At 25.0% G+C, this 241,423-nt stretch overlaps 20 protein-coding genes across 33 annotated transcripts; 11 read left to right on the forward strand and 9 right to left on the reverse strand.

Annotated features, from left to right (window-relative positions):
- Positions 1 to 203: 203 nt before the first annotated feature.
- On the reverse strand, positions 204 to 1,183 carry LOC112598018 (signal peptidase complex subunit 1). The gene is made up of 4 exons (XM_025344322.1): positions 1,148 to 1,183; positions 821 to 880; positions 667 to 753; positions 204 to 344 (listed from the first exon to the last, which is right to left on the reverse strand). Exons 1-4 carry the CDS (start codon positions 1,181 to 1,183, stop codon positions 204 to 206), a joined length of 324 nt encoding a protein of 107 aa, XP_025200107.1.
- Positions 1,184 to 1,671: 488 nt separating this feature from the next.
- Positions 1,672 to 3,330, forward strand: LOC112597982. Of its 3 annotated transcripts, none has more exons than XM_025344267.1 (3): positions 1,672 to 1,714; positions 1,956 to 2,411; positions 3,058 to 3,330. In XM_025344267.1, the coding sequence occupies exons 2-3, from the start codon at positions 1,959 to 1,961 to the stop codon at positions 3,265 to 3,267; spliced, it is 663 nt and encodes a 220-aa protein (XP_025200052.1). In that variant the 5' UTR covers positions 1,672 to 1,714; positions 1,956 to 1,958; the 3' UTR covers positions 3,268 to 3,330. The 3 variants fall into 3 exon arrangements, with proteins under 3 accessions (XP_025200052.1, XP_025200051.1, XP_025200050.1); XM_025344266.1 differs by lacking the exon at positions 1,672 to 1,714 and adding an exon at positions 1,722 to 1,843; XM_025344265.1 differs by lacking the exon at positions 1,672 to 1,714 and adding an exon at positions 1,833 to 1,843 and having other exon boundaries at positions 1,925 to 2,411.
- Positions 3,331 to 5,913: 2,583 nt separating this feature from the next.
- Positions 5,914 to 31,658, forward strand: LOC112597954 (guanine nucleotide-binding protein G(I)/G(S)/G(T) subunit beta-1). 2 transcript variants are annotated; one of them, XM_025344218.1, is made up of 9 exons: positions 5,914 to 6,225; positions 24,221 to 24,317; positions 28,267 to 28,412; positions 28,722 to 28,892; positions 28,972 to 29,094; positions 29,158 to 29,287; positions 29,349 to 29,420; positions 29,572 to 29,788; positions 31,435 to 31,658. In XM_025344218.1, exons 2-9 carry the CDS (start codon positions 24,261 to 24,263, stop codon positions 31,539 to 31,541), a joined length of 1,023 nt encoding a protein of 340 aa, XP_025200003.1. In that variant the 5' UTR covers positions 5,914 to 6,225; positions 24,221 to 24,260; the 3' UTR covers positions 31,542 to 31,658. The 2 variants fall into 2 exon arrangements, with proteins under 2 accessions (XP_025200003.1, XP_025200004.1); XM_025344219.1 differs by lacking the exon at positions 5,914 to 6,225 and adding an exon at positions 16,761 to 17,206.
- On the reverse strand, positions 30,303 to 30,752 carry LOC112597955. Its single transcript, XM_025344220.1, has 3 exons — positions 30,634 to 30,752; positions 30,464 to 30,575; positions 30,303 to 30,404 (listed from the first exon to the last, which is right to left on the reverse strand). Exons 1-3 carry the CDS (start codon positions 30,750 to 30,752, stop codon positions 30,303 to 30,305), a joined length of 333 nt encoding a protein of 110 aa, XP_025200005.1.
- A 6,647-nt stretch (positions 31,659 to 38,305) lies between the features above and the next one.
- On the reverse strand, positions 38,306 to 44,665 carry LOC112597988 (vacuolar protein sorting-associated protein 18 homolog). Its single transcript, XM_025344275.1, has 18 exons — positions 44,423 to 44,665; positions 44,166 to 44,346; positions 43,417 to 43,559; positions 43,151 to 43,336; positions 42,890 to 43,079; positions 42,510 to 42,634; positions 42,214 to 42,438; positions 42,040 to 42,156; positions 41,851 to 41,963; positions 41,655 to 41,766; positions 41,414 to 41,590; positions 39,962 to 40,106; positions 39,722 to 39,894; positions 39,288 to 39,642; positions 39,069 to 39,220; positions 38,723 to 38,989; positions 38,520 to 38,659; positions 38,306 to 38,436 (listed from the first exon to the last, which is right to left on the reverse strand). The coding sequence occupies exons 1-18, from the start codon at positions 44,495 to 44,497 to the stop codon at positions 38,373 to 38,375; spliced, it is 2,940 nt and encodes a 979-aa protein (XP_025200060.1). The 5' UTR covers positions 44,498 to 44,665; the 3' UTR covers positions 38,306 to 38,372.
- A 1,284-nt stretch (positions 44,666 to 45,949) lies between these two features.
- On the forward strand, positions 45,950 to 48,771 carry LOC112597993 (chromatin accessibility complex protein 1-like). The gene is made up of 4 exons (XM_025344280.1): positions 45,950 to 45,982; positions 46,046 to 46,212; positions 46,902 to 47,022; positions 48,564 to 48,771. The coding sequence occupies exons 1-4, from the start codon at positions 45,967 to 45,969 to the stop codon at positions 48,698 to 48,700; spliced, it is 441 nt and encodes a 146-aa protein (XP_025200065.1). The 5' UTR covers positions 45,950 to 45,966; the 3' UTR covers positions 48,701 to 48,771.
- A 49-nt stretch (positions 48,772 to 48,820) lies between these two features.
- LOC112598048 (U11/U12 small nuclear ribonucleoprotein 25 kDa protein) lies at positions 48,821 to 49,417 on the reverse strand. Its single transcript, XM_025344375.1, has 2 exons — positions 49,160 to 49,417; positions 48,821 to 49,066 (listed from the first exon to the last, which is right to left on the reverse strand). The coding sequence occupies exons 1-2, from the start codon at positions 49,415 to 49,417 to the stop codon at positions 48,821 to 48,823; spliced, it is 504 nt and encodes a 167-aa protein (XP_025200160.1).
- Positions 49,418 to 50,606: 1,189 nt separating this feature from the next.
- LOC112597994 (prostasin-like) lies at positions 50,607 to 54,972 on the forward strand (the record flags this gene model as incomplete). Its single annotated transcript, XM_025344282.1, has 5 exons — positions 50,607 to 50,735; positions 51,875 to 52,088; positions 53,403 to 53,564; positions 54,415 to 54,615; positions 54,807 to 54,972. Coding segments are annotated over 5 exons (840 nt in total), but the record flags the coding sequence as incomplete, so codon positions are not given.
- Positions 54,973 to 56,889: 1,917 nt separating this feature from the next.
- Positions 56,890 to 58,959, reverse strand: LOC112597989 (phosphatidylserine synthase 1). Its single transcript, XM_025344276.1, has 2 exons — positions 58,763 to 58,959; positions 56,890 to 58,500 (listed from the first exon to the last, which is right to left on the reverse strand). The coding sequence occupies exon 2, from the start codon at positions 58,481 to 58,483 to the stop codon at positions 57,200 to 57,202; it is 1,284 nt and encodes a 427-aa protein (XP_025200061.1). The 5' UTR covers positions 58,484 to 58,500; positions 58,763 to 58,959; the 3' UTR covers positions 56,890 to 57,199.
- A 119-nt stretch (positions 58,960 to 59,078) lies between these two features.
- On the forward strand, positions 59,079 to 61,808 carry LOC112597990 (26S proteasome non-ATPase regulatory subunit 10-like). Of its 3 annotated transcripts, none has more exons than XM_025344278.1 (7): positions 59,079 to 59,173; positions 59,235 to 59,362; positions 59,509 to 59,607; positions 59,669 to 59,815; positions 59,911 to 60,077; positions 60,157 to 60,320; positions 61,691 to 61,808. In XM_025344278.1, the coding sequence occupies exons 2-6, from the start codon at positions 59,249 to 59,251 to the stop codon at positions 60,299 to 60,301; spliced, it is 672 nt and encodes a 223-aa protein (XP_025200063.1). In that variant the 5' UTR covers positions 59,079 to 59,173; positions 59,235 to 59,248; the 3' UTR covers positions 60,302 to 60,320; positions 61,691 to 61,808. The 3 variants fall into 3 exon arrangements, with proteins under 3 accessions (XP_025200063.1, XP_025200064.1, XP_025200062.1); XM_025344279.1 differs by having other exon boundaries at positions 59,083 to 59,169; XM_025344277.1 differs by having other exon boundaries at positions 59,089 to 59,362.
- Positions 61,809 to 63,657: 1,849 nt separating this feature from the next.
- Positions 63,658 to 67,083, forward strand: LOC112597978 (synaptic vesicle membrane protein VAT-1 homolog). The gene is made up of 6 exons (XM_025344259.1): positions 63,658 to 64,038; positions 64,369 to 64,557; positions 64,913 to 65,123; positions 65,223 to 65,477; positions 65,777 to 66,021; positions 66,912 to 67,083. The coding sequence occupies exons 1-6, from the start codon at positions 63,964 to 63,966 to the stop codon at positions 66,981 to 66,983; spliced, it is 1,047 nt and encodes a 348-aa protein (XP_025200044.1). The 5' UTR covers positions 63,658 to 63,963; the 3' UTR covers positions 66,984 to 67,083.
- A 10,188-nt stretch (positions 67,084 to 77,271) lies between these two features.
- Positions 77,272 to 116,991, reverse strand: LOC112598035 (protein pinocchio). Of its 2 annotated transcripts, none has more exons than XM_025344346.1 (5): positions 116,893 to 116,991; positions 108,575 to 108,730; positions 78,252 to 78,414; positions 77,576 to 77,705; positions 77,272 to 77,488 (listed from the first exon to the last, which is right to left on the reverse strand). In XM_025344346.1, the coding sequence occupies exons 2-5, from the start codon at positions 108,702 to 108,704 to the stop codon at positions 77,372 to 77,374; spliced, it is 540 nt and encodes a 179-aa protein (XP_025200131.1). In that variant the 5' UTR covers positions 108,705 to 108,730; positions 116,893 to 116,991; the 3' UTR covers positions 77,272 to 77,371. The 2 variants fall into 2 exon arrangements, with proteins under 2 accessions (XP_025200131.1, XP_025200130.1); XM_025344345.1 differs by lacking the exon at positions 116,893 to 116,991 and adding an exon at positions 111,123 to 111,230.
- Positions 116,992 to 117,281: 290 nt separating this feature from the next.
- LOC112597914 (brefeldin A-inhibited guanine nucleotide-exchange protein 3) lies at positions 117,282 to 130,986 on the forward strand. The gene is made up of 27 exons (XM_025344147.1): positions 117,282 to 117,671; positions 117,797 to 117,930; positions 118,005 to 118,139; positions 118,195 to 118,360; positions 119,130 to 119,247; positions 119,314 to 119,586; positions 119,703 to 119,835; positions 121,578 to 121,675; positions 121,747 to 122,110; positions 122,257 to 122,364; positions 122,610 to 122,757; positions 123,034 to 123,185; positions 123,633 to 123,795; positions 124,496 to 124,603; positions 124,728 to 124,943; positions 125,053 to 125,254; positions 125,323 to 125,481; positions 125,735 to 125,899; positions 125,958 to 126,201; positions 126,287 to 126,466; positions 126,537 to 126,753; positions 126,823 to 126,955; positions 127,594 to 127,856; positions 127,925 to 128,442; positions 129,594 to 129,826; positions 129,898 to 130,687; positions 130,774 to 130,986. Exons 1-27 carry the CDS (start codon positions 117,587 to 117,589, stop codon positions 130,984 to 130,986), a joined length of 5,718 nt encoding a protein of 1,905 aa, XP_025199932.1. The 5' UTR covers positions 117,282 to 117,586.
- Positions 130,987 to 134,883: 3,897 nt separating this feature from the next.
- LOC112598033 (zinc finger protein 354B-like) lies at positions 134,884 to 138,270 on the forward strand. 3 transcript variants are annotated; one of them, XM_025344342.1, is made up of 7 exons: positions 134,884 to 135,636; positions 135,752 to 135,990; positions 136,046 to 136,344; positions 136,403 to 137,334; positions 137,392 to 137,623; positions 137,685 to 137,933; positions 137,999 to 138,235. In XM_025344342.1, exons 2-7 carry the CDS (start codon positions 135,759 to 135,761, stop codon positions 138,233 to 138,235), a joined length of 2,181 nt encoding a protein of 726 aa, XP_025200127.1. In that variant the 5' UTR covers positions 134,884 to 135,636; positions 135,752 to 135,758. The 3 variants fall into 3 exon arrangements, with proteins under 3 accessions (XP_025200127.1, XP_025200126.1, XP_025200128.1); XM_025344341.1 differs by having other exon boundaries at positions 134,884 to 135,624; XM_025344343.1 differs by lacking the exon at positions 134,884 to 135,636 and having other exon boundaries at positions 135,759 to 135,990; positions 137,999 to 138,270.
- Positions 138,271 to 138,535: 265 nt separating this feature from the next.
- On the reverse strand, positions 138,536 to 163,156 carry LOC112598031 (carboxypeptidase D). Of its 2 annotated transcripts, XM_025344335.1 has the most exons (21): positions 162,317 to 163,156; positions 162,007 to 162,230; positions 156,935 to 157,095; positions 155,975 to 156,136; positions 155,749 to 155,896; positions 154,319 to 154,416; positions 145,667 to 145,894; positions 144,287 to 144,478; positions 144,041 to 144,132; positions 143,198 to 143,401; positions 142,609 to 143,018; positions 141,819 to 142,107; positions 141,354 to 141,721; positions 141,174 to 141,255; positions 140,996 to 141,082; positions 140,232 to 140,483; positions 140,038 to 140,170; positions 139,848 to 139,964; positions 139,625 to 139,777; positions 139,386 to 139,556; positions 138,536 to 138,850 (listed from the first exon to the last, which is right to left on the reverse strand). In XM_025344335.1, the coding sequence occupies exons 1-21, from the start codon at positions 162,764 to 162,766 to the stop codon at positions 138,765 to 138,767; spliced, it is 4,107 nt and encodes a 1,368-aa protein (XP_025200120.1). In that variant the 5' UTR covers positions 162,767 to 163,156; the 3' UTR covers positions 138,536 to 138,764. The 2 variants fall into 2 exon arrangements, with proteins under 2 accessions (XP_025200120.1, XP_025200121.1); XM_025344336.1 differs by lacking the exons at positions 162,007 to 162,230; positions 162,317 to 163,156 and adding an exon at positions 158,423 to 158,444.
- An 8,281-nt stretch (positions 163,157 to 171,437) lies between these two features.
- Positions 171,438 to 203,106, reverse strand: LOC112598032. Of its 3 annotated transcripts, XM_025344340.1 has the most exons (15): positions 203,083 to 203,106; positions 202,974 to 203,013; positions 179,195 to 179,319; positions 177,902 to 177,966; positions 177,547 to 177,659; positions 177,316 to 177,484; positions 177,169 to 177,257; positions 176,896 to 177,089; positions 176,555 to 176,818; positions 176,337 to 176,474; positions 176,124 to 176,273; positions 175,973 to 176,048; positions 175,611 to 175,907; positions 173,846 to 174,232; positions 171,438 to 172,876 (listed from the first exon to the last, which is right to left on the reverse strand). In XM_025344340.1, exons 4-15 carry the CDS (start codon positions 177,958 to 177,960, stop codon positions 171,651 to 171,653), a joined length of 3,162 nt encoding a protein of 1,053 aa, XP_025200125.1. In that variant the 5' UTR covers positions 177,961 to 177,966; positions 179,195 to 179,319; positions 202,974 to 203,013; positions 203,083 to 203,106; the 3' UTR covers positions 171,438 to 171,650. The 3 variants fall into 3 exon arrangements, with proteins under 3 accessions (XP_025200125.1, XP_025200123.1, XP_025200122.1); XM_025344338.1 differs by lacking the exons at positions 202,974 to 203,013; positions 203,083 to 203,106 and adding an exon at positions 193,575 to 193,880; XM_025344337.1 differs by lacking the exons at positions 202,974 to 203,013; positions 203,083 to 203,106 and adding an exon at positions 193,571 to 193,880.
- LOC112598049 (pickpocket protein 28-like) lies at positions 178,270 to 184,417 on the forward strand. The gene is made up of 9 exons (XM_025344376.1): positions 178,270 to 178,298; positions 178,371 to 178,511; positions 178,596 to 178,799; positions 178,886 to 179,369; positions 181,112 to 181,382; positions 182,042 to 182,101; positions 182,573 to 182,768; positions 183,925 to 184,016; positions 184,266 to 184,417. Exons 1-9 carry the CDS (start codon positions 178,270 to 178,272, stop codon positions 184,415 to 184,417), a joined length of 1,629 nt encoding a protein of 542 aa, XP_025200161.1.
- Positions 203,107 to 203,770: 664 nt separating the features above from the next.
- On the forward strand, positions 203,771 to 207,698 carry LOC112598034 (zinc finger protein 2 homolog). The gene is made up of 4 exons (XM_025344344.1): positions 203,771 to 203,893; positions 203,974 to 204,041; positions 205,089 to 206,649; positions 207,541 to 207,698. The coding sequence occupies exon 3, from the start codon at positions 205,100 to 205,102 to the stop codon at positions 206,645 to 206,647; it is 1,548 nt and encodes a 515-aa protein (XP_025200129.1). The 5' UTR covers positions 203,771 to 203,893; positions 203,974 to 204,041; positions 205,089 to 205,099; the 3' UTR covers positions 206,648 to 206,649; positions 207,541 to 207,698.
- Positions 207,699 to 210,084: 2,386 nt separating this feature from the next.
- On the reverse strand, positions 210,085 to 218,767 carry LOC112598071 (flap endonuclease GEN). 2 transcript variants are annotated; one of them, XM_025344408.1, is made up of 8 exons: positions 218,688 to 218,767; positions 213,421 to 213,541; positions 213,126 to 213,300; positions 212,823 to 212,912; positions 211,868 to 212,136; positions 211,597 to 211,810; positions 211,220 to 211,511; positions 210,085 to 210,355 (listed from the first exon to the last, which is right to left on the reverse strand). In XM_025344408.1, coding segments are annotated over exons 1-8 (1,398 nt in total). In that variant the 5' UTR covers positions 218,689 to 218,767; the 3' UTR covers positions 210,085 to 210,119. The 2 variants fall into 2 exon arrangements, with proteins under 2 accessions (XP_025200193.1, XP_025200192.1); XM_025344407.1 differs by lacking the exon at positions 218,688 to 218,767 and having other exon boundaries at positions 213,421 to 213,651.
- Positions 218,768 to 218,825: 58 nt separating this feature from the next.
- On the forward strand, positions 218,826 to 234,363 carry LOC112598070 (protein 4.1 homolog). Of its 2 annotated transcripts, XM_025344405.1 has the most exons (17): positions 218,830 to 219,044; positions 226,768 to 226,906; positions 226,988 to 227,135; positions 227,213 to 227,333; positions 227,399 to 227,578; positions 227,641 to 227,979; positions 228,056 to 228,228; positions 228,297 to 228,445; positions 228,587 to 228,685; positions 230,643 to 230,731; positions 230,792 to 230,990; positions 231,939 to 232,997; positions 233,076 to 233,189; positions 233,305 to 233,424; positions 233,712 to 233,828; positions 233,937 to 234,095; positions 234,166 to 234,363. In XM_025344405.1, the coding sequence occupies exons 2-17, from the start codon at positions 226,778 to 226,780 to the stop codon at positions 234,343 to 234,345; spliced, it is 3,375 nt and encodes a 1,124-aa protein (XP_025200190.1). In that variant the 5' UTR covers positions 218,830 to 219,044; positions 226,768 to 226,777; the 3' UTR covers positions 234,346 to 234,363. The 2 variants fall into 2 exon arrangements, with proteins under 2 accessions (XP_025200191.1, XP_025200190.1); XM_025344406.1 differs by lacking the exon at positions 233,712 to 233,828 and having other exon boundaries at positions 218,826 to 219,044.
- Positions 234,364 to 241,423: the final 7,060 nt, after the last annotated feature.

The raw sequence follows: 241,423 nt of genomic DNA on the forward strand, positions 1-241,423 counted from the left end.
ATAATATTATTAGTGCATTAAGTCATTAGTTTTTTTGTTTTTTAAGACATTTAAATATACAATATCATAATCATAATATTTTATTTTATTTAAAATCATTATAAAGTAATATAAATAACATATATTTATTTCAAATAATGAATTTAAATTATATAACATAATAGGAAAAAAATATAATGTTAAAAAAAATTCTATAAGCTAATTCACTTTGTTTTCTTTTTTTCTTTCTTTTTATCTTCTTTGTACTCATCATAAGTCAAGTTATTTTCAATTTTTTTAACTTTTTTTACTTTTTGCCATTTGAGAGGATTACGAGCATAAATAGGCCAAGGTGGAATTGTTAGCTAAAAATTAAAAAAAAAAAAATTAAGAAATTAAGTATCTATAGTTTTTAACTATTGTTATGTAGTTAATTCAATCATTTAAAATAATCATAATTACAACAGCAGTTAACAAAAAAAAAAAGTGATTTGACATTATGATTATTTTTTAACAATTGTTACATACAATTTTAAAGTTGAATAACTAAATACAATTAAACAGGAATGTTGTGCATCAATACTAAAACTATATTTAAATTTTTTTAAGGACAATTGTGTTTTTAGTATTTAAATGTTATAATTATATTATATTAATATGTATAATTAATTATATATGTATACTTACTAAAGCAGAAACAAAAAATCCAATTAATGTTAAACCAATTGTGATTGAAAATTGCTCTTTTACATACCCCAAAATAAATCCAACAAACTATCAAGTATAAAAAAAAATTAAATATTAAAATCTACATTATTTTTTTTAATTATATAATACTTACACCACACATAGTGATAATGGTTCTAAATAAATATTCAGCATGTTTTTGTCCCACAAAATCCTGAAAAACATATTAATAATTTAAGTATTAAATATTTTATAATTTTAATTTTAACTACAAAATATTTAAGTTGAACTCAAAAATTTAATATAGACACCTAATAAAAAGATTATTAGCATTTATAATTTCATAGTATATAAATGTAAGATCTTTGTTTAAATATGTCAAATACCTAATGAATAATTCATCACAAAACAATATTATATTTGAAAATATAATATTTATATAATAAATAAATAAATAAATTTTAGAATCTTATGTTCTTACCATATGCCATTTCCAAATTGATAAATTATCGAACATTATGAAAAACTAACAAACAAAATAATATACTTTAACTACAGGTAAATTCTTAACTATAAATAATAGTTAATAATTTAATATTTAATTTTCAAAAACTTTTAATGCAATATTTTGTTACTCTAAAATTCTAAATTTCTGTATACCAATTACAAATTTGTATACAATGTACGTTATCATATTGATGATATCATCTATCACACGTCATTAAAATATCATTCAAAGACCCTTTAGTTTATAATTGTTATTCTTTGATTTTAACTTATCAATATATTTCGCGCTTCTATCACTATCAGTGTTTATTTGTTTTGATTTATTATTATTTGTATACACTTTTGTTATTTGAAGAAATATAGTATTGTAATTTCTATTTTTTAATTTATTTTCTACAATTTTACAATTATGTATTATTAAATGTTCTCAATATTATAATTATAGTTAAATTATATTTTGGTCATGAACATTTTTATCAAACAGTAAAGAATATACATTTTTATTATGATTTAGTCTTAACTCTAAAATAATTTAAAAACGGTTTGTTATTATTTTACTTATTATATACCTTGTTAAGATTGACAATTTTTGAGTTATGAATAAAAAATTACATTTTTTCATATTTTAGTATAGTGTTATTCGGAAGTTTATTTGAAAATTAACTACCTAGTATGTATATTGTGTTTAAGACACAATTATATTAGTAAAGCATATTAATTTTTAAATATATTTTAATATTATACCAACTAGGTGATGTAACTGTAATTTTAATTTTCAACAGAAGATGGATACTAATCGCAATACAGTTGCAGCCATATTAGAAGAAGTTAGAGATGATGTGCATAGTTCAACAAGTCCTTTATCACATCAACCACGTCCTACTAGCACTAATGATGCTAATAAAATTGTTATTTATGTTCAAGACAAAAATCGTTTTGTGAAAACTGAACAAAATGACTTTTTTAATCATCATATAAATAATCATCCACCTTCAGAGAACTACAATAATTTACGTCCAATTGCTGCAAGAGTTCAAAGGGTATTTGCATCTTTGGGCACTGTTAGTCAAGGTCTACTTGCGGGAGTAGCATTAGCACAATTATTTTTAGGTGAAGCATCGCATCGATCACCATTAATATTGATGTCATTTTTCTTTTTGTCAACTATATGTATGTGCACAGTTTTGGATGTTTTTGACTTGTATAGATGTGAAAGCTTCAAACCAAAATATATTTTAGTAAGTTGAAATACTTAATATTATTTATAATTGATTTCATAATAACTAATACCAATATATTGTAAATTTTAGTTGAACTTATCATTTGCCCCACATATATTAATTAATTCTTATTTTTAAATGTTGAGGTATTAAAAGATTATTTTTTCATAAAAATAAATATAGTTAATTTTTTTTTAGTTAAAATGTTCAAAAACATTAAAACCTTAAAACTTACTGACTAATCCTTTTGCTTATAAACCGAAAATTTGGCTTTTATTATTTATATAATCCAAAAATTATTATATCCTAATATCATAATAATTTCCAATGTTTTTATCTATATTATTATTGCTAAGATAAAATTCAACATTAATGTAGATACATCAGTTGAGTTAAAGTAATAATAATCCCAATTTACCCTGAATATTAAAGATGGATATTTTCTTTAATTTTTACCAAGTTATTTGTTATTTTCATAAAAAAATTCTTTAAAACTATTGATATATGTTATAAAATTCTTGTTAAATTATAATCTGACTTCAATTTAAAATCTTAATAATCAATAAGTACTAACAACATTGTTATAAAAGTAATTTAATATAATATTTAACTATACATTTCAAAATCAATTTTAAACAATTTGTATTATTTTTTTATTTTTCAGGTATTATTCTTAAGTGTATTAACAGCTTTAGCTGCATTTGCATGTGCTACATATGATACAGCTATTATGTCTGGTAAAGTTGAAGCCAAAGTTTCTGAAACATGGCGAGCATTAAACTGCTGTCGATGTTATGGAGCAGTACTTGGATGGATTATTATTATCATAATGAAACCTAAAGATCAATTAGCAGAGTTTTTGAATACTGAATAGTTGTTGAATAAAAAAAAAAAAAAAAACAAATATTTGTATAAAATTTCACTATTTAAATTTAAGTAATATGAGCCATATTAGGAGAAACTAATGTAACAATTCATTTGTGTGAAAATCAAATTTAGTGGTTCATAATGAAAAATATACTGATTGAACCATTTACTCCTGGGGAGTTATAGTGTGGTTAATGTATTAAGCTATATAACGTATTTGATCTCTATAATTATAAGTTATACCACTTCATATTGAAATTTTAATTGAAGTGATTCTATTTTACCATTTTTTTCACTATGTTTAACAAAATAATAACTACTTAAAAAAATATATTATTAATTAATAGGTTCTCATTTAATGTTTAACTTCGAGACTTCAAATTACAGCACTACTTGAGTATAATTAATAAATTGTCTATTACATCATATTTAAAATGTCAAATTAATCTTTTATTTTATGGTATAAAACCAAATTACATTTAAATTTCATATAACAACTATAGAAATTAGTTTTATTAATATATTTATGATATTATAATAAATTTCTATAAAAAAATCTATATATAGATAGATTTATTTTAAATTGTATACACAAGTTAGTGCAAGACTACTGAAGCTATTATTTACACTAAAATTTAAAGCACCTAAAATAAATAAAATTTACTGTGTACTCTTTCTTTTTTTTTTTTTTAGATGCCAAACTATTATAACTTTTTTTTTTTGAATAAATGTATAATCAAAATCATAATCAAAATTATATTTTAAAAATTGTTATTCTATGTAATATAATAAAAATAAACTTAATGTACAAATATTTATGTGCCTTATGTATAGAGTTATTGTTTCTAAATATAAATCATATATATTATTTTTGTTTAAATTTAATAATAACTATTTAATATTTGTATTAACATTACATATTATGTACTTATTAGTAACTAGAAAAATATTGTGTTCATGATAATTTGTACTTTTCATTTTTTTATTGGACAAAAATTTATAAACAATTAATTTATTTGTTATGTAGAATCATATTCATCTCACATTTAAGTTATAAAGCATGAAATAATTTTATCTAAATATTTTATTAAAATTTAAACATGTAATTATTTATTTTGAGTAAAATTTAATTTTTAAATACTGGGTAGTTATTTTATTTTTTTAGTAAATTAAAAACTTTCAAATATAAAGTAAGATTATGATGTTTCTATACAATATAAATGTTATGTACAATTTTATATGATCTATTTTTTAATTTAATATAATGAATGTAATGAAAGTATTGCATTTCTATAAAATATAGTGGACATATTTATGATTATTTATTCTGTTATTAAAAAAACATTTTTTTAGAGTTTGTAAGTTATTTTTAGTTATTTATTTCTATAAGTAAAAATATTTCACTTGCGACTTGTACTTATTTAAAAATACAAACAAGTACAATATATTATATCATCAATGATATATAATTCACGCCAAAACTATCTAAACAGATTTAGGAATTATATTAAACCAGAAACAAAAAAAATGTTGTTTTATTTATTAAACACTTTTCAATATAATACATTATATTTTAAATTTAATTTAATTTGAAAAAAGATCCAATTTTAAATATAAGTTGTGTTCTGTCAGTACTGATTAGTGAATTTCCGAATACCATTGGTATAAAACTAATTTAACGCAGTTATAATAAAAATAATGTTTGCATGGTAAAACTCGAATTGCTACTTTACAATCGTTGTACGTACTCGTAAATTGATAAATGTAAATTTCGATGTGATATTAATAATTCGTATAATTGTTGATTATTGTTTAATAAACAATCAATTTTAGTTCGTGTGCGTATAAATTAAATAATATCGTATTCAAATTTCCCACCCAAACGTTATGCCATCGATGACATCACTGTAATATATTTTTATTTTCGTTTGCATTATAATCGATATCAGTTCAACACATTTATATAAACCGTAGAGTAAAATATAATATTACAATAATGTTAAAATTGTTATTCTTTTCATTGGAAAACATATTTTGTGCCTTTTTAAAACCGCACAGAAACGTCGGACCACAATAAGCTCGTCAATACAACAACGCATTATTATATTGTAGATGATTGTATTTCGTTATTTTGAGAAAAAATAAATTCACTCCTAGCCAACTCCGTACAGATAATATAAAAATCAATGGACAACCACCTTTCCAACAACATGAAATAAATATAAGCTAAATGCCTTGGTCGTTATTGTAGGCTAATAGACTATAGGTATAGTGTCACTATAATAATAACTATACAGATCTGTTCTAGATTTCGTCTATGATATATATTGTTATAATTGTATCTTGTATCTGTTTAATCTGCATTCTGCGGTGGAAACGCGGCCGGCGCTTCGATTTTTTCTTCCAGGAACGTCGGCAATGACGTCAACACTACTGGTAGCGGGCCAGTCGGTAAATTTCTCGGTGTGGGTGCGGCGGAGTGGCGGACAACGTCGCCCGCCCGCCGGAACAGCCGCGAAGTGAGCGAGTGGACTGCGTAGAGTCCTCTGCGGAAGCCGCACCCAATTTTTATCACTTCGTGCCGCGCGCGTATCACTACAGAATAATTTTTTTTTTTATTATTATTATTATTATTATTATTAATTCGATAAAAAAAAAAAATAGCGAGTGAGAGAGACAGAGTGAAAGAGAAAAGAGTAAGAGTAAAAGCGAAATAAGAAAATCGCGTCTCGTTTCCCATAATAATAATAATAATAATATGTGCAGTGCGCCGTCTTAGCAAAAAACTTTGTGCAAGTCCGCGCGGTCGTCCGTCCGGGTTCGTCTTGAATTTGGCATTCGGGTGCGCGAGCGTGTCGGCCGTGAAACTCGGTGTATCGCAAGTGCGAGAGCGACGTGAATGTGCTTTACAGAAACATCGGGCACTCGGCCGGACTGAATAGTGTCATACATTACACGGACAAGGGTGAGTGTTGCTCAATAATTATGTAATAATAGTGTTATAATTATAGTAATAACAAGAGTATGGCTAGGTAGCAATAATGTGTAGACGATGTGTAGGCACTACCCTGGTGATAAGGATGTATCAATGCTCATAATTCATTTGGCGACTGACAGCGGTCCATGTATCTTAATACACATAAACCAATGGTCGTGGGTATGCCAGATACGATGGTTTTAAGTTAACAGACATTTTTGGAGCAACTAACTTGACCCTGTGCTTCTTCACATTATATATATAATTCAATTTTGCTAGAACCTAATTTACCTAATAATGTAATATATTAATATCTAATATTGTGCCTGGTTTTAAAACTTAAAATTAAATCTTACTGATAGTAATTAATTTATCTTAGGTCTTTCTCTATTTGTATGTGTACAATATTTAAAGTATTATTTGCATAAATAGAATATTTAATTGCTGATAGTTACATACCATGTAACCAATTTTAAATTATTTCATGTTTACGATTTATTAGGCGTTTAAATATTTAAAGATCATTTACTCAAATGAAGAAATATTTAAATTATTTATTTAGTAGGTACTTAATAATTTGTGTTGATAACAATTCTTAAATAATTAAATTGATTTACTTATTAATAAATAACTATTAATTGTTCTACTTAATTTTTAACTAAATGCTATTTATATGCTTATATGACTAATACAGGTTTATAATAATTACTAGTTAATTATTATGTAGGTAATAATCTCCATAATTTAGAATATTTAATATTAATTAGGTTATAGATAAAGTAGATAAGTAGTAATATAATGATAAAGTATGTTTTGAAAAACAAATATTTGTCATACCACTGAGTAAAAGTATATAATATATATTATAGTTTATTTTTAAATTTTAAGATACAATATTGAATATTATTAGAGCAAATACTGTATTAGATGAATATTCTTTAATTTGACTTAATATGAAGTACTAGGGAACCCTTAAAATAATGTAAATTATTGTTTTTAATAAAAAAAAGATGAACATTTATTTTTTTAATGCTAAATCTTATTCTTTTACAATAATTTATAATTGAGTAGTTTTATATACGTATAAAATAAGGTATAATAAAGACGTAGGTAATATTGGTTTCATCAATCATTTCCATACTTCATTGACACTTCCTTTTTGCCTCAATTGATATATATATATATATATGTTATGACTTATGAGTTATAATAGATACCTTAATAGTTGTAACATTTTATTTGTATTTAAATAAGTAAATCTATATCATATTACTAAATATAATCATTAATTTTCCTTCGATCTTTATTTCACTTTTAAGAATAAACATAAAATAATTTTTGCTTATTTATTATAATATAATAAAGTGATTGAAAGAAATTTTTAATAATTTTTAGAAAATCAAGCTCAACAATTTTGTTTCCTGTAATATTCAACAAATTATTACCTGTTATCTGTATTAATTTGAATTCTGATTATTTGAATTTTTAAATATACTTCAGAACTATATTTTTAATGATTTAAATTTAAAAGTACAAAATCAGATTAGTAATTTTTGGTGAAAAATGCTGATTTTCACTTTAAAAAAGAAGTTAGTTTGTAGATTAAAGTTAGTTGTTAATTTGAGAAATAGTTTTGTAGTTAGCATACACATGTTTAATATAATAATTTTATGCTTCATTAAAGACAATTTTTCTGTGGCTTATTATTCAATATATATATTTGGAACAGAGACTAAGCTCTCTCCCTAACCTCTCACCTAATTGTGACTATGAATACAAGATTTAAGATATAAGATAAATTAATATTTTTTATAAATTTATCATGGTTCATGATCAAAATAATTATATATAATATTTTATTTTTATCTGAAGTAAGTTCTTTCTATGCATTCTTCTGCATATTCTTCTCTCTCTGATTCAAAATTCTCAATTTTTTCATTCTCTTATTTCCATTAGTACATTACTTTATTATTATTTCTATTAAAGTATTAAGTATTTAAATAATTAATTAGTAGGTATACTGTAATATATATATATTTTTTTTAAATAACAATACTTGAAAATATGTACGAAATAAATTTATATAAAAATCAAAAGTTGTATAATCTAAAAATAGTAAAATATGCATGGAATTAATTTTTGTATAGCATGGACTTTTATTATTATATATTATTATATTACTGATAAAGTATAATTAATTACTCTTCAATTGTTGAGCCTAACTTCTATGTTTCAAGTATTTTTTTTTTTTTTTTAATATCTCATCATCACTACCTACAAAAATGGAATATAAAATTTAAATAATTTTTGTATAGCTCTACTAGAATAATATTCTTAACATGTTTTAATTTTAATTTATCATCAAGATTATGTTATTAAGTAATAAAATCTAAGACAGTTAGATATAATTTAACTAATCTGATTCAATTTATATAAATGCATAGGTTTATACAGTATATTAAAAAGGTTAGCAACAAAACTGTTTGATATACCATGATTATACTATATTATAGTGGAATACCTGTGGGTTCTGAGTTTATGTTAGTTATTGTAGGACTTAAAATTATAATAGGTAAATTTATATTTTATTAGTTTTTATCGTATTAGTAAATACCTCAGTAAATACTAAACATTAAAAGATTTTCTTTTAAAATATTATACATCTTTTAATAATAGTCTATTTAATCAATGATGCCTTATTTTAAATTTGGAAAGTTGTAAAGTTCTAAATACTGTAATAACTTACACGTAGTTTTAGAAAATTTATCTATTAAATTAGAGGCACAAAGCATTTGTTGAAGTGTCATGTAGAAAAAAAAAATGTTACCCTTCAGGTAACTTTTAGCATCATAATATAATTTTTATCTTATATTATGGTATAATATACTGCAATTTTAATATTTTAAATGTTAAAACTGATATTGGGCTGCATTTTTAATTCACTGTGTCATGTAAAGTTGTATGTATTTGATAATATTTTATATAGGTATACATATCTAGGTTTATATCTATGTTTTGTAGAGTTTTTCACTTTTTCCATCAACAAAGAAATAAATATATTTCTTTTAATGTTTTTTTTTCAACATATTTTCAATTTTATTAAAATTTTGTTACTTATATATAAATAAACAGAATCAAAACAACAGGTTGTGAATGCGCCTTTTTTAGTTAACTATTTTAGTATTGGTATTATACTATTATCGTACATTAATATCACAGTTAATAGTTTTAATTTGAATACTACCATTTCTCCACTTTTGAAACTAAATTTAGTAATACTGTTTAGTTATGTTTTTTCATAAAATGTTTTAAACTAGTTAGTTTCAATTAGAATTTATAATTGATATTATAAATAACATAACTTTATGTTATTAAAATTTTAAATAATACCTAATTAAAGTTATTAAACGAGAATTTTTTAAATTCATTAATTTATGATAATTTTCAAAGAAATGTAATAAGTAGATAATTTTAAATGTCTATTACCAACATTTCATTAACAAAACAATTCAAGTTATAGATGTTAATTTATCCTAAATAATTTGAAAGTTTTAATAAAATAATCCATTAATATTTTATATAAAACAAATATACTTAATATTTACCATAAATAATTGGTTGTTTTCTTAGGTTGTAAATGTACAATTTTAGCTCTTATGTTAAGTTTCTTCATTTTTTCTCAAAAATAGTACATTAAAAAACAACTGAAATAAGTCAATAAGATTTTTACTATAATTTTTTGTATATAATATAATATCAGGTGGCACCCCACAGAAGCCCTTAGATAATCAATGTACTAAGGCAGGGGTCGGCAATTAAATTCTATGAAGGTCCAGAAAATCAAAAAAAAAAAAATTTCGAGGGCCAGCAAAAACTAAAAACTCAGATATTAGTTAATAATTGTTGTGTTATCACAACTATTATTGTAATTAACAATAAACGATAAACACCATCGTAATCTCTAAATACATCTTAAAATATATAAAATATATATTATGTGTGGAAAACCAGCATTATTAAAAAAATATTTTTTGTGGTCCAATTATTTTTTCTTTGCGGGCCGCCTATTGCCGACCACTGGACTTAGGTATCTTATTTTGTAAATCTAATACTTTTTAATTTATAAAGATACTTAAACAAAAAATATAATTTTATCATCAGATACATATATAATTAATAGATTTTAATTCTTTTATCTTTTCACAATAATTCAACTTTTTTAAAGAATTTTCTGATTTTAATAGGTACATGTGTAAATTGTAACAACAAAATACATATATATATATTTATAAAAAAAAATAACATTTACAACTAAATACTAATATAATATGTATATATTACTAAACAAATGTAGGTAAATTAAGTTGATAAAAAAATAGTTGTATAAATTTTTATAAATATTTATAACTAGTTGAGATCAAATATAAATTGAATAGGTTAATAACATAAAATAAATGTGTTTGGTAGCTATTTTAATGTATCAAAATAGTAAATAATATGACATCATATTAGTGAAAGTGATAAAAAATTAAAAACATTGCAAATAGTATGTATTATAATATTTATTGTATTGTGTTTACATTATCTTCAGATGATTTCTCTAAAAGCAATATTAGAACGATTGATCTAAGTAAATATTGATGAAAATTCCTTCAATATGATCATACTTAGCTGGATCGAATTAGTGTGAAAACATTACTGTCAAATGCATTTATAAAAAAACATTTCCTGTAATGACCCACATTTTGACACTTGTCATTTGCCACTTATGCTTTCCTAGTGGAAATATTTTAGTATAGTTAATACGAACTTAGTTTAAAAAAAATTATACATATCTTCATATCTATAAATTAAATAATGTGTAATAATGATAATAATTATTGATAAAAACTTACTGTAGGTACCTATTTAAAATGATCAAATAATGATAGGTGTACAAAAGTTTAATATGAAATAATATTTATAGACTTATAAGTTATATTTGTTGTTCAATAATAATTGAATATATATTTTGTGTTGATAATCATTATAAGTAATTGATAAAATTGTACACAAATTTAAAACAGTTGAAAAGCGTCTGAATATAATTCATTTATTGTTTTTTTTTTTTTTTTTGCGTGTTAAGTATAAATATAAAATCCTATTATAAAATAATAATTAATATAGGTTATAACCACTAATTTTAGTATCGTCCATTAGTAAAATTATTCGTTTAATTTTGTACATAAATTAATGTGCAGTAAATGTATTCCCTGTATAAGTGTATTACTAATAAAGTAATTACCCCCACCCTTCCCCTGCAGAACCATTATCATCTTTATTGCAACCTAATTTTTTTCCCCCGGTAAAGATAAAGTATAAATATATTCAAAGCATAGAGTAAAAAAAAAATTATGTTATCATAGCCATTAACGGCATTAACCATATAAGTTATTATATTGTATTATAATCTATGTCCTCTAAGATCATTGGCGTACTACACAGATATTTTTGCTCTGGAGATAATATTGGATGATTCTTTTAATAGTACCTATAATCAATCATTATCTCAAAAAACATAAATATACCTAATGTAAAAATATTTGAAGTAAAATTATATTTTTACAATTTTTATCTTGGTAAATTTGAAATTTTATTGAACTTGAACATTTTTTTTGGAAGGGGGTTTTTGTGGTTTTATATGTCCAAAATCGTTTCTACTATATCTTTCCATGTGTCTCTATGTGACAAAAATTTCCCTTTGTTCAACGCTACTAATAAGATTTTTAGATCTTTTTTAATCCGATCTTCACACCATTATCTTAGCATTCTTCTAGGTTGTGTTTTATTTGGTCTCCATTTCGTAATTTTATGCGCGTGACCTTAATCTCTTGTTATTTAACATAGCCATTAAATTAATATTGACGTATCTTCAAATAAGGTATATATTAAATCCTCTGGTCTTAAGACCAGAAATAATTATTTCGTAACCACTTTTTTTATTTCTTATAAAAGTTTAGGGTTTAAAAGTATTTTCTTCCAGAATCTCAATAGTTTATTTTCATCAGATTTGGTAGATACATAGGTATGCTTCACAAAAATATAGTACAATGAATTTATGACTTGAATTTTATATAATCTAATATTGGTCCTCGTTAACTGATCAGATTTAAACAATTGGGTAAATGAAAAATAACAATTGTTTCTTGCTGGCATCGTGCTACGCATTCCTTCGTGATTATCAGCTTGTGAATTACAACGTATATTTTTAATTTTATATTCTAAGAACTTTGATGTATACAAATTCACAAATTTTAAACTAATAGATAGTTAATTATATCATTATAAGTATTAAAAATTTTGATGAGCGGAATAATGGTAAGCTAAAATTTTGTGGGATACTCTTGCCATTCCACTACACTCAACTAAACTTTAAATATTTATATGTTATAATATAAAGTTATAAGGTAGTAATTAACTACTTGTTTGAAATTCAATTTTTATTTATCCAAGTACTTGTTCAGATAAATATTCTATTTCTTAATATAAAATTAAAAATTTTTGTTAAATTCAAAAAAGCTAATAACTTTAAAAAAAAAATTTTTCTTTAAAAAAGTTATTAATTTTTGAGATTCTGAATGTTATTATTGTTATTTTAATAATTTTTAAAAGAATCTATTATTAATGCATTAAGATATTTTTGAAAACAAATCTGGATAAGACGTATTACATTTCTTTATTCAAACGTCACAGTCATTACTATCATTCTAATCATATACCAAATTTTCCTATTAACATAAATCGCACGTAGCGAACAAAGTTATTATATTAATTGAAATAACTGATAGTTAAAAACTCAAACAATTGATTACCTACATAGTTTATTCAAGCATAAATTTAAATTAGAAATTATAAAATTAGTATTTTAGAGAAATTATAAGATTGGAATAAATTGGTTTATTATCGTTTTTTAAACGTTATTTCAAAAATTGTATATGAATTTACTTATACATTGAACATTATGTAATTATGTATAAGCCATTAGTACTTAATAATATATTTTATTTCCGTTAACAATCGATTTCATTTACCATAATAATATTAAAAATGTTACCTATAATTTTAAATATAGAATAAGATGAACTTTATTTTGGTTTACAATATTTTTTTATATTAACGTTATTCAAAAAGTTTATTATAATGATTATTTTTATTTTATTTGTGATTTTTTTAATCAAGAATGATCGTCTTGGGTCTTACCTAAAACAAAATTTTAATACAAAATTACTTGTGCGATAAATATTAATGATTATCATGTTAAATTATTATTAATTGCGAAAAGAATATTATTGTTGATTAAGAGCTTTTATAAAAATGATATAATTATTGCTTATCAATTTAAAACGCCAATATTCTATGATAATTTTAAACGAAGAGTGCTCTTGCCTGGGTTGATAAAATTGCTTTATATTAAATAAGTATTTAATTTTTATTTAAAAATATAAATATATATTCCATGTGTATGTTTTTGTGTTATAAATTGCATTCTTAGTAAATTTTTATAGGTAATGATTATCTCTGTTGTATATAATAATATTTTAGTTACTTTACATAAGTTAAAATTAAATTAAGAGAATGCCAGTGCACTGTTTGTTTTTGTTTTTCTCTCTGGCTCACGTGCAACATGGACTAAACGCATTCGCATGTAAAATCATGTTTTCATGTTTATGAGCATCTTGAGTAAAATCACCCATTACAAAAATTATAAACAATAATTTTTAAGGTAGGTATACCATATCAATTTGTCCAAATATTGTGTCAGCATAATTAAATAAATTAAATATCTATTTAAACGTAAACAATTTTTTATGAGTAGAATATAAAATATTAAGTTAAATAGTAATGATTAATAAAATATAAACCGATATTTCAAACAATCAAAAATGTTATTCTTTATATTTTTCAAAGTAGATTCAAAAATCATAAAAAACGATTTCACGTGAACATATTTTATCGACGTTTTGCGTGGGTCTAATAGAGAAAACAAATATTACACTGACATCCTCTCAACCAACAGTTGTTCAAATCATAGTTATTATTTATAATGTGTTGTAGTTAATCTTTATTTCAAATGTTCTATGTATATTTAGTTATTTACAATAACATATTAAAGTTAAGAAAAGTGAAATTTATATTATAAGAACAAGTTATCAATATTTCTAATTCAAATTATATATTTATAATATATTAACTTATAAACTAATTATCATTTTAATAGATTATAATTAGTATCTATAGAAATATACTGTAGGTATAAATTATATTTTAAATATATTGTATAGTTGTATTAATTGTTTGATGTCCTCTCCAGAATCCAGTCTCTTATTTCCTCTAGTTGTATATTATATTGTGGCTGGGAGGTCGGTACACTAGTAGTAGGTGTCCTCGTAATCAGCAGCGCCCACCGCCCTCTCAATGGTTTTGTTAATGGTGGGGAGTCCGATCAATCTAAAAGCTCATGCGTGTTGCGCCCGTCAAGACGCGGTTGAACCGGCAGCAGTGCCGACGTGGTCGGCTTTTTTTATTACTACGATTGAACACAGCCGAGAGCGCGTACAGATATTTTATATTAGATTTTCAGGTGGAATTTTAGGAACCCAGTATTAAATTGATAGTTTATTAAATGTTCATACGCATATAACTATATAATATAATAAAATATACAAATAGTTATGTATATACTATATACTCGTATGTACCAACAGCTGAAAAAATTACTATTTAATTTACAAATGTATATAATGTTGAGAATTAGTATCTAATTTTTCAAGTTAAATAAACATTTTATACTTTGCAGTTGTTTTTTTATTCTGCTGTAAATAAAAATAATAACAATTAGAGTAAAAACCCTTTTTGAAAGTATTTTAATGAATTCAAAAGAAGTTAACATTATTTATTTTTTTTTAACATCACATAAATTAATCAATATTAAAATCTATAACTAATAAACTACTATTATTTAAATTGCTTCAGGTATAGGTTAAATTACAAATTGCTATTGAAGTTGATTTTTTTAAATACAAATAATATTGTTTAGCTCAACTAATATTTATTTAAAAAAAGTCATGTAATGAAAATACTGAATTCACTTAAACTTTAAAACTTAAAATACTTTTGTGAATTGGCTGGATTTACCTACCAATTAAAAAAAAAAAATGTACTAGTTTTATCGTAATTTAATTATTTTTTAATATAATATAATATTATCATGTTAAACTAAATATTATTACATTATTATATTTTTATTTTGAATTGTTTTGATAGTATTTTGTACATTTGATAATTTAAATTAATTATTTTATTGCTGTTAAATAATAAATTATACTATACATTATACTTAATAATCAATTGAAAAAAAGGAAGTTGTATGTTATAGTCGTTATAGATTAGAAATAATAAATTAATTTCGTGAATTACAATATGTACACGAAACAATTTTTTCAATTATTTATAACTGTAATTTATGTACTTGTTTTTGATATATTACACACAAGAACAACATTAACAAACTTCGGTGTGGTGTTCATAAAATTTCATTTGTTTACGTGGTCTTGGTTTTTAGTAAAAAGATTTCTTATTTGAGCTGAAAATTCAGGATAACGATATCATGATTCTCAAAGCTTTATGTTTTATATCTTACACTAAAAAGTAAAAGTCATTTTTCCAAATATTAATTTAGATTTTTTTTTATAAAAGTTTTTTTGTAGTATTTAGGTATTTAAAATAACAAAAAACAAATGTTTAAAGTTTAGACAAATTGAGATTTTGATTAGTCAATTTTTTTTTTTTTTTATCTTGAAATTATACCACATTATTTAATATGATTTATTATCGCTATTTTTAATTTTAAAAATCACATTATGTATGTATTTTGACACTTTAATAGACAGAATATAAACATAATCGTATAATTATGTGTATATAGTGTATTATATATAGAGTATATAGGGTTACTATTATTGGTGTATAGATACTCAGAAAGGTTATTAGTTAAAAACTTGAACGAGCCTCGAAAACTATTATTTTTATTATACTCGTTCTATGTATATTGTATATCTGTCATAAATGTTTTTAATAACATATTATTTTTAATTAAATTATTTCAATGGTTAACATTATAAATTACTATTTAAACTTTTTTTTTTTTAAAGATACAACGCTTAAAATATCTACAGTAATATAGTTGATTTTATAGTGCGATTTTACTTATAGTTTCTGACAAATACAATTATGTATTTTTAAATTAAATATTTATACTCATAAAATAATACTGTAGTATCTACCATATTATAGACATATGACTGTAGTAAACATTGAATAGACTGTTTAAAATATAGTTTTTTGTTTTTACTTTTGTCTCATAGTTAGTCGAAATCAGGGAGAGGGTATTGTATGAACGTTAGTATATGATCAGCGCTGCGAAAGCCTCTCCTAAAGCTCTAGCGTGCTGCGATGGAACTTTACATCCGCGCTCGACAGGCATTCAGTACGGTGTTGGGCGTGGTTCGCATAGGAATGAATACAACAGCAACCGATGCGATATTTTTCATTAAATTTTTTTACCACTAACCTTATGTGTTTTATTTAATATTAGCTTTTAAATATAATCACATTTTTTATACGTATTATATACCGGCCAACGTTTTGTCTGTGCGTTATTTTATTTAGATAAATCACCCAACATTTTAACCTATTGTTTTTCAACTCGTTGGTTTCGCGTTAACATTACGACGATGTTGAAAGGGGTTTCGTGTGCTAATTGTGCGTTACCATTGCACGCGAGATAAGACTTTAATCTTAGTGGTCGTTTAATATTTTTATCACGATGTCTAGCAACCGTTAATAAAACGTGCAATTGGATATTTATATCCTACCACTTAACCTGACGGATACATCCATGTCTTGACCTTAAATATTTGATTATCTTGAGGTGAGTATTAGCAAAAATAATAAAATTCAATGTACGTTATACTATTTAATTTCCATATTGTCTATCATCTATAATCATATGTAATATTTTAGTGTAGTATTGTACTATTGTGAAGTAATAGTTTTTACACTATTTCAAATGTTTATAATAGGTACATAATACGTCATAAAAAAAACGCTGCATGTAACACATCTATTTTACTAAGAGAAATTTAATATTTATTCATAAAAAGTTTTAAGTATATTGTGATGTATTTTTAATATTTTTGTATAGTTTTTCTATTGTAAGTGTATTAAAAAGCTAGTTTTATAATTTTAATTAACAAAAAATGACTACCCCATCATGTTAATAAATTGTTTTAATTTATAAGTACCTATGTAATAAAATTTTATTTGGGTTTTAAAAAAAAAAAATTATTTATATTGATATTTTGTGACGTAGCTGGGATAAATTACTGAGAAGTAAAATTAGAATGAACTTCTTTATATTTATCATGCAAATCATATTATACTTTCCCAAATAGTACAATTAATATTTATGAATGTAAATGTATACTTAAAATATTAAAATGAATTGATCATTTATTATTAAGATATTACTTATTTGCTTATTCATATATTTCGACATGGCTACTGGTTACCTTCGTTAATTATAATTTAAAAGTTATAACTTTATTTATAAGCATAGTCCACTATTATTTTTCATTTTTAGATTTTAAAAACCGTAGATTAATTATAAAACAACAATATTTGGTATCCATAAAAATTCATATTACAGTGCTATTGGAGCTTGTATAATTTTTATAAAAATAGGTGTTCTTATGTTATCCTATTATTCAACTATTATACAATAAGTAAATAAAATAAAATATTTGAAAACTAAAAACTGTTAGTACATAGATTGAATTGGGGTAACTATACATAAATAACACCCTTCAAAATAATTAATATTATTTTATTTGCTGTTTATCAATTGACATAATGGTCCATAATAGATATCTATAACTCATAATATTTTGAATAACGAGGGCAAAGTTTTCCATTGACGTCATTTGTATAGAATGAATTGTACCCAGGACGAAAGTGAATATATTTGGATGCATTGTAAAACACATTTGAAGCAATCGTCACCCATATTCAGTGAAACAGAGACGATTTGTTGACATTTTATAGTTTATAATAAACTCTTTGCTTATTTACCTACTAGTGACTATTATAAATAATAATATGCTATATTTGTTGTATATAATCAAATACCTACGAGTGAGACTGAGCATGAATAGTGCATTAATTATGTAATAATAAAATAATAAAATATGGAGTGTTAGGAAATAATATATTATATTAAAATATAATATGTTACAGTGGGATTTACTTACCTATTTATACCTGATCTATTTCAGTCTTATTTTTATCAAGACGTACAAAACGTTTTTTTAATAATAATTAATATTAAAATAATCACCCTTTTATTGGACTCTTAATTATTTCGTACATAAAATTTAAATGATACAATGATGTATGTGATGTACGATGGAACTCTGATGGACATTTTTTAAAATAATGGTTACTAGGCCTCTACGAATCACTTCTTAATTTTTATTTTCTTCTGATTATTCAAAAATTGTATTATTATAAATACTTAAAAAAAACTAGGTACAACTCTTATTATAGGGAGTGATCGCTTCCAATCAAATATCACTAGGGTACTGTCGTATCTTTGTATTACGCTTGGTTATTACCGTGGTACCGACGCAAGGTATGAAAATGATTATCACATCTTCGTAATTATTGGATCCTTTTTTGATTCGCTTATTAATACGAGTTATATTCAAAAGCGTTTAATCAATTGTAATGACGATTTTAACTAGAAACATTGCCATGAACGGTAAACGAAATAAAGGAACTTAATCCCAGCTCACTGTATGTTTAAATTATGTACTCCTGCAAGTTATATTCCTATGAACAATATAACAATACATGTTAGAATTAGACGCATGTAACTGTGTAGTTTTATCCACACCGTAAAATTTATAAATTAATGTAGGTATAATGTATTTTTATCGTAGATACAGCCTCAAGAACAAAAATGTCACTACGGAGTTACTAATGCTACACTGCTCAAACGCTTATGATTTACCTATATATTTAATAAACTATATGATTTTTATGATATTATTGTCATATTTAGATTTTCTTCCGTCATCTTCAACCTTCCTATCGCCTAACTTATTGCATTTTAAAATTACTATTCAACCCCTTTATCGTGGAGCACTTTTATAAAATATAAGTCGATGCTTAAAGAATATATTATAAATTATAGGGTTTTTTTTTTATTTCGCGCGTTTTCAATTCTATTGCTGTTGTTTTGATGACGGGCGACGACACGGTGTCATCTTTCGTTTTCCCAGCGGCGGTGTCAAAGGCGTTGTCGAACTACTCCACTGAGGTGGGGGTGAAGTGAACGAGAGAACACCGCCGTGCCATGTCGCCTTCACGCTGCACGCGCGGTGGGTTTACCCCGGAGGAAACTTTGGTCGGTCGCCACGGCAACATCCTCGCCCTGACGGTAACGTTGACCTTTGGCGCGCGATGTATGTGCTTGTGTATGCGTTTATATGTTCTGTTCTATACGGATATATTACGGTACTAGCCGTCGCGAAAAAGACAACGCCGCAGCATCGCACGAGTATATAAAACAAAGAGTGGCCGACCGGTCAAACACTTCCCAGAGTGTTACCACCCCCATCCCCCAACATAGTACCGTGTATAAATCGTCTTCTTTCCCGCCGTGTAGGTTCACGCTCGTTTGTTCTTATCCTCGACATCTCCACCCTTCCCCCAACACATCATGATAACATGTTTTATATTACGCACGAGAAATAATAAAATCATAAAGTGATAATACTAATAATAATAGTCGTACTCATATTAGTTATATTTTATTAAGTTAAAAGTCGTAGTCTACGACAATTTTCGCCGCTAAGATTAAATGTTTTATTTTTTTTTCTTATATTATAATGTATAATTATTCAATCTGTCAATATTTATTTTTAAATTGATGAAAACTCGTTTAATTACGTAACCAATTTTGTTTGATTTGTGATGCATGGAGTTTCATGCGTACAAATCTTAGCACAATATTATAAAAATGCGTAGGTACATAAGTATTAAATATTTCTGTTAAATGAACTAAGATTGAAATGAGGTTATCAAAAAGCGACAAGAATGAACGAAGAAATACATATTTAAAAAAAAAGTCTAAAACCTTATAAACTTATCGTTACGTACGTGTGTATTAATACTTTCGGATAGCAATTCATATTTTTTTATAGATTTGGATAGACCAATTTTTAAAAAAAATAATTTTTCGATAAAAAGGTTATTTTTTTTATATAATAAGTTGTTAGTGCAAATTAAAATTTACGAATCTTCTAGTAATATGTTTTTACACGTCTCTGTTTTCATTATTTAGTTTAATTTTAATCGTTCATATTTACAAGATGAGATAAAACAATATTTAAAGGATTGATAATTATAAAAATTGACATATTAAAAATGTGTGATTATTTAAATTTGATTATTTAATAGTGTTTAGTACCTATTTATTTTTGTCAATTCTGTAATTAGAAAGTTTTTTTTTTTTTTTACAAAAATTGCTCTTCAAAACCATTTTATTTTTATTTTTACCTTTACATATCGATAAAGTTACACATTTAAAATGTGTAATTCGGTGATGTTGCCTTAAATTTTCCAAAAATTACACTTTTATTCAAGCTCATCTAGCTATGATATTTAGTGGTACTTCTTATAACACGGTCACACTGTATATATACGAAATATATAAATCATATAATACCAAGTACTTAGGTATTATATGTAAGCATGTTAGTGTTTCTTCAGCCGATTTCTTACTGGTGTTTAATAATATTATTGTGTTTATAAAACATTCACAGAGTCTAGGATCATCCATACTGTTTACTACACACAAACACTTTACATACAAACAACATAATATAATTAATCATAAATAATTTTTAAATTTTAAACTTTTTCCCATATTAATTACCCCCACTACAATAGGCTTATAAGAAGGTTTTATTTTTGTATCAGTTTGGATTTTGGAATAAATAAAGTTATAAATGTCTCGACCATATGGCCAATGTAAAAAAAAAAAAATACTGCTTGTATTATAGTAAACGTACGTAAAACGCGTTGGGAGAGAATGTCATTTCGTTTCTACTAATTATTGTAAGCTATTAAAGATAAATCCTTAAGAATGTTGAATTTCATCTATTATTTTTCTCTTAAATGATTACTGTTTAATATTTTTGAATAAGAACAAAATTACAGCAACAAATAAACTATAAAAGACATGTGAAAAGGCAATAGTTATATGTGTATCTTAGCTGTTGCCTAACAATTCTTACCGTTTGCCATGTTAAAATATCTATTAATATTATCATAAATAACTTGTAACTTCATAACATATTATCACGTTATTATTTATTATTGTTATATGACTTGACAACAAAGTAAAATTAATTATTATTATTTGATATTGATATTTTTATTTGTTTCACAAAAATGCAAACGCGTGTTTAATACTACAAACTGACATTAAGTTGAATACGGGTGCTATTGTATTCTTCAATGAAAATATACGTAATCCATTGTGCATGTCTAAAATATTAATATTATGTTTTATGATTGGCTATGCATTTAACAGTAGGTATAGTTCAAATGAATTAAATATTTAAATTTTTTGTTCAAAAATTATAATTTTTAACAGTATACTGAGTGGGAATTGAAACACTGAATTTTATCTATCTTTATTTTATATTTATTTAAATTAAATTTTCTCTATTTTTATAAGTTTTACTATTAAATACGCACGTTAATTAAATATTTATTAAAAAAAAAAAATGTATTACTTATAAGTTTTAAGTTATAACTAATAAATAATAGACTATGGACATAGAATTCCAAATGAATAAAACCTATAATGAAAAAAGCAATATGCCTAACGTGTAATCAAATGTTTAAACTTATTTAACTGTTGCTAATTTAAATGTAAGAAATACATTAAATCGCGATATTCTTCTATCGTAGTTCTTGAAGTATTTTACATCCAAAATAAAACAAAAGATTACATTTTGCTTAATTATTTTAACTAGTTATGTACGGTGCGCTTGCGTTCGTTGTGGGGCGAAACATGCGCCTGCGCGTGTGCGTATGTATGTGTGTGTGAACACATGAGCGTGATGCCGGCCGGCGGCGGGTTGTGTAAAAAACGAGCACGCGGCTCTGCGCCCGATGATCGATCGGCTTCGCGCTTGCGCTTTGTACTCCTTATTCCAGAATGCATGAGTTAATCATGCACCGAGGACTTGGATTTTAGTCTTTTATTTGATATGTACAGAGAAATTATTATTATTATTTTTTCATGCCTGCCGAATGTGATGACTGATGAAATTATTATATAATACCAGTTGTCGTATAAACTTTTGAGCAGGTCATTCGTGACTCCGACGTATACGCATCGTCCACCGGGATTTTCATGGCTATATTAATCCGATCACCGGTCAAAACCACCATACCGATTCTTTACAATATAATATAACCTCTCCACAAGGGATTCGATAGAAAATTAATAACAATAATTCAATTCATTTTCTATATATACACACTTACGATATTGTATCTTACAAAAGGTACTATTACATAAGGTATCTTAGGTATCCTTCGGTTTTATTAATTTAAAATTGGAAGCAAGATGTAAATTCAATCATGTAATAAATGTTTTAATATTTTATTCTTGTACATCAAACAAACAACTAAATACAAAAAACAAAATATTTTATCTTTGTTAAATTGGTAAAAAAAATGTAATATGAAGTAGGAATCGCGTAATTGTATGTTTATAACGTTGTTGTAATGTAGTAGTGGAAAAAATAAAATATTTTAAGTTTTTGAGTTTTACATATTTTTTTTTTCTAATAAATTGCAACGAAGTATACTATATCATATCAAGTTTTAGGCATAAGTTAAATAATATGTTATGTTTTGTCTAAATTCTGAATTATTTCTCTTACAGTTCGATTTCATTCTTATTCTTTATTCCATTTATTATTTGATAAAATCATAAATTACATAATAATGTACACGATTCAAATACATATTGTTAACGTTTAAGTATAATATAAATAATAATAGTATTTTTATCTTAATTTATGTATTTATTTAGTGTCTTGTAAAGATAACAATAATTGATTAAATTAACCTATTAGATTTACATTTCTGGTAAATAAACAAAGGTGGCAACGTGCACAATCTACCTATTAATTTCAATAATTAATTGTTTATGAACTAGGTTTTTAAAAGAAATTAGTCAATTATTGTTAAGTTGTTGAGTTCTCGTTGTCAAAATGGTGCCGAGCCTTGAAAAACTAGACACATGAAATTATAAACTCATTGGTAATTGACGTCACGTATCCGTATTTTGTTCCCTCCCTAACCCATTATCATACTTGCTGGAATATATTCATAGACCGTGTGGTCTATTGACGGAAGTCAGTTTCACTAGTAGTTAATGCTACCCTTCTCTTTATCCTGTCAATTACATGTGTTGATAGATAAACAAGCTAATTGCATTGGTTCTCAAACTTTTAAATATATGTTTTTTAACTGTTATTAGTAAAAAATACGACTAAATCGCCAATACAAAATTTGTACCCTGACATTGAACATAATAAAGTACCTTTGCGTTCATCTTGTATGGGTTGGTATCGATTCTTAATTGTTATATCATAACAAATTCGTTACAATATAAATATAAGATTTAAACAAAATACTTTTATATTATATTATTTTTATTCGAGCTTTTTTATACATCACTTATACATTAATAAATAATGAAATATATTACAAATTAAGATTTATATATATATTATGATTATGTTTTACTTAGCGTATTTAATATTAATACTAACTGACAATTAAAATTATTTTTTAGCATTTGTGTCGGTCGAGACCGGAGGCCCTAGCCGTGCACAATGAATGAACTGGACTCATTAAGGCAAGAGGCTGAAACGCTGAAAAATGCCATACGAGTAAGTATTTCATAATAAATTTAATAAATAAAACAATTTTAATACTATTATATCATACTTCACAATAAGAGCCTTGAAATCAAGATGAATATTAAAGATATTTTTTGATAAATTTATTTTTGTATTATATTTTTAAAATCTTTTTATTATAATTTATAACTATTAACAATAGGTACTTATTTATAAATGAGAGCATAACAAGTAACTCAAAAATTATTTGATTATTATCTCGTTCAAATAGCCTGTGCAGACTTGTAGTTTATATGGAGCCTACTGTACTTTTAGGCCCTCTCCTACAGTCTTGCCAACTGATATTAATTAATAATTAATTATAAAATGTAACTAGCGCATATTACGTAAATTATTGAATTTATTTATTAATAAATCTAAATTAATATTCGAAGCCATTTATTGTTCTGTAAATAGATTTAATCGTTCCAAATGGTTTTTGATATTAGGTCATATTTTTACTACTCTTATAAAAAATGATTTTTATACGAAAATGTAAAACGTTATACCTTTATATTGCATTTATGCAATAACATGGAATCATTTTATCATTTATTTTTTTGTCTCGTATTTTATTAAAAATCAATTGTTTTATTTAAAATATTATAAGTTTTAATTACTTACAGTATGAATATATTATACTACTTACATTTTTAATAAATAGCATAAATGTAAAATAATTTATGTATTATTAAATGAAATCAGCTATGAGGTTTTATCCATTTAAAATTTCCCACATAATTACATAGTCCGTGCGTTCAAATGTCGTTCGTCTGATATTTTTAAAAATTTATAATTATTGATTTTTTTTTTAATTTATGAATTTCATATCTATATTCTTTATTAGTTCAACATATATGCGGCTGGTTGCGCTGAATTTAGTTTAATCTTTGAATCGCGATGATAACTCGAAAATTTATTGGAAATTTGAGACTCTGAAACCTTCTAAATTTGAAGTGTGTAGTGTGACGACATATGAGTAAAGACTTATAATAATAATCGTCGATTTTAGTCTGCCTGATGTTACAGGGAAAAAAAAATTGACGGATTTTTATATTTTTTCATTGCTACCACCAATGTAATAACATTATGACTACGATAATAACAATAATAATATTAATAAATTACTAAACAACATTTTCTTGCTAACGTTACAATATAATATAATATATTAACATAAAAAGTGTGTCTATCCCGTCGGCGATCACAAGTTGTACATTGTAAAATACAACCACAAGATACGTTTTTGAATCTAAATGTCGATAAGTGTAATAATAATGTAATATTATGATGTGTCCGTCAAAAACCCGTTCGTCCCATCGCGTATATTCGTGCGAAAATCACGTGTTGCGCTCTCGAGATCCACTCGTAACCCCATTACACACACACAGACACACGCACAGCCATCTATATTATTCCATACATGCGCAATTTCAGGACGAAACGTCTTATCCAGACGAAGGTTGCTCGGGGATACAATTTTTCTTCTTCTTTTATTCTTTATCGTTTCATCAGCCGAATATGTAACCTAGTCCATTTGCGTTTAAATATATTATATAGTGTACGTGTAAACGAGCACAATATTATGCGCAGTTGTTGTCCTACAATATGGGTGGAGGGTAAAAAAAATATATAACATTTCGCCGCCGGGCCGGTTTGATGATTTATAAAAAATAATATTAACAATCGTCCTGTATAATAACACTCTGCGGTTATATATAAGCGCGGAGCTGCTATTAAAACGCCGTGCGGCATTATTTTATGCGTACAAGTATAATAATAATATACGCTCTGCGGCTGTGTGGCCGACGCCGCGCACACACTGCACGCACAAGTCTACAAGTCGGCGCTCGGTCGGTGAATCGAGCGGGTCGGTGGCGTAGGTGGAGGGCGTTAGCGTGTAGCGTGCAGAGAGAGCTTTTGCGGTGCGGTATACGGCGGCGACGGTGGCGACACGCGAAGAGGAGGACGGCGGCGGCGGCGTCGTCGTCGTCGTCGTCGTCGTTGGTGGTGGCCAGCGAAGGGGTCATGCGAAAGCCGGCCGGCAGTCTCGCTCCCCCGGCCACGCCACTCTGCTCCCCGTGTGTATCTGCTGCTCTCGTGTACGGTAGCGGCGGCGGCGACCGACCTCTCCTCTGCCGCCCGCCGCCGCACTGCCGCTGCGACTATCTCGCGCGCGCGCCCGTTTGCACGTCGATCAATATGGCGCGTAGCCGCCGTCTCGCGCGCGGGTGCGCCGCCGTCGTTGTCGTTTGACTACAACTGCACGATGAGGGATCGTTCACACTGGCCAATTTGTCCCGTCTGAATAATAATAATAATAATAATAATGAAAACCGTATATTATATTATATTTTGTAAGCAAAGGGAGGGGATGTTTCGTTTAAAAAAAAGAAATCAATTATAGGTTTTTTATTCTTCGAATTTTCGCTCCGAGGAATCAAATCGTGTAGAAAAATCTGAATGCAATACATAATCGAATACGCCGTCGTTTGTTCGCCCTGTGTAATAATCGATACACGCATATCGTGTGTACACGAGACTTTTTCGTTTATACTACGCTGCCATTAAATACTCAAACTCCGTATCCTCAACTCAAATCTCAATTATTCCCCAAAAAATAACTCGTATCACTTATATTGACATTCAGATGGAGTCATCCAACACCTAAACCATTTATTCAAATGGCAACTTTTTCGTTGGTCATTATTCTCGTGTATTGCGAATTTTACATCGATTGATATATAGGCGTATAAGTTTAACATACCTATAAATCGTACCTAGTTTTAAAATTATATTCTATTATATACACATACCCTTATTATATGAGTGATGAGTCTGTTACCTATTCTTCTGTTATTATATAATATTAACATATTGGTTCAACTTCCGATCATAATATTTTTTTACACATAATTATTTCATTATTTTATATTTTAAGTTATTACTTACAATTTTAATATTCATTAGCGCCTTTATTATAATTAAGAAAATATGTAACATCACGAATACGAAAACGCCCTTTTAACCGTTTTTAGTGATTAAATTATCATAGTCTGCTGTTTAACAATTAATCCAAAAAGTAGTAGTAATAGAATAGAATATTTTATTGTAAAATTATTAAAACAAATATTTATTTTTATTTTACAATTAAATATATATGATATGAACATATTGTACAGTGTTAAAAAAATATATTGAATTTGTAATTTATATTATTATACTATCTTCAGTTTATTATTCTCCTTAAAAATTAATTACAATTATTCTTTTATTTCTCTAATAGTCTAGTCTCTAGTAGATACTAGATACGTTTTATATATTTAATAATTGCATAAATCGTATGTTGTGTTAAAAAAAAGTTAATTAAATTTAATGTTTACTCTATTTTTAATTTATGTAATAAAACTTAATTAAAAACATTATCTGTTATTCAATTGCATTGTAGATACTTGCTTAATATATTTTGGTGCATGTACGCAATGCAAAATGGAGATAATTATATTCTTGTATGTATTCATTAGTCTCAAAATGGACACTTGTTAGAATATACCTATTTTGATCACATTTTTTATATATATATTGTGTATTAAATTTGTTATGTATATAATATATGTTATATAATACTACTTTTTAACGATTTGTTTGATAAGTACATTGTCATTGTGCATTTTAATTTTGAGTTATGAATCAGATGTTTATATTTATTTATAACTCCAACAAACTGTCCCATTTACAATATAGTTATAACGATAAAAAAAATTAATATTAAACAAAAATGTTTGTTATTATACTTTGTTCAGTCATATTTTACTATAATAAACATGAATTATTATATTTTGTTGTTATAATTAAATTGCTATGTATATGCTTATAAATTAATTTTTAGTCTAAATTAATGAATAAAATTAATTTGATTCAATATTTTATTTTTTTATAGGATGCAAGAAAAGCAGCATGTGACACAAGTCTGTCGCAAGCGACCACCAGCATGGAACCGGTCGGCCGGATACAAATGCGGACGAGACGTACCCTTCGTGGACATCTCGCCAAAATATATGCCATGCATTGGGGTTCTGACTCCAGGTAATTCAAAAATCTATAGTATAATTTGTCTAATTTAAGATCTAATTATAAAAAATTAAAAAAAAAATGTAATTTTTAATAGCATTTTTGTAATCAGTTTTAGTATTTATAGTTTTCTTTATAAGAAACTTCATAATTTAATATGTGTTAAAAATTAGTGTAATTATTAATACGTGTATAAAATTTTTATAAAATTATAAAATTGTTTATTTTTATTCTTTCTGCATTATATTTATCCTCAGCCCTCTAATGTACAATATATATTATATACTTTTAAAACTTATCATTTGTTAAATAATTTTATTCCAGAAACCTAGTATCAGCCTCACAAGATGGAAAGCTTATCGTATGGGATAGTTATACGACAAATAAGGTACATGCCATACCACTTAGGTCTAGCTGGGTGATGACGTGTGCATATGCCCCATCCGGCAGTTTCGTTGCTTGTGGTGGCTTAGACAACATATGTTCAATTTATAGGTATATTATATAATTTCTTAGTAATTTAAGTCAAATTATAATTAAAATAAATACATTTTGTTTATTGTAATATTTTTAGTTTAAAAACCAGAGAAGGTAATGTAAGAGTTAGCCGAGAACTGCCAGGGCACACAGGTTACTTATCATGTTGTAGATTCCTTGATGATAACCAAATTGTCACCAGTTCTGGAGATATGTCATGGTAAAATTTTAAATTTTTTGATTAAATTACATTTCATTCTAATTAAAATCAATTGTGTTATAGTGCATTATGGGATATTGAAACTGGCCAACAGTGTTCATCGTTCATTGGACATACTGGCGATGTTATGTCTCTGTCTATGTCACCTGATATGCGGACATTTGTATCAGGAGCTTGTGACGCTTCAGCAAAAGTATTTATAATTTATTGCTTTAAAATAAAATACAACTTAATTATTATCATTTAATTTTCAGTTATGGGATGTTCGAGATGGAACATGCAAACAAACGTTCCCAGGACACGAATCTGATATCAACGCTGTTACGGTAAATAACTTTTATAGTAATATTATAATATTATTGATTTATTTCTTAAATAAATGTATACTATTTTTAATAGTTATTTATGTAATATTATAATTAAATTGGTACATCCTTGTTTGCTCTTTTTAAAAGTTTTTTATGTTTCTATGTATAGTTTTTCCCAAATGGTTATGCCTTTGCTACTGGCTCAGATGATGCTACATGTCGTTTATTTGATATCCGGTCTGACCAAGAATTAGCCATGTATTCACACGACAACATAATATGTGGCATAACATCTGTATCATTTTCAAAATCAGGACGTCTACTATTGGCGGGTTATGATGATTTCAACTGCAATGTTTGGGACTCAATGAAAGCTGAACGTGCCGGTTAGTTTAAATATATTTTATTTAAAAATAACAAAAAAAGTTCTCTACACTCTAAATCTTTAAACATTTGTTAAGAATCAGAAATCTAAAAATTAATCATATTATATTAGTTAAAAATAATATATGATAAAAATATACTAAAACAGTCAATATTTTTCCCCAAAATGTATACTGGATAATAATATATCTTGAATATAACTTTGGACTTTGAATTGTAAGTAACTCCTAAAATTATAAATTTAATTTTTTTTTATTCATATAAAATATTTTAAAAGAAATATTGCAAGTTTATTAAACATCAATTACAATAACATCAAGTATGAAATCATATAAATTGAAATTATTGTATCTTATTAAAAATATTTTTATACTTATTAATATTTGAAAAATAAATATCTATTTATTTGTCCAAATTTCAGTATATACTATGTAATATAAATTTTTTATTTCTTAAATGTCCTCTCATTTTTTTGTCATGTATATTTAAACATAAATTACAACATATGTACTATTATTAATCGTTTTTATAATTAGATTTGATTTCAATTGGTTTATGTGTAAAATATGGCCCAAATATTTCTAATTGGAATTCTTGTTTACTTGATAACCAACCAATCTAAATAAATAAATAAATGTCTTATCATTTATAAGTTTATAGTATTTTTAATTGTATACTTCTCTGGATGTTGTATTAGGAAAAGGTAGCACACTTCTAAGATCTGTATTTAAATTGCCCTCTCTCGTCATGGCGTTTTTCTTTATTGCATTTAATTTTTCATTTCTTTCTCTATTTTGTTTGAAAATATATTAACAAATAAATTAAATATGATTTATTACAGTAATACTTATATTCATCCAATATCCACTCCCACTTATTAGGCCAATCATCAAAAGCTTTTTGTTCTTGTTCACAACGACTTCTAAAATTCTGATCATCACTTACAGATACATTTGCTCTAGCCATGTTATAATAAAATAATATAATTAAAAATATTCAATTTTAGATATTTATTATACAATAATATTTGTAACTAAGCAATATAACATTTAATTATTAAAACTATTGGCTTTCTAATATGTGGTTAGGATATTTTTTATGTTCAAGTTCAAAACATGTAAGTGATATACAGACGGTTAAAATGTAATTCTCAATTTTAAGAGTTAATTGAAAGTTTACAATAATGTATGTTTATAAAATTGCATGAATATTAGTTTTAAAATAATTTAATCAAATTAAAATGCGGATAGTATTTTCTAGAAAGATAAATATTCTATAATAATTATATTAGTAATCAATCAACTAATTAGTTAGTGATTATTACCCTTATATCCCTAAATAAGTAATTTGAAATAAAACATGTGTCAAAATAAGTATCTAGATTAAAAATGTATTCTAGTAATAGAATTTTGTATAATAGATGATTTGTTTGATATGACATTTTTTTGTTTTTAAACACTATTAAAGAAGGAATTAAAAAATTATTTTTGACACATTTTTACTCTTTTAAAATGTATAGAACATAAAGTCTATCTCTTGCCCTAGCAATAATATATTTTGTACATCTTTGATCCAAAAACTGTTTTAAATGTATTGCTTGAAATATATTATATTTTTAAATACTATTAAATTATTATTATTTTTTTAGGTATATTGGCTGGTCATGACAACCGAGTCAGTTGCCTGGGAGTAACTGAAGATGGCATGGCTGTTGCTACCGGTTCTTGGGATAGCTTTTTACGTATTTGGAACTGAGTTGGCCTTCTAATGAGACCTAAGAAGTCAACGCCAAACGGTCCCTGAATTACAAAAAAAAAAAACCCAAAAACAGCTAAATAAATAATTAAATTAAAATACATCAAAAAAACCTTATAAAGTAAAAAACAGTTCAAACATTTTTTTCTTAACGGGGGACCACTCACGCGAAATGAAATGTTTTGTTTTTTATCACTTTAAGTAATCTCTAAGTTGCATTATTCAAAATTAAATACCACCCGACTTGAAGGTCTTCCGTTTCGCGCATTTTGGGACAAGTGTCCGCGGCTGTTTAGGTGCTCAAAAAAACAAAACCGTGGCAACACAAACTATCTATGGAAACGTAGTGTTAACAATTATATTTTACAACATATAATATACAGATGTATATATATATATATATATACATACATACATACATACAAACTAAAATAATTATGAATATTTATATCTAAGTCATATAACTAGAATAGATCAGTATTTAAAGTTATAAAACGCTAAAAAAAAAAAAATTATATTCCTAAAAAGTTTTTTTAACGAGTGTTCATATTAAAAATAATTTTTAAAACAACAAAAAACAACTTTATATACTTTTCTGTGTAAATACTAGTAAATTAAATCTTGTGTATAATATTAAAATTTAGTTTTTAGAGTTAAATATATAATCAGAACTGTGTGCATTTTTCAAATAAATCTGAACTATACATTATTTTCACTGAGAAGTTTTAGATTTTACACCGATATTGGTTTTTAAAATATACAGGCGTTATTTTACAATAAGAAGTTAATCTACTAACAGTTTGTTCTTAATACAATGGTCGGTTTTTTCTCTTAGCTGATATTCGTTTATATTTAATTGTTACATCTCATGTGTATACATTTATTTATAAATGAATTATTTTGGGTTGAACATTGAGGTTGACTTCTTAATATATTTAGAATCGTCTTAACATTTGTAACACCACGGACGGCCTTCATGAGGGTTGTGCTCTGATCATACACATCTTTGGTTTTTATTATAAACAATATTCTTTTAATATATATTTTACTTTAATTTTTTTTTTTACATTCTAACGCACACATACACATTTTTATATTACATAACCAGTTTTTTAAAAAGCATTTATACCTATTAAAATATACGTGTGAGTTAATTGTGTTGTTTTTGAACTGTCAAGCATTCATTGAATAGTTAATTTTAATTAATATTAATTTTATTGTTACTTTGTAAACAAAACCATTACGTTAGCATTATGAATCTGATAAAACCATAAGTTTTGCCACTATATATATATCTAAAGGTGGTCATTATTTTGTATTATTATTATTATTATTATTATTATTATTATTATTATTATTTAATTACTTAATTCTTTAAATGTCCACGAATTACTAAAATAAATTTTTGATTCCCTAAATGGATTTACCTATGCCATTGAATATCCTGCAACTTTTACTGATAATAATGGTGATGATGGTAATATTTTCAGTTTCTTTTTAATTTTATACGGTATAGCTAACACTCAGTATGCATATTTATGGCAAATTGCACACAAAATTTAATATTTACATTTCCCTATAAATCTGATAATTTAATTGTTAATGTATCAATACAAGGCAAAATGTTTATTGAGTTTTACCTAGATCTTTCATGGATACGTTGTAATTTATGTGTATAAGAATGTCTTATTTCAATTTATCTAATCTTCATATACATGTGTTTTTGGGTTAATTAAACATGAAGCAAGACTTTTTTATATGCATTAGCTGTATACTATACCATGTGTTGTGTTCTAATATGTTAGCTATCTGATACAGACAATTTATCTTAATACCTAAAGAACTATTGACTTAGAAACCTTTTTTAGTTTTATGATTTAATATTTTTATAAATATATATTTTTTCCTAAAAGACTAATTATTTCTATTAAAAAGAAACGTCATTGAATATAATATTTAAATTCAATGAATATTGTCAACAACCACATGGTTAATTGTTAGAAAATACATTTTTTTTTCAACTTGAATGATCAGCTGTATAATAATTTATGAACATACAAAATATAAAATTAATTAAAAGTATACATTTTACTTTTAGTTACTTAAGAATAAACAAAAAAAATTGTATATTTATATGCATGTATGTAACATATTTATACATACATATATATATAGATTTATTAATAATAATACTAATAGTATGTACAAAATATCAAATTTATAATTAAATTTTTTTGCTTAACCAAACATCTTTGTAAACATTTTAATACATTCAGTACTTAGAGAATCTTATCGATTATTGTAATGATTTTGTGTTCTACTTTCATTTTATTTTTGTTTTTGAGTGTGTGTTGCAGTCATTTTTAAATTTTTTCTATAGTACGTATATTTTATAATTAAAAAAAAATTATCAATAGGATTACATCTTACCATCTAATATTATTATGTAAATATAAAATAGAAATTACATAATTTACAATTATAATTATAATTTTTTTTTTCGGCAACAGTTTGATGTCACACACTGTATCATATAGGTACTTTTACTATGGTTATAAATTATAATTATAAAATATTACAACTTTAGGTCTTACGTAAAGATAAGGTCTTAAAATTATCGTTGTTCGATAACTATTAAGGAAATAAGGAAAAAATATTAAAAAATATTGCAGTCAAAAGAATATCGCTGTTTTTGTCGAATTTCTAATCATATTAATTAATTATAAGTTAAGTTATCATTATTAATTTTAATTTATTGCCAAAAGGAAAAAACACTAAAAACCAAGTAGTTAATAGTGTCTTGTATTTTTTTTTTATTTCTTTTTTTTTTTATCGCTATTGCGTTTATTTATTTATTTTTTAAAATGTAAGTGTAATAAGTTTGTCATGGTAAAATAAAATAAATATTTAACATATTCAAATATGTTAAGTGTTATTTAATATGCTTTTTACACATTGCCATTGATTGAATAATTAAAATACTTTTAGAGCACTCTTTAAATTTTAATTTTTTCAAGCAGTGATTGACCTTATATGTGTATACATAGATTTTAATAAAAAATCTTTAATCAATGAGATTAAAATATCTGGTGACCCATTAAACATACTACACAAATTTTTTACATAAACTTTTGTGTTTTTTTTTTTATATATATATATATTAAACTAAGTGCATTTTTACATTTAAAAATGATAATTGTTTTCTGTTTATTTCAGTGACAACAAATAAAAATAAATAATTTTTACAAAACTAAATTCTTTATTTTCAACTAAACAAAAAGTTCAAAACTAAATATTTTATTAATTTTGTTAATATTGAAATCATATTATTTTTACAAATTGCTTTAAAAATCCAGTGTTAAAAATAACACCTATAGTTAAATATTCGTAAGTAATTAAAATTTATTTTAAAAAATCTGTGACAAAGAAATCCTCAAAACTTTAAATGATTATATTTAATAAATATAATATTAAAATTATATTTTGTAATTTAAAATTAATTCTTGTCATATTTTATAGTATTAACACATTAAGTATTTTCTTAGCGATCCCGCTGGTTACTGCTTTATGGAGATCCTATTAAATGCCTAAATAACAAAATGTATTGCAAACTAACATCATTCCCATAAACTTATTAAAAGTTGTAACATTTAACATAATAATATTACATTATTACTGCTGATGAAATATCTAAAATTCTATATTGTTTTATCTAGTGCTAAAGAAGTTTTAAGCCATGAAAATCTGAGAATTATTTAACTCAGTGAATTGAAAATTTCAGATCGAACAGTAATACTAGTACAGTACACTAAAAACAAGAGTATCAAACACAAAATAAATGTGTCCAAAAAGAAAAATCTCATTAAGGTTTTTATACCACCATGAGAATAATTACAATATTTTTTTTAATAATACAAATATGATAGTTACCTACTTTAATTATTGATTGAACAAATTTATTAACAGTTGTTGAGCTAGTCGTGGTCTAGAATAACTACTGTAAGAAGACAAGAAGTAACCTGTTATATATTCTTCTATTTAGAAAAAGTTAATTTGTTATAAAATATATTTCTTGAACTTTGTATTCCAATTTACCTAAATTTATTAAATTGACATAAATTATATCTAATGTATGATAATATTTATCGTCTAAATATTTAAGACGGCGCATTGTATAGGCAATTTATGGCCGTCCTTGCAGTATTTTAGATCTTATTCCAAACTAGTGGATTACCCGTCGCGCTTTATCCTTAAAAAACCAAGGTACAAGTTAATTCGGAATTTGTAACTTTCAGATTTCGATAGTTCGTTTTCATATCTAGATAACCCACCATTAAAAAAGAAAAATAGCCTAATGTATTAGTACTTTACTTATACCTATAAAAACTTTTATATCCAAATTGTAAAAGTGAACTTAATTTTATTAGATCCAACGACACATTTCTAGGTATATTTTTAAGCTAAATTTACAGTTTATCTAGAATATCCAAGAATTATTTAAATTTCATCGGGTCACTAAAGATATTTTGGACACCCCCTGAAAAATTAACCAAATAATTAAAAACACAGAAGCAGTACGTATTCGTAAACCATGCAGCAGAAAATTGTTATTTGAAATAAAGTATTACTATCGCATCTTGGTTCATAATTTTTCATTGAACGCAGATATCAGTCACCAATATTTCTTGTCTTGTATGAAGCACTCGAGTACCTATAGAAAATGTATAAGAACTAGTCAATTTAATGACATAAGATTATAAGATCTAACATGAACTTGATAGTCTAGATAAACAGTGATGCCTGAAAAAGACTAATGCTATAAAATGTTCAGTGCTTTTTTAATACAATAATACAGCGTTTCTTAAAATATGTTCCGTGGAGATCACTTCAGGGTTTCGCGGATCTCAAGTAATTTTGAGAAAAGTTACTTTAAAATATCTAACTAAAGATAAGAATAGCGGCTAGTGAAAAAAAAATATCTGTACGACTTTCATCAATAAAACCCAATATTAAGAATATTTGTAATAATAAAAAGCAATTTCACTTATCTCATTAAAATTATAATTTAGTCTAATTAAAGTAATTTAAGTATCATTATATACAATTATTATTATTTTAACATATTTTATGAATCAAATACCTTTAACACGTTGTTATTACATGAAATAATAAAAAAATTTTTTGAAAATAATCTTAAAAAAAGCTAAAAAACTAAAAAAAGTAGAGGTTACACGATAAAATTGATAAAAGTGAACATAAAAAAAGGTTCCACGGATAAAAAAGCTTAAAAAACGATGCAATAATAAAAGTCTTGTCATTCCCCCCCCCCCCACACACACACACACAGACCAAATTGGACATTCCTAGGTGCTCCTGCCTAAATATGGCCAGTCATAACAATGCAATAGATATATATGTTACGATAAAAGTACAAATACTAATTTACCGATTTTGGTAAAACACTAAATAGTTTGATCAAACTCCAAATGATTTTTGTAATTCGGACCTTTCATAAATCTTAAGATAAACAACTAGCGTTAGTAAAAGTCTCAAATTTTTTTACCAATTAATAATTATATGATATTTTTCCCCTGATTTATACTCTTATACAAAAATAATAATTTTATGTACCCTAGAATTTATCAGTAAATGCTAAGTTTTACCGTAACTTATGAAATAGGTATATTACATTTTAATATTTTTTTAGTCATTAAGGATTAAGGTAACCATAATTCAAATTATAATTACTATTTATATTGATAATTTGCAGCCTTGCAGGTGGTAGATTTTTAAACTGTCCAAGTAAAATTTTAATGTCTCTTCTATGATTTGTTTGAGTGGTTACTAGAATGTTTATAGGCTATAGCTATTATTTTCAGACATTATAGAATCAAGAGTTAATAACATAGGTAATTATATTATATTATGTAAGAATGTAACTATAAAATATTATTATTTATTTAATATTTTTTTCGTTAAACAAGTATAAAAATATTACAAACCTAACATTCTAGAATAGTGTATTCTACCCAAATAATTGATTTCAACAATGATTATTTCATACTTTCATGTGTGCAGTGTTTCACTTTCCTCATGTTGCATATAGTTTTTAGTTTTGTATAATATCTGTTATATTCTGTACTGACTACATTTTGAAGCCATTTGCAGTTGCAATGTGAACTATTTTAATAGTGAAACATGAACTATTTAATAGTACTATCAGCTAATTTGAGGTGTTAACCATGGTTTCTAGATAATCAATCAGCAGTACTTTCAAATTTTGGTTTTGTGCTTACAATTAGGTACTTTCAAATGACGCAATGAACAACAACCAAAATACCAAATGGCAAATCTGGATTCAGGCGGAAAAATTACAATGTAGGATAGAAAACTTCATGGCACCAAAAACTGCAGTACACATTTAATAATTTTAATAATTATTTTTTATTTACATTTACCAATGGTTCAAGCATAAAAATTCTTACATAATAAATAGGTAATATAATCAAATTTATAATTAGTTTATATTCATAAAACAATCGATTCAATTATTATTTCAAACAACTAATTTAACAATCCTTTGAGATCATTATGTATTATAAATCATATAATACAATAATTAGGTATTCAATACATGATATAACTGTGCATATAATAATATGGTATGATAGATGTGGAAGACATAAATTAAAAAATAAACAAATTTCAATAGACATTTAACTAATTAGTGTAAAGTAAAATATAAACAATAATAATAGGTATGTTCATATGGTTATTCAGTATAATAATAAATTTAAATAATAAATAATAAATAATATTCTATAAATAATTTTATTCCCATTCATGTTTTATCTTTTCGAAATCAGCATCTTCTATGAAAGGCTTATCAATAAGACTAAAATGATAATAATATTATGTTATGTTTATTGAAGAATAATTTAATACTTAATATTATTTGTAGAAATGTTTATTGTATACCTGATCATAATATCGCCACAGAAAAAGCATTCAGCTGCCAATAATTTATCTAAGGATTCTTTGACTTTATCGCGACGATTGATTGCTTCTAATGACTGTGATATGTCTTTATTGTTTTGATACAAGGTATTAAGTTGATTCTAAAATAAATTTATGTTATAATTCATGAAAAACTAAAAAGCAACTATACCACAGCTACATACTTGTAGATCCTTAATAGTGTTTATAGTACTGGAATCTACATATGGTTGCATTTCCTTAATCAGACACTCTGCGTGAAAACAGTGTGAGCAAGGGAACGTATAGAAAGCTTTGGTCATTAATTGTTCATGACAACTGCTACACTCATTCGATGGCTGGATTAACATGTATCCATTTCTGAATGATAAAATTTCAGATCTAATTACTTCAGCTGATTTGGTAGCATCTTCCATTTCTTCTTTGAGATTTTGTATATCCTTATTGTATACCTAGAAAAATGATGCAAGTACAATGATTTTCATTAAGAACCTAACTAATGCAAACTTCAAAATTATCACATTATCTTACTTCAAGAGATGAACACACGGCATCTTTAAAATGATCAATAGTTACAAAATCTGGGAAAAATGGTAGGATGTCTTCAATTTTTATAAACTTGCACTCTTCCAAAAAACGCATTGCTTGTTCTATGTCATTATTTTGTTTCACCACATGTTGTGCTGAAAAAAAATGGATCATAAAATTATTAATATGTCAAATCAATAAGTATATCATAGTGTAACTCACCAATTTTTAGCCAAAGTTTTTTTGATAATTCTATGTTATTGTTGGGCAACGAAGCTGTTGTTTTAGCCAACTCAACACTGATTGTTAATGCTAAATCCACTGCAGCTTCCCATAGACCCAAGACAATAGATAATTGTACACACGCTTCTCCTAACTGATGTTCACGACACAATCGCAGAGCAAATTCTGGATTGTAGCTTACAGCCGATATCTCACGACCTTGTAGCTTTAAGTAATTCATCAGTTTATCTCTATTGTACTTGATATAAAGAGATATCAAATAGTTATGTACAGATTCCACATGACAGTTCAAGCAATGAATACTGTACTCCAAGTATCTGATTATTTCCAAAGCCTATGTATAATACACATGCAATATAACTATAAGTACTGATTTCTATATAAATAAATGCAATATTTGGTTCTATGCTCACAAGTCTTTCACTTGGGTTTGGAATTATCAATGCATTGATGACTTTTAAAGGATCTAACTTCTGTCCTTGCTTTATCAAAATAGATACAGTTTGTGCTGGGGCTTTTTCAACAAGATCAGAGGAAAACGTATAAAATAATTCACTAAATGGATGGTTGTCTAACAATGTTAATGCTACAAATGTATAATCATAATATTAATATTAAATATCAATAATATTCTAAAAAATCAATTTATTTACCCTCAGCAATATTTTCTTCATTTAAATAATGCTGAATAACACGCTTATAATCTTGATTTTCAAGTGCCAACCACATCATAAAATTCACATCACCATGACTAGCCAATATGTCATATATGCTTTCCCAATTTTTACGTAAACAATCCTAAAATAATAAATAATAATTATAAATATAAAAAACAATAAATACAGTGGATGCCACTTATAAGACACATAGATATTAGATTCAGTCACTTATAATACTCAGTCTACCAAAACTGAAAACAATATGGACGTTTCCAAAAGTAAATACATTAAAACAAAGTCAGTTAAAGACCCATTCATTTTTGCAAAAAAGTTAATAAAAATTGTAGTCATGTTTAGTAATATTTTAAAATAAATTAAATTACTAATTAGTTATTAAAAAGTTAACTGTGTTAAAGTGGTTTCAATTTAAGCCTTATATAAATAACAACCACCATTACATTTTATATCATTGAGGCAATCATTTTAATAAGTAATAGAAATAAGAGCAGTTTAAAGACCTAAATGGCTAAAAGTAACTAAAAATAAATAAATAATATGTAAAAGTAAAATAGCGAAATATAGTTAATAATACATTTAAAATGCTTTTATCATTTTTTTTCTATTTTGCCAGTAAGGTTTGTTTAATTATTTATTTATTTAAGTTTTGAACGAGGCATATAAAAATACATAAATCAGATAAAATTAATGATAGTTCATAATGGTATAATAAATGAGATAGAGTATTATAATACTGTTACAAATTCAGCAATGTACTGTACACAAAATAATTAAATTCAATAAATGAAGTAGTACAACATACGAATATAAATAATATAAAGTACTTATTGTTAAAAATTAACAAGTAAAAAATTACAATATATTTTAAAAGAGTTGGAGTTAAATGATATGAACAAATATAATTTTAATTTGTTTATGGTTTTCATTACTTAATCGAGTGAGGTATTTTAAATATAATTAGTTACTTCTGCGTTAAAATAAAATATAGTTTTATATCAAAAATTACGAGTAGAAGTATGGAAAGTAAAACAAATTAAGATTTTTTGACAGTCAATATTACTATTTTTATAATGAAAATCGTAAATGACATAGTTCAAGTATTTTGAGGTTAAAAATAAATAAAAGTAGAAAGTTTAAAGAATACAGTTCTCTGGTTGTAGAATATTTAAATAAGGTGAACTATAAAAAATTTCCTGAATTTTTTTTAGCTTAAACTTAAGACCCAATTGCTAGGAAAACAAATTATTGTACCATATTCACAAATATAACATATTAAACAGCAGTATATAAATTTAAGCACAAATTTGTAATTAAAGTCAGCACAATTTTGATGAATGAAACTCAAGACTCACTAAGTACTAATTCCAAAATGAGTCTTATAAGTAACATCCACTGAATATAGTTATTAATAAATTAATAGATATGTACTTGAATAATGGGTATAGCTAAAAATTGTTTAAATGATTCTTGTAACGTAGTATATTCTTGTGATTTTCCTAGTTTATAGTTTCTAAGTACAGCCAATTCATTAGCAAACAACTCAATCAACCACAATGTAATCATTGTGATTTTTGTATAATCCTGCGAATTTAAACCACCTAGTTTCTGCAAACAAACCAAAAAATATTAATCTTTTAATACTTACATAAATTTAAACTAAATATCATACTTTCATAAGGAATAATTTTATAGGTTTTTTTTCATTTAAATGCAAAAATTTCAGTACAATTTCTTCAAATGATACATTTAGGTTAGCATATATCAAAGCACTGTTTTCATATCTAAAAAACAAGTGATATAATTTACTTTAATTTATGTTTATATGTATTTTCAGTATTTAAATAGGTAAATAATTGATTAATTACTGTTTTGAATTGAAAAAATGCTCTGCTTGTCTAATTAATACTTGATTTATCCTGTAAGGATTGTTAATGCATATTTCTTTTGCTTCTTCGAACATTCCTTTATCAAGATAAACCTAATCAACAAACAACACTGACATAAAATTTTAAAATTCTAGAAAATATAATATTGCTTTATGATCTTAACCATACTTTCCACACATGGCGATCTTCTTTGGTTATTTTATATCTAAAAACAGCACGTTCTGCATACAACCAAATTGTTCCAGTCATCAAATCTTTTGTTATATTCAACAATCTACCATAGCTCTAAAAGACATATTTAATTGTATTATCAAATAAAACTCAATATATCTAATTATTTACATCAGAACAATAATCTTCATCCATCACTTGAGATGCAGTGCGATCAGAAGGGGCTACTAAAGAAACAGCAATAACTCTTTCTGGAAATAACAACAATACATGATAACGTGTAAATGTCATTGATAACGGTACAGTAAAATCATCATCATCTCTTCCATACAGCCGACTATATTCAATGAGTTCATGTGAGCTGAAAATTGTTTTCTCATCTTTGTTTATATCAACCTATAATGAATGTTTTGAAATAAAATTAAACCAAATCAAAGTATATTGATTAATCAAAAATAGTGGTTTACTTCCGCAACAAATACTCCCAACTCAGTAAGAAATCCAAAATATTTTGGAACTGTAAAATCGTTGTTTAAAAAATAAAAATGCAATTTGCTATGTTTCACTACAGTCGGGATTTCATAAAAACGTTCTGTAAAAAAGAAAAATAATTACTACAATTTAAACATAATTTTTTAGTATTTAAATTTAACTACTCTGAATGAAAATACTACTTTAATAATAAACTATACAGAGTGAATCACTAAGTTTTACTTTATGCTTATAAATTTATCAAAAAACTGGTAATATAATAACCAATCCATTAAATATTTATCGAAAATGAATTGTACTTAATTGATCTATTCTTCTTAAATAATACAGGTATAAATATATAATACAAACTTGCCTGGGATGGTCAAATAATTATTGAAGATTTGTTGTAACATCGGTCTTTCGTCTTTATTAAATATTATGTCAACAAATTGATACAATTTTGTTGGTGTAATTGCTAATATATAAAATAGATCTGATTTTCCAACTCTATGATACTGGAGTCCAATTATAGGAATAGGTTGACCTTTACTTATGTCAAATACCTGTAATATACAGTTCATAAAAATTTAATTGTACTGATGTTAAATAACCGATATATAGCAATAATACACACCTCTTTCCAATATTGAACTACGCTGCCTTGAAAAAATCTATCAAACTCTGTTCCTAATTGTGTTTCGATTATCGTACCAGATGAATTTCCGAGCAGTATAGGCCCAGTTGTGCTAGATGTAGATTTCACTTTAAAATCATAGTTCCAAGCCACTGATGTTATTTCTGAGCCCTGATATTTTCCAACCTATAAACATTAAACAATAGTTCTAGAGAACAAATGATAAAATCACGGCGATTCTAAATTTATTTAATATTTTCCCTTACAGGTTTGAGTTTAGACAGTTGTTTAGTTGCATAAAATAACTGAGAACTATTTATGTTACCACATGAAATTAATAAGTGTTCTCCAAAGGGATCCAAGAACAATTGCTTAACCTTTAGAGATGATGTTTTAAATGTATCAATTTCTAAAAAACAAATTAGACAAGTTATTTTTGCAATTATTACAAAACACAATACATTTAAACAATATGAGTGTGCACGTTTATAGTGGTACTCAAGACCAGGAGTCTTCAAATTATAAGATCCAGTGAACATTAAAAGCTCTCTAAAAGCGGGAAAAAATCCAAAAATAAACTATTTGTATTATTTTGTTTTTAAAATTTTTTTTTGATTAAGATTTATAATATAATATAATGTAAAATAAATAAATAAATAAATGTTTGTCATAATATTATAATTTTTCATTTAATTTTTGCATACTACAAATATAACAGTACTTTTTTTTTTTTGGTAATATGGAAAATGTACAATACTAAATTTAAATATTACTCTTGACTGGATTCATGGAATTCTGTGGCAACCATTAAAAACTAGTACTTATTTATTAAGATCATAATATTTCTAAAGAATTTAAAATTGTTTATCTAATAATATATGTTTTGGCACATCGTTTTTAATATTTTCTTGTATGACCCTCAAGCAAAAAGTTTTAAGACTCCTGCTCTATAATATAGAAGAGTATGAATTGCAATAAATAGCATTTACTTTAATTGAGACCCAATCACTCTCACCTTCGATATTATCCTGTTTTAAGTTTATTCGCAGTAACACATTATTGACCATAACTAAAACCACATAATCATTGCTTACCAGCAATTGAGTGATCTTATCGCTTGGAGAGAAATTGACTTTCTTTTTGGATAGTATGGGAATTCCTTGGAGATCTGCATCTCTATCAAAACTTTCATCCAGCTACAACATTAAATTGCAATTACAATTTTTAAAACAATTAAATAATAGGAGTATTAACGTAGAGAAATGATTTTACTAATTGCTTAGATGTCGGCGCTGTTTTAATTCTACTTTCAACTCCTTGCTCAAACTGATCAAGTATTGAAATCATTGTGTAAGTATTAAAATCAGTTCATTAGTTGCCAAATGTTGATGTTATGGTCCGCCTTTATAATATTATATTTGTCTCAAACTTTTCGAATAATATCACTTTGGCATATTAATTTTAAATTGTTATAAAAAATAAACGAAATTCAAAATATTAAAAATGAAAAGTTTATAAAATTATTTTGTAAACTTGAAATTTATACAGTCTTAAATCCTTAATTTTTAATTTACTAACGAGGAATGTTAGCGGGCGTAAAGATAACACCATTATCACCAATGTAAATAATTGATAATAGATTATTGCAAAATATTATCAATGGAGAATATACGTCCAAAAAATAAAACGTCTATATAACACTCCACTCCACACATCCCCTAATACACAAATAAAAAATCCAAACTAAATATTGAATTATTTGGAGTTATACGAGATTTATCTTTAAAAATTCTAACTTTTGATAAAAAACGTTTACTTTTTTTAATTTAATAATAATAATTTACATGATTTCTAGTATAATTACTACGATTGTTGATAGAATAATTAATAGCTTTAAAATAAAAATAAAATTATATAAAAAAATTGAAAAGTTTTGGAGAAACTTAAAAAAATGCGTGGTAGGTTTGGTTTAAAAAAAATGTAAATTATCCATAACTAGAAGAAATAAAAAATTTAGACCTCCTCTTTAAAGGGTATTTTTTCATCATTTTAGGTATACTTTCGTATGACGTCGGTCAGTCACTTAGCCCCGGAACACATTGTATAAACAATAAATATTAAATAATACAATTATTTTTCATGTGAGATCTTATAAGAAAACTTAATATAGATGCATAAGAATAGATTAGCTTTATTTAGTAACTGTTTGTCCTTTGATAAAAGTATCAAATTGTCAATCAGTAAGAAATTATTTTATAGTATCACATAATTAGTAATTGACATGTAGGTGTGTATGGTTTTTGTTACAACGATTCAAATCTACGCCAATGACAGTACCCATAGAGTAATAAATTTATTATTATTAGTAATAAGTTTATTACTTTATAATTTATGAATTATGGCGGCACCACAGTAAACTACAGAAGTAATCACCGCGCGGTGTGAAGATATGAATATGAACCATAAACCATTATTATGGTAAAGTAATGATTCGATTTTATCACAGAATGAGTTTTATCATTTATTATTATTTTGTTATCGGACGACCGTTATTATCAATGTATACAAACAAAACATGAGCGTTAGGATGAAATAAGTAAAATGTGGTTATAAACTTATAACAATATCTTATGTAGTTCATAACCATTTTAAGACTGTATCATTACTGTACGTCGCTCGACATAGGTCTACACGTATAATTTTAAAGGTTGTTAATTGTTATTGCTTGAAAGCGTTTTCAAAAAAAGTAATCATCAAAATTCATATTAGTTTTTATTTACTAGTTTTGAGTATTATAGTTGTTTCAAACATTAATTATGTCAGCTTTGAATAGTAAGTATTACTTTTGTATCTTCAAAATATTTTTTTTTTCATTAAATATTTATTTTATTTTAGACTCCAGTACTAGTACTGACCAAAATGATCCAAATAAAGACAAATCCAAAACTCCAAGATCCAAAGACATGCATTTACCGATATCAAGAGTACGCACCATCATGAAGAGTACACCAGATATTGAAAACATAGGATTACCGTCATTGCATGTTGTTACTAAAGCAACGGTAAGAATATAATATTATTTTTATTTTTATTATTTATGTTTCAATTGTATTATATTACTTTAACGAATAATTTTTATTGCTTCTACATTATAATTGTGTTTAATTAACTTGTAATAGTGATCATTTCCTTAATTAGCTTTTGATCCATTACATTATTGAAATTTCTCTATAATTTTATAGTGAGTTTGTTTTAAAGGATAATTTTAAATATTAGAGTATAATATTATAAATTATAATTATATATATATATATTATTTTAAAATGGATAAACAATTTGACATTAAATTAGGTACATATAAAGATACATTTAAATTTATATTTGCAGTCAACATTCTTAGAAAAAAAGCGTTTTAATAGAAATCCTGTAGTAAAAGTATTTTTTTTTTTTAGAAAATATAAAATCTATTCTTCAAAAATTAGTAAGGATATGGTAATAGAAAAAAAAAATAAAATATGAACAATTTTGAAAAAAGCCTTAGTTGACAATTTCAACTATAAAATTTAAAAATATTTAAACATTTATTTTATTTATTTATTTGTTTATTACTATAATAGATTATGATACCAGATTTTTATAAATTGTCTTTGCGAATTTCCGGGTATTGTTCATGTATATAAATTGAGGATTTGTTTCATTTTTGTTTAGAAACTGATTTATTAATGTGAAACAATTATTTATTGTATTTTAGGAGTTATTTATACAAAAACTGGCACAGGATGCTCTTAAAGGACAAAGACACTACAGACATTTAGAATATAATGATCTTGCCAGAGCTGTTGAAGATAATGAAAATATGTATTTCCTTAGAGGTAAATTGTATTTTTATTTATGTATGATGTATGTTTTATTAGTAATTTCTTGGCAATAATAAATTAAGTAAATACTAAAAATAAAGCTATTTATAACAAGGATTTAAAAAAAAGTGAAACTGAAGTTGTCATATCATTACTTGTAAAGCACAGAGTTGTATGGATTAAATAAATATCATATATAGTAAAAATATGCAATTTAAAGTGACTATTTACAGTTCTATGCATAACATTTATACTTTATTATTGATGTTATTTTCTATAGCTAGGATCATATACTAATTTCTATGTAGGTCTATTTTGAAACTTATCATAGCCCAAAACACTTTTAATTTTTTTCACATATTAAATTTATAACAAACACATTTTATTAATAATAGTGTAAAATTATACCTGCAAATTAATGACTCCTGTTCTATAATTCACAAAATTAATGTTTGTATGGGATTTAAAGGCTTATAAATATAGTTTAAAAGTTGATGACCTTAAAAACGTTAAAAAAAAATCCATAAAATTCTTAGTAAATTTTTAAATTTATCAAAACTTACAAATTACTCATAATTATTGCATTGTACTATTAGAGCATATTTGATGTTGTCAAAAGTTAATTAAGGACAATTACCGGTTAATAAATATTTATTCTTGGAATAACTTTTCTCTGTGCCCACAGAAGTGATAGTGATGAATCTGAAACTGGCCAAATCTTTAGCAAAATTTAGCTAACACTCACTTGAAGCTTCTTCACCATTTAGAATTTTCGAAATTGTTACCATTGTTTAAAATCCAGTGTTTTTATCAAATACAGCCTTCAATAAGTTTTTAATTTAATTTCTAATTCTGTTAAGTGCTGCTGATTCAATTTTAAACAATAAGAAGTGATCTAGTGGGAAATCAGTAGAAATGACAGCTAGCAATTGCCTTACGTTATCGAATCTTTATCTTTACCTAACCGTATACAACTTATGTAAAATATTATTTTACCTATAACACATAAATTTGATGTATCTATATACAGTTTGTGTAAAACAAAAAAACTATGAGGGTAAAAATTTTAATTGACGAAATTTGATTAAAAATATAAGAAATTGAGCTAAAAAGAAAAATATGACAAAAAATGTTTTAAAAAGCAAATACAGCCAAAAAGTGCAAAATATAAATTAGTTATTCAGATTCATATGTTGATGAAACAAATTTGTAATCAGGAAAGCATCGTCTAATAAGTTCCAAATATAAAAATGCAAAATTTATCAATTTATAAAGAACTGAATCAATTAGCACTACATTTACCACATATATTCTTTAAGACTCTGGACGTGTTCTTGGTTGGTTGAGTTTAACCCTTTAAGTTCACGCATGAACTTTATGCACCAACAGATTCTGGTTTTAGTAATGTCACATCATATATTTACAAATAAAATGTTTTACAAAATGGTATTATATCATTGTTAAAATATTTTATAATAAATAAGCCTGTACAATTAAAATACAACAATAATCAACATAATAACACACATATTTAATATACCTATTTTATTTTTCAGAGGTTTTACCTAAAAAAATTACCATGGCTGAATATTACAAATTGGTTGGTAAAGAATCCTCAGAAGATGGTGAAGACAATGATAACAGTTCTCAAACATCACATTCTTCATCGTCTTCAGTATCATCAGACAATTAATCTTTATTATATTCCTTAACAGTTAACTATAAATATGTGTAGTTACATTGTTTTTTTTTAAATTTTTTAATTTATAAATTATTGTATAAGTATCTTAATATTAAAGTATTAATTTTTAAGTTATTGATCATGAATGTTTTTTTCTCTAAACCGTTTTACAAATACTAGTTTTGAGTTGTTTTTCATGTACTTTGATATCAAATCATTATTGTTCTTTAACTTTGTACCATTGCAACTCAACCAATACGTTTTCCATATTCGTTTCCAACTGATAGTTGATTTCTCATCAGCTCTTTTTAAATGTAACTCCATTTTTCTCTCGATGCTTTTTTTCAAGTCTATCACTTTTGCTCCATTTTTCTGTACCTAAAAATAACAGAGATAAAAGGCATTTTTTTTAACTAATCACGATATTGATTGTCGGCAAATTAGAGCCGTTTAACTGTATTGTATACTGACGACGATCGGGATGACAATGTCATCAAAGCGTTCTAAGTAAACAGTTATCGCTCGACCGTGTTCGATTGCAATTTGTAAATCGATTTCTCCCAACGTGACATTGTTCGGTAGGTCTCCCAATACGCTGTCTTTGTCCAGCACCGCGTTCAACACTTCGCCCGTCAGGTCTTTGAGTCGTTCGTGACTGATCACGGAGACATCGACATCATCCAGTTCAGACAGCGTACACGACGACGACGGATCTGCAGGCTCGCACATTGGTCCTCACGCGATTCTCGGCGTTTCCGCTATGAAAAAAAAAAAAAAAAGTTTTACTATTGAAAACGATGACGTATTACAATATAGGTGGTAAGCTGTAGGTACGGGACAAGGTCGTCAAAAAATGTTTTCAATAATCGGCTGACAATCAAATAATCAAATCGCTCGGCATGTGGGCCGGTGAAATGAAAATGGTGTATTATTAATTATTATAAACGTACCCATATCGCAACCGGTGCTAATATTCTTAGCATGTGGTTATGCAGGTAGATACGACACGTTTTGTCCATTAAAAGGACCGTTACGTGTCTCATAAAAAAAAACATTGTTATTATAATCTATACCTATATAGTAATTACCTACCTTTTGTAGGTACGTACAAGAAGGGGTAAGGTGTTACTCAATATTATTATTTTATACACATCGACGTCCGCGCATATTCATGACAATATTATGATGTCGTCCTCTATATAGGTACCCTGCAGCATCGCCACTCGTCAGTCACTAGTTGGTACGTATTACTTCGACTACGCGTGCGAAGTTTATCTATAGTGCCGCCGATACCGTACGATTTCGGTTTTCATAGAAATATCATGTTGCTGTAATCTCACCAACAAACTTACAGTATATTCGTTACGACTGCAAACTCTAGTGATCGGACGATATAATATATGTACATGATATTATACAGGGCGTGTATTAGGAGGATTTGACTGTAATGGTCATTTAAACAGTCAGTTCGTTCAGATACATTCTGTACGAGTTGTACGACTGTACACGGGCTATATATATATCACTAATCACTATAATATTGAATTATGGTGTAATATGCGCACGCCAAGATTGGGGTGCAAGCGTTATAAGTTTAAATCATATTATTTATTTTTTTTTTAATTATGTCGTACCTATTAATGCGTTCGCATACTGTTCGACTGCAATTGTTTATATCTAATAATAATAAATAAATTATACTATAGTGAAGCTTTTCTACGTGCGTCTTGTTTTGGGGGACAAAACGCGCGTAGAGTGGCTGAATATATACCTCTACCTGTATTACACCTACAAAAAAAGTGTCGAACGGGCGAGCGAAATCTGCGCTTGTCGTTTTCATTGGTGCAACAATTTGACCACAAAATTTGTTTACCAAATTTCGAATTACGAACGGTTTTTCTACATGATTTTATTATGATTTACAGACCAACTGCAGCACGCTGTTTGCGGTACAAGAGTAGTGTCTCATCATTTGAATCAACGGGGATGGCCGCAGACCAAAATCATTGGAGGTTCAACTACACCGTACGGGGCATATCCTTGGCAGGTACAAAAAAAAAAAAAAAAAAACGATCGATTGTATTTTCGATATACCTACTCATAATTCGCCCGTATAATATGATGAATTATAACTTTTTTAATTAGATGATTTCATTTAAGTATTAAGCAAGATCAAAATAAATTACGCTAATTTAAATATTTATCGTGTTACGAGTTATGCAATTAGGGCAAGGTATTTTTAAAGCACCAAATAAAATAAAACATACCCATATATAAATTAAAAAGATCAACTTTTATATTACGCGATATAGGTATCTACGATCTATAACTATATTATACTTTATACTACTTATGTAAGTTCTGTAAAAGGACATCGCACGCACATTGACATTGAAATTTATAATATAAGCTATTTATAAAGTTTAGGTTTTAGGTACCTAGGTATATTGGCTTAATATATTTTTAATAAGTTTTATTTTATTATTTATATTTTATGAATATAAATACCTATAGGTATAATGTTTTCTAAATAAAAGTTACATTAAAAAAAAAAAAACATTGTTTTTAGAAAAGAGTGAATGGGTGACGATTAAAGATTTGCTTTAATAATTTTGAGTTAGCTCTGTCTTGTGTTTTTAGTTGATAGTTATTAATAAAATGCCCACGGTGACATCGACCATTGGGAAACATGTTAATATGTTACATAGTAGGCTTAATTTTAATCATTGAAAATATAAATATTGGCTAATTTACAATTTTTAGAAACAATTAGTATTAGGTAGGTATGTATATTTTTGTAATTTATAATTTATTTTTTTAACAGCTAGGTATTTGCATTTTTCATACACAGCAGCAAAATATCTATTAAATGTTCATATAAATTACCTACCTATTATACAATTTTTAAATATCAATACATTTTTTGATTTATCATCATTCAAAATGACAATAAGCAATAAATAATGGTATTACATAATGTATTCATAAATCAATGTTATTAATAATAATAAATACCTACCTAACAAACAAAAATGTTCAATTACGATTTTTAAAGAGAAAAAAATAAGTTTCCATTTAATTACAAGACAATTATTGTACAACTATTAATTGTCATCGGTCATAATCATGATTACTTGCATACACTTATTGACTTCATGATTAGTAATTTTATAATTATTGTGACAGGTAGAATTACAAGCATACAAAGATGGATGGGAACATCACTGCGGAGGAGCACTTATTTCCGAGACTATAGCTCTAACAGCCGCCCATTGCTTAAAAGACTTTAAAAAATCTCAATTACGTATTATTGTTGGTAAACATAATCTAGCAAAAAACGATAAGCATGAAAAAACATATAGGGTACAAAAGGCATTAGTACACCCTGAATTTAGAAAAGGTAAGTACTGTTTTAAAGGGGGTTACCCATTTTTGCGCTGTGCCAAAATAAATTAATTTGTTTTGGGTAGGTACAACCCGTTTGCGCCAAAATAAAAAGGTATATTTTTTTCGACAACCCATTTGCACCATTTACATTAACCAATTGGTTTATTTGTATATTTAAAAGACGTCGTGTATTCGTGTCTGTAAGGTATAAAAAAGTTATTTTTATAAATCTATAGATTTTAAATATAACTGTAGCGTGTAAGCGTATTACGTGTGACTGTCGAAGACATAGATATTCGTCCTAGGAAAATTATTTTAACTTAAATGAATAACTGTATAGCTAATTCAGATTTTACTATATCTGATGTATCTGCTGTACGAAAAAATATTTATCGTACTCGTAAAAAATCTCTTCCTTCAAATCTTAAATATGTGTCTGATGTTCATAAAGCATTAATCGATTTACATTTCACTACTTCCAAAAACGAAGATTAAAATGTATATTATTGATTGTATTTAAAAAAAAAAATCGTACAATTGACTATGATTACCGATAGGTGATAGCTTATAATTTTCAAAACAACATAAGCTTATTAACTATTTATTATTGTTTATAATAATTTGTATTATTAATTATTATTTAAAAAAATTCGTACAATTGGCTATGATTATCAATAATTTATAATTTTTTTTTTTAAAATATGTACTTACTAACTATTTATTAACTATTGCTTAAAATAATTTGTATTGAATATTAAAAAATATATCTTTTTTTTATTTTGGCGTAAATGGGCAATGCCCGTTTTTAGGTTATATATAAAAAAAAGTAATTGGTATTTAATAGGTACCTACTTACCTATAATGCCTACGACCTACGTGTGTATTATAACATTAACTATATTTTAATGTAATATAAACAATCTGGTAATTGGTATTTAGATTTAGTAACTTGTGTGACTTATTAAACATAAATCATAAATCTTTTTGAAAAGTAGTTTTTTCGAAATAAATTATTTTTATAAAAAAGTATTAAATTTGTTCCCAATTATAGCTCTAATATTTATGTATTTACATAGAAATATTGGGATTTGTTTAATTCGTTTTGGCATATATTTAAGATAACAATTTAAGTCTTATTTATAAATATTCATTAAAACACTGTGGACTGTTGATTTAACAATATAATATAAGTATACATAAATAATAATAAGAAAATAAATTGTTATTTGAATATTTTAAATAAAAAAATTACTTATTTTTGCAATTATGCAGATAACTGACAGTACCTAACTACTAATTACGCCTATATTTATATACAATATTTCAGACGGACCGCATAGCCACGATATAGCGATATTAAAAATCAATTCATTAAACAGTAAAGGAGTAAAATTTGATACACATGTGCAACCAATATGCTTGCCAAATTACTATACGAAATCCAACGACGTAGATTGGTGTACCGTGACTGGCTGGGGAGCACAAAAACGTTTGTATTTATCTACCTAACAATATTTTTTACTTTAAATACCAATACTCAACTCGTTTCATGTGGCTACATTAATTTTTAATGGTCGTATCTAACGATTGAGCAAATATTTTTTATAAGCTTAATTTAATGGGTTAATTAGAACTAAAACAAATTGTATCTATCTATATAAAAAATTAGATATTTTTAGGAACCAGTTGATGAGTGAGTCGTGTGGAGAGGGTAGTGATATCTGTTATCGCCCTATTGGTAGCAATATTAACTTATATAGTGGAGAGTCGGCATTCGGTAAATTTGTTCAACATTTTTAAATCTAGTCAGCAATTTTAAAGAGACCACCATATATTCTTTTTAAATCATCTCATTTCTCTGGGTATTTTCATGTTTCGTACAAACGATAAAAATGTTTTCAAGTTGTGTATGTACTTACGTAGTATATATAATAAAGACTGGGTAGAATTGATATTTTACAATAGTTAGAAAATGATTGATCATTATATTAAAAAAAGAAATTATGGACGTCAAATATAACAAAACAAAAACAAAAGTCGGGTTGCAATTCTAGAAAAAGTAAATGTAATAGTGAAGAGTATTACAAAAAAATTTAAAGTAGGAAATCGATAAAAAATGGTTGAAATATAAAAAACATTTTATAAGAAACATCCGAGAGGTTGTAAAAATTTTGAGATATAGTTTGAATCCTCATTCTTCTCATCAAGAATACGATCATGTAAGGCAATATCCGCAGGAACTCTGTATGATATAGTTAATAGTGATGCTAATCAGCTGTACAAACTCTAAGGCGTTCTAAGTCTCATTGTATCAGAAAAAATTTTCAATTTTTTTTTAGAAGACGACATGACCAGTTTGCCTAAAGTTTTGCAAGCTGCATCAGTACCCTTGTTGGATTTGGAAACTTGTCGACACGACGATGTTTATGGAGGTCGACACCAGTTCATATTGGACAGTATGTTGTGCGCAGGAAGTTTAGAGGGTGGAGTAGACGCTTGTGGAGGCGATTCCGGAGGACCACTGGCCTGTCAAGTGAATGGTAGGTTCCAAATTTCTAAGAATCAAAACATTAAGTAACCTATTCAAGGACAGTACCCAATACAAAATTTTAACTCAATTTAATAATATAACTACGTTTAATGTGAAATGGAAAAATAGAATTGTAGGGGAACTAAGTATTTATTTTTAATTAAAAAAAGTTAGTGTAACATGGGTTTTTTTCTTTTTCAGGAAAGTTTATATTGACAGGTGTGGTATCGTGGGGCGATGGATGCGGCAAAAAAAATAGGCCTGGTGTGTACACACGAGTGTCTTATTATACAGAGTGGTTAAAAAAAGTTATGACTGAACTCGAGAATAATTAAAATATATTTGATAATTTGATAAAATATAATTCATAATGATTCTATAGAGTAGTTTAAATTTTATTATGTATATTAAAATTGTAAATAATAAATATGTATATTGATATAATGTACAGTCATAGTCATAACAATGTAATAATATGTAAATATGAAATAACTAAAACTTTAGATGTACAATTTTCTGAATGTTTGTATAAACTTAAGAATTACATGAACATCACATTTTTTGTTTAAGTGAAAAATAAATATAATATAATATGGCTTGTAGTTTTATGATTATAGAAGATAAGATTAATAAAAACAATAAATTTTTGTATTCATATTGTTGAGAAATATGTTATTGTAATATATATTTTTAAAAACTTATTGAATACTTAAAATAAATAATATTTAAATGTATATAATTTAATAAAATAACCTAACAGGAGTATAAGACTACTATAGTTGGTTGAAAATTAGAGCCGTGCTATATTATATATTATGGTATCAGAATGAATGTCTTGATAACAAAACATTTAAGTATAATTTAGTTTTACAAATAATCAGCAAAAATTATTTATTTTATAGCAAGGCTCTTCATAATTTTGGTTTGAGTCTCACAATCTTAGACGATATTGAACATTATTATAAGAGTTAAAAAAAATGCTTGATATAAAATTATTTTTACTATTTAGTATATTTTTAATACATTCTAACAGTTTAAGTATAATAAAAAAAATCTGTTGAAATTGTACTCATAAATGCCACATTATATTATACAAGATAAGCTAGTAATTGGTTATATTTAAACAAATATATATATAATAGCACTAGAAGATAATTTAAAACAATTAATAAAAATATTTTTTCATTTAAAAATAAAACTTAGGACAAAATATTTGAGAATAGGTTCATAATAAAATAATTAGACATAGATACCTATAATTATTTAATAGGTACTGACATTAGTTTAATTTTTTTTTAAACATTTCTCATGTTTAAATTTTTAATTTTTATTATAATTACATTCATAAAAACTATTTAACTGCAGTAAAAATATATATACTAAGAAATGCAATTAATTTAAGCAAGTATAATAATGTATGTCTAAAAATGAATAATTAATTTAATCATAATAATTATCCAGTTATAAAGCATAAGATAATAAAAACATTAATTATTACTGATCTTTTATTTATATGAAATTGTATTAGTTTTGACTCATATAAATATATATGAATAATTTTGAAAATATAATACAATATTGTTTTATCAACACAGCTATGATAGATGGTTGTTTGTCAATTAGTTGTTCATATACTATTTATTTACTAATTAAATTGATTATACAAGAATTATACAAGTTTTGTCTGCTAAAAGAGTAGCTTAAGATTTGATTTCAGATGAAATAAGCAGTTTTTATTCTTTTATACTTATACTTTTCATTTCAAAGTTTCTAAATATTAATGAAATCATGATTATTGGACTATTGATTAGGTATATTATATTGTGGAGAAATATATGAAATTTAAGTAAAATAAAAAAATTAATGTAACAATTACTAATATTTTAAATATTATACTCAAAATAATATCTATTTATATTTTTAAAGTGCAAACAAAATATAAATATGGAATAGTGATTTAAACATTATGGCACTAAGACACTATGTCTCATCTTTAATACATTAATTATATTACCATGAGCAAACATTTAAATAAAATATGTTTAACACCTAGATATTTTACTATTTACAATGATGTAAATGTAATGATGTATACTATTATTATTCTAAAAGGTATTTATTTTCTTATTAGATTTTATTTAATATTATGGAACATTTAAAAATCAATACAATTATACCAAAAAAAAAAAAAAAAAGAAAGTACAAACGAGTAGTTTGAGTAACTTATTTATGCACTAAACACACAATATTACAATTTCAGTACTTGATATTTTTATCACAATAAATAACCGTAGCATTTTAAAGAAAAATGATTTAAAATAGGTAATAACAAATACACATAAGGTGACTAGGCTTAAATAAGTCTTTTATCATAAGGTTATTACAATAACTAATAACAATACAAGATCTGATATTAAAAAACTTATAAAGGTAATAAACATGTCCCATTTTTAAATAAATAAATACCAAAATAATTATTTTAAGGAATAGGTCACATATATCAAGTTAACAATTTGTAATGTCATCTAATGATTCTAATAGGTATTTATGTAATTTTTGGCATATACTAATCAACACTACTTGGACAAATAAATTTAAAGAGTTTTGTTTTTGCTGGTTTTGTAGTCTTCTTCAACATTGTTATCGTTTGAAATTGAATTTGGAACATCTGCATCAAATTTTTTTCCCGTTAACCAATTAGCCTGCCAAAAACCCAAAACACTGACAACGGAGAAAAATAGCATGATCATCAACCATACTGATATGTTAAAAATTTCAGTCTGCTGAAATAGTTCTTTTCCATTCTTTATACACAACAGTGACTCTGTGACCATTATGACTGCATAGACCCAACACTGTGTCCCAAGTCTTTTACAATTAGGATCTGTCACATATGTATAATATTGTCGAGTAGATGGCGCAACTACAATACTCAAAAAGAAAAGTCTGCCAACAACTAGTGGATGTGATGGTGGCATTTCAAATATGTGCTTCAAGAAGAATGTATTCAGTTCAGATACTTGCCACATAATTACCATTTGGCACACAGAAAAAAAGCGCATATATGATGAATTTGGATCTAGCCATCGAACTTGTGTCCAACTAGCTGGTGTAAACTGTAGTGCAGCTCGCTTGATTTTACCTTTAGTTGTATCAATATCTTTAATACCAGGCCAATTATAGTCTCTCATTTCTAACATTTTGCAAATTTTCATTCCAACCCATATACCAAATCCATTGCAAAGTAAAACATCTAAAATCCAAGCATCCCACCAACATTCTTTAAAATTTGGCAATAAATGAGAAAACATCACTTCAGTGAATTCCCACATCATGCTCATTGACCACAATATTCCATAATGCCTCACTAGTATTGCTTTGGATACCCAACCAAAAAAGTGACCAGCAGCAAATACATCCAAATGTGCCCAAAACTTTTCCACAGAAATATCTGAACAGTTAACACCATACTCTTTATCCATATCAATTCGGAAATCTTTAAGATTAGGATCAAGCCATAATATCATGCCTTTAATCGTTTCATATTTTTGAAATAATAAAAACAGCAATGTTAAAGAATATAGAACACTAAGTCCAAATACCATTCGCCAGACCGCTGGGTGAGGTCTAACAAAAGGACCGTTTGGGAATGCCAATAAAGATACAAGCAGCAGAAAAAATATAACGCACCAGATTCCAGCACAGATATTGCTATCAATTGATTTATCATCTCGAATGAAGGACATAAAAATTACACCAACAATTGACAATATCAATAGAGTTATGGTATGCGGTTTGTAGAAAAACTCTAAAGTGATATCTTCCACTTCGCATTCGTTGAGTGTGTTGAACACGCTTTCTTTCTTCTGGACTACCATGGCGCGACCGGTAGTTTCTGGCAACAAATGAGAACAAATAATGAACTTGGGGACAGTGTCAGGCATATATTTAAATTATTTAAAAAATTTCCATTGTATGTACACACAAACACACACACACACACACATACACACACATAATATATATAAGTAAATGTAATATATTTGATTCAATTTAAGCGGGGGTTTTTTTTTTTTTATTATTATTATTAATATTATTAAAATTAAAATAAATTTAAAAGCGTAGTAAATGTTAAATTTAAAAACCATTGTACTTACCGGGGAAATTAATGAACAATAAACCGCTCACTCGTACTGAATCGTTCCTACTGTTTTCGGTTACTCATGTCTAAGGATTTTAAATTTAAAAAATAACTAATAAAAAATTTTAGGCACATTAGTACATCACGTGTTTGAGTGATTAATGAATAGTACAATAATCAGTGAACTCGGTAGTCGGTGGAGTGATCGCCGATCGGGCATCGGCTTACGGTTGTCGGCAGGTCAATGATTAATATTGATAAGGTCTATACGATAATAATGTATGCATCAACGAAATATGGATTACTACCTTTTGTTCCAAAACATATATGTTCCACAACCTGTTTTATGCCACTAGACAATACTTCCACAGAATAGATAAAATTATATACTATTAAGAAACTAAGAACTGAGAAGACGAAGTGGCAAGTACTGAACTAGTGTTGTTGAGAAGAAGTCTATTTGAATTAACTATTATTTAATATTTTAGTAAATTATTATATAATGGATTTTGAAAAGGTAAAAGAAAAAACTTTTGAAGATGCACACAAAGGTAATGTCGACCAAGTTATGAAAGCAGTCGAAGAGCATTTGAGGCTGTTAAAAGAAGTCGATGTTGTATGTAATATTATAATTATTATAATTTTCAAGTATTTATTAAATAGATTTATTGTTTGAATGTTATTTATAATAAGGTTTTACTTTATTTAATAACTAATGGTACAACTTAAATCAAATCAATTTTTATTTTTATTTATGTTTAGAACAATCGTTTGCTCCTTCATTGGGCTGCACTTGGGGGCCATGATAGACTTGTTCGGTATCTTCTCGAAAATGGTCAACCAGAAGATTCTCGAGATGATGTAAATAAATAAATTGTGTATTATGTAAAGGTAAATTTAAAATTATTGTCATTTCATTCAGATGCAAACAACTCCTCTTATATTGGCAGCATCAGGTGGCCGCATAGATACAGTAAAAACCCTTATAGAATATGGAGTAAATATTAATGCAAAAAATCAAGAAGGACATTCTGCACTTCAATATGCAGCTTCAAAAGGTTGGACAGAAGTAAGTCAATATTAAACGTTTAAAATAAATTATTAGTATATATATATATATATATAATTGTTATGTAAACAAATATATAATATAAAATTATTTAGATTGTTAGATATTTAGTATCAAAAGGCGCTGATGTTAATATAACTGATAATAGAGGAGCAACACCATTACATAGATGTGCATCAAAAGGAAATACGTCAGTGCTAAAAATTTTATTGGACTGTGATGTACATGTAGATGCTAAAGACAGTTATGGAAACACACCACTGTAAACTATGAAATAATTTTGATTTCTATAACCAATAGTACTAAGTTTTGATTTTAAATGTTTTCCTTTTCATTTCTAGTCATTTAGCTTGTGAAGAAGGACGTATTCAAGAAGCTGGGTTATTGATTAAAAGTGGAGCTGATAGCACTCTCGTAAATAAAGAAAAATTAACACCTTTTGATTTAGCACCGTCTGATGTTCAAGGCATTTTGAGAAAAATCTAAAATATTATAATTGTCTTGGGTGAGGATCATATAATATGTTGTACTAATATAAAAAGTATCTAGAATAAAAAAAATTTTTCTTGAAAATTTAAGAAAAATAACTCAAGTAAATTATATTTTAATCGCTATATTTAGTATTGTTTACAAATTAATTGTAATAAATTGTCCCAATATAATGTCCTACAGATCTTTATAGCAAATTAATATTTTTTGATAATGTCTATTCAAGAAAAATCTGGAAAAAATTCCAATTTAATCTAATATCAAAAATATATAATTTTCTTTATTTTTTGAAACTTACAAAATAGCCATATTTTGTTTACTAAGTCATTTATAAAAAAATAGGTAACAGGTGTCAGGGTAGTTCCCATATACTAAACCAGATACCGATGAACCGACAAAGAATTCCATATTCCAACCTGGCCTAAGACCCCGTGCGCCCCAAACCCATCATCGTTCAGAGCCAGATGCCGTGATAATCCCAAAATCCTTCCCACTCGCTGCAAATCACCATTCAAGGTGTTCCAGGGTGGGGAAGTGATCTGCTGGTACAGGGGGTCGATAATATTATGTAATCAGTATTACTCGTCGCATAATAATATATAATATATAGTAGTTCAGGATAGTCCTATAAAATATTAAATTATACGAGTACATAATACTGATAAATATAACAATAATAATAAAATAAAACAAATAATTAATTAAATACCTAATTAAAAAAAAAAAAAAATACCTACTGACACATATTTTAAAATTTAATATGTTTTTGTATATATGGATTTTTGGGACATACTGTATGCAAATACATCTATTTGGAATTTCGTCAATATTTATTGAATGAAACTTGTAAAACCACAATTTTTGCCATGTATTTAAATTTATTATTTTAGCTCTCACAAGTACTGTTTATCTCATGTTTACCAATACTTTGTACACAATTTATACTAGATTAATAATAATTTGCTTTAATTCCAAAAAGTTCTATTTATTTTTCTAAATGTGTTATTTTGTATGTTCCTTTATGTAAGATTATAGTAGTGCCAGATCATATGAATAATCGCTTTACATTTAATGAATTAGTATTGAGCTAATGGTCCCTTAAATATAATTTAGTGATCTGTGGATTGTTATTGATCCAAATCAATTAAATTTTTATGCAAACTAGTATGAAGCATAAAATTAATTTGCATACTAATTGAATATATCTAAGTACCTGATATATTTTGCTTAAAATATTTTTTCTTGAACTCTTGTATGACCTTGGTGCAATACTGCATTACCAAAATATTTATACAAAATTATTCTAAATACTTAATTTAATGCTGTATGTAGATTGACTATTTAATTATAAATTTAAATTTAAATATTTTGTTTTTTTTTTTTCAGAATAAGTGTGTTTTAAGTTGAATGTAATTTATGAAGTTCAAAACAAATATAACACTAATAAGTGTCTTTAAAAAATTAATATGTATATTTTTTAATCCTGTAAATTACCATTAATTATTATATTAATTTAGTACCTATGTAAGAATAATTTTAATTTGTGTATAATTATTTGCAATTAAACTATTCACTATGTGTTCAAATTTATATATTTTAAAAATCGTAAAACTAGCAGTCATAGTAATAAATATAAATTTACTGAGACATAAAATAAAATAAAAAAAGTCTAATTTTATATAATTGTAAAGTGTTAATAATTGAAAATAATGAGAAAACAAAATTAATTGTTTGTAATATATAATATGAAACTATAGGCAGTTTCACTTACTCTATACTAATTGTAAATAATGCCTAGGTAATCATTTAATATACGTCTTATAAAGATTCTGAAATAGTATTATTGTATATTTAAATAACTAGTTTTGAGTTAATACAATATTATATTAAATTAAACTGTTATGGTATTAATATATTATTTTCAATTACTTAGTGGTTTTATCTAACACTTATGCACTTTCAACCTTCGGATAAGAAATATTTGTGATAATATAGCCTTTCAAACTAGCTTCCTTATTATGCACATGTGTCTAGGCTAGTACCATTAAATGTTTGGTAATTATTAACGTTATGTTATCATTGATAGAAAACAAGGAAGGGTAAGCTTAACTTCACCTTAAACAAATGATAAAATAATTGTCTTTTTACTTAAACCAATATCATGTAAAATGTCTAGAAAAGTACTAAATAAAATATTTCCATTGTAAAAACTAGTAATTATACATTAACTTGCTGAAAACATTTTTTTATTTACTACACTCATTATTTTAATAATAAATTGTAAAAAATGAGAAAGCTACTTCTATTGTATAGTTGGTTCAATTGACTTTAAAGTCAACATTGTTTTAGATAAACAAAAAAATAATTCTGAGCAAAATTGATAGAGAATTTGAGTTTAAACCACCGACCTATAAATAAAATTATACATATGTTTTTTGATATTTTAAAATTGTTACGAGAATAACTTTAGAGGCTATTGTATAAAATCAAATTCCTATTTTACCAACCCTAAAAATGTTTTCATCCTGGATTGTACAGAGTGATTCTTTTATCATAAACCACTCATTATTTCAAAAACTATTAATATTTTAATACATTTTAAGTTTTTTACTCTTTAGAATGATAACATATAATTTTAATATCATATTCTGAAACAGAATATTTTTTGGAATATTTTGATACAAAAAAATTAAAATTCAAACGAGTAGTTTATGAGTTATTATTGTTATAAGTATTTTAAGTTTAAGTGGTGGAATAATAATAGGCTAACATTTTACGGAGTATCTAACCCCATATCACTCTACTTCGATCACCTAAATTCTTATAACTTATAATTATAAACTATTCGTCTGAATTGAAATTTGTACATATCAAAAAAACTTCTAAAAATATTCTGCTTCAAAATTTCAGTTTAAAAACAAATTTGTTTTTCAAAATATAAGACTTGAAAAAACATAACGGAAAAAATATAATTTTTTTTTTTAAATTTTGTTTTATTTTGAAGTTTTACAAAACATTTACGCTCAAAATAGAAATTACTAAACAAATTAGGTAACTCAAATAAATATTATTTAAAATACCTCTAAAAGAAAAAAGTATTAAATAATTATTGTGGGCGATAAGTAGATTTATGGTTATTTGAAAACTCAAATCATAAAATACGATTTTTTTATTACAATTTATATTTTATAATAAGTCTCAAATTGTATTACTTAGTTAGACATTAAATTTATCAATATGATTTATACACATCGAATTTTTTAATCATAATTCATATCAAAATATTGGTATAGTCGTATGGGTAAGTTATTATTGTACGTATTCTATAAGTAATGACCTATTTGATTATTCTACAATCACTCGTCATCAGGGCTGTATGCATAATGCATCTATCTACAGCTATGTTCTTTGCTTCATCATACATAATAGTACCTACCTATATAGGTACTGAAAAAGCATACCTAATCAGTATTGTTTGAAAATGTTTATAGAACTACAGATAAACCATGCTTATGATTTTTATCTTTGTGGATATCCAGATCATTTGATAATATTCTTTGTAGTCTACTAGCAGTAGGTACTATTAAAAAAATAGCTGACTCTGGCCATTGTAAACTATAAAAAGTGTTAAAAATTCAATAGCAAAAAGACATTTAAAAATGGATAATGTCAAACAAACTGAACAGGTTAAATGTATTGTGTTGGAAGATTATGGCGGTTATGATAAAATAAAAGTAAATATAATTTATGAATACCAATATAGTATAGGTGTCTAATCTAACCTTATTTACTTACTTAAACCATTACTATTTACTTATATATTTCTGTATGAAAATTATTTCATGATTAGTTGGTAGGTAAATTTATTCTTGTAAGTTAATTTTATTATCTAGTATAATTTATCTGTTACATATTATCTACCCAGAATCAAATATAATAATGTTTGGTTATTATTCGAGTTGATGTTTAAAAACTCATACATCTATCTAATATACCTTATGTTGTATAAATTATGAAATTAATTTAATGTATTATTTTTATGTTTTAAATGTAATTTATTTTAGATAAAAAATTGGCCACTTGAATTCTTAGGATCAACAAGTGTGTGTGTTAAAGTTCAATTATGTGGTGTCAATTTTAGTGATATATATACTAGACAAGGTTTTTTACGCCAATTAAAAACACCTCGTGTGCTTGGAGCAGAATGTTATGGTACAATAGAAGCTATTGGAAATGAAGTGAAAAATTTGCAAGTAATGAAAAATTATAAAGTTATTCATTGTTATTTATTATTTTTTTTTTTTTATAATAATTATTGATTTGAAGTAATGGTATTAGAATCCCCCTTTGATCATGCTGTTCAGTATAATAACTATAAATATTAGTCTTTTTATTCATTGTATATATTAATACAGTCAATACAGATTATAAATTATTAAAAAGAAAAGAATGATGATTAAAAATGATTATAAAAAGAATTATTGTTGTTTTAATATATTGTCTTTTACCAAATTAGAACAAATTTACATTTATAATACCCTGTAAGTCTGCAACCTTGGCTACGACTTTATTTTAATGAAATTAATTTTTTATTGACTTTTTATATAGTGTGGAGACCGAGTAGTATGTTATGTTTGGACAGGAGGACTGTTTGGAGAAAAGGTTGTAGTTTCAGCAAATAATTGTTTTTTAGTTCCGGAGGGTGTTAGTGGTCAAGATGCTGTTGCTTTACCAGCCAATTATTTGACTGCGTACTTGAGTATTTTTACCATGGGCAATATACAACCTGGAGATACTGTTCTCATACATTCAATTGCGGGTATTAAGGATTAAAAAAAAAAAAAATTTCTATTTATGGAGAATAGCACTTAATTTGAGTTTGTCATGGTGAATTTTAAATCTAATTTTTGTTTTATAGGAGGTGTTGGGTGTGCTGCAACTCAATTAGCAAAAACTGTGAAAGATGTAGTTATTGTTGGAACCACTTCAGTATCTAAACATGAACGTTTAAAAGAAAATGGAGTTTCTCACGTGCTACAGCATGAAAATTATGAGACTCTGGCTAAAAATGTATCACCACAGGGTTATGATTTAATTATTGATAGTATTGGTGGACCAAATATTGAGATTAGTCAAAAATTACTTAAGGCTTGTGGTCGTTTAGTTGTCATAGGTATGTTATTATAATTAAAACTACATAAATAGTATAAAATTTTTACCAAATAATGTAACTCAAATCATACATAACCTGTATCTACAATGTAGGAGTAGGTATAAGATATACTTTGTGTGGTAAGTTTACTTGAAAATAGAAAATTGTGATCAGAATAGAAAACTGCTTATTAATATTTATTTATCTACTTTAATGAGTGTATATTATGTAGAGTATAAACTTAAAAATATATTTGAGTAATTTAAAAACTAATTATTTATTTTTATAACTTGTATTGTAGAAGTATTTTTTTGTTTTAGGCGGTAGTTGTTATATTAATGGAGAAACATTAAAAATTGTAAGGTCATTAGCTATGAAGTGGCAAACAAAAAACTTGGTCCCTCAAACAATGATAGAACGAAATATAACTGTTAGTGGTCTTCATTTGGGTATGCTGTTTGATTCTAATCCAAACAAAATTCATCATATCATGGAAGAATTATTCAAAATGTTGAAAAATAAATTAATAAAACCAATTATTCATGAGATCTTACCGATTGATAATGTGAGTAAGAAAAATTCATACTAATATATTCATTATATATCAGGCTTATAATTAAGAATAGAATGTTTGTGACTACAATTTTTTTTTGTTTAATAATGTATACAGCAAAAAAAATTATAAGCCAGTTTTTCTATTAGCATGACGTAAAAGCAGATTAGTAGTTTTTCTATTTTTAGATAATTTTAGGTATAAGTGTATTTTTTGTTGGTTTCTAAAAAAAAAAAAAAATATATTATAAATCATTGTTTTTAAATTTAAAATAAATCTAAACCATCTTTCATAATAGCAACTTTTATACAATCTTACATGTATGATTGTACAATAGTCTCACTTTTGCAATAATTTGAAGGTAGTTAATAGTTACTATTGATCTATTTACACAATGATACTCTCATGATAGCAACTGTTTTGTTTTACTATCAATGTGGAAATATTGTTGGTAATTTTTTTTAAATTATTTGAACATTTTTAAAAACTTAACCAAGTAAAAAATAAAGTAATATTATTAAAAATTAACTTTTAAAATTAATTTTTGATAATTAATTTTTAGTTATTTATATTGTATGTATATTTTGAAAACAACAACAAATAATTTAGTTTTAAAAACATTTTATGATATGATTGTTTAAAGGGCATAGTTTGGTATTTTTTTTAAGTATATCTGCAAATATTTTTATGAAAGGTGTTTTCATAGTTCACAAACATTCAAACCCTACGTACAATACTTCAAAAGTATACTATACATCTATTGTAACTATAAAGTGTATGAATTAAACTAAAAAATTTAAATTGAATTTTACAATCATACATATCTAATAGTTTGATAATTTTGTGATTTATGTTTATGTTTTTTAACAATTTTATACATTTGTATTATTATATTTCTACAGGTTATTGAAGCTCAAGCAACATTGGCAAAAAGAATGAATTTTGGGAAAGTCTTATTAAAATTAAATCAATAATAAGAAAAGTTTTTCAAGTTTGTTTGGTTCTGTACCTGTTGTCAATTTGTGTAAATTCTCCTTAATGTATAATATTTATATTTAAAGTGTTCATTGTTAAAAATTTCTAAGAGAATAATCATTGTGATTTAAATATTGAGTTATATGTTTAAATTAATTAATAGATAATTAATTTATATTTGACTTTTATTTAGTATAATTTAATATGTAAAAAAACTACGTCCATCTTTAAATTATAAAACTTAAATATTTAACTATATTTTATATTATAATTATACATTTTCTTTGAATTGTTGTGCATGATACATAGAATATTTGTATACAAGTTACCTGCTCTTAAATACATTTGAAAAATAAGTTATAAAATAAGTTATGAAGTACCTACCTAATAGGTACCCATAGTATAGTAATACCTGCATTTAATTTCCTTTTATTTAGTTATTATATTTATTTTTTATACCTAAATGTCATGTCTATATTATATGATATGATAATTTGTAATATTGTATTAAAAATTCTACTTACAAGTGATTTTAAAATATTTTTTTAGTCTATCTAAGTTACTCGAATCGGCTTATTAAGAAAATTAAAAATGTATCTATTCCTTGTGTATGCATATTAATTTTATATTCATATTTTATACATTTATAGTACCTATATATTAATGTTAAAATAAAAACACTATTTATATAATTGCAAGTGGTGCTTAATTTAACCAAATTATCTTAAAAACAATGTGTGTTTATTCATTTCAACACAACTTACATGTATGGTAGGCCAAAACGTACAATTTAGTATTTAGATTACTAAATTAAAATTTGCCATGTACCTACCACATATTATGTATTGTATAGACACTGTTACCACTTACCATAATATAATAGTATAACAAGTGACTGTTATCTATCATGAGTTTATGATGTTATGTATATACCGCTAGTACCTAATTAATAGTCAGTTATGTAATTTATAGGTACACATATTAATCGCTAAAACCTAGTTTCTATCTACCAATACTAAAAAGTTAGAAATAATTCAATTTTTTTTTTCATTATTTTGTGTTAATATTTATATTATTATTAGCTTATTACCGAAAAATACTATACGTACGAGTTGCGTAAGGATTTGTCTAACTAGGTACTCTATTTATCTGAACTGAAATGTTCGAATTGCGTTCTGGTTGAAAAAAAAAAGGTAATATTCGAATTAAAATATCCAATCATTCTATAAAACTAATAAATATTCATTTTAGTTGTCGCAATTGCTAGTGTGTGTCAATCGATTTAGTATTAACAACGTCATTATTACACAACGCACCTAATTAATTTGGAAACACATTACGTTTGTAACTCTTAGTTAGGTACATATTTTTATATTATACTTTTGAAATTGTGACTATGTTCCTTGTGGCCAGTATTAACATTGTTACTATTTATTAATTATTAAAAGAATAAACATATATTTCTATTACTATTTTTCAATTTAAAAATAGGTTCAAGAGTTCCGAAAAAAGTAGGTAGGTACTAAATACCAAGACAAAATATTTTAATTACTTTTTCAAAATGTCTGTATTTAAAAAAAAATATTAATTTTATAGGTACTTTTTAGTTTTAGTTTATATATTTCCTATTTTAAATTTGTGTAAAATAATGAAAAAAAAAAATTGAGATATACTTAGAATAGTCGTGTGTGTATAATAGGTATATATATTTTGCATGTAACTTTTACTCAACTGACAATTCAAATACCTTTAAGAAAAACATAAGTAGAGGAGTATAATTTATAGTTAGGTATAGATACCAAATAATATGGTGAATAATGCTCGATAAAATTAAAGTGAAATATGAAAATAATAAAAAAATATATTGATTCAGTTGATTTATAAGGGAAAAACTTTTTAAAGTATTTGAAAGTATCTATAGTTACTTTTTAAAGAATTTATGTTTGTACCTACTTAAATACTTTTTACTTTGAGTATTAAAATTTTAAGCATGTATATATAAACACTTTTCAAAATAACTAATAAGTATCTGTACCTGTGGTATTTGAATACTTTTAAAAAACTAAGTCAATATTCGTACCTATACTGTATATATTTTTAATTCAAAGGCTATTTTATATTTTTATATTTTAAAATTTTTATCTTATCTCATTGGTTGTTTCATATTTAATTTAAAAGTAGGTACCTACTTTAAAGTGCATTCGTTGATTCATATTTGATTAAAATACTTTAAAATAGCGTACTACAAGCTAAAATGTGTATACCTATTTCCTACGTATACCTATTTTAAAATGTATATATACGCACGTCGAACATATTTTTATTTATTTTTTTAATTAGCTTTTATTAATAAATATAGATCAACACTCAACAGGAATATATTTTTGAATTCTTAATTATTATCTAACTGAGAAATATTTGCAGCACCTTAATATTTTAAAACGATAAGGTTTTTTCTTATTTATATTTATTTTATTAATTTCATATACCTTATATAATCTTAATCATATGTATAATTTTTATTGTTAAAGAATCTAAGAAAATTATAATTTACCTATTGGCATTGAAATGGTACAAAATCATATTATTGATAAAAAATCTTAAGAAATAAAACGTGAGTCAGAATTAGGTATCTATATGGTATATAGCTAGTTCAGTTAGCTGTATTACATGGCGTTGCTTGGGTTAGATTGTATTTTTCCCATAAGCCCGGTTTCTTACACATTTCAAACCCTTATTTTGCCTCTTAAGAGTTAAATTAAAAAATAAATACTTTCTCAGTGGATTTTTACTTCGTAATAGCTATCTGTATGCTAAATTTCAGTCCTATTCGTACAATAGTTTGAACTGTGCGTTGATAGATCTGCAATTAGATAGTCAGTTGATAGTTACGTTTTTCTTTTATACATTTAGTTTAGTAAAAGGTACATATACTTATTATTAAGATTTAATGACTTAATATGTGTTTAAATTTAATATCTTTATCCTTATTGCTACTTTTTTTTGAGTAATTAAGGACTTTCTTTGTATACGAATTTCTATTCATTCTTCTATTTCTTCTTTGAAAACAGAAGTTCGTGACATAATATTGTCTATTAAAATTTTTATGATAGCAAATCTTATCGTTTTGATATAATATTATACATGAATTATAACTCCTTGTGTAGCTGTTAATTATTATTTTATTTAAAAATAAAATAACCCAGTGTTACATGTAGGTACCTACCTAAATAATAGTAATATATATTTACATACCTATATATTATGATAGGTATAGATATTTAATAGGTACCTATAATTAATATCCTTCTAAGTTGTTTCAAATATCCCTGAGAATTTTACTAATTAGATTGAATATTTCCTTGAAAGTATTATATATATAATATATGTATTAAAGGTGTTTCATATTGCTTTATAATGCGTCTATGTTAAGTCATCAAATTCTCGTTGTAGGTACTATATTACTCATTAGTCTTTTAACATTTCCTAGTACTTTTATCCTTGTTTAATGTAAATTACATCATATATACATGAGTATACAGGATAATTTATGATGACCTCATTGTAGTCTAATCCGTATCTACCACCTAGTGATCATATTGAATATTGATCACTTATATGCTCTTTATAACCTCGCTTTCTAAACCTGCAATTTAATCAAATTTATCAAGTTACTAATCATATGACTATATGAGTTATTATTTCAGAATTAAAAAATTGATTTTCATCATAAGTGCGTAGGTACATAGTTCAATTAAAATACACCACTATTATAATATTATTAAATAATTTAAAATTTACATGGCAACTTAATAATGCAAAGTTGAATTGTAATGGTTTTATAAATAAATGCCTTCATGGCTTCATGTAGAAAAAAAGTTTCTCATGGGAACAATTTAAGATAAAAATTATAATTTATCATACATAACTACTTATGTCTATACTAAGTACTTACATTAATAATATAAACAAATTAACTTAAAAACGTTCATATTTTGTTTTTGTTTTGTTATTGTATGAACGAGTCGATGGTAATTTCGATTGTTTATTACTTATTACTTATTAGGTACCTATTAAATAACCTATTATTTTAATAACTATGAAATAATTAATTCGAGTTCGATTTCACTATTTTATTAAATAATACGGTTTTCTAGAAGTCATTAAATTTATTTCTGTTCTTATATAAGTGTATAAAAGTCAAATAAAAAATATTTATTTTATTTTATTGAAAGTTTACCATCACAAATAGGAATAATAGATAAATAGTATTTGTTGTACTTATGTCATGTTATAGGTACGTGCGTAATGTTGCAAAAATGTAATAAGTTGATATACCTACATTTAATTAGGCATTAATACAGTACCTATTACGTAGGTAGTATCGAATATGTTGCTCTTTTGAAAATAAAAAATAAAAATTATTAACTATGTTAATTAACTTTGAGATGACATAGACATTATATAAGTAAGTACTTGCATGATATTTTAATCTGCGAGTTAATACTTGTTGTAGGATTCTAATTATTGTAAATAATTAATATCATATATGTTCTGTTATTTTATATGAACACCAAAACTTTAAAAATACATTTTTTACGTAAACACTGTATACTGTGTACTGACAACAAAAAAGGTAATTCAAATTATTCATCGAATGATGGCGATTGAAGTATAAAAATAAATGTACATATGTTAATAGATACCTAATACAAACAATTGTTTTTGATTCTGAGCAGAGCCAATTTTTTTTTTAATACAGATTTAAAAACTTCTGTATTAAATTTTCAAGCTTTAAGTGTAAATGGAAAAATTTTTATGAGAATCTAATTACAAAATAATTTCTAATTTTTGAAATTTTTATGAATTTTGCTAAGATTCCAATTTTAAATATGTATAAAAAATATTGTGACTATACATTTTTGATGTTCTTTAGTTGAAAAACTTAAGAGGAATCTTTCATCAAATTTTCAAGCATTTTTATTTAGTGAATAATTTGTTATCAATAATTATGAAAAATACTTAAAAAATAGAAAATTTAAAATACCTTAAAAAAATTCACAATATTTTCAAAATTATATTATGATACCGTTTTTGTCAAAAACTGGATTTGTATAAAAAATTCTTATATTTTTATATTTTTTTCGAGTTATTTAAAAACACTAAGAATTTTTAACTTTTATTTTTCTAAAATACAGACTAGATACAATTTTGTATTCTCAATGTAAAATCAAAGCAGTTTTTCGACTGATTATCATGTATCTATATATACATTATACACACAAATAAATATATACATCATTGTAAAATAAATACATTCGTCATTCATCGATTCGCTTAGAATCTTAAACTATTTATATTTTTACCACAGCTCTCCCTTACTTTGCTCATTATAGTGATAAACATACATTGTTTTGAAACTAATACGTAATTTGAATATCAAGAGATCCGTATGCACAAATTATTAAGGAAATCTCGGTTGAGAATAACACTGTAGAAATAATAAATATATATTAATTTAATATATTATATTATATAATATATAACCTAGGTCTTAACCGAACCTAACTGATAATTGAGATTTTGCATTTCATTATACTTGTGAATTGTGATGAATACTTTGGCTTTTGGCAGACCGTTTAATGGAAAAAGTTATCTACTAATTTAGTGTGAAATCCTAATGTAAACAGAAGAATGTGAGTTATATTAAATTTTAGGGTTTTAGATTTTAACTTTTTGAGATTAGCTATTTGTCATTTATTTTGTGCATATATATTTTAGATTATGCCAAAAAGCCACTCGGCACCTATGAATGTACACTGTATACAAGTATTATTATTCTATATTTTTATGATGGTTTTTTATACATTTATCGTAATAATAATTGTTTTGTAATTTTCTTCACGATAAACGATGCAACTGAGGTGGAACTGTGGAAATCATAAGAGTACTTTCGTGGTCCTTGCTTTAATTGTGATAAATTTCACATGAACAAAAGAAGCCATTTGTCTAATAATTATTTTTTTCTAATAAAATGTTTTACTTTTGAGTATTGGTTTACCAGTTTTATCCTTTAGCCATAAGAAATACGGCTGAACGGCCTTAACGGAAAATGTTTTTCGTTTCAGTCTACCAGTAGATATAATAATATTAATATAAAACTAATAAACCTATAGAGATAGTTACTTAAAATTGTTTAGCACCTAGTGCCTACCTATTTTTAAGCATTGCGCAATCAGTAATTATAGTACTTAATAAATAATAAGTAACAATATACCTGTATCTACAATGTATATCAAATGAATACGAATAAACGATACAATCGTGAATCAATTTGAACCGTGGTGACAACACATTTTTGTTAGTAGGTATAGTCATACTTAACAAATAACAATTCAACATCGAATACATCACACATCACTGATCGTACTAACTATATAATGCATACATAGGTAGTCCATGACAGCAGTACATAATTTTAAAACCATGACCCAAACTGCCAACTATATCAGGTATGACGTACATGAAGTGTGTATGGTGTACACATTTTTGTGTAACTATATGTATATCCCAAATACTGTAATGTCACGCGAATAATAAACATTACTGACACAATTATAACAATGCGTGCCTATTATAATAATTATATAATTATACTGCACATTGCACTGCAGCACCACACGGTGCGTGATCCAAAAAAAATAATATTAAAATAATATTATTTAGTCATATAATAGGATTACAATAAGTGTGCACCTATGTACGTAAGTACAAGTGTTGTAATAACTAATATCAGGTACTTATATACTTTAAAGATTATAACATAAATTCGTCGTGACTTTTTAGTTTTTTTTCACGACATATTTAATAAAATATTATTAAAAATAATAATATCATTGTATTTTTGGTTTTTTTTTGTACGCAGAAAAAAAAATTAAATTTAAAAGAATGTCTAAATTGGTCTGATACATACCGGTGTCCAAATTTACTAAGCAAATGTCAACATTCATCTATAGTCGCGATCACAGTCATTGATAGTCATTTTTTTCCGACTTTTGCAAAATATAACAAGCGTTTATTACATCGTTTCACAATGTTTCAACTAAAAAGAGTTGATTGATAGGAGGGTAAATGCAAGGTAAAAAGTAGTTGAATATAAATTCTAAGTTATTGAAAATAACTTTGTAAGAAGTGTAAAATTATTACTTATTAAATATTTTTTTTTAACGATTTTTCACGATTTTTTAGTTGTTTCTAAAAGACAATCAAGAAGTTGAGAGATAAATATGTACACTAAAAAATATAAGCCGTATTATAAGTAAATATATTTTATAATAAGGTAGCTTGGTATAAGTAGTAATTTTTTTCATGTTTTTATTTTTCATATTTATTAAACATAATTTTTAAAAATATTGTAACACAGTCTCTATTAATGCATTTGGTTAATTATTAGCTAACTATAGATATATATAGGTATGTGACAGGTATATATTACTTATTTACAATTAGGCACTCAAGTCAGAAATATTTATACATAATAAAAGGCTTTAAACAGGGTTTTTAATTTTTATATGTAGTAGTGATATTTTGTTGAAATTATTAATGTATAGTTAAAACAAATTGGTCTATTAAAAATATTTCAGAAAACTATTAATACTGTCAAATACAAATAAACTAATTTTTAGTATTATATATATTTTTATCTTCATGATAAATCTAAAGAAAATCAAATCATTTATAATTCATTTATTATCTTCTTTAAACCGATTTCCAAAAAAAAAAAAAAATATTTGTTAATATAATGTCTAGAACGATTCTAATATTAATTTATTGTATTACTCGTATGTAATACCTTTATTCTTTGTTAATACTGGTAATTAAAATAATTGTATTCAAGCTATATTTGTTGACTTTTGATACACGGTAGAATAATCCTCCATCCTATCGAATAAAGTTCCTCATCAACTATATCTTTAAAAGACTAAAAATAAGTTATGAATTCAATAAAATGTGTTGTAAATTATAATACATATTTTATGGATGTTTATTTTGAAAATCGACCAACCATCGGATGTCCATGACACTATATGATTAATTATCTTTAAATAATATTAATTATTATTATTTGGTTTGTCAATCGTTTGACCTGTGAAATTTTCTCAATAGATATGTAGGTATACATTACGTTATTTGTTATTATCGAATGCTAACGTATTATATACCGTTAAGAGTTTCTAAAATTCAATATAGGCGAGACCATTCACTAATTTTTAATTATTTTTTATATCATTTAAGTTAGTGTCCTGTGGCAATATGAATTTCTTTTCTAAATGAGAATCTCCTTTTTTCTTATATATTATAAAACAAATTCTTTTTTTTTTTCTTTTTTTTTGAAAATGTCGACATAATAATACATCAAAATTAAAACTATACGAGTGGTTTTTAAATTATTTAACTTTGTGGATAATATTGGTCAATAATTATAGGTGCGTAAGATATAGGAGATATAATTTTAGATAGTCCTAAATCTGTATAAAATGAAAAAAAAATTGTTGCTGATTGAAAATATCATAATAATTTAAAAAGTTAATTTAATAAGATTGTATTATCATGAAAGCTTGTAAGAACCTATTGTATGTTATCTGTAAACAACCCAGAATGATTTCGATAATTGGGAACCAACTCGTAGTCATCCAAAAGTATATAATGTAATTGAAAATAATAATAGTTGTCCTCGAGCATAACTAATTAGTAATTACTTAGAAATTCTCAAGATCCGGATTTGAAAAAATTCATAACATATTAAAGGAAAATATGAGATGAATATATTTGATGAATCACTTTGTATAAATAGGTTTATAGCTTTATAAGTACTGCGTAGTGCATATTTATACTTACATAATATTGTATTCACCGATTCTTCGATCTTGTCATCTTGACACTAGACCTTGACTTATTGTGATCGACGAGCGACACGGTCGCCGGAGCGCGTGGACGAAATTCGCAAACATTTTTACCGTCGTAGCACCCGTAGCAATATTTGTTTGTAATTTGATAGTACAATATTCATAAATATTTAGATTATTTTTATATTTCTTTCTTAATTTTGCTTCAAGACCATCATCTTGATTACGTTAGTTTTAATTTTAGATTATAATGATGTACATTATAACAATATATATTATTTATTTAGTATTTATTATTGTACTGTTTATTATGCTCCAACCTTCACTTCGGCGGAAGTCTACTAATATTGTAGCTACTTTTATTTAAACATTTTTCAAAACAATAAAAATGTTCAAAACGTTCCGTCATGTTCGACGTCTATATCTTTGTTGAGCAATTATTCTAACATTATAAGTTATACTGTTTTTTGGAAACAGAAAACAAAGATCTTTAGTTCATTATGAGGTTAATTATTCACGCTTCATTCATAATTAATTGTCTATACCCAATATTGCAAAGGTGGATCCAGCCCAAATTAATTGAGTCGGAAGATTTTTAATTTTTTTATAAAATTTTTAATACTCGTGCATAATTAATATAATAATATTGAGTATCAAATTAAATTGAATGTTATGATATTATTCAATATGAGTAGTACCTACGCGTCTATACCTAATACACGTAGGTTGTATAAAATACATTTTATTAGTTAACGCAATTATCATTTTAAATTGTCATGTCGTTTATTTCAATTAAGTACTGACAGTTTATTTTTTATTGATTAATTAAAAATAGTTTTTATCTAAAAGTCTTAACTTAACCGTTGTAAACACAAACAATTTTACTTTAAAAACATTTTACCCTAATATTTAATGTCTGCATACTCAACTCTAAGTGTATATATATAATATTTAAATTTAAAATAAATTGCTTGGTCTCTTGTGTAAAATGAAAACATTATCAAGTTAAAATAACAAATTTAAATTCAATTAGAAATAATAGAATAAAAAACTATGTTCAGCTATTTATCAGCTATAGATCAAGTTAGGTATATGGAAACTAACACCATCCAATAATATTTTACTCTATACTAATTATTAAAAGTGACATTAAATAACAACACATTTTTATCAAAATAAATATATATTTATTACAATTTAAGGTTTTTATCCAAAATTTCTGTCACGAATATCAGAATAAAGTAAATAATTTATACTGCTTCGATATACAATTTTCATAGAAAATGGAATAGCAAATTATTATGTACATGAAAAAATCATTTTGAGAATTCGTATAATTCCAAAAATAAGTGTACGATCACCACAAGGAAAAGACACCGTGTATACTGAGTAAAATTATAATTATTAGAAAAGTGATACACTTAATCTAGATTCTTTTCAATATTTACTCAGTTGTGTTTAAGATTTCTATCTCTCACGGCTCAAAAAGTAGCTTTAACTTTTTCGAGTCTATTACATATCTGATTGACATCATGCTCCAATTCTTTACATTTTGAGGAGCATTCTCCTATCCAACTCGCCTCACCACTTCTATGAGACTATAAAATAAAAGTTAAATATGTAAAAATGAATGCAAATAAATATTAATTGTATGGATTTTTTTTTTTTTTTTTTTGAAAACTCACTTCTTCGAGATCACGTTTCCAAATGTTTCGACAGTGGCCAGCACAAATAGGACAAGGTCTCTCAAGGGAATATCCACCGCATTCTAAGCAATCTAATGAAACGTGTCGTTGCTCCCAGTTGACTCCACAACTAATCAATAAAAAAGATGATTATCCATTAACAACTTTATAGCAGAAAATTATGATATCTAATATTACGTCTTGTTGAACTATTTTAGTTAGTTATACATTATGATCTAAAGTATCATGATTAGATAAGTACTTATTTTTCCTTTTAATTGTAATGAAAATATTAAATAAATCATATGTTGGTAAAAATATTTTTCAAAGGTAGAATTACAAAATAACGCTATTTTAAAGGGTATTAATAAAGAATTTAAATTAATGTGAATTATGTTTTGTATTAGATATCAATTATTTAATTTTAATCGACGTTTTCTAATAAATATAATTAAAATTAAAAAAAAGATGCTATTTATAAACGATGGCATTTAAAAACAATTGTATATTATTGTATGTCCAATAATTGTATTGAAATTCAATATAATTGAATATCTACAAAGGTAAAATTATTTATAGAAATATATCAGTTACTATTAAAGTTTAAAAGTTAGTTTTATCGTTTTTAAATTTAAAATAAATTTAGTTATGTACTAGTTAAACTTGCACTACATACCGGAAACAATATTTAAAGACTTCTTTGAGCTCTTCTAGAGTTACTGCCTGCTCAATATCACCAACTAGATCGATGTTATCAAGCATTTTGTCATTAATGTTCATCAAGCTTTGGTTGTTCATTGATTGGACACTAGTAACTGACATCTTGTTAGTATTCTCAACTAAAATAAACAAAAACGATTGTTATGCATTTTTTCATTTATTTATTTCTTAATTTTACACATGATATATTTTAATGATATGTTCTGGTACAGAGCAACAAAAATACTGTATTATTGTAGGTATCATAGTACAAAAATTATTAATAATGTACGATTTTAATTACTATAAATTAGAATAAAGAGATATAATATTTTTGTCATACCTGCAGAACAGAGACTTTAATGTGCACAGAAAAATCTAAGTAATAAGTAATAACATGAGAAATAAAACACATTATTGAGATATTTTCAAAAAATATACCCTAAACTCTAAATTATTTATGATTTGGGTTTTAAAAAAATATTCGATGATAATATTATAACGTTTGGAAACTTCAAATCAAAAAGATTTAAGCGGGAAACGATTGCAAGAATCACACATTTTAACACGCAACGATTAAAGATTGTGATGAACCGATAACATTGAACAGTTTAATCTTTAATCATCACTTATGACTATAAACAAAGAATACGAACTTTGGTTTTCAAGGTAGATTGATGATATTTGACTATACAATACACAATGCGTATAATACATTTATATATATACATATATAGGTGAGTTAGGTACATCGATTTTGAGATGAATGACAATAACATTATTATGTTATATTATTTCAGAAAGTTTTTTACTCAATATTCCAAAAAATAGACAATTATACTTATGATAATTATTTATAATCAAATCTTAAAAAGCATTCAAGTCACATGTTGTACAATTATTTTATTCTATCTAGATTTATATCAAAAATATATTTCTTTATGAATTGTGTATCTGAAATCATATCAACGTATATAGAGTACTTAAATTATTTGTTTAATGTAATATAATTTAATTTATAATACTACTTTATTTGTATTTTATAAGGACAACTGGATACAAAAAAAAAAAAAAAAAAAATGGGACGACATTCTACCATGACCATTTACCCCGGAAAGCATTATAAATCCTGAAAAACTGGTCCGCATGGCCTTCATGTAATTTTATATTCGTAAACCACTTGTTAATACATAATAATGGCGTATTCAATAGATAAAATATTGAAAAGAAATTAATTATTGTCAATCATTGTAATTTTAATATAATTTTTTTTATGAATGCTCATTTATGAAACCTAAATTATTTTAGTAATACTTAGTGATAACTCGTTGATACAGACATTATCTACAGTATATTAGGACTAAATTGAAATGATATATTCTTAATTTATTAAAATTACTATAGTATTGGATTATATTATTATAATTAATTGAATTCATTTTATGTATTAACTTTTTTTTAAATAAAATATAACATTTACAAAATTATAGTGCTGGTAGTTAAATGACATTATTTTATTTTCTGAACAACTGTGAATTATCTATGAATACTTATTAATAAGTATATAACTGTAATAAAGGACTTAGATACAGCAGCTAAAAAAAAAGATTTGAAAAATTATTCACCCAAATCTTACTTAACACTAAGTTGCTTAATAGAACCATTTTTAGTTGGAAGTTTACCAATATTATGTATTTATAATGTTATAAATTATTTAACGCATACTTTAACCTATTTTTAAAATTTATAGTTTTTTTCAAATAATTAATTTTTAAAGTACTTACACCAAAAACCAAATAACATATTTACATTTTTTATTATGTAAGTAATAAAAAATCTTGTATAAATTAATGGATAATCTGTACTATCTTTTTAGAATATAAATTAAGTGTTTCTGAAAATATTCAAAATATTTTAATTTTTGTGTTCTGAAAATGTTGAAAAAATAATAACTATGTTAGTATCTTCTATTTTTCTGTACATAAATATCTATAAATACTTGTTATTAAAATGTACATATACGTTAAAATATCTGTGATATCACTGCCTATACAGTATATCATTGTAATCTTTAATATTATTTATTGTATATTATTATTATTTATTTGTTATATTAATCTGTTGGTAAATTGTTTTAAAATTGTTTAACATATATTATGTTATTACACGTGTTATTGGAATATATATTAAAAAATATTTATAAAACCAAGTAGTACACAATAACTTTTGAATACATAGAATTTTTTTAATGTATTACATAATAATTTAGGAAATTCATTCATTACATACCTACACGTGTAATGTAATATTTAATATCAAGGCAAGTTAATCAATACAGCTTATTATTAACACACTGATTTTCCTAGTTGATCTATATTAAAATGTAAAATAGGCTATTTTATATATTTTTTATTTTACGAGATAAAATTATTTAATATTTGATGGGCCTTGTCAAATAAAACACATGCTTGCTATAGCTTCAGGGTATCCATAGTCTAGTGACCATGGACAGACTGACACTGAACGTAAAAACTTAATTAATAATTAGTAATATAAGCAGCAAGTATGTAATTAAATTAAAAAATTTCCTCATTTCTAAAAGCAAATATAATTATTGTAGTATTTCTTTCAGTTTTATTTAATTGAATAATAAGATAATTAAACGAGAGAAAGCATTCATACAATAGTTAATAACTTAAAATATTTTATCAATTCGTTGAGTTTAAGTTTTTAAATGGTTTTCTTAGAATAAGTTAATTATTAACGAAAAATATGCAAAAATTAGGATTACTAATTTAGATATGATTTTATACTTTTATGAAGCTAAATAACCTTGGACATGCATAGGCTGGTTGATGAAGTCTATATACAACAATAACATAATATTTACATATCATCTTGTTCGGAAATTAAATATCTTATGTATTGTTATTGTATGTTTACCTTAGGTGTAATTCATAAATATAAAATACAAATGTAATAAGGTAAGTATAGTATTTTATTTCATATATTTTTAAGTATACCTTTATTTTCATGCTAAAACATTCTATCGTGTATTCATAATAATTCATGTCTTTCAATGAAACAATAATTTTTATCGAGTTATAGGTTATTTTATTAAAAGTTAATAATTTTATCAAACTTCCTTTAAACTTAATTTTTCATAAAAATCCTATAGTTCTAGAAAAATTATTTTCTAAAATCAAAAAACTTTTACATCAACACTCCGTGACTAGGAAAGAAATTTTTTTTTATTTATTTATTTATAAATGTGCTAGATACCTAGTCAATGTTCATTATGTACATTCGATAAATATATACTAGCTGCAGTGTGGCTAGGTTATTAAATTTATAATTACGTTATTAAAATATATTTTGTTGTACCTTTAAATGCAGTACTGTCTAGTGTATAATTCAATCTGTATTCATGTTATGTTTTATGATGCTAAAAAAACCCGTTCACGTTATATTTCCTTATTATAACTCCTACCATTATGAACAACTATATATCTGGTTTTTCGCTGTACGTCTGAGGAATTCCCAGTATAATATATTTAGTCGCAATACATTTTAAAATCTTGTCTGCTGGAATATCTGTACATAAGAGTTGCGGATTACAAAACTGACCTTCCGAATCAATGGTTATATTGGATTCACAAAACAGACAAATTTCAAAATAAATCGGAATGTTCGATTGATGAGTTTTTAATTCATAATTAATTTCAGTCTCTGTTCTCACAAATATCGTTAATATCTACCATTATTTAGATGCCTACTGTTAAGTAGATAAAAGTATAATGGAAAAATACTGCTAATATACTGAAGTGATGCATATAGTTTCATTTATAATTTCACGTTTGGATAGAACAATATAAATATTTCATACAAATCGAGGAAAGTACTGTATACTTTTATCAATTTTATTATATATTTTTATTTTTATTTTTCTTGTATTTTTATTTTTATAAGCTACATTTAATTATCCGTTAATGCTATATGCCATTATAATTATCCACGATAATCTTAGAGATTATTGACTTAAAATGTATTGTGAGTATTGTAATTAATTTTGATAATTAAATAAGTATTAATAAGATTTAAATTAAAACTAAAGGAAGTAGGTATATCATATAGGAAAGATATATTATACTTATATTTACTGTTGATCAGAAATGCAAGGTTACGTCTTGAACTTGATATAACGGGCTTGTAAATATGAATTTATCTAAAGTAGCATCATAGTGTACTAATCGTAGTAATTCTACGTTGATGATTGTTATATTAGTCAGTAATCGTGTCATTGAGCGAAAAATATTCTTCGTTATTTTATGGAATCAATGTCAAAAAAACGTCATTCGATTTGACACGTTCGTTTAGGAAGTGAACATATAATATGGTACTAATATACTTTATTCTTTAGTCCATAAATTTGTAGATATTGGATAAGGTATTTGTACTGAAAGAAATCTGCACTCTTATAATTTCATTATTTTGCTTTGAAAAGTAGTATGTTGTAGAATTCTTGAAAAGTTGAAAATTGATTATATTTCCTATTTATTTGTATAATTAATTCTATAACAATATGATCTACATACAAAATAGTTTCAATTTACATCACAATACTTATTAATTGTATTGCTATAATCAATACAATTAATAACGATAATATTATTCATTACATCATAGTATATAATATAAGGAAAAATCATAGATTTTTTTCAATGGACAATTTTTAATATTTCCTCTTTATACATTTTCGAATGTGAAATCAATATACTAACAACACGTTATGCTATGCAACTAACGTCTTGACTAATTTTTCATATTATGCTAATTAAACTGATTATAATTATGCTGCATGATGCACATGTGTATGCATAGCACAATTGATACTCATTTTATCGTTTTCGTTATTATTATTATTAATTTTAATAGGTAACGTCTACATCAGATTGAAAATATTACTATAGTTAGCAGTCTTGTAAAATACTTGAGTAAAATTATTCAAATACTTTTTAAATACATATTTTAAATATTTTTGAAAAATAATAGGAAATTACAGACTTTAACAAAGTATTTTTAATACTTTCTCAAAATAATTGTACTTAATTAAAATTAAATACTTTTTATTTTCAGTTTTTCTATTTTCTATTTTAAATTTAGTTACATGGAATAAAAAAAAGTTGTTGAGAATATAATATAATATAGTCGCATATTATAATATGATTTTGTACTATAAATTTTACTTAATCAAAAATTTAAATACCTTGAAAAATAAGACAATAGTAATTTATATTTACACCAATGATGCATTGTAAAAAATTTTTAATTATTATAAAACATGAAGCGTTAAAAAGATCGATTAAGTTGATTTGAAAGCAAATATAACTTTTTTATAAAAAAAATTAAAACATTTAAAAGTATAAGCATAAATATTTATTTAAAGTATTTGTTTTCAAACACCTTTTTAATAAGTATTTAATACTTATAAAAATAAATATTTTTATCTGTAGGAATTTGAATACTTTAAAAAGTATTTTTTACTAGACTGCTAGTTGGAAGCCATAATAAATAAAAGATTGAATGTTTACTTCATCTAGTAAATTCCAGATATTAACTGTAAGAATTGAAATACTACAATATACGCAGTTTTAGAAAGTGCATGATGAAATTGATTCGAATTGCATCGTCTTTGGAACAAGACAGTAAAGCATTCATAATATAATACATTAGCGTTTATATGAACAACTAGACCAAAACTAATTTTTTATTTTGTTAATATACTTATATATCTACTGGTATTTTAATATGCTAAAGTTAAAAACTCTGTTGATACTAGATCTCTATTTTCGAAAGATAACAATTACAGTAACTCAAAAATTAATATTTGCTTAGATTATTAATTATTATTTATTTTTTGACGTGTTGATAAGATCTGGTTTGATTACTTTAATAAACATCGAAAGAAGGTCATTTATGTTTATGTTTCTCTTATTAGGAGCTAATAAAGCCTTGAAGTTAGAAATGTGTTTCCTCGTGTTTTTAAATATAATATTTCTTTACTGCCTCCAAAATTAAAAAAGAATACTGAATAGGACTACTATTCCATTTACTTATTCAATAAGCCACGACTACCAAAGTTTGTATGCATACTATACATATAACCTTGCTGTGTCATGTACTTATCCCAATCAATATTGTGTTATATACATGCAATAACTATCATACAAAAATTAAAAATTAATTTTTGTTTTCAAAATGATATAATCATAATAATTTTATCTTCAAGATGTTTATTATAATATTTATATATTAATGTATTATATACAATATAATTAGAATTCGCTAAATATAACCAATCAAGGTCTTTTTTCCATCTAATTCACACCATAAAAAATGATAAAAAGTTGTTTTTTGACTGGAATAATATAATATGTTCTTATTTTATTATAACCATATATTACAATACTGTTTATCCTAATATCCCATTCATTAAAAAGTATACATGAATATAAGTTTAATATACTTTTTGAATGATTATAATTACTTTTATCAACGTGATTTCATTTTGATAAAATTATTATGTTATATTTAATGTAAAATAGTAATGATACTTTAAGGTTGAGTATTTACTATTGAGAATATATTATTGGAAATATATATAAGCAATGTGTTATTAAATAAAAATTAAATTAAAAGTTTTAAATGTACCAATAAATTGTATGATATATATTATGTAGCATGAATATGTTATTATAAAACATCAATAATAGCTAGATATATAGTGTTTTAAAAAACAGATATATTTGAGCTCTTAGATTATGTCAACTAAAATTTGTTCACGCAATTACGCGTGTATATACGTATATGTATAATGTGTTTAAAATTGTAATGAAACGATAGCATACTAATCTTTAGCGAGAAATTATTTACTCCAATTACTTGTATACGTAAGAATTATATTTTGTTTTTAGACATATCATAATAATAATAATAATATTAAAATAAACATTTCTAAGGTATTGTGGAATACTTACATTTAACTTCGAAACGAAAACAATGAATGAAATTCGACTACGGCAGTTTGTTATTTTAAATTTCACTTGCCGCACTTGTCCACCAACGTGTCGCTAGAAATTCTTGAAAAATCGAAACGTTTTGTGTACTTCGGTGTAGGGTTTTGGACGATTTCAATGATACTATATATATATTATAATAACGCGTTTTTTTGATCAAAAATAGATATTTTACGAGCGTGTTTTTGATCGTGCGGATATGATCGATCGACGCAGCGCTGCAAAAATATTGTATAGTATTAAAGGTATCGACCGAAAAAACGGAAAACTTGGGCGAAATAAGGCCGACAAGAGTATTGAAAAACGATCAATCGAACGATATTCGAACACTCTTCTTCGGATCTAATCAAGTCGGGCGAAACGACGTGCGTGTATATCTGCGCGGTCAGACGGTCGTTGGCATACTGAATAGTGAATAGTAAAAAACTAAACACTGACGTACGATTTGACGCCGTGTGTCGCTCGGTGATCGGCCTCAGGCCAGTTGGCGCGTTCTCGCGACGATATCGAAAACATCATGCCACGAAGATCGGGAGATACCATGACGTGTATCGACGCCACGCCGATTGAGCGCATGCGCGCCGCTAGTTAACGAGCACCTCCGCGCAGAACTGTGGTAGCATACCCTACGACAATATGATATCAGGCTCGGATAAAATCGGCGTTTATAGTTGTCAATTCTGAGAAAAGCACATTGTCTTACGGTAACCTTGATGTCCAGGTGAATCTTCGTCGTACGCGTTTATTATAAATTCATAACATTGTTGTAGTGTGCGGTTCGTATAAAACTTAAAATGTAATCGTATTACATCATTATCTACCAAATATCTACGAACGAAAATCCGTTTACGCTTTCATGAATAAATGAGATCGACTTAAGAGTAAAATAATAATGATTAATGTTACAGTCCTCCTTTCTTCTACCCATCTTTAAATTTCAGGAACATCGATTTTAAAATATACGCTTTGTATCTGTGTTTAGTACAGGCAACAAAATCGTCGTTTATAGAGATAGAGTCGGAATGTGCGATTTTGTATACAGACCATTTAAAACGGTGGTTCCAAATAATCTGCTAAAATCATAAAGTGTACTGAAACAATGTTCGCTAATATATTTATTAAATGGTTGATACTTGATCATCCACAAGTTAAAAATAATTCGATACAGATTTTTAATAATATTCATGGATATGAATCGAGCATTCTTAACCCCATTTTTTTTTTAACAATGAATTCATTGAAATTCTGATTTTCTGAAATTTTAAAATCATCACAGTCTTTATATCTTTTAAAGTCATTGTCAATTTTCATGTGCCTATTATCACATAGTTAAAAATTTAAGAAAAAATACCAATTTGAATTTCATCTAATTAATATAAGTTATAGGGAAAAAGGGCAATTTTCATTTGAACTATAGTATCAAATTTAAATTTCCACTGAAAATTTCTTAAGTTGTATGAACATTTTAAGTAAATAAATTATTTAAGAATATGGCTCTTATGGGTATTTAAAAGTTAAAAAATCAAAATTTTAATACATTTATAATTAAATGGAAATATTTGAGCAAGCATGCTTGACTAATCATCAATTTAGGTATAAAATTAGAAAATATTTTTTTAAATATTAGGTCAAGTACATAATTAGTAGGAATGTAAATATCATAGATTATAAATACCTAATTTTACTAATAAATAATATAAGTATTACGTTTTATTTAAACAAAGTAAAATTGTTATTAAACTAACAATTTTAATTTTCACTAATATTTGAAAATTAATTTTAGAATTAAATTAACTTTCCTATAGGTGTTTAAGTTTTAAAAGTCATTTTATTTAGCATTATTTCTGAGGTTGCTACGATACATTTTTATAAATTAATAATTTAAAATATTCGTATTTTTTCAAGGTCATGAGAGTGGAAAGATGATATGACATTCTAATCACCACCTCTGATATTGCTCGATGCTGTCAATTGGTAGGCTGGCGTTTTAGTTTTAACTTTTCGTTTCAAAAATCTAAATTTTTAACTACGTGAATTTTTTTCTCTTTAAATATTGATTTATTATTTGTACATTTACTCTGTTACCGACAATAAGTCATTCTCAGTAAAAATAATATATTTATCACTGTCTTATTGACAATGACTATTTTGGTTAGGTACATTATTTATTTCCATACGGCGATCTGTTTCATTCATTTTAGAATTTGAATATGTACTTCCAAGTTATACGTTGAAAAAAATTCGTCGAATTTTTAGAAAGTATTTATTCGACCAGTCCCATTATTATATCATTATCAGTTCATTTGAAAAACCTATTTTTGTAATATTCGCACTTCTCTTCAGTCCCATATATTTCACAGTCGGAAAAAGTGGTAAGAAAACCATTAAAATCAAATAACAATAAAAAATGTTATGATCGATAAATGGATAATCAGCTTAAGAAATACTGATGAATTACATTGGCTATAAACTTATTTGTCAATTACGAAGATATATACCAATTATCAACAATGATGTCCTCCAGCAATAGGTATTTACTGAAATCACCGAAATTTCCAAAGCTGATTTTAACAAGTATTATACTCTTAATAATGTTATACTAATTACTAAATATCCATAATGTAATATATATACACGTGAACCACATTATCTACAGTCTGTGAACCCGGAACGCGTTGATAAGAAAACATTATAATGCAGACTTATAAGGTTTTAAATTTGCACTGTTTATAGTTATAAACCACAATTTAATAAAGATACAGACTACTAGAATATTTCAAATTGTGAGAAGTGACGATTCAACAATTCCCTTGGAACTATAACAATTTTAATGCAAGAATTGACAATTGAAAATTCTATATTACTATAATATTTATATGCTAAATTATATAGACTAAGTTAATGCTATAATAAAATAAATTGCATAATATTTAACAATCACCTATCGCGTGACCTAAGTAACATTATACATCCTGGTATAATGGTTACGTGACATTGATATGTAACATCCTTCTTCTAGTCAATTAAAAACCGTAATTTCTCAAAAGGCAACATAATTATTGAGAAGCAAATAAAATAATTATTAACTACACAATTGTATAAACGTGTAGGTATTTAATTAGTCTTTTTATACTACTTCCACAAATTTACCGAGTTTTAAATTAATAAATGTTAATGACACTTGAGATAATGACGTATCTTTATATTGAAATTATAATTTTTGGATTTTTTAGTTTTTATTTCTTTATTAAATAGAAAGAAAGTGTAAATGTATTTTATGTTTTTAAAACTATTTTTTGAGGGTATATAAGTAATAAATAATATTTTTTTCTGTAATATATTAAAGAATAATATCAATTATATTTTTTATAACTAAAACTACTGTTTCCATATTAAGAATAAGGTATATTAGAATATTAGATAATATATTAAGTTTTTGGTGTCTCAGCTATATTTATCCATACAATATAAATATATGACTCTATATTAAATCAAATTTTAATGTAGTCACAATGTGTACATATACGAATTTAAATTTCAACATTAAAATACAAAAATTCTTATTTATAAATCCTTAATAAAGCCAGTATGGATATATGGTATCCAGTAATGGGGTAACGCCAAAAAATCGGAACTTAATAAAATTCAAGCCTTCCAAAACTTAGTCCTCAGGAAACTACTCAATACTCTAACTTACATCTCGAACAGCACTATCCACCCCGACTTAAAAATAAAAACTGTCCAGGAAGAAGCAAAAGCACATTATAAACACTTTCATAACTCTCTGTCCAACAATAATCCAATAATACGCGATAACCTGACCATTCCTGGCAATCCACCTAGGCATCTCAAACGTAGTTGGTGTCGTGATCTAATTGATGCCTCCATACAAATATATAAAAAAAAATAAATAAAAATACTCATTAGTGATTGTCATTGATGGATGGCTTCTCACCCCTTGTATTTCATTTATATATATATGTGTGTGTGTGTGTTTATGTTAATTCTCCTCTTTTTTAAGTTGTATTAATGTATAATTTATACATATAATTTCTCTCTCTATATTGTGCCTCTTAGGTATAGATTGAATCAAAATAAAGTAAGAAAAAAAATAATTTCAATATTAATATGTTTTAGGCTAGGTAATTTTTTATTTTAATAATTTTTTTCAAAATTTATATTCAGTCGAAACTCTTTTTATGAAACCAAGTGTTTTTAGCGTTGCAACTTATTTGCGCACATTCAAAATTTTCTACCTGAAAATCGACGACTCGCTTGCACACAACAAAATTAGTTGTTTACTTGAAAACGAATCACTCGTTTGCGCATAACGATATATTCACATACATTTATAAATGTGTAAGTTATTTACCGCCCAATGAGGTTTCCGATAACTTTATAGATCTTATATCCATAGCGTCTGATACAGTTAGTTTTATATTCTCAGATTATATTTTAGAAAATTAAATTAACTCTAACAGCAATTTTCCACCAATCTTATGGGCTTGTAAACCAAATGGTATCCCAAGACGACGAATAGCGCAGAAAGTTTTCATAAACATTACAATAGCCAATTGTATACACCACATCCACACATAAATTAAGTCATTGATATACTTATGCAAATTCAAAGTGAAACAGATTTAAAAATAAACTCAATACAAAACAATGTAATGAATTATAAAAGAAAGGAAACTGTACATAAGGAAGAATACTTACAATCTATGTGGAATAAATATAAAAATAAAACTATCGATCGTTTAACGTATATAAAAGATATTAGAAATAAATTCCATCATACAAATTTAATTCAAAATAATAATAATTATGATGATACTACATATTAAATGTAGTTTATTTTTATATTGACTATAGTATACTGTAACAATGCTATGATGAATAACAATTTATGTAACGATATACTCCATTAACACTTACACACAAATACACATACATTCAAGCAAACATTTTTAATCGCAATTTGAAACACACAGTTCTAAGCCTGTTAAAGTGAGAAGGAAGATGTGTGCGCAAACGAAATCTAATACTAGAGATTTTTTTTACAGGTTGCCAAAATATATGTGTGTGATTGAGTTGTGTTTTTTTGCGCAAACGAATTGTAGCCTGTTTTTAGAACCTTACAATAATTATTAAATATGTAATATAATGTCTAAATTTAAATTCTAAATCTAAATTATTATTACCTACTTGACTTGATACGAATTTTTTTATTTTAATCTTTAAATAGTTATATGTGTATAGTATCTAGTTTTTGGTGGTTGTAACTACAATCTATAAAATAATAAATAATATATTTTAATAAACTGCATTATTCTATATCTATTTTATAAATGTACTAATATACATTTGCATTACAAAGTGTAACAATAAGAATTTATTCGTTTAAGGTCTAACGATTAGTCCGTATATTTTTACAGAGTATAATATTATGTATGTTATCGGGATTTTTTTTTAGTAGACATGTGATATAGATTTTGAAGTGCATCAAAAGTTTAATACGTTATTAGAGATTAGCAATTATTGATAATGGGTAATTTATGCAATTCTTACTAACTTGGTAATTATTCAAGAAACTTCATTAAAAATCATTTTCCATTGTTTTTAAATTTATAAGAATATTACAATGCTATAGTAAAAACTATACTATACACTAAAATGACTAAACGAGACTCTATATAGTCTGTATTTATTGATTTATGTTTAAACTATTTATCTAGGTCCATATTTTTGTTACATTTCAGAAATCAGAATATTTTGGAACTAGAACTTAAAAATAAAATCAAAGACTTATTATTTTCATTACTTTATTTATTCATGATATAATATTATATAAAAAATGATTTATTATATCTAAATCTTAAGTTATTACAGTTAATATAGTATATATGATTATATAATTATTTGAAAATTAAATGAGTATTAAATATTTTTATGGACAACGGAAAAATAGGTACATCACCTTTGAAAGTAGCTAATTAATTGTAAAGTCAATTTCAAAATTAGAGCCCAGTTAAAAGTCTATTTAAAAGTCCTATCCTTGAAAGAAACTTAGGTTACAATCAGAATTTAAAAAAGAACCTAGATAGAAGTTCAGTAACGAAATTCCATATAAAATACACTAGTATACAGACAAACATTAAAATACCAAATAAATTTAAATTTAAACTGGAACCACGATATAATTATGATGATTAAATATGTGATTTAAAACAAAGCACGTGAGAGTCTCATACAATTGTTAAAGAGAAATTGATTAAGAATATGGAAAAAACGGAAGGAAGGATAAGATAAAAAAGAAAATTCAATAGATATTCATGTAAAAGATTAATTATTATTAAAATACAATGCACATAAAAGTAAATCACACGCATTGTGTAAGATCCATTCAAAATTATTGAAGTAATAAGTAATCAAAATGTAGTGATACAACGTAGGCAAAGAGCAATTGAATTGCATAAGAATAATATAAAACGATATTATTGTGATAAAATTAATTAATAAGTAATAACTATAATTATAAATACTAAGTTATGAATGAAGGTAAAATAAATTAGTGAATGTAATAACAATAATCATGAAAGTGATTTTTTTTTAAGTTTACGATGTGTGGATTAACAAATAGTAACGAAAAAATTAAATATTATAAATACGAACCTTTAAAGACGACAGGGGTTCTAAAAATAATATAATAGAAGTTGAATACAAGCTTATAACTTCATTATCAATAAAGGAATATAATCAAAAGTACGAGTTGTTAAGTGAAAAAAAATTAAAAACACTGATTACAAAGACTTTATACCGTAATAAACAAGAGAAAATTGTTAGATAATATACCATAAAACATGCATAAAGTTCAGCTAATAAAAAAAATAGTATACTATTTCCGATTTAAAATTAATAACTCTACATACCATCTTCTAATTACTTGACGAAGTACAGCGATTAATTGATAGCGAAGAGTTTAAAGAAAAAACATTAATTTATTCACTCAAACTTATTATATGCAAGGATAGTATTGTTAGTGATACCCGTTGTATTAATAATAGTAATTCACATTATATTAAAATGTAATTATATCAACAACTGTTTAGTGGTGGAAATACTTAGAAAGTTAGTTAAGTATAGGATACCTATATTAAATCAAAATAAAGATTTTAAAAATATAATAACATTTGCACCTTCGTCACTACAATAAATATTATATATAAATAGGTAAAAATATAAATATTAAAAAAAAAATTTTAAGTATAGGTAAGTTAATATTAAAAATAATATTAAGATAAACCTAAATAATATCTTTAAATAAATATTGTTATGCCAACGTTGTTCTAATTCTTTTTCATAATTCTATAGAGAATAAATAAAAAAGATAAAATAAATATTGAAAAAATAAAAAAATAAGGCATTAATTATAGGTAGAAATAACATAATCACTATCGATTACCATCCGTTAACGCTTCAAGTAATTGATTTATTACTAAAGCTAAAAGAAGATCTAATGAAAAGTCCGCATGCACAATCATTTATAGACGAAACAGTATACGAAAAAAACTTTAGACATCACGACTTAGAGGTTAATTCGAGAATAACTATACCAATGTTGAATCGACATTTATATCTAACTATGGGACCTATAAACTAGCCTAATATTTTAGTTGTAAGTAATTGAATATAATAACTAAGAACATTGAGTTATTTACAAAAAATCACTGTAATAAGGGGTGTTGTAAGGAATTTTTAAAAATAATGGGGTTCTCACAGGACCTTACTTATATATACTCAGCTACCCTAAAAAATGTAATATACATGATATAAGTGTAACACACATTTTAATAAGAATAATTATATTATTTACAGAATAACAATTATCTTATAAGAAGATGGAAATAATTTTATCAATTTATAACACACAAGTCATTAATACAAATTTTTTTTTATTAAATATTGTAAATTAAAAAATACAAAGATATAAAATAATCAATAATATAGTAATAATAACATTTTATATTGTATAATGAAATTTTTTTTTAATAATAATTTCAAGAATGAGATATCTGTAAATGTTATGTGTCATAAAAAAAAAAAAATAAAAATTGTAAGTTTTTCTGTCTTGCAGACAGAAACCTTTTTTTTATGAGAAGGGGCAATAGGCTACCAAATTCTTAGAATGAGGAAATGCATTGTTTCATAATAGCTATGCATCCTTGAGTCTGTTTTAAATCTTAGTGTATTAAATATACAAACACGAGTTCAATTGTTATAAACTGGAATATTGTATAGAATGATAGGATGTTATAAACTCAATGGTTCACACAATTAAACTTGTGAAAACATAAACTTTAAGTTAGGGTTACACAACAGACCGTAACTAAATCATGGACCTCAGATTTAGGAGAAGAGAAACGGGGATGTCACTTATAAGAAAGTCTCTAACATGGCACAATCAGATGTACCAGAGCCATTGAGTTCAAAATATCTTCACGTCACACGCTGTTATATGCTCCTATACACTTAAATTAAATTAATAAACAATCGTTTTAAAATTATCAGCGAAATTACACTTATTTTGAACCAACATATAAAGCAACATAAAGTAGGCGCGCTACATTACACTATTCAATTTTCAACGTGCGCTGTTTGAAAGTATTTAATACAAAAGTGAAAAGTAGAAAATTTGTATGAAGATAATTATAGTAACTATCATTAATACAAACTTTAAACTGAAATTAATTATAGAATCTATTTAATTAAATCTCGCGATACATATATATAAAGATAAGTGACATTTTTATGTAGACTGTACAAAGCTGTGTCATTATGATTAAGCACCCGGAGGAAAATTAAAAATATTTGCTCCTCCATTAATTTACTATTGAAAAATAAGTTTTTATTATTTATAAAAATATCTTATTGATATTTAGTTATATATTTTTAAACATTTTTGTAAAAATAATATAGTAGAATGTAGTAAGTGGTATATTATATAGTACGGACGAGAGTGTAATATAATATTTTATAATGATTTCCAGTTTATTATTTTAAATTCAAATATCTGATAACAATGCAAGTATTATACATATCAACTAAAAATTATTCATTAAACCAGATATTTGACTTCAAGATTCAAGAATAACAAGATTTATCTGAGCAGCAATGTAATAAAGTCATGAACTTGATTTTTCAGAAGTGGTTTTTTTTTTTTATAAAATATTTAGAGAAATATAATATTTGTTTGAAAATAATTAAAGTAAATAAAAAAAGGAAGCATTTGCATACAACTTGTAAATTGTAAGTAAACTTAATATTTTTTTTTATTATTATTACTTTAGGTCACTCAAAATGTTTTTATATAAATAGATATTAAAAAATAGGTATTTATTTTAATAAATTAGTTTAAATAAAAAGTATTTAAAATCAAATTAAACGAATTATTTAATTATAAAAAAATCATGCTGATGATTATTCAATTTATTTAGTTTAGGATGATAAAGTTATTTTGTTTCTATAATTGGATTGTTTTAAAATAAAAATGAACTCAATTAAAATATAAAAACGCATGTTTTAGTTTTTTACAAATTATATTATATTAATAACAATAATAATTTTTAATTCATTATAGCTTCCATATCTTTGAGACCTAGTTATTATCAAAGATTATCCTTATAGTATTTAAAGTTTAATAATTCAAAATTTTAGTTAGAATTTCGATGTACAATTAAAATATACAGCTTGACGCTTAACTGTTATACATTATTTTCAAAAAATAACAACTACTTACCTAACAAATTATTATTTACATTAAAAAATTATTGTTTTGAATTGAAAAATAAAAATTTGTATCCCTACAAAATACTTTTTAAATGGTATACAAGATCTAAACAGGTACTAAAAAATATGATTTTCAAATAAACTTTTTAAAAGTCCGCCGTTTAGAATTTGTTTAGATACATAATTAAAAGAAAAATTAGGGATAAACATGCTTGATGAATTACTACATATAATAATGAAATCCTCATGAACTAATAAGAAAAAAATTCTGCCCAAGCAGGTTGTAAGAATGGAGCACTAATTGGTTATTTAATAATTTGATACTCATGCTCAGATGGCTATAATTTTTCAGTTAAAATTAAAATAATATACGCGAACGGATTACGCCCATTTTTTTTTTATTTTATGTATCTACATCGACTGCTAATACTTGATATACAATATTTGATACTTGCATCACAAAATAATAACTCAACATAAACTTGATATTTTTTGTAGTTTACGTTATAAAAAAAAATTGATATTTCTTCTTAAAATATGTAGATAAATTTAGATTTATTTAATAAAATATAATTTATGTTTCTATAACAATATAAAGTATCATAATTAATTTTTTTATTGAGGTTAGAAAGCATAAATCTATAAATTATAGTCAATTAATAAGTAATAACTATTTTAATACTTAAGATATTACTGAATTACAAAATAATTCTTTTAGTAATATATTTAATGAAAAAAATTAGGATTCCTCATGTTAATCAAATAATAGGTAAACTAAAAGATGACACTATCTACACTTCAATTAGATCGATAAAACATCGGTTTAACTTTTAAAGTAAACGTAGATAAAATGTATATCAAACCCACTAACATAACTTGACCTTATATAATTGCACATTTCTAGATAAATTAAAAACAACAATAGTAATTCAATTGAATAAAAACGGAGATAAACGATATTTTAATTTTGAAATTTTCAAATATAATAAAAAAAAATTTAAAAAAAATTACTTAATAAGCTATTTAGAAGTAAATGAATAACTATAAAAAATCAGTTCGATTTTAGATCAGCCATAGGTACATTATTAATAATACACTTGGCATAGGAATGAAAACCTTGACATTTTTCGAGATATTGTAAAAGCATTTGGTATAATAAATCATATTGGACTTATTGGAATTTCGCCTAGGTTTGGTCTAATAATTAATAATCTTAAATAGGTTATAAGTTATTTAAATAAAAAACTCATATTACTGTCTGAAAACATAGATTAAATATTGTACCTAAAAGGTAAGGTGATGGAATTTATTTGTGGAGAGCCTCAAAAAGTATACTCAGTAAATTTTTTTTTATTTTATGCGTAAACAATATATACAATTATTAGAAATTCGGCAAAATAACTATATATATATATATTATGATACATTTTTAGTTTTTTCTGATACTTCATGAGATTTTATCTATTAAAGATCAGAAAATAAACAGAAACAATTTGTAAATAACAAAATTCACTTTATTTAATTAACTGTAAATAAAGATAATATGCCTTTCATACAATTATTGTTCATTTTTGTAAAATTAAATAGCAATGCAATAAGATATTTATTAATCAATTTTATAAGTTCTTTTTATACGATACTTAAATATTACTTTTGACCAAGGTATAGGCTATATAGAATATAGATAGGTAATATAGTTATGTATTTAAGAACAGTGTACAAAGGCGCCTATATGGGGGGGGGGGAAATGTTGAAAAATTGTTTACACAAAATCTACAATGAGTGAATATAAATTAAATGGATTATGCATGATAAGCGTACATAGGGAAAAAAATTAATGATAAAACAAATAGATACATAGAACAAGTAATAAATATATTTGGTGTTAAAAAAAAAAATTTACAATTTTTATTTGTAAATTTATGTTATTAATCAAATGAAAATTCAAATAATAACTTTTATGGTTAATTGGTTAAATAATAATTATTTCATAATCTTCCAGTCTGATATATAAAATATAATAGAATAATGTTTAATTGTAAACTCCTTCCTATCTCATGGACATAATTAAAATTTTGTTCCCCCTTGAGAATTTTTCTATGGGCGCCCTTGACAGTGTATCCACATATTGTAAACTATAAGATATTTTTCTTTATAAACGTTGTTCATAATATATATTATATTTACCTATTTTATGAACCTATATTTCAATATGGAATTTGAATTTGATGGAAAGGGGAAACTTACCTAAAACTTATGCGATTGCAATAAAATGAAATTATTAGAATATGTCATAATAAACAACATTTAAAACAATCTACGTTAAAAAACTATAAAGGGTATAAAGATTTGTTTACTAAATTAGCTTATAAAAAATTTGCAATTTTATGAGTAATAAAGGATGTGGAAAAATGGTATAGTGTGAATAATACTAAAGAAATTAAAGAAAGTAAGGCATATGGTGCGCTAAAAATAGTTATAATAACACTTCCATTAGACACAGGTTTTTGGATTATCTTGATCCAAAACGTTACAATTCTTTAAATGTAGATTTAAAAAAAGAATAATCTCAAAATAAAAATGTGCTAAAAATGTTATAAAGCAATGGTCATTACTAAATACTGACTAGTTTTATATTATATCATATTACACGTTAATTATCAGTCTGTAGTACAGGTTTAAGTTATTAATTATTATCAGTTGTTTTTTAATCTAAATTTTTATTTCAATTAGTTTGTATGTATTTACTAAATGTATTTAAAATATTTGGTTATCGCAATCTGTAAGCGTAATAAATTACATTATGTTTAATATTGACTCCCTACTTGAATGGTTTCATCACAAATTATACTTAAAGTAGGTAGATAGGAGGTATCTAGAGAAATTATTGCATTGTATTTATTTATTTATTTATTTATTTAATTTAAAATAAAAAAGTAATAAGCATTTTCAGTCTTATTTTCTTTTTATGAGTTTTTGATTAATACTGTTTATAAATTAATCAATATTGATAATTTATGTACTTATTATAAATCATAAGACAAATTATCTACCTATATCGTTTTTAAAATAAATAATACGAATGGTCAATGGACTGTATAGTATGTAAACACTATAAAAAATAGAATACAATATATATATATATATATATATTATAAATTATATTATCATGGCGTACAAATGGTGTTAATATTTTATAAGCATTATTTGCATACATGATACATATAACATATGATATACCTATAAACAATATACTTAATCGTATTTTTTATAAGTTTAATTGACAGATAGATCAATAACAATAGGTTAGGTTTATTGTATATTTGGTATTTATAAAACTATTGAATTATTATATTTCTCTTATTTCTGACAGAATTGTTAATGATGAGATTATTATTAGGTGCATCATACATATGGTATTTGTTAGCTAGACTCAATAAATTATATATTCTGTAAAAATCATATTCACAGTGCTTCCATAATATAAAGGTGATATGATATGACAATAATACCAATTTAAAATAAACTTGAAGAAGTTATTACAAAAAAAAAGAAGAAAAAGATTGAAAAGAAAAACACTCTACCAAGCGATTATACCGTTATAGAAGACAACGCTATTGTAGACTAGCAGGCCAAAGTAGTCATTATCTTGAAATCTAACCCAAACATTAGTATTGGAATAAATACCTTACGACGAAAAATTTATCAAAACTACACGAATCAGAAATGATATAGAAATCTTTTCCATGGTGTTTAATAAGTTATTATTTTATATTCAATTAGAAGGTCACGAGTTACAAAAGCATCTTTAAACGTCTTCTAGGTTACCTAACTGGGCTCGAGATAAATAAGAGATTAGAGAATTATGTTAGTTGAAAAGATTAAAGTGGAAGTTTTCTTAACATTTATAATGTTTTATTGGATGATGTTTTTAAATGTTAAAATATTTCAAATTAAAAGGTCGTTATTGAATGTATATTACTTGTAACATCGAAGGGATAATTGTTAGTTATTTGTCGGAGGCATTCGAATCTCTTTTAAATTTGATTAATTAATTGAAACCAAGTGTTCAATATTATGTGATTATATTAGCTTGAAAAGAAATGTACATAAATGAAATAAAAAAAATATAAGAGTACTATATTAAAAAATTAACGTGTTGAAATTTCAAGAGAAAATAGAAGTTATAGTTAATGGAATCAATTGTCCAAAGCATGTACATTAATGGGATACAGGAATCCAATTCTATTACTAATTTAGTTATAGACCTTAAATAACTGCGTAAAGTTTAAGCAGGAGCCATGAAGGATGGGTATAGTATTGAAAGAAAAGTAGTTTCTTGGTTTAAAGAGAACATATAATGAATGGACTTAAATACTTCTCAACATTAGCTACGTATTAAGTTTTTTTAATACATTTAAAAAATAAAATGTAACTAAAATGTAATTATTATTCTTGTATTATTTTTTTCTCCGTTTAGATTAATAGTAATGAATATAAAAAATTTTAATGTTTTACTAATGGCCAATGCAGCTAAAGTTGATCGATAAAAATATGTTTATTTAATGATATTATAATTCAAAATAATAAAACACAAAGATTATGTAAAAGAGGTAGTTATAATTTCAAGTATTTCATTATTTCATAATAAATAGCCGGTAACATGGTTTTTACACGTGATACTCAAAATATAATATATAATTTGCACGTGATCATTTTTATTATTTTAATATTGATATTTTACCAATAAATTAAACATTTTATAAATATATATACGCATTTTATTTGTTCGGTTTAATTAATTTTATATAAATAATTTATTACCTGTTATTATGTTTAAAATTAAAAAAAATATATATAATTCAAAATGTATCTTCAAATAATAAAAATAATAATGTGTACTATGAACTATACAATCATACAGATGTTAAAAAAAATCGATTTAATCGTCTAATTAGCGTACACGAACATGTACTCTATCAAACTAAGACGGTCTGTCAACCTATATAATTTTACTTGTGTTTCTAATGATATTTTATTATATAAGACGTATTTATATTGCAATTAGTATTTTTTTTTAAAATTTTTTTATTATAGTAATACGATAAGTTGGATTATTTGAAAATTAAATGTGTTATAATAATTTATATATTATCGTGATTTTAGCAAAATTTGAACTTCAAACGTGTAATAATAAAAAAAAAACGTGACTGTATTTTTCATAACTTTTTAATTTATATTAAAATAATTTATAAGGAACCTATTGTATTAAAGATTAGTCTTTTTGATTCAGAACAAAAATTTATTGATACACATAAAAAATTAAAATCAAAAATTATTAATGTCTATAAATAACTCAAAATAACTCAAAAATATCAAAATTTTATGATAAGTATTTGATGAAAATTGAAAATATTTACAATTATTTTAACCATTGTTATTCCTTTTTGAGCTACAAAAAAAGAAAATTGATTTTGTTGAAAATCTATAAGTATTGCTTGAATATTCCTGATTTCCCCGATTATTTTGAAAGTACTGATAATTTTTTTTCAACTTCTTAAAGTACCTAGGCCAAGATTTTAACCAAATCCATTTTGCTACTAAATGACACGCCCAAAGTTAAAGATTAAAGCACTTTATTTTTCTTACAAATGACTCATAACATACACAAAAATACAAAAAAAATAAAAACCACATATCGTTGTAAAATCTATATATTCGTCGAATTTAAAATGTTAATCAGTCACGTGGTTATGTGGAGTTACACGTGAATAAACTGCCAATGAACTTTTACCTACAATTTAACATAACCCATATTTATTTTTTTTATTCACATTGCTAAACGATCAATAATTATTGATAGGAAATATTATTAAAGATATGTATATTTTCTTTATTGTATTAATTCATAATAATAACAATATATTCAAAACAAATAATTATAAGTACCTATATAAATATATGAGTTAACATTTATATTGACGATTAAATCTTAAATTTAATTTATATGCTTCAGATTTCATAAATGAATATAGATTGTAAAATGGAATATTTAATAATATTAAAATAAAACACAGTAGCGTATTATGCGAAGGGTCATGGAGTTTGATCTACTATTGAGCTGGCTAACAATATAATTGTCATAACTTTTTACTGTTATATTGTAAATATGTTTATAGTGTATTGAAGTATGTGATACTCTATTATTGTTTTCAGAACGAGAACTACCATCGTAGGTTAGGTTAGGTAAAAAATTTCTTGAAACCAACATTTGATATTTGTAATTTATATTACTTAATTATATAATATTACGTACATTGATTTAAATACATTAAAGATTTGTATTTTTAGTATAATCATTAAATTAATTATACACAAATTGAACAAAATTTTGAGGTATACCACTCTCTCACTCTAATTCCGTTCAATTAAACTTTAAGTAACTATATTTACAACTTAAAAACTATTACTGATTATTTACTCATTCAAGATTTTGTTTTCATATATCAGTCAAAAATTTGAAAAAAAATTAAAATATTCGAAATTTATGAAATATAAAAATTAAATACGTATTTTATCATAAAAAAAAAAAAGAATAATAATTATAAACTTAAAAAAGTGTTAATAATAAAAATTGTAAAAATGTCATTGTAGACAATTGTGACATATCAAAAAGAATTTTAATACAATTACATAGGTAGCTATTTTTTTTAACTTTATTAACATGTACATTATAAATGATAAATGTTATTAAAACTATTAAAAGTAATAGATTTAAATTTAAATTTAAAAAAAAAATCTTAAGTTGAATGAAATCCGTATTGTCTACGTCTTACAAATATAAGCGTTCAACAAAATCAATTTTGTGTTGTTAGCTTTAATATTAAAATTATTATGATTATTTTGATTAAACTTAAAGGTAAGAATATTATCTAAATTCTAGGCTTTTGATTTATTATCTAAGCTTTTATTGATATTTTAAATTTAAAGTGAGTTATAACTTATATCATGTAATATATTGATAATATTATATTTTTTATAGTCATTATTTTATTTATAATTTTATAATACTAATTAAAATTAAAACATTAATAAAAACTTATATAAGATGATATAGATTAGGTAGATCTTTAAATTTGATAATTGATCAATCCACTCTAATATTAGTTAACTAATAAAATAACAAACATCATCTAGGTTCGTTATACACTTAATAGTTTGGGTAATTGGATTGTGATAAATATAGCTTCGATAAGCAAAAAATAAAAGATAATCCTTATAAATCTCACAAAGAAATTATAATTTATTTTTTTATTGCAGTCAATTGTGAAGCTGAAAAAATTAATGGGTAGTAACTGCAGTATCTTTTACAAGAAAAATAATTTATGTATTCACTATTCAATTGATAAGAAAAAAAACTATCTTGGATTTACATTTAATTTAACAATTTACCTTGAATTGAACTAGTCTGAATCAGGTTCATTGAATTGTTAGTTGTATACTTGTATGATAACTATATATGGCAAACTTTAGGCATTTTTGTAATAGTTTAAAACAAGTATTTATTTAACTATCAAGGTTAGTAATTTATGTTACACATAATAAATTTGTTTTATATTTCTAAAAAATACACGCGTATCAAATTATTCAAATATTAAACACAATGTAGGTAGGTAGGTACCTATTTTAGTTTCTAAGCGGATTTTAGAATGATGTGTGATTGTTTATGTCTGTCATTACATTTAGCCATTTTGAAATAGTAAAAATGTTCAACTTTAAAGGTAGTATCAGGTGGATATCTGAAACTAGTTGGTACCTCAATACTTCAGTAGGTCATATGTAAAAATTTCAGCATTTTTTACAATAACCGGAAAAAAAACTGAAAAAAAATATAAAGGAAAAAAACTGGAATTTTTACGCAAAACTAGATTTTCTAGATTTGTTATTATTCTAAGAATTTTTTGGCTCGTTAAATGTTATTTATAGATATTAAAATTTTTAACTTATTTTAATTTACTTAATTTTCCTATGATGTAATTTTTTGTTGTTGAATAAAAAAGCTTGACAGTTTAATTATTTAATACAAAGAACCTTATAAATAATCTTTACCATAATTAAATTAATCTAAAATTTTTTAGTGAGTAAATATCCATAGAATTTTTAATTTTAATACATATTTAATTAAAAATAAAACTCAAGATTCTTTCTCATAACTCACTGACAATCTGTGAGCTACAATCATTAAATATATTTTGTGACATAATTTTTTATATAACTATTGAAGCCATTTTTTTTTTTTTTTTTAATTAATTAACTTTCATTAATAATTAAAGCCATTTATTTTACTTTTAATATTAGGGAGGTAGGTTGTTAAAGTGTATTCCAAAAATATTGCATTTATTATATCATTAATATTTAATTATTATAATAATATATATTTTTATTTTTTATTATACTATATCAACTAATATAACTCAAAATTTAATAACATATAAATACAAAACATGTAAATACTCTAAAATAGTGAAAATAGATTGACTAAAAAAAATTTAAAATGTTATTATATTGGAAATGATAATATAAATATTTTGTAAAAATTCCAAGTACTTATTGTTATATATATATATGATTTTTTTTTAAATACAACAAAATATAAAAATAATTATTTTACGGGTGAATATATCGAATAGTTATAAATGTTTGAATTTAAAATCCTCATAAAAAAATCAATTTGGTTTTTTGATAAAATGTTTACACATGCATTGAAAAAGTTATATAATTTTTTTTATTTTGTTTTTTGTCTTTTATAAAAAAAAAGTTAGGAGAATTTTTATGTTAACCTCTATAAAGTATCAACTAGATTCGATTTTCTATTCTAAATTACCCTCAAAGTTAAAAAGCCAAATATTTTTGTAAAATTAATGTATTTATTACTCAATACAGAATTTAAAAATATTATGTAAACACTTCAGATTTAAATTAATTGTCTTGAAACAATATAAACGAGAATACTCTATACTTGAAATAATAATAATTATTAACCAGCATACGTAATCATGACTAAAGATTTATTTTACCTATTTAGAATAATTATAGAATTTTGATATACATGTTTTACATATTTTTAAGATTAGTACAAAAATATAGGTATATAACTTATATATAACTTTTAATGAATATTTAATTTATTATATTGCATTAATTTCACATTTTTGTGAACTACGTTTACCGTAATTTAAAGTAAATATTGTATAATACTATTAATACTTGTACAATTATTTAACACATTAATGGAGTAAACAACGGGAATGTATAAAATAACTAACTAAAGTTTGAATGACATACATAATCTATAAGTTTTAGTTATTTCATTAACTATAACAGATTCAACATTTTAATTTATCATAATTACATACAATATACTATTAAATGTTATCAGTGCATTATGATATTCAATAAATCGAGTTTCACATAGTTTTTTAATTTAATTTTTTTACTATGTTCAAAATTGTTAGTTATGCTTACTTCAACAACTGACTTATTTTTTAACCTCTTTTTGCAAATGCACTTAAAAATTAGCAGCACAAGATACAATTTCTAAAATATATTTTATTGACGGAATATTACTAGACTTAAATAAACAAATATTTAAATTTAATGAATGACTGAACAAATGCATATAAAGTGTAAGTGGTTGGTCATTCTGAATTAAAATTTGAGCATCATTTCTTTTATCAGACATGTTTGCGCCACCATTATATCCCCACCTTCTGAAGTTATTTATACTTTAAATGACAATTGCATAAATTGAATGCAATAAATTAATAATAATGATAAATAAAATATCATTTATCTATATAAACACGTTGAAATAAATGAATATATGTGGAATGAGCTTCAGCTTGTTAGGACCCCTCCTCCAATAGACGCTACTTAATTTTCTTCAATAAGTGCTTATGACTAAGGATAACAGTGTAATATTTATTTATATTTATTTAAATACATAAAGTAGGTTTAGTAGGTATAGTTTCTTAACTATTTAAATTCGTTTCTTTAGTTATATACGATAATAATAATAATAAAATATTACATGATCGTGATTACCTTGGAGACAGATGCATGTGCAGTATTTGTAAACCTAATGTTTTGTTCTATTTGAAACAAAGTCTACAATAAATATATTCATTTTTATTGTGAAGTAATTACCAAATACTACACTCGTTATGATATAGTATGCAGTTAGTAATTAATAAACATTAATTAACAATTTACATTTAACTATTGTATAATCAATGATATACTTAAGTTTAAGTGAGGAAGGTTTATTTTAATGTATTTTTAGTACAAAGTAGCTACTACTCTGCATGTGTACTTCTATCTTATAGCTACATACAACAAAAGAAATTTGTGTTCAAAAAATAATCTGTAAATTAATTTGTATCGTTGGTTCTACGTATAAATTTTATAACAAATTTGCTTAATACTTAGTATCAAATTTTAAAGCAATAATATTACCTAAGTAATCTTGTATTTAATTAATACATTCATTTTGTGGAAAAATTACACTTTAAAATTTAAATATCAATACAAGCCTACGAGATACCTTATAGATAACATTCTTCACTTTAAATTACATATATGGTAAATGCTATATGTATTAAAATTTAAAATAAATGACACAAAATTACTTTTACTAAAATCAAATTTATGATGTGATAAATTTAAAAATTGAAGACAAAATATGCTAAGATAGTATTAATATATCTTTACTTGTAAAGTATAATTAGAATACGAAATTAATTTTATAGTTTTTGATATTTGTTTTTACAAATGTTTTTACCTACAAAATATTTCTTAATAGCTATCAAATATTAAAATCCTAAATTTAATTTCGATACTGATATTTTAAAATTCTGTTTTGTCTGAGCAGAATTTGTTAAATCAATAATTAGAAAAACTATAGTATTAAGTATTAAATCGTTAACAATTTTATCTTAAATAGTATAAAATATATTAATTGTATTATTTAATAATAAATAACAACACATTTATATAAATCATTTCAATTACAAATAAAAATAACAAATCTTAGTGTTTCAAATTTAAACTAAACACCTAAACAGACGAACTATTATAATAGTTAGCTGTATCTGATATAATAATATTACCTTTAGCAAATCATTGGTGTTTAGAATTGAATCTATAATATTAAATAATTAAAAATAAACTTATATTTAATTTAGCATAGCTTTATAATACGTAAATAAATAGTGTTGTCTAGATTCCTTAAAATTTGAACCAGGTTTCTGTTTAAAAGAGACGTAATTATTATAATACCCTAAAGGCATTTTTATAAACATAACTTTAGACAAAGTTTATGTTAAACAGCTGACAATTAAATTAATATGATTATGATTCTGGATTGTGATTTCAATGCCAAGGTTAAAATTAAAACATGTTTTTATTTTGGTGGAAATCAATAAATCTCACTTAAATCCCGGATCTCTTACCTACCTGCTATGCTATTAAGGTGATATGCATCATGTACCTATTACAGTAATACCCAATATATCTATTATATAAATTTTATAATTGTTCTAAATACTTGGGTTATGGTAATGCAATTATAAATGTTAACATATGATAAATGTTACATATAATATAACATAGATGTATAATTAATACAAAAAAAGTTAATAATAAAGATAACCATATTCGAACCTCCAATAATTAACTTTTACAGACATGATACATGCATCCATAATACCTATATGCACTTCAGTATAATATATTATTTATATATATTATATATGTAGTATCACTAATATCACATGTGGCAAAATCAAATATAGATAAATAGTGTGTACAAATATAATTCTTAAACGAGTATATTATGATGAGCAATAATTATTAGCTAATAGGTAAATAAATATTTCATACAAAAGTTTAATAATATTATTTTATGCTATTTCCTTATTTAAATTTATTTTTAATTTTAAATAATATTATGTTACTTATATAGGTTGAAAGTAATTAACCTCAGATATAAAATATATGCATTTACAAATAAATAGGTATAGGTACGTTTGGATGTTTCTATTCCGTTGCAGTTTTATCTTAACTCTATCAAGCTTTTGAAGGTTATCTTAATTTCTTACTCTGTTAATAATCATTACCTATACAAAGAACTGTTAAATAACAATAAATTATACTAAGCTACCTCATTATTCATATTATAGTAAAAATAAATGTTAAAATTTTAAATTGAATGTTCTTCTTTTGTATTTAAATCAATAAAAAGTGTTGCCTTTGTCTTACTAGTGCGTAAAATGGCTAGTTATTCGTATAGAAAAAATAAGAATCATCTATTTTATTTTTTTATCTTTACTATCAGAATAAATTGATCTATTATAAAATGCTTAAGTAAAAATATTATCTTGAGTCCCAAGTATAATTTTTATAATATTATTTAAGAGAAAATTGAGAACATTTTAAAATGATATTTTTTCTCTTAAAATTTGTTGAGTCAATTTACTTTAACAATAAAAATGTGGAAATGGGTAACGTTCTGTTGTATAGAATATATTGAGTGGGTCACGGTAATGGGTGTGTTAAATTTGAATTTAATAATGCTTCATTGTATACGAAAAACGATTCTGAACAAAAACGGTCTGTTAGTCTATATCATTAAGTGAATTTCATGATAATATGGTTTTGATACATATTAGTATTAAAGTAATTTATTCTACTTTTATTATTATGTTAGGTCAATTTCATTGATTGTAAGACTTTGCATTTTTTATATAATTATCTATTAGTATTTAAATTTAAATTTTTATAATAACTAAAACATATTGTACTTTTGTTTTAACCTTTGAGTTAATAATACCTTATTATAAATACTGTATATTACTATAAATAGGACCATTTTATAAATAGTAAATACTAAATAGGTGATGTAAATTAAATATATTTTTGACAGATTAATTCGAGTGGATTTGACAAAATTAAAAATATAGAAGTAAAATTATAATTTTTTTTTTTCTGTAACCAATAACAACCCTATACAAACAAAAAATTATTCAATATTCAGATTTTTTAAAACAAAATCCATATATAAAACAATATTTAAAACATGAAATTTTTATTGCACAGCTATGAAATAAGAGAAACCAATATTCCAAAATAGTTTAAAAAAATATTCGTTTAATGAGTACTGGATTTTTTTACTTTTTACCTACCCCCACACCTTAATTAAAAATTAAATCCAATCTATCAGAAATCACTTACAAAGTTGAATATTTATGTGTTTTTCCTGCTCAACTGTATTATTGACATTACTTGAATAAATTTGACATAATAAGTTCATATCCAAAGTTTAACATCAATCACTTTTTAAGGGTAATGTAAATTTCAAATTTTTAAATTGACTTACCAGTACTTTTGTCGCAACTGCATTCTAAATCGCCGCTAGGCCTAAAATCAGGATCATCTTCATCGAATATTATTGATTCTTCGTAGTCATTAAACACTGATCGATCAGATTCATTACACACGGTCCTCATTTTTCTATTTAGTAAGATTTTTAAATCTAAAATAAAAGAATAAGTTTACTTGATTATTACGGAGTTTTTACAATGGTATTGATACTCAAGAGGACTCAACCCATCGCAAATATTAAGACTAAAAATGAGATTCATGCGAAAACATTTTAACAGAACTATAATTATTTTAGAGATTTAAAATGTTCACACACATTAAAAAGGAATTTTATTTGTGACGTAGTGTTTTATTTTTCCGATTAAATTATCATAAAAAAAGTTATTAAATCTTAAACTTTAATGATTTTGTACTTTCTAAATGCTTATAAAATAACACAGAGTTTATTTTCACAAAAAAAAAAAAAAAAGAAAAAGTAATCATAAGAACACTACGTCGTAGTTGATATTGAAAATAAAATATTATTAAAATGTATAGACGATTAAAATTAAATAAGCATTAATAATATTTTAAATTGTCTAACAACAAAAAAAAAGTTTCAAATTATTTATTACTTAAAAAAAGAAGAAAAATCGCGCGTTGAAGTGTTATTTAATGTAAGTATTTCGAAAACGATCTCAAATAGTAAAAAAAAAAAGTTTGACAAACAACATAAGTACCTTTTTAATTTTTATCCATATCTTAAATATTGAAAATATCGATTATTTTACTAGCACAATATCTACAATACCTACTGTTTTTTTTAGAGGGGACATAAGTCTCTATAATATTAATAAAAAAAAAAAAAACGCATGAAGAGGCATCCATCACATTCTCGCGACTATAATTATCGAAGTACAAATTATTATTTATATTAAATATCTATTTAGTATTTATAATAAGTAAACAGAGTAACTGTCGAACACACATCAGTATATCTGATAAAATGTTCTACATGTTTAAGTAATGCCATAAAGGTTATAATATTGTTATATTATTCTTTTACCATATTGTTTACAGAAATATTTTGTTTGAGTTTAATTTAGAAATTGTAAAAAAAATAAATAAATTTTCTTAGTATTTCATTAATGAAAACTTGAACTAAAAAGATTCGGTACAATTTTATTGGGTCTTTGACCCAATTAACTCCACTTTTTATGTAATTGTCGTCTTTATACCTATTAATTAAAAAAATTAAACTTTAAATAATGTAGTCTAAAAAATCTTTATACTCTTGACGATAATTTCTCAATGAGAAAAAATAATAATTCCTAATTTATTAAAAATACTACTAAGATTGAATTTTTGCAGCCTAATATTTTAAAATTATATACTAACCAGGAAAAAATTAACTAGAGGATGAGTGAGTTCATTTTGCACATTTCTATATTCGAATTGTGAACCTAACTGTTATAGTTATAGTACAAGTTGATAGAAACAATATCAATATAATAACTAATTTAATTAAATAAGTAAAGGTAAATAATATACCTAATAGATAAATACGTATTTATTTTACAGTACGTCTTTAAACAAATTAAATACTCATACTAACACGTTTGAAGAAGTAGAATGAAAGTAATTCAATAAATAAGCAATTTTAAAAAGTTGAATCAATTCATCCACCATACTATTATGTAAAAAATATTTTATGTGTATAGTTTATAAATTTAAAAAATATAGTTAAAGTGGACGTTTTGTTATTTTTATTCATAAAAAAGTCTATGCAAACCTAAATAAATAACATACATGATTGTTATTAGATAAATTATAGTTAATGTATAAATGAATTAATAAAATAAAAAATTTTAGATTCGTTCTTAGGGAAAAAAAGCATTTTAATCGATATTTTTATTTAAAATTAAAGTTATATTAAAATGTAAACAATTAGTTATTATATATTAGATACATTTATAAGTTTATATCATTAATTTAAAATTCATCAAATTATATTGAGAAGTACATTAAAAATAAAATAATAAGCAGTTATAAATAATTACAGCGATATCAGTTATAGCGAGTTAAAAACAACCTAACCTATAGTATATTAAAAGCAATACAATTTAAAAAAACCCTATAAAGACATTTAGTTTTAGTATTTATTATATTTCAGATTTATTGTATCAAAACTTTAATGATAAATATAAAAATATGCATAATTTTAAAGTACACAGTTTTTGTTTAATCTTGGGTAGAATGAAATAGAGAATAAGAAAAAACTTTTGAAACTAAAAATTATTTGTTAAAATCGATCAAAAACAAAATTGTATCATTAATTTATTTTTATGTTTGATTACTGATTAGCTGATAAATATTTAATTGTTCTTAAAAATAGACATTGAAGTAATTAATCACAAAATACAATATGTAAATAGTTAAATAAATTATAGTAATAATTTAGTATTTTATATATATTACTAATTAATAAACAATACAACTATAGGTAGTTAAAATATACAAATATTTACTACATATTTTTTTAATTAGTAATAATAATATCTTACTTTGGCACTTATTCAAATAGGATGTAAAATAGAACTAAAAAAAATAATAATAAAATGAGTAATATTATTTTTTAGTTATTTGCATAACTTGTACGGATAAATATTAGCATAAATATTACAAAATTTACATTAAACTCCTTAAAAAAAAAAAATAAAAAAATAAAATATTAATACATTTCAAGATTAAAATCGACTAAGAAATGTTTGATACATACGATTAAATCTAATAAATAATCAGACGAGAGCACATATTAATATATGTACAAGCGTTTGACAAGATGAACGAGTTTTTTCGACTGTTCACTTATACAAAAACTATGTACATTACTCATTTGTTAGATAACACAAACATTTATTTTTATCTCTGTATAATTATATCCTGCTATCAATTATTTCTTTTAATGTTTATTTACTTGTATTTTTAAATTAACCAGTAAAGCTAATATAGATAGAATAAATATAAATGCTTAATAGACAAAAAAAAAAAATTCTATATAAAAGAGGTTAATAGTGATAGTAACATAGTATCTATGTTTAATAATTATATCATTATTGTGATAAAAATATACAACACATTACAAAGCATCGTATTATATTTTAGTTATTACACATGTATGAACAATAATATGTTAACGCCAATAAAATAATATTTTTAATACAATTCTATTATTTTAGTTTTTAGTTACGTATTTTGTAAATATTTTTTATGCTTTACCATCTACCAAGTTAAATAAACATCCAATGATAAATTTCTAAACATAAATAATGGTTTGAATGAATTAAATTCAACATTTTTGTAATAAATACATTGCATAAGTCTACTTATATCGTAGTTCACATGTGCATTGTAGGAATTATATTATTCAAATAATAATTATAATTATATCTATAATTTAAAAATAAAATTATGTATGACGCACATATACCTTATATAGGTGTTTAAAAGTAGTAAATAGTTTACTTTTATTAGTTAAAAATTAGTAGCAAGGATGTAATTTTTATAGATTTTTTACATATTTAACAATTTAATAATATATCTACATATTGAACGTATATTATTTAATTAACGATGATCGATTATCATGGTGTTTTTTTTTTTATTTATATATACACACAATATACCAATATACCACGTATTTGTCTCACTATTAAAATAATTTATTATCACTAAAATTCTACCCGCGCAGAATATACATCGAATTAACGATTATTATAACAATATACTGTATTATGATGATATTTTAATATTTTAATCTCTCACTTCTCAGTCGTTTTAAACTCGAACAAAGGAAACTTGCTAATTAACATAATATACTTATATGAATAAACATTATAAAACGAGGTCTTTTTAAAGATAAAAACAGCATTTTCTCGTTTCCTCGTAAAAATAACAAAAATGAATATGGTTAACCTTATTTAGATAAATGGATACAACAACCAAAGAGCATACTAAAAGTATTGAGGTATTAAAATTAAATTTTATTTTTCAATTAAAGTAGATACTCGTATATTTTATTCTAAAATTTAGGCAAGTAAAGTTAGGCTTATATTAGGTTTGTAGTTGATTAAATAATTAATAATCAATTTTCAATCAAAATAAAGGGGGAATAGACAACTGATCTTTTACATACTGTATAGGTAGGTATCAAGAGTGCCTCATAGTTAATAACTTCGTTGTAAAACATGTATTAAATTTGAATACGATAATAAAATATTACATACAAAAAACAATTCACTGAACGAAGACGATCAAATTATATAATTGCTAAGTTTATTTTATGCTATATTTTAGATTCTAAGTGGAACGATGAATGTACCTATTGATTTTACAATGATATGTGTTTTATTTACATGTATGAGTAGTTGATAAAATTCTTTGATTTTCAATTTTAAGGGTAGTTTTGAATAGAAAACAAGGTCAAGTTGGTACTTTAGAGAAGTTAAAATAATAAATTTCTCTTAATTTTTTTTATTATTAGGAAAAATAAAAAATAAAATAAGGAAAAACAAAATTTTTTGTGTAAATCCAATTTTTAACAAAATCATTTTTGATTTTTTTTATGTAACTCGGGAACGAATAACCGTAGGTACTTAATATTTTTATTAACATTTTCTATTTTTTTTTAGTTTTCTTTCAACAAATATCGATTAAAAATAATTTGTTAGGAAGAAGTGTAAAGCTGCTCATAAATTGTTAATTTCCAAATTAAAAATATCGATAATCTATAGTCATAATATTTTTTATAGGCATTTAAAGTTAGAATTTTCACAAAATTATCAAATTATTTTGTAGTTAAAAAAAAATTTTTTTTTTTTTTTTATCTTAGATTCAAAAATTGAATACAATCTTCTTTATAAGTTTTTCAATCTTCAACACATATATAAAAATTCTACATAAAGCGAAATTGATTTTTTAAGAACATTTTAAGTTAAAATATTTACGAAACTTGATATTCACCCATAATATAATTCTCTTGTCAAACCATATTTTTTTATATTTCGAAAAAAAATAACAGTAGGTATTTGAAATTTTCACTAAATATTTGTATTATAATTTTCATTATATAATAAAATTGTCAATTTTCTTAAACTGTTTTTGAAATATTTAAAGGCATGAAAAATTTAAATATGTTTTTATTCTATATATTTTTACTGTTTTAGTGTATATTTACTAAAATTTAATACATCCATAATAGTCACCCACTCTAAACTTAATGTTCAGCAGAGCGGTACTCACTTACCTACCTTTTTTAATATTACTAATTTATTTTATTATTAATATGGCCTAAAGCATTACATTTACTATACTATTAATATTTAGTTATATTATAATAGTATATGTTTATATAATTATTTATTATTTATTTTAACTTTTAAGTTGATACCGTCTTACCGTGAAACTATGTAAATTATAGATTCGTACTATAAATAGCAAATATCTTAAAATTAGTCTAAATTTTTTGAAAATATTATTGTGTAAAAAATAAAATAATATACATAAAAGTCTTCACAAATAATATCATTTTTTTTTTATTTTTAAACACTCTAATGTTAAATATATCATATATTACCCTCCTGAGTAATTGGCCCTTGATTTAAAAAAAAAATAATAATATAAAAATGCAATCAAGTTGAAATAGCGTTACTGAATGCCTCTTTCATTCGAGTCTTCAAATTATATTATGTATAGACATATTACTTATTGCACGCTGCTTTTATATGTATTAAAAACATTCCTTTTCTATAAATAAAAAAGGATCTCAAGACACAAGAAAAAACACATTATTGTAAAATTAAAACATCCATTGTTCCGCTTTGAATCTACAATAATCAAATTAATATAAAAATATGTGTCTAAACTTTTACACGACCGTTTCAAAAGTAAATGCATCAACCAAAAAAATAAAATAAAATCGCCGTCAAGATAATACACAGAAAAGTTTAAACAGTTATTTTATTAAATGTTAAACTGAGTGTATGGATTAAATTTTGTGCATTCGTGAAAATTATACTTTGTTAACATAAAATAACGTTTAAGAATCATATAAAACAAAAAAAATATGTAAAGCGTAAAATATAATTACTAAAAAGATTGACAAAAATCAAAAACTATTAAAAAATATGTCTGATTTAATTAATTTCACTTTATTGTGATGTCAAATGATTTATTGCAGTAATGATTGTGAGTGTCCCTATGTATTCGGTCAACGTGTCCATTCATCCATCACCGACTCACCGTTATTTTCTACTTTTAGGAACAACGTTCATAGTAACGTGACTTACGTCTTACGATATGAGTGACAAAGTACATAATTTTTATAGTACCTATAACACGTTACTTCCGAAATTTATAACGCACAAATAAGAAACCATTTATGAGCCGCGAATACTTGGTCATCATCAATTAACTACCTACTTATCTAGATATCTAATGGCAAGTTGTATTTGAGTTTTGTTTTTTTTATTTTATAAATTTAAAATACTTGTTTCCAAACCAACAAAGGTGATTTATGACAATATATTCTTGACTATTCTTCCTCGTACCGTTAGTGGCTACAATTTAAAATATTAAATACAAACAAATACGAAGGAACTTGAAAAAAATAATTAATTCTCCGTCTAGTCTACCGTTAATATTGGTAATTAATTTCAACTACCCTCTGACTATACATGTACTATTAACAAAAAAGTTGTATAAGATATGTCCATATAAATATATAATAATTAATGAGTAAATTAAATTAATAATTTATTAACACTACAAAATAGCAATCAACCCCATTACAAGTATAAATACCTACGTAATATAATATTATGTAAACGATAATTTTCCGCAATAAAAAAGTTGAAAACGAAGATTAACATGTTGTATATTATATAAAATGTGTAAATTAGAAGATATTTAATATGAAAAATATATAAATGTTGGTGTCATCGTGATTTGGTATTTTAAATAACTTTTTAATGTCCAGCGAGCAAATCAATTATTATTAATATTATCTATTGTAATTAATAAGTTATAAGTTATAATTAAAAGTGGGCAAGTAGGTAACAACTAACAGTTCTACTGTACAGCTTGTAGGTATCAAATGTGCATTAAATAGGGGTAGCTCAAAAGACTTGATAGGGGAGGCTAAGTCATAATATTCATCATAATATCATACCATAGTATATTTTATATTATTATAATTTATAGTTTATTTTTACTTCAAAGTATAGGTGAAAAGTACATATCTTTAACTACACACTTGTACTTGCTATAAGTTGATGGTATAATATGTTTTTTTGTTTTATTATTTTAATTTTAATGATATATAAATTATAAATTTTAAAAATACGAGCTTAAAGGGCGTAGCCCCTAGTCCCCTCTTGGAGCAACTTCTATCATTGAAAAAGTCACTAAAATAAATGTATTAAATTTAAATTCGTGATAAACTGTTGCATATGAAATTCTATTCTGAATGAAGACGTTCTATTATATTAATATGAAATACGAATACATTTAATTTTATACTTATATTGATAAATGTTATTATATACGGTATAAATAGGAAATGGTGGATAATTGATACTAAGAATCTTTTAAATGTCATGGTAAAATATAATAATATTAGCAACATTAAACTTCAAAAGCTTATAAAAAAATCGATTCTCTATAAGTTAGGATTTTAAATAATTTTAAGTTGCTATAAAAAATCTTGTGTATGATCTTGCATTAAATTTTTAAACATTTTGACTAGGTACAATATCTAGTATTTATCAATACATAGGTAGATAGGTTGATAGGTACTTAAAAAAAAAAAATAATATTAATTTCAAATGTTTATATTATATATCATCAGATTAGTGTAATTAGTCTTTATTAAAAATAGAAAGAATTTTAATCCCTCTAAAGTACAAATTAAATTCAATTTACTAATAGAAATCGCCCTCATAGCTCATAGTTAAAACATTTTTTCAACTACTTTCGTATATTTGTACCTACACAAAGAAATACATATTATTGTAAATTGCTTCGCTTAGAATCTAAAAAAATTTCATTAAATTTCAAGTGTCGATTAATAATTTCAAAAAGAGTATATATAGGTACGTGATAAATGTGTATATTGTGGATAATATACCTATAATATTCAAAATTATACCTAGATCGTTCCCTTCTATTTTTATAACTATTTTAAGTAATGGGATTACAGGTTAAGTACAAAATAATTATTTAAAATTTAAATTTGATTCGAATGATTTATTAGATTAATGAAAATAAAAAACTTACGAATACATTAGGTACTTGAGAAGTAACAAAATTGATTCTTAAATCATGACGAATTTGAACTAATGAACTTAAAACTAATTCCAATCATTTTAGTTTTGGCAGGTTTCTAGACAGGTTACCTATATTTTACTAATATAAAAAACAAATAGGTTATAATATGATTCTACTATAGAATTTAGATTAAATATTATTATGAAATATGAATCTATGATTCTATTTTTCATAGTTGATTATAAAAGTTTGTAACTTCATAAGTATTACCAATTACATAAATGTACAACATGTCTTGTAGAATCAGTAAATCACTCTTTACAATTATTATTATGCGCGCGCCGAATGTTATGTTAATGATAACAGAAGTGATAAAAACAGTTCAATTTATCATAACATCCAAAGAAAGTCTACCGTCTATCCATAATTATTAAACTCTCTAGCTTCAAGATTTTTCTTACTTTCTCCTTAGTCCTCACTTGAGCCATATTTTGAATGATACCGATTTTCACTTCGGTGTGTTCGAAACGAATTAAATAACAAATTGTAGACCAGTTTCCAATCGTTGTTGACTCAGGTGCAGGTGTATTTCACGAACTGCGTTAGTCGTATAATTGTAAAATCAGTAAATTCGTTTTTTGAACATCGCACAGGTATACAATATGTCCGTACAGGTGTCATAATCCGAATAAGTTCGATCAACATGGAAGATCTACTGATTCAAATATCAAAAGATGCAGCAAATGCAAAATTGACCAGCCTAAGTCAGTCAGCAACTGAAGCATATGGTAGCGTTTTGCGTTAATATACCAAATCATTTAACTCGATCGGTTTTGTGCAATTTTGATAAATATATTAATGTTACTATTTTAGATGCAAATAAAATATTTAAAATAGAATTCTTCTATTTCAGTGTTTTTGGAGAAGCAACAGGGAACTTTGCGCGATCCGGCTCATGAACTTAGAGCAAAGTGTTTAAACGTTTTTAAACTGGCCTTTGAAACCAGGAAAAGCAAATTAGTGGCACAAGCTTTGTGTGGATTAAATGTAAAATGCTTATTTTATTAGTTCAATAATAACTGATTATTACTAAATTCATATAAATATTAAAATATGTCTAGAAAATATTGAGAGATGATCGTTTTCAATCAAATTTTGAGCCAGAAGATGATTCATTATGGTTGCCATCACAGATTTTGCACACAATTAGCTCTATTTTAACACAGTCTGATGACACGCAAATAGATATGTTGAAGGTGATTCTACTTATTCCTCTTTAGATGAAAATAATTAATTAAAACTAATTTATAGGTGTTTTTGAATGTTGCGTGTTCTTCATACTGGACAATGAATGGGCGTATTATAATACAAATACTTACAGTATCTTGTGAAGTATATGAAAATGGAAACCAAGGAATTCGATCTGCTGCACAAGCTGCTGTCAGTCAGACACTACGATATTTTTGCAACTTTCTGGGTAAAATAATTACCTTATTTCTATCCAAATCAGTAAAATACTTAAAGTATTAGGTAACTTATCAGAAAAATTGTTAAAAGTTTCTTTGAAAATATTTTTTTTAGATCTTTTTAGAGTTCTCTTGACTGAATTAGTGTCAATAAATTCCATTTATCATGTCATCACCATTTATATACATACATTTTTCATTTAATATTTTTATTATTTACTTAATACAATAGTATTTGAAATATAAAATCTCTACTCTAGGAATTTGTATTAAGAGAATGTCATAACTTCTTATGTTGTCTTCGTCTAACTAACATACAGCGTGGCAAATGTTCGTTCTGTTGGATCCATATTATACTGTTAGCTTTAAAATTAAAGTTAATTTACCTATTATTAAACTTAAAGATAAGACTTTTTACTAAGGTATCATATAGGATTTTATTGATATTTTTATAATAAATGAGTTATGAGCCATTTTAAAGTATTTATATTTTACATAGCTATATAATTCACTTAAAAATTTGAATATTAATTAAATGCTATGTAATTCTTTAGATAATATCCTTACCTTTGAATTTAAAAATTCATATATTGACTCTAATATGTATTAAAGTTAACAGCATAAAATGGATTCTGCTAAATAAAAATTTGGTATAATTATTAGTAAAATGGAAAACACATACAAGTACAACGTATTTTTAATATAGTATTTCACCAATTCTGATTTTATCGTATTCAATTACTTATAAAAAATTATTTTAATCATTTGTTTTATTTCCAGACGAAGAATGTGAAGAAATGAATAAAATGAAAGATAACGGGGCTGGAGGAGTATTGTGTTTTAATGAAGCATTACCAATTTTACAATTCATTGTTAGTAAAATAGATGAGACTCAAAAGTAAATAAAGTGCTCAACTTTTTATTTATGTTTAAAATTTGAGTTTAATTTATGTTGTGTTAATAGTGGAGATCGTTGCAGTCAAGCTGTTGTATTTTATCTTGAATGTCTTCACACTCTTGTTGCAAGCTTACCTCAAAAAGTTCATGACAATCGTCATTTTACAATGTTTTTATGGCAACGGCTATGCCCAGCTATTATAGCTTTTTTAGGATCACCTCGAGTAGATAAAAAAATAGTGTCACGAGATGATGACAACGTCACCAAATTTGGTAGAGGATCTGGTGTCTTGGGAAGTGCTCCTAGCTTCAATAGCAATCAATCTAAAATAATTTATAGGTAATAAAGATTAATGAATTATATTTTATTTTTAATAATAACAACTAACATGCTTAGACTATTACTAATTTCTAATTATTAACACTACTAATATAAAGCATGCATTTTAATTTTAGTATTGGATGTCAATTAGTGAGACTGGTTGGATGTGTGAGTTCTCTTAGACCCGTTTTGGAGTCTGTTTTTCATAGAATGCTTTTGTATCCACCGCCTCTCTATAGAATAGATGCTTTAAAAGCTTTAAAAGAGGTAGGTATTTAGAATTATTCAATAAAAATAGTAATGTATAAATAGTTATTCAATGGATTCATGAACAAAAATGTCTTCAATATTTTATATTTTTTAACTGAAGTACAAATTGAATTGGAAACATTTTAATTAAAATAACAAACACTAAAATAATCTATTTAAAACTATTATTCAATAAACATTGACTTTTTTTCAAATTTAAATCTATTCAAATAACTTTTATCTAATCAAACTAAAATGTAAAATTCTGTGAAATGTTATTAACTGATTAATAATTATTATTATTTTACTTGAACAATATTGTTATCTATCAAAAATTGATTAAAATATTTTTTCTTAGTTTTTAACTTTTTCTAAGTAATTTATTAAAAAACAAAATATTTAATATTATTTATATAACATTTAGTATAATAAATTAAAAATTTTTATTAAAGTTTTACATCAAAAACTAAACATATACATAAAATTGTCTTGTTTAATAATGTTAAACTAATATCATTCACTAAAAATTAAAAATTAATTGTTCATGAATTAATATGTTATATGATATAAACATATTTTTTTTTCTTAATTGTATGAAAAATTGTTAATCTATCATTATATTATTTATTAGTAAAATTTGTTATACATTTTCCCCTTTTTAAAAAAAACTTAATTTAATATAAATTTGTTTAAATGGTTAATAAGTATAATTTAAACATTTTGTTATATTCTTTATTCTATTGTTTATTCTATATGTGACCTTTTATTAAATACTAACTTATTTCCCAATGACATTCTTTATATACTTTTAAAGTTTAGAAACAATAATTTCTCTTGCCCATATAATATTCCTGCATCCTTACCTAACAGCTATCACTAATCACTAATAAATCCTTCTTTCAGTCATGTTTAAACACTTCAAAGATGAGGGTTCTTTTTATGACATCTATTCTTAAATCAGTTGACTCTTTCAGTATTAATAATTATAAGCTTATTTTTATTTTTCCCCATTTATCCAAGTTTATGAACTAATAGTCTTTACCGACTAAAATTAATGTAAGTATTGGGTTTTATCAAGCAAAGTACCAAATATTTTACCTCTTATAGCTACACGTAGAACAAATCTAAATTAAAGTATATAAAAAACAAATCGCCTTATACCTCCTTCATTCTTTAGTATGAAGATCCTACTCATAACTATTCTCTGATCTGTAATATTTTCAAAATCCTTACTCTTTCCTTTCTATATCTCAACATTGGTTCTAACTTAATTTCCCATTTTTATGCTTCAATAGATTAGGCTACTTTGTCAAAATGTTCATCTAATTTATATTACAAAAATAAATAAATGTATTATAATTTATAATATTACAGTTAATTTTAACACTTAAAAACCATATTATTTTGAATTATTAAACTCAAACATACTTTTTTTAGAAAAAAACCATTCTGTATTTTATTTAAGTTCAATACTTAAGTATATTAAAGATTGTACATTAAAATAGTTTTTAACTAAAATTATTATTAATTCATTAAAAAAATTGGTTAACATTAAGAAATTGTATTGAATGTAGTCATTGTTTTAAACTAAGATTTTGATAATCATAAAAATGTAAGCTTGCACCATCAATAGTTGAATAGTAAAATTGTTCAAAGTATTATAATTTATAAAAGTTATTAATAATCAATAATACTTATATTCATGAAATATATTTACTACCTATAATACCTATAATTATGTAAAATACATTTTATTTCAGCTATTAAGTAGTCCAAATAGAATAGTGGATTTTGCTGGACCAATACTTGTAGAAGATGATAAAATATGTCAACAGAGTGATATGGCATTAACTCGTTTGTTAGTATTTAATAAAATATATTTTTATGTATTTTATAAATGTATAGTCATATTTTTTTTTTATGCTTTAGAGTAATGGATTCTATTGAAGAATGTTCTAAATGTACAGATTGGGAAATTGTTTTTATAAGTGTTTCATGTATACTTTCTCTACTTTCAACTCTTCTTGAATTGTCCACGGGAAAAGGGATTAATGATATTTACGCAGACAAAATAAATGAAAAATTCCAGTCTTTAGCTAGTTGTGACTACACGGGACCTTTGGCTTATGAATCAATGAAGAGATTACCAAATGTCTATAGAGAACAATTATCTTCTTCTTCTGAATCATCTGTTGAAAACCGAAGTCGTATTAACAGTACAAGTAGTAGTAGTGGAGTTCCAAGTAGTGGTAATACTGAAGGTCCTGAAGGAGGATATCAAAATGATCCACAGGTAACATATGTTCAAAATATCAGTCATCAATATTCAATTTGTTTTTAAGCTAATGAGTCATAAAACAGAAAATATTATTTCTTTCAATTTGATTAGTATAAAGTTAATTATTATTATTATTATCATCATTATTACTTGCAATTCAGATTGACGAAATGGAAGCAGCAGTTGAAAAAAACCTACAAGAAGAAGCATTTCGATTAGAACTAGTAACAAAAAAGTTGAACACTTGTAATGTCTTTCAAGTAACTCCAGTAAGTTTTATCTTTCGTTTATATTTATTATTTATAAAAAATATAATATAAAATCTTTTTTTTCTTATACTCAATACCGCGTGTAAACATTTTTACTATAATTTATATCAAGCATAAATATATTTTAAATTTAAATTAATTTTTTATTATCAGTTATATTTGTTTCAATAAGTTTTTAAATTTGCTATGTTTTTGTACATATAATAGCAGATCAATTAATAATAACATGTACTATATATTATTAGGAGTCTGTAGAAATGTTGGATTTGGAAAGAAAAAATGCTGGTAGTTTTGTACAGACTATGATTAGTTTTTTACCTACATTGTTACCACTTCGAAGTACATTACAAGTAGATGAAGAGATCCAAAGATTTTCTTCCAGTTTTTGTGAAGGTTATATATTATTACTTTATTAGTATAAAACTTATAAAATATTATAATTTTGTTAATAATAATAATTATTTTATAAATATAAGTTTACCATAACTTTTTTATCTAAATTTAATTATTGTTATAAAACTAATAATATTTAAATATTTTTAGAAAAAATTCTAAAATATTTAATGAATTACATTATTTTATTGTTTAGTAATGTCGAAAATATAGAAAAAAAATGTATTAATTAAATTACATATTTTATAAAGTTTACTGTTTTTTTTTTTTATTTAGAAATTATACGACAAGATTATAAAAAAAATGGTTCAATAATAATAAATGCTGATGGTGTTTATGTAGCAACAATTATGTCACTATATGTTAATTTGAAGTTGATAAATCAAAATTATTATGATGATTCTTCTATACTGCCCATTATGTCTGAAGTAAGTTTAAAATAAATTTATACTATAATATTAAGAAATATGGTAGTTAAATTGCCAACAGTCAAAACATTGATATGTTGAAACACCTGTTTATGTATTATATTGTTATTAATACTAAAAACGTCAATATTTCTTATATTTCAATGTTTTGCACCAAATCCTAATACAAAACTTTGAAGTTAGAAAATTCAAAATTGATAATATTATATAATTAATTATTTTATGTTACATTCAAGTTTTAATTTGCTAATAACACAATTAAAGTTTGTTAATTATATATTTTTATAATTAATTGTAGTTAACTGTACATTATAATTAGTCAGGAAACTTAAAGCATGGGTTTATATGTACAATTGTATCAAAAAATTAGTGTTTCAAACCCAAAAATTGTGTTGTATACTTCATTATTCAAGATACAATATAACCATTGGGTGGGTTGTTCTGCAGGATCAATTTGTTGAAGAAATTTTCAGCAGTGGCATGCTGATGTATGTGTCTAGAAGTTGGTTAGCTGAACTCTATCAACATATACTTGTTACTAATATTTTGGTATTGTCCGGTTACAAGACTCAAGCAGCTGGTCATTTGGCACTAATAGATATATTAACAGGTTCATATAGGTTCTAACTTCATGCTTGATTTAATAATACATTTATAATTTTGGCTTGGTTTTGTTTGGAATGCTTTGTTTTGTTTTGTTTTTATTAATTATTTTCAACAAATTATTTGAAATATTTTTTTTATAAAATATCTTTTATAAATAATTTGTTCCATCTTGCATTTATAATTTTTTAACATAGCTATGTTATGAACTGTTTTTATTTGTATTGCTAGCACAAAAAATCTGCTTTTAGGTACAAGTTATCACATCATTTTTATTAGTAAAAAAAAATATTCATTGACTATGGTTTAGATTTTATATAACTAAAATATAAAGTCATAAAAACTTAAAAATATCATTATTATGTATAAGATTCACTAATATTATTTTATAATTATTTAAATATGATTTGAAATTATCATTTAAAAATTGGTTGAAAAATTTTTTATCAAGTAAACTAAATTCTTACATTTTTAAACATACTCCTATTTTTTTGTTTTTAAAATCACAAGCTTAAAAAATAGTGTAATATAATGTATTTTTTTTTAAATTACAGAGTGTCATATACTTCAAAATTAAAATCTCAGTTACAAATCTTGTATTATAATGATTGTTATATAAAATTTGGTTTTTGATTTTTTCATGTTACATTTAATTTTATTTAAATAATTTTCATTTGATTTTATTTAAGTTGTTCATAATTATTTAGATATTGATGGCTACAGTTCTGAGAATAAAGTCAATTGGTTACTATCAGATTGTCTTCGACTAGAAAGAACGGTGTGTAGATCAGAAACAAGTCCCGAAGCTGATGCTGGTATGATTTCGATAAACACATATCAATTTATTGACTTACATTTACTTACCTCAAATATAATTTAGTGTAATGTAATATATATATATTTTAATAATACTGTAATCAAGCAATTTATTTTCATCAGGTACAAAATTAAGTAGACGGATTGTTACATGTTGCTGGGATTCTATGATGAATGTTTTAGCCGTTCCTCTTGAATTTGATTCATCTAATGATTCAAAAAATACTCAGGTTAAAAAAATGTTACGAAATGAATTAAACAAAGATTCTATTCGTCAGATGTCAGTACAACATAGTTTAGATGCCTTACAAAGAGCTGCTACTCTTGCAAATATTTTAGGTGTGAAATGATTTAAATTATTTGAACATTTTTTAATTCCTTATGATATTCATACTTAATTCAAATTATTATTTTCTGTTTATATTAATGTTATATTTATTTCCATTAGGTATGCATAATCGCTGTGAAGGTATATTCGCTCTGCTCGTAAAAGCTTCTTGTGCTCGGAATGGAAACGTGAATTGGTTTTCAGGCATAATTAAAAAGCAACCTAAGTTAATTACATCTCATGTTTTAAGTATGGATGTGATGCTCTCACGTGGTTTAGAATTTGGATGTCACGGACAAGAATGTTGGCCACATATTTTCAAGTATATTTCATTTATATAACTAATGATTGAAATATTCCTATTTACTACTTATAATGTTAATTTTACAGCTGTGCACTTTATGTTGGATACCTTGAACAAGTATTTTTTCGACAGACGTGTTCATCAGTTACTGCTTTAAAGATGGTTAAACCTAAATTATTAAATACTAATACTGAAAATTCAAACAAAAGTTTTAATACATCTGTAGATAGTGATGAAGAAGTTTGGTAAGACATGTATTTTATTTCATACAAATAAAAAATACTATTTTTGCTTTTTTATTTTTCATATTGTATAGTAAAAATATTTTCAAAATTTACTTTTTTTACATGTATAAATATTTAATTATTTATTTTGATTTTTTGAATTAAATTATTTTCTATTTTATTAAAATATAACTTAAACAATATTAATTTAAAATAAAAATATCTTTGATAAATAATGCTTAAAAACCAACCTATATCTGTTTTTTATTTTTAGCATGGATGTCTACAGTTTTTTGTCTTCACCGACTTCTCCTAATAATTTGACAGAAACCATATCAACTTTGGTAAACAAAAGTCGAGCAGATATTGAAAACAATGGTATATTGAACCAAGAGTATGCTGCACAAATAGTCTGTATTCTGTCTCAATATGTTGATCGGTATATACTCTAAACTGTGTTGAAATTATTTTATTTTAACTACACAAACATATTATAGATTATTTGAAGACGCTGCATTAAAACTGAATCTAAGAGCTCTTACTGAATTTGTACGTAGCTTGTGTGAAACTATTCGACAAGAGTTGTTTAAACCACTAGATCAAAAGAAATCTAACAACAGTACTAACAACGCCACTCTTTTAACACGATTATCTCGACTTATGTTACGATGCATCAAAAGTGGGCGCCCATTGTTTCACATGATAAAAATATGGTCAATTGTTTTGCCATGTATGATGGAAGTAAGGACATTTATTGTTAAATATTATATTATGATCTATTTCAGGATAGATATTCAGAAATTATATTTTCTAAATTTTATATCAGGTTTCATGTCATAAAGATTTGACATTATCTAAACAAGCTATAGCTTCAATTCATGATACAGTTTTAGCTTTTCTTAACGACCAACCAGAACTTTCTCATTTTCATATCAACGAATCATTGTTTAAGCCTTTTGAAAATCTTTTATGTTTAGAACTATGTGATATAGAAATTCAAGACCAAGTAATTAAATTTTTTAGTAGATATTATACACTTACATTAAACAAATTGATTTATAATTTTTTTCTAAAAGATTGTCAGTTGCTTATGTGAATTTGTTGAAGCTAACCGTTCAGATATCAGATCAGGTTGGAGACCTTTATTTGGTGCTTTAAAAGTAGTCAATAGCAGTCATTTATCATCTCTGTTAGAAGTGTTCAGAGTCTTTCTGAATACTGATGATACATTAGCTTTCTCAAATGCAGCTGTAGATTGTATAGCTTGTCTTATCAAACATGTACGAGGAACTAGTAAGTATATTTTACTTCTTATTATATAAAATAAAACTGATAACAAAGTTGTTTTTTTTATTTTATTAGATTTTGATAATTCAGATACTAATACTCGACTAGAACTGTGTAAAGCTGCTCTTAAACATTTACAACATTGCAGTTTAATATTAAGGTCAATGTATATTATGCCAGCATGTCCAAAATTTCATTTACCTAAACGGTAAGTCATTTTTATTATTTGTTCAAATATCTTGTTTATGAAAAATAAAGGTACTTTTTAATCTTGGTTAATGATATCATAACTGTAGATTATGAAATAGTTATTTTAGGTATATATTTTAAATTTATAATTTATTCAAAATTAAATAGAGTTGAAAAAAAAATACTTCACATTACTACTTCTATGTAATTTCTGTATTGTATTTGTTTTTGTATTCAAAGCATAGACAACAAATGATTTACAAAAATTTTACAGTCATTTTTTATTTAAACTCTTATGATCAAAAAATTTGTGACTATTCTAGGATATTAAAAAAAAAGTACATTAAATATTATTATTTATATTGGCTTTTTAGATATTTAGAATTAAAATATGTATTTGAGACATCTTCAGAAATATTGTTATTTATTTATTTATTATGAATGTACAACTAAGGTCTTTTGTACAACTAATGAGTAAATAGAAACAGGTATATACATAAGAATTACATAGAAAAGAAATAGATGATATGCATTAAATACTTCAATCTATTGATGACAGATCTTTTTATAATGGATTTTTGCTATGTTTTGCAATTTGGAGACTTAATAACAAATCTTGAATGGCATCTTTTTGATATTGACATACATTTTATTTAGAAACCATGTCATTACTTTGGTTGATATTGATGTGCCCGAATTACAAAATATTCAAAATGAAAATTATGATCAACTATCTATTGAAGATTCAAAAAATGAAGCTATACTTTTAGAAGAAATTGATCAACCCTGTGGTATATTGAGAGTATGGTATTGTATTGTTGAAGGGCTTTGTACTGCAATAACTGGTACAACAGCTATATATCAGAGGCAAAGTCTTGAATTACTCTTAGACTTATTACAGGCGTTTCCTGAAATACCAGGTTAAAATTATTTTTGATGCATGACTCTTAGTATTTAAAAAATAATTAATATTAATAATAAATTATAGGATATATATTTGGGTGTTTCTGCATAAATCGGCTACTTCTTCCTACCATACAAACGTGGGCAAGAAAGATTGTATCAACACATGACCTTAGTGACTTACAAAATTTCAAACAGTTGTGTGGAAATTCAACTGATCTTATTGTCAATTACCTTAGAATGAATAAGAGTTATGAATTGAAATTCGAAAAAGAAATAACACTTATGATGAAACAACTATTATTTGTATTGAACGAATTCTGTGTTCAACCCTTAGAAAACATTGTGCGCTTAGGATGTGCATGTTTGAGACATTTTGTTTTGGGTGCTGGAGATAACTTCACTTCAGACCAATGGGATCTTGTCAGCTTTAGTTTACACAGAGCTTGTGCTATTTCTCTATATCCATTGACTAGAGTATCAATGACATACAGTCCATTTTCAGATAGTTTCTATGGCGATTTAGCAGCTGGTATTAAAGTTGCTGCAAGAAGAGATAGTACGGTAGATGACAATTTGCATTTAAAACAATTATCACAACAGGTAATCTACTTTTTTTTTAAAGTTAAAAATTTATTTATAAACTATCTTAAATCTAACTTCTATTATTTTAATTAAAAAAAAAAAGTTATTTAACAAAATTATTAAATCAAATACTAAAATATATATTGTAAGGTCTCTTTAATCCGAACGAGATTGGGGAAAGGGATCATTCGGATTAACAATTTGTTCAGATTACTTATGACTTAAAAAAAAAAAGATCAATTTTCTTACAATTTAAATTTTGAAATTAATCTTTATCCATACTACAGTATTAATTCATAAAATTTGTTGTTGAAAAAACATAATGAATATAATAAAAATTGACAAAATCATTATGATTTATAATACACGTAAGTAATAATATAGCTATGTGGCAATATTCAAGCCCGTTCGGATTACCACGTCTTTCAGATTAGCCTGTGTTTGAATTAATGAGACCCTACTGTATACACATTTTCAACAGTATTGTTTAACTCAATCTTTTTTATTTTAATGCAATATTATATTATATGCATTGTGGTATTAAACTAGTAGTATGATTATTAACAACATAGCAATCTGCAATAACATAAGAATATTAATAAATTTCTTAAAAATATTTAAATGCATTTTTGAGCTTAAATATTTTGTATAATTTAATAGCATTGAACTGTTTAATTAAATGTTGTTATATTATCCAATTTTAATACTATAAATGCTAATTTTAAATTAGTGGTTGAGAATCTTTTTTTATTTTATGCATCCCTTGTAGATTTTTAAAAATCCTCCTCCCTTGAAGAATTTAATGACTATTTTTATTTTTATTTTATCAATAATAATTAATAATACTTTTATCATAATTTGATGGCCTGGCAACATGAAACTAATCTCAGTATGATTTTGATTAATTACGCCATCAGAAATTTGGGTATTTAGTTACTGAATTTTATTGATACACAAAATTAGTCATTATTTTGTTTTTGATTTTTTCTTCATTTATGTAAATAATTTTAATTACTTCCATAATAATTGATCGTGCCTCCTTTCCGTGGAAAAAAAGTGTTTGAACCCCCCTAGATTAGGGAAACACTGTTTTAAATAAAAAACATTAATATACAATTACTGAATCTTTAGAAATTATATGTATAATTACTCAAATTATGATCTTTCAGGTATTTTTGTTAGATCATCAAAGAGTTAAAAGTGATACAATTGTTGACGACGAAAGAAGTTTTATATTTTTATTATGTCATCACTGGTGTAATTTAGAAATTGACAACCAATGGCAAAAATCACCAGAACGTGTTCCTTACAAGAATATAGTGCTTGGGTTGTTTGTAAATGAAATGTTATTACAAATGATTGGAAATGTTTTAGTAAAGGGTACCAACAAAGCTATTCCAAGGTATTTCTTTATAAATGTGTAATTAATAATATTTTTTTTTATTATTATTGAAGATTATTTATTTCCTTTAGTTTAGCCAATATTCTTCTCCAATCTTCTTTGATGACACCAATGGATGAAAAATCATTTAAACCACAGAAACAACATATGCCTGGATATTTGTCCTCACTTACCGAATCTCAGATTCATACATTCATCTCGTGTTTAAATATGACATACAATATATCGTGGGAATTTGATTCAAGACCTGGTTTAAAATTTCTTATTCAAAAAGTTGCTGGTTTAGAAAAAGCAGCTAATTTATATAAGCAAGCTGGAGGAGCTTGGACGCTTTCATTGGTTGCACTTTTTGAAATATGTATCAACCGCACATCACTTTTGACTTCTGATCAGATAAAACATATTGTTGAAAAAAATTCTCCTATTAATGATACTGAAAGTTTTATACTTGAACTCAAACGTATATTTGATGATGCCTGCCAAAAATATGTTGAAATAGTTATGGATAAAAGTGGTTCACATTGTGCTATTGATAGAGCAGGAGATAAACCAGTATTCTTTTTTGTTGCACAAAATGATGATATTTTTGAAACAACTGAAAAATCTACAGCTTTTAAGTTTGAAGATTTTAAAAAGATTTATCCAAACGCACCATTAACATCAAAAAATGAAGATAGTGGAAGTGATGATGATGATGCTGTATATGCAATAGCAAGTTGCAAAAATTTAGATAATTTAATTGAAGAATATAAAAAAAGGAAACATGCTAATTCTATGCCAGGGCAACCCGATTCTATTGAAAATAATGAAGAAAATTTACCAGCAGAAATTGAAGAACAGAGGCAAACCAGTATAAATAAGGTATCACATAGTATTTTAATATAATCTTTGATATAAATTACTTAATAATTTACTATTGGTATAAATTTATAATAATTAATTTCTAGGACAGTGAAGTGCACGAGTCAGTTTGGTCTGAAATGTTAATCTCAGTTTTTGATTTATTAGCACAACTAGATGATGACTCATTTAAGTTATTGTTACCAGTCTTATTTAATGGAGTAAGAGTTTTAACAGAATCTGCTACTAGGCCTTTGTTGAAACGTATTCTTGGGGAATTTTACCAAAGGGTAGCTTTCATTTATGGATTTGGTCCATAGTAATCATTTAATTATCAAACTGCTGTTGATGTGTTTTGGTAAGTTTAAGAACTGCTGTTTTTTTTATTGGGAGTCTTGTAGGATCAGAGACTGAACATTTCTTTTCATTTATTAAATAATTTATATATCTTAACTCATAAGCTAAAAAAATATTTATAAAAAAAATTTATTATATTAAAAATTATATCTAAATAAATTTAAATATATAATATGAACTATAATTTCTTTAAGAGTTTATTTATTCTATTTACATGTATTATTTATATTTTATATTGTATATTATTTTGAGAAATGATACTGATATTATAAATAACTTAACTAATAAATAAATAAAAACCTATAACTACTTAACTTTATTAAGTTTCAAAATATTATTATGTGTTTAATATTTATTACATACTATTATGCAATAAATAAAAACTTTTCAGTACTTGTTTGTTTTTATCCTGCTACCGCTCTTTATAAAATTTATCACCGCGCTTCCCGGCGACCATCAATTATATTAGGATATTTTATACACATAGTTATAAAACTTTTTAATAAAATAAATACTATTATATTATTTAAAATTAATAGTAACATAGATAATAATTAATATTTCATTACTAAATTTAAATATACTCAATTAAATAAGACAATTTCTTAAATCTTAAAGATCCCTAAATTTAAGTTTTTATTATTCTTATGTTTAACAATATATTTTTGTTGTAAAAATTAAATACCAGTATCAAAGATTGTAGGAAATAACTTTAAAATTACACTTACGTGTATATATTATAGCAATAAGTCGACAACATACCAATATAACTATATGTACTATTTCAAAATCTATAAGACATTTTAATCATTTTACCTAAAATATCATATACGTGACTTATTTAAAGATAAGATATTTAGATAAAGAAAATTATCAATTTTTTAGATTGAATACTACTAACTTAAGGTAGTCTAGAAAAATTAAATTGAATGCTACTTGTGGCAGGCGTTAACAAACAAGTACCAAAATTTCTTTATTTAATTGAATAAAAATTATTTAATATTTATTAAAATATATCAGCATATTTGTGTTATTAATTATATTAAAAACAAAAAATCTAATTTCTTACAAATACTGATTTATTTAAATTAAACTAACAAATCAAAATAAATATTTTATAAATCAATATTTATAACATACAATATGAACCATGTAAGTTTACAAGATTAATTATATAACATATAAATTACTAATCGATGATAATAATATAAAATATATAATATTGTAGTATGTCTAAAAGTATATATTTTGATGGTATATTAATTAAAAATTAATATGCATATACTATACTGTTTGTACCAATAAATCTTTCTTCCTTTATTCATAAAATAATAAATTTTTAAAATTATTTATAGTATATAATATTATATTGTACAACAATGTTAAATGTAATAAAAAAATATTATTATCTTACATTTAATATACATATCAAATCATGCTATTTTTTTTTATCATATAAACATTATTGATATCCTGCTCTGTATCTGTTAAGTTTATTAAGACTATAATAAATAAAGTCTATGAATACTAATATATATATATATATATATATATATTGTATATATCATTCTACTGAACACATCGTACAGTAGGTGTCAAGTGGAATTTTATGATAGATGAGTTAAATTTGAATTCAATAATATATCATTGTTTACAAAAAACAATTCTCAGCATAAATGGTTTATTAGCCTATATTACTAAGAAACTTCCATTTTATGTTTTTTGATATTACTATTTAAATAATTTATTTTACTTTTAGTTATACACTTAAACAGTAGGTTAAATTAATTTTTGTCAAAATTACCACATTTGAAAATTTCATCATGTGTATATATAATGATATATATTATATATTATATGTGTAAAAGTTTTAAGTTAAATCAAATATTGTTTTTAGAAATTAAAATAATGAATATTCTTTTTTGTGTATAATTTTAACCAAATTTAAACTTAATTTTTATAAAAATTTTGTTTTTTAAGGAATTTTTAGTTTTATCATAAACTTGTGAAGAACTTGGTATTAAATTGTTAAGCCTTAGGTAAAAAATTACATATACTATACATTTTCAACTATAAATTTTTGTGATATTGACTATTATCCAAATTTAAACATGAAATGCTCATAAAAATTAACTGTGCCTATGTATTTTAAATATTTTCATGCACGAGTAGCAATATGAGAACAACTTATATGAGATCTATTAATAAATTTTCAAATTTCTATAAATAGTTTAAAGAGAGCCAACATATTGTTTAGAAAATTATCACGTAAACATATAGTGAAAACATCAAGCATCTATGATTATTTTTTTTAATTACAATACAACACCAAAAATTGTTTAAAGATAAATAGTTATTTTACAGATGAATACCTTAAGTTATAAAAATACAAACTTCGAATGTTTTTAAAAAATTAAAGTGACTACCAGACTACCAGTTAACTTTAAATGTAAAATTTAAAAAAAAAAAATGTAATTAAAATTGTAATTATAACTTACTATACTTGTAACAGCACCTAATGTGCTGAAATATTTTAATAATAAAGAATAAAAAAACTTTTTTTATATTATATGCATAAAAACTTATGAGAAATCTTATGTTAAATTAAAATTTTTTAAAAATTGTATTTAACGTAGGGATGCTAAAAAAAAGCATAAGGTAAACATTTGAAGTATCTACGGTTATTCATTTTGGATTTGCGTAAAAATTCCCGTTTTTCTTAATTTTTTGTTTTCGATTACTTTGAAAAATCTTGGAACTATTTAATTTCGACATCTTTAAAATCGAAATACAATTTTCTGTAAGAAACCCTTACAACAGAAGATTGAAGCATTTTTTATAACTATTATAATTTTAAAACTAGGTACTACTTATCAAGACGTAAACATGAAATTATCATCAGTGATTGGTTTACCTCAGAGATCAGAATTTCAATCATATTGCATATAGCTATAGTATCATAATTGGTATAATTATTTTTTAGAATCTTGCATGTTTTAATTTTACATATTAACTGGATTACCGACCAGCTCATAATTAGTGCTTGGATTTTTTAGTAAAATAAATCTTTCAAAAATCATTTTAAGTAGCCATTTATTATATTTAATTCTAAAAAACCAAATTTAAATTATACATAAAATTAAATATTAAAAAAAAGAATTTACGACTATATATTTGGTCAAGTTTACTTTCATAAAAACTCATCCTATTGGGTGCTAATAACGATTATAAAGAAATTATTCAGAACACTATACCTACCTCACTGATTGATATTTACCCGTCAACTTAAGTATTAGAATGTGTTATAAAAATACTCAGATATAATTCAGATAATCTTAAAACTACAGAATTTCGGCACAATAACGATAGTTATTTTATCAGTCATCCATTTATTATTAGTTTTTTCACCGGTTACCTAAATAATTTCTGGAAATAATAATATAGTATTTTGAGTCTATACCTGACTTATAAAGTAGTTTAATTTTCCAGAAAAATAAGTTAAAACTAAGAACAAAGGAGCAAATAGGGGTAAAAACAAGTTTTGTGGAAAAGCAAAAAAAAAAAGTTTACTTCGTTGAAATCAGAGCGATTCAAAACGTATTTGTATAATACAACAATTTTATTATCTTTCCATTTAACTCCCCTCAGAAGTAGCGTTTGCTACAAAATCCGAGCCCTACTCTAGGTGTAAATCATTAATCAACACTTATTTATGTTTTATTCATAACAACATCAAAACCTATGTAGCTCACTGCTCGGTTTACTCATACGATGGCGCCGCTGCTCGCTAGCATTAAATGTTGTTCGGTGGTCGCACTGCGCGATGTGCGCGTACGCCGACGTCAGCGGTCAGCAGGCTGCCGCAGTAATTTTTTTTAGACCTCCCGAGGCTGCGACCGTCAACGGCTGAACGGCGTCAACGCCGTCAACTCACTGCGACGAACCGGATGAACGTCGATTTACGATTACATTATATACATTCCAATATCGCAATTGGCAGCCAAAACGCCCAAAACTCTGCGATCACCAACGAACGGCCAATTCGTGAGGCGACCGACGTGATATCTGTGATATGATATCACCGTACCTCTTGTGTGTGATACCAGTGATATCACCCATTATTCACTCCCGCAGATTTCTCGGTGAGTAACCGCGACCACAGCTTGCTATAGAGCGATGGCGTTATGGCATACACATAATATTACTATATAATATTATATCTTATAACTACAATATTCGTACTCCGGTTACCTTTGCGTAACCAGAGTGGTTAGACACTACGTTGTAATCGTCAAACAATCATGGCGGTACGTACATTCGTCTGACGTCGTTAACGTAACACAATACGACTGCAGCTGTCCTACTACTACCCGCGTCGCAACGGTCAGCGATTCAATAACATCTCTGAAGTTACTAACGCGTTTAGGCGGTATATTTTAAAAATTCAGGCAGATCGCTACTTTCTCACGATTCAAATTGTATCGACGTTGGTTTTTTTTTGGTTTTTATTCTCAAAATGGATTGATTTGTTAGCATCAGTTCCGGATCGTCGGCAAGTTGAACTCCCGAAGTGCATAATCACGACGAAGGTTACCCACACAGTAAGTTTGTCGGTTTGTATCAATCAATATAATATAATGTCCGTTGGCGTCTATCAAAAGTTTTGGAAATTTACGTTTATAGAATTATTTTACTTTAAAATTTTGACTAAAACTAAATCTATTTCAGCGTTTAAATGGAGAGCGTCGCGTGCCCACTTTGCTGCGAGGATAAATTTTCCAACCAAGACTTATTGAAGTACCATTTATTAAGTTTGACCACAAATGTTCAGTGTCCTTTCTGCGGAAAAAAATGCGATGACATCAACTCATTGGTCGTGCATTTGGATAAAATTTGCTCCGACAAGGAAGATGAAGCTGAGAAATCCATTAACGATAACAATGAAATGATCGTCGTATATCCAGATGGCAAGTCAAGTGTTCTAATACCTTGCAACTGAATATATATTTATTTTTTAATTAGATGACGAACCGGAACCAGAACCAGATAATGAAGTTGGAGAATTTGATAACCTTGTAGGAGAAGAAGATTATCAGAACGATGAACGACAAACTGATACTGATACAGAAACTGGAGTTAAGAAATTTATCGAAGAATTTACAATTGATGATCAGACTAAAACATTGCGATCATCAGAAACAATAGAAACAGAAATTCTCGAGGAACCACATCTTTATCACTGTTCTGAATGTAATATAAATTTTCCATCAATTCAGGAACATATAAATAATTGTCACAAAGGTCAAGAAGTTGTATTTCAGGTTGGTGTTTTCAAAAATTATTTATTTATTTTATATAATGCAATATTATTATGTGTAGGTAAATGAAAATGAAAACTTCAATAATACATTAAAAGAGATTCCTGGTACTATTGACAAACAAAATCCTGAGATGGGAACTTGGATCAAATGGGGAAATGGCTACTTTTTTACAAACCATAAAGATTTGGCAATGAAGCATTTAGTTAATGTTAAATTAGAAAAATCAACAACTTTGAAGACTATTTCAAAAGACTTTATCGAAGTAAAAGAAGAAAATTCAAAAATTAAAAGCGAAGTGTATCAAAATCATACTAACATGTATTCTTCAAATATTTATTCAAATCATTGTATTACGGATTCATATGGCGATCGGTATTTTGATATTCCCGTTTATTTGCTTAATCAAGTAGTTGTAGCTGATAAAGTTAATGACTATTTTCAAGTTGAAGCCCGTAAATTGAGTTTCAAGAAACGAATCCGTGTTATACGATTAAAATCTAATATTAATCAATTTGATATTGAACAAATATTATTTCAAAATAAACCAACTAATTGTAACGTTATTCCAATATTAGAAAAAGCATCTGAATGTAATGAATACTCTCAATTAGAAAACTTAGAGAATTGTTTATTGTTAACTTGGAAGTGTATAGCATGTAATGTAAAATCTGACCATTGGTCCAAGTTAAACAAACATAATTGCATAGAAGATGATGCATTAACACCTAAATCTAAAAAAAATATCGATAACAAAAATCCAGCCATTCGAAATAATAATCGCACAGTTCCTAATGTTCGATCAAAACATATTTGTCCACATTGTGGCGGAGAATTTGATTCAGAAGGTTATTTAAGAACACATCTTATGGTACATATAAATGATTCAAATAAATGTCCATTTTGTGATCAACCAGTAGCTCCTGAAATGATGGACACACATTTAATTGCTCATCAAAATCCTGAATTTTCTAATCTAAAGTTTTTATGCAAGTATGATTTAATCTTATTATAGCTTTATTTTAAATTACTAACTTTTAATTATTTTAGTATATGTAATAAATGTTATGATTCGGAATTTCGTCTCCGATGCCATCAAAAAGCACATGAAATGAGACGTAAACCACGTGAAATATTAATTTGTGATGTTTGCAATGCTCAATTTAACGATAAGAATTCTTTGAAACATCATGCCATCACACATATTGAACCTCCTGAACGTTTACGCAGATTACATGAATGTCGTTTTTGTGGAAAAACTTTTGTTAAACCTATTGAGAAAGTAATTTATTGTGTTTCTATTATTTGGATTAAAAGTTATTCATTATAACACATTATTTTAGGTAAACCATGAAAGAGTGCACACTGGCGAGAAACCTTTTGCCTGTCCAGTATGTGGCCGTTGTTTCAGACTCAAGGATCTTGTACAAAAACATATGCGTGTACATACCAAAGAACGCCCTTACAAATGTCGTCATGAAGGTTGTGATAAAACATTCAGTGCATCAAGTAGTAGAGTTAACCATGAACAAGGCCATTCTGGTATCAAACAGTTTAAATGTTTTTATTGTCCAAGATATTTTAAGAATTGGGTAAGTTGTACTTAAATCTTAATTTATATATTTATTTTTTTCATTATACATTTTTTTATATGAAGGTGTCGAGAAGTAATCATGTTCAAGAACATATGGTTCAGCACAAATGTGATATTTGTGATCGTTCTTTTGTTTCATTTTGTAATTATAAAAAACATTTGAAAATGCATGCTGAGGGACGGCTCAAATTTAGTTGCATACTATGCCGTCAAGCATTTGGAAGACAACTGTTTTTAGATAACCATCTAAGTAAAGAACATGAAATGAAATCAAATAAAGAAGAAAACATAAATGAATAATTTTTAAATTTATATAAAAAATATTATAAAATTCTAGTGAAAATAATTAAACATAATTGTTAAACAAGCTTGTTTTGCAAATATAAAAATATAAATAATTAATTAAATTGAATTATTACAAGGTTTGTACAATTATAAATTTGTTTAAATTAATTAACAAGTAATAGTAAACAAAGTGAAAGTTATAGTTTATCTTCTAAAATAATGACTTAAATGTAATACATTTTAGTTTGTATTAGATAAAATGAGATGTCAAATATACTTGAAATAATACGATATAAAATAAAAAATGTCGTTAACTAAAAGGTCGGTTTAATAATAATAATTAATAAACTATAAATACTAAGCAATAAGGATTACACTAGATGTTACTTGATAAAATAAAGATTTCCTTGTTAAAACATATCAAGTGTGTGCTTTCACTGACTAGTACATAATGGAAATTCGAATTTTTAACTTGGCCCCCTTGAAGTATAGCACATTAGGATTGTTTTTAAATTCACAATAAAATATAGTGGGATTAAAATGATTACCGATCATAGCAAGATACTGACTCTTCTGAACTATCAGTGAAACTTATGTCTGAATCATCGTGATATGGCCTAGTTGCAGAATCTGCAAATTAGTTAAAAAAAAAATAATTACATTTTGCATCAACACAATAATTAATTGGAATGTCACAAAAATAAATAGATGTCATTATTCATTTCTAAACAATATACTCATTTTGTGATTTTTAAAATAACATAATAACTAGTTATGATATAATTTGAAGTTTATTGAATTGTTAATAGTTATTAAATTTAATTTACATCAAAACAATTAAAACATATTAGCTGTAAACTCTTGAAACACTAATCAGCGCTACTTTAAATTGTTTTAGTAAAAAAAAAAAAGTATATTCCATAGAAAAATAAAGACAAAACTATTCAGTAAAAAAATGTATGTAAATCTAAATGCTTTAAAACTAAAATAAATATACTATTTTATTGCAAGATATAATCTTTTGTTAGATATTTTACAAATTCAAAATATAAATAGTGCACTATATTGTGTAGTAAATACTGCATATTATATATTTTAAAATACTAAAATAAAATACATTTTTACATTGTGAATAGAGAATTTAAATATTTATTAATCAACTTACCTTTAATGACTGGGTTGCGAAATAATTCCACTTCATCATCATCATCAAAAAGATAAGGTTTTTGTGGTAGCAATGCAAAACCATTTTTATAGGCAAATGATGACGGTCTTCCTGTTTTACATCGAAGGTAGAAATGATACCAACTTATTCCAATAATAGAGATTATAAAAACTAAAAACATAAAAAATAAAGTTGAAATATTTATTTGAAAACATTTTGTTTTTTTTGTTTTTAGCTACCTGAAAGGACTATAAACATCAACCTAGGCATATTTAAAACTCGCTCATCTTTAATTAATTTGAAAATTACTGTCTGAGGTTTTCCATCTAGAATATTTATCGATTTAACAGAAGGGTAATATCCATGAGCACTTACTCTTATCGTTCTTATACCTTTATAATAACATTTAACATAATTAGGTACAAGCCATTAATTAAGTTTTCATATAAATAACAAATTCACCTTCCCCAACAGATAATTTATAAGTTCCATTACGATAACTAGTAGAAGCCAATGAAGATGAATCGTCAGTTATGGTTGCACCTTCTATTGGTCTATTTTCAATATCCATAACAGAACCTAATTTAATACAGTTTATAACATTAAAGGGTTTGAAAACAGTGATAGTTAAATGTCAAAAAATATTACTTACCCTTAATTAATGTATTAAATTCTAGAGTTGCGGAACCGTGGCCAACTGGTGACATAATAACTTTTATATTGGTAACAGTTCCACGATGTATGCTTATTGATAAGTGTTTTGACAAATATCCCGTTGCTTTGACCTAAACAAACACAAGTGAATTATTGATCATATTTTTTATAGTTAAAAAAAACTTTACTTACATGAATATTATATAAACCTATTGGTAAGTGTGCTTTAAAAACAGCAGAATTATGAGTAACTGTATAAATGTCAGCAAACATATTAATTGTTATGATTGCATTTCGGATTGGTTTGCCTAATTTATCCACAACTGATCCTTGAACACCTTGAATGTTTTCTATAATGACTTTAAGCATGGGATAACTATCCATCCAGACGAACACTGTTTCCAACGGATTAATATAGTTACAGCAGGTTAAACGCAATGCCATCTGAAATAATTGAATTCTTATTATTTTTTTCTTTACTAAGAGAACACCCAACCTATATGCCATTTCGTCTATGTCTTAAAAATGTTCAAAACAAAAAATCTGCATTCAATAAAACCAATTTAGTGCTGATAGTTGGTTTAATATTAGAACTAATTGACCTATCATCAAATTTAAAAAGAAAATAAAAGTAATAATTTAAAGTAAGAATATTATCTGGAGCATTGCTTAGGATATTATTTATATCAAATATCAAAACATTAAAGTGAGTTATAACTATGAAAAATATTATTAATTTTAAAATCAAAAACAGCTTATGGAGAGCCTCTAGATAATATTTTTAACTTAAATGTGACAATAGGTTAATTTACTATTATATTAAAACAAACGACATACAATTGATTCTGCTGAATACAGATTTGCTGTGTTGTACGTAATTAGACAGAAATAACACACACAGGTTTGGCGTTCAATTAAGTTAAGACTTGTAAGAAATTATATATTTGTCTACGTACAGTTTTGGTTTTTAATACATTATTGAATGTATCCAAAACGTTTTGTTTAACATCGTTGATTTTACGATCTAACGGTTCACCACAAGTCTAAAATTATTATGTAAGGAACAGTGATAATAATAAATAAAAATTTTACATTTTTAAAACTATAGTACAGGTATATTATAAAATTACTTACATTTTTTAGGTTACTGTAAAATAACTCTTCGTAATCCTGTAGTATTATGGAAATTGTGTTCCTTGGATGAATTGTTGGGCCTCTACAAAACAATTATAGGATATTAAATACTGTAACTAAATGTAGGCACTATAAATAACAGACTTCAAAACATGACTTAAAGTAACGATATATGCTAACTTTATTGAAATAGATCCGCCTTCCAGACTGAACATCATATCAAACTGTTCACGTTGTAACATTTTCCACAAATTGTTAGTCGTCTCCTGCTCATCTTGTTGGTTAGTAGCTATCAATAGTGGTGAAGTAACTATTGCTTGATCATCAGTCAAACATGTCTTTTCGTAAGAATTCTCGTTTTGTTCGAAGTATGGTATAAAATGTAACACAACTTTTGATAAAAACGAAACTATATTCTTGTCCTTTTTTCGATAACCCTCAACGTAATGTCTGGCCAAAAATAATAATATCTCACGAGTAGCAGGTTCATTGACGTACAGTCCGCCTAAAATGGCAATTTTGAACTTGAACTCGTCAGGTGATCCCACCTGTACAGAGATAAAAAGAATAAACCAACGTATTATATTATATTACATATATCGTTGTAACTTATTATTAAATAGGTTACATAAATGTCATCCTTACATTCTCGGTGACTTTAAATTGTATTATTGAACTATCTGCCGAACGGTAATCTAAAGAACTGGGTGTTGTAACTAATTCTGCTACATTCGACAAACTATTTTCTAATTCTTTAAGGTTGTCCAGAAACAATGCTTTCGTATTGTAATTGTTCATTTTGATCACGTTCGTTCTCAGACCAAAGTCGTTGACTTCAGACCATTCATCGAGGTTTTCCTTGATCAACGTGAAGTTTAACCAAGTGGGTGTCGTAGAGTTGTAAACGTGGACGGACTGAGTCTTCCTTTTGTACCTATGAACACAACAACAAAGTGCATTCTTTAATATCGTGTGCATTAATAACCCCAGGCCCTAAATTGATATTTTATGAAAATGTTTGAGTCTGTGTATGCGATAAAAACTAATTATTTACTACGCTAGTCCAAAATTTAATGGTAGTAAAAAATCCTGAATATACTAAAGAAGTGCTAATTCCATGCCTCCATAAATAGTATTAAAAAAATAAAAATATGATCATGTCGAATTTATGTCTATAAAAATGTAAGCGTGTTATTCAGTCATATACTTATATGTATAAGTCAATAAAGGTAACAACAATTACAATTGTTACTTCGAAACATCATTAAAATAAAGCGTAAATAATGATTACCTAATCGTGACTAGGGATCATTGTTCTTTGAATTTGAGACGACTAAAACCACATTAAAGTACACGGCATGTGAACGAAGCATTTTATATGTAATATACTTAAAATAAAATAAGTTTTTAGCAATTCTATGATGTTTTATCTTACCCATATGCCGTCACCGATATTTCATAATCTCCCGGCACCAATATCCGCCAATAATCACCATCGTTTGCCGATTTCACTGGGTGTTCAATGCCCACGACCGAAATATCCGCGTTGCGCACACCGTGCCCGTTGTCGTCCAGCACAAATCCCTTTACACCTCTGTTGACTTGTTCCATGTACGTGAGCAGCGATTCACGATTGTCCAGCCAATATCCTTCCAATTCTTTCTGAAACGGGAACTTGGTGCAGCCCAACTCAAACGTCAGTTCGAAGCAATTCGTATTCAAGTAGTTGAAGTCTTGCATACCGCCAACCACGCTATACCACGAGGCACCGTTGACTATCCCGTCCTTGAATGACTTCGTGTCGTTTGCGCACTTATTGCTATCCAAATGCATTTTTGGATGATTCTGCGAACAAATGATCAGTTTGTTTATGAATTTATGATTCATTTTTTTTTTTTTTTTTAAATACTTTAAATGATGGATGTTACCAAGTATAATATTAAAAAATAATAATAATAGGTAATACTGTCTACTACCGTTCAGATAACGTTTTACCAACACCATAAACGTAGTTGTATACTAACCATGGAATATGTTTTGGCCAACAACACGAATACATCATTATCGGGGGTATACGATGCCTGCGGATTTAGATTACCGTCAATCAGGCTACTATCGAAGGGATAGTTAGCTACGAGGGCTCCGCCATGCAGATTAGCACTCAAAACGAACGGAATGCTTTTGATCCATTCGATAATTGCTTTGGTTTCCGGTTCTTGTTTCTGTACCTTTAAATGAAGAGGAAATTTATAAGTTTACAGGCAACAGACGCGTATAACACAATATATAATATGTTCAAAATTTCCAGGTAAAAGATTTAGCAAATATTGGCGTATAAACTTTCAAAGAAACAGGATTATTATTGAACACTTTAAAAATAAGATATATGCATACAACGATAAATTATTAAATATTAAAATTTGATAAAAAAATAATTTATCTTTGTTAAAATTGGAAAATCTTTTAACGAATTTATCAATAAATTTTCTTCTATTTACTGAATACCTTACTAATGTAATAATATATTAGATAAAAGATGAAAAATTAACCGACAGGATGGAATGCATTTCATAATATTTTTTACAAAAGTAAATGATTGTAAATGACAAAACGGGTTGATCGCATTGATGACTTTACAGATGGTTTGTTTTCATTTAACTATTTAAAATTCAAAAATCAACACTACATGACAGAACGATTAAAAAACACCAATAATATCTTAATAAGTAGAATAAGTATAAATATCGGCAATACCCATACCTGCAAAATATTTATAGTTTTTAAAAGTCAACGCAGGATTCAAATACACAATCAGCATTCGGTGTGTGATTTTTATTTGCTCATAAATTATTGTAACCTGTACTCACGTGCAAGGAATGTCGATTATCCGGAAAATTGCGATTTAAGTCGACTCTGTTCGCGTTGTCGCGACCCACCAAATCGTTCACGTCTTCGATTCCTGCAATAAAAAACATCGTATTTATTATTATATTTAGACAAGAATATTAGTTTATTATAATCTGCCTAACGAGCATCATCGAAAACGCGTTTCTTAAGCACGACGATCCAAACTGCAGACACAGCCCGCTAAAATTACGATTGCATTTTAATACCTTGTCTGGATATTTCGTATCCGTCCGGGTTCATCGACGGCATTAAGTGTATCCGCACCCCGTCCACCAATCGAGTGACGCGTTGATCGATACCGTAGTTTTGGCACAAGTATTGGGCAAGCAACAGCAACATTTCCCGGCCGATCACTTCATTCCCGTGCATGTTGGCCACGTACTTGAATTCCGGTTTGCCTAAATCATAATGTTTGAGTCTTAGTAATATTTACGTAGGTACATCAGATATATATATTAAATACACTGTAGGACGCGTTTATCACTAATTTTATAGCGGAAGAAGGAAAATATGTATCGGCCGGTTTACAAATTATGACGTATATGGGATTATTTTTTTTTAGTCTGACGATAATTTAAAGTTGGTTAAGGGATTTTTTTTAAAAAATGAATTTGAACGGTATACTCGTAATATTATTTTAAATAAAAATTATAATATCTGTACTTTATTTACGTCCTAAGGATAGGTTAGGTTAGGATTAATTCATAAAATTAAATATGGGTTTAATAATAAAATTTTAAGCCTAATATTTAATTTATGAAAATTGTTCGAGTAATTTGATATCCTTACTTGACTAAAATTATTACGACTTATAAAAAATATTGATTAAAATTCATTTTTAATTTTTTGTTTAACGACATATTAGTTCTAAAACTCGATTTCAATATGATGGGCGTTTTAGATTATTCCTTACAAACTTTGGGAATGATCTTATGTCAACGAGTCAATGAGTGTAATAAAATGGTAAATTAAAAGTTATTTTTTTTAATTTTATTCCCTATTTTGATATATTAAAATATGGTTTTTTAGAAATGTGTTTTTGAGTATGAACATTAATTATCGCAGTGTACCTATAACTGTAATAAGTTTAATATTGAATGAGTTGAATACTGTAATTTACATCTGATATATGATATAAATTCTTAATATTTGTATAAAACAACTTTTAACACGCTATAAATAGTATATTCAAGTTTTGTGGATAGATATCACCTATAATATATAGGAAATTTATTAGGTATAGAAATAGAAATAATATTTATAGTCTTTTAATGATCATTACAATCAAGATTCATAAAAATAAGTAATTTAAAATATTAAACTTGATATTCCTTTTTTTTAGTTTTGATATATTTTTTTAATAAAATATTGGTTAAATTTCAATGAATATTTATTAATAAAAAGTTTGCGTAAAAAATGTTCTGTTTAAAAAGGAAAGAAAAAAATAATTAAAAACTATTCAAAAATACGATTCATTGGTCAACAACAAAAATTCAAATAATGTATAACAAATTCTATTATTATTATTTTTTTTTTTTTTGATTAAGGGAAAAAGCTAATAATTCCTGTGTTTAATTAAAAATTACCAGGTTCGTGTCGTCCAGGACTCGTAGATATCTCAAGCACGTATAAGTCTCTCCCTTGTACACTTTTGCCCACGCTGTACAGCCTAGTGATGTTTGGATAGTTTACATTAATTAAGTTTAACTTGGACACCAGACGATCGTAATTGTGGTGCTCGAACGTTACAGGAATTGGGAAACCATCAATATCTCTTTTTCCGGTCTTCACTTCTATTGTACTCAAATTGACAGCTGAAAAAAAAAGTTTTACCTGTATATACATACATTATGTAACTTATAAAGTTATTTAGGAAGACCTGTGGATTCGACTTTTAGATGGATTCCGATCTCACACGATATTTATAACATAAAATTAAAATTATCAGGAAGAACCTCATTGATGTGTATAATGCGTGTTCTACCAATTATTTATCTACTAAATAAATTAATTAATTGGTTAGCCCCGAGTGCTAAATCACCTATTGGGCACACGCAAAATTTAAAATAATTAGACTATAAATTTTTAAGACGAAAATTGTTCGTTGAGAAACTAAAGAAATTGTAATACGCTTCCTAATAACTTGATGCACACGTAACAGCACAAGCATACAAGCGAATAATAGGTTGTTTAATATCAACACACTGTCCCTGTCTCATTTTCGACGGATAAGACTTCGCCTTATCGAATTATAATTTTAATCGATATGAATATATCGTTATAATTGTTTATTTATAAACACCCTAATAATTATACCATGGTTTTGCTTTACTATTTTTGTCATTCCATGATGCAGCGTTGATAAAAACGACTTTCATGTATATCAAATTCTATGTATAGTTTTAATACATACAATGTAGATACTAGATACATTCGACTCAGTAATGTTGGCATTTACAGATATTAATTCCAGCATAAAGGTCAATTTCCTTACAAGTCTAAATTTTTAAGGAGAATGTATAATATGCACATAACTCAAATAAAAATGTTTGAGTATTTGTATTCATATAGAATATTAAGTTATTACTCATTTCAAAGTCTATAGAACTTTAAAATACATTTATTTTGTAAATATTACTTAATAAAATATTATTAATATTTTTTTTTAGTTTTACACGAAGTAGGTATAGTTATGATTCATTTAACTATAGGTACTCTCTCCAACGAGAAAACATGCTAATAATTCGTCGCATCCCAACGCGACATCATGTCATCGAAACGGATTCCAATCTGGCAGGGTGTCAGACTACCACATACTCTCACAATTAACAAAGTATAGTTAATTTTTGTTCACATTAAATCATAAGGTACGTTTAAAGAAAAATTAGTTAATTATACTTAATTCAAATACAAAATTGTTTTTAAAAAATAAACAAAGTCGGTTCAATGACGTGTGGAAATCACTTGTATAAAAAGTAGTACACAACATATTAAACATATTTACGTAAATGGTAAACAATAAAGGCAATTAGATGACATTAAAATAACTTGTTTTCAATAACAAACAAATTTCAATTTTCATAGACCATCTTAAAATTACGAATTACAGGTACCTAGGGGATTTTAAATGCTGACTATGCTTATAAAATTTTTAAATCGAACCTGAATTTTCACCAAGTCTACGCCATTAAATCAAATATTTTATAATCTCAAAGTTTCAATAACGACGATGATCATATTCCAATAAACCATAACAGATCTCTAGTAACTGATTAGTAGGGCTCGGAAGTTTTAGCAATTGCATATTGTTCTGTATATGCTCTCAATTTATAGCAGACCAAGCTAGAAATCTGAACTGTACAATAGAGTTCAAAAATTGAAAATGCGTATATTGAGTATTTGTCAATTTTAGCTAAAAAAAAGTGCATATTTCATTGATTTTATACGCATATTATGCATATTGCATATTTTTCTAAATAAATTGATTTTTTTCCTTCTTAACCTGTATATTTCAATTAATATTGAATATTTAACTCAACATTTTTAACGAAGGTATTTATCGTAATTTCAGAAATACTGAAAAAATATTTTTAATTATATTAAAATCCAGTGGTAAATTTTTTCAGTTATAAACAGTTTTTATGTATATTATTATTTTATTAATTTACTAACAACATCTGATGTATTTATTTATTTATTTATTTTTTTGAATTCAGAATAATTTTTTGCATATTTAACATTATTTTTAATGTATATTTTATAATTTTTTCATGCATATTTTGCGTTTTTAGCTGTTACAACTTTCGAGCCCTACTGATTAGATCAGCGGTTCCCAACCTGGGGGTAATTACCCCCTAGTGGGTAAAAACACGATTTTTTGGAGGGTAAAAGTTAAACTATTTATTTGTATTTTAAGTACTTATTATTCATTTACTCGTGTGTATTATGACTGTAAATGAAATTGTAATAATATAATATTGTTGTTAATAGTGTTAATAGTTTTGAGAACTCTTATTTTCTTTGTTTGCAAAAATTAAATAAATTATAATTATCATCATAGTATATATTTTGTTTTTTTTTACTCAACTTTTTTTTTGGGTCGGGGGTATTTGTGAATATCTAACCTGACTTTTGGGTAATAGTCTCAAAAAGGTTGGGAACCGCTGGATTAGATAATAGATGTATACATATATTGTAATTTATAAATTCGGGAAACATTAAAAGAATGTTACACGTGTGACGAAAAGGAACACACTAAAGTGTTTAAACGTAAATGTAGTGGCGAACTTGATGACTTTCAATTTCAAAATATCAGTAACTTAAAACCACCGCCATCATTATTTATTATTGCAACCGTAGGAACTATATTATTGTAATTTGATTAGCCGTATAATAGATACACTAACTAACGTATAGTATACGCAAAGCATAATACATAACTTTGGGGCTAATGTTATTTTGTGCGACTACTAATATTAAAATTTATCTAAACAAAAATTAGAAATAATGTTATTCGCTGATAAGATAGGTAAATAGGTATAGATAAGTACAAGCGCATATCTATTTTGCACATGAGTATACGACTCGTATTACGTAGGTATCATTGTGTGATCGTTCAACACACCTCGTCGTATTGCGGCCGAATACTTCACTTCATCCCGGTTAACAGTTATATTAAAGCAGTTACGTGCGGCTTAACAAAATGTATATATACAAGTGTGGAAATGACCAAATTACCTTAAAGAAAAAAAAAACAACTATTTGCTACAACAATAATTACTCGTTTATTAATCATATATATGTATATATATAAATCTTACAACCATTACGAGCAGTTATATCAAAAAACACGCAATATGTAAAATAATAACATTTTCTTTAAAAATTTTGAAGTTCAATAAAAATTATATAATAATAATACATTTAATAATAATAATAAATGTCTACATCACATAATATATATTGTATAAAACACATAATATACACGTATGTATATGTGAAAATTGCATAATTATATTATTACTACAAATTATCTGAAGACTTATAAGTTATTTAATAGATAATTCATAATATAATAATATTATATTATAATCAATAGAGATTTATAACAAATAAAATGTTGATGATTAACACATAATATATGAAAGTAGATCGTAGATACCAGTAAGATATTATATATAATTATAACTGTTATGTTGGCCTAAGCCCCTCCACCACTTTTTTAGATCTTATTTAAAAATAAATGTGCAGTATTGATATATTACAATTAAAAAAGAAATTGAAATTTAATTAATTGTTAATAAAATTACAAATAGCTAAAAATTGTTAAACATACTACATAAAACTAATATCTTATATGAATAAGACACAGAGTAAGAAAAACACTACATAAATTCATGCATTTATATAGTTAATTCAAATGTAGATTTGTATTTTACTTAATATAAGATAGGTTAAGTAGGGCGCCAATGATTACAAATTAAAAATAACAATAAATAAGTATGTTTGATCAGTAGTTTGAATTATTTTTTTTGTTCGAAGTGAATAGAATGTTTGTAGGTAATTAGTAATTACTAATTAGCTTAGCCATCAAGATTTATAAAATACTTATAAAAATTTTAAGGAAAATTAACACTTGTGAGCCAATTTTGACAAGGATAGATTTTCTATTTTATCTTTTCAAAATAATAGACTTATTATTATAGGCCAGTATTTTATTTATAGTAACAATCCAATTAAGATTTCAGAGAAAAAATATTTTTAAGTACACTATAAAAATGGAAAAATAAAGAAATTAAATAATATAATAAAAAAAAAACCTACTAACTATAGATAAAGCTTAGTTGAATTTTTTCTTCTTTTAGTATTTATGAAAACAAATTAATTATATGCAGTATTAATCGTTAACTAGGCTTATGGTTTTTAAAACAAATATAATTATATACTTGTATTTAATAAGTACTTTTTTAAATGTTACTAATTTGATTATTTCCCAAGTATGATATTGAAGAATTAAATGTTAAAGTTGAAGATTTAATTAAATTTTAGCTACTAAAGTATAATAGTTATAAATAATATTAAATAAACATTATATAAATATACATTTGTGTACAAATAAAATATTATCTCATATTTTGTTAGTTGTAAAATCCTTGATCTCCCTTCAATATTGGCTAAAGATAATTAAATATTCATTATTGGAATGATAAATTAGAAGTTAAAATTGAGTAATAACTAACAAATTAAGTCATCATACAAAACTATAATTTGGGATAGAAAATAAATAAGCATTTTTAAACTCATAAAAGAGGCAAACTTCCATTTGGCCAAAATGCTCTCAATTTATTAACTGAACCATTAAATTTATTTCTGTCACATAAGCCTACCCCGTTCACTCCATGTGGCCATAAACCCTTTTTGCCATCTGTATATTGCCATAAAACCCATTTATCCCAACCCAGTGGTAATTTAAGTGTTGAGTTGTAAAAAGCTATCCATAATGGATTTTTTAATAAATACGGGGTAGTGTAGTTTTTTAAGGTATTATAACTGGCATATATCATGACAAAGTTTTTAGTTATATTTTGAACAGTTTTTATGAAATCTTCAACTTGGTTTTGTGTCATAATTTTATTTTTGTAAGTCTCAATATCAAGAACGAGTAAAGTAGTTGATGTATTCCCAACATTATTTAAAAAATGATTAGCCTGGATGACACCATTTTTTTTAGTACCAAAATGATATGCTCCCCAAAGTAGTCCTTCTTTTTCAGCTGCAATTCGTCTGGTTCTATAGCGATAGTCGACATTTCTAATCCCCTGAGTTGCCTTATGGATCACAGCAACAGTCCCATTACTTTTAGCCAATCCAAAATCAACATTAACATTCCAGTGAGATAAATCAATTACCACGTTTGATGTATTAACATCAATGAGCTCTAAAGGAGTATTAATATTATATATTTGTTAATAAGTATATTAACAAAATAATGAAAATTTAAAATATGTTAAGTTACATACTGAGAACACGAGGGCACACTTAAAAATGTATAACCAAAAATTAAATAAAATTGCATCAGAATATTTTAAGTCACTTTTTCTCAATAGTTAAAATTTAGTTATATTCATTAGTTGTATTTCAAATACAATATCAACATACAAACATGTTTAAAAAATATTAATTTATTTATATTAGATGTTTTAATGTAAGAAAACCAAAAATTTATAAAATAAAATAGATAATATGCACAATACTTAAGAATTATAAATAATTTGTTCATTGGAAAAATATTTCTTTTAAGTTTAGAAAATGAAAGTTTTATGTATTAAATTGATTTAATTAAGAATAAAATTTTATGTTTTTAGAATAACAAATTTTAAATTAAATTAATATTATGAAATACGTAAAAAAATCATTTTTAATTTAAGTAATTGGATTGATTATGTATTTCAGTCACAATTGCAGTATTTTGTTCACTATAAATTAATTATTTTATACCTGTTATTAAATATATATAAAAAATATAATAAAATAATTTTTATCCAAAATTTATGTTATAGACTATAGTATCATTTATATACACTGTTTTTTATAATTGTTTTCTAAATATTTATTAGTCTTCAGTTTAAATCAATATAGTAAATTGACGCGACAAGCTTTCATTTCATACAAGCAGCATACTTATTTTTAGCAACATTGGTTTAAAATTAACATAAGACAAAATATTGATGAAAATAATTTACAAGGTAAAGTTTTTTTTGTACACACACACATACACATATATATATAAGCCCAATACTTTGTCAATTTTTTAAAAGAAATTATCTCCTAAAATGGGTGTACATTAAATTATAATTAAATATAAGCCATCAATTTAGAATTTATAGTTTTTTTTAATAAAACAGCACATAAATCTTTAAAATTATTGTAAAATTGTAAAAAAAGTTACAGTTTGATGTTAAAAATTAATGCAGCTTCCCTTTTAGTTATATTGCTAACACTAATATTTAATCTTTAGAAAAAAATTTAACTAAAAATATAATATTATTAAATTAATTAATTTTTATTAATTGTTTTTCACAGGATTTTCTAGAAATGCTATTCAAAGTATAGGCAACCTCTGAAGACCCCTCAGTGGCTAAGTCAAACTTATCTAATTGTAGTATAATTTGTTTTAAAAGTTAGTAAATAATTAAGTTAACTGTATATTTGTAAATTAAACTTATTTTTCAACCAAAATTTGTTTAATAAAAATACCTTAAAAAGTGGATAAAAAGGACCATTGGTATAATATTAAAATATTATAATAAAATACATAAATAGAATAATAATAAAAAAAAATTAAATAAAAAAATAATAATAAAAAAAATAGTTTTAAAATATGTGATTATTATAATTATTGTGAGCAATTTCAGTAAAATAATTATCATTGATTATGCCTGAAGGTATCTTAAATATTAGTATCAAATACAATTTTCAATTCTATGACATTAACTGCATGTGGAAAACACTTGACTTTATGTAAAAACTTAATTTTAAATTTAGATAAAGGGTTCTAATTTTATAGGTCAGTGTGTTGAATCCCTTTGAAACAATTTATGTAAATTTATCAATCATATAAATAAAAATAAATATTTTTTATATTTATTCTCATGTTTTAAATATATATTATAATGATAATCGTTTGAAAAATGTAATTATAATAATAGGATAATTAAAAGTGATTTCCACAGCACATAAAAATATATACACATACATATAATTAAGTATAAATGTTAATATTATTAATATATCTAAATTTAATAATACTCAAAGTAGTGGTGTTTTATAATTTATACACAGTACTTACTCCATAACTCAAGATTAAGAAAAGTTATCTGAAAAGAAGTTAATTTGTGACTAAAAGACTAAAAGTCAGCCAAGTAAAAACAAGACATTATCTAGAGAAAGATGACTTGAAAATGGATTGATATTATTTTCAGCAATTACCAAATTTTAAACAACTAAGAATTAGTATAAAAAATCATAACAATATGTATGGTGAAATTAAACTAAAAATGTTAGCCACCAGGGATTTATAGCAAAATTTTATAAATCAAAACTTATAATTAGGAAAAATTCTTATTCTCAAGTTTCCTAAACCCAATTAAAATAATTAGACAAGAAACTGGGTCAATAACCAAAACATAATAATACCCTCATAAAAGATGAATAAGTACTATGCTGAATACATGATTGCATTGGGTAAATATGGAGATTATAGGAAAATAATAAATGGATAAGTGGACAAGTAATTCAAAAAACATATTAGTATTAGTATTTACTAAGGAATAAGATAATTTATAGGCTGCAGACCATAAGACATAATACTAAAAGTGATAGCAGGAAGTTTGAATAAAAGACCTAGTGGTCACCAAAGGTAAAGATAATTAAAAAGGATAGAAGTTGGTTATAATGATATACTAAAGAACGAAATAGGAATATAGCAAGGATAGAAAAAGTGATAGAATGTGATGGTATACATGATCTCTAAAAAACTACAAACTGTAGTAAGATATATATTAATTTTACTTAACACTTTTTTCATTATCAATTTCAAGAGAATTAATTTATTTTTGACTAGTTAAAATTTGAGTTATAGAGATTCTACTGCATTATATCACAGAATTAATTTATTTGATCTTAAACTATTTTAGGCTAAAATTGTTGTGACTAAGTTTGCTGGTAATATTATGTTAAGAATGTTATTAGGTCACAATTTATTAATGACACATGCAATACCAATATCAGCATGCAGAAGACCATTGATATTTTGTATCTGTCAGCTAGAAAATATACACAATATAAGCTTAAGTAAAGTGTTCATTTTCATCAGAGGCGAATTAAATAAACATGTTGATCTAAAAATTTACGATTTGGATAACGCTTATCCTGACAAAATAAAGTAATACATTTTTACTAAAACTAGAACTTTATGATAGACCCACCAGTAAAAATGTTTCTAATCTTTCATTTCGCCACTGATTTTCATAATTATTATTGTTAACATAAATCTACTTCTTAATTATTAAAACAGATATGCCACCACCTATTAGTAATCCCATGCAAAAACCTATTAACATGTAAATCACCAATTTATATAAACAAAAAATTGAAATTATAAAAAGGAAAATTGAAAGAAATAGTTTGTTGAATAGAACTTATTTATGAAGGAAAATATATATTATCCATTAAATTACCTGACGATTGTTTTAATGTATGGAGTATAAAGTTGACTGTTGTAGAACGTAGATTATCATTCTTCACTATAATATTTTGAATTACTGATGCATTATAACTAATTCAAAATAAAAAAAATATCTTAGGTAAAAACAAGCTCACCTAACATAAGTATTTATGTTACAATAAATAATATTATACTTTAACTTATGAAAACAAACAATTTCTAAGAATAATAACACATCCACACCTATTATAATTGATTTATTAATATATTATAACAAATTTACATACCAAATTAATGGTACAATATTTTCAAAAAGAATCTGTTTTTATATTTGATATTATATATATTATCATATAATTTTTGGTTGGAATTATAAATAATAATAAACAATAAAATAAGACTAATTTGATTTGTTAATAGAACAGGAAGAAAAAGTAAGGGTACTACTCTACTGTGTACAGTAGATCTATTAATAGATGCATTATATAAAAATTCAATGATATATCAATATATACAAAAAACAATTCTGAGCGGAGATCGTCTGTTAAAACCTATATTGCTAAGTATATTTCATAATATTGTTATTGAAGTAATTTATTTTACTATTAATATTATGGTAGGTTGATTTAATTTTTATAAAAATAAATTGTATTTATTATATTATTAATATCTAATTATTATAATAGTATATATTCATACTATATTGCATTACAGATGTTAATTTTTAAATTAACATCACTTTACCATATAATAATGTAAATAAGGTTATAAAATAAATAGTTAATACCTAACTAAAAATTAATTAACATATTTTCAAAATATTACAATTATGTAAAAGTTTTTAAGTAATTTAAATTATAATAAAAAAAACTAATATTTTTATTATCGTTAAAATATATAATTTTGTCCAAATTTAAACTTCAAATATATAATGCAATAAAAAAAAATGAATGTATTAAAAAAGCTAAAATAAACGATTAGTGAAGAGTATTAAATATTAAGTTTATTTGTTATTCGTTTTTAGTAACATAAAAAAATAATCATTTTGTCAAAAACTAATTTCATGTAAAAAATTACAGTTTTTCTTAGTTTAATCTCAATTGTATTGAAAAAAAAATAAAAATTTTAACAGACTATACTCAATTTTCTTTCAGGAATAATCAACTTAACGGTTGAAAACAAAAGCATTTTTTTAACTGCTTATAATGTATACTCAAAAATAAAAATAAAATAAATCATGCCATTATAAAATGTATTGCTCTGCTCAGAATGTATAATAAAATGTTGAAAAATTATTTTTAAATTAATATTTGTTTACACAATGTAACTGTTTGCTTATTAAATATTAATAAATCAAATATGTAAATTAATTTATCATAAAATACATTAATATATAAATTATTATTGTATTACTTTTAAAAACAATAAAACAATTTATCTTACCCAGGAGCATTGGCTGTAATGGTATATGTACCAGGGAGTAACAATCTCCAATATTCTCCTCTATTTGTAGTTTTGACAGTATGATTAATGCCTAAAATATGTATACTAGCCCCTGGAATTGGATTATTATTTTCATCTTGAACCAATCCTGTAAAACATGTGAAAATTATAAAAAGTTATAAAATAATATGTTATATTACCAATATAAATTACACTTCAATTTTACCTTTAACTCCCATATGAACACTCTCCATATATGTTAACAAAGATTCACGGTTATATTCCCATTCTCTAGTCAACACTGATGAAGATGGGAATTTACAGCAGGTAAGTTCAATTGTAATTTCAAAACAGTTAGAATAAATGTAGTTGAAATCTTGCATTCCACCTAAATAATGATTTATGATAATTAATAATAAACAGATAAATTTATTGTCTGAATTAAGCATTAAGAAAAAAATTTTGAATATGATACCAAAATATTTAAAATTATAATTTATTCGTAGAATAGGTTTCTAAGTATTTGTTTAAAATTAAAATGTTTTTAATATTTTTTTACATTTTAGTAAGGAATAAAAACCTATTATTCAACCTGATTTAAGAAGGTTTTATGTTATTAAAAACGTTATGAAATATAATTTGATTCTTTGATTCATTTTGACTTTTAAACAATCTTCCAATATTTTATATGAACATTTTAAATGACATATTCTAATTATCCTAACGATGCATTAAATAAAAATCCATTAAGCTCTAACACATCCTTAAACATTTAATTGTCTATTTAAACACTAAATAACCCAGAGTTGATTTATTTCATTCAATTTTAATGAGTTATTAATTGTTTCAAGTGTTGGTTGCACCAGACTAAATACTTTTAATTAAATGCTTAAAATGAACTGACTAATATAAAATAAATTATTGAAATTTTATTTATTATTCAAATTAAAACATGATTTATTTTAACATTGTTATTAAATGTATTTAAATAACTTCTATACATATTTTAATTAAATTAAAACTGAAATAAAACTGTAGCACACTCAATTAATTTTGGCCCAAGAGATTGATCTCTATTACGTCTTTATGTTGAAGACACGCAAACAATCAAGGATGAAACGTTAAAGTAAGTAGACAATATATAAAAATAAATTAAAAATAATTTTAGAATTAAATGTTTACTAACCTTCAAGTTCATACCACTCAGCACCGTTGGTAATACCATTCTTAAAATGTTCTTCTTGACAAGCTGATCCATTAGCCATTTTAGGATTTTTCGAAGCATATTTCATTGATAAATATCTAAACAAAGCATCATCTGGTGTTTTCCCTCCCTGAGAAATGTTTCTAATATAAAAAGTTTAAAATAATTAATAAACAATATTATTAAATTAATTAATCATACTTAAGATTATGGTTAGCACTAATAATAAATAAAAATGTTGTACATTATAATTGAAATTAACTACTTTAAATAAAATATTAAAAAATAATATTTTAAAGTATGTTAATCATATAATTATATGATATATTAATATTTAGTTAGTGTAATAAAATTTAATAGCAAAATAAAATTTTATATATTAAAATAAATTAAAAATAAACTAATTTTTTTAAAGATATTTATTTACTATTGACCCAAAACCAAATAAAAAACTATATCTTCATGTTACTAATAATTATTAAAAATATATATTTAATAAATAGTATTATTACAAAAATGTGAAATATTACATTACACATTAGCAGGGTTTTCTTTAAATTATCCCTATATTTTGAAAAGCTAAAATATTGAATTATAATATATTATATTATATAACATAGTAAAATTAAAAAATGTTATTTAAAAAAATATGAGCTTAAGGTATAATGACTACACTTTTAAATGTCACATAATTTTATTTCAAACAAATTATTGATATTTTACTCATTATTTATAGTTTTATAAAATAGTATTTTTAGTATTTTCGTATAATATAACAATAAGGACAAAATTTAAAGAATTATTTTGATAGAAAATTGCTGTTTGAAATAGTATATACTTATGCATTACCTAATTACTTTTGTATATTAAAACTATATTCTAATTATCATTTTAATAAATAAAGGTTAAATAATAACCACTAACTAAAAAATTATTATTGATATGCAAAAATAAATTTAATAACATTTATTTGGTTTTGCACTGATAAAAGAATAACTAATTAATTATAAGAATGATTTTAAATGTATGAATAAATTGACATAAAAAAAAAAATTCTGTTAATTCAAATAACAGTAACAATTTTTTTGAAATTAGATGTCAGATAACTGTTAAGGTCATCAATTCTCAAATAAAATAATGCTCTACAATTTCTTATTTATGTATATCATTATTTACTTAACTTAAACTTATGTTAACAAAATATATTCATACATTTCTATCATAGGTATTTTTATTTTTGTGAGTTACAGTTAGTCAACACAACAATGCACACAAACATACAGATTTACAATATTTTTAAGTGAATTATAATATTTTTCATTGCTAAATATTGCTACATATAAACCATTAACATTTAAAATCAAAACATTCCAAAATAGCATTCCAAATAGTATTTGTAGCAACAAAATAAAAACAATGGTTTTATTACAACCTTCAAATAAATTTATGTTTATTCCCATTGGTACTTACAAAAAAATACACCAACCTCCTGAATGCTATAGATAAAAATATAAAACAAAAATTATTTTTTTAAACTAAAAAAAAATATAATAGTAATAGTTAAGTTTTATTGACATTATTTTTGAATAATAATCTTATATAATATGTATCGTGATTTCAAACATCAAAACGTAGTCAGATAAAATAGCAATTTAATAATTATGACCTATGTTAATAGCGTTAAATTGAATTGACTAATTAAGCTAGTTTAAATAAACCATTCTATAATCATTAAGTTTCATAATACTAGCTAGAGTTCCTCAGGGTTTATGATTATGAGTATAAGATAAATATATATATTTATTTTAATCCCGTTGTTAAAAATAAATAAAAATATTTTGTCATTTATACACATTTTAATACATCTTTATTATTTTCAAGGGACATCTTCAAATGCATTAAAATATTACAGCAAAAACTTTCATAAAGTAATATTATAAAAGGAATTATGTCAACACAAAATTTGATTCTAGATATTTAGTAATTCTTATTTAAAAATCTAACAATTAATCAAAAATTGAAAGAAAAAATTATATTTGTTTCTTTATTAACAGTACATTTTTAGAGGATATAATAAAGCAAAATACAAATAATTAATTTAATTAAGAATAAAGATTTCTTTTAAGAAGTTGTAATAATATACTATAGTACAGCAATAGTGATAAAGATTATTTTAACATAATAACATAATAATATATATTGTATTATTTTATCATTATGTAATATTTACAAATAATCATTAATTAATATATTGCTTACATCTACATTTTTTTATAATAATTATAATTATTTACATAAATATACATTTTTTTTTTTTTATGGGAATGTATACATTTAAGTCATAAAAATAACTGAAAAAATAAATTGAGTTAGTAATATTGATTTTACTGTGATTTGAGTAATTCAAAATGTTTTCATTAAAAATACTATAATAATTTAAATGCAGTAATTTACCATTTTTTTCCAAGTCAATTAATGACAAAAATAAATCATCTGTAGCAACAATTATTTTCATAACTATTTTTTCTAGTAATTTATCTAAAAAAAGTCGCTACTAATTTACTTATTTTTCTACCTATTATTTTTTGTATTTTATGATTATGAACCTTTTTTATAGATTGTATATTTTATTAATAAATTTATTTACACAAATGTTAAAGTTATTAATAGCATCATTGATTTTTGTTATGAAAGAAGTCCTCAATACGGCCTAAATATTTGATTAGATCTTATAATTTATACTTTTAAAAATACATTATAGCTTTTATTGTTACATACATTTTTAAACACAAAAACCTAACAATATTAATATTTAATAATACTTTATTATTAATCCATTTACATTAAATACCTACTCATAAAAAATATGTAAGTAGTCTAGTCAGTTATCTAGGCTTTTGCACAGAGTTAAATAAACTTTAAAAATTAATGCTAATTTATAAATATGAATATCATTACAACATTATTATTATTTGTTATCATACAGCAATCAAAATATATGAGTATTAATAATTATGAATAAAATGATTATACATTTATGGCATATCAGCATATTATAAGCCAGGACTATCCCATTAAAAATAAATTTAAAAAAAAGTAACCATACATTATTCTTATTGAACTTTATAAGAAAAATCTATTGAAATAAATAAATATTAATTTCTGTTTAATTATAAGTATTTCATTAAAAATGAACTACAATAAATCTAAAGTAAGTATAATTATTTGTTTAATTACAACAGAAATTATAATTACTTATCAAAGATCATTAACTAGTTAACTAATGTTGAATAATACATTTTTATGTTTTTATATACTGCTTAGCTAATTATTTAAGTATTTTAATCTTTTTTGAATGTGGGATCAAAATTATTTATAAATAAATAAATTACATAAAATATAGATATAACAACATCCTTTAATTATCTCAATGAAAAATTTATATAAATATTTAAATTCTAGGCTTTCAACAAAAATCTAAATTTTGAATTTTAAAAAATAGCCATTTTTCAAACTGAAAAATTACTAATTTAAATCATGTTAAGTTTTTGATATTTGTCTAAATCAATCTCAATCTATTGAATACCCACTTTTTGACAATGATTTGTAAAAAAAAAAGTATCTAAAAGTAGAACTTTCAATAGATGTTATAAATGTTGACAACCTTTTTTGGAAAAGCAATTTAAATACTTAAACTAAATTTTATTATACAGAATGCTTTCCAATAAAAGATCTGTTCAAGTATTAGCAATTCCTGGAAATACTTCATAAATATGATAAATAAATATTCATCAATGAAATCAAAAGATTATAAAAAAAGATTTTCCAAATAAATAATGGATCCAAAAAAATATTAGATCCTGAAAATAAACTTTCAGATAAAATATAATAGGATATCCCTCTTTCAATGCAATTCAAAATTAATAAATTATGTTATGAAAACTGGTATATATTTTTACATTAAATAATTTTTCAAAATCCATTTTAAAATAAAATCATTTTTGTTAACTTAATTACATTCTCACTGATATCAAAAACTTAATTTACTTTAGTTTAACATTTTTTTATCAGTTTTTATTTTTTAATTGAAAAAATTATATTTAGTTTCAAATATAATTGTTTATTCTTATATGTATACAAGAACAACCTTTTTTTATGTTCCAGTTTTGTGATGACACTATTTAACATTTTTCCAATTTTTTTTCACAAGGCTATACCAAATATTATTATTCACAGTTTAATTTTATTTGTCATTAGTTATTATAAGAAAGCACAAGCTACACACGGTTATATATATATATATATATATGATTTTTAAATGACTGTAGAAAAAACAAACTTAATTAATATTATATAGATTTACACTATTTACAGTGATCTATAATCCCCATCATCGCCTTTACTTATGATATAACGGAGTTTTTGGTTAGAAAATTATAAAGGTACTTTGAAATATAGTTTTGGAACCATTAAGTTAATTAATATGAATATGCATATAAAATAATATATATATATGTAATAAACATATATCATAATAATTAAATATTTTTTGCTACTATTGTGATATGTTATCTAAGATATGTTTAACCTTAAGGTTATAATCTGTTGTTAATAATATAATTGTTAAGCTATAATAATTTAATATGCTATAAGTTAATAAAATATAAAAATTAATAAAACAACTCGGTTTAAAATTGTTATATTAAATAATCGTTATCATGCATTGTTCAAATATAAATATTTAAAAAATAAAACAGATATTGTTTAATAGAAAAATATTAAGAAACATTATTTTTTAAATAAGTATATACTTAATTATTAATTTATAATGTATTTTAAAATTAGATAAGTAATTAAAAAATCAAAAAGTAGTTATAAAATAAAGATTTTAAGATGATTAGCTTTAGCTAAACAATTTTTTTTTAAAGTAATGTTTATCCAAAATATTTAGTGTTTTTTATCTTTTATACACACTATATTTATTATCATATGTATAGATAAATTATTTAATTTAATAAAAATTGTAGATAGTTACTAATTAAATAAAAACGTACCTGTAATAATACTTGTCAAAAGGATAGCTGGCTACAACAGCACCACCATGAAAATTTGCAGACAACACAAATGGATTATTAAGAATCCAATCTATAATTGCTCTAGTTTCTGGTTGTTGCATGTTAAAAGACTTTTTATCGATTTGGGGAAAATTTCTATTCAAATCTACACCTTTTGCATTATTTCGGCCTGCATAGCCTTTTTGAGAATTGCAATCACCTTCCTAAGACAAAAATATACAACATTCAATTTATAGTAATTTTATAATTAATTAGTTTAGACAAATAAATAAACGTAATATTGTCTTACCTGTGAAGCAGAATAACCATCTGGATTAAGTGTAGGCATCAGGAATATATCAGTTGAATCAACAATTCTAGATATACGATTATCTGAACCATATAGCGATGTCAAATATTGAGCTAAATATAAAAGCAATTGCAAGCCAACCGTTTCATCTCCATGCATGTTTGCTATATACTTAAACATTGGCTTCAGAATTCTTCTACTTTGTCCAATATTAGAAGTTATTTCAATAGCTAAAATACTCTGGCCCAGTGATGATACACCAATTTCATGTACCCTGGCTATAGTTGGATTTTGTTTTTCAATTTTATAAAGTAAATTAGCTATTTCAGTAGTATTGTAGTATCGTTCATCAAGGAATTCTTCGTGCAAACCAACTTCACGAATAGACTTTGCAGAAACAGTGATGAACAAGCAAGTGATTACACTCAATTTTAATACAAATGAATACATTTTTAATTTTAATGTTAAAAACTAGAAACTAAATGAGATTCACTAAATAAAAATAATATTAAAGCTGTACGAGATTCATTATTACGAGAAGTATAAAGTTACGTATATTAAAATATAATATATTGTGATGTGTATTGTGTTGGCTCAACGATCAATTATTAGTTAGTCGTTATTAAAGCATTTACACTATTAACAAGTAACCACGATGTAATACTACAATAAGTAACTCAACGACACTATATATAAGAACTAATGACTAATGAGTAATATAGCGGGTAGGAGTATGGTAGGAGTAACGTTAGAACTTTACACAATACAAAACCGCAATAACTATTAACTACTAATGCCGAACGTTGTTCGCACTATGACTATATAATTGTTGCTACTTGCTACGTATTCCGTGATAAATAATATCAGTTATCACAATTCATACAAATTTGTACTTTGTTACCAACCTGTATTATTAATTTGAACCATGGTATCTGCATTCTGCATTGATTATGGACAAAGATTTAAATATTATATAGGTAATAGTAAAATCCTTGTAAATACTAAATTACTAAATAATAGTTATAAGTTGTAACTAACGCTAGGATAGTATAAGATTTTGCATTTTTTTGTATGACTTACAGGATATAAGTTATATCCTGTAAGCACAAAATGTGATTTGGTCATCTACGAGTTCAAATAGGTATATAGTTTTTATTTTGCATTTTTTTTGTACTTTTTTTAATTTAAGGTCATTGGATAGTATTTTTAGGTCATTTTTTTCAATTTTACAGGTATTTTTTATACTTTATTTATATCTGGGTAATATTTTTATAAATATTTAAATAGATTTTTTAAATGGTCGTTTTAAATTATTGTACAAACATGTAAAGATACAACATTAAAATAAAATCATAAACATATTTTTTAAAAATATTTAATATCTCGAAATACCAATAATTTGTTGTTTGTATAATATAAAATAAATACTCGTTGGACTAACCGAACATTGAGAAATTACCGATAATAATGTTCGATTACATGTTATCTTCATCAATTTATTATTAAATTTAAACTAAGTTTAAATTTAAATTTTAGTTATTTTTTAGTATTTTTTTACAATACTTTATTTCAAAATAAATTAATTTTAGAACAAATGACGCTGGCCATTATACCAAAAGATGAATTTATTTGTGTTTTGAATGATTAAAAATAAAACCTGTTATTTATTAATTTATTAATATAATTTTTTTTTTTCGAGTATTTTATGAGGTCATTTTTTCTTATATCATTTTCTAAGTTTTAGGTCATTTTTTTAGGTTATTAATATTCTGGCCCTAGTAACTATAACTAGAGCCCAGATTTATATTTAGTAAAAATCTAAAAAGTATGCAAAATGATTTTTTTTTATATAAAAATATAACAATCTAAACGTATGTATAAAAAAGTTAACAAAAAAAAAATTCAAAATAACATTTATTAATGACATTGTGTAATATGTAAGTATGTAAATATAAAAGTATATTAAATTTATTAAAGTTTGCTCCACCATACCATACGTCTCAAACAGCACTATCCACTCCTATTTAAAAATGAAAACTGTCCAGGAAAGCAGGAAGAAACAAAATCACATTATAAACGCTTTCATAAACGTCTGTCCTCCAACAATAATCCACTAATACGCGATTTCGCAGTCCCAACCATTCCTGGCAATCCATCTCTCAAATGTAGTTGGTGTCGTGACTTAATTGATCCCCCCAATCCCCATGCAAATTTAAAAAAAAAACTCATTAGTGAGTGTTATTGATGGATGGCTTCTCACATCTCGTGTTTCATGTAAACATATATGCTTATATTAGTTCTCCTAGTTCTTTTTTGGTTATGTTATATAATATATAATACATATATATTTAATTTCAATCTTTACCACATGTACTTATTGTGCCTCTTAGGTATAGATTGTATATTTCAAAAAATAAAAAAAAAATTATTAAGGTATTATATATACAATTCACTTTATGTAATCCTGTTTCAAAATATTATACAATTTATATATTCAATTTTCAATTATTCTTATAAGACGAGTATAATATATACTATGAAGTAATAAAAATTGGTTTTAAGTTTTCGAATTGAAAATTTCTATGATTATCTCGAAGCACACTTTTTACCAAGAAAAATGTCTTCCGCATCACAAGATACAATTAGAACATTTAATAGATACTTAAAACTAGATAAATCTTCGACTGAAAAATAAAGTAATGCAATAATAAATGATTAAAATAACTAGTATTTTTTTTATTTTTTTTTTTTGGTTTTTATCTATATCTGTTACTAGAATTTGGAACGTTAAACAAAAATATATATTTATATCTGTATTAGTTATAATTTAAATATAACATAAACATAGAATTATAGTGTACCGGTCACTGAACTTTGAATAAGTAATGTTTATTATTTACCACAATCATACGATTTATATAAGTGTTAAAATAGAATCCAAATGTTATTATTAGAAGCGTGATTATTGCCGGATAGATTGTTGACAATAATGACAATATTTTACGATATGAAACTTTTTTTTTAAATCATATTTAGCAGTGCATGAACAACAAGCGTCGACCATAATAATTTAAAATGGTTAATATATCAATATTGAATAGAATAATTTTTATAATTTCTATTGCGGAAATTAGATACTATAATATCTTATATCAAAAAAACAATATTATACATCAGTAAAAAAAGTTCAAAGGGGATCTATTTCCCATATCTCCCTGTAAAAACACCACATACATGCAATATACATGATAAATAATCATATGAAAAACAATTATTTTTTTTTTTTTGTATACACAAAACATTTTATTTATATAATTATATCAAATATGTATAACATGAGTATTTATCATGAAGTAAATCACCAAATATAATAACAAAAATATATAAAAACATTAAAAACTATGACAGGATAGATGGACACAAAAAAGGGGGAAAGGGTACCGATAGCGTTCGTGAGAATAGAACTGGGCCACCGTTTCATCGAATACAGATGTATTCACGTTACCGCAATCGGCCCAAGGCGGTCGAACGGAGTGTCGGACATGTAGGGTTGCGGGCGCGCTAAGACCGTGACCGACTGGTGGTGTCGGCGCGACTGTGGCGAACTACAAGAGCGGCCTGTGCGTTGACATACACTTGGATTGGATCATATGGATGGCGAGGGCGGACAATGACGGAGATTCGGGCAAGTGCTAGTGCATTTGCAATAGAGTGCAACGGTTGCAACATGAGGCGGCCGGCCGACGGGATTCAGGGGCGAAAACTCAGTGAACCACCGCACTGGTTCGAGTCCTGTGTAGGTAGGTACGTCATTTTTGCCCGGATGCCCCGCCGGTCGAGTACGAACTGCCGGCCGCCAATGCGCCGAAAACGCCGAGACCGGTTGCAAGACGTGCTTACAACCGGATGCGCCGTCAACTGTGCTACACGGTTTCACGGACATCCGGTCCTCCATTGCTTATCTACCCGAATCTGCGGCAATACTGTCATTGCGCCTCCTCGCGTCCGTCGCGCCAGCGACCGATCACCGACACAGCTGGTTGGACAGTCTCGATAAAAAAAAGTCGTCCCGTATCACAACCGATGTTCGCCATAACACGTCCACCGGAAAGACGCAACCGCGGAAAACGTGATATAAATAAATATACCGCCTTCACAATCGTGCGCTTTCGGTATCCTTTCCCTTTCTTATGGTGCTTTTGATCCCCATCTTGATCGCGTGGCGACACACAACCACAACACATGGCCCTGAAGACCCTCCGGAAACCTCTCCGAAGGGTCGACAGGAATTGACGTCTTATTTGTTGCGGTTGTGTAAACGGCACCATTGTATCGATACCCACGACAATAACGGACATCTCCAGCTTGTTTTCCTCAATAGTAGGTTTGAGTGTTTTCGTTGTTTCGACACCTGCAGAGTCACCGCAGTCCTTCTTAATATCCACCATCGGAGTTTCGACCGGCGTGCTGCAATCGATTTGTTCACAACCGATGATCTCCGTTGTCGATGACTGGATGGAAAGTGCTGGCGTCAACATTTGCTCCTCTGCAAGGCTATCCGATTTGGGGCACGTTTCTTTTAAGGATACACAATGCATCAAGCTTTGCTCGGTTGACGTGATTTCCATTACGGTTTGAAAAGGATGAAAAAAAAACTTATAACAAATAACTCTACCTAACGTCTGTTTATTGCAGAGTATGAAAATCAACTGATGAATTAATAATTTTCTCCATGATATATATACTTATATAAGGATATCATCTTGGCAATAATCAAATATGATTTAACAAAATTTTATAAGCAGTCAATAACAGTAATATAAGTAATGTAAAAATGAAACAAAATACTACGTTTTTTAAATTTAATCATTATTCATAAATTTTATACTTGAAATTTTCACGAAATGTTTATATTATCATTTTAAATTTATGGTATAGTTTTTAAAATATTTCGACTCTTTTTGAGCTATTTATAAATTAAAGGTATGAGATAAATACCAATAAAAAAATATTCACTGGGTCGAAAAATTCATTAAAATTTAATCCAAGATCCCACATATGATTTTTTTTAAATCTGTATAAAAGCATTAAAAACATTTAAGCACAATTCAAAATTGCAAAAACTTTTAAATTATTTTTTTGCTATATTGTTAAAAATGTATAAAAAAATTTTTAGTTAAACACTTAGTAGAGTAACCACTTTCATTATAGACACTATTGAAATTTGAAACTAATTGCAACTCTAAAACAATTTTAAAAATCTTTAAACATGCAACATATAAATTCTTAATAACAACATTTTCACCAAACAACATATAATAAGGGACATTAACCATTAATCACCAAAGAGTTCATAAAACCTTTCTTCCTTTTGAGCGACTTCAATAGCCGCAGCGTTTATTCACATTCACGATTTTTTAGACATAACCGAGTTCAGCTTGTAATAAAGTATAAAATACCTATCATTATTTTTGTTTGGTAACACGGAAAAAACAGTTTGAATAATTATTACTAGAAATTAATATTTAAGTGAATATAAATTATAATGTATATTAAGTTAACATGTTGGAAATATCATCTATACTAATTATACTACTATACCGGATACCCACACAAAATCAGTATACTAAAAATATTTATCCACATGCATTACGCTAAATTTTATCATTATGCAACCAAATTTAACTCAAATGTATTTAGTATAGTTACGAAGTACACAGGGATAGTTAGTATACAAACACAAAGACCTAAATAGTGGTCACTTTGGACGGATAATATAGAGGTAACTGGGATTGATAAGAAGGTAGACAGCTTGTCCAAGCGTGAACGTAAGATATATTATTTCGCTAAATTTAGCCCCCTGTTCTTTAAACCAAAACGATAAGAAATTTTAGATGGTTTTGAATGAGCTTTGTACCATTTAGGGATTGGGATGGAGAGCTAAGAGTGGTTTGTCACTAAAGAAATCACAGGTAGTTGTAAATTTAGTGGTAGCCGGTAGGTTGATCTGAGGTGAATATAGGTTGAATAATAGTGAAGCTGCGGCCGCAGCTTGTATGGTATACCGGCATAAATTGGGAATATTTCAGATGTGTAAGATACTGAGCGTACAGTGAAGTTTCTGTTCTGAAAGGAAGATTTAAAGAGCTATTAGCAGGAGAAAAAACAGTTTAACTTGAAGAGAAGGCTTTTATGTCAAACTGTGTTGAAAGCTTGTGCTTGCACGTCTAGGAATGTACCTGTACCTACATATTAGTATTTTTTTCAATGCGTAGAAGATGTTGTCAACTAGGCAGTGGATTTAGGGTAGTTATAGAAAAGAGTGATTGTGGCAAAATCCAAATTGAATGTTAGATGATAGGTAAGCTTTAATGACTGGAAGAGTTAACTTCAACATTAATGGTGGGAATTTAAAACGTATATGTATAATATTTTATTATTATGAATTATACTATAAGTACTCGATGAGCTTTTTGATTTTTCTATGATATTTTATCATCTATTTTTATAATGGAATTTTTTTTACTATTTTACGGTATTTATAGAAAAATATTATTAAAATTTGAATTACTTAAGTTGATGTAATATATGGTATAAATATATACTATAATATAATAATTATTAATTAAATACTAATAATATGATAAATGCAATATTTTTAGAGAAAATTATAATAACCTACTGTTAAAAATTGTAATACTAACAGTAAAATAAATTACTTAGTAATGATTTTATTAGTAAAAACAAATCAAGAAGTATACTTAGTAATAAAGGTTAACAAATCTCCGTTTTGCAGAATCGTTTTTCGTATTTATTGATAGGTAAATTATTGAACTCAATTTTAATACACCATCATAGTGACCCTCTCGATACGTAATGTACAGTAAAGTGGTACCCCATGTTTACTTTTCTTTTTCTTTTTTTTAAATTTTACAATAATTGAAACAAGTCGGAAATTTAACGACTAACGAGCTATATTATGATGGAAATTAAAAAAAAAAACACTAAAACTATTTATAGTAGGTACTTAGGTATATGTACTAATCAACGCATAGTCATTTATATCATATATCATACATCATATATTATAATATATATAGATTAAAATACTTTTAATATATATATCTTGACATGCCTATTTGGTTAAATCATTGTAACATACGATTAAAGATAATATTACCTATATATTAAATTAAATTGTAATGGATATGTTAAATTTAAATTCAATGATAAACAAGCTACAACACGTTTGGGTACAAATTTTTTTCCGATAACGTTAAGTACTTAAGTAAAATTTTTTTTTATGTAGCTGTTATAGGTTAGATATTATTTATTATAGGTATACATTAATTAATTACCGTAATATAATAAAAAGTCGTAAGCGCGTTATGCCGCGTTGTGTGCGGATCATAACAATTTAAATAAAAAAACGTTACGTACCTTCCATAAGCGTGATTGTTAAACGTAATTATTATTAGGTATTATGATAATTATGATTCATGAGAGAATTGCGGAGGCTATATCTGCACTGTCCAGTAGAACCTATCTATTTCGGTCTACTGGCGTCGGTGAAACTCACTTTATGAACTATTTCAATTAAGTTGAAATCAAGCTACTCTATTAATTAAATCGCAATCTAGCACTTTATTCGTTTTTCCAAATTTCATTATATTTAATCGCACAATATGTATAAAATTCATAGCGTACAAAATGATTTATAAGATAGGTATAAACAAAGCAAAAAACTTATAGTAAGAATGAGATTGTAAATAATTATTGCAAAAGAGACATTTTCCAAAGCTATGTTTTAAACAATGGTTTTTGTCATGATGTTAGTAGAATGTACGTACAGACTTGCCTAGAAAAACATCTGACAAATAATTGACTGCGAGAAAATCAAGGTTTTTCCAAATAAATCTCCGTTATGTAGATTTTTCATGAAAAAATAAATATGTCTAATCACAATAATAATTTTATTTTCAATACCTAACCATTAACAAATGACAATAACTTACGAAAAGTTGTTCGATTTTTGTTGGCTGAAACAAAATTCATGCGTGATCCAACATTATTTGAATTCCGTGATGTTACATTATTGTAACCTATAATAATTTTAAAAGACGAGCTATCCAACGCAATTTTTTTTTTTTATTTGAAGATAGTGCGAGAGAGAGCTTTATATAGTTCATTTATAATATTTTAATATTGATAATAAAAAAATTAGATTACAAACTTTACATAACACAAAATTTATCACGTATTTGAAATATTATAAATATTATAAGTTCCTATTATCAAGTCCAGATTAAAGTTTTTGAGCCTACACTATGAAATAAAGTAGATATTATCTAAAAAATTATCTTTAAATATAATATAATTCATAACATGTGGAAGTATTTAATTCAAACATTTTTTTTTTTAGATTTAGCTGAAATGAATTTTTTTATCATATGTGCACATTTATCATATAACTGATAACAATTATTAAATTCCAAGAAAAAAATTAAGTAATATCAAGTATTTTATTTTCAAAATAATTTTTTCTTTTTAAATACTTTTATTTTTATAAAGGATTAAAAGTAATACCTAAGTATTTTCTTCCACTCATAATATTTTAAAAGAATTAATTATTACAATCCTATAAAATATGTATTGTTAAAAATTAAAGACACATAAAGTCTTGTGCATCTCTCTGGATTGTTCTCCCTTAATCCCAAGTTGTCTATTAAAGCATAATATAATAGCACTCGGCAGATAAACTTCATAACAAAAGTATACATTTCTTTCATTTTAATGTCCAAATGCTGTAAGAATTTTTAATATGTACAAGTAAAATCACTTAACCGAGTTGCATTGGATATTTTATACGTAGTTTATTTATATTACTATTAGTAATTTATAATTTTATTATTATTATAGTGGACATAATAAACTAATTATTGACCAAAACATTGTATATATTGAATAATAATTATGCTGTTTTACTTTATTAATACCTATTAACTTATAGTTTATAAGTCAATATTGTAGTACATAAATACATGTTTACAGTACATATAAATATATATATCATTATACAAATAGATAAAAACAAAACATAGTAACAAATACATTGCTCACAAAAAACATCACAAATATTTATTTATTATTATAAAGTTTAATCAATTTCTTGTTTGTATTAAAAATATATTATTCGATTAACAATGTCAAAATAGGATTGGAAAAATCATAAAAAAAACTTAAAAAAATTTAATTATACTGCTAAAAATCCTTAAAATAGTATAGAGATCATAAGAATAAGGATTTTGTATTATACTATAAGAAATTTTTTCTTTTAGTTAATACAATATTGTTTAGCAACTTCCACTGGTAAAGGCACCAACCAATAGTCAGGTAATTGGTTATTGTGTTCTTTAAGGTATTGATTAATAAGTTCATTAGGACCAGGATGTTCTTTTCCATTGGGTAATCTAACATAAAAATTAACTTCACCATTTAAATCTGGCTTTGAAATAATTTGACATTTCACATTAACCATTGAAGAGTTATTTGGAAGATGGCCATTTGACATAATTGACCTCCTTTTGATTGAATTAAAATGGGAGTCTATTTTTTTCTGTGGTGTTTTAACCATAGTGACTTCAATACCTTTTGGTAAATGTACATTTGCTGGCATAATAGTAACATTTTGTGAAAGTTTTTGTATAATAGATGATGTTGCTTGAGATTTATTATAATTAGTAGGAATTATTTTTCTGTTTGCAGAAACAGAGTTGTATGATCTATTTAAGTTAGTTTTAAAATTACAAGGTTTTTTAATTTTTGACGGTGAACTCTTGTGTGTTACAGTCATTGAAATAAATTGAACATCATCTTCATCATCACTAATAATAATTTGATCATCATCTTCAACTGAAATAACAACAGATTCTGTTGGTTTATAATTATCTTGTTTATTAGTTTTATTATTTTTATTTTCAGTACAAGTAGAGATTGATATTTCTAAATTATTATAAAGAATTTCACAATCATTTTGCATATCTTCATCTACGGTTATAATTTCTACTGGTTTTAAACTATCGGGTGGTTTTTCGTTTTCTTCTTTATCACTATCAATAAGCACAATTTCTTCATTACTAAAAACATTATCAATGTTTTTGGAATCAATCACTCTTTTATTATGATCATAAACAATTTTATTAGTATTATTATTACATTTAACATTATTTTGAGTTTTTGGTAATTCAACTGATTTGATAGAATTATCTTTCTTATTAGTATCAAACACTTTAATTTTAGTGTGTTTTGGCACTTTATCTTCTACCCTCAATCGTTTTTCTAATTTAGCAAGTTTAGGAGGTGTTTGCAGTAATGGTTTAATTTTGTTTTTAGGCTGGTTTATAGCACCCCATTCGTCTTCAGAATTAGTAAAATCAGATATGGATTTAACATCATTTTCACTAAAATATTCTTCAGATTCATAGTACTTATCAGTTTCAAAATATTGTCTTGTCGCCAATTGTCTTGTCCGTTTTCTCAAAATTATTTCATTACTCTGAGCTAAAAATAATAATAATAATGATGATGATATTGCATAATGTCTAAAATATATTTTTTATTTAAATAAATAGAATATATCTGATATAATTAGAATATTTGGAATAATAACACCTATATAAATATTTAAAAACGTTAAGATAATAAGTATTGGAAATAGTTACAAATAGAAAATAAAATGTATTAACAACACATTGAAATTAATGACATGTATAATTATTTAAAAAAAACAATAATGAAATACTATTAAGAAGTACCAGAAGGCAGAAATAAATAAAAAAAATTAAGTTAGAAATTATAAAATAAAAATTAATAACCCAATTATCAATAATAAAATTAACACGCTATTATGAACTTGATCTACTCAAAAACTTTGGTAAAATGTACTGCCAGTTATTAAATAAATAAGGAGTGATTGAAGTTTAGACCTAATCATCTAACAAAACTGTAAGACTTAAACAGAGAATTTTGAAGAATTTCCAATTTTATTATGTCTTAGTTATAGTCATTTTCATATTCAAAACACTCTTCATTTGTAATAACTTATGGAAAATTAAAATTTAATATTTTATTTTTATGTTTGTTGATAGCACTATTTCAATTGAAAAACAAATATTTAAATTTTCTTTAGTTAAAATATGGTTAACTTGTAACAAGTTACCTTAAATTGTTGTCAGATGATATTGACTTTTTAATTGTTAAATTATTAAGTGGTTACAAAATAATGACCATATTGTTATTTTTTTAAATATGTCTTCAAAATAAAAAATATATTGCTAGTAAATATTATTATGGATATGACTTTGTTCCAATGCTTTAGCTTTATGGTCAATTTGACAAAGCATGCCGATAGACGTTATGATACCGTCACCACTAAGTACTGATCACATTTTGAACAAAGTATTTTAGTACAATATTTTAAAATTTATTATTTTAATTTAACAAGAATTATTAAATATAAATATCTATTACCTTTTATTGTTGGCTTTGAATCTTTCTTTTCTAAAAGTGATAGATTATTTTTATTTTTTGAACTAGCTAATGTTTTATTATGTTCATAATATTCATAACTCTGACTAGTATCAAATATGTTTTTAACATTGTGTTTTGGCATTTTTCCTTCTACACATAACCGCTTTTCTAGTTCAAGAAGTTTAGTAGGGGTTTGCAGTGGTTGTTTAACTTTATTTTTAGGCTGATTAATAGCACCCCATTCATCTTCAGAGTCAGTAAAATCAGATAAGATTTTATCATTTTCACTAATATATTCATCAGATTCATAATAGTCATCAGTTTCAAAATCTTGCTGTACGATTAATTTTCTTTGACGTTTCTCAACAATAATTTCTTCATCAGGAGCTTAAATTTAAAAACCATAATATTAGTTTGAATTATTTGTAGAATAATAAAATAATTATGAATATTGAGTATAAAAACAAAAAACTCTATTTGCTACATAGTAAGCATTAAGTAAATACTATCATTGAGTTGGTTGCTGAAATGGGTATGTTAAATTATAAAAGACAATTTTTACCAGAGATCATATCAGCTTAGATTAATATAAATAGCTTGATATATTGTGGAAATGATCATCCCTTGTTAGTGGGCTTTAAAATGTTTTATAATATCAAGTTTTATTAAAATACTTAAATTTTTTTTGTTTACTTTTTATTTTTTCAGCAATTCAAGGCAAACCAGGATATTATGATACAATTAAATAAAAAGGGATGAAGAAAAGAGACAATATAATCAAAAAAGTGATTACTGATCAAACAAACTTTATTGCACTAACTGCATATTTAACCCAAATTAATTAAATTATATCAATATAACAATAATAAGTAAAATATAATGTTAATAAAAAAAATGAAAAATGAAACATACAAATATAAAATTCTAGATGCAATAGTAAACATCAAAATAATGTTATATGAGACATCATTTAATAAGGACTAACAGTATAACGAAATAATATTAAAATTGTTGTTTCTAGTTTAAATGTTTGTCAACATTTTAACTTAGAATAAAAAATAGTACTTATATATTTTTGATATTTTTATACCAGTCAAAGAAAAACTTATAATAATTCTTGTATTTAATTTTTAATTCCTAAATATTAAAATTTAATTTAAAAAATCGAAAACTATAATATATATATATATATATACTATGAGCTATTTCTTTTAATTAATAAAAATTAAATAAATAAAATACAAAGTTCAAAAAAGTTATCTTTTTTTGAAGAAATTAATGATGATCATAATCTCATAATTGATGTTTTATTCAAAAAAATGGCTTTGTTCAATTACTAGGCTATGATATGAATATTAAATATATTTTCTTTAAAACTAATCAAATGTTAGTAAAAAATGATTGTGTATTAGGCTGTTTTTTTTTTTTAAACTCTGGTATTAACCATTCGAAAGTATTTACTTTTTATTAACATACATAAAAAGGAAAAATTATGGTCATATATTAAGAAATCTATACATAACTCAAAAAGTCAAAATATTTTGAAAGTTGTACTTATTTTTTAAAATGTTGAGAGGTTTTAATTTTTGACTTCTCTCTTTCATAAATTAACTAAATTTATTTTTCTACTAAAAAATACATTGAAGTTGAAAATTCAAGTAATTTTTCGGTTCAAAGGGTGATTACAAAAAAAAAAAAAACACTAACACATAATCATAAAATCAATACATTCATTGCTACACATAAAATCTAAAATGTATACTACCTTGAACTATTGACTTTGAATCTTTTCTTTCCCAAAATGATATATTATCTTTATCCTTTTGAATTCTATCTGGATATGATTCACAGTCTTTAAATAATTTTATTTTAGAATCATTGTTTAAGACAATGAAATTATATTCTTCTGATTCAATTTTCATAAGAAAATCTTCTAGAGCAGTTATTAATTTTTCAGGTACAGATGTTCCTTCCATATCCAATTTATAAAGAAATGTCCGAAGACCTTCAACCGAATCAGCAATTAACTTAAAATTTTTTTCTTTTTTAAATGAACAAAAACCTTTGAAAATATAAATTTTATAAAATATAAATTATTAATACAAAAGTTTGAAGGAATGTTCTTACCATTCATAGGTTGATTAGCTTTGATATTTTCCATTTCTTTATCAGTTTTTTTTGATTCAAGAAATTCAAGACTTGGCTTAAAAATAAATAAAATTATTTCATAATAATAATATTATTTAAATGATATAAATTATAATTATAAAATGATTACTTCATCAAATGGAATGTTATAATAATATATCCTTAAATCCGGCATTGAATCAAAAAAGAAATATTCCTCGGTTTCTAAATCATTTTTCCATATAGTACATTGTCTTTCATTACAATTTGTAATAATATCATTAATAGTTTTAAATTTAACCTAAAACAAATATATACATAAATAATAGAGATTATTAATACATATAAATGTTATTAAACTTACAGAAACATAATCACAGAGTCCTTTTAGAAGCCAAACTTTCATGAAATATGAGAGTTCACTATAATCTTTTTCAACTAAAGGATTTTTTTCATTCATAACAGTCCAAAAATCTGGATGGATACCTAGTGAATTCATTACCTGAAATATAAAATTATTTTTATTATTTATTCCATATAAGTATTAAAAATAAATTTGTTAGTAATAAAAATAATACTTACAATAACTTTATTTTTATTTTTTGAGTGGTATACTTTAAACCAGTCTGATACTTTTCTTGAAAGTTTTTCAGACCAAATTGTATATGGCATTACTTGACCAACAAACTTTGTTTTTTTGATTGGCATCAAAAGAGTAGTCATGATTTTACCCATAGTTGTAGATTCTTTAGGCATTAAAAACATTCTTTCAATTTCTCCTTGATTAATAATATCAAGATCAAGTTTTTTAAATATAATAGTCACAAAATTACCTATTTCTGGTAGCTAAAACATAAAAAAAATTAATTCAGATTTAACACAAAATACATATTTAAACTTATGTTAATCATTATAATATTAACCTCCCACATTGAGCTGATATATCGATGAAATATGTCATTAAAATAAACTTCATTTTCCCAACATAATATTTTTTCTAAAATATGTGCATTATCTTCATCAGTGGTAAGAGTGGTAGACAATATTTTATGATACTTCTTTAATCTTTCAGGGCGACAATGTGCAACACTTCTTAACAATACTGAATCATAACAATCTAAACATAATATTTTAATCATTTATTTTATAATTTTAATGAAGTAATGTACAATTTAATTAATAAATCAATAACATACCTTTTGGATATCTCAATTTAGAATTATGTTTACTTTCCATGTTTAGCAAATTGAATGTAAGATCAACATTAGCCAGTGATTTATAATTTCTAAAAAAGAATTATTTTATTTCTAAAAATATAATTTGAATAAATGAATAATTATTACTTATCAAGACAACTGATTTTTTCTTCTAATAATTCTTCAATTTCCAATGATTTTTTAGTATGATCACTTCTAACACCATAAAATGAATAGCAATTTAAAAATACTGTCCTTATATCTTTTATTGCATCAGTAATAGAACAGTATTCTCCATTATTAAATTTTGTATCAACTTAAAATTAAATAAATATTGATTAAATAAATTAAAAATGTAAAAAAAAAAAAATGATATACTTTTCTTAAAATCTATTTGTTCTTGTATGAATTCTTTATAATCAATATCTACAGAGTTGTTTGATAGATCTTTTAAAACAGGAGGCGCTTTCAAATATATTTCTTCAAATATTCTAAAAATGAAAAATATATAATATACAATATGTTAAATATATTAACACCATATTATCATAATATATTAATCCAAAATTAATCATGCATCATTCTACATAATAATCAATTACCCATTAATTAAATTAAAATGTAAAAATGTATTTATTGTGTATATTTTAGTTCTCTATTATATAGATATAGAAGGTCAAAAAAAAAATCTATATCTTTTCATTAATTATTGTGATGTATTGTTATAACTTACTTGTAAATTTCTGATACCTCTTTACTTTTTACTTTTTTAATATTGTTTGACTCATCCATGTTTACCTATAACATGGATATATACATTAGAAAATATAATAAGAATTAACTGTACCATCTACCTATACTTATTATTATTATTATTTTTTTAATATTAAACATGATATTAAAAGTAATTTATATATTAAGTGAATCACATGTCATAATGTTTAAACCTTAAACATTTTAAAACAACAAGAAACTACCTGCATGATATATCTGAATAATAATATAACCTCAATATGCGTATGGGCTAGAAGTGTGTCGTGCTATTGAATAATATTGCTATTTGAAGTTCTTTTTAAGTTTTTTATTGAACATTTTTAAAACATGTATACTAAAGACTTTGAACCTTATAAGTATCCAATAAATAGACATTTTCGTAATAATTTTGATATTAAAAATAAATCCAACTGGTTTATAAACAATAGTACTAATACTCACACAAAACCAAAATCTAAAAACAAAAAAATCGGTAATAAATGGAAAAGAATGTTAAACGACTATTCGCAGAATACGACTTTGCACGGACTTAGATATGCCGGTAATAATGAACTTAGCGCTAGTGAAAGGTGCAGTAAAATAACAAAATAAAATTATTAATCAATACAGTTTATTGACATATTATCTTAAATTACACATTATTGCGTTTTAAGGTGTTTTTGGATAATGTCTTTTGGATTAGCAGTTATCGCAGCAATTTACTTTATTGTGAACTTGGTCCATAAATGGCAAGACATGCCTGTAATTATAAGTCTATCGCCAAAAGCAACTCAGCTTACAAGTATACCATTTCCTGCCATTACCATATGTAACATGAACAACGCAAGAAAATCTGTTGCCCGGACCATTTTAGAAACGTAATGTATAATTAATTAATTAACAACTAAGAATTTCTTAAAATACATAAATATATTTTGACAACTTATGTATATTTACGTAATAGATCTTCAAAAATTAATAACAATATCGACCGCCGTTTGTTAAGTGATTTCTGTGACGAAGATCCATTGTCAATGGATTCATCAATTGACAATTACACAGGCGATTGGGATTCATTAAAAAAATTTATGATTAGAGTATCTCAACCCTGCAATGACATGATTGTATCATGTCAATGGGCAAACAACCCTAAAGTTTGTTCACAATTATTTAATCCTTCATTAACTGACGAAGGTATATGCTGTTCATTCAATAAAGTAAAACCGGATTACATATTTCGGAACCCAAAATATTTATCAGATTTAAATGTTACCTTTCAAAATCCGTCTGCAAATTGGACTCCTGAAAATGGATACCCGCCAAATACGCCTGCTGAATATATACCGTGGAGGCCCTGGGGTGCAGGTAATCATCTAGGATTAACTCTTGTTTTGGATGCTGAAATTGAGGAATATTATTGTTCATCAGAAGTCAGCTATGGATTCAAGGTAATATTATAAATTTATAGGATTTGAATCAATAGAGTAAAACTATACTTTCACTTGTATTTAAATAAAGATATAAATACGCAAACATAACAATTATTTAAATAATATTTCAAACAAATGTATTAATAAAAATTTGAGAACAAATGCAAATAATTTTAAAATATACATTTTGTCTTAAATGTTTAAACTAGACTATTGAGTTTAGTGACTAATTTAACCTTTACATTATATTAAGCATATACAGTAGAACTTCGATTAACCGTCACTCGATTAACCGTCACTCTCTGTTATCCGTCATCAGTCATCGCCGAAAAAAAAAATAATTAGGCGATTAGACGATTTTTTTTTATAATAAGTGTGGTATGTATGAGATGTTTATAATTTATATGTGTTATAATAATTTATTTATATGTTATATTTTTTTTATATGTATTATTTTTAAAGTACACACACGTAAAAATATAATAAATGTGTGTATATGTATGTACACGTTTTTTTTTTTTGCAAAATTTCCGTTAACCGTCTATTCGATTAACCGTCATAGCCCCGGTCCCGACAGTGACGGTTAATCGAAGTTCTACTGTACCTATAACTACCACATTGACACCAAATCGTTTTTAAATATCATAAAATGTTCCTACATAATATATTAACAATTCGTGTAACACAGAATTGAGTGAGTCTGTTTATTATATATTTATCTCTTATACATACGTGTAACGTACACAAAACTACAACATCCGTTAACTATAGTCGAAAAAAGTTATATTTATAATTTTCAATTCATATCACAATATACGTTTATTTTTTAAGAAAATAATCTAAGAATATGCACTCAATTTTATTATATACGACTACTAACTACCCATTTTTAGAATGTGTAGGTATTATTTGACCTCCATTTTTGTTTTGCTTATCAAAATTTAACGTTAATGTTAATAAAAATAATTTTTTTATAAAACGAGATTTCATTTGTGTAGGTACCATAAGTTGGAAAACGCTCCTCTTCGGCGGCGTCGCGGAAAAAATGCGCAAGCAGTTTCCGCGACGTCGTTGGTTCAAAACTGTAAAAAAAAGTTGGAAAATTCTACAGTTGTATCGAATTTATTTCTGTGTGCATAGAAAAATAATAATAATGAAAACCCGAATAAAAACGAAATAGTTTTTCAAACAAAATTATTTGAATTTAAATTACAAAATATAAATAAAATAATATTTCAAATATATTTTTTTTTAAGTAATAAAAGTATTTAAATACTTTAAAAGACTGGTCAAAAAAAAGTTGAAAATATACATTGCTAATCTAATAAAAAAAAAACCTTTAAATATTCTTACATTAGCTTAAAAAATTAGAAAAATATAATTTTTTTATTCAAACATAATTAATTTATAACAATATATTGTTAAAATATATTAAACATTTAATTTTTTTTTAATTAAAATTAAATAAGTACAGTATTTGCATCCAATTAAATAAGTTATTATTTTTCTCACATAATTTGCAATTTTTTTTTAAATATAAACGCTAAAAATATTTAACAAACAATAAAAAAAAAATTTCAAAGAATAATTTTTCCAGTGAAATCTGTTTAATAATTCGTTAAATTTTTTATCACTATCAAATTACTTATACATACACAAAAATTAAGATAATTATTAAGTAAAAATATGAAAATCTTGCTTAAATATATTTTATTATGCTATCAAAAATCAGAAATCAGTAATTATAATATTTATTTTAGGTGATGTTACACAGTCCCGTAGAAACTCCAAAAATATCATCATTTGGAAGTTTAATATCTCCAGGAAGAGAAACATCAATAGAAATCAATCCTACAGTAGGGATGGCTACACCAGCATTAGCTGAAATAGAAAAAGAAAAACGTCAATGTGTGTACTCGGCGGAAAAACAATTAAGATTTTATACAACTTATACTCAACGGAACTGTATACTAGAATGTGAAGCAAATTTTACACTAATGTTTTGTCAATGCGTCATGTATTATATGCCAAGTACGATATCAATAAATTAATTATTTTATTAACATGCTTTAACCAGTGTCGGGTTTAGAAATTTAAAACTAATAAGGATTCATAGACCACTTTAACTTCAATCATCATTGAATTGTAAATTCGAAGCATTTGTTGTGTAGTGATATATTTTTAATAACATTTAGGAGTAGTAGAATTGTTTCGTTCTTAAAAAATGTTAGAGGTTTCTGATAAAAAAAAAAATTTAGTTAATACATTGAGGTATTCAAAATAAATAATAAGTGCTTAGTGATAGATAAAAAATAATCGAAAAACGGGAATATTTACACAAAACTAGTTTTTTATAAAAAGATATTGATATAAACAAAATATGTAGAAGATATCGATTTCCCGGTTTTTAAACATTTATAACGCTTGCATTTATTTAAATCTTTTTTCTACAATAATATTTTAAAACCAATAGCTAATAATATAAATACATATTATACAACATTGATGTAATATGTAAGATATAAAATATGTAAAATTAGAATAAAAAATTACAATAGAATGTGTATTGATGAGTAACTACGTTTATAGGTTTAAAATTTAAATGTAGTTATTACCAAAAATATAATTACTTAATTTTACGTATATTTTGACTATGGTATTGATTGCTATACGTATAATTATATTTTTAGAAGACAGTTTTTCAAGGATTTGTGGAAAAAAAGATGAAGCATGTTCAGATAAAGCTAAACGTAAGTTTCAAGCAAAAAGTAATATAATATTATATTTTAATTGTCTATCTATTTTTTAACATTTTTAGATTTTAAGTGGAACGATAAGTATATTGATTAGGTACACTATGTAATTTTTTGCTATCTGTCATCACCTATTAAAATAGTAAAAATATTTAATTGTATTTGGATAAATTCTTAGTAATTTTTAAAATAATAAAAAAAACTAAAAAATAAGTAAAATTTAAATGTTTATACAAAAAAAAATGTTATGTCGACACTTGGGCGCAGAAAGTTAGGAGCGGGACAATTGAGCGCAGGACTTATAGGTACAAATGTACAATGAAAACTTGAAGCAGACATCAGTTATTTTTAAAATAAATGTAAAATGTATACGTTATTTCACCTTAATATAGTATCTTAATGTACATTGATTCAATGTAGAAACAATGACTTCCGTCTAATATTAATCAACTTTTATTCGTTTTTAAGTGGCAATAGAACTGCGATATAGTTCACCATTAACGAACATGACACAATTATTGAATGGAACATATTTACCAAATTGCACTTGCTTACCAGGATGTTATTGGATTGGATACAACAAAGTACAATCATCATCACCTTTGGCCAATAGTTATAAAATCAAGCCAAAATATTTAGCTGGAAAAACTTCCAGTTATTTTAAGTGAGTATCTAACTAATTTGTTCACTTTAATAAAATTATTACGGTACAAAACAATCATTGTAAAATCAATACATTTATCATTCAGTTTAAACATTTTTTTAATTCTGTAGAATCTAAAAATAACATTCAGCTATATATAATATATGTAAATATATTTAAGATCGTCTTTAGCAGCATAGTTATAAAAATCTGAATAAATAATAAATTCAGAGACATATTTTATGTATATAAAAATTTAGGTTGTAATATTTGAAATGATCTGTTTATATAGTTGCTAAAAAAAACTTTGTAACTACTTAATGTAAATACCTATGTCAAAAAAAAAAAAAAAAAAAATATTGCAAGATCTGCATTTTTCTAATGAAAGTTACTTAATCCACAATTTTAATTTAATTTGAAATCCAATTATTTATCATTGCCTTTAAATATTATTTCACATTTCTTTAGGTATGGTTAGAATTCTCAGGAAATGAAATATCATTTGAAACGTGAAATAAAAACTGTTAATAGCTCATAAATTATATACGTTTTTTGGGGTAGATACACATTTTTTATCGTTCATTGTTCAATGACAACCAATCATTAACAAATAAATAGTATTTTGTTCTGTATATTTTAATATATTATTTTTTATTTGTAGTACTATATTTATAAAATTTTCGGATTAGATATAGTAATAAACGGATAGACAAAATCTGTTCAATATTATGTGTGAACAATTATCATCGTCTACGATTTAGTATTTCAGTCATCATTCTAACTCCTTGTTATTAAGTTACGTACTTAAATGGGTTTTTTGTTTAAAAAAAAAGGGATTTTTCAGTGAGAAAAATAATTTTAATTGACAAAATTAAGTTCTATTAAACGCAAATTTTCTATGTTCTAAGTATGTAAGACGAAGACAACATTTGCAGGTGTATCGTCTTTTTAAGTATATACATTTGTTCACCTAAAACTAACTAATTGTATTAGGATCAATGATATAGAGAAGCAAATCACCTAGTCTTAGAAAATGGGAAGCATTTCACACACATGAATCTCTATTTAAAAAAAAACATTTTAAGGGTTGACAAATGTATTATACATAATTTATATATATAGTTATAAATGATCTATAACCTTAATACTGACTATATTATATTCAATTATGTTTTAGAAAAAATATGGCTGTAATTCACTTTTTCTTTGAAGAAACTCAATTTACTGGTTTTACGAAAGGAGAGTTGTTTGGATTTACAGAATTTTTATGTAAGGCTATAAGCATATTATAAATGGTAGTAATGATATCATATTAAGTTTAAAAAAAAAAAGTATAATTTATTGAATTTTAATGTTCAAAAACTATATTTTATAACAAATAATAATTAGTTTATTTTTTGTGTGATAAAATTTGTTTTAATTGATTAAATTAATTTTTATAAAAACTAAAACTTATAAGTTTTAGGTAAGTGATAAAATAAAAATTAATTAATAAAACAATTTTTGATTTTGTTTCAGCTAACACAGGAGGACTTTTAGGATTGTTCATGGGTTTCAGCTTTCTCAGTGCAGTTGAAGTAATATATTTTATTTCATTGCGTTTATGGTGTGCAATACCAAATAAAAAAAAAGTAACAGACCAAAAGAATAATCTAAAAAATATTTCATAATTTAGATTTAGATTAAATACAATTTAGTATAAACTAATATTAAAGAAGCATGTAACACAAAACATTTTTCTCTTTAAATTATGATTAAATATTTAATATTGTAGATACGCCCATCAAAAATTATTTGGTGAAAAACAAATGAAAATAGTTATAATTTTAAGATATTTATAATATCCACGAGACTTTAATGGGTTGGCTTTTTTCTGGATCTTGCCATAGCTGCCACTTCACATGTGTAAAAGTTATTGTTTTATAGGTACTACGATTAATTTTTTTCAAAATTATATTATTAATGTTTATTTTTTTTTTTTTAAATGTGTAAATATTTGTACTAAAGATGATAGAAAAATCAAAATTTTAATACCGGTTTTGTGTTAAAAATGCAAAAAGCAATAATATTTTGCGATAAGCAAAATTGAAGTAATATATAAGCGTATAATAAAAATAACTTTTATTATTCTTTTATCGAAAAAGTAACACTATATTAAAATTGTGGTTCTACTTTCATCTTCAGTGCAAAAAGATACATTCATATTCATGAAAAAAATTTAAAAATATACTTCCTTAAATAAAATATGATGTGAACCAAATAATTTTCATAGCTACATCCTAATTTTGTCCCATATATAAAAATATACTAATTCCATCTCATGCTATATTTTTCTTATTTCAATACTAAAAGAACGTGAGGTTTAATTCTACCATAAGTACAAACATAAGCTACATTAATATATATTATAAAACTATACTTTAATTTAATAATAAAAATAATATGAATTCGGTTATCGCACTAAATAAACTTTTCAGTCGTTATTTATGCGTGTACGTGGTACACGAAACAACGTTCTTTATTTACAATCGGTAATTACATGTTATTAATAAATTATATGGTATTTAAATCTTAAATGACTGAAAAGGAAAGTCGCCTAATGGCGACATCCGTGAAAAATGTTTTTAAGGAGAGAGAGTAGGTCCTCGTCAGTTTCTTTTAAGGCGCCTGAATGAATTACATGGAATTTTTTAAGACAAAAGATGAGCGATAATACGATTTGTGTGAGTAGGTACTAAAAATTGTATTTGTTTTTTTTTTTTTTTTAGGTAAATGTAGCAAATTTATTTAAAGTTGGAATGCATAATGATTCCAACGCCTTTGTTATTGGTCTGGGGATTTATCAGAGGAGTTTCTGATATTAAGCGTATAGTCAATAGGCATATAGACTGAAATGCACGTATTCATTTATTTAGGACTGAGACCCAAAGTTGAGTATCATAGTACTACATAGATCTTAGAACTATGTTTATTGTCCGTCACTCTAGTCCACATAGTTTTCAATATGAGTTTAAAGTTGAGTCCAAGAAGATGAAGTCTCAAATTGAATGCTTTACACTTGTTTATTAAATGGGGACTTCAATCCAGACGTTTACTAAGTATTAGACCCAAATATTTGTGTAGAAGATGGAATTTTCGCTTTATCAATAAAGGTTAGAAAGTATTTCAAAAAGTGTAGAGTGAAAATAATTTGAGAGGATTTTTAGTTGTGAAACCAGACGTTTAGCACAGATGGGCGGTTTTAGATTTGTTTAGACAGCATGAATAGAATCTATGTCGATTGGAAGAAGAGCAGGAACATCAGGAAATGTACCTTAATTTATATTAAAAATTGATAATATGTATAGTGAAAAATGTAAAATATTTGTAAAATAGTTCAAAAAACAATACAGACCATTAATACAACAAATTAGTGAAATAATTAAACGTATTAAATTTTAAATATATACAAATTAATAAGTCATTTCAAAAACTTTAAAAATCATTATAATTTTCAGTAATTCTAGATAAGTTTTCATGAGAATTATCAAAATTTGAAAACCACAATTAGCAGTGACAGAAAACGTAAATAATAATATATACATTATTATACTGATAGTGAATAGAATAAATTGTCCATTATAATGAAAAAATGAATCTTTTTCGCTATATACTAATTGAGTCCCGGGTACAAACGGGGCATATACTAATTGAGCCCCGGGTACAAACGGGACATATACTAATTGAGCCCCGGGTACAAACGGGACATATACTAATTGAGTCCGAGGATTATTTTGAGTAAAATATAAAGTCAACCGCCTTAAGTCCAGGCAAAGCCGAAATTTTGCCGCACAGCTGTCATGCTCGTCAAAATGGATATACGTATATATACGTTTCGTTTATATCTGTTTAGCCACGAGGCGTCGAGGCTCCTACGGTTAAGTGGTCAGCCTCGATGACTACACCACCGAAAGAATAAATACTAATAATCGTTGAGAACTGCCTAAGGGAAGGTGACCATACAAGATGTAAATATCTGAGTCGTATTTAAACGTATATAAGAAAAATATAATATAACAAACATGTGAAAAGTTATATTATCACCGACGACGAAGTGTTTACAAATCAATTGATATTATGATAAATGATACTAAAATCACTATCGTCGTGATAATAATAATATAATATAACATAATATATATATATATTTTTTTTAATTGACGGGACTCAGTTAGTATTAAAACATGGACTCAATTAGTATTATACCTAAAATTTCACTGGACTCAATTGGTATATACCCTAAAACACCCGGGACTTAATTCATCATAAAAGGTTATACTGGGACTCAGTTCGTATGCAGCTACCTCTTTTACACAGCTACATTATACATTTATACTATAGTCATAGTGCATTTCATAACAAAATCCCTCGATACTCATGCACCCGGTGGATTTTTCGTTAATGGGTACACAAAATGCAAAATCGCTGCTGATCATACTAAAAAAACTCAAGATCCACAATTTGAGAAACTCTAGTTTAACCCAATACGAGGTGTGTTCAAGAATTACCCAGACAAAATTACTAAAAATTATATTTAAAACTTACGAACTATTGAAATGGATTACCTCCAAAATAGTGTCCTTTATCTTTAATATAATGCTCCTATCAGTCTTGCTACCTTTTAAAACGACTTTGAATTTCCTTCATAGGCGTTAATTCTTAATTCTTCTGTTGCGTTATAAGTGTATATTCAGGTTTTGGAATCACTGGCTTTTTAAATTAATTTTTAATTGGGACCACTGGTATATTTTTGGATACTAAAAAATGCACTTATTATGGAATGTGTTGAATCCGCTGATGCATTATCATGCTGCAAAACTCACAACTTTAATTTCCACACTTCTGATCTTTTACAGTGAACTTTCTTTATTAATTTTTCTATACGCTATTCTGCACCGAGAAACCTGACAACTTCCTGCCTCCAACTAACCGAAATACGGGGTCTCTGTCAAAAATCCCTTCTCCGGCGACTAAAACTATTTTATATACAGAGTGAATTCAAATAAACTGTCATGTGATGCTGAATGTGATCAAACACTACATAATATCACAGATCGCAATTACTACAATATAAAACGCTGTAATAATTTGTCATCACTCTAAAGCAACAGATGATAAGTAGGCAGGCCGTAGCGATCAAGTGCTTAGTATGAAAAAACAACGAGTTTTCGTCCATAGTACACAGGTCTGTCTCTCTATACAATAGTACTCGTTTATAGAACACTTGATTTACTGTCTGACTTGTAGGTGCGAATTTATAATGAACTAAATCAAAAAATCTCTAATTTATTTTGGTATTATAACATCAAAAGTTTTTCTGTAGGTAATAATAAGTCTGGGTATTTATTAAATACGCTTAATATTATAACGTAATGATTGTGAACAAGCGAGTGAACAAGGGATTCGTTCAGAGCAGGATTAGGTTAAAATTTTCTATCAGAAAAATCAAAAAAAAATCGGCCCAATTAGGAAAACCTATAAAAACAACCTTAAAAAAAACAAGGTAGTGATGTCGTACGCGATCTACCAAACTTGTTTTCAAATAGTGTGCGATCTACCCAAATCTACTAAAAATAGTATTTAATTTCTGTATTTTTTTTTTATATCTTACTTGATAATGATGCTGATAAAAAAATAATAATTGTAAAAATATAATATCATAATGATATCAATTTTAAGTCATAATAATAATACTTATTTAAAAAAAAAATTAAAATTGAATCGTAAAAATATAATAATGTCATAACCAATTTGAGGTAATAACTGTTTGCTTTTTGAATAATTCACACATGTTTGTTCGTCACAAATAATAGTACGATAAAAATGTCCGATTCTTGAACTCATAATGAAATATTATTACTATAGTCTAACGAGTAGAGACGGCGATTGTAGCGAATTGGTGACGGCGATGTGTCTGGACGTCAGGCTATCGCATATTTTATCATATCGTATTATTGTTGAACTATAAAAGGGAAGTCATATAAACGTACAAATAAATAGTCGTAAATTATCAAGATAATTTGGAAATTCGGAAATTCAGAATAACCGGTAATCGCCTATTTGGTAGTTCACATACGACATTACTACTAAAAACAAATATTTTCATATAAAATGATAATATATTATTTTGAGAATTTAAACTCTTAAAATCATTATTAAAAATTAAAAAAAATTAAAAATTGGTTAGTACAAAGAAATTTTATGATTTTTATTTAAAAATCATATGCTTAGACTCTAAAATACACATTAATATATTAAGCAATTTGTTAATATTTGAGCTCTTTTGCGTAATTGTGTCGATTATGCCTTAACCGATAAACCTAAAAACAAAAAGTCCCTATGAGTACAAGCGGTCCACCGGGAAACTCCCGGTATCTCGATTGCCCAGCCCGGCCCTGGATTCATTATCAAAACACTAATTGCGGGCATCAAGTTAATTATTGGTAAGTGGAGTTAAAAACATTTGAATCTTGCAAAAGAGGAATAATTTGGGAGTTTTTCTCTATAAATTCATTAATGTTATATAAAGATGAGATATTTTTACAGGTATGAGTAAAAATGTCGTTAAACTAATTTAAAATATTTTTTGACTCCTACTCCAAAAGCACTGGTAAAATTTTAATGTTAAAAAATATTCATTAATAGAATAGTTAGATATTATGTGAGCAATAATGCCAGTTGTCGATATCAAAGAAAAATTGTTCGACATCTGAAATCTAAAAAAAAAAACAGATTGAACATCTATCCACAATTAGTAAATTACATACAATGAAACCTCTAAATACCGGACACTTTCGGTCATCAAAATGTTGTCTACTATTTAGAGGTTGTGGAGGAGTTAATAAAAAAAAAAAATAAACGATATGAAAATATATCAAAAACATGATACATATATGCATATTTATACTATTTGTATGTAAGTATGTGTATAATTATATGTAATATTATTTAAAACAAAATCAGTTTTCAAATGAGACGGTTATTACCTACGATGAATAAGATAAGCTATAACAATTAAGATAAAAATCATCAAAATCTAGCAATAAAAGTACCTGTTAATTGGTGATTTTCCTATAAACAGTGAAAATGTTCCAGTTTCCGAAAAAATGTCCACTATTTGGATGTGTCACTACACTTATATGTATGTGAACAATTCATAAAGTTTTTGTTTTGTCTGCAATTAGGCCATTAGGGAATACATATAAGATGGAAAAGACTAAATTACAGAAATCTCGACTCGTACAATCATGATACATTTTTGAAATGCTCATAACATATATTGAATACTTCAACATCAAATAACTTAATATCTAATTTTATTATATGACTATTCAAAAATTTAAAATAATAGATTAACCAGATAAAATTTTTATTAATACAATAAATTTTATAATAATTTGTTAATAAGTAGTTATAATTAGATTCCTTATAATTTTTAATCATAAAGTTTCTTTTAATTAGAAAATGAAAATTTGTGTATATAATAAATTCATGTTTGTTAATTAATTTAAATATGAATTATATTTATATTTTATAATACCTAAAGATGTACAATACCAATCATTTATAATATATTACCTACATATTAAAATAAAAAAAAAAAAAAAAAATTAAATATTTAAGCTATATAGGATATCAATCTCTAAATAATGATCATGTTATTGAATAATTACTTTATGGATACATAGATCAAAATCAATGTCAAGCAAATAAGTATATACGTACAAACATATTTTACATACTTATACTTACTTAAAAATTAAACTATTATAGAGTATCAATGAGAAAGCATAGATAATATTATAAGAATAATATATTTAATAATAACAATATTTTAACTTTACTAAAAAACGAATTCATTTTTAAATTGTAGCTAAAAACACAAAATTGCTATGATGTACATCTGTTGTACTGAACACCGAGACAACACATTGTACTCCAGTTTAATTATTTTCTTCTACTTATGTATAATATATAATATAGTTAATACTTCTCTTTGAATTTTACTTATTATAATAAGTCAATAATAATTAAATTTTTTAAATGAAGTTACTAATATAACAAATACAAAATACCCATAATGTTATCTGTGTTTTGTTGGAAGCTTTTTTTTTTTTTTTAAATAATTTTACCAAAAGAACTAAAAAATGTAAGGACTAAAATATTAAAGAGTTTCTGATTAAACACTAATAATAATATTCTTTATATTTGTTATAATAAGTAATGATACATTATTCCCTTATTTCAATAATATTATCTTATTGAGTAAAATTGAGAGGTAATTACTATATTTTACATGTGTAAGATAGAAAAAAAACAACTAACTGGTATACCTTTTTAATAAAAATAAGGAATCATACAAATTGAACATATAACTACAACTACATATATCATATTAATTTAAATTATTGCTACAAGCGAACAATATTTATCAAACACAGATTACTGATTCAAGCAAAAGAAGTATCATCAATATATTACTAACGTTCATTAGCTCAGTTGAGGGATTAAGACTAAAATTTGCAAACCTAATATTACACATAATTCCAAAAAATTATACAGTAGTTTATTGAATTAATAAGATTTAATAAACAGAATTTTTCAATAAATATGTTCATTATTATATCAATCCAACAAAATAAAATACTTTGTATTGATTCAATTCTAAAGTAAAAATTATATTAAATTAGAATTTAGTTTACTATAAACTTATATTGTATTTTAATTAATATCAATTATAACTCATAAGTCATAAAAAAATCATAGTGAAGAATTTTTTTTTAAATATTCAATATTTTTCCATAATAAATTAATTTATTATGAGTTTATTAATTGTAACTAAATTCAATAAGTTACATTATTTTTATTAACTTTTGATAATCTAATAATTGCTTAATATTTATATGCAAGCATAATGTATGTATAATTAACTTACTTTAAAAATAATTAATTTTAAAAATATTAAAGCAATTATGTATTTATGTTTTAAGAAAAAACAATATTTCTTTGATTATTTAAATACAAATATAAAAGGGACAGAGAAGAAATCCTTAATTAAAAAGAAAACAAATACCACAATTAAGCGTAAAAATCTGTTTTTCCAAAAATATTTGAAAAATATTTTAGTAGTTTGAACAACTTATAGAGGATATAAAAATGTAAAAAGGATTTATTTTTCATAATTTTTACAACAGAAATAGATAGAATACATAGGTTTCTATTTCATTGGACGTAATGTTTTTTTACTAAATTCTGTAATATCAATACCTCATTTAGCCAAAATTTGCACATAGGTTTTTAATACCAAAAAATAATTTTTCAAATAATAATGGCAGTTATTAAATAGATATTAAGAACCTTGGTTTATATTGACTGAGTTTAACCACTAGTCGCTTCTAAAAAATAAATAAATAACTAATAACTAGCACATCTGGCTAATGGATAACTACATCAAATAATAAATTAGATTAGAACTAATACATTTAATAAAATAATGTTATGAATCAATATAAATTATAGATTTTTTAAGCAATATAGCTTGATTGGATAGGACAAACTGATAACCAGTCTTTACAAATCAATTGATTGTTACTAATGGATTTTTATGTCACTTATCAGTTGTAAATAAAGAAATACATTTTATTCTAACTTATGATTAAATATGTTTAAATAAATCACATAGTTTTTTATAAAGTCATGAATATAATCACATAATATTATAAAAATAACTAAATGCTCTACATTATTGTTGACACAAAAAAAAAAATCTGTAACTAATTTACAATTTTTAAATTATGATATCTCAAGATTTAGAAAAAATAGGCTGTCACTATGAAAAAATCTCCAATTACTTCCACAAGAGAACTAATAAAAATTAAAAATTAAACCTCTCATGTGCTACCTACTACGAATCAATTGTAAAATATCACCTATATGATTACAAATTCAGTCAAAATTATATAGGACTATAGAAGGTATTGTATGCAATGTTAGAATATAGTGTAGACGTGTAGTATATTATAAAATTTAGCACATAAGAGATTTTTTAAGTTGATAATAATTACATTTAAAATATTAATAACAATTGATACTAAATTAAACTTATATATTAATTAGTGATTTGATATTCAATAAATGCTTTTAACCTATATTAGGTATATTAACTTTTTATAATCAAAATAAGGGATATTACCAATTACTATTAATTGTTACTTAATTATAACATAATACTTTAGACATATTGATAGTTAAAACGCTTTAAACAAACATTTTTGTTTTATATAACAGTTATATTTTCACTGTAATTTGTTCTTAAAATAAAAATGACAAAGTAGTCTTAGTTGATCAACAAAATACTTTCATCCTATGCGACATTAATTGCCATTAGAAAGCGTCCTATGTAATATTGAAAAAACTTTTATGTGACAATGATAATCTCCAATGTAATTTTGAAAAAAAAAAATGAACTAACAAAACCACTTATGTGATAAAATATTGTCAAATTATACAATAAATCCATAACTATTGAGTTTTTTACTTCCATTTATTTGGGAATAAGCAATCATTTAGTTCAACAATTATTATAAAATATATTTTCGTTTATCATTGATAGTTTGGAAATTTAAAAACGTTTTTGTGTCAACGACGATACATTATACCATTAAGACCGTAAGAGTTTTACAACTAAATTGATGCCGGACCAAAATAATGTATAAATAATATGAATGTTTTACATAATACTATTAGAAGAACGTAATTCGTTTAAAATTTGAAATAATTCTTACCTACTTGAAATGTTAAGACTGAATCTTGATATCTCGATCGACATTAAAAACAAACGACAAGTTAAACTTAAAATATTATATTCATATTATCAGTGGAACGAAAAAACGCATTGATATTTGATAACGTGCGCGTGACTATCGTGACGGAACAGCGACATAGCACACGAGCCGCACGAGTGCAAGTTACCACTGAGCGACTGAGCAGTGGCCAGTGAGCACCGCGATCTGAGCACAGAGTAGCGGTAAAATGCTATTTAACCCACAACTGAATTAAGTCGACAAGTTCTGCTGAGGAATTATATGCGCATCAGAGTTGTTCGTGTGGGTGTAGCGATATTTTGTTGGGAGTGGGGATAGCACAAGTGCTCAGTGATCGATAAGTGATGAGAGCGCTCACTTCTCAGTTGGCGGAGATAATGTGAACTGATTTAATGATTGTAAAACGTCCTACACTCCTAGTCTCCTACCAGTTCAATTGTTCAATGTTCACTGTTCAGTGTTCACCCACAATCGCTAAGCTCGCTTACTCAGTACCTACTCACGTGCTTCCACTTGGGAGTTGGGTGATCACTGCTTACTGCTCAGTGCTTATTGCTTACGATACCGCGATGACACATCGTCGGCCATATTTAAATAAGCCACGCGTCAGAGTATGGCAAAATTTTATCTAGATAATTATTGGAATGATTTTTTTTTATAATTATTCGAATAATTTTCGGTTATTTTATTTGAATAAATAAGTTTATAATTGAAATCATTTATTTTTATTTTTTCATAATTATTTGAATAATTTTAAAACATAATACTAGTACAAAACATGTACTTTATAATATTGTTTAATTATTATTATCTATAATATTTATTTTAGGATTTATTCCGAATAAAATATACGATTTATAATCGTGTAACTTACAATAAAATGCCAGTTATTGTTTTTAACACGTGTTTTATTTTTTTAAATTGTTAACCATGTTTAAAAAAATTGTTTATTCGAATAAAAGTAAAAAAATCATTCAAATAACGCCATACTCTGCCGCGCATCGATGATATTTCAACAAATGATTCGATAGATATTAAGTGATGAACAACGGTGTAAACAATGTTTGTTTTTATTAATACGGATATTTACCGGATTCAGATGAATTTATTTTAGTTAAACCTATAAGTTATCGATTAAATAGATTTTCGTAAAAGCTGAACAACTATTGTAATCTACTTTGTCTCAGTTTTACAAACGTACCTATAAGGCGAATTTGTAATTTTTGACGGTTCTAATTGAGCATAGTAACCCTTAGTCATTATTCCTATCAATCTTAAAGGCGAGATTATTATCCTAGTTACCAATAGAAAATATTTTACAATATCTTCAAATAATGTGTGCAAAATAAAAAAAAAAATTCTCACTTAAAATTAAATTTGGAAAAACCTATTGAGAAAACAGATTATACGTGTTTGTCAGATGACGGCCTCTAAATATAACAGACCATGAAGACAAAAAACTCGTATAACTCACATTTAAAGGAGTAAAAAACACAGAAAATAATTTTCTTAATCTGAAAGAATCTTCAATTTTAAGAATAAATAATAATGGTATAGGTTTTATGTTTCTACTCACATTATTTAATAAGTTAAGACTTTATGAGTAATATTGAAAAAAATGTGTGACGTCTTGGACCCAGTCACCCAGATCGTCGTGATTACCTATCTTATACATGAAAAGTTCTTTCACACAATGATTTTTTTGAAATTTAATTTATGTATAAACGTGTAGTTTAATATTATGTTTAAGACTATAAAGGCATCAAAATTTCAATACTATAACTTTAGTTTTTTAAATATTGAAAATCTTAAAAGTAGAATTAGATAAGATAGTGGCGGTTGGCGGATCTATTGTTCGATCGCCGCTCTCTACGTTTAAAAATAAATCGCCATGACGCGCCGTTCAACAAAAATATCTCTTAAGATTTTCGATAGGTATTTAAAAAACTAACACATTTTTCAAATGGTGATCTAATAATGTATGATTACTTGATTAATTTATCATAGTTGCAAATAAAAGGTCTTTCTATAGGTGCTGACTATAGAAGTTGAGTATTGTATCAAATAAAACCTTATGAAATGATAGGATACTCGTCGAAATTATTGAAATCGTTTTCTACATCTACAAAGAAATGTAAAACTTCCAATTCTGATTTTTTTATACCATTTAATACCGAAGAAGATCCAAAGTGATTTCACTAAATATAATGGTGTGTTTTGTGCAATAAACACCTGCTGATTTTTTGAAAATATGAATGAGCCTATCGTGATATTCTGTTTTTACACATGTCAACTAACGTTTTTTAAAACACAATTATTAGAATGTTGCTATTGAAGCATTAAGATATTCAGGAGAAAAAAAATCTAAATAATTTTCAAATCTTTTCTCAATACTTAGTAACAATATATCGATTATAAAATGCCCAGACGACGATGGTGCTCAAAATGAAGCTGTTATTATTGGGCTATACTTAGAGTAATAAAATATTTACTTATAAATAATAAAATAATAATTATAATAGTAAACATTTTATTAGGAACAAGTTGCGGCCGGACATGGTGCTAGTGGGTAAATATGTATACATACTATGATACGTAGATACGGTTTACGTCGTCAACAATGAGATTCAGCGATAATTATGGTAAAAATAAGAATCCAAAAATACTACTGAAAGGTGTAGATTTTTATATTATTCTATTTAATAATAACATACAAAAATTTAGTAAAAAAAAAAAAAAACGATTTTTGAATAAAATCAATTTCAAAAGTTATAAATTATAACAGTAAGTAAAGGAAAAAACGGGATTAATACGGTATAGACTTGAAAATATGAGACAAAAAGCATCCTGTAAGAAGATTGCCAAAATAACAGGACAAAAAGTTTAAATAAAGGACAATCCTATATAAAACAACGTATGGTCATTGGTCACCCTATGCTAGAATACATAATAGTACTACACTACTACGCCATAACAAGTTGTATTATATTTATTTCACCTTATATTATATCCAGTGCTTCAGCCATTGGCGCTGAGTACAATGCTTGCTCTTCAATATAATCAAAATCTTGTTCCCTCAAACCATTCTTTTTATTTATTTCTAAAATATTATTTAAATTTTAAATATTTATTTTTACATTTAATATTTTTTGATATTAATATTTGAGTATTTCCTAGTATATTTTGTATGACCGGCCGATTTTGTCCGCCCAGATTTAGGTTAGTACATTACATTTATTAATTACTGAAACGCGTACCAATGACAATTCAACAGAGTTATTTATAACTTTATTTATATCTGCAGTAGTGCAGCTACATATAAATTAAGTGTATGTGCGAAACATCTAAAATTCGTTGGCAATATATTTTCTATTTCTGTCCTATGGCTTCTATGAACTACATTATTTTAAAATTAATTACTCTCGTTTAATTCTAAGTATTAAACTCTGAAAAGTCTGAGGTATCATCATTATCAATCGAATTTTTCTTATCATTAGCAATTATATTTATATTCTCTTTACTTCAAACATTTTGAACGCTTTAATAAAATTACTTCCATTATTACAAACTGATGCGATAATTATTTGAGTAATGTTCAAGTTGAATACAAACTGTATCTCATTAATAAAATCAGAAAATTCATCATAATAGTATACTTCCTTTAAAACGACGACACGCTAAAGCTTTTGTATACTTGCCTTTGTAATTCACTGACCCGTTACTTATAGAAAACTCCTTTTTTTCCCAGACCAATAATTTACAGTAATACAAACAAATTGTTCATCTTAAGTCTTCTACTATAATTTCAATATTATTTTTTTTCGTAATAAGTATCAACAAGTAAACATAACAATCAAGTAACATAACAGAGATCGCCAGCTTAAAATGAAGTTCAGCATTAGATAAATATATATTTAAATTGTATTTGTTGTTGCTTTAATTTTTAATTGCTTAACTTAAGTGTTTATTTTTTTATTTAGTGGTCCAATTAATCTCAAACGATTTTTATACTTTTCACCAGTATCAAGACCATATTAACATTTTAAATGAGTAACAAGTTAGAAGACGATTTTCCATAACCTTTCAATACTACAATTTTTGGTTTACATTTTACGCATTGAATCATCGATTTATTTTGAGATGCGCATGGTTTTTTAGATAAAAAATTTAAAAAAAATTATCATTAATTGATCATCGAAATGGCGATGGGGAATCAGGAGATAATAAATTTCTATTGTTTTCTGATACTGAAGTTCCATCGCTATCACTCATTGTAATATAATACTATTAGGACGTAGGTTTATCATACAAATGAAGTGTTAAACAGAATAAAACGAAAAACAATGAAATTAAATCAGTAATATAACAACTAAATACACGTGATATTTTATTAACGTTTACAAATAAATTTAGACGAAAAAGGAGAAAAAGAAACCTTTGAACATTGTCATATAAATATATAAATGCAACTTATTGACCGGTAATAAGTGCCGTGCAACTCTAGAACGTATATTAATAGTTGATGTTTTATAATACTAGCCTATCATCGCCATACTGAATATTAACATTTTCAGGCCAACTATTTAAAACAAATACATCTATATCAGCTAACATTTGATTTTTGTAGAAAACAGTCGTCGATCGTTATCGTTACTTCTTATTGTATCATGTAACACTTTATCTGAATCAATCAGTGCTCTCGTGGAGCTTTATTGGATAACAAAAATAATAAACCCCACCCCAAAAAAAAAAAAAAATTAACTAATGGATAAAAGTTAAATAATATACAATTTGAAACAAAACCTAATCAATTAATACCTATAAAATTGCATACTTGGAAAATTTTCAATATTACGCATATTGTAACATCTTTAAAAAATACAGTACATATTATTATGTTTTTAATATTCTTAAGCACTTAGTTAGTAAGCATTAATACGCATATTTTCATATATCAACACCTCTCTCCAAGTAATACATAAAAATATCTAGGAATACTTTTTATCAGATGTTTGTTTTAATATTTGTTAAGATAAGTAGGTACATGCAATTGTGCAATTAAATTTATATTTTATAATAATATATACTATCATTGATTAATAACTCAATTATTGAATACTTACATATTTAACACAAAAAATTAATTTAAATGAATATATATATTTATATATTTTAATGCTATTAAATGCATAAAATGATAAATCAATGAACTGTACATGCATATTATAAACATTTTTATATTAAATTAAAATTCTGAAAATATAAAAATATTTCTAAAGAAACATATTAATAACCTTCTCTTTTTAAGGAAGTCACTGCTTTGCACGTTTTGCAGTACAGGAATCAAGAGTATAACTAGTAATTTAGATAACTATAATGGATATGACATGTGTTAAATTATAATTTAATTATACATCATTCAGAATGAAAAACGATTCTGGACTAAGGCAGTTTATTAGCTTATCTTATACTATGTTTATTATTTTATTATACATTAATAATAATTTTACTATAGTAAGTTATTTTTTATTTTATTAGTCAATATTAACTTTTCATAGAACAGTGTGATTATGTGAATAAAACAAAATATTAGCAATTGAATTATTGTACATAATTGATCTGAAGAATGTCACTGTAACATGACGTGTAAAGTCTTAAACAAAAAATTGAACATTTTATATATTTTTTACTTAAAAATAGTTTGTGAATTTTCATGAATTCGTTTTCAATTGTTTATACAAATATAATGATCAAGTATCATAAATATTTTAAATAATTATTGAACCAACAATTTGTAAAAAAAAAAAAAGAAAAATGAACATTCGTTTGTAAAGCTTATAAACTTAGAAATTACTGAATCAATTGGATACCAAACTTTGCACACATATTCCTTGAGACTCGGAGAAAGAGAATTTTTTCAACCGTTATAGGTTGCTACTTGTTTATACAAGGTGTTTACACGCATAAATTTCCGTTTTAATTCAAGAAAATTAAATAATTTTTTTATTCGTATATTGTGTTGCCATTTGTTACAGAAATCAAATTAAAAAAAAAAAAAAAATGGTATAATTAGCCGATTTGTTTGCGTTTTAAATGTTTTAATAGATTTTTTATTTTATTTTTTTTTTAAAAGAAAATTATTTTTAACCAATTGTTTGTTATTTAAATTAACAACAAAAGACAATGATCATACGCAACTTATAAACTATAGAGTATAAACTTAAAAATCATTCGTCCAATTTTTATAAAAATTTTAGATGTTTTTCTTAAAGTAATTTGAATCACATCGAAAATATACTTATAGATGCTAAAGGCGATTTTCTCATCTCGTCGAACTAGTTTACAAAGCGAGGCAAGTAAACATCGATGCCGATTTGCCCTTAACCACTAAAACTAAGATAAGTATTTACATTAATATAATGCAGTATCTAATACTCGTTCTTTTCTTTCTCAACTACAATCGTTTAAAAATCTAATATTAAATACAATATTTATTATGTTAATTGTACTATGAAAACTAGAATAACGTAGGAGGCTGTAAAAACATTCACCAGCCCCAATCCCAAAAAGAAAACTAACAAATATTTGAATTATCAATAACTAAACTAATAAATACTTGTATATATTAAAAATACTAGTAAATTTGAATTTAAATTGTCTATGAACAATAATTTTTCTCATACATTTTTTTAGATTTTATGGTTTCAGTATGAACTAATCATAAAAATGTTGTATTCATTTTTCAAAACTTAAAATTAAAACAAAAAAGTTTTATGTACTTCTAACAAAATAGTTATCAATTTTTTGCGATTCTACTGAATTTCGTCAAAATTCTAACTTCAAATTTTTATAATATACTTGTTCAGTCAGTATTAAGGCTGAAGAGTATATAATTATTATAAAAAAAGAGTTCGTTACTTATGGGTTGAATTCAAACATTACGCGAAAATCTGTATATCTTTAAAACATTTATTACTTAAATTAATTATAAAGAATATTTCAAGATATAATATTGTATGAATTGGTTACTTATACACGACTGACTACAACTTATTCTGTCTTTTTGTCTTGGCGACGCAGTCGCTTACAATAAATAAAATAAAACATATTGCTTACACAACTATACTATAATTATTCAGCAAATTTTAACTTATCGCACTTTACTTCATGGTATCGGTTATTTATTTTTATCGTAAAAATATTACATATGTAGAAACTTTTTGAAAATTTTAATATAATTTACAAGTTAAAATTCTAAAATTCTAAAATGTTCAAGAAAAAACCGTGTTAATTTACCAACTCAGGTTCATGGAGGAGTTATGATCCTAAGCACCCCTCAGTGGATACGCCACTGACTTATCGTGTATATAAACACACAAAAACAAACAAAAGAACACATCATTATAAAATCAATACATTTATTATTCGACTCAGAATCGAAAATCAAAAATCAAATATCTATTAAAGAATTATTTAACCGTGGTTAATATTTGAAATAAATATCGAAAATAAATTAATTTACTTTTTTTTTTTTTATTAAAAGAAACTTTGTAAACTAATTTACTTTTATAATAATCTTTTAAATTTAACAATATTTTTATTTTTATTACAATATGTGTAATTTTTTTTAAATCTTAATTTCTTGAAGGTATTTTAAGTTTGACTAGATGTATTAGATTATAAAGCAGGGGTGGCCAACATGAATAGTTTCGCGAGCCACATAGATAAATACAATGATACCAAGAGGTAAAATGTTTATATAATTTGATAATTTTTTAAAAGATAATGCCTAAAAATTAAAATTTATAATTATGTTTAGTAAATTTTGATATTGTAAATAAGATGCAAGCCGCATCTGACAATAACCAGAGCCACTTGCGGCTCGCGAGCCGCAAGTGGGCTACCTATGTTATAAAGTATTAAAAAATGAAAAATAAAATAAATAATTATCCAGTTAAATAGTTCTTTTATCGTAGGACACAATGGACACATACTTCTATAAAATATTTCAAATCAAAAGGTTGATAAATTAAACAAATTTATTATACAGATGATAACATTTGCAATTTTTCATTATATTTAGTTAAAATATTAGGAAACTATGTTATGATTAATTTATTGACTATAATTATTAATTACTTCAGAATTTAATAAATTAAATTATTTTTTGAAATATTTTCGTTATTTTGAATTTTGAATATAGGTACCAGTGGCGGCTCGTAGATAGGGGCGATGGGGCGATCGCCCCCCTTCTAAAATTATCATTTATTACAAATTTATAAGTTTATTATCAATTTTTAATTTTATATTGTAGTATAATTTTATCAAAAATAAAAATTGTGTTTTCTATAATATTTATATTATTAAGTATTATGAAAACATTATCAGATAATGGTGTTTAAAAATAAATCATTCAACACTGTAGCTTCTGAAAATCGATAACCGATAACGATTTACCAATATCCGCGAGTAGCGCATGCCATGCTTGGGCGATGTTAAAAGTCGCTCGTCATAACTATGATCGGAATACAAAAACTAAGAAGGGGGAACACAATAATAATACTGCCGCCGGGGCGATGATTTTAATCGCCCGATATACATGGATTCCGGACTTGCGTATATTTATTATTTACTTTGTGCAGTCATAACTCGCAATCAATTATTTCAATTCGATATTTTTTTCCAAAAATATTTACTGGAATTATTAAGATTTTAATCATGGATTCATCCACACATAAAAATTTTATTAAACAACCATTATTAATATTATTTGTGCTCGATACCTACTTTCCATAAATAAGCAATTTTATATCGCCCTCCCACTTTCAAAGCACACGAGCCGCCACTGATAGGTACCTAGTTATACCTAGAGTTCTACATAATATGATAACAATTGGGATTTTTATTTTAATAAGTTACCAATGGATTTTCTTTCAACTTGCGTGACGTTTGTTCATTTTATTACTTTTACGATAAAAACACACATAACATAAGCAATAGATAATAATATAAAATACAAAATTAATTGTTTTCGAAAATTGACAAAATCGGCACCAGTTACTTTTTTTTTTGTATGCAAACACACTGATACACTTGGTACAGTAATAGATTTCATTCGGGAATATAGTTATGAACAAATTGTATAACCAAAGTACAAAATACGTGTTTCGACAAACACCACAAAATAGAATATAATATTATGCCTATACTAAATTATTAACTAACAAATTAATCAAATAAATTAATTTTTACTTCTTCCGACACACTAAGATAAAAAAAATGATAAAATAATATTTATTATTTGAGTTTTAGAGTGAAAACTTCACTGATTTATATAATAGATGTGATTTCAATAAAAACTTACCAAGATTAGGAGATTCAGCACATATAGAAATCACGATTATCTATATAAATACATATATGTAAATAATTGCGGTAATCTACAAGTATTTTAATAATAAATAATAATTTACAAGTAGAAACTGTTGTCTGCCAATATTAGTACGTAAGAGTTTGTAATTTTTGTATGCGACTATACAGACATTTGACTGCACTATCGAAGATGTCTGTGTATACACTATAGACTGTTGTAGTGGATCTTTTGTTTGTTCTTACATATTAAATGATGTCATAATCTGTGACGAATGATGATAATGATGATATTTTGTATACATAGAACATATATTTATTAATTTTTACATTTGAATCGGATATCTAAAAATATAATAATGTGAATAATGAATATTTCGAATATTACAATTTTATTGTAATAGTAAAATAGTAAAATAATGATAAGTAACGGCGGAAAGTCCGTTTTATTTTTTCATGGTGTAATATAATAATATGTTGGTTATCTTTCCATGATGTATTATATCCTCCATGCCGTATCAAACCAAAACAAAAATTGACAAAAAAATTGTTGATCCGAAATTCCACTTGTTTTTTTGTTTGTTAAATGTTAATTGTTTTAATTTTTTAATTTTCGAGTGCTCCACATATTTGATTTTAATTTATATTACTTTGCTTTTATTTTAAGCTATTAGTTTTGTTAAATGTTTTCCTCATGCTGCAGTTTGTAACACCAAAATTCGCTTACTAAATATAAAATAAATGGTTAAACCATGTAAAATAATCACATTTTATACAATTTGTTTATTTCAAAGTTAATAATTTTCAATTTAATAAAGTGTGAATTAGATCAGATATTATGTAAATTATTATACATATTATATAGTACTCTTATGATGGAATTCCTGAAGAAACATTATTTTTAAGTTGACCTAGGTAAGTTAATCATATTAAAAATGTATAGTGTTGATAGCTTCTACAATGTAAATTGTAAAGATTGATATAATTTGTTATAGGCTTGTTATAAAAAAGTTTCAATGAACAGCAACAAAATAAAGTCCTGACAAATACCCTATACATAAAGGTAAACATAATAAATATTTTTTTTTATTTAAATGTTATCACTTAATTGTCTTAAGTTTAATTTATTACATCTAACATTCATAGATATTTGATATAAACCAATTTAACTATTGTAATTTTTAATTAAAAGATACATGTATATTTTTATTTTATGGTCAATTGTTTAATTTGTTAAAGTAAATAATAATTTTATTAGATTTAAGTTTTTTTAGATATACTTCATAAAAATTATAGAAACTTATAAAACTATATACATAACTATATAAATATAATAGAACAATTTTAAAATTTTAATTTATAGGATAATTTACTCTACATAATATCTATCAATAAATTCTTTAAAATCAACTGGCAAATCAAATCTATCAAGGCCATTAATTATGTAACTAGTATATTATTTACATGTTATACACATTTAAAATTAAACATTCATTCACCAATAATTTAATATAATTAAAAATATATTTCTATGCAAACAAAAACATTAAATCAAGTAACTATTGTTATTAAAATATTATCTAGATAACTGTCATATGAAAGTACAAAGAAATTTAGTTTTACTGAACTTAATTGTAGTAATTAGAATTATACATGTACAATGTTCATTTAATTTATTCTATATCAGTATTTTTATAAATAAACTTATTTAAATATTATCCAAAAATGTTTATGAATTAATATATTATTAGTCAGACATTTTGAGATTTATAATTATATAAATTAAGTATGATTTAATAATCAACGATGTACTATGTTATTAATTATTATGTATGACACGTTGTCTTGACAATTTTTGTAGCAAGATAAGCATTGATATGGTGCATAAGATCCAGATATATTTAAGGATTTTATAATTACTTAATTAGTAATTAGTTACCCATAGTCTATATAAAATTATATATCATATCAATAGCTGTTTCAAAATGTTACTATGTAGTATTTAATCTATTTAAAGTGTATTTACTTAGTTATTACATAAAATATTTTATTATTTTAAATAGTCTATTAAGGAATACAAACATATAATACTATATGTTTTTATTTGTAGATAGTAGCTGTATGAGTAGCAATAAGGACGAGGTAGTTACAACCATTATGTATGATCCAGGCATTCGGCAAGAACAAAACCCAGTAACGGGTCAGCTATATGCCACTATTGTCAAAAAAGATGATAAAGCATCTTCTGTTGATTTTCCATTTTACAACGTAAATATGGTACAGAAAGTTCCTGTATCTGGTAATATAGCTGTTCTTGCTGCAGCTTCAGCTAATGGAGTAACTCAAACTGATAAGACCTCTTACCGTTTTGATGTGACAGCACCCTTCAATTATAACTATGCTTTAGTAAATCAAATGTCCCTCACAACAGCTGGTGCAGCTTTTAAATGTGATGTTTGTGGTGCTGGATTTACCCATGCATCAATGCTTGATCATCATAAAAAATCTGCCCATCCACAAGAACCACCATCATTTACTTGTTCGACATGTGGTTCTTGCTTTCCTCAAGTAAGAGATATGAAAGTCCATCGATCAACTGTTCACAAACAGTGTTTTTCATGTGGTGCTGATGTTGCTCCACAGACAGTTAAAGGTAAAAAGTCTAGATTTATAAAATGTGTAAGTTGTAGTGGTGGAAATTGTCCCAATTACACACCTCAAGAAAATGAAATAGAATCTAATGACAATTTATCGCCTGAGCAGACTGCAATAATGAAAGGTTATTATCCAGTGAAAAAAAGAGGAATGGCAACAGTCACCAAATGTTATAAATGTAACGGTTCTGGTATTATTTTTTTAGTTAATGGTAACCATGCAAATGTAAATATGAAAAATGATTCAATTAATAATTCAAATACTCCTAACAAACCTTTCCATTGTAATATATGTGGAGGAAGTTTTTCACGTTATTCATCATTATGGAGTCATAAACGTCTGCATACTGGTGATAAGCCTTATAAGTGTGAAATTTGTGGTTTATCATTTGCAAAAGCAGCTTATTTAAAAAATCATGGTCGAGTGCATACAGGTGAAAAACCTTTTAAATGCGGTGTTTGTGGAATGCAATTTTCTCAGTCTCCTCATCTTAAAAATCATGAAAGAATTCACAGTGGTGAACGACCTTATCAATGTGAAGTTTGTGATAAAACTTTTGCTCGCCATTCTACATTATGGAATCATCGTCGTATTCATACAGGAGAAAAGCCTTATCGTTGTGATATCTGTGGGTCAGCATTTAATCAAGCCACACATCTAAAAAATCATGCTAAAGTTCACACAGGTGAAAAACCACATCGTTGTGACATTTGTGGAGTTGGTTTTAGTGATCGATTTGCATTAAAACGACACAGAAATATACACGAGAAGTATGCTAGACAACAGAGTGATGCAGCTGCAGCACATACTGTTACGCCACCATCACAAGAATTGGAACCAATAAGTGGTCAGACCCAAATTGAAGAATGTATATATAGTGCTGACTATACTGTTGAAAAGTATGATGCTGCAAATAATATTCCTACTGATATTGTAGAAGTGAAAGTTGATCAACAGAATCAACGTGAACATGACACACAGCAGCAACAAATTGAGGATTGCATTTATAAATAATGGTGAGTATATTAATTCATAATGACATGTATTTATTTAATATTTAAGAGGATTGGAAACGTGATTTTCTAATACACGTTATTTAATACACGTGCAACAGGATTATAGATATGCTCTATTTCTAATCTTTTTGATATACTCTTAATGCTTCATTATAGAGAATAGATTTTATTAATTAATTTGTATAAAATATGTTATCATCACTTAACAAAAATTAATAAATCAAATTTTCTTAGTATCGCAGAATTAAATATTAAAAACAATGAACACAGTTGTATTATCTATTCGCTGAAACTAAGTATTATTTAAAAAAATTTATTGAAGATTTTATCATGTAAATTGGCAACATTTTGGTTATGACTATATGATTTCATACTGACTGAATAAACATTCCTCATTGGCTGATGTAATAAAGTCATATTTTATGTGTACCTAATTAAGCAGTGAGAGTTAAAAGTGCAATGCTCCTATGGAATTTGTTGTTGAAATGTATCTCTAATTGTTATTATATTTATTAGTTCATAGTTTTTCCAGATACCTACATATGCAATTTTTTAATCTTATGGTATTTTTGTCTGTAATTGTTTTGCTAATAGATTGTTCTAAAAATCAGGATATCAGTACAAATAAATGCTTTTCTTAAATATACCAATAAAAAATGTTGATAAATTATCATAAAATGGAAAAAGCGAATATGTTAAAAACTGTTAAAAATTGTTATTTATGTTCGGTTAGGTAGAAATATGCTTATTTACATTAAAGTACTGACTTGTTGACACAGATTTTTATTTTATATATTTTTGCAGTTTTCCATTGCTTTGAAATGTTTTTCAGAAATACATAGATTTAAATTACATTTGCATAATATATTTTTAATATTTTTTTTTTTTTAGATTCAAGACAAATTAAATGAGTAATAAATCTATTAAAAATATGAGTATCAAAAGTATAACAAGATTTAATGGATTTAAGTATTTACATCATACAAAAATCAAGCATCCATTTACAACAAAAATGTAGAACTTACAATATTATGATTTAAAATATGGTGCTATACATAGTTTTATTAGTTTAAATATTAACTTATAAGTTTTAAAGACATTAAATAAAACAAGCTAATATAAATAATTAAAAACTTTGTTAAAGATAAAAACTGCGTATTTATGTATCAATCATGTGTACTCTTTTAAATAATTACATATTAAAATGTATTTATGTTTGATTATCCAAAAAATGATTCTTTATTATGATTGTCATAGGAATGTTTTATTTTAGCTATTCTTATGTTTGTAAATACTATAAATTAAAAGTATTATTAATACCTTTATAAGTTTAAAGAACTAATAATTAAACTGTACAAAACAATTATAAATATTAATATATTGCTTATTTATTTATTTAAATTGGATTTGTATTTAAATATTCATAGTACATATTATTATGTACATTCATGTATCACTCTTCAGTAATTGATTCCAGCAAATTTGAATTTGAATTGTTATTTGAGAAATTTAGCTTAACATTTTTTATTTGAGTATCTATATTTGTGAATATTTATTTAGGATAGAACTGAAACAAAAATTAATATTATTTCGCTTTCATACCCATGTTATATACCACAAATCCAATTTAAAAGTGAAATAGATCATAATTATTTGTAATTTTTTATTTATTAATAAAAATCAAGATATATTATTTATAATATCATTAAAATTAAATTTTAATATTATTTACTTAAAGAAAATAATTAGGTAATTTCTTCATTACAAACTATATTTTCATTTGAAATTAATGTATGATTTATTTTATAAATTCAAGTATAAATCTAACATGTTACATTTTATTTGAGATAATAGTTATAGTATACATTATTAACTATGATCTAATATTTAATAATTATATATACTGTATAAAATATATTTTCAATTGTTTATTTTGTTAGTAATTTTTTTAAATTATTATTATTATTAATTTATCAAAGTATTTACTGGTATAATATTATATTTGTTATTTTATATGCATATGTATATAATATGTAAACATTTATACATTTTTATTATAATGTAATTCTGATGGTTTATATATTATGCTATTAAGTTAAGTTTAGGATTAGAAAGACTTGCGCAAATTATTTTTATAAAATAATAATTAAATTTACCTACTGACATTGATATTTATTTTGACATGATATTTTTAATCCTCTTCAATTATATGTTTTTAGTTGTGTAATATTTGATTTTATTAAGAAACATTTTAAACTTCATCTATTTCTGTGGTAATGGATTAACTGTGTTCAATGTGTATGTCTTACAAAAATACAGTTATTCTATAACACTAAATAATTCCCATAAATGAAAATAGTATTTAAACTGTTTCAGATTCTGAAAAGTGCAATGAATATATTTTTAATTTTGCCAATAATCATAATATTATCATACTAACATCAAGACATAACAATATTTTATTTCAAATTGTAATATTTTTATTTATCAAGGAGTATTATCTATTGACAAGCAAGATAAGTATTTAATAAATAAATATTTAAAAGGTCAGTTAGCTGATGGTTTTTCTAATCTTTATATAACGTGTGTAACCTTTAAAATGTATAGGTAAATGTTACACCCATCTGTGTTGTCTCAGTCTCACAAACATATGACCAGGCCCTGATTAAACCGCCGAGCTACCAAGAAAATCTTGGTGAGCCGCATAAAATTTAGACCAGTCATGATCATGATTAAGCTTAAGCTAAAAGCTTTTATTTTAAAATAAAGATGTAATGTATTAGCATATATGTATATTGTTGCCTATTTCTAGTTCTAAAATTAATTATTAATGATAAACCAAATTTAGACATTTTAAAAATATGTGTGTTCATATTTTTTTTTTTGGTTTTTTTTTTTTATATGCAATATGAAGATAACATTTTTGTTAAATGGGCACATAGATAATTTAGGATGGGGGGGGATACATTTTCAAAAATCCCCAAATTAGGTATTGTATATTAGAATTGAAGTCTTCGTTGCTTATCAGTTATCATATACTTATATTTTATAATAAAATCAAATCTCCACCTATGAATGGGCCGATAGAAATTTAAAATCTAGGGTGGCGGAAATGTCAATCCAATGGTGGTAAAATATTATACAATGTTCTTTTAAATTGAATATTGCGTAATATAGACTATAGTGGTATAGGTACTATATGCATGATAAACAACAAAATTTCAATATTAATGAGCACATAATGTGTTTATTATGAGATCATTGTGATCTAATATTTTTATATTGAAATATTTTGTAGTTATAAATAATTAATTGAAAATAATTCCTATCAACTTTTTGATTAGAATAAAATCGTATACACATAATTACAATTAAAATTTTAATAAAATAATAAAATACAAAACATTTAAATTATGAAAAAATAAAACATTCATGATACATAAACAATTCTTAAGATATAAATATAAAATTTAAGTTATTATTCCATTTATAATATTAGATAAATCCAAGTCAACAGAATCACACTCAAAGTCAGATAATGTTAAACTCTCGTCATTAATTTTTTCTTTAATTATAAATTGATCCAAGGGACCTTTGATTTTATTCTTTGCTTCAATAATTTTTTTAGATTTTTCGTGTTTTGTAGAAATGTTAATTGAACTCAATTTATTTGTTACATCAGATAGATTCCTGTCATGGATCGTAACTGAAAACAATGCATATTAAAAATATATTTCATCAGTATAATATATGTATATAATAAAGCATCAAAAGAATATTAGTTAAGACATAATAGTTTTAACACGAAATCATATATTATTATATACTAGTTAGTAATCAAAGAATGTTTAAGATAAAGAAAATTAAAATAAAAAGGACAAAAAAAACTTAATACATTTTAATTTGAGATAATATTTCAAATACAATTATTTTTTATTTTGAAAAAATAAGAAGTATTTAGCATTTATTATTGTGATTACTTATCCAATTATCCAGTTAACTTTATTTAACTACTGCGACTACTATAGACTTATATTGCATTTCATTACTTTAAGACAATTTAATAATAAAAATTATATTTTAAGGCAAAATTGAAAATAATATAAATAGTTTTCCCAAAAATACTTGCATTAAACATATTAAAGTGATGAACTACCGTTAACAAAACAATTCCCAGAAACTTAGATTTTCACATAAATATGATTTACTATAAAAAGGAAAATTGCGATAACTTCTCAAGAGTATTGGATCATAACATTACATAAAAATGACGTGTATGAGGATCACAAATAAAAATTAAACTCTGGAAAAACATGGTCTAAAAATATTATGTAAAAAAAAAAAAAAAAAAACCAATAACTATTTAATTTATTATGTGTGTTCCAGACATTTTGTTTATTGACATATGCCATATTATGTGTTTTATAAATTAAATTATGTTAAACAGACCTATTTTATTTTATTATTATTATTATTATAATATTTTGTACAGATTACAGAATTCAGTTTATTAAAAAATTGTACAGGTAGTTGCGATAACCATTAAGTACCAAATATAAATATAAATTACCTTTTTTCTTCACTTTTTTAGAAGACGTAGTATGCATGTCTTCAAAAATTGAAACTTCATTTAGATACCTTCTCTGAACAGCTTTTTGAGGTTCAATAGTTGTTATTTCATAATTATTCCATTTTATTTCATAACATTTTATACCTTTATTAACACGTTTTTTGATAATTTCAGTCATTAAAATATTTGCTTGGAACTTATCATCATACATTAAATGCCACCTAGTAAGTAATGGCAAAAATTTATTTATTGCGTACTCTCTTTCCCAACACAGTTTGGTTAATGCAAAATTCTATAACATATTAATTTTAAATATTTTATTTAATATGAAACCTGTATGCTATTTTTAATTCTTTAGTTTTATAATTTTTACCTACAATAAAAGCATTAATATCTGGCAGAATCCATTTTGCAGAAACTTTCGGATAATTTGGTTCTTTTAAGAATTCTTCAATAATTTCTTCAGATGGAAAGTTTTTATTTTCCATAGCTTTATTTCTTATTTTCAACTCTAGCTTTATTTCATTAGTCTGTGACTTAATATCCATGACAACAGAATTTAAAACAGTATCATTTTTCCATTGTCTCAAGCTTAAAAAAAATCAATAATATACTAATATGAAAATAAAAAATACAATTTAAAATTACCGATCAAGGACAACATCATCATCTAATGATTGAAGAAACTTAATTGCGATCTCTTTTCCGATACCTTTAACACCTTTTTCATCATAATCACAACCACATAGCAATGATAAAGCTATCATTTTGTTACGTCCAATGTTTAATTTTTTTTCAATTGATTCCATGCAATAAACATCAACAGACCCATTTCCAGATGTATTAAAATTTCTATATACAACACGAGCACCATACAAAAAACAATCACTATCTTGAGTCACAATTCCACTCACAACCTGAAATTGAATTATTATTTTTAAGTTGATATATATATTTAATTTTAAAAAACATAGTTTTCACAAAGTACAACAAAGAATAAACAATAAGAATACAGATAAATGTAAAAAGTAAAAACTAATGACAAATGCAGAAATGTACAATAAGTGAAAGGGGATGGTTATAATAATACAGGTTATTAATACTAGTTAGTTTTATTGAATTCAAATTATTATTTAGTTATTGATAGTTATAAAAATTAATTATAAAAACTAAATTAAAATTATTGGGAACCTTAAAAAATATTACGAAACTCTCTATGAATCTAGGTTTTTGTTAATTTATTATTTTATCAATGACTATATTATAGAGAACTAAAAACATTTTACAAATAATAAGCATTATATACAAAAATATTTTTACTAAGTATTACTTTATTACTTATTGCTTGTGAATCTGTTATTACTAAAGTGGCAGATAATGGTAGATATAATTACTATAGTGATGATTCATAGTATTATTTAATGACTGTGACAATGAATATTGGAATATATTAATAGAATTATTTTACTATAAGTAATATAGTATATAGATAATAAAAACAAAGCATTAATTTTTTTATTTGAGTAATACATATAAACGTATAACTAAAGTTATTTATTTAAGAGCTAAAAAATTACTAATTTATTAACTATATAATACTAACCCCATTTTTATTAAGTATAGCACATAGCTGTTCTGCTTCTCCAGGACTATAAACACAAGTTACTCCCATGATATTCAATAACAATTCACACTAAAAATAATAAATATATTAAATAAAATGTTTATAAATTCCTATTCCTTAAGGAATTCTATAACTAATAACTAGTATGGGTTCTTCTAATCATAAAAGTATTTAAACATTACTCTGTTAAATTACCATTATAAATTAGAATATTAATTCATATGACTATTAATTCCTTCACCATTTTTTTTCTTTACATTTAAGCATTAAACCTATACTTACTTGTTTTTGAAATGAATTTAGTCGTTTACGAACAATATGAGTTTTCATTGATCCTTTATTTCCACCAATACGTTTTTCTATTGCACCATATTTCAGAAGTGGTGCTTCTCCATCCAAAACAAATATAGGTATGACACCAATTAGCAACAAATTATAAGTTCGAAAAAATAAGTTCCTAAAAAAATATATGATTTGGTATAATAGATAAATATAAAAAAAGATGTCGCAGATAAGTTTATTTCACATATATGTATAAATTTATAATTTACATGATATGTAATATTATTTGGCTTACCTTAAGTACATGTTTTTTTGGCTATTGTTTTGATTGAAGTTTTCACTGTCACAGACCCATCCACTTAAATCAATGCCTATTGCCTTGCCATGCAACTCCCAAAGAGGAATTTTTTCTGCCACTGGTGTTAATAGTGACCAAAGATTTTTTACACCCATTTTATAAAACCAACATAAAATTATAAATGATAAACTAAAAAATGTACATCATGCAAATTTTTAATATTCTATGTCCCACAATAATCATAATTTTTTAAAAGCAGAAAAATTAAATGTATCTAACAATTAATACTACATTAATAGGTTTATTATATACTATTTTGAATTAAATGTATAATTAATATTTAACAGTTAATACAAATCGAAAATCGCCACTCGAAGTCTTAAAAACGTCGAAAAAATATACTTATTACTAACACAGAAATACAGAATAGATGAAAAATAGAATTTATTTAGTAATTTAGCATAAAATTAAATTTATATTTAATGGAATTATTAGTTAATCAATATTCAATAGTATAACGACTATGATGATTGATGAATAATGATTTAACATTAAAATTTATATAAAAACAGTTATTCTTATCAATAATTTAAAATTAAATGGTTTATGTTTACCACGGAAACTGAAGTCATTTTCCCAAGTAACCAAGTTAACTGTAACCCGCGCGCATGGTGGCTTAATTTTAAACTACAGACTAGATAACATTATTGTATGTATATTTAAAATAACCAGTCTAATTTTGAATTGTTTGATATTTATATTTATCAATATTTAATAAATCTTAAACAAATTAAAATAAACATATATTTGTAAATTAATGTACTTGTAATTTAAATTAAAAAACTATTTTGATAGATTAAGAAAAATATTATTGTGCTTAGATATTTTTTAAAGTTTTTGGTTCCAGTATAAACTACTTATGAGAAACTTTATATTAAATTCTCAAGTTGTAACTAAATAAATTAAAAAATTTATAAAGTTTAATTGCAAAATAATTTCCAAAATGTTTGTGACTTTGGATTATTACATTTATGAGTAAATAACCAATGTTGTAAAAATGTAAATTCAAACGCTCATAAAAATTAATTTAACTTTTTGGTAGAATTTTTAACTACAAAATAATTTGAAAATTTTCGAAACTAAGGATTTTGTCAACAATCTAAATTTAAATTCTTACAAAAAATATCTTGATTTAAGTATTTTATATTTTTAAATGAAAAACTTATAAGGAACTTCAATTTTTCATAGTTTTTAACCAATTAAATTTTTTTTTTATCAATAATTAAAAAACAGACTAAAACAAAATTAAAAATTTCAATTTCCTATACTTAACTCAAAAAAATTGAAATATTTTCAAAACCATTAGTATAAAATAATATGCACCGACTCACTGATTTATCATTGTCTAACCGGAACAGCTGAAGCTATGAAATTTGGTTAGTAGTTTCATTTTATGACATAAGAACCCATTAAAAAAGGATTTTCCAAAACCCTTCTTTAAAATAATCCTAAAGACGTCAAAACTATTAAAAAATGGAAAAAATTATTTTTTTGTTAGAATATTATTTAAGTTTAGCACACATGTATTATACTCTAATAAATCTAATACAATAATTATAATTGTATTTAATTTTTAAGACAAAGTAAATCTGTTGTCATTATTTAATTTGTCACCAATAACACTGTGCAGGATAAACTAGTTTTACCCTTAAATTATATTATTATCTATGGTTTTATCATACATTAAAAATGATAATATAGATACATTCTAAAAATTTTAAGTTATTGTTGTTCGTTTTTGAATTATTGCAAAATAAAGAAATCAATGTTGTTAAAAACGTAAGAATTTCGTTTTTCCAGTTTATTTAGAAAAAAACTGAAATAACATTATTTTTGACTTTTTAAAGTACCTAATACATTAGATCCAGTCTACTGACCTGACCTAACCTAACCAAAAGGCAAAAACCACACCCAAATTTGAAAAACGAAGCACTTTTACTTTCCGAAATATGACGATAGACCCACAAAAACAACAACAAATAACACATTGTAAAATCAATACATTCATCACTATGCTCAATAGCTTAAAGTTTTCTATTGAAAGATTTACATTTACGAAAGGCTAACCAAAAATTTCATTTTTTGCAAAAAACATAATTATATTAAAAATAGAAGGAAGCTATTTTGAGAATATCTCAAGTGCGTTTGGTTATTTTTACTTCTTAACTTTTTGAAAGCCCAAGTGCGTGCGTATTTGTTATTTTTAGTTGTAAATTGAAATATTCTATGATTATAAAAAAATTATAATTGTTTATAATTTATAGGTGAAAATATTTATTTTTTCTTTTATTTATATATGACTTAAAAATATATTTCTTATATTCTTTTATTTTTTTTTATTTTTATTCGATATTTATAATCTGTGTTTGACATCACAATAAGTAAATTGGATAATTTATGTACATGTTTAACTTTGAATAATATAAAGAGGGAGGCCAACTAATGATGGAACCCAACGTAAATTTATTTTAGATTAACAAATCTTTGCAATATTTTCTTTTGAGATTATGGATGGAATTTATGGGTTGAGTAGATGAGATTTGCGATACTATAACGGGTTACTTAGACTGGGAAGGTAATTTGAAGTAGAAGGATCTGTAATGTTTGGTGGCTAATTGGTCAACTGAATCGATTCTTAGGTCAGAGTGTAGTGAAGAGTTGGAAACAAACCATGGAGCAGACGTTATCATACGTAGGGTAATGGACTGGAATGCTTGTATCATGCAAATTTGGGACGGCTTAGCACAGTCCCAAATTTGGATTGCATATATGCCTATATTGGACGCAAGAGAGATTTATACTATAAGTTTGGTGTGCACTGGTAGTTTTGACTTTAAAATCGGATGAAGTAGGTGAATGCGGCTGTTGAGGGTTTTTTCTTTTTTGTTTAAGGTGTTATATTCTTATAATAGAAAAATAGTCAAGGTATATGTTTTATTTTTGAAGGAAAATAACTACAGTCGATAAATTATTGTATTATTCCGTATTCGTACTTTCAAATAATGGTAAATAATAATAATAAACTGTTTAGAATTATTAAAGACAGTATAATAGTACAAAAAATTAATAAGTAATTAATATTTAATAATTACACAAAAAAAAGTAAGATAGTTTTCTAAATATTATTAAATTTCACACATTTTATTCTAACGATAATTTTTGCTGTAAAAATTGAATGCCAGTAGGTATTAAATATTGCGGGAAATGATTCATTGAAATTAATTTCTAACAATATTTTGAAATAAACTAATTAGCTAGTAACATTTGTAGGACAGGTATGTATTTCAAATTACAAATATCTGCATACAATATACTACATAATCATAGTAACTAGGCAGCATACTAACATAATTAAAATACGATAAAATACAATTTAAAATATTTTATGAAGTATTTATCATTTTTACATAAGTATAAATCACAATATCATATGACATACATGGGCGCCCATTGGAGGGGGGGGGCAAGACAGGGCACTTGCCCCCCCTGGAAAAAATATTACCACAATATTACCTTATTACCGAGGCAAATTATTTGTTGAAATCACTTTTAAGATATGAAATAAATATAAAAATATACTCATTGTTATCGTATATTAACATCATAGATAGGTCGTATTCTGTAGTCTGTATAACCTATACGTAAAATAATTTATCGCAGATAATTTGTGGTAAATCTATAAAGATCACAATATAGGTACTACAAATATTTTAACCTAACGCAAACAAGGATACTTTTATTCAGGATGTCATTAATATGTTTGGAATAAAACAAAGAAATTTACAGTTCTTATTTACTGATACCGAATAATATACTTAATTATATTATTTAATTTCTATTTTTTTTATATACTTATTAAAATTATTATTTATTTATTTATTCATATGACAATTATTATATATTTATTTATTTATTCGTATGGCAATTATTATATTAATACACTATATATATATATACAAATAAAAATATAACATGCATGTATAGTGTATACATTTATATGTGAAAAATAACATTAAATCTTTATTATCTTACATTTGAAAATTTTTTCATTTTGACCCCCTCTAAAATATTACCTATGGGCGCCCATGATGACATATACTTTATAGAAATATAAAAAAAATATCGAATTTTACATTTAAGCTAATTATTAAAGCTATATTTGACTAAATTCCTCATTTTAAAATCTTGGCTACGCTACTGACTTAAGTCACTTTAAGTTGCCGAGTACTTAACAGCATGACTACCTTTTTTGACGGCGGAGCAATAACAAATAATTACTTTAAATTATTGTTAGACCTAGATCATAATTAAAACGCGCCATAGACCTTAAGTTAATATTTGAAGAAAACATGAATATTATCATTGATTATATATAGACCTATAGTATAATGTATATACTCGTATATAGATACCTACTCAATGATACTAAGTAGGTATATTAAACAAACATAACATACATTTTATTGTTATACAATTTTAAATTATAGATTATCAAGTATAAAAATAATTGTCATATAGATTGTAAAATGTAATACCTTTGTAATAATATGTAATACTTATGTTAGATTTATGTATTACTGGTTCTAAAATTCTATGTCCGTATATTAAAAATAAACTTAAAACAAATTGAAATAAAAAAATTATTTATCAAACTAATTTGAATTGGATAGATCACTCTGTCTATTAAATGTATATAAACATCTAAAGTATCTAACTATCTTGATTGCTAATTTGGTTTTAATAAAATGTTTAAATATCAAAAATAAATTTAAAAAAAATTTCAATAGAAGAAAGTAATGATGATTTTTATTTTATTATTTTTGTTAACTTGTTCAAAAGATGTACTATTTACTCAAATACCAATGGAATAGTTTTTCATAAATCAAATTATATAAAAAATTTATAAGCAATAATTAGTTTTTAAAATTATATTGGAAATTGTTTTAAGCACATAATAATATAATATCAATGATCAAAGTTTTTTATTGAAATTGAAAATTTGAGCACTAAACTTGAACTACCTTTAAATTCAAGAGACAAATTTATTAAGAAAAATTGGAATACTTGATTACAAAAAAATTTGTGCCACGAAAACGAAATACGATGTGGATAAAATGAGTTCCGGCGGACCTGGGCGATTGAACGCGACCAGTGACCACCGACCGGAGCCCCGTCCTTGGTGAATAACAACAGGTGAAACTCACTCGTCGAAGTATTGTTGTCGTTGCCATCGCGTTGGCTTCACTGCGGTGAAAAATTCCCTCGGCCCACGGCGACACGCCTGTGCATAGATATCGTGGTGTCACCCGTTTGTTTTCGAAGAACTGTTGTGTGTTGTGCTCGAGTTGTTTACGTTTCAGTAGTTGACTAGTTGTACGCTGTTGTGTTCCGTGAGTTGTTTGTACGCTGTCGGTGTCCGCCTTTTTTATTTTTTTTTTTGCCGATCGGTTCGTCAACAACAAACAATAATATTATTGTTATTATTTCGTAACAGATAAATCGCTATTGTACTCGGGCGGGAGTCGCTGTTCATCGTCGCTGAGGATTTTCGCTCAAAACTGGTGAGTACTCAACCGAGAAGCCGGTCGTTTAGCTACCGTGTAAAACGAAAAATAGACATAATGTTAATCGTTGACCGTCGAAACACGATAGTTGTCTCACTCATAGTTGTCGTCCGCCCACACCAATTTGTTTCCCGCGCGCCTAGACCAGCCAACGTGTCGTAAGTAGGCCGTGGGATTTGGCGGGCTCGTGATTTCTCCTCTCGATACTCTTCGCTTTAATACATTGTCGTTAAAGATCTACATAATTGTACACAATAATTATTATTTAGCGTTACAATCTTTGAATTTTTTCTCCCTCTCGTTATCCCAATAACGACTCCCTTGGTAGACGAATATTATACAATAGTGTGTGTTTGAAAATATACTTACCCATAATATTATTTACTCTTTTCATTTACTTGTTTTGTTTTATATTTTAATCTGGGATCGTATTAGGATTTCAGGAAATTTTTGTGGACTATAAAATTTCAACTAACATAATTTAATTGATAAATGTTAAGGTAAAATAAAAAAAATAAAATGAATGAAAACTTTATTTATTTTACCATAAAAGATAATGAAGTAATGAATGTGTGAAAAATTTAAAAGAATACCCAAAATCCTTAAATGAGAAAAATTACAGGTTTTGCTCTTAACTTCCTTTTTGAAATTTGGAGTATGATTATTGATTAGATAGCACATGCTAAAAACATTATCAATTAATTAATGTTAGGTGTATTGTCTACTGTTACCAAATATATTGTTTTCTATTTACATATAAATAAGCACTTTGCTAAAAATTGTTCGATAGTGTACAGTATTTACTACAATTTATATTACTTAATATATTAAATATTAATAAATTATTGTGTGTTTAAAGTTTCCTAATAATTGTTAATGGATAATTAAAGAAATATATGAATATATTTAACATAATGATTATGTTTATAATAAGTTCAACACAATTCTTTTTTCTAAACTGAAATGAATAATGTCTGTTTAATATTATATGATTTGATAAATACATTGCATTGTTATTTTTAATATATGACATGGTGTCATATTTATGGAAACTGCTCCTACCTTGTAATCTGCAAGTAATGACTGTAGACAAATCACTAGAGTAGATAATAGATATCTATTAATGTTATTAAATAAATATAATAGGAATAAACATACTAATTCCATGTTGCCTGAACAATCACTAAATATTTAATGAATTAATAGTGAGCTATTTGTTCCTAAGCATAATCTAGTGAACCACAAATGATCAATCAATTTTTATAAGTTATATTAAACCATTCAATTCATACATTTTTATGCAACCAGGCATAAGTTATGAGATGAATATAATGAATGATATATTTAGTATGTGTGTGAAACAATATTTATCTATTAAAATTCAGTAATCACTATGAAATAGTATGAATATCATATAAAATATTTCTATCAACAAGAAATTGATTTCACTTGAGAATTAACTGTTACAGTATTACTCTAAACAATCTTAACTTTGTAAAACTATTACAGTTAACAGCCATTAAATACCTCATTTTTATATTAGGAAGAATTATCCAAAAAAGTCTTAATCTTACAAGATACATTCTTAAATGTTTCATTACATTTTGTTTTAAATTATTGTAATTTATTTCTGTATAACTACTATTGAAAAAAAAAAAAAATTCTTTAATCAAAGTCTAAACCTAAGTTATTTTCAAAAAATCAATAATTTAATTTCTAGAATGTAAGTTTTTTTTTAAACTTAAGTCTCTTTTTTAATCGAGTCACTTTTAGTTACTTATTTAGAAAATAGGTATTTTATGTCGCTTATTATCCAAATTTGTTTATTTTTTTTTATTTTATTCAATTTGAGAAGTTGGAGTAGAATATTTCTATGAAAATATCAATGTATGATGAATTAGTATAAAAATATTAATTTATTTAAAATTACGTTTAATGTTTAAAATTAAAATTAAAATTTTGAAGCAGCAAGTTAATAGTCTTTGTTGTTTTGTTGAATAACTCTGGCCATTGACTAATTAATGCTTATTTAAGAAATTTAAATTAATTTAGATATTTAATTTTCATTTGATAGCAATTTATTTTTTCAAATATGTATGATATACCCATCAATTGTGTATTAGTATAATATTAATTTATTATTATTTTTACTGATTATTAAGTAAATTAAATATCTATTAAAAGTACAAATTGAAAAATAATAGTTATATACTATTATTCCTTATTTTCTGTTCACAATCAAAAAATTATTGCTTTGTCACAAATTGATTGTCCGAGTATGTTTAAATTCTGTGGGTTCTAGATTGACCTACATTTAGAAACAGTTATAAAGAATTTTCTATAGTTCAGGTTCATTTAAATTTCTTGTTATGGTTATAATTGTAAGTAGGTGTTTCAATAGGTACCCACCATTTATTATTATTACCTATGTCGAGTTCGTGACATTTCATTAAAGGTGATTATTTTATTAATAAATATAGAATATCTTATTAAAACTAGCAAATTTTAAAACTAATCTATTATATAATTGGTATTAACTATTAAGTAACTTAAAAGATAATATCATCTATTATTATGACGAATTTTTAACAAAATAGAATTTAGAAACTTTATTTAGTATTATTTAAATATATCCTTGAAAATTCATCCATTTATAGACGTACATAGTTATAAAAATAAATTATTGTGTGAATTTTAATTAAGTTATAATATAATCAAAACTAACCTTTTATATTATGATTTAACGTTATAAATATCTAATTGTATGATTGTTATTTAACTATAACAATTAAAATGATTTTAAATATATATTATTTTTGGTTTATTACATAGGTGATAGATTAATTTATTTTTAATATTTCTTCTTTAACTAAAAACATAAATATTTAATTTGAAGTTATTAACTAATAATTATCATTATATTTTAATATAGAACACGTTCAGTGTTATTAGTTTTTTAAAAAAGCGTCTTATTTTTTCAAGATAATCAATTTTTTTGATAGTTTTCATAATTTAAACCGGAATTGTCTATATTATTTTATCTGATTGTCCGTTGTACATACATCCCATGTCTTTTACCATCTCACGCAAACCGTATAGTCTGTATAAGAAATATGACATCATGCATTCATGCATCTCAGGAACTGTTGACCTCGTTGATCCTGAACAACATAGACCAGCTATAAATTAGTAGTCCGTTTTAGCACGTGTTAAAACAAGTTTTCAATTTTTTTTTTCCTTCATCTTTTTATATTATAGCTGATTTCATGCTATAAAATGTCTTGACACCTAGATCAGAGATTTCACTTGCCTTTCCATTTAAAATACCCACAGGTCAAATATGCTGGTTTAATATATCTATTGGGTAGGTATCTGCTTAAAACGCCCATTATTTTATGATTTGATTTTTGTCTCATCTGTAAATTTAGCTTATAGCTTATCCGTTTTTGTTAAAATAACAATTTTTTACTATGACGTTGCCCGTTATAAGTGATTATATTAAATTAACTACTTAAAGTAATATCAAACAAATATTAAATTTAATATTTTAACTAATCATATTATGTTTTTTGAAAAAAATTGTGACTATTGAGAAGTATTCTAGTAAACTTCGGTGAAACATAAATTGTTTTTTTTTTCACTTATCATAGATACATTTTTTGATGCGATCATGACATAAAATTTGTCACCAATTTGCCACACCCTTCAGATAATAGCTGCGAATTGTCACGCACTATTTAAAAGAATGAATAATGATGCTGATGAAGTCTTACAGAATCGTCGTCGTCTTTTTAGATGTCTAAAACCACATTTATTAGTGTCATTACTTTTAAAAATAAATCTTTTAGAGCGAAACGGAATGCTTATATTATTTTGAATTATATCTTAATCGACTTCCATTTGTAAAGTAGGTATAATTTATTTTTTTCTATTCCGTTTTAAATTGTTGTAAGGTCGTTTGCGAGTTCATTTTGTATTGTCATATTGAACAAATAAGTACAATTTTAATCATATGTATCTTCTGGCTTCCTTTATTTTTTTTTTTTTGTTTAATGTGTAACTTATATAAATAATTAATTATTTATTACATTAAATTTTGTTGTAAATTCACGTATATATTAGTAATTAATAGCCGTATAACAAATAATAATAACTGCGTAAGTTTAAATAAAATAATACTTTTTTGATCATATAGAATAATATTCAGAGGGTTAAAAGTAACCCTTTAAAAATTATTTAGTTTCGTGTCAACCTAGCAGTGTGCACAAAGAATACATGAAATATTGAAGCGGTTATTGACTTTAAACACGTGCGTGAGAGCCACTCCTTTCCTTTATGATAGTTCTCTTTCATTTGTCCTCTGTGTATATTGAACAAACTATTAGTAAAAGGTAAAAACTGAAAACACAATAGGTAGCGAAATTGTATAAGAATGTAAACACAACTATAAGCATATGTCTAGATTTAGTGCTTATAAAATACGTACATTTTGTAGTATTTATTAGTGATTTATTAATTTTAATAAATATTTCTCAAAAAATGATACAAGGTGTTTAATTAAAAAAATGAAGTATTATTATTTTAAATTCATCTGCAAAATATTTGTATTTTTGATTTTAAATAATTTTACATAATTATTTGATTGTGAAAATAATTTACTCTTTTTTTCTGAGTTTTTTTACAGGTTAAATAATAAATTAATACTAAAATTCGGCTTTAGAATTAAAATGGTTTCAAATTGTATGGTATTTATTCATGACAATACATTCAATTTGATTGTACCTACATCATGCTTATGTGTTATGTACCTATGTATAATAACCCAATGTTTTTTGTATTTGCTTGGGTTTTATTAATATTAAACATCTTCGTATTAAAAATATAAATGTAGCATTTAATTGACTATTCTGTCATTTATTAATAGGTCAACGTTTAATAGTGACAGCTGTTTATTATCATGATTCTTAACCTATATAATAATATAATAAGTTATTTTTTTTAAATTGTGACATTTGTATGTTAACCGTGACTCCAAATGTTATTGGAGGCTTGCACACGTTTTCATTTTCATTTTAAGCTTACGATCTTCAACTCTTTAAGTGTCATACCAAGTCAGTTTTATATTATATATTTTTTGTTGTAGTGAAATGAATTGGTTAATGATAATATATTAATATGGCTTAAAGAATTTAAATATTTAAATATATTGTAAACATTTTATAAGACTGCTAAATATATTAATTCAACACTTGGTAGTCTTATTTATGGAAATTAATACCATAATTTGTGTAATTCATTAGTTTATTAGGGACATGATTTATTGTATTTATAAAATAATTTCATACTACTAGCATATTTATAGACAGGGTAGCGAGGTTCTTAGTAGGCTGCTTTAACGAATATCTTAGGTAAATTTAAATTTAACAATAAAAATATTATTTATGATATTTATACTGGTAGTCAGTCTTAGAGTACTATAGATTACATAATTTCTACATTATTGTATTGTGTATTATAATATTATATCATAAAAACTGTTTCGTGTGAACACTGTGAACCAACTCCACTGAATGAATTATTAAAAATAGAATTGTAAATTGTTTCTATAAATATTAAAAAAATATTCATTTTTTATTTATTTTATGTTTGTTATTTTTTTTTGTAGCTTAATATTTTATTTTTCATTGAATTCAATAATTATTTTTAACTAATTAAACAATTTAACAAAAATTTACAAGTATTAATCATTTATTATTATTATCAAAAAACAAAGTTCTTGTATATCATAATAATTAGTACCATTTTTTATATCCACTTTATTACGTTCATCACGTTCATGTATCTATACTAAGATTTATTGATTCGTGCATTTTAGATTCTTTACCCGCGTACGACGTACTTCAATGTATGTGTTAGCATTGATTCTAAATAATTTATTTATAATTAATGGTATTAGGTTATTATTTTAAAATGTTTATTTATTTAATTGTATTTTTATTCAATTTTTATCAATTAAACAGTTAATGTATTCAGATAATGGTATTATTTAGGATATTTGGATTTTATTTGATAGCATTTGTGTTGTAATTTATACAATACTATGTACCTACTTATAGAAGCAAATATCTAGATTTTAATAAGTTTTTTACTTTTTAGCTTCAATCAATGATTTAATATATATTTATTATATTAATACTTCAGTTATTAACAGTTGATGACATAAGCCATTCTTGAATTTCCCCAGTTTTTATTTTTGGAGTAAAATATTTGTTAAATTACTTTTCATTGTTCTGTATTTCTATATTATGCGTTGAAAAGCGTTATTAAATCTATTGTATTATTATAATAATTATTGTTCTACCTTATTCCTATATTTGATAATCAAATGTATTATTATAAACTCTATTTGTGTGCGTGTATACAAACACTTTATGAATGACTAGTATGTTTTTTTTAGGTTGAATTTTAATACACTTAGTTTATACTATATTTTTATTAATTTCTTTTTTTTTGATCACAAAGAGTGATAGCCTTCGTTTTATGTTAATATTACGTAAAAATATTCAGGTTCATTTTAAAATTAACTGAAATATAACATGCTATGGATCAATTTATGAAATGAGGGTGAAATTGAGTCTTTCGAAGCTTCGTGACTTGTTTGATTACACGACGTACATAATTTAGTGATTTTGTATATATTTATGACTAATGTCTAATACTGAAAATAAAATTAATATCTAATCAATAGGCATATGATTTTCTCTTAAAACATAAAATATGAAATCTGTAAGAATATTTAGTTATTTTTTGAATGTAATTTTTAAATAAATTATTATTAATGCTATTGTATTAATTTTTAATTTATGTTTATATATTGTATATTAATATTTTGTAAATTGAGATTTAAAACATTTAAAAATATATTCAATGATAAAACAATTATTATTATCTAATTAATTGTTAGTTAATATTTTACTAATTATAATACAAATAAAACTATTGATGTTATTTTTAATATATATTTTATTCATGTAAAAAAAAAAGTATAGAAATTTATGGAAAAAAACCTATCAAGTATATGGTTGCTTTGTAAAATTTAAAAGTTCGGGATATTAGATATAGTTTGCTGTTTTTGATTCAACTCAGTAGTAATTCTATTATGTGTTTGAAAGCCAACATAAATTATCGCATCCTGAAAATGACTATGAATAAGGCTTGGTTTACTCTAGTCCTATCGCTAATAAAAATTTTTTTATGGTGCGTTCACAACTACTGCCGTGTCATGCATGTTCAGTACGCGTTTCAATACGCGTATGATAATGTTGGATGTTTGCAACTTATTACCTATTAATTCAAATACCGAACGATACTGACGAGTTGTGAACGCGCCTTGGAGTTTCTTGGTATTTTTAACTATTTTAGACAATATGTGTTTGAAAACAATAAAAATATTTATATGACTAATGTTATAACTTGTAGAATATAGATATTTTAAAATTTTGTTTTAGTAATGATGAAATATATTTATTCAACTTAGATGGTTCATTTTTCAAATTATTTATTTTGTGTTGAGAAAATGTAATATAGGTTAATCAGAAATTCATATTATAGAGCTTAATATGATCCTTGCCATTTTTATAATACCTATTGATTTGTTTACCCTTTAAATTTCTTTAATATTTAAATTATGAGAATATTATTTTTTTAAATTTGTCAATAGATTTAACACAATGACAGCAATGGAGAATGAGTCATCTGATGGCAATGTTTCACCAAAGAAGAAATCAATTCGTAAAGGCAAGACTGCTCTAGCTCGTGTTCTTTTATTAGATGGATCATATCTAGATATTCAAATTGATGTAAGTATCTATATAATTTAAGAATTTAGAATAATATATTTTATGTAATAATAATAATTATTTACTTGAATGATATTGTAGAGAAAAGCTAAAGGTCAGGAGTTATTGGATCAAATATGTGATCGATTAAATTTATTAGAACGTGATTATTTTGGTTTATCTTATGAGGATAGACGTGATCCTCACAATTGGCTAGAAATGGATAAACGCATTGGAAAGTTTTTAAAAAAGTTAGTAAAAATTTTAATTCTATTGAGCTTAAACTTTTATAAAGTCTATTTATAATTATTATTGTTTATTATTTAGGTGAACCATGGTTGTTTAATTTTGAAATGAAGTTTTATCCTCCTGATCCTAATCAACTTCAAGAAGATATCACTCGTTATCAACTATGTTTACAAATTAGAAATGATATTCTCAATGGAAAGTATGTATATTAGTTAAAATTAATATCTAATGCTCTAGATATTTCAAAATTAATTCTTTACCTAGGTTGCCTTGTTCTTTTGTCACCCATGCACTTTTGGGTTCATACTTGGTTCAGTCTGAATTGGGAGATTATGACATTGATGAACACAAAAATAACACAAGCTATTTGAAAGAGTTTAAATTTGCTCCGAATCAATCACAAGAACTCGAAGAAAAAGTTATGGAACTTCATAGAACGCATAAGTAAGATTGATTAATTAATTTTATAACAAACAATTATACTATTATTAAATGTTATGAATTAGAGGTCAAACACCAGCAGAAGCAGAGTTAAATTATTTGAACAATGCTAAAAAATTAGCTATGTATGGCGTAGACTTACACCCAGCTAAAGATTCTGAAGGTGTAGATATAATGTTGGGAGTATGTTCCTCTGGTTTGCTCGTTCATAGAGATCGTTTACGCATTAATCGTTTTGCATGGCCTAAAATATTAAAAATTTCTTACAAGCGAAATCACTTCTACATTAAAATTCGTCCAGGCGAATTTGAACAGCAAGAGGCTACAGTTGGTTTTAAATTGCCCAACCATAGACTTGCTAAAAAATTATGGAAAACTTGTGTTGAACATCATACATTCTTTAGGTTTGTACTTTTATAATTTTAATTTATAATGTACTTAAAAAAAATAATTTGGTTTATATTAAACAATATGTATTAGGTTGATGACCCCTGAACCAACACAAAAACTTGGATTGTTTCCTCGTTTGGGTTCAAGATTCCGTTATTCTGGTCGTACTCATTATGAGTCTAAAAAAACAGCAATTGATAGGCCTGCACCAAAATTCCAAAGGAGCTTAAGTGGAAGAACATTAACTTCTAGAAGCATGGATAGTAAGGAATTTTATTAATGTTGTTGCCTATTTAGTATACTTTAATGAATTAAATATTCTAACTTGAAGCTTTAGGAGGAACCAGACATTTGGGAGAAGATTTTGGAATGGAACCTGAGTCTAAAAGACACACCATGTCTCATCCTCCTGAACGTATTTCTGACGTAGAAAACAGCATTGGAAAAGGTGGAAAGTCTAACAAAATTGACAAACAAAAGGTAATAGTTAATTGTTAATTTTAAAAATCATAAAATTAAGATATTACATAAGTTTCAATAATTAAATACTTTATTTGGAAAATTATAAGTTCTTATCAAATTATATTGTAATTAACTTCTGTTATTGGGTACTAATAATAGTTGAAAGAAAAAGTGAGCATAAGTTCTCATGACAGCTCTATAACAGAGGAAGGCAATTACGACACTGAACGAAGCAGCTCAGACATTCATAAGTCTAAGGTATATAGTTGATGACTTTTCAGAAATATTTGCACTCAAATTATATAATATTTAATGTAAAGTTGACCTTGAGAATATTTATCACACCATGAACCTTTTTAAATCTTGTTGATTTAAATATATTTTATTCTTGTTAGAATTTGATTATTTCAAGGTCAACTTTTAATAATTTCGCACATATTAGAATATTAAATTATTTTAAATTGTATGTTTACAAAAGTGCTTATCATTTTATGGACATGTCATTAAGTTCTATTTTTCTTTTGCATATTATCAAAAATGTACAATGGTTTTTCTTATCTTAAAGTATGCATAAATAAAACAATAAACTAATTTTAGTATTGTTAAATTATTTATTAAAATATTTAATTATTGAATAATAATACATTGTATTTCTATAATTGTTATTAAATATTACTTTTAATTATGGTTTGAGGTTTCTTGCATTTGAATTTTATTTGAGGGGTCATAGATTATTCTATACTTTGTTCACTTTAAAAGTATATTTCTTGGTGTTTGAATTTTGTTGGCGGCAATCTGACTTCAGCCCTTGGTTCTTCCACTGCATTTTTAGAATAAAACCACAGTGCTAGCATAGCATAGGCCAGCACTATTGTACTGGTACTCTACTGCACATTTTATAATAAAACATATTTTTTAAATTATTATTCAACTTCCGACTGTTGTAAAACTGGTAACAATGTACTAGTCGATAGTTTTGAATATTATGCATGTTTGTAGTCCATACTTACCAGCCACCACAAGAGGTACACACAAAGTGAGTAGAGTATAGGCAAGATATAAAATTTGTATTGTGAAAACCTAAATTGAAATTAAACATAGTTTGACGTGGAATATTTTTGCATATTTTGTCGTATTTTAGGAAAAGTGGATATTATTAATTTTGTAAGCATAAATTAGTACATTTTTCAAATTTTATTATTTTTAATAATAAATTTTAATTTTAAAATGTACAAAACTTGCTTCAAATTTAAAATATTAAAATTAATTTATGAGGAGGTGTTCTAAATAATATTCAATAATCAATATGTATAATAGGTTAAAATAATTAGTCAATTCACTCAAATATTGATGATAATAAAATTAAATAGATTTTTCTAAATATAACATTTGCTATGTTATATTTTAATGAGTTAGAAATAACTCACTGGATACAATGTTAAAAAAATATATTTTTATTGGTTAATAACCAATATTGCTATCAAAAATTGTATGATTCGAAATTCAATGATAATTTCTAGATTCTATAGTGTTTGAATAATTATAAATCATTATTTGTGTTTGTATATTGCAATCCTGGGTAACTATAAAGTATTTAATCATTAACCTAAATTAAAATCTTAATTTTATCTGTGTCGTTTTCATTTGTTTTAAAATTCCTAAAATATTAAATGATTATCATTATGATTAATATTCAATTATTTTTGACATTTTAAATTTTTTTGGGGTTTTTTTTCAACTTAAAAATATTTTAGTTGCATATTTTGGGTATTTTTAATGTAAGAAGTCCCAAAACCTACCTATAATATTAAAAAGAATCATTATTGTTGTTTTCAATTTCTTTAATTTTATTTTATACTTTTTACAGATAATAGTTATTGTTTTTGCAACTTATCAATATATTTTAAACAATATATTAAGATCATAAATTATAATAATCATATTTACCTTTTGTTATTAATATAACAACTTAATAAATTAGCTATTGTATTTATAAAAAAATAATATTATTCTACAACATTTAAATTTGATTATAAAAATTATAGATCTTTAAATAATATAATTAAATTTTACTTAATTTTATCTTATTTATCATATTGTTAAATACTAAATAAATATAAAGCAAACACATTTTGAAATTTGCACTTAGTATATATTTGTATATGTTATTATTTTTTAATGTATTTTAAATAATTATATTATTATTAATTTTCAGAAACCAATTGGAGGAATTGCTGTTTTACCAACAGGATCGTTTAATTTTATGAGAAGGAAAAAAGACAAAGATGTGTCTAAAGTTTCCAAGTATGTATGCATATATTTAACTTAGAAATTGACAAATTAAATATAAAACTTTGAATTTAGTGGTATCGGCAATGAAGAAGATGATGAAAAAGAAAATCGTGAAACTTCTCCTTCTATAAAAACAACAAGTTTTATAACCAAAGAACGAGAAGCTTTATCACCAAATAATACAAACACGAGTGCAGATATTTCAGGCATCAATTCATTAGATACTTCAAAAGCAGATTCTACTAAAGATAGCGAAAAGTCTAAATTGAAGGTGAGCATAGAGTTTTATAGAAAGATTTTAATTTTAATTTTGAACTAATATTTTAGCATTAATTATTTGTTATCAAGAAACAGATTTTTATGTAAAAATACTTCTGATTGAATAAGTTATAATAAATTTAATAAGAAATTTATATCATTTAAATCATTCTTCCTATGTGTATTGTTAAATATATTGTATGTATTTTAGTCCAATTGTATACATCAATAAACAATGGCAGTAGAGTAGTATTGTTTACATTGTTTCTTCTGCTGTTGGTTAATCAGGAAAAAAAGATATATAGTTAAATAATTTTTTTTCTTACATTTTGTTTTATACTTTTTTGTGGTTACTCGGACATAGTATAAAGTAAATAAGTTAGAATAAAATTAACAACTGTAAATTTATTTCAAGATATTATAAAAATATTATTTAAGCAATTAAAAAAATTAATAACCATTTTTTAATATTAATCAAAGACTCACTATCAAATATCATTTTTCAGATATAAATTGTACATACTTCATGTATTTGGTTGATCTGTTATTAAAATTTTCTTAAATATAATTATTGGTTAATTATTTTTGAAAATCTTTTCTACTTGCTATTCATCTTTTATATATTATGTTAAGATTTGTATTATATTTTTGATTAATTACATGAGACATTTACATATTTTTATTCTGTTACATAAAAATCTGTTTCTGGTATTTTACTTTTATTATTAATTTTTTGTGTTGGTTTGTGATAGAAATTATTTTATTTTTAATGATTTGGTTTTTAACTATGCATTTTTGTTCTTCGATTTAAAGAAAAATAGCGTATGGTTTAACATGAGTGAATATAGTATTTTATAATTTAGAATTTTGATAATTTTATTTTATAAGTTTTTATTATTTGCAGTATACTTGTGTGTATTTTTTCTTAGTTTCCATGTTGTTTGGTTTGTTTTTATTGTAGAGTCCTGGAGGTATTTTTAGCAGTTTTAGTTTAAAATCTAAAAAATCCAAAGACAAATTGAAAGCTGATAACAGCCTTGATACAAGTGTGGAACCGGAGTCCCCCAAAGGTTTAGACAAATTCAAATTAAAAACAAAAAAAGATCTTAAAAAACCTAAAAAAGAATCAAAAACAAGTCTTAAAACTGTTGACAGTACTACTTCTGATTTATCATCAAATGCTACATTTGCTGATCGTTCAATTGCTGAAACTACAGTGAATGTATCTGCTATTTCCACATCACCTAGTTTTACTAAAACATATAATTATACAGAAGATGAACAGAATGCTACCAAAAAACGTAAGCCAGTCGGTGGATTTACCTATGAAAATAACATGCAAAAGTCAAAAGAAAGTATTTCTGAAATTCCAACATCTCCCAGTAAGAGAGCACAAGGCCTAGCATTTAATTACGCACCTGGAGAGGCAAAGAAGGTTGCAGAGACTGCAGCAGAAAAGAGAAAAACATTTATGGAAAAAGCTGCAGCTGATGGTATTAAAACACCAGGAATTAATTATGTACAATCTGCAGTTCACAAAGAAGAATCTGTTAAAAAAGAACCTAAAACTAATCTTGAGACAAAAGTAGAACCTACTGGTGAAGTTGTGTTTACTAAAACTGTATTAGAAAAAAAAGTAAGTTCAGCCAGTGCTGAAACTACTATTGAGACTGATAAGAAAAAAATTGATTCAAAATCAGGTACTTCGAATAAAAAATCAAAAGAACACGACAGTGGTAAAGGAGTATTAGAAAAAGCTATGGACAAATTGGGTTCTTTTGGTAGAGGATCAAAAGATAAAACTGAGGTAGATATAAAAAAAGAATCATCAGACTTCATTGAAAATGAAAAGAAAAATTATGAAGATGATAAACCACTTGTTAGTACTGCACCATTGATTGTAAAGACTACAACTAAGCAGACAATGATCCAGGATAAGGAGGGCCTGACTCAAAATATTGAGGAAAAAGTTGAAGATTTAACATCTGGTGAAGTCACTGTATCAACACAGCACAATAAGGTAATAATAGTTGAACAAATTTGGCTTATATTTTTTTTTTTACTTTTGCATGGTTTTTTTTGTTTTGCTTATGCTTAGGCTGAAGGTTTGGACACGGCTACTGGTAGGCCTCCATATGTAAAGGCAACAGCAGTAACTACTCGTACAGCAACTACTCATCAAGATTTGGAAAAAAATTCTAAAACCAGTCAGGTATAGTAAAGTAGATTTATTTATTAGCACATTTTTATTTATTATATTAAAAAATTATTTTACTGGAAGTGTCAAATTTTATATTATTAATTAGCTTATATTTCATTGTGTTTAGGTTGAAGAGAAAACTGTAGCACATACAACAACAACTAGTGGTACTCGTCAAGAACAGCGAACTGTTACCCAGGAAGTCATATCCACTTCAACAATTCTTGCTCCAGAATCAAAAATTGAGGTAAAATTTTATCCATTTGGATTTGTAAATATTTGTATTCTATTTTTTATCCTTATGCAACAGTAATTTTGTAATTACATTTTGAATCTAAAGTATTGAATATTGTTTTTATTTTCTTATCAATATTTAATTTTTATATAACAGTCTATGCGAGATATGCATAGCATGGATGGTTCTATTTAATAGATTTAAAAGATAAAACTGTATTAAGTGTATTATTTTTCCTACTAAACTATTTTAGCATGTTTTTAACATTTTATATTTGTTGTATGTTATGGCATGTTTAGTTAAGTAGAGCTTCAAGTAGTTCGAGCCTTAGCTCAAATGATTCAGGCACACCTATTGATGTTGAAGGTCCATTAGATGAATCCAGTGGGCTAGGATATTATAATAGCAATTTTCAGGTATTGAATTGTTCATTTAAAAATATTAAACAAAAATTATAAATAAATGCTGTTATAGTACTTAATAGTAATAATTATTATGTTGATCAATCAATTTTTTTTTTTCAGAATGAGTTCAAGACCGAACATATGACGGCTGGTTCGAACTCTGCTGAAGAGAAACATAATATAAACATAACAGCTAACGACAAATCTTATACACTCACAGGAGAGATTGTCTCAACACAAGCCATTTCTAGCAAAACACGAACTGTTGAAACTGTAACAGTAAGTAACAATTAAATGTACATATTTTGATTAATATATTTTTTAAATTTTTTCTTCTTATTATCTTTAGTATAAAACTGAAAAAGATGGTGTTGTTGAGACAAGAGTTGAACAAAAAATAACCATACAGAGTGATGGTGATCCAATTGATCATGACAAAGCATTGGCTGATGCCATACAAGAAGCTACAGAAATGAATCCAGACATGACTGTAGAAAAAATTGAAATTCAACAACAACAACAAACATGATGAACAAAAAAAAAAAAAGTAATAACAAATTCATCTTTTTTATTATTTTAGTTTTTTTTTTCTAATTTAAATTCCTTCCAAATTAAAAGCTCAAATTTATATTTGTGTATTCCATTGCTACATTTGACATTCCATTTTTTCTTATCTTATCAATTGTTCAATTTAATTTGTTTATTTATTTATTCATTTTTGTTATGGCCTGTCATTGTTTTTTTATATTTTATTCTTTAGCTTATTATGAATCAATTACGTGTTTTGTAATCGAACAACTGTATTTAAATTTTGTATTATTATGATTCTGAAGATTCCATCCATATTTTTAACGTGTTTACTGTGTATAATAAATAGTTAGCAATCCTGTAACACAAATGTGTTGAGATATTATAACATTCCAATAAGCATTTAAATGTTGCATAATATTATAGTTTTTGTTACTTTAATATTATTATATTCTATTATAAATTACAATTTTTTTGTGCTTTAGTTTTAAAAACATTGTCTAAGTTTTGTAAGTGTTCATGTTAATTTTAAAAGGGGTGGTTCAACTAAATCTGTTATCATTGTTTTTTAGCTAAGCTAAGGAAAATAATGTATACAAGCAGTTGAATAAGTAAAATTGTCTTTGAATTATTTTCTAACATATCAGTTCCTTTAATTGGAAATAATGTTTGTGTTCTAACATTTGATTATACAAATAATCAAATATAGTATATACCTATAAGTTATTGTATTTTTTTTTTTTTTAGTATATTTATATTTTTTTACAAAATAATATTCAATTAATTTATATATTTTTTTTATAATTTATAATAGTTTTTAAAGTGTAAACAAATTTGTTGTATCAACAATTGTATTTAACCAGTTATTAATTATAATTTCTCATCTAAATAATTAAATAATTAATAAATTCTTAGTTTAGATTTGTTATACCACATTGTCAATCATGAATTGTATTTATTTATTTATTTTTTTTTTTTTGAACCACCCTAAATAAATGTATACAAATTTCAAAAAAATATTTTAAAATGTAATATAAATATTCATGTCGTGGCCTTTTAAATTTTTAGTTTAACTAGAAAAAATTAATGTAATGTATTTAGTTCCAATGTTTTGACAATCTTTTATCATTATTTATTGATCATCAAGTATACATAATTGTATAGTTGTTCTTTTCTTATAAATTAGATTTGAAAGACCACTGTGTGTGAATGGGATAGGCGTTTTTGCATTCTAATATATTTTATTAAAGTTTAGTCAATTTAAGCGCCAATTCAATTATGATATATTGATATCCATTTGCATTCATAAGTGTAGTATTCTTATTGAAACGTTGACATTTTATGAATTTCAATTAATATAAAAGAACTACAATTTCTTAATTTATTTTTACAAATATTTTTTATTATTATTTATGAGTTTTGAACTAATTGTTTATTATATTCATTACATTAATATATAAATAAAATCGCATTCGTCTATACTTTAATTCTCAATTGATTGTATGGAATTATTATAATTTTTTTATTATTATTATTATTATTATTATTATTATCATTAAGTATTATGTGATATTGTTTTGCTATTGAAAATGTTTATTATCGACCAAAATTATAGTATTATGTATTCACTGTGAAATTATATAATAAATAAACAATTTAATAATATTATTAGTAAATAGAAACAAAAGACATCTTTATAATATTGAAAAATAAGAATAATATATAAACTTATACGTAATGCCATTATCGTGTATTGTGTTTTATTTTTACATTTATTTATCCACTATGACCGTTTTTTTACAATTTTTATATATAATATATTCTAGGATTACTTTTTTCTCTTATTGTTTTTAAATATCATATTGAAAACTTAGACTTGATTAACACATCTGCATGTACATAACTGCATTCGTGGTATATATATTTGTGAACTGTTCATTTATTCAAAACAAATGAACGCATATGAATAGCTGCAATTGTCTTAGAAAGTACTTGGAATGAGTTTAGCACCCTCATTATTTTTGCCGTTTTTGGTCAATTTATTTTAAATCTATATTAATAAATCAATATAATGTTATTTACAATTTAAAGCTATAAGTATGTGAATCATTTTGCGGGGAGTCTAAAATTGATCATTAATTAATTCATAATCTCAAGACTAAAATGAAAAAATAGAGGGGTTTTCAGCAGTCCCAGTTCTTCAGTGAGAATGTGTCTCTGTGAATATAAGCAGGTCAACAGAAATATCTATTTCCATAAGTTACTGTTAAATCAGTTTTTTATACATATATGTTCTATCAACATTGTTATTTTGTTAATATTAAATATTAATTTATATCGCAATGATTTAATAAACAGAATTATATTTTGTTAATGAATTCCTATCAACTAACAAAATTTCTATTCATCATTGTTAGGGCCAGTCTACAACGCATTAAAGAATAATCTATGACATATTAATTTGAGTAAATTATAATAAGACAGTGATGAGGTACTATGCGTATACAATACGATTTAGTTGTAAAATACGAAACTTACATATAAAATTAATCATCTACAATCACACATGAATCACAATTCGCATAGATTTACTATAGTTTGTTAAAGTCCTGCTGTTCATCAAGAGTTTGATGTGATACGTATAAATAAGTAAAAGCTATGAATTATGATATTTATACTATAATAAAGAAGAGTAGCGCTTAATTTAAGTTAATGTCATATTAAATGAATTAAGAGTAAAAACGACTTAAAAATGTCTTGTTATGCGTGAAAATAGCTTAATGCATTTTACCGAGCTATCGACATTTTGAATGTTTAAAAACTAATCCCGATTGAGCCGGAAAAACAATACTATGATGATGTTATGTATACTATAATACTAGTGCTTAGTAGTGACTGAATTATTGTTCACTGTTTAATCATTACTATCATTGCACAGGTAAATCAATAATCTTAGGCAACACGCTTTAAACACACTGTTTGACACGTTTTTTAAAAATTTTTTTTATCGAATTTGATATAATAATTAACTAGAAAGCTCGCTACTCATACTAAATCATATTATAACACTATTATTAAAATAGAAGTATATTATCATAATAATATTATGTATGATGCAAGCGATTTGCAGTCTACACACGAATGCCGTTAAATTGTCTATGCAATGCGCCGTCCAAAATGTTATACACATGAACGGGGTGATTCTATGCAAAATGTGTTATCTCTGTTTTCAATAAAATCAAGTTATTCGTCGATTCTTAGGGAAGAAATGGCGAGAAATCGATTGAAACGTTATTTGTTTATTTTTCAAAACGCCCTGTATTCACTTCCCTTAAGAATCATGACATTTCCTGTACTGCGAATCATTGTCCTTACTTTTAATATTTTTCCTAAACGCGTAGTGTATCCATAATAGTGTATTCGTAACGCGTTGCTTCCGTTCTACATCAAAACGTTTTGTCACCCATTTTATTGGTATAATAATTAAACTACAGAAGTTGCTAATGCCCCACTATCGTAGTTGAATCCTTTAAAAATAAAAATAATTTCATTTATTCGTATCATTAAAACATGTTGTGCTTTAGTACTGCATGGCCGACAATTGCACATAGAAAAATAATACGATAAGCCTATACATATGATTGTGATTTCCCGTCAAAGTTCATGATAGCTGCTCTCTGTTAAACATAGTCAAACCAAGTCGGTTTCTTTGTGATAGTACTAAAAACAGCTGTACTATCGCGTGAACAATATTTGTAATCTCACATTTTCATGGCAAATAACTATTAGTTATTACGTATTATATTTGCGTTATATTATACATTATTATGTATTTGGTATGATCAGTGGAATATTTAAGAGTTTGGGGGGGAGGATCAGGGGTACTAGATCTTCCTCCAGAGCAAAGAAAAAATAAATACGTGTTCTAGCAGCATAGTTAAGTAATAAGTGTAGAAATTATACATTTATAGCAATGTTATTCTGACGACGATTTCCAATTTGTGGCTAAATATTAAGTGCGATAAATGCAATAGGTATTAGGTACCTTTATGTAAAAACTTTATGAAAAAGAAAAACTGTTAAAAACTATCATAGTTTATATTAATAATTACGTATAAACTGTGGACCGCTTATTTCCAAAAAATTTGAAAATGCGTCACCGAGTATGAATGATGAAGTCTAGGAATGTTCATCAAGTACTAAATTTTAAATTTAACAAGGCTGTGTTTTCAAGTTTTATATAAATACAATTTGTCCATGTGTCTATTATATATTTTAAAACGTTACATTATATTAATTTATGCCAAGAATAAAAAAAAAAAAAATAATTTTTTTCAAACAATATTACAAAATTATGGAAAAATACGTTTTTCAGCAAATCAAAATCAAAAAAACTTTTAAAAAACGCAATCAAATAATTTATTGCTTTTTATTTTTCAAATATTTTTTTATTCAAATAATAAATTAATAAATATTTAATTTTCAAGAGTTACACATATTTCCTAATTTGTCTGATTTGCAATAGAAAATCGGTTAATTCCTGAAAAATTTGGTTTTTGGAAACAAAACGTGTTGCACATAGAAACACTTCAAACGGGGACCTAAATTTGTAGGTTTCACGGCTAACTCACCATCTCCGGATATTTAATGAATTTAAAACCACATCTCCCTAGTACTCACCACCGACAGCCGACAGGTTCGAGAGTTAACGCGTTTCGTTTCGTCGTGTGTGCCATGTCTGTAAAATGTTTGTTACTGGTAGTTTTATCATACTTTTTGGCGGATTCCGTGCCCGCTATAGTTTTCCGCATAGGTGATAAGACGTTTGTGGAAAGCACTGAGATCAATAATTAATTTCGTTGTGCGAGAGTCGCGTAACATTTATCGTACGATTTTGTGGGTCGCGGTACAATGGCACACCATAGCGTTTAAGCGTGCAAGTTATACCTACATACGAAATGAAAAGTATAATACGCCGCAGCGATCTCCTAACATCGCGTTATTTTTAATGTTTACCTCTATCACTATTCGGTCACTAACAAAACCTACGAACGCGATGTAATAACAAAGTATACGAGTCAAAATAAATCATCGTTGATTTTTTTTCATACGGCGAACGTGGCCAGCGATGGGTCGTATCATACAATATTAAAATGTTTTCATGAATTATTTGTGATGGGATTTTTAGTTTTCAACGTGTCAACGTCAGTCATCGGAGTGGTCTCGTCGTCGGGGTATATTATGGATACTCAGCTCTTAAAACGAGTTACGACCATAAAAGAAACGCACACACGCACACACACACACACACACACACGCACGCACACACACATACACAATTGCACACTTACACTTCAAAAATGGCCATCTACAAAGTTTGAAACTTCGCTATGTGTGTATATAGTTGCGCGTAAGTATGTACTAAATAATAGTGTACGAGCCATTGGCAAACTTTCTCAGCACATAATGAAAGAAGTTCAAACGTTGCAGTCGGGCGCGCGACTTCGACGTAAAGTATTTTTGGACGAATTGTATATTATTAAATGATAACAGTCTCGGTTGTCGTTGCAAATATTCGCGTGGGTATACTGGGTGATTATTTTGACGCGAGACACTCTTATTGGCTCTCAAAGACACAATTTCAAATTCCGAAGACGAATAAATGTGTAGTATATACATATAGTGAATGTCGTGGTGGATGGTGGATGAACGATTTGCGGGTTATAATAGGTACCTACCCCTGTTACCCAATATAGCAATCCACAGTTGACTACACTATACTATGCTCATCGAAACTTTAAACACTTTATTATACCAACTAATTAAACACTCGCTTGAAATTCGATTTCTATAGGTACATATTAATAATCAACTCGGAGAAATGTTCTGCTCACACGAATATAAAATAAGAAATGCGCACTTACGAGAGAAGATTATATTAAAAAAAAAATTAAAAATGTACCTACATCTTTAATGAAAAATTAAAAATAAAAACTTAATAAGACAAATAGAAATATATAGGTATGTTCTGTGTAATATTTTCATGTACATTTTTTTTTCAAAAATTTTAATAGTTTTCTAGTAATGAACTGTGTATGTTACATTAAAAGTATCATTTTGTGTATAATGTTTATATGTATAGTATATTATTAAAAAAACGTTGCAGTCATCGTTAGTAGTATATCAATATCAAAATAAGACTCGACAGGTATGCGTATCGATAATATTTATTTAGCTCTAGAGGTCGACGAAACTAACGAATTCGCGCAAGGCTTAAACTAGGTAAGTTTTTATTTACAATAAAAAACAGCTGGAATGCACCTATTTCAAAGTAAAATATTAATATTTATAAATTATTTATATAGTGCTACGTCAAAGTTGTAAAATACGTATTTTTTGTAATAAAAAAATTAGAAAATTAGTAAAAATAAGACCTTTAAGTCGTAGGTATGTTGCCTCTCATGTATAGGTAATAACATAACCAAATAATCAAAAATGTATTCACTGTAAAAAATATAAGCTTTAAACTGAGGAATAAATCGAAAATACACATTTATATTAAATATATTATAATATAATTACTACCTATTACTAAATCTATAGAAGTGTTACAGAAATAACTGATAAATTTAATTAAAAACTAACTACTTAACTTTTTTTTGTTTATATTAACTTATAAATTTAAACAAAAATAACATATAAGTAACGATAACGATAATTATTTAATTTTTAAAAATATTAGAATTTATTTATTTGTTTTATTTCAATGAAAGTCATTAAATTTTTAGTTGATTACACCTATTAGTTATTTATATTACCGTGTCGTATAGAAATCTATAATACTCGTGCAAATGAAAAAAACAAAAGAAAATTAATTAAACAAATTCGAAGACCAACATAAATTACAACAATTTGAAACGATTCGAAATATTCATCTCAAAAGTTTCAATGAAGGAAGAATAACGTATAATTAGCTAAAACAGGAGAAACGTCAAGTAGGGATGAAATATTTCAATGCAGGATAATAAAGTATTGAAAAACACCAGAATCCACTCAAAACACAAAAACCACTTCATCAA

Source organism: Melanaphis sacchari, unplaced genomic scaffold, assembly GCF_002803265.2.
Source record: "Melanaphis sacchari strain LSU unplaced genomic scaffold, SCAv2.0 Contig44_pilon_pilon, whole genome shotgun sequence".
NCBI classification, from domain to species: Eukaryota; Metazoa; Arthropoda; class Insecta; order Hemiptera; family Aphididae; genus Melanaphis; species Melanaphis sacchari.

Bases quoted from the DNA above. Each gene is read 5' to 3' on its own strand.
- LOC112597982 (XM_025344267.1), top strand. From the start codon at position 1,959: ATGGATACTAATCGCAATACAGTTGCAGCCATATTAGAAGAAGTTAGA. The intron at 2,412-3,057 runs GTAAGTTGAAAT...TTTATTTTTCAG, and splicing joins TCAAACCAAAATATATTTTA to GTATTATTCTTAAGTGTATT.
- LOC112598048 (XM_025344375.1), bottom strand. From the start codon at position 49,417: ATGTGCGAGCCTGCAGATCCGTCGTCGTCGTGTACGCTGTCTGAACTG. The intron at 49,067-49,159 runs GTCAGTATACAA...TGTTATTTTTAG, and splicing joins ACATTGTCATCCCGATCGTC to GTACAGAAAAATGGAGCAAA.
- LOC112598032 (XM_025344340.1), bottom strand. From the start codon at position 177,960: ATGGATGAGTCAAACAATATTAAAAAAGTAAAAAGTAAAGAGGTATCA. The intron at 177,090-177,168 runs GTATGTTATTGA...TATTATGTTTAG, and splicing joins TAAATTGAGATATCCAAAAG to ATTGTTATGATTCAGTATTG. The intron at 175,908-175,972 runs GTAAGAACATTC...ATATTTTCAAAG, and splicing joins AGCTAATCAACCTATGAATG to GTTTTTGTTCATTTAAAAAA.
- LOC112598033 (XM_025344342.1), top strand. From the start codon at position 135,759: ATGGAGAGCGTCGCGTGCCCACTTTGCTGCGAGGATAAATTTTCCAAC. The intron at 135,991-136,045 runs GCAAGTCAAGTG...TTTTTTAATTAG, and splicing joins GATCGTCGTATATCCAGATG to ATGACGAACCGGAACCAGAA. The intron at 137,335-137,391 runs GTATGATTTAAT...TAATTATTTTAG, and splicing joins AATCTAAAGTTTTTATGCAA to TATATGTAATAAATGTTATG.
- LOC112598070 (XM_025344405.1), top strand. From the start codon at position 226,778: ATGACAGCAATGGAGAATGAGTCATCTGATGGCAATGTTTCACCAAAG. The intron at 228,686-230,642 runs GTATATAGTTGA...ATTAATTTTCAG, and splicing joins CAGACATTCATAAGTCTAAG to AAACCAATTGGAGGAATTGC. The intron at 233,425-233,711 runs GTAAAATTTTAT...TGGCATGTTTAG, and splicing joins CTCCAGAATCAAAAATTGAG to TTAAGTAGAGCTTCAAGTAG.
- LOC112597914 (XM_025344147.1), top strand. From the start codon at position 117,587: ATGGAAGATCTACTGATTCAAATATCAAAAGATGCAGCAAATGCAAAA. The intron at 118,361-119,129 runs GTAAAATAATTA...TTTTATTTCCAG, and splicing joins ATATTTTTGCAACTTTCTGG to ACGAAGAATGTGAAGAAATG. The intron at 121,676-121,746 runs GTTAGTATTTAA...TTTATGCTTTAG, and splicing joins GATATGGCATTAACTCGTTT to AGTAATGGATTCTATTGAAG.
- LOC112597954 (XM_025344218.1), top strand. From the start codon at position 24,261: ATGAATGAACTGGACTCATTAAGGCAAGAGGCTGAAACGCTGAAAAAT. The intron at 28,413-28,721 runs GTAATTCAAAAA...ATTTTATTCCAG, and splicing joins CATTGGGGTTCTGACTCCAG to AAACCTAGTATCAGCCTCAC. The intron at 29,288-29,348 runs GTATTTATAATT...TTTAATTTTCAG, and splicing joins CTTGTGACGCTTCAGCAAAA to TTATGGGATGTTCGAGATGG.
- LOC112598034 (XM_025344344.1), top strand. From the start codon at position 205,100: ATGAGTAGCAATAAGGACGAGGTAGTTACAACCATTATGTATGATCCA.
- LOC112597993 (XM_025344280.1), top strand. The intron at 46,213-46,901 runs GTAAGAATATAA...ATTGTATTTTAG, and splicing joins ATGTTGTTACTAAAGCAACG to GAGTTATTTATACAAAAACT. The intron at 47,023-48,563 runs GTAAATTGTATT...TTTATTTTTCAG, and splicing joins AAATATGTATTTCCTTAGAG to AGGTTTTACCTAAAAAAATT.
- LOC112597978 (XM_025344259.1), top strand. From the start codon at position 63,964: ATGGATAATGTCAAACAAACTGAACAGGTTAAATGTATTGTGTTGGAA. The intron at 64,039-64,368 runs GTAAATATAATT...AATTTATTTTAG, and splicing joins GCGGTTATGATAAAATAAAA to ATAAAAAATTGGCCACTTGA. The intron at 66,022-66,911 runs GTGAGTAAGAAA...ATATTTCTACAG, and splicing joins AGATCTTACCGATTGATAAT to GTTATTGAAGCTCAAGCAAC.
- LOC112598018 (XM_025344322.1), bottom strand. From the start codon at position 1,183: ATGTTCGATAATTTATCAATTTGGAAATGGCATATG. The intron at 881-1,147 runs GTAAGAACATAA...TATGTTTTTCAG, and splicing joins CAATTTGGAAATGGCATATG to GATTTTGTGGGACAAAAACA. The intron at 754-820 runs GTAAGTATTATA...TATACTTGATAG, and splicing joins CCATTATCACTATGTGTGGT to TTTGTTGGATTTATTTTGGG.
- LOC112597988 (XM_025344275.1), bottom strand. From the start codon at position 44,497: ATGATTTCAATACTTGATCAGTTTGAGCAAGGAGTTGAAAGTAGAATT. The intron at 43,560-44,165 runs GTGAGAGTGATT...TTTGTTTTTTAG, and splicing joins AAAACAGGATAATATCGAAG to AAATTGATACATTTAAAACA. The intron at 38,990-39,068 runs GTAAGATAATGT...TCATTTTTCTAG, and splicing joins CCGTGTGTTCATCTCTTGAA to GTATACAATAAGGATATACA.
- LOC112598031 (XM_025344335.1), bottom strand. From the start codon at position 162,766: ATGTATTCATTTGTATTAAAATTGAGTGTAATCACTTGCTTGTTCATC. The intron at 145,895-154,318 runs GTAATTTAATGG...TTTTTTTTTCAG, and splicing joins TACATTAAAACAATCGTCAG to CTGTCAATTTGAGTACAATA. The intron at 140,484-140,995 runs GTACGTAGACAA...CAATTATTTCAG, and splicing joins ATGTATTAAAAACCAAAACT to ATGGCATTGCGTTTAACCTG.
- LOC112598049 (XM_025344376.1), top strand. From the start codon at position 178,270: ATGTATACTAAAGACTTTGAACCTTATAA. The intron at 178,800-178,885 runs GTAATGTATAAT...TTTACGTAATAG, and splicing joins GCCCGGACCATTTTAGAAAC to ATCTTCAAAAATTAATAACA. The intron at 182,102-182,572 runs GTAAGTTTCAAG...TTCGTTTTTAAG, and splicing joins ATGTTCAGATAAAGCTAAAC to TGGCAATAGAACTGCGATAT.
- LOC112597990 (XM_025344278.1), top strand. From the start codon at position 59,249: ATGGATTTTGAAAAGGTAAAAGAAAAAACTTTTGAAGATGCACACAAA. The intron at 59,363-59,508 runs GTATGTAATATT...ATTTATGTTTAG, and splicing joins TGTTAAAAGAAGTCGATGTT to AACAATCGTTTGCTCCTTCA. The intron at 60,078-60,156 runs GTAAACTATGAA...TTTCATTTCTAG, and splicing joins AGTTATGGAAACACACCACT to TCATTTAGCTTGTGAAGAAG.
- LOC112598071 (XM_025344407.1), bottom strand. From the start codon at position 213,578: ATGGGTGTAAAAAATCTTTGGTCACTATTAACACCAGTGGCAGAAAAA. The intron at 213,301-213,420 runs GTAAGCCAAATA...ATATTTTTTTAG, and splicing joins CAAAAAAACATGTACTTAAG to GAACTTATTTTTTCGAACTT. The intron at 211,811-211,867 runs GTAATTTTAAAT...ATTTTTTTTAAG, and splicing joins GATGATGTTGTCCTTGATCG to CTTGAGACAATGGAAAAATG.
- LOC112598035 (XM_025344346.1), bottom strand. From the start codon at position 108,704: ATGAGGACCGTGTGTAATGAATCTGATCGATCAGTGTTTAATGACTAC. The intron at 77,706-78,251 runs GTATGTAGTGCA...TTTATTGATTAG, and splicing joins GTCTTTAAATATTGTTTCCG to TTGTGGAGTCAACTGGGAGC. The intron at 77,489-77,575 runs GTGAGTTTTCAA...TTTATTTTATAG, and splicing joins GGAAACGTGATCTCGAAGAA to TCTCATAGAAGTGGTGAGGC.
- LOC112597955 (XM_025344220.1), bottom strand. From the start codon at position 30,752: ATGGCTAGAGCAAATGTATCTGTAAGTGATGATCAGAATTTTAGAAGT. The intron at 30,576-30,633 runs GTATTACTGTAA...CAAACAAAATAG, and splicing joins TGGATATTGGATGAATATAA to AGAAAGAAATGAAAAATTAA. The intron at 30,405-30,463 runs GTATACAATTAA...TTATTTATTTAG, and splicing joins CTAATACAACATCCAGAGAA to ATTGGTTGGTTATCAAGTAA.
- LOC112597989 (XM_025344276.1), bottom strand. From the start codon at position 58,483: ATGGTAGTCCAGAAGAAAGAAAGCGTGTTCAACACACTCAACGAATGC.